This window comes from Toxorhynchites rutilus, chromosome 1, assembly GCF_029784135.1.
Source record: "Toxorhynchites rutilus septentrionalis strain SRP chromosome 1, ASM2978413v1, whole genome shotgun sequence".
Taxonomy (NCBI): Eukaryota; Metazoa; Arthropoda; class Insecta; order Diptera; family Culicidae; genus Toxorhynchites; species Toxorhynchites rutilus.
The window spans coordinates 117,492,402-117,780,759 of NC_073744.1; the positions used below are offsets into that span (position 1 = coordinate 117,492,402).

General features: G+C 39.6%; 5 protein-coding genes across 6 annotated transcripts; 3 read left to right on the forward strand and 2 right to left on the reverse strand.

Annotated features, from left to right (window-relative positions):
• Window positions 1-4,276: 4,276 nt before the first annotated feature.
• Window positions 4,277-8,685, forward strand: LOC129761373 (uncharacterized). Its single transcript, XM_055759095.1, has 5 exons — window positions 4,277-4,345; window positions 4,438-4,698; window positions 4,768-5,385; window positions 5,514-7,609; window positions 7,998-8,685. Exons 1-5 carry the CDS (start codon window positions 4,277-4,279, stop codon window positions 8,683-8,685), a joined length of 3,732 nt encoding a protein of 1,243 aa, XP_055615070.1.
• A 4,116-nt stretch (window positions 8,686-12,801) lies between these two features.
• On the reverse strand, window positions 12,802-169,080 carry LOC129771206 (lachesin-like). Of its 2 annotated transcripts, none has more exons than XM_055774634.1 (12): window positions 168,476-169,080; window positions 93,939-94,572; window positions 86,047-86,106; window positions 85,867-85,916; window positions 73,465-73,650; window positions 72,990-73,182; window positions 72,779-72,907; window positions 53,765-53,884; window positions 46,067-46,237; window positions 24,537-24,607; window positions 24,009-24,430; window positions 12,802-13,671 (listed from the first exon to the last, which is right to left on the reverse strand). In XM_055774634.1, exons 2-11 carry the CDS (start codon window positions 94,411-94,413, stop codon window positions 24,074-24,076), a joined length of 1,812 nt encoding a protein of 603 aa, XP_055630609.1. In that variant the 5' UTR covers window positions 94,414-94,572; window positions 168,476-169,080; the 3' UTR covers window positions 12,802-13,671; window positions 24,009-24,073. The 2 variants fall into 2 exon arrangements, with proteins under 2 accessions (XP_055630609.1, XP_055630601.1); XM_055774626.1 differs by having other exon boundaries at window positions 85,840-85,916.
• Window positions 161,560-163,170, forward strand: LOC129761374 (uncharacterized). The gene has a single exon (XM_055759096.1). The coding sequence runs from the start codon at window positions 161,560-161,562 to the stop codon at window positions 163,168-163,170; it is 1,611 nt and encodes a 536-aa protein (XP_055615071.1).
• A 75,717-nt stretch (window positions 169,081-244,797) lies between the features above and the next one.
• On the reverse strand, window positions 244,798-248,343 carry LOC129761375 (uncharacterized). Its single transcript, XM_055759097.1, has one exon. It carries the CDS (start codon window positions 248,341-248,343, stop codon window positions 244,798-244,800), a length of 3,546 nt encoding a protein of 1,181 aa, XP_055615072.1.
• Window positions 248,344-274,521: 26,178 nt separating this feature from the next.
• Window positions 274,522-278,067, forward strand: LOC129761376 (uncharacterized). Its single transcript, XM_055759098.1, has one exon. It carries the CDS (start codon window positions 274,522-274,524, stop codon window positions 278,065-278,067), a length of 3,546 nt encoding a protein of 1,181 aa, XP_055615073.1.
• The last annotated feature ends 10,291 nt before the right edge of the window (window positions 278,068-288,358 follow it).

Below are 288,358 nucleotides of genomic sequence, written 5' to 3' on the forward strand. Positions count from 1 at the left end.
CATAGAGCATCGAAGACTGCAACATACCAATTATGAGAACACTTGTAATACTAACCTCGAGCCAACCGCGAGTAATCGGTTACATATTACTAACATAGTTGTAAGACAAAAATTGTCAAAATATTGGACTCCCGGCCCCGTCAGGCTAACGCCACATGTGCCTTAATAAAAAATATATTTTGGAAAAAAAAAAAAAAATGAATGAGAGCTCAATTACACAATGCGATTAGCTAAGCTGCGGTTAAATCGATACCGAACCGCAGAAAGAAGAACGCACCCATGCCACTAAATTTGTTGACAATTCACTACAATTCAATCTTTGTCCGGTTCAATACTTATTCTACTACTAGCTGAACAGATAAATTTCGTTCCGCCCAAAATGGTTTTTTTTTGTTATCAATGCCTTCAAACATTCACGTATTCTTGCTAAGCGCACGTTCATGGGTCCAATTGATCCTTTACAACTTCCTTTTACCATAAATTTCCTAGTACTTCTACCAAAACTCGCCATTGGAATATCAAATTATTTCCAGACACAATTTTCGTTCAAGATTTTTCAATTACTTGTAAATAACACGTTGGATATGGATATGTTGAATACATGGATATGCAGATATTCGTATTTTATGCCAAATATGCCAAATTCCGTTCCATTTGCTTGATTAGTTCTCGAGTTATGCAGAATTTTATATTTCATTTGTATGACGGAATATTATTCCAATAACGTTCGCATTAAAAAAATTAACTTTTTTCGGATGGTGATAAAAGAATACTAAGACAGATAATTGAGTTTAATAAATTTAACATGGCAGTTAATTATATTAGCTTACTTGCAAAAAAATTATAAACCCTTGCGAGTGGCCTTCCGGCAGTTAAACGGAAAATTCACCATGGCGGACGAAAACATGCGTGTAGGCATGTTTTTGAGTTCTTTCTTCGTTTTATTTATCAATTCATTCTCAGTTTTCGCGACATAATTGTTGGAGTAGATCTTACGCTTCAGGTTTTCGAGTAGTGGGCCGACGCCAGATCCGGTCAGAACACCGCGTCTTCGCCCTTATGGCATTTCTTGATGATCGACGCAACTTACGGCAGGCACTTCGTATTATAAACTTCCCCGTTTACGGCCAGTCCGGAGTTAAAGAAGAGCAGCTTTGCCATCCCCTTCTCGCTGATTGTCAGCCACAGCAGCATCTTCTTGGGGAACTTGGTGTGTGAAATAAACTTCACTTCGGAGCTCACTTCCTTCGTGGGGGAAGTAAAATATGAAGTGCCCTGCCAGTCGTTGCCATCCAGGGGGAGATAGGTCTCGTCGTCCATCACCACCGCCACGTCGCGATTCGCCGGGAAAATCAACTTGACCATCTTATTCAGCCGCCGCCGCTGCGTCATTACCTGCAGCTCTGAGACCAGTGCACGGGACTTCCGCTTCCTGACATGTATGTTCATGTTCACCAGGTACTTTTTCACTAATTGCCAAGCGCACGCAACGATGTAGCCACTTTTCCCTCGATCTTCCTTTTCAGCATCCTTTGGAGCTTATTGTCGCTCAGGGTCATCGGCCGTCCGGAACCGGGCTTTCTTTCGAATCTCTGATTGTTGTCCAATAGTGCCAAGATGTCACAGATGTCGGAACGGGTGAATCCGACGTCCATAATGTGCCGCACGATTTCCGTTTTCGACGCGGCGGGGTACAGTTCTTTGAACGCGCACACTTCTGAATGGAGTAGCTTCACTGTTTTCGCCATCACGGTTAGAGTTCGACTGATAGAGCTGTAAATTTTTTTCTGCTGACTCATTTTGCATCTTTTCACGAACATCAGAAAGCAGTACTGCCAGCTACATATGGATGATAAAATGACTAATTCAGAATGGCTCGAATGCTATATTATTGAGATCAAGCCATAACTAATATTGGATCAATATTTTGGAAAATCTGTAAATCTGTATGAAAACCAAAAAATCTGTAATTTGTATCTACAGATTCGTGGTTTCAAAAAGTCTGAAAAATCTGTATAAGTACAGATTATTCTGTAGATATGGTAACCCTGCTTCAAAGGCGTCCCTGATGCATCCTGGGATGTCATATGTTGTCTTCGGATTTTCGTACTGGTGACAGTGGGTAAGTACGTGTTCAACTGTTTGGTGGACACGGATTATGTCACTCCTTTTAAATTCTCCTCAGCTCGTGTTGTATGCAAAGGCTGTTCGCAATCTAGAGACTACTATTTCTATTAACTTATTGCTTTAACTTACCTCAACTCGAATCCCAGTGATTGCTAACAATTAAGGGGACAAACTGTAGAGCAACGGAAAAGAATTTGAAACCGCGTTCAACAATAAAAGCTTAAACTTCACTGACGGAAAATTACATCCGGCTACATATCATTGGCACTCGCGTTTGTTTTGATTTATATTTTGACAATTGACGGATCACGGTGGGTTCCATGTGATTGAAAACGTCTAAAATAATAAATACTAACATGTAGAGTATTCAAAAACGTAGTTAATCAGAGTTTTCTAGTAAAACTCAGGGGGTGCCGGTCTTATCCTCAGTGGCGGGCTTACCCTCCCTTCCCCTACATGTATTGGGGAGTAGAACATTTTATGTTATCTTTCAGCTCATTTAATGTAATAAATCGGGATGCCAGAACATGTGCTAAAAATTAACTTTGGGTGTACTTATCGATCTCTTTAAGCATTTTAATAGTCAGTGTTTTGAGGTCGTCTGCCGGGCCCCTTTTGGTGTAGAACTCCACTAGCCGACCAGACCCAGTGAGGTGGTGTAACTTTTTATTGAGGAGTGGCGTGGAATCTATACGAAGGTGATATCCGGTCGGGCATCTTTGAATATTTGGGAATGGGATGGTTAGGAACGATTTGGTCATCATTCCGCTACGATATGGCCTTATTCCACTACTCCAATGCAGAAGTGGTATGTGGTATCGAAACCTATTGGATCATAATAAAGCACAAACTACAGAACACCAAAGGAGAAATTAAGGACAAAAAGGAAATGACGGAGAAGTGGAAAAAAATGAGAAAAACGTACCGGAAACGACTGTACTCTGTTGGAGAGCGTCGATCGAAAATGTCGATCATTTTGCTTGAGCTCATTCAAATCAAATTTGAACTACTGGTCTACTGGAACAAAGGTCTATTTGTTTTATCATAAAATGAATAGAGGTGAATTCCATGCGTAGAACGTACAGTGCAGTGAAACTAAATTGATTATCCTAAAATTTGTTGCTAAAGTTAAAATAATTTCTTAAATTTATTGACCTTATCACAGTAAGGAAAACAAATTAAAATCGTACGCCTATTGTAATGAAAATTTAAAATTCTATTATAGATTATATATTCACTAAGACTGCTATTTGAGCTTAACCTAAAATTCTTATATCCTACGAACCGAACAAAAGGTAAATAGAATTAAAATTTTGCTAATTAAAACCTATAACTACGGAATATTAATTTCATACATAGAACTAGCAGTAATTGAATATAGGAGTCAAGGAAGGAAATAAACCGGAGAAGAAAAAAAACTAAACGTAAGTCACATAACATTTAAATTGTGAACGAAACTTACATATATTGTATGTCACAGGATATTAAAATATACATTATTTGAAATCTCGGAACATCTTTATTCTTCTCCATCGGGGAAAAGTAACATTTTTTAATATCGTTTACTTGGAGAGGATGTCCGACTCAGCCGAACCTACTACTCCTATATCCAGCAAGGCTACAACAAGCACGGAAAAGCCAGGGGTTGAGAAGAAATCACCGAAAGCCCCTCAGCAGCTCGCCCCCATGAAGGAACGGAGTTGTGATTTGTGTCAGACTGCTGATAACAGCCGGATGGTCCAATGCGACTGTTGTGAAGGTTGGACTCATTTCGATTGTGCTGGAGTGACGGAGGATGTCGAAGACTACGAATGGATTTGTTCGAAATGCGAGACCGCGGCGACAAATCAGCAGAAGAGGAACACCAGAAGTGCAGTGAAGAAAGCCAATCTAGCAGTTGCAGTTGAGATCGAAATCAAAAAAACCTAAGAAAATGGTGAAGAATTCGAGTCTTAAGGGTCATCCTCAGAGCAAAGAAGTTGCAAAGAAGTAGAAGTAGTAGTTTGAGGAAATGAAACGGAAGCGGGAATTGATGGCGAGAAAGTTCGAACTGATGGATGAAATAGCTGAAGCTAGCGGTGGCGGTGCAAGAAAGCAAGAAAGCCGAATTTGGTTGCATTTTCCGACTGGATTTACTCGATAGCAGAAAATGCTAGCGTTGTTGCAGAACCTCGAAAATCCTTTAGCTATGTACAAGACACCCGTGGGAAGCGCCAAGGTAAAGCCTTTGTCAACACACACGTAGAATCGCCATCAGTGACCGTACCCGGACAGAAATCTGCAAACGTTCGTCCGAGTGTCAACTACTAGTTCACCGAGAAATCCGGAACGATAGTGTCGAAGAGTTGTCCGATTTGTAAGGGAAGTTGTCCGAATGCTACGAAATGTAAGCGATTTCAGGAGCTCTCGTATGAAGCACGCCGGGCTGCGGTTCGCGAATTCAGAATTTGTCGTAAGTGTTTGCGACAGCATGGAGGAAACTGCAACAGTAAACCATGCGGTGTCGACGGATGTACGTTCAAGCACAATGCACTTCTACACAAGTACCTCGTTGTGCCGAATGAGAGGGAAGTGAGTTCCTTTCAAACGAAATCGAACGAGGAACGGAGTGTTAACACTCATCAAATGGAAACTGCTTAGGAATTGTTCCGCTACTTGCCGGTTACACTGTTTGGGTCGAGCAAGCAGGTGGAGTGCTACGCCTTTCTGGACGATGGATCCGAGTTGACGCTGTTAGACGAACAAATTGCCTGTGACCTAGAACTGTCAGGAGAGTCGAAACCGCTGTGTCTTAGGTGGACAGGAGGAACTCATCGCTTCGAAGAAAAATCGCGGAAGGTGGATGTCGGAATATCCGGATCGAAAGGGGAAAGATTTGACCTTACTGACGTGCGAACGGTCGACGCACTTGAACTACCACTGCAGAGCTTAAACGTCGATGAGTTGAAGGCAAAGTACAAACACCTGGAATGGATTCAAGTTGAGTCTTACAATCTCGTGAGGCCTAGAATTCTAATTGGTTTGAAACATGCCAACGTTTCCTTGGTTCGACGTTGTCGTGAAGGAAAGTTGGGTGAGCCCATTGCCGTAAAAACTCACTTGGGCTGGACGATTTTCGGAGGCTGTTCGTCGCAGGGGTCAGCTACCGACGGGAAGTACACTTACCACATTTGTGCGTGTAATCTGCAGAGCGACGATCGAATTCACCAAGAAGTTAAACAGTACTTTGGCCTAGATAGCTTGGGAATCATGTCGCCGGTGAGTTCTCTGATGTCAAGAGACGATGAAAGAGCGCTATCGTTGTTGAAATCTTTCACACGAGTCGCTGAAAAGAAGTACGAAACGGGCCTTCTCAGACGTTTCGATACTATCCGTCTGCCTGACAGCCGTCCGATGACCATTCAAATTCTAACTGTCTCCAAAGGCGTCTATCAAGAGACGATGATCTTAAGCGTGCCTTCACTTATAAGTTGGCAGAATACCAAACCAAAGGCTATGTAAGGAAGGTTAACCCAGAGGAACTCGTTCATAAACAGGGGCAGACACGGTGTCTTCCCACTTTCCCGGTGATAAATCCCAACAAACCTGGGAAAATCAGGGTCGTGTGGGATGCAGCCGCTTCCGTGCATGGAGTATGCCTCAACTCCGTTTTGCTCACAGGACCGGATATGATGACCTCTTTGGTATCAGTTCTGCTACAATTCCGAGAACATCGTATCGCTATATGTGGAGATATTCGCGAGATGTTTCTCCAGATAGGAATTCGACCCACCGATCAGTTCTATCAACTCTTTCTGTGGTGGGATGATACTGAACAGCAAGAGCCGAGCACGTTCGTCGTTGAAGTCATGATTTTTGGAGCACGTTCATCGCCAACCACGGCACAGTTCGTGAAAAATCATAACGCTCAGCGTTTCGAAGCAGAGTATCCAGCAGCAGCCGTCGCTATAATTAATAACCACTATGTGGACGACATGCTTGCAAGCACTGAGACGGAAGAAGAAGCCATTGAACTCGCGAAGGCCGTGAAATTCATCCACGCCCAAGGAGGCTTTGAAATACGGAATTGGACTTCCAACTCCTGTAGAGTTCTGAAAGCCTTGAACGAAGAACCTACTGAAGAGAAGAATCTAAACTTATCAGCAGAGATGGCGACGGAGAACGTTTTGGGGATGTGGTGGAACACATCGACGGATTGTTTCATGTTCAAGATTTGCTATCGACGTTTCGATGCTGCGCTATTTGATGGGAGTCGAGCTCCAACCAAGCGAGAATTGCTTCGCATCATAATGACAGTTTTTGACCCGCTCGGTCTCATATCGCATTTCTTGATGATTCTCAAGGTTACTCTTCAGGAAGTATGGCGTATCGGATTGAAATGGGATGAGCAAATAACTGGAAAGCAGTTCGAAAGTTGGAAATCCTGGGTTAAATTGCTGCCGAAACTGGAAGACATTCAAATTCCTAGATGTTTTCATCACGCGACATCGATCGCGGATCAAACCCGAATCCAGATGCATACGTTCGTAGATGCAGGTGAAAACGGTATGGCAGCGGTAGTATATCTGCGCTTCGAGGAAGATGGTTTAGTAGAGTGCGTATTGGTTGTTGCGAAAACACGCGTAACTCCTCTAAGATACCTGTCGATCCCACGATCGGAACTCCAGGCAGCGGTCATCGGAACGAGGCTAGCTAATACTGTAATTAAGTCACTTTCCCTTCGGATATCACAGCGCTATTTCTGGTGCGACTCCCGAAATGTTCTGTGCTGGCTGCGATCCGACCACCGTCGATACAGCCAGTATGTGGCCACTCGAATTAGTGAAGTGCTAGACACTACGGAAATTGATGAGTGGCATTGGATTCAGTCGGAGTGGAACCTTGCCGACGACGGTACAAAATGGACAGGACAGGTGGAGCTGAAAATTGAAGATCGCTGGTTTCTGGGGCCGGGATTTTTGAAAGGACCGGAGGAAAGCTGGCCAAAACGCAGTTTTATTAGGGAAACAACTGATGAAGAGATTCGGTCAAGCGCACTGTTCCATGGTAAAAATGCAGAACCGGTTGTTATGGCAAATAACTATTCACGATGGATGCATCTAGTGAGAGTAACAGCATATGTACAACGCTTCGTGGATAACGTTCAGTCCAAGCGAAAGAAAATACCACAGCGTAGCGGACCACTAACGAACGACGAACTTCGACGGGCTCAGGAATACCACTTTCACCAGGCACAGCGAGATGCTTACGCAGAGGAGCTAAGGCTGTTGGTAGGTTCTAATAACGAGGGGGAACGAATAACGCAGGTTACAAGTAGCAGCAAGATTCACAAGCTGAGCCCCTTTTTGGACCCGGCAAATATTTTACGAATGAACAGCAGGGCCGCGAAATGTATATTCCTATTTCCAGATGAAAAGTACCCAATCATACTACCCGATGATCATCCCGTCACTCATTTGGTGCTCGCCGATTTTCATGAAAGGTATCATCACCGAAACTATGCAATGGTTGCGAATGAAGTTCGCCGAAGATTTTTTATTCCACGTCTGAGACGAACGCTTCGTAAGATGAGACACAGGTGTCAATGGTGTCGGAACCGCGATGTAAGTCCGGTGCCACCAGAAATGGCTGAGCTTCCTCAAGCCAGGTTGGCTGCGTTCAGCAGACCATTCTCTCACGTTGGAGTAGATTTTTTCGGGCCGATTGAAGTCATTGCGGGTCGCAAAGTAGAAAAGCGTTGGGGTGTCCTGATGACGTGCCTTACGATTCGGGCTCTTCATATCGAGGTCGCCAGTTCACTTAACACGAGTTCGTGTATTATGGCGTTGAATAACTTCATTGCTCGTCGAGGAACTCCTGTTTGCTTCTAGGACAAATTTTGTTGGTGCTTCCAAAGAATTGCATGAGACTGTCCGTGCTTTAGATAAACACCAGCTGTCGAAGGAGTTCACTACAGCTTCGACGTCCTGGCGTTTCAATCCGCCCGCTACCCCCCACATGGGTGGCAGCTGGGAGAGACTTGTCCCATCGGTAAAGCGGAATCTGACGGAAATCCTCAGAAGTAGACGCCCAACAGACGAGGAGCTGCGTAGTGCATTGACCCTGATTGAAGGCGTACTCAACAGTCGCCCCTTGACAGAGGTTCCCGTAGATAACGAGTCCGAACCAGCGCTCACACCCAACCATTTCTTATTGGGTTCATCGGATGGTTCGAAGCCTTTCACACTGTGTGACGACAATGTACAAACCGTGCGTCGTGGATGGCAGGTTTCACAGGTTATGGCGAACGCTTTCTGGAAACGCTGGTTGCGGAACTATTTACCTGAAATTACCAAAAGGTCAAAATGGTTCAAAAAAGTAAAACCTATTTCCGTAGGGGACATAGTGGTTATTTGGGGTCCTGAACATCCACGAAATTGCTGGCCGAAAGGCAAGGTAATTTGTATCGTGGAGAAGGGAGGTCAGGTACGCAGAGCTACGGTCCAAACCTCAAGAGGAGTTTACGAACGCCCAGCCGTTAAATTAGCCGTTCTCGATATCTGGAGCGAAAGTGTGTAGGCCAACTCCCGGATTTGGCATACGGGGGGGAGTGTCACAACCCCTCGGTGTTGTGTCGCTCCTCAGATATCAGAGCCCCCAGTCAAAGCCGCACGCCCATGTCGTAGAATGACGGATGGATGGGCGAACAAAGGTCTATTTGTTTTATCATAAAATGAATGCGTTGAACGTACAGTGCAGTGAAACTAAATTGATTATCCTAAAATTTGTTGCTAAAGTTAAAATAATTTCTTAAATTTATTGAGCTTATCACAGTAAGGAAAACAAATTAAAATCTTACGCCTATTGTAATGAAAATTTAAAATTCTATTATAGATTATATATTGACTAAGACTGCTATTTGAGCTTAACCTAAAATTCTTATATCCTACGAACCGAACAAACGGTAAAAAGAATTAAAATTTTGCTAATTAACTACTACTATACTTCCTATAACTACGGAATATTAATTTCATACATAGAACTAGCAGTAATTGAATATAGGAGTCAAGGAAGGAAATAAACCGGAGAAGAAAAAAACTAAACGTAAGTCACACAACATTTAAATTGTGAACGAAACTTATATATATATATATATATATATATATATATATATATATATATATATATATATATATATATATATTGTATGTCACAGGATATTGAAATATACATTATTTGAAATCTCGGAACATCTTTATTCTTCTCCATCGGCGAAAAGTAACACTAGTTGAAACGAAGCTACTGAGAGTAGAGTCGGTCTTTATTTTCCACCTTCAAAAATTTCGGGCCCTGGTTTTGACAGGCTGAAGAGGATGTTTGTGCACGCAATTTGCGGCAAAAACTCGCTCGGTTCCAGCTCGCCGAAGTTTTCCGGACATCGGTCGATACATTGAAAGCCATATTTGTTCCTACGATCGGTAGGGAGACATTTCCCTAGTAATCGAAAATTAGTATGGTTTGGCGATGAGAACTGGTGGAGATTTTTTTTTTGTGATTTTTGGCTGCTGTTTCTTAATATGGTGTTTTGTTTTTTTCCTCCTTGTTGTAGCGGTTTTGTTGAAAAGTAGATTGGCATCGTTGAAATTTTCAGCGTCTCGAAAGTGTGTAAGCGCGTGTGCTAGAAAAACGCACCAACCGAAAACGCAAAAACCGTTCATGAAGTCACACAATGACAAACCCAGTGACAAATATTACTGATATACAACACTTCTAACGATACACAGCGACTCCATGAAACACGTTTACTCGATATAAAATGACCGATATAGCTCAATGTATTGAAGGTGTAACGACCATAATCTGGTCGAACGAAAATGCGTTTGGCGGGTTTTACGTGTTTGCTGAGGAAAGGTAACAGACGTTTTTCCATGCTTTCCTTGGCGAATTTGTCCTGGTTGTTGGTCTCGGTAACAATGGAAATATCGCTTTTCCAGCCGCAGGTACAAATGGCCTGCTAATCCAGATATTTCCTGGGTGAACTTGAATAGTTCCATGGTCTTGAAGATGTCTGTCACCTTGTCATTTTTGAGTAACCGATCATGCTGACGTCCTGCGATTGTTACGCCCTAGGAAGTAACTTAAGACCTTTCGTCGATGGATGAGAAGACGACTTCGGAGAGGTCTCTCGCATGCACCTCCACAGAAACCACACGGATCATAGGGATAGGTCCGCGCATTCGGAGGTTTCCTTGCTCATGGTGAGTCTCCAGGTTGCCCTCGGTTCTCTTCAATACGATTTGCTCTTCCGGTAATGCATCCTCTTCTACCACAGTACTACTAGCTCCACTCTTCCTAGTTATCCCTGAGTTTATATCCCTGCTTGTAGCTGTTTTTTTTTATCTTCGTTTATTTTTCGTCGGCCTATTTCCGCCACTTCAGTGCCAATCACCGACATCAGGGAGGTGACTCCGCCTGTTCCTACCTATCAGACTCAACAACTCATGAGCCGGGCCAACTTCTTTTACTTCCCCTCCGAAGGAAAACGTAACCAGAGATTTTTCGCCTCAGAAAATCCCAACGACGCCAGCTGGGATTGAACCCAGGCCGAACTCCAGTTTCAGTAGGCCTGAACTCTCTGTACTTCCTCGTGGTTCATCAATATGGGTGGCTTTTTCGGCCGAGATTGTTCCCCAACGTGAAGAAACTTGGGTATTTGCCACCAAGGATTGTCCAGTTTCAGGATTGGTCCGTATTTCCATTTTGTGGCAACATCTACCACGTTTCTCTCCGATTGGATCGCTGAGGGTTAGAATATTGAGTTGAGTCGCTTCAGAGAAGAAAGAACGTCGGGAGTGAGAATCGAACACGTAACTTTTAGCGTTAACCATTACGCCAGGTCGCCTTCTCCGAAGATATCTGATAATTGTGAGAAGTACCATCGTGAGGTTGTCAGTTTATTCAACCTTGGGAAAAGGTGTACCCACTGTCATAATTTGGAGACGAGATCCGAATTGACCGATTCATCCAAGCCTATTGTTGAAGCCCAGGTTCCTTAGGAGTGATCGTACGAATTGTATACTGCAGCTTACAAGCAGTGTCAGTGATTTGAAGAGCTTTAACGAGCAGTAACTTCTACGTAGAACGAGATACACACTACAACATGGCGCAGCTTGGTCGAAACCACCTCGAATGGGTTATTTGAACAGATTGAGAGCTGTAGACGACCTATGAATTAGAAACTTCTTGTAATTCATGTAAAATTGACTTTAATTTTGTAAAGGAGTCAGAGTTTTTTTCATCTGGTTCTATAGTTATGAAACACTGGAATTGTTGTTTTTTAAATGTTTCTTGCCTGGACAACAATAAAGTTCAAATGGCCAGTGTTATAAATGAAGATAGTTATTATATCCTACACTATATACTTCAGTTCAATCGATTTCTTACATATCTCTGGAAACTTAGAAAAATGGAGTGGTTCTATAGTTGTGAAACGCAGTGTATATGGTTTGTTTATTTCACTTTTTATTCAGGATAGCCGCAGGAAAGGGGGAATGCGTCCATAAATTTATTGTATATCTTTCTCTTTTCTAATTTTATCACTCTTGATGTTTCGGCTGGAGCCCGATGAGTCGAAGGACTCCTGACTCGCAGTTGACACTACCGTTCCCATGAATTCATCGAACGTCGATAATTTTGTATTTTGGATCTTCCATGGTAATCGCAGAGGTACCATACTCTAGAAGCGACCCCTCTGGTCTTGTAAGGAATATAAGGACGTGATCGGCTCCGTTTATTTTTGACTATATGTATATCACCGCAGATGGGTGGTATGATCTAGCGACTCTCACACGGCAAGACCAGCCCTTAGGTGACCTAGATGGCGATCGTTTTGGCGGATGTGGTATTGCTCTACAATTACCATTTTTTCAACGGTGGATAAAATCCTTCGAGATAATCTTCGATTTCCAGTACTGTTTGGTTTTCATCCTATCATTTAGGTAACGATTCCTAAAGCCAGGTCTCGGTGGATTTTCAGATATCGCCATTTTTTGGACTGTCGTTCAATAAATTTGATTAATTTTACGACGATGAATTATTCAGTTCTGAAGAGTTCTTAGCTAAGAATTCTAAGAATTCTAAGTTAATTTTATCGTTCCATAGCATCACGAACTGTTGGTACCGGCATTTTCGATATTCTAGCGATACATACCAAACGGGGTTACTGCTTGTGAAGCGCAACTACAGCACTATGCAGCGGACTTGACTCCATTTTGACACTAAGGCTAAGGTTACTTTGGATCGGAGTACGCACGAACATTTGATTGTACGAATAGAAACAAACAATTTTGTTCGATAGAAGCTGACGAATTCGAACGAAGCAAAGGGGAAGCAATGTAACCACACCAATGCAACTCAATGTGGTTGTTTACTTTCACTATTGCATACAATACGTGCGATCACTTTTCTGCATCCAGTGTAACCGCTGCCTAACAGCGAACAGTTTCGAACGAAATTGTGTACATTTGTTTGCGATGATTCAAGGTTTACATTGAGGTATGTTCATTTCTGCATCCGTCGAGAACAAGCAATACACTGAAGTAAAAAAACGGATGATATTTCCTCTTCTTTGCCCGAAAAAAAGATAGTAGATATTCATGATTTCGGATGTAAATCAGAAAAAAGAGTAACTTTCCAATTACTTTATTTATAGTTATTATTATCTATCTTATAGTATGAATTGTCATATTCTTACTTTTATTCGTATTTACAATCGCATTAATTATGTTCATCGGTAATATTTGCAATATCATAGCGTTTGGAATTTCACATGCGCAAATGCATCAATTCGTTATTGTGTGCGCCACATTTGTTTGTTACCTCTAGTTCATAATCTGTAATAATATGTTCCTCTTTTAGAACTGTTTTTACCTCATGTAAATTGGCTAAATTGTTTTGTGTTTCGGAGTGATGATAATTGTTTACATCTATTGTAGTAAATAGCGTAGTGTATTTTCTGTTTTCGTTTAATTGTTTTGTTTTCCTGGCGTGATAATCAAATTGTTATTATCACTATTTTCCACATCGTAACAATAAGCGCCACATCTTTATTCATAATAAAAACTTTCTTTCCGTTTTCACAGCACACTCATATCTATGCGTGCGGCATATTTCATACAATTTTTTGCCACTTTTATTAGCTATGAATATGAATATAACTTTTCATGAACGTGTGTGTATGGTTTTTTGCGATCCTGTCATCTGATTTCCTCCAATTTTCAACCGGTTCACCTTTTGCCGCCTTATCATTAGCAGTTTGTAATTTAGTATCGTTTTGGCACTTGCTCTTAAAATATACAGAGAAAACGATTATGCTATTTCCTTGACCTAACCCTCCCCGTTAGAGGTTTCAGAACAGTAACTTGCGTCAAGAGTCATGGAAAACAGTTTGAAATCCTCGCGTATCAATGGCGGTCGATGCGATGGATGAGTGATGGATTTTCACCCTATCTCTTGTACTTCTCAATTTGTCAACGGTAGCAGCATTTTTCATGCGTTCCATGGAAGCTGTAATCGAGAGGGGAAAAATGCAGATGATTGATGGATTTTGATATGTATAGACTAGATTCAACGTTTGATTTTTCTTTTATGGAATGGCTTATATGGTTGAATTGATCTTAGAGTATTCAGTTTTGTTATTTTGCATAGAACTGTGTTGAATTATTTTTCTGGGGGAAAAAAAGCATATAACACGTGTAATTTGTGAATATATTCAAAATATTCAAACGAAAAAATATATTTCCTCGGCTCCCCATCGAAACTGGAAACTTAACTGAACTTTGAATTGCGAAGGGTTAAACCATAAGTAAATTCGATTCGTTATTTTGTCTACTCCGCCGAAGCTCTCATTATTCGTTTCTAATCGCATGAAAGCAGTTTTCAATTAATGTCCAGGTATTACTCCTCGCCCTCTCAGGAACATAAACAATGCGGTCTTCGGTGGCAGCCAGCTGAAGTTCGTCCTCATTTGTTTGCAGTATGAATAAGGGGCGAATCCAGTAATTATGTACCTCCTGAATACAGCGAACCCCTCCCTTTAGATCTACTTTAATGACAACTGGACGTTAGTGGAAATCGTAATTGTGCCAGGAAAAGTTTGCTGTTTGTTGAGCTGCATTTTTCACTTCTGCACCACATATGCACTGCGGTGGTTTGAAAAAGTTTTCCACTTCATTTGCTGGTTATGGTTTGCCACTGTGTATAAATATAATGTGTTTCTGCGGGTATATTTGTTTGGAGCCAGGGGTAAATATGTCTATTTCAAACCATTCGAGGGTAGTTTGTTGAATCACTGTTTGATCACTAGTTTTGCGTATTTTTTTTTCTACACGCAATAATCTTGTAATGTTAGCGATTCTCATCATTATCGAACCTTATTTGATATTTCGATTTCCGTGGAAATAAATAAAAAACGCGTGAATGATAAAATAAAAGAAATGTAGTACACGAAAGAGAGGAGCTGCAGTCAGCTGCGTCAGTGCTGGCAAAACCTTAGCAAACCGCTATACATTATGTCAATTATATACCAGGAAATTGTGTTTTCAAAGAAAATGGTTTATTTACCATTTATATTTATATTATCGCTGTAGAAAACAGGTTCCTTTTGAAACAACACAATTTTTCCAACACTCAATTCAGTTATAGAAACACTTTTCGTAGCTGTATTCAGGAATTTTCACGCAGCGAATTTGATTTCACGTCTTCGAAGTTGTCAAAACGGGTCCCACGAAACGGTAATTAGAGTTTCGGAAATAGGAAAGTGTCACAAGGAGCCATATCTGGAGAGAATGGTGCTTGTTCAATCACAATTGCGCCACTTGAGGTGAAAAATTCATTTAAAATGGTCGAAATTTTTGAAGAAAATTTAGCCGTTTTTGGCACTAGTTCTGCGGCGACTTTTTGCACGACTAAAACATCATCCACGGTCTTTCGTCGTGAGAGAAATTTAATTCACGGTCTAGCTCTGTTCACTTGACGGTTTCCGAACACCATTTCTTTTATTTGTCGATGTTTTCATCAGTTGAAGAGGAGGATGGTCGTCCTTGACGTGGCAAATCATTCGTCCCTTCTCGGCCGTATTTGGATGCCTTATACCATTCATACCCCCGTGTTTTCGACATAATTGATTCACCAAATGTATTCTGCTACATTTTAAACGTTTCTGAACAAGAAATTATATTTACAACACAAAATTTTACATAATATCTTTGACCAATAGAATGATCCAATGTTCGGCATTCTCTTCTGCGCCGCACACCGTTCATCATTGCCTGAATCAGTCTTGTCAGCTTTGGAAGAAAGCCGTGTTCGTCCATGATTCTTCATAGCTGTCGTCGATCGATTGTACCATATGCGGCTTTAAAGTCGACGAAAATGTGGTTCGCAGGGATTTCATACTCGCGGCACATTGGACACTTTCCAGGATCCTGATTGCACGGTATTTCTTACAATCCTGCTTGTCACCTTTTTCATAGATGGTGCTGATTACCCCTTCTTTCTACTCTTTTTGCAGCTGTTCTGTGTTCTACATCCTTACAACTAACCGGTGTATACATTCCACCAGTATTCTCGGACCTCCCTTGAAGAGCTTTGCTGCAAGGCCATCCTTACCGGCTGCTTGGTGGTTCTTTAGCTGATTGCTGGCCTCCTTAACTCCATCCTTTTCAACGTCGTCTTGGTCTGTTGCCTGCGCGCTGTTCAGGTGTGCATCATTGAGTTGCCCGCAGCACAAAGCCCTGGTGCGAGGTGTTTGGTTTGTTGAAGAACTTCCGCGATTCTCGAGAACGATAAAGTAGCTTCATATCCACACACTATTTTTTCCCGGCGTTTTATGCGGCGTTTTTTTTCGAAAGAGATGTGATGTTGAAGAAGTGGTCTCGCATCCTCAATCTGCACATTCATTCGTTGATTGACCGTCAACCAAGCTGTGCATAGCTCTATTTGGAGTCCCTCGCAGGCAGAAGGACAATGAGCAGGCGCCCCTGACATGGGGAACAGACGATGTTTCGAGCTGCAACTCCATGATGAACAGAGACTCAGATAGGTATCCTCTTCCCTGTTAGCATACGGACAAGGGTTGGTTATCAGATCTTTACTATGGTTACTCGTACCCCAGTTGGCACCGTGGAGTGGTTGGAATAGGTGTTACTGAACAAAGAGCTGATGGATCACGAATGGTTTCTATCTATGCCTGCAAGTACACGAAGTACCGATGGTATGCTTTGTTCAGTTGTTTACCAATCAATCAAAGCAAGATAATCTTATGTTAAAATTAACATATGTCGTTCGTGTCAGTTTCATTCATTCGTGCTACTATTAGAATAGACTATGAAATTGAGCGAAACCTTCTCCTTATAGTCAAACCGCGATAAGAAAAAGGACGGAAGCAGATTCAATCTACAGAAATTGAATGAATCGAGCAACGTAAGCTGGCGTTCCAATGTAAAGCTTCTAATATCATAGCTTAACTTGTTGTGTTATTTGGTTTGGATCGTGGGAAATGCAAAGTAGGATTGGGGTATTTTTAGGAATAGTTCGATATTTGCGGATCGATTTTCTAAATGGCATAAGGATCGATTCACTGATTAAATCGGTATCAAAGAATCGGTCTTCGAAAAATCGAATGCTTTTTTTCCAATTTATTACTTGTTTTATATAAGTATGTCGCATTTCTCTTCAAACGTTAAAGGCAATTTATTTTGATTTTCTTGCTGAGAATGTAGAAATGTAGAAAATGTAAATCCCACAAAAATTGTATTTTCCAAGACATTCATCTTGTACCGTCATGCAAATTATTTAATTAAATAAATTATTTGGAAATTATTATTAGAAATTCAACCATTGACATTCATCCAGAACTCCGCTGAACTCCGTCGCTAACTGTTCTAACGAAGCTCCGTGCTCATTTAAATTTTCACCACGAACTTCACGGCAAATCGAAGTGAGTTCCTCCAGACTGAATTCGTCCATTAATGGTGTAACTCCATTTTTGCATCAGAAATCAAGTTTTCGTATTACTTTATATGGACGTTAAAATAAGATTGTGTACGCGGGCAACGAGATTCATGTCAGGGTCGAGAAGTAGTGGTGAATTGAAGTCAGGTTGAACAAAGAGGCAGATTTGTATACATTCGTCACGTCAATTAGAATTACCATTTGCTCATCAGTCATCCTCGCTTTTAATGCTCGTCAATCATTTTTAGTCAATTCAAGTCATGTTGACGACGAATGCCGAAGTAGTCCTAGTCGAAGCGAAGCGACTGAGAGGAGAGTCGATTTTCATATTTCGTCTTCGAAAATGTTGGACCCTGGTTGAGCTTTCAGCCATTTAATATACTTTTATCCGTCCGTCGGAAACAACAAAAGAAACTTGGACGGTGCTCCAGTACCATCATCATTCAGTCAAACTGCGATAAAGAGAAATGGATAAAGGACGGTTTAATCTACAGAAACTGGATGATTCAAGGTAGAACTTCTAACAATGCGGCTTTACATGATAAGTATAGCTGTTGAAATGGGAAGGATATGACTGTTTATTTTTTTGCAAGAGAGGAACTGTTCAGTAGCCGTGCGTATGCCGGTTTGAAATTGGAAAAATATCACAATGATTTTGACGAGTCTTTCAAGCACGTTTGCTACCTCGATTATTGACAGGATTATGACCTGACTCTGGAACTTGTGTAGCGTTGGATAGAGCAACACGAAAAATAAAACTCTGAACAGTCACTATCATGAGAAGCAAGCCACAGGCAGATAGAGTGCCAACAATCTGTTCTGGATTACGAAAAGGATACGAAGCCTGGAAAGCAGACAAAGTCTTCGGCGAATGAAGAGGAAAATCCTATGTCAATTGCTTCTGGGTGAAGAGTACGTGGAGACAAGACTTGTAACGTGGAATCGAACTAAAGCAGGCACACTGTTACAAATCGTGATTTTACCTGGAACCAACAATGGTTAGAGGAGAAGGTTCCAGTGTTATCTGGTCCTATGATGACGAGAGTAAATAATGCGATTCTTCTTCAGGGCCCTTTTCTCCATCGATGTTACGTTTCTTCTTTTTGGCCATAGATTCTCGCTAAGCTGGTGTTTCAGGCCTGTCTTCCTCCTTGGCTCCTTCATCCACGGACTCATCCTACTGCTCGCCTTTGCCCGCTTCATCATCTCCCTCATCTCTGTTTCTTTTTCTTTGGTATGGGCTACTTATCATTATTTTTACTGGGGCTGTTCCTCTGTGACCTCTTCATTTAGCTCATGTGCATCCACGTACTGCATAACTAGATCGTCATCTTTTTTCTTCCGAGCGGAGAGATCACACTCCACATACGTTTTGAACTGTGGTTGTGCCTTCTTGGCGGTCGTTTCCTCCAAGTTACCATCTCTCAGGCTAGCAGCAAGTTCTTGTAGAGTTCATCTTTTGTTGGTTCTGTTATGTATCAAACTGTTGTTTAAGACATAACAACGTTATGTCTGTCTCGTTCCCTACGTTTCAGGTCGTGTTCACTGCGATACGGTACTAAGCTGTTCCGTGATAGCGTTTGTTTGTAAATCAAACGACGCCAATCGGTCAACTATGACAATAATGTAAGCAGAGTAGAAAAGTAATAGGAGCAAACGGATAATCCCAATGTATGAAAACTGATAAAAAATCACAAAATTCTATCAATAAAAATACATTTGATTAGAAATTTCAGTTAATTATTCTTACTGTAGTAGCACTTGGCTTTTACGCAACAATAAATTTGACCAAAGCTTTGCTAATTCAGTTTTGTTTCATCAAGTTTTAGTAAGGGAATTTGAGATTCAATCATTTCAATACTTTAAGTGATTTTGTGTAGTGTATTGTAAAAGAAAAACAAACTAATTGATTTGAATGTAGCGTGAATATTATTTATTCTTTTCGTTTCTTGCGCGAACATGAGTTTCATCTGGAAAATAATGTGTTTTGTGGTTGTCGTTTGACATAGATAGGACCAATGGATCTTCGACATAACTTATATCAACCCACCCAGTCTAACGTTTAAGCCTAACGGCCATGGTCATCCTTTCTACATGTATGATGATAAGATCGCTCTTATATTCAACCACTCTCTGCGCGACCGATCATTCCCGGCTGCATGGAAACGTGCCTCTCTTGTTCCGATCCATAAATCCGGAAAGTGCATTTATGTCAGCAATTATCGTGGAATATCAATACTGAGTTGTTTGAGCAAGGTCTTCGAAAAGTTAGTACACAAGGTATTGTACAACGTGTCATCTTCGATCATCTCCAATAGCCAGAATGGCTTCATGAAACATCGGAGTACCACGACTAACCTTATTTGTTACGTCACCGCTTTCTCTCGTGAAATAGAGCTCAAGTAGATTCGGTGTACATTGATTTCTCGAAAGTGTTCGACATTGTTCCGCATATTGCTGTCATCAACTAAATGAAGCACATGGGCTTTCCCGATTGGTTTATGGAGTGGCTATGGTCGTACTTGACGGTTCGTTTCGCGTACGTAGTGATTAATTCTACAAAATCTAGACCATTCAGTATAACGTCTGGTGTACCTCAGGGTAGCGTCCTTGGCCCTCTGATCTTCAACCTCTTCGTCAATGACCTGTTTTAATCTTTAAACATCATCTAAGTTTTCTTTTGCCGACGATCTGAAATTTTATCGGAGCATCACCTCGCCCCTGGATCATGTTGCCTTGCACAGTGCTGACATGGCGTGGCGAAAACGGCATGCAGGTCAATAATAAGAAGTGCAAGATCATATCCTTCAGTCGCCGTTACAACATTGCTTATCACAAATATTTTATGGAAGCGGACTCGCTTGACCAGGTCAAATCTATCTGCGATTTGGGAGTGACCATTGACGCCAAACTCAGGCTCAACGAACGCGTAGGAATTACGACCGCCAAAGCTTTCTCCACTCTTGGATTCATCTGCCGGCACGCCTTCGATTTCGCCGATATACACGCATTGAAGACGATCTACTGTTCATTGGTGCGCAGTATACTAGAGTATGCTGCTACTGTCTGGTGCCCATACTACACATCGCACATAATCAGTATTGAACGCATACAGAGGAAGTTCATACGGTTTGCACTACGTCAACTTCCATGGAATGATCGTATCGATCTTCTTCCATATTCCAACCGTTGCCAACTGATCGACTTGGAGACCCTGTCCAGCAGGCGGGTCAATATGCAGCGCTTATTCGTCCTCGACTTGCTATGAGGCATTATTGACTGTTCTGAACTTCTGGAACAAATCTCATTCTATGTTCCACCTTCGTTTGACGTTTCCGGAGTTCGTTTCTGTTGGCACTTCCCCGATAAAGATAAAGATAAAAAATATTGTATAGATTTTTAACCATTATTCTGTCTTTACGTCTAGGACGAAGACGGTGATAAATAAATAAATAGATATCAGTGCAGAGCAAGTTCGTGAATTGTTTGAGCTGTGTTCTAAAAACTTTCTTGCTATAAGAGTCCTTTATCTCACTGAACCGTAATCTAAAAGAGACTCGCGGTCGCTACATCAACAATAACCGATCGTTGGAATTCAAACTTCATGAGACTTTAGGGTGGTTCCAAGAATTGTATCTGTCGTTTCCTCTATGAGCTGTTTCGAGGCTCTCAAAGTGTTGAACATAGAGATGGAATTATCAGGTCAACTACACGACTGTTTATGTCACAATTTCCGCCACACGCACTAGAGAGACGAACAGCTGTGTGTGGTTTTGTTCTCCTCTTCGTGGGCGTTGTTCGTGCTAAGTGTGTTTTCGTTTATTTACGATGAAAGTCGAGGAAAAAAGTTTTCTCCGAGAGCGTGTCCTCGGATCCTTGGAAAGCATTCGAAATCGGAGGTAGCTACACAAAGTACTGTTTGACAAAAATGGTTGTAAAAAAGCACCATAAGTATGAAGATATTGTGTTCTGATCGGATCTAGCCTCGTGCCATTACACAAAGGCCACTCTTTATTGGTGGACCGCCTATAACATACCGTTTGTACGTAAAGAAGACAAACCCCCAAACGTACCCCAGGTACGGTCAATCGATTCGTATTGGGCTAGTCTAGTTGGGCCAGTCGGTGTACGAAAATGGTTGGAAAGCCACTACAGCTCAACAACCCAAATCCCGTATCATCTTCTTCTTCTCGAATGGTGTTAACGTTCCCTGTGGAACCTTTGCCGTCTCAACGTATGCATTAAGTAGCATCATTTATTAATGCTTAGTTGAGATTTCTTATGCCAAATAACACGCCTTGAATGTATTCCCAGAGGCAAGCTCTAGAATACGCGTGACCACAGTGCAAGTCGAAGGAAATTTCTTGGACGAAAAATCCCCCCGCCAGAACGGGAATCGAACCCGAACACCCGGCATGATAATGTGAAACGCTAACTACTCGGCCACGGGTGCACATAGATCCGTATCATCAAATGTGCCAAAAAAGTGGGTCCAGATCATGATGACAAAGGTTCCGGGAATCGGGATGCGAAAATGAATTGATCGATCGGAAAAAGTCATCAAAAAGTCGTTCACGATTTATCAACCTGCTAGCGATTACATTGCAGCGGCCTTCCTAAATATGCACATGCTCCTCAATTCAACGAAGTTCTATTCCAGAAAAAAAATATAAAAATCAATTCACTCTTGCGATGTGTTTCAAAAATACAGAAGCACTCTCCACCTCTACGGAAAACAATTGTACGACCGTGTTCGATATCTATCTTCTATTCTTCTTTTGTATAGAGCAGAACACTGTGTCTGAAATCAGCATTGACAAAATGTTCTGTCTGCTGATTGGACTGTGATTTGAATAATGATGCTCATGGTTTGAATTACAGAGAATGCGAAATTTCATAGTTCATTCGCCTCTAGGCTTGAAAAAGGCCAATTTGGGAAACTAAATTGAAAGTTCGTCCTAGAGAAAGACCATTTGGATAACTTCGATGCCGTCTGTTAGCTAGCTGGATGACTATAGCCTCATCGCCCGATGATGTTACTCATCGTGTAGTACATTCTCGTAAAGGGTTACTGTTTGAATATCAGCCGAATCGGACTCGTAGTTTTGTTTTGACCGTGTGTGGAAGCAGACGTGCCCGCGGATTTTTAGAAACATAAAAAAAAAGTAAATTCCGCCGTCGCCACGGCCAAATTGGTCGAATTGCACTACGAGCTGCTTCCCCATTCACCGTATTCTCCAGATTTGGCCCCGTGCAACTTTTTTTTCCAAACTTGAAAAAGTCATTCGCCGGGCAGAAATTTGAGTCGAATGAGGAGGTCATCGCCGCCACGGAGACCTACTTTGTAGACCTCGAAAAAACATATTTTTCAGATGGATTAAAGAAGTTGGAGCATCGCTGGGTCAAGTGAATCGAGCTAAAAGGAAACTATGTTGAGAAATAAATCGCCAATTTTCCGAAATTTTTGTTTTTTTTTGGAGGCTAAGTACTTATCGGACTGCCCTCGTAGAATGCCCAATAGAATGAACGCTGCATTTGCTATTTCTTTTTTATAAAAAAAATATACAAAACAGGTGCTAAGTAAGCATAATAACTGGAAAACGTAGTCCGAATTCAAAAAACAGGAAGTGGGTTATATCTATGGTATAACCGCAAGGGTGACGTAGGATTATCGTTGATTTAGAGATCATTTGTATGAAGTTGAATCTGAATTCATTCTGAATGAATGAATATTTGGAGAACTTCGAAAACGAGAGCGTTACGTTGGAGGCACAAGGTTTAATGCATCCAATATTGGATACGGAAATATCCTACTGATGGGGAAGAATAATCTTCAGAAGCTATCCTGTTGATTGCGATTGATTGAAAAATCACAAAACCTAATGTATTTGGTCACAGTGTTACAGGATAGAAAACATTAAAATAAACTCTTTCATATGAATGTAATTTTAAATTCCCAGAGGAACTGGCAGATTATTTTCAGTAACGATTAGATATTTCCACATTTTCCTCGATACTGGAAGCCCACCAGTGGTTAATGCTAACTCGATAACCATCTGTTAATAGCACTTGATTGAAACATATTTGGTCACAGTGTTACATGGATAGAAAACATTCAAATAAACTCTTTCACATGAATGTATTTTTAAATTCCTAGAGGAACTGGCAGATTATTTTCCGGATCTTTCTCGATCCAAACGGAAAGAATTCCGTGCGTGTATGTGTGTGTGTAACGGCTGCATCGAGATCTTCCCGGGGAACCGTTTGTAGCATCACTCTCCTCCTGATGGATTCCCTTCTGGCCTAAGGTGCACAAACAGGCTCTTGGTGACACCGTTCATCCGCGCTTTCATGATAAATGAAGAGCTTCACCACAACAGCGACAACATGCTGCAATCGCTGTTCAATTAGAACTGAGTGGATTTCCGAGCGGCGCTCGCTTATATACCGATTGGTGATTTCAATAGCCTATTTTGAAAGCAAATTTAAGATAACAAGTTTTTGGATCAGAAAGTAACAAGTATAGAACGCGTAGACATTTTATCTTTCGAATGAAGTGTTTATCATACCATTTCGTTCAGTTGTTTAGGAGCTATTAACACTCAAAATCTCGGTCTCCGGCGTAACGCTTTCGTTTTCGAAACTTTGATTTTACACCCCGGTATAGAAATGAAAGACGTAGTTCTACGTCAAAAATAAGGTAATGATTTCTTAGTTTTTCGTTACATACAAAATAGTTTGAAATGAAGTAACACCAGATGGGCCAACCAGAAGAGTTCATAGGTCCACAGGCGGCTCATGGATTGAGTATGACTGCTCTGATACTTCTCTCTTCATCTATCCAATTGAAGTCGATTAAAGTACCGATGATTAGATGGTCACATACTTACATCTCATTCGCAGCATTCAAACAAGTGGCGTCTCCAAGCCAGAGGAGCACAAACAGCGGCAAGAATCACAACAATGGGCCTAACACAACCGATGGCGCGCGTATCCTGTGCGAAATGGCTGTAGAGCATCGGCGCCAACAGCAGGAGTGCCCCACCATTTGGAAGATTTGTAAAAATATTCGTGCTATCAGTTGACGGAGATGTACCAGCAGGACAATTAAAAGTTTTGCCCCACCGGACCACGACGATTGATGAACTCTGTGGGGCAAATGGCATATGTGGAAGAACTGATGGTAGCCGGAAGCACTCGATGGGCTTATTAGATCAGGCTCACTACCCTGTAGGCCCTTGTACAGGCGTCCGTTTTTGTGTATTTTGTTATTCTCCTCGGGTTGGTCAACATTTGGCGTGGAGTTGATTTCCTTTTAGTGGTATGCGATGAAATAGTAGGAAGATATTTATTATAATATGTTTTTGTATTAAACAACTATGTTTTTGGACGGGAGTTCTATATACTTATGTACTTACATCATTTATAGATATATCCTCAACGCTATTCAGTCTGTGTGCAGATTTAGTCTTTTTCTGTAGTTCCATCTCTGCAACGAACGTATGGTAAAAAAAGAGAATAGAAACATTTTGTTATTGAGTGGTGAATTTGCTTAATGACTCTCCACAGCGTTTTGAAACACGCCTGTTTAACGATCCCCTTTTATCAATTGTGGTACGCAGGATTTCAAACGACATCGAAAACAATGGTGAAACATATAACTTCCATAAAAACACGGAGCTATTCTGGCTACTGAAGTAGGGGGATCCATTATTCTCGTTGTTCTGAACGGGATAGTAGAATTAATTTCTGGAATGCTAACGATGAGCATTCACTATTCAGGATTGTTTGTTTTGTAACTTGTTCGAATACAATAGAAGTATAACTGTTACCTATTTTGTCGTTAGTAGACTTGGTTTGAGAAAATGTTTTTTTAATCCGCGAGAATGCATCGGAGCCGTGCGGCACACGTGTTTTCTAGAGTGTAAGCTTTCCTAGTCACGGTCACCATACCGTACAATGGAAAACCACCATAAGGTAGGGCAGGAAATGTGTGCATGATGATTTTTAATACTTTCATGTGCCTCCGCTGCTAGGAATTTGTGAACGGAGGCGGAACAATTTTTTTTTCTTTGGTTATGGCAGAAGTGGTTTCGCACATCTGAACATCGCGGTCACCATCACCGGGTATCATTACCCTCCATCTTTTCGAGTTTTCTTCTCATACTTTGTGTTTTTTTTCTCTAAACCCCTAAGCATGAAGAATTGGAAACTATTAGGGTGGTTAAGGCAGTTTCCTGACAATGATGTACATTGCAATTTTCGTTCAGTATAACATGTATAATACATTCAAGTCTGGACAGCGCAAGCAATCAGTCGTTTACTTTCACGTTCCCGTAATCGTGATCGAGTGCCGTAAGCTGTTATTAACCTTACTCGCCCTGGTGTTTTTATTATCACGCGTTTACCGTGGTCTTGTGGACATTGTGTTCAACCTCGCAATCAGCGAGTGGAGAAGCCGCAACAAGGCCTGCCAAAGTGGCTGGCTTTCATTTCTCGCCAATTCATCGCCATCGCAAATTGGAGTCGGACACGGTGGTCAGTCGCACGCACACAATATCAGTGTGGAAGAACGCGCTTAGTGGTGTGATACACCATTTCATTTGTGCCGAGCGCCCAACACGCGATCAGCCGATCGCTAAGTTCAATTGTACTGGTGCATCTCGTGTGAATCGCTGTGAGCGAGAACGTGAGAACGAGCACCGGACTGAAAAGTGCACAATCGCAGCGGCGTCTGCAATCATCCGATCGAGCAGCAGCCGTTACCGCAATCATCGCACTGGTGTGCGTTAGCAAGTAGTTTTATTATTTTTTGTTTTTCTTTGTTTTTTTTTTATTAGGTTATAGGAATCATTCAAACTATTGCAATTATCAGCCACATAAATGATGGATGAAGGTGGGGGGTCTTTTAATATGGAGATCTCCTTCGATGACTCCCTTTCCGTTGCACAAAAAGGTGCCGGAAAGTCGCTTAAGCGCGTTCCGTGTGATACAGAAGAGTCGTCGATTAAAAAGCCCCCCTCTAAGAAATCCACAAACCTCGCCACTCATCCCCCGAACCCCCCCGTTTTAACTCAACCATCGACCTCGCATTCCTCATCTGTTGCTCCTGATCCCTCTCAACCATCCACCTCATCTCCCCCCTCTACCGTCCCCGTTCCCTCCCAAACCTCGTCCTCGTCTTCTTCTTCTGTTTTGTCCTCTCCCCGTGTCAAGGTTTATCCAGAGGATGCACCTGGAACTGGTCCATGGGTTGTTTTCTTCCGGCCCAAACCCAACGGGAAATCGCTGAACGTCATTCAGATTATGAAAGATCTGACAAAAAATTATTCCTCCGTGGTCGAAATGAGAAAGGTTAGACCGAACAAACTGCGTGTTGTCGTGGCTGATCGGAAGCAAGCTAACGAAATTGTTGTCGACAATAGATTCATCCTAGAATATCGCGCCTATGTGCCCTGCCATAACGTAGAAATTTCGGGGGTGATTACAGAAAAGGGTCTGACGAGCGAATTTATAAAAAAGGGAGATGGCAGATTTAAAAAGCTTCCTCGGTCGATAGTTAAAATTTTGGACTGCCAACAGTTAGGAAAAGTGTCCCAGGAAGAGGGAAAAACAAAATTCACGCCGTCCGACTCGTTTCGAGTAACTTTTGCTGGCTCCGCCCTCCCTGACTACGTTATGGTAGACAAATTGAGGCTACCACTGCGACTCTTCGTGCCAAAGCCCATGACTTGCAACAAATGCAAGTCAGTTGGTCACACAGCAGATTATTGTGCCAACAAGGAGCGCTGTGCCACTTGCGGAGAGCAACATGTGGGGAAATCCTGCAGTGCGACTGAGCATAAGTGTCCATATTGCGGAGGATCCCCACACGTGCTCTCAGCTTGTGAAACTTACAAGAGTCGCTGGGAGAAGCAGAAGCGCTCTTTAAAGGAACGCTCGAAACGTACTTTTGCGGAAATTTTAAAGGGCGCTTCTCCACTGGCTCAACAACATCAACCAATCTCAACACACAATACCTTTTCCGCGTTGCCAGTTGATGAAATGGAAGCGGACACAGCTAGCGAGGGCACACCGTTTATTTTCAAAGGGAATCCCCGGCGCAAAAATGTGACCACTCCCAAAGTTCAAGAACAAGTCCCCACGGTTATATCCTCTGTTAGCTTGCCTAAAAAATCGAGTGCAGCGGACAAGCAAAATCAGGTTCCTCCTGGCTTCCGTGGGAATATTTCATCTTCGAACGACCCAGCACTCGAGGGGACATCAAAAACCCCAACTGTCCCTATTTTTCCGTCCAGTTCAACTTCCCAATCGGGATTTATAAAGTTGTCTGACCTTTTGGATCAAATCTTCAAGTGTTTTAATGTTTCCGACTCCATCAGAACCATTGTCATCTCAATGCTTCCAGTATTAAAGACAATTTTGCAACAATTGATGCAAACATGGCCCCTCCTTGCAATGATTATCTCTCTTGATGTCTAATTCAAATAGAGAGGTCGGAGATATCACTGTTTTACAGTGGAATTGTCGTAGTCTTATCCCTAAATTGGATACATTCAAATTTTTAATTCATAACTTCAATTGTGATGTTTTTGCTCTGTCCGAAACTTGGCTTTCTTCGCGAGATGATATCTCTTTCCACGATTTTAATATTATACGCTTGGACCGTGATGATAGATACGGAGGGGTGCTTTTGGGGATCAATAAGAGCCACTCATTTTTTAGAATTGACCTTCCAACTATTGGAGGGATCGAAGCTGTTGCTTGTCATGCAAACATCAGAGGCAAAGACCTCTGTATTGTCAGCTTGTATTGGCCTCCGAGAGCTGCGGTTAGCCGCAAACAACTTGATGACATGTGCTCACTCCTTCCTGAGCCACGATTGATCTTGGGAGACTTCAACTCTCACGGAACTGCCTGGGGGGAACAGTACGACGACAATCGTTCATTGTTGATATATGACCTTTGTAACAGCTTCAATATGACCATTTTGAACACTGGGGAAACAACACGTGTACCTAAACCTCCTGCTAACCCTAGTGCTCTTGACCTCTCGCTTTGCTCGAATTCACTATCGTTAGATTGCAAGTGGAATGTAATCCAGAACCCCAACGGTAGTGATCACTTGCCAATCAAAATTTCCATCACCATTGGGTCGAATTCTTCTGAATCTATAAACATGGCATATGACCTCACAAGACACATTGACTGGAAAAAATATGCGGACGCGATTGCTCTAGCCATCAATTCCAGAGATGGTTTACCTCCATTGGAGGAGTATAACTTCCTTTCTCGTTTGATATATGACAGCGCGGTTCGCGCTCAAACGAAACCCATCCCAGGTTCCACCATTAGCCGAAGGCCTCCCAATCCATGGTGGGATAGCCAATGTTCCAAGCTTTATGTAGAAAAATCGAATGCATTTCAATCTTTTCGGAAACGTGGAACCCCTGAAAATTTTCAAATGTATTTAGCCCTTGAGAATCAGTTCAAAAATTTGATCAAAGGGAAAAAACGTGCTTATTGGCGAAATTTCGTGGGAGGTTTGTCACGAGAAACGTCAATGAAAAAATTATGGAAAGTGGCTCGAAACATGCGAAATCGCTCATCAACGAATGAAAGCGAAGAATATTCACATCGATGGATTTTTAATTTTGCACGGAAGGTTTGTCCTGATTCCGCTCCTGTGCAAAAAATTGTTCGAGACATACCACAAGATAGGTGCGATCTTGATTCCGAGTTTTCGATGGTAGAATTCTCTCTTGCTCTCCTTTCTTGTAACAATTCTGCCCCAGGATCGGATAGAATTAAGTTCAACTTGTTGAAAAACCTCCCTGGTGTGGCGAAACATCGCTTGTTGAATTTATTCAATCGGTTTCTGGAACATAATATTGTTCCAGATGATTGGAGACAAGTACGAGTTATAGCTATTCAAAAACCTGGAAAGCCCGCGTCCGACTTCAATTCGTACCGCCCAATAGCAATGCTGTCTTGTATACGGAAATTGTTGGAGAAAATGATCTTGTTTCGCCTTGATCGATGGGTTGAAACGAATGGCCTACTCTCAGATACACAATATGGGTTCCGCAGGGGCAAGGGGACGAATGATTGTCTTGCGTTGCTTTCTTCAGAAATTCAAATGGCTTACGCCGAAAAAAAACAAATGGCTTCAGTATTCTTGGACATAAAGGGGGCCTTTGATTCAGTTTCAATAGAGGTCCTGTCAGACAAATTACACTCTCGGGGTCTGCCGCCTCTATTGAATAATATGTTATATAACTTGCTTTGTGAGAAACATTTGAATTTTTCTCATGGAGATTCGGCAGTGAGTCGGATCTCTTACATGGGCCTCCCCCAGGGCTCATGTTTAAGCCCCCTTTTGTACAACTTCTATGTAAGCGACATCGACAATTGCCTTACACAAAATTGCAACCTAAGACAACTTGCAGATGATGGAGTGGTGTCTGTCGTAGGATCAAACGAATCCGACCTGCAAGGACCCTTACAAGATACTTTGAACAATTTTTCAACCTGGGCCATTGGGCTAGGGATCGAATTCTCCACGGAGAAAACAGAGATGGTGGTTTTTTCTAGGAAGCATAGACCAGCAAAACCAAAGCTTCAACTTTTGGGTAAACCGATCACTCATGCTATGTCATTCAAGTATCTTGGGGTCTGGTTCGACTCCAAATGTACTTGGGGGGCCCATATTAGGTATCTGAGTAAAAAATGTCAACAAAGAATAAACTTTCTCCGTACAATTACCGGCACCTGGTGGGGTGCCCATCCTGAAGATCTTATAATGTTGTATCGAACAACTATTCTCTCAGTGATGGAGTATGGCAGTTTCTGTTTTCAATCAGCTGCCAAAACACACCTCATTAAACTCGAGCGAATTCAGTATCTTTGTCTCCGTATTGCGTTGGGATGTATGCCCTCAACGCATACCATGAGTCTCGAGGTTTTGGCAGGCCTACTCCCACTAAAAGATCGCTTCAATTTATTATCTCTTCGGTTCCTCATCCGGTGTAAGGTTATGAACCCATTGGTGATCGGAAATTTTGAGCAGCTTATCGAGCTAAATTTTCATTCTGGATTCATGAGCTCATATCATGAATTCATCACCATGCAGGTTGATCCTTCTTCGTATATTCCCAACCGTGTTTGTTTTTCTGACTACATCAATTCCTCTGTACATTTTGATCTGTTCATGAAGGAGAAAATCCATGAAATTCCAGATTATCTTCGATCGAGGATCGCTCCTACGATCTTCAAAGCAAAGTATGGGCGTGTCAATTGTGATAATATGTACTTTACTGATGGGTCCTCTATGAATGAGTCCACAGGATTTGGAGTGTTCAACGTATTTTTTAGCACCTCACACAGTCTTCAGAATCCTTGCTCGGTATATATTGCTGAATTGGCAGCGATATACTGGGCGCTGGACAGCGTCGCCTCACGACCTGTTGAACACTATTACATTGTAACGGATAGTCTTAGCTCTGTCGAAGCTATCCGTTCAGTGAGGCCGGAAAAGCACTCGCCGTACTTCCTTGAGAGAATACGAGAAATTTTGAGTGCTTTATCCAGACGCTGTTATGTCATTACCTTTGTCTGGGTCCCTTCACATTGCTCCATTTCGGGTAATGAGAGGGCTGACTCATTAGCAAAGGTAGGTGCAATTGAAGGCGATATTTATCAGCGTCAAATCGCCTTCAATGAATTTTATTCTTTAGTTCGTAAAAATACCATCGCTAACTGGCAACGCAAGTGGAACGAAGATGAATTGGGCCGGTGGTTCCACTCGATTATCCCTAAGGTTAGCCTCAAACCATGGTTCAAAAGTCTGGACTTGAGTCGGGACTTTATTCGGACCTTCTCCCGACTCATGTCCAATCACTGTTCTTTAGATGCGCTGCTTTTTCGTTTCAAGCTTGCCGACAGCAATCTCTGCGTTTGTGGCCATGGTTACCACGACATCGAACACGTTGTTTGGTCGTGCGAGCTATATTTTGTCGCCAGATCGAATTTAGAAAACTCCCTTCGGGCTCGAGGAAGGCAGCCCAATGTGCCGGTGAGAGATGTGTTGGCTCGGTTAGACCTTGATTACATGTCCCAAATATATGTTTTCCTTAAAGATATCGATCTTCGAGTGTGATTGTTCTTACATCCTTTCCCCCCCATTTTCTCCTCCTTTTCGTCCTTCGCGAGCTATCGGTTCCCTAACATTAGAATAAGTTAAATTGTTAATACATATTAGATGTAAGGATAGTTTAAGAATTCAGTGTGATGTGTGAGTATGAATGTGAAAGTGAGTGTGAGTGTGAGTGTGAACATGGTTACAATCTCCTTACATCCCATCCTTTTCCTAATGAAAATGTGTCACCCTTCTAAACTCGAGTCGACCGCGAGTAATCGGTTTCCTATTTCATTAACCGTAGAATTAAGAAAACATGTTAATAGTAAAAGTATAGTTGAGAGTTTGGCTTCTTTAAACCTATGTAACTGAGCCTGTACAAATAAACGAATTATAAAAAAAAAAAACATGTATAATAATGTATTGGGGGTGTGAAGATGACCCCGTCGTTTCCAATAGGTGCGTTAGTATTAAATTTGAAGTTAGGAACACATTCTAACAAGTGCGCCGTTTTGTCAGCTGCCACTTGTTGTGTGTGTGTAATTTAATTTGTAATTTATGATGTATGAACTGATTCCTGAAGGACGTCCTCCAAATAAGCTGATTTTTCACAAAAAGACCTGATTCAGATAGCTTTTCATCAACACGAATGCACAGTCAGAAGTGCAATGAAGTACTTCAGAATTATTTACTTCTGTTTTTGCATCAAAAACACCGTGATAATTGGGTAACTTGGCATAAATTCATAAAATTCGGAAAGTCATGGCATGATTTAATGGATAGGGGCTTCAGATTCTGGACTGGTCAGCTTGTTTACCAGATCAAAACCCTATCAAGAACATATGAGGAGCGATCGTATGAATAGTAGATGGAGCTTACAAGCAGCATGAGTGATTTGAAGAGCTTAATCGAGCATTTTCCTCTGTGTAAAACGAAATACACATTACAACATGGCGCAGATTGCTCGAAACCACCCTCAATGGGTTATTTGAACTGATCGAGAACTAAAGATGAACTACGAATTAGAAACTTATTGTAATTCATGTGAAATTCACGTTACTTCTGTAAAGGAGTGAGAGTTTTTCCATCTGGTTCTATAGACATGAAAAACTGGAATTTTAGTTTTTCGAATATTTCGCGCCTGAACACAACAATAAAGCTCAAATGGCCAGTCTTATAAATTGAATTCTACACTATATACATCAATTCAACCGGCTTCTTACCTGTCTCTGGAACCTCAGAAAAAATGAGTGGTTCTACAGTTATGAAACGCAGTGTATCCAAATCCATGAGAAGTAACACCATTCATCATTCCTCGTCGATAGCTTGGAGTAGCCAGACATGTTCTGTTCTCGCCTACGCTATATATATATAAAGCTTGAAATATTTAGAATCAGGAATCAGGAATGCCATCAAATGGAATCCCTGAAAAAACCGTTTCCTGTATGGTACCGTGGTAGAACCTGTAACCACATTCTGTCCGCAAAATGTACACAAAAATACACATTGAAGCCATGACTACCCTTTTCTTCTATTTATTCAATTATGCAGAAGAACACAAGGAGTCATCATTTATCATTTTTAAACATAAAGTTTAAATAGTTAAGTTCTACATAAATATCATCCTAAGTCAAATAAATCTATGACTACAGAAACATATTATAGATGAAAATAGCATTTCTCCTTCCTTGCAACGTTGTCCGGAACATTTTTTGTAGGTTTTTAATAATTAGCACCTGGCTATTAGAGCCAGGTGATGTATATGAGGTATCCTATGACCATTAGGGCTTTCTTGGAAGTTCGTGTAGCTGCTGTAGTGGACTGATTTCATTGGGTGCTAAGCTATGCTTATGTATAGGAAAGGGAAAGGAGAATGAACTAGTGCATTCGAGGAAGTAAAGTAGGCTTCTAAGGAAGACATACATATATCAAGATCACGACTACTCAAGCTATCATAATCTGATATGTGTGATTATACCCTTTCGAACCTCTAAATCAGCAGCCAGTTAAATTCTTTATTTGCATTTTTACATTACCAAACAACATGCTCGATATCATGATATCCTGGACCAACATTGCATACATTGTTAGTAGCAAGACCTACACGCTAAAAACGTGAATTGAGCATGAATTGATTGAACAACATACAATGCAAAAACTGATGAATGCCTATTATCGGCAAATGGAGAATAATTCATAATACGCATCAATTAACATTGTGAACACCCGAATGTAGGCAAAACGAATGCTCGTTGCGTCAGGGAGGAAAGCGAGTGGTTAGTGCAATCGAATAAAACTTACCTATTTTAACCCTTTCATTACGGTAGTGTGCTCCGCCGAAGTGCTACCCCTGTACGGAGCACTGCGCCGAAAAGTATGCACATCGCGCTGGTGTGATCGAAGAGCAGTATGAATTTCATGTCGTCTAAAGAAGACGCTCGTACACACAGCTTGTCGCGCGGATGTCGTCTATAGACGACGCTCGTAACGAAAGGGTTAATCGTCAAATTGTAAAGATTGCTGGGTATATTTCCTGTCTAATGGTATACAACACAACATATGTCGCAATAACGATTTTAAGTAATATGCGTTTGAAAACTCTTAATGAATCGTTACATTTTCTGTAGAGTGATCCTTCTTCTTCTTCTTCTTCTTCTTCTTCTTCTTCTTCTTCTTCTTCTTCAAAGGCACTAATGTTCCTAGAGGAACTTCGCCGTCTCAACGTAGTATTACTTGCGTCATTTTATTAGTACTTAGTTGAGATTTCTATGCCAAATAACACGCCTTGAATGCATTCTGAGTGGCAAGCTCTAGAATACGCGTGATCGCAGTGCAAGTCGGAGGAAATTTCTTTGACGAAAAATTCCCCCGACCAGAACGGGAATCGAACCCGAACACCCGGCATGTTAGTTATGACGCCAACCACTCGGCCATGGGAGCACAATGAGGGAGAGTGATCCTCCTATATAGAAATGAAAGAGATAGTCCTGTGTCAAAAGCTGTGCAGGGTGGAAGCCGAACGAAAAAATTTGGTTTTGGACAAACACATTAAAAATCCGGGGAGGTCAGGTACTAAAAAAGTTTGATAAATTAATCGTGTATGATGCGTTGAAACGTTTCCGCTATGACATCGACAAAAAATTCAACTCTAACCAAAGTACCGTTCGGAGAATCTGTATGTGAGAAGGTTATCGTAGTTTCCGTGCCTCCAAGTAACTAAACAGGACGCTGGAGCAAAATGTGGTGGCCAAAAGACGAGCTTGAAAGTTGCACAACCAGATTTTGACGAAGTATGAAGAATGCGTGCTGATGGATGACGAAACGTACGTGGAGATAGATTTTTGGACCAGGCCTGAAATTCTATAAGGCCAGAGACCAGAGGAGATGTCCCCAGCAAATTTAAGTTCGTTTTCACATCACATCACAGCTTCATATGAAAAACAGAATCTCCTGATATTGAGTTTTCCAGACAATGAAGCTATTGACTCTTCTTTGGTTGCTCAAAGAGGTGTTGGGAAGTCACTCAAATGAGTTACCACACCATAAAGTATTTCTTCCGCAGAAGACTCGATCTACTATAAAAAAACACTCTCCAAAAACCCGGCCAACTTCCCTTTTCAACCTCCTAACGCTCTCCCCACTCCCGATCTTATCTTCCTTTTCTGTTGCCCTGCTGCATGTATCAATACTCGCTTTATTAATATACGCCACGCTTACGAGTTTGTTCCTTTGGCCGGAAGCATCCGAACGCAATTGTTGCTGACCAGCGTTTCACGTGAGAGTATCGTGTTTACAAACGAAGTAGAAATTGAGTAGGCAAGTTTAACCCCTTACCGTCACACATCAAGTGATTTCACTAATCTGCCGAGCGTTCTAGCGCCCTATGTTATGCAAGTACACCACGAGTGAGACTCGATGTTGTACTGGAAAGGGGTAAAGAGCTCACCTTGATGATTGTTCAAATCCTGGAGTACTGTCAGCTTGGAACAGTCTCTATTCAAAAGGAAACCGAGTTTACGCCGTCAGGGTCGTTCTGGTCTCGCCTTCCCTGATTACGAGACCGAAGACAAATTGAGCTTATCAGTGCGATTGTTTATGCCTAAGTCCTAATTTGAGATCTTATTAGAGTGTGAGTCAGTTGACCACACGGCGGAATATTGTTTCCCCAAAGTACGCTGCTGCACTTGCGGGGAGTAACATGTAGGGGATCTTGCAAGTCTGCTTTGAAAAGGTGTTCGTTAGGATGCCAATGAAAATGGTCATCTCGAATTTCAAAAAGTTACCCAATAAAAAATTTTCACCACCTCGAAAAAACACCCTATGCAAAATATCAGCTCAATCGGACTTAGAGAGAGTGGCGCAAAGCGGTCAAAGCTTGAGTTGTTTTTGAAAATCGAAAAATCACCCAAGGGGGGAGTGAAGGAAATCGGGGTTTTAGAAAAAAAAATTATGCCGAATGTCCTAAAATTGCATGAAACGTTGAGATCTAGTGTCATCTAGAAAAAAAAAATTATGTCAAAAATCGACACTCTGGGACTTATTTTTTTTCTGGACTACGAGGCGACACATATGGTTTTGGGTGCCAATAAAAATAGTTGTCTCGATTTTTCATTCGGAACTTGCTGTGAAATGTTGATTTGCACGATAATATATCTTATGCAAAACATTAGCTCATTCAAACTTCATTTATTAGTGTCGCTGACGTTAAAATTTGAGTTTTTTTCAAAATCAAAAAAATCACCGAAATTGGGATTTTAAAAAAAAAAATTTTGATGCTAATATCTCAAAGTTGCATTACTCGTCGAGATTTACTGTTATCACGAAAAAATGTTTTGTTTTGTTTTAACGATTTAATTTTCAAATAAACGGACCAAATGTAAACGTTTCGATGGGTCACGCATAGAGTAATTTCACTACTCTGTTAAACGTCTTAGCGCCTTGTGATATGCAAGTGTACCACGAGAGAGACTCGATGTTGTACGTTTTGGCACAATCATCTCGATGTTGTATGTAAAAGGGTTAATAAATGAAATTCGAATGAACTAATGTTTTGCATAGGATATATTATCGTGCAAATCAACATTTCACAACAAGTCGCAAAATCGAGATAACTATTTTTTATTGGCACCCAAAACCAAATGTTTCGTCTCGTAGTCCGGAAAAAACTAAGTTCCAGAGTGTCGATTTTTGACGAATTTTTTTTTTTCGAAATGACACTAAATCTCGACGTATCATGCAATTTTAAGACATTTGGCATCAATTTTTTTTTCGAAAACCCCGATTTCCTTTACTCTCCCCTTGGCTGATTTTTCAATTTTCAAAAAACTCAAACTTTGACCGCTTTGCGCCAATCTCCCCTAAGTCCGATTGAGCTGATATTTTGCATAGGGTGTTTTTTCGGTGAACATTTTGTATAAGGCAACTTTTTGAAATTTTAGGGTCGATTTTTTCCCATATATTAATTGGCACCCTAGTATTGCGGGGTATCGTACGAGCGGGTCTAAATACACATGGCTTACGCGAAAAAAAATATCTTCAGTCTTCTCAGATATGAAGGGAGTATTTGATGCAGTCACAATAGAGTCCCTGGTGAACAGTTTACATTCTCAAGGTCTTCCATCTCTAACAAATAATATAAAAAAAAAAAAATTTTTTTTCACGGAATCTCCCCATGGGTCTTGTAAACAGCCCCCTTTTGTACAACTTTTACGTAAGCGACATTAACAATTCCCTTACAGGAAATTGCAGTCTGCGATAATTTGCCAATAACGGAGTGGTGTATGTTATTGTACAAAAAGGAATCGATCCATTATTATCCCTCATATCATATTTTTTACATTTTTTTAACCAGGCCCCTAAGGCACATAATTAGTTGTTTCGATGGTTTGGCAGGCGAATTATGAATTATGAACTCACCTCTATGCAGGTTAATTCTCCTTCGTAACGTTCGCATTAGAAAAATGAACAAAAATTGCCCTTTTTTTCATGGGATTACCTTCACACGTACTGGCGAAACTACCCATGAATCAGCAGAAAAAAAACTGACAGTTCTATCAGTCGAACTCTAAGTGTGATGGTGAAAACAATGAAGCTCCGTTCAGAATGACCCTCGTATCATATTTTTTAATTTTTTTTCAACCAGGCCCTTAAGGCACATAATGAGTTGTTTCGAGGGTTTGGCAGGCGAATTATGAACTCACCTCTATGCAGGTTAATCCTCCTTCGTAACGTTTGCATTAATGAACAAAAATTTCCGATTTTTCATGGGTTTACCATCACACGTACTGACGAATCTACCCATGCAGCATCAATCATAGCCCATGAGTCAGCAGAAAGAAAAATTAACAGCTCTATCAGTCGAACTCTAACCGTGATGGCGAAAACTGAAAGCTACTCCGTTCAGAAGTGTGCGCGTTCAAAGAACGGTACCCCGCCGCGTTGAAAACGGCCATCGTGCGGTACTTTGTGGACGCCGGATATGCCTATTCCGGCATCTATAACATCTTGGCACTATTGGACAACAATCAGAACATCGAGAGATAGCCTGGTTCTGGACGGCCGACGACCCTGAGTGACAAGAAGCTCCAAAGGATGCTGAAGAGGAAGATCGAGGGAAAAGTGGTTACATCGCTCCGTGCGCTTGGCCGAGAGGTCGGAGCAACCGGCCAAACAGTGAAAAAGTATCTGGCGAACATGGACGTACATGTCAGGAAGCAGAAGTCCCGTCCACTGGTCTCGGAGCTGCAGGCAATGACGCAGCAAAGATGGTCAAGTCGATTTTCCCGACGAATCGAGACGTAGCGGTGGTGATGGACGACGAGACCTATCTCACCTTGATGAGATAGCTCCGGAGTGCAGTTTATTTCCCACACCAATTTCCCCAAGAAGATGCTGCTGTGGCTGACAATCAGCGAGAAGGGGATGTCAAAGCCGCTCGAAGTACCTGCCGGAAGTTGCGTCGTTCACCAAAAAATAACATAAGGAAGACGCGGTGTTCTGACCGGATCTGGCGTCGGCCCACTATTCGAAGCGATCGTTAGAGGAGATCGAGCGGCTGAATATCGATGTGGTACCTAAGTCGGCGAACCTGCCCAACGTCCGCCAGCTGCGTCCCAACGAGAATTTATGGGCAAACCTGAAGCGTAAGATCAACTCCAACAGTTTTGTCGCGAGAACTGAGAAGGAATTGATAAATAAAACGAAGGAATAATTCAAAAACATGCCCACATGCAGGTTTTCGTCCGACATGGCGAATGTTCCGGATGACTGCCGGAAGGCCGATCGCAAGGGCGTAGAATTCTCTTTGCAAGTAAGCTAATATAATTACCTTCCATGGGGAATTTATCAAACTCAATTATCTGTATTAGTTTTTTATCACCATCCGAAAAAAAGTTCATTTTTTTTAAATGTAAACGTTGTATTGTAAACCGTGTTTGTTTTTTTTCTGACTATACGAATTCTTTGTTTATTTTTATCTGTTCATGAAGCAGGAAACTTGCCGAATTCCAGATCAAGGTCGTTTCAACGGTATCACATAGTATCATATCAAGTATCAAGTAGTATATCAATTGTGATATTTTTACCTAATTGTCCGATCTTCTATGAATGAGTCTACAACATTTTAAGTGTTTAACGAAATTTGACAACAAAGATGGCATTTATGAGCGTCAATCCGTCTTCAATGAATTTTGTTCTTTATTCCTTCATGATATCATCGCTAACTGGTAAATAAAGCAAAGATGAATTGAGCCGGTGGCTCCACTTGAATAATAATACACTAACTAAGGCTAACTCAACTTTGAAAGTGTTCACCCAATTACATTAAATGAACTTAGAACTATTTGCTTTTCTTTAGGAAAAACGGCTGGAGTGGATAATGTCAATGCTGGAGTTATTCAAGATTGCTTTCATGTCATTGATGGCCCTTATTAATAAGTCTTTATTAGCTGGGCATGTGCTTCAGGTGTGGAAGGAATCTTTCATAGTTCCTATTCAAAAGGTTGCTGGAACGATTAGAGCCGAAGAGTTTCGTCCTATCAACATGTTACACACATTAGAGAAAAAATTAGAAAATATTATATTAGAATCAGGTCGTTTTACATTTGAATGGAGACTTGTGTTCTTTAAGTAGATGGTTGAAATATGAGCAATTGAAGTGGAATATAAATAAAACTAAATTTATAGTAATCTCACGAAATCGTTCTAATGAAAGCGTCTCTATTGTAATTGATGATGAGACCATTGATCGCGTTCGGGAGATTAAATATCTTGGGGTGATTATTGATGACAAACTCAAGTTCAAAACTCACATTGACCATGCCATCAAGAAAATTGCCAAGAAGTATGGAATCTTGCCGATTGAAAAACGATTTAACTATGTGCAGCGAAATACAGCTATACAAATTAACCATCTCTCCTCATTTAGACTATTATTCTTCCATATTATTTTTAGCCAATGATACACAAATATCGAGATTACAGCGTTTGCAGAATAAAATAATGCGGTTGATTCTAAAATGTAATAGATTCACTTCTTCATCTTTGATGATGGACGCTCTGAAATGGTTATCCGTGAAGCAAAGAATTGTTAATTCAACTATGGTGTTCATTTTTGAAGTAATTACCGGTTTGCTGCCCCGATATTTGTGTGATCGAGTTGAAAGAGGAAGTGATTTTCATAGATATAACACTAGAAACGAGGAAGAATTAAGAACACCTAATGTCTTGTCATGTGCTTCACAAAATTCGTTGTATTTCAAAGGAATAAATGTTTTCAACTCGATGCCAAGACATATTAAATGCGCAACAACAACACATCTTTTAGATAACTCGTATTGCTCAAACCCCTGTAGGGGAAGCAAGCGGGACCATCATCATCATCATCAAACTGTGGTTCAAAAATTCTGGATTATGTTTTCCTTAAAGATATCAATCTTCGTGTTTTATTGCCTCAGTCTTCTTGTATCCCCTCAAAAAATGCAATCAGAAACGTTACACTATATAGATAACTACTTTCATGGCCAAATTGGAACGTTCAAAACAAAAATTTTACTGAAGTTCCCCTCAGTTTTATTCGACGTTTAACATTTCAGCCCAGTTAACGAGTGGAATTCGATAATTGGGTTGCCTTTCTAGTCCAGCTAGTGAATGCCTACTATAATTCAATTAGGAGAAAAAATAATAATTACTAATGGTCATGAAACAAAAAAATGTTTATAATTCATCTTCATTTTTTAACAAAAACGCATCCACCCCAGATGCGGATTCGCGGTTCATGTCGAACCACTTAGGTTGAATCCTTTTCGGTATTATATTCTCAGATAAAGAATGAAAACAAGTTGAGCAACCTCTTCCATCATATATCCTTTAACCCATCCGAAACCCCATACTCATCGTTACATATTACTTTTAATGTAAGAGATTTTTCTGCCCGCCCATTTCACTCATCCCAAGGCACCGTTTCTTTGCTATGCATTTTCTCACACATCGTTTGTGTGGTAGAATTATTCATGAACAAATTTCTTTTTTATTGTTCCCTTGCCGGTGGCAGGAACAGAACGCTCGCTCGGTCGACGTTTGGAACTCTGTGTCAGACACTTCAATGCCTCAGTCCCCTCCAGCGCTCGGGGGGTGGCCTGTGCAGGAAAAATCGTGGTGGTGGAAGATTTGAGTAGTGTTGCTAGTCATTCTGAAAAGTTTTTATTTGCCAGAGACAAAATTTACTGGGTGTAGCATATTTTTGAATGAAAGAAAATAATATATTAAGAATAATAAATACTGTAGTTTTTGTTCATTATTCTAAGCTTAAGGTATTCTAGTCTAGAAATTTGAAAAAATCATAGTTTTTTGATTGAATATTTATATATCTTTATATTGCATGAACCAAAAAAATATTATTTTTTAATTTAAAGAAAAATTGGAACTAACATAAAAACGTGCAAAAAAGATTTTTTTTTCAAAAGTTCGCCACTTTGTCAAAAAAAAATTTTTTTTGACTGATCATACGTTAGCAGCATCTTTACTGATTCAGAATCTCTTCGATATTTTTCCATCTTGTCTATCTATTCTAATTTTGATTTTTTCGTTTAGTTCGTGTTGTATTGTTAAAAGATAAATAAACAAATAATGAATTAATGGATAGTTAAAATATTCTTCGTCTTATTTGTTCAAAGCTCGAAAAAAAGGTCCGAAATTCGTACCTTTGCACTAGAATATTCCCTTGAAGGCTTTGGTTCATTGGATAACTGTCGAACATCTGAAGGGAGCTGATTGCTGAAGAGAGTTATTAGAGCGTAATGCGAGGTTTGTTCAAAAAGTATCACCACCTTTGAATTTCCGTGGGTTACGTAAAGGGTGTGTCACATCAAATTGCATCACGCTAAAAACGCTGTAGAAATTTCATTTTTAGGAATTATATCTTCAGCTTTCGCTTTAAAATCAGATAAGAGTGTATAGATCACGTTGGCCATGCTTCACTGTCAATTTTTCGTAAATTTGGAAAAATGTCGTCGAACGAAAAAGAGCGTCGTGAATTAATCCTGTGCACTCATTTCGAGAATCCGGAGTTGTCACATCGGGACATCGGTAAGATGCTGGGAATCGTCCCATCCACGGTCAGCAGAGTACTAAAACGATACTTCGAGAACCTAACCATCGACCGGAAGGTGAAGAATGGCAGAAATTGATGCTCCGTCAGTGAAAAAGATCACAAGCGCGTAGTTAAGCAGTCTAGACGTGATCCGAGAAGTTCGGTCCGGGATGTCGCCAATAAGCTGAATTTGTCAAGTTCATTCGTCCAGCGGACCAAGCAGCGGGAGGGGCTGCGTACATACAAGGTTCAGAAGGCTCCTAACCGCGACGAAAGGCAAAACATGGTGGGGAAGACGCGAGTCCGGAAGCTGTACACCGAAATGCTGACGAAGCCGCATTGCCTGGTAATGGACGACGAAACCTACGTCAAAGCGGACTTTCGTCAGCTGCCGGGCCTGTTGTTCTTCTCCGCAGAGGACAAATTCAGCGTTCCGGAGGAGATTCGCATACAGAAACTATCCAAGTTTTCCAAAAAGTACATGGTGTGGTAAGCGATCTGCTCTTGCGGAAAGCGAAGCGTCCCCTTCGTGATGATCGGCACGGTAAACGGGCAGGTTTACCTTAAGGAGTGCCTACAGAAGCGCTTACTACCACTATTGAAGCAGCACGAGGGCCCGACCATCTTCTGGTCGGATCTCGCTTCGTGCCACTATTCAAAGGACGTGTTGGAGTGGTACGAAGCCAACGGGGTCACCTTCGTGCCAAAGGAAATGAACCCGCCCAACGCGCCGGAGCTTCGCCAAATAGAGAAATATTGGGCGATTATGAAGCAGGCCCTCCGGAAGAACCCAAAAGTTGTCAAATCGGAGGCGGACTTCAAGAGAAAATGGATTTCTGTTAAAAAAAACTACAACCTGACGTTGTACAGAACCTTATGGACGGGGTAAAGAGGAAGGTACGAGCATACGGGCTTAGGCTCGAAGTATGAAAAATGGAAAATGCCAAAAGTTGTTTAATAGTTTTTATTTTACTGTCTAAAATTTTCAAAAGGATCGGTCTACTGGGCGAATTTCTACAGCGTTTTTTCCGTGATGCAATTTGATGTGACAAACCTTTTATACACAGGATTATTTTTTCACGTGAATTTTTTTACGTGAATTTCCTGAAACTACGCGAACTGCTTGTCGTATCCTCGTTGGGAAGAGAAATTCTGTGAATGTGGTTGAAACGAGCGTTAGCCGATGAAGCGGCAATAATTTTTTACACGATTCCCTCGAAAATACGCGATTTGCTTAAAATAACGCTATTTTTTTTCCACGCACGCATCAATTGCGAAAAAAAGCATACATTGTATTCTGTTTTCATTTTTTTTGTGGCGTTATGTTGGTACTCATGTCTCTGACTTATTTTGAGAGCTGCTTCGCTTGCACGTGTTTTAGCTCGTCTTCGATTTATGCCTGTTCCAAATCAACAGCTTCTATTGGGATCATTGAGCTTTGGTTTACAGGTCATAACCATAGCCCCATGACTCGTGACCTAGTTTGGGTAATCGCGGACAGAATCCAACAACTCCTTAGTAATGTTAATGCGATGTTGTTTTTGGTAGAAATTGAATAATTTTGGTACGAATTTCGCCACGACCCGTGATAGTTTGCGCAGTAGAAATTCTCTACGGTAGTTCTTCACATTTAGTCGAACCTCAATTTTATGTATGTACGACTCTTTCAATCCGTTGTGAAAAACTACTCGTTCAATCGAGGAGTTGGAAATGAAGGCAAGCGGGCCCTCAACTGCACTTGCACAACGATGGAAGACAGTTGCAGGAATAAAATCCGGCCCAGGCTTTTTTGGAGGTGAAACTGCAGGACGCTTAGCAGTTTTTTTCATCTAAAACTATCCTATATCACCTCTTGAGAGATTCTCATTAGCTTAAATTATACCTTGCATACAAATGCTAGATAAAAGAATCATTTTGTAACGGGTTGTTTGCTGTGCATATTGATTAATAAATTTGAATTGTGTAAAACAAATAAAAAACGATTGAAAAAGTTATAGCAAAAATTCCATATCAAAATCTCGAAAAGCTCTTCTCTTCTCCACCTAACGCTCCCAACCTGTTTTCGATCGTGCCTTCCTCTTCTCCGCTCCCACTTAACTCTCGTCCTCATCTTCACCCTATTGTATCCGCTCTACGTGTGAAGATATATCCAGAAGATGCACCTGGAACTGGCTCGTGAGTTGTTTTATTTCGGCCTAAACAAAATGGAAATCAATCAAAGTCATACAGATCATGAAAGATCTGGCAAGGTTTACCTTCGTGAATTAAATTTCCAAGGTCAACAAATTGCGTTTTGTCGTGGCTGATCGGAAACACGCAAACCATGCTGTTATCGACGAGTATTTCATGTTGGAGTACCGCGTTTACATTTCCTCCCACGTAACTGAAATTGAGGGTGTGATAAGCGAAACAGGTAGGGCTTGCGAATAAATTACGAGTAATGAAGTTGGTAAGTTTAATAAGCTGCCCTTGATGATTGTCAACATCATGGACTGTCCCCAGCTGTGAACAGTGTCATTGGAAGGGGAAACAAAATTTACGCCGGCAGACTCGTTCCAAGCCATTTTTAAACGTTCCGTCTTTCTTGAAAAGATGAAAAACCTAAGTGTCCGTTTTGCGGAGAACCACTTACAAGCTCTTCGTCTGGGAAATAATCAAAAATAGTAGGCATAAATTGAAGCGCTCTTTAAAATAACGTTCCAAGTGAACTTTCGCGAAAATCCTGCAGAGGGTTTCCCCAGTGGCCCATCAACAACAATCAATCTTCACACCTATTGTCTTCGCCACGTTGCTAGTTGACGAAATGAATCTACATCGATTATACCACTGGGTTGAAACGAACAATTTGCGGCAATTCGCAGTTTGGTTTTCGCAAAGGGTTTCAATTTTTTTGCGCTGCTTTCTCCAAACATCCGGACTGCATTTGCTCACATCGAACCAAAGAAAGTTCCCTCAGGGATGCTTCATAACAGTTCGACTGAAAAGTTCATAAGGTTGACGTCTAGATGGCGCCTCTTGCAAAAATCTACTTGACTATCACAAAGCACCATCTTTCAATGGATACGTGTCAAAATTTGACAGCAATCGGTCGATTGGTTCGTGAGTTAAAGCATTGACAGTGAAGCAACTTTGGTTATTGTGAAAAAAATGGAAAAAACAGAAATCAATGAAAACGATGGCAAAATTGCATGAATTGGGCTTCGAATTGCTTCCGCATCCATCGTATTCTCCAGATCTGGCCCAGCGACTATTTTCTGTTCGCAGACCTGAAGAGAATGCTCGCTGGTATGAAATTTAAGACCGATGATGAAGTGATTACCGACACTGAGTCCTATTTTGCAGAGTACTATAATAATGGTATCGAGATGCAAGATCGCGATAATCGCTGTATCGCCCTCGAAGGCAATTATGCTGAATAATTAAATTGAATTTTGCAAAAGAAAATAGTTTTACTGTGTTACCTTATAAACTTTTCAGCCGAACTGTTAATTTGTTGTGTCGTAGTTGCTTCACGGAACATACAATGAGTCTCGAAATTTTGCCATTCTCCTATCGTACAGATTTTTTCTCCGTAACAAGACAATTAATTCATTGGTGATTGATAGTTTCGAAACTAGAGTTCCACAAGCTCTTCAGATGCGTTTCGCGTCTTTATACGACGAGTACTTCATTCAAGAGGTGTCTTCTTTACCATGCATCTCAACCAAGTCTACTCTGTTCTTTCTAGATCTTTTTCAGTGTAATCAAATTGTTAATTTCTCCGAAAAATGTAATCGATCTTCCAATAATTTTGTCGACCCTCTTGTCAGACAGTTGGCTGTAGCGTTTTAGTTTCATGTGTATAGCCTCCACTGTATGTAGTTTAAAAAAAACGAAAAGAGTTAGAGCGGCCGTCGGCTAGCTCGGTGTGGAATTGCACTATAGGTTCTTTAGCGATATTCATCTTCATTGAAGCAATCTGGAAAGCGATGGAGGATTATATGTTCAAAACTGAAAATGATTTTGATTGGCAATGGTTTAGTATATATTTGAGATTTCCCTTGATTTCCGAACTTATCGTAGGCATCTCGAGACCATTTGTATTAAAAATAATCGCTATCGTATGGCAACACTGATCACCGTATAACCACCGTGTTTCCGTAGTATCTTTTCGGTTTCGCTTTGGCTTTTCCAATGGGGAGCGCTCTCGAGTAACAGACAACCGGACGCACATTCATACTCACCATACAACCGTATCGTTCCCTCGGCATCACCGATGCTGTTTTTCGATATGCACTTGTATCCACCCATATCGGCTTTGTGCAGTTTCCGGATCACGAGCGTCATCTGCACCGCGTACATTGAGCTTTCGTTTTCGTTCATCGAGTAGCGGTCGTTGGAGATTATCATCTCGCCTGTCAACGGCACATGAAAAAAAAGAGGGAGGTTGGAAATCAGTGGGTCAAAATCGATTCGTTTAGCTCTTTCTGCATGATAATAGGATATGCTATCGGAAGCAGATTTTTTCCGCTTGCTAGTACCCTCAGTGGAAAAATTGAATGTTTCGTGTAAAAAGTGTAGAATCAATTTCCTGGTAGTTCGGACAATTGTAGCGATGCCAACTGCCCATACAAGTCGAAAGCGGAATTAATTTCAGCGAATACATCATAAAATGGGGGTCTAATAATAATATCTCCTGCTGGAAATATAATGCCAATAATGACCTATTGTTTGATTCCCGTGTATATTAACATTTCCAACACTAACTTCTCAATTAATTTTGATTTAAAGCTAGGGGAATCATTTGAATTCCTCGAAACTCTGCTGTCTTTTTTTTTAAACAAATAAATATGAAATCATTGAAAACTTGTCTGGAGATACCGAACAATGCGAATTGTACTTTCACATCCCATTTCGGTGGCACAATACGAACTCGATGAACGCATTATGATTAACAAACTGTTAAACAAATTTTCATTCACAATGCCGAATAAATAATTATAATTGGAACCAGGGAATCGATAAGTTGAACAATGAAAATTTGTTTTTTTTCATTCCACGCCCATTACTTTTCTGTTGCTTCTGGGTGATTCCCAGTGGGGAGTCTTCGCTCCATGACAGCAATAAAGCTGTCCGTTGTATGTCCACTTTTGTGTGGGCTGAAATCAAATGGATGAGTAAAGACCCGCGTAAAAACGACAGTCCATTTTTTGCCACATATGAATTCTTTATTTTCACCATTTACCACATGATGACATCTGGGGGTCAGTACTGAGGCCGGAAATGAACTTTCAATAGCGTATTAATTATTATTCCATTTTACTCCTTCCTCTTCATGGGGTAATGTTGCAATGTCGAAAGTGTGAAAAGATGAAAAGCCATAAATTGTTTTCGGATCTGTACATTTAAACAGCTTCCTTTGTACGTTGAAAAACGACATTGTCGTGTTTTATGTAAGATGTGTGATTCAAATTCATCAACATGTCTTGCAATGGAAAGTAACTAAAGTAACCTGAATATTTGGATATTACCGATTTTTTCTTTTCACGAATAAGTGATTTATATAACGAAATGCATCACTAGGGGCGCTGCTATAGAATTAATAATGTTTCCGGATTCGAAGTGGACTAGTAAAGCCTGGAACAGTCTGGTCTGATATAGGTATTATATTCGATTCCCGAGAAATTATAAAATAAGTAAAAAAAACTTTTTAAGTTTCTTTGTGATTAAGCATAATAATAATACAGATAATGTGCTAAAAGCTAGAAAAAAATTGGGCAAGCAGCAGTTAGCAATTATCATACCCCTTCCTTCATTAATCAAGGACATTGATGAGACTAAAATAAAATCGCGGTGCATATGATTTGGGTGCTCCCGTGGCCGAGTGGTTAGCGTCATAACTAACATGCCGGCTGTTCGGGTTCGAATCCCGTTCTGGTCGGGGGAATTTTTCGTCAATGAAATTTCCTCCGACTTGCACTGTGGTCACGCGTATTCTAGAGCTTGCCTCTCAGAATGCATTCAAGGCGTGTTATTTGGCATAGAAATCTCAACTAAGTACTAATAAAAATGACGCAAGTAATACTACGTTGAGACGGCGAAGTTCCTCTAGGAATGTTAGAGCCATTGAAGAAGAAGAAGATGAAACCATTAAATGCGGATAATGGCAATCCAATGTGCACCACGATTTTATTTTAAATAGTCTCATCAATGTCCTTGATTAATGAAGGAAGGGGTATGATAACTGCTAACTGCTACTTGCCTAATTATTTTCTAGCTTTTATTACATTATCTGTATTATCATTATGTTTAATCACAAAGAAATCGTTTAACTTAAAAAGTTTTTTTTACTTATTTTATTTCTCTTCTATTATATTTCTCTAATAAAATTATTCAACTTCTTTTGATTTTTTTATTTCTTACCTAATTTTCTCAGATTATTTTTATGATCTACTGTATTCTATTAGTCGAATCATTTCATTTAATACACAATTTGCAAAAATACATGATACCTTCCCTACAGACATTCAAATATACATACAAACAGGTCAAGCTGAATGACACCATTTAATTGAAGTAATTGGTTTACTGGGGACTGTGGCCATCTTGGATTTGGATTTTTCATGATCTACTACGTTCTAATAGTACTTTCATTTGATACCCATATTGATGGGGCATTGAAGAAAAAAATATTCACCGTTTTGTAGTGGTGGTCATTTTGGATTTGAATTTTTTATAAATATAAATGTTCTACTAATCAATCCCTTTCATTTGATACCCATATTGATGAGGTTTAAAAGAAATATATAAATTGAGCCATTTTGTGGTAGCAGCCATTTTGGATTTCCATTTTTTTATAAATAAATGAGATCCACTAATCAAGCCCTTTTATTTGATACCCATATTGATGGGGTTCTAGGAAAATATGTAATTCGCCATTTTGTAGCGGCCGTTATTTGGGATTTGAAATTTTCACAAATAACTGTATTCTACCAGTCAAGCCCTTTCATGTGATACCCATATTGAAATGATTTTAAGAAAAAAATATATGTGGTGCCATTTTGGATTTGCATTTTTCATAAATAGCTGTGTTCTGCTATCCAAGCGCTTTCATTTGATATACATATTGATGGGATTTTGAAAAAAATATATATGTGGCGCCATTTTGTGGTGGCGGCCATTTTGGATTTGCATTTTTCATCAATAAATGTGTTCTACTAATCAAGCCCTTTCATTTGATACCCATATTGATGGGATTTTGAAAAAAAACTATATTGATGAAGTTTTGACAAAATATGTGATCCGCCATTTTGTAACGGCCGCCATCTTGGATTTTCAAGATCATGAAATACGCAGTTTTATAGTGACTGTAAAGATAAAAGTGTGTTCCAAATTGCAGATCAATCGGTCAATAGGAAGATGGTCAAATTTATATTAATGTTGTAACGGTTTTAATGAGATAAAAAAAACCCGAAACAAGAAAGAACCATATATTCGTTAATAAGATTGGAATCCAGAAGTATGATAAATAACCCACTAATACTCATCCCATTCCCAAAGAATACTTACCTGTGAGGCAACGTCTGCTGTCAAAAAACACCTGAAATCAACTGTGAAAATAAACAATAACTACAATGAGCCGGTTGGAAGATTTCCTGGTCCCAAATGCAAATAGCGGAAAGGAAAAGGAGAGAGAGAGAAAGAGAGAGAGAGAGAGAGAGAGAGAGAGAGAGAGAGAGCTCAGGGGCCCTACGACACCTTCCGAAATGTGTCCCGAAAAATTAAAAACTATCGTGGAAGGGTTATTTCCGCAGCACGACCCAACGACCTGGCCACCCATATGGAGAGGATGAGGATAGCATCGAACGCAGAGAGGTGACGAACGACGAGCTAGTTGCAGCTATGAAACGCCTCAAAACGAAGAAAGCGCCTGGCCCAGATGGAATCCCCAACGTAGCTTTAAAAGCGGCAGTCCTAGCATTCCCTGATATGTTCAGGACAGCAATGCAGAAGTGTCTAGACGAATGCTACTTTCCGGATCGATGGAAGGTACAAAAGCTAGTACTACTGCCCAATCCAGGAAAGACGCCGGGTGATTCAGCATCATATAGACCCATATGCCTGTTGGACACTCTGGGGAAACTTTTGGAGAGAATCATCCTCAATAGGCTGACGGAATGCACGGAGGGAGTTCGTGGACTGTCCGATAGTCAATTCGGATTTCGAAAAGGGAGATCCACGGTAGATGCCATTCGCATAGTGGTCGAAAGAGCAAACAGTATACAAACAGAAGCTCAGAGGAAATCGATACTGCGCAGTGATAACGATCGGCATTAAGAACGCGTTCAATAGTGCCAGCTGGGAGGCCATCGCGACTGCGCTCCACACGATGAGAGTCCCTGAATACCTGTGTAGAATACTGAGAAGCTACTTCGAGAACCGTGTGCTGGTGTACGAGACAAACACGGGCCAGGCGCAGATTAAAACTACGACTGGAGTTCCGCAGGGCTCTATCCTGGGTCCATCGCTCTGGAACAGCATGTACGATGGCGTACTAAAACTGAATCTGCCCAGAGGTGTGGAGATCATTGGCTTCGCGGATGACATTGTTATTCTCGTGACCGGAGAATCCTTGGAACGGGTCGAAATGCTCGCGACCGAATCGATAGACATGATCGGAAGGTGGATGCAAAGTGTGAAACTGCAGATAGCCCACCACAAGACGGAAATGTTGATTGTCAGCAACCGCAGGGCGGTGCAACGTGCAGAAATCATCATCGGAGAGCACTTGATAACTTCGAAGCGAGATTTAAAATAGCTGGGGGTGCAGATCGATGATCGACTGAACTTCAACAGTCACGTCGACTACGCTTGTAAAAAAGCAACGAAGACAATCAATGCACTGACATGAATCATGCCCAACAACTTTGGCCCAAACAGCAGCAAGGGGCACCTTTTGGCTAGTGTCTCCTCATCGACATTACGATACGGGGGTCCAGCCTGGATCGCGGCGTTAGAAACTCAGCGGAACACGAGGAGGCTGAATAGTACGTACCGGCTCATGGCGATGCGAGTCGCGAGTGCGTACAGAACCATATCAACAGAAGCGGTCTGCGTCATAGCCAGGTTGGTCCCTATCAACATCATCTTGGCGGAAGACAGCGAGTGCTATATGAGGAGGGGAACCAGAGGAATCCGGAAGCTAATGAGGCAGAGTCGATGGCTAGGTGGCAGCAAGAGTGGAGTGCGGCTCAAAACGGCAGATGGACGCACAGGCTCATACCGACACTAATGGGCTGGGTAAACAGGAAACATGGAGAATTTTCACCTAACGCAGTTTTTGTCTGGGCATGGCTACTTCAGGCAGTATCTGCACCGGTTTGGACATGCAAGATCGCCTCTTTGTCCGGAGTGTGGAGATGTGGAGGAAACACCGGAACACGTCGTATTTGTATGTCCAAGATCCACCACAAGGCGCGAGGGGCTGCCTACCCTTCATGCTGGGTAGAGGAAATGTGTCGTGACGAGGGCACCTGCAACGCAGTGAACAGTGAAATCGTCCACATCATGTCCGAGCTACAGCGGAAGTGGAGGACCGACCAGCGTGCGGATAACGCCTGACTATAAAAGATGAACCACAGTGAGATCTGAAGCACCGGAGTACCCCACGAGAGCGGCCGTGACGGAGTGCGCGTTATGTTGGAGGGCATTACCTAATCGGCGCTCCGCTTGGAAGAGAAATCCTGCGAGGGTGACTGTGACGGGGCGCGCGTTACGTTGGAGGGCGCTTCCTAATCGGTTCACGTCTTAACAGGTGAGAAATGCCGCGAGGGTGGCTGTGACGGGTTGCACGTCAAGTTGGAGGGCAATTCCTAATCGGTACACGTCTCGACGGGTAAGCGGAATCTGGCAAGAAGGATTGACAAATTGCTGGCAATGCCTCATGGTGGATTGTAAAGAAGAATACTGCGAGGACTTCGACGAAGCGAGCGCCTAGGAAAGCGTCACCAAATCGGTATGTACCTCACGAGAGTTGCTGTGACGGAGTGCGCGTTATGTTGGAGGGCACTACCTAATCGGCGCTCCGTTGGGAAGAGAAATCCTGCGAGGGTGGCTGTGACGGGGCGCGCGTCAAGTTGGAGGGCGCTTCCTAATCGGTGCACGTCTCGACAGGTAAACGGATACTGTCTCGAAGAACAGAAAAATGCCTGCCTGTCAACGCCTTATCGTGGCCTGGATGGAGGAACACTGCGAACATTTCGAAGGAGCGAGCATCATGGAGGAAGCCATCGACAAACTGGTACATACCCCACGAGAGTAGCTGTGACGGAGTGCGCGTCATGTTGGAGGGCACTACCTAATCCGCGATCCGTTGGGAAGAGAAATCCTGCGAGGGTGACTGTGACGGGGCGCGCGTTAAGTTGGAGGGCGCTTCCTAAACGGTGCACGTCTCGACGGGTAAATGGATGCCTGCAAAATGGTCATAAGCGCAGTGGAGAGCAACGAATGGTGAATGAGAATATAGAGAAAAAGGGAAGGATCAACGTTAGTTTGCGTTGAAAACTCGTGAAGTGCATGAGCACAGCCGCCCCCTGAAGTAGTCGCCTAGATGTGGTCCCGGGGGGAATGAGGCTACGAGTAGAGGGCTTGGTTTTTGTGGGTGCGATCCCCACTCGACGTCTGGGTTATCCCTTCCCAGATAAGGCTGGAAGAGCGTTCCTCACCTCTATAAAAAAAAAAAGAGAGAGAGAGAGAGAGAGAGAGAGAGAGAGAGAGAGAGAGAGAGAGAGAGAGAGAGAGAGAGAGAGAGAGAGAAGGAAACAGGAGGAAGAAGGATTTTTGAGCTGTGAAGGAAGGCGAGGACGTCGAAGGAATCGTTTGGTGATTCGGAAAATACTTAAAGTGAAAGTTACTTTTGAAAGTTGAAGAGTGCGAGAGAAAATAGGGGCTGGAAAGTCGCAACTCCCGGGAATCGTACGCGCCGAGTGACATCCACCCTCTTCGCAGTTCAATTCTCACTCCCGACATTCTTCCAAAAATGGAAGTAAAAAGTGACGAACCAGCCAAATGAGTTGAAAATTACTATAATACAGATAAAAAAAAAAACCCTCTTCGCAGTGAAGTTCCGACGGTGGAGGTACCTCAGATCGAGTGCCAGTGGTCAGCGAGCCCCCAACGTCATCGTTGCTCCACACGCTTTCGGGTGAGTCGATCCAAAGTCTTTGAGGTAACAGTACGGTGAGAACCGTACTGGAACCAATGAGGTCGACTACCGTCAGCGGGCACCTTGCGTGAGTAATACGTAACCACAACTGACCTCTCTCTCTCCTACAATTCGCCGACTTACCTGCTCTACAGTTCCTGTCCGGCCGCATCGGTACTAAACCCCTAGCCTGAAAAGAAGTGAAGAAATACATTATCATACATACCTTCTGTTCTTATTATATAACGAATCCTTTAATAGTGGTTCTACTTTAATTCCGTTTCGCATCGTGAGTCCACTTCGTACTTGGTAGAGAAGCCGAACCTGAGGTTAAGTCTACCTTTGAGCTAGCGAATACTTACAATGTGGAAAAGCGCTACAGACAAACATGTTACAAACATACAAATTACAGGGCAAGTTAAATAAAACCGTTTAAAAAGATTCTAAGTTACAACCTTTATTTTTTAAACATAATCATCCGCAGTCTCAATCATCCCCATTCAATCCCCGAGCCAATTCATAGATGTTTCTTTGATACCGTATGGAATTTCTTAAAATAAATATGCCAATGCACAAAATTTCCTCTCAAAAGTGCCATTCGTGGTTCTTGATTTATCCCATCTCGCCAACAATGCAATTATTGATTTAACCTCAACTGTGTCACTTTGTATTCATCTCGTCGTTTTCCATATGCTGCTCGTATTTTTCCCGCCCCTCTGTAATGCAGTCAAGTACTTACCATTCTCTCGCTGCCAGTAGTTGATTGCCTTGGGCGATGCTTCGACGTTGCAGATGAGTGTCACATCGGTTCCCAGTGGGGCGCCTACAAGCTGGTTCGGCACTTGTATCAGCGGATGAACTGATCCCGGGTGGAAGAAGCAAAAAAAAAATGTAGAGAGCAAAAGCACAAAATAAAGTCGGAAGTTATTCACTGAAGTGATGTTTTCTAAGTGGAGGTACTTTAAAGTTACGAGATCCATTTTTCAAACGCCTAGCTACTCCCGCTGTGGGGAAATATTATGTCTGGTCAAGGTGTGAAAAAGGGTTGCCCCTTTTGTTGGCTTGTACATAAATCCTTAATGAGGGTGACTGGAAAGGAGCCGAGTAATCGTTTTAGGTCGTGAGTAGCTTTTAAAGTGAAAGCTTGCTGAGCATTTATTTGTTGTGTTTTTTTTTGAGCTAGAAAACAAATGCTTGTTTGGGTAAGGTAATTTTATAAAGAACATTCTCCGAGGTGTTTCTATGGGTGCACAACGATAGCATTACAATTTAAATTTGTTGGAGTACATATTTTAGGTTTACGATGATTCAAATCATGGTTATGTGCATTAAAATCGAATCAGCCTGAATGGCAATGAAGGTATGGAAAAAAATAATTATCGAATTTAAAGAACCGACCATGTACATTTTGTTTATTATGCCTCAAAGTACTCAAAGTTTTTTGGCCACTCAGGCTAAATCCCAAAAGGTTTTCGGCCATATTTTATTCCGAGATAACACCAGATTTCGACGTTTTATTTCTAAGTCATTCGGATTCGAAAAAAAATCGATTTTCCAAATTTTCTGGGTATAAGTTTTCTTGCATACATTTGAACAGACTGTTTTGTTACTCAATAGCCTAAAAGCAAAAAAAAAAATAGAAGTAATTCCAATTCTTACTCTGAGGAACAATATTATGCTAAAAATAATTTTAATTGGTTGAAACTACACAGTGAATTGAATACGTCACTTGGTCACAATGGTCATCAACAGTGTTGCCGCATTTTAATCTGTACCAGAGGGGTAAAAAATCTTTCTCATCTGTACTTTTTTGTCCAAAAATCTGCACCATCAAAAATATTCGTTGTAGAAATTTAGCATGTGGAATACTCATTTATTTACTACCAATACTATATTAACATTTGCAAGTCCTTCGTGTGTTTTATAATGCTTACACATGTTTTTTTAAATCTAGCTTGCGTACTACCATGAATTAAAATTTAAAAAAAAAATCGCTCCAAGCGATACTGCGGCGTAAAAGTTGTCATGTTCCTTAATGTTGTTTTGTTCGAATGTAAGATATTTCACACGCTAAATCACGTACGCGGAAACAATCTGTCCAATCTGTACTTTCCGACGAAAATCTGCACTCTGTACCGTACAGAATCTGTACCACAAATGACGAAAAAATCTGTACCTTTCCAGATAAATCTGTACGTGTGACAACACTGGTCATCAATATAACAGTTCGGCTAAAAAGTTCATAAGGTTGACGTCTAGATGGCGCCTCTTGCAAAAATCTACTTGACCATCACAAAGCACCATCTTTCAATGGATACGTGTCAAAATTTGACAGCAATCGGTCGTTTGATTCGTGAGAGTGAACCAACTTTTGTTATTGTGAAAAAAATTGAAAAATCACAAATCAATGAAAACGATGGCAAAATTGCATGAATTGGGCTTCGAATTGCTTCCGCATCCACCGTATTCTCCAGATCTGGCCCCAGCGACTATTTTCTGTGCACAGACCTGAAGAGAATGCTCACTGGCAGGAAATTTAAGACCGATGATGAAGTGATTGACGAAACTGAGGCATACTTTGAGGAAAACCCGAAAGAGTACTACAAAAATGGTATCGAAAAGTTGCAAGATCGCTATAATCACTGTATCGCCCTCAAAGGCAATTATGTTGAATAATAAAATTTAATTTTTCAAATTAAAAAAATAGTTTTACTATGTTACCTTATAAACTATTCAGCCGAACTGTTATGATGAATTCAACAATGGTTCGAATCTTTTGTATTGTTTATCATTATCAAGGAGTTCTGATGAAAGGTGCGACGAATCATAGTGCATTTATGAGTGAGTTTTTATTAGTTTAGAAAAGCATGTCTTAATTGTAATGTATCTAATGTGATTCTTAAATATCAGTAATTGTGCTCTTTGTGGCCGAGTAGTTAGCGTCACACCCAACATGCCGGGGATTCGGGTTCGATTCCCGTTCTGGTTGGGGGAATTTTTTGTCAAAGAAATTTCCTCCGAATTGCACTGTGGTTACGCGTATTCTAGAGCTCGCCACTGATAATGCATTCAAGGCGTGTTAACCCTTTCTCTACGAGCGTCGTCTATAGACGACATCCGCGCGATGAGCTGTGTGTACGAGCGTCGTCTTTAGACGACATCGGGGTGATACTGCACATCGATCACACCATCGCGAGTGCTCCGTTCAGCGGTAGCATTCCGGAGGAGGGCACTGCCGTAGAGAAAGGGTTAAGTGCGCCATACAACTATTCCGTTAACTATTCTCTTGGACTTATTTTGCCGACGTCAAAGTTGCCGGTGATTGTGTATGAATGCTACCATACGATTTACATGGAAGACTATTTGACATTTCATTCCTTTACGTTGACTTCACGGTGACGGGACATTGTATGTGTAGCACTTTATTTGGCATAGAAATGTGAACTAAGTAGGGTAAACGATCTTGGTTTGTCCAATTTGGGGTGTTTTTACGCAACTAGTAAATGCAAATCGATTTTTCTTCATGAAAATCACACATAATTGATACGAGTTTGGGTTTGTTGAAAAGCCCCAAGTCTCTAGTTGCTAATACTACCATAAGGTGTTGAAATTATTCAAATTTTTATGTTTTTTTTAACGATTTTCCTTAAAGAAGAATTATGATCATGGTTTGACCACCTCTGATCATGGTTTGCCCAAAAAAATGATCATGGTTTGTCCGGTTTTAGAAATCTCCATTTTTGAATGAAAACATTCGAATTCACAATTAGATGTTGCATTTATCATTGCTTGAGTTTACTGTCATCATATTGATTCATTCATAATTTAGGCTTTGTTCAGAACATTGCCTTTTCTTGGGCATTTTAGAATTGTTCACCTCAACACAATCAACACAGAAAAACCATACTTCTGCAATGCGCGAAACACACCATAAACAAACATAAACAAACTGCAGCGCGCCAAGCGGTTGCCATAGAAATCATGTGGACAAAACAACATTATTGAATTGGACAACTCATGATCAGAATTGAGTTCATCAAAATGCGTTAATTTAATGGTTTAGCTATGTAAATCCGATACAAATGGTGAGCAAGCATGATGTGTACCATATTTATAAGTGTTGTAATCCAGAAAAGGTCTGAATACGTGTCAAATAATCATCTGGTGGTCGATTAAAAGTTAGCTCGAATGAGGGGCGCATTGACACAAATAGAAGGTGTATTTTATAATGCTTTAAAACATGTGATTCCGTAAAAATATACTATCAAACTACTATAAATCATGTAAAAGGCAATTTCATTTATATGTTTCGAAACATTCGAAGGCCTTATTTGACACAGGAGCGCCGAATTAGAGCATTCAAAAAAGTGGGCGAACCATGATCATATTTTCGACTGGACAAACCAAGATCATTTACCCTACTAATAAAAACGCAAGTAATATTACGTTGAGACGGCGAAGTTCCTCTAGGAACGATAGTGCCATTTAAGAAGAAGAACAACATCAGTAAACTTTTTGTCGATTCCGGTATTTTATTTTATGTTAAACATATTTCTTTTGTTTTGTTGCATTTTTTCTTGAAAGTTGAGTTTTTTTTCTACATAATACGTCCATAATCATCTTTTTCGTGTTTCTGTTATGATTTTTTAGTTTTCGTTCCAATTTAGATTAGATCCAATTTTTTGACAAGTATAATTTTTTTTCACAGAAGCTCATTGAATTTAATTTGATATGTCGAATATCTGAACTGGTCCAGTAGTTCAGAATTTATGAAGTTTTGAAAAAAGTCATCAAAAAGTGAAGTCAACTTTGAAAAATTATAACTCAAAAACGAAAAAAACACCTCTTTGATTTTTGGATATGTAATGTAAAAAAAATCTCAGCTTTGAACAACAAAAATCAAAAAATAGCGCCCTTGGTCCCGAACTATAAGAAACGAATATAATACAATCAATACAAGATTATTGGGAAATTTAAATGCATTCACCATATAGTTCGGATCTGGTACCAAGCGGTTATCACCTTTTTCTCTCATTGCAAAACTTCCTGAGAAAAATAAGAAATTGGGATCAAGAGAAAATCGATTACTAGAATTTATCGTTGATAAAGATCAAGTCTTCCATGAAAGAGGCGTAATGAAGCTACTTTTAGAAGGGCAACGAATTATACGGTGCATATTTGACTCAAATCGGACAATCTGAAGCATTTAGAAGAAGATTGATAATAAACTTTGTTTAAAAGCACATCAGTATTCATAATTTGTGGCTAAAAATAATTGTTAACATAAAATTCAAATTAGAAGATTCATAAAAATTCGATGTTCTACAAAGTACGTCAATCATTGTTTAACCATCTTGGACATATTTTTTAAATTTTTTACATGACTTCTATTTCATGTGAATATATATAATTGCAAATTAATGTTTTTGTTTGTAAATAAACAAAAGAGTACTAATTTTTTCTTCTGAGTGTACATTTTTTCATGTTTAAACATCAACACTCTATAACTCTTTCTAAGACACTTTTTTGGTACGACTCATAGTTACATAGTTAGTTTGGTTACTCAAGTTATATTTGAGTCAAAAAATTCTCAATTGCTGTGGAAAACTGATATTTCCTCCAACCCAAGCGGAATACAAACTTTCATTCGAATCAAAAATACAAGTTTTTGAAAACTGCATTTTTAGGACGATTTCACAAATGGAGTCATTAGCGAAAATAGCGAAGAATACAAAATGTTGGATATGGGGTAAAGAATATTTCATATCAAAGAATCCGAGTTGTATGGTGAAAGCAGCACTTCTATTACTGAACCGTCCGTTAATGGTGTAACTACTTTTTGCACCAGAAATCATGTTTTCGTTTCACTTTATATGGACGTAAAATTAGATGTGTGAGCGGGTAAAGGCTGGTTTAGAGTTTCCGAGAACGTAAACTTGGATAGGTGGTGGAATAGTACGACCATTCCACGATGAACCACATTGAAGAACTCAAAAAAATGTGGTGAACAGAATGTTTTTGTTCGCGTTCACGTTCATATTAAAAGTTCGCCAGTAAACGTGAAGTAAATAAACATCGATCGTCAAAGCAATTCGGATAAAATATACAGTTGTTCACGAATCAACCCGAAACAACGAAGTTTTTCAACCCGTGCAGAGATCCGATTGAATGAAATTGCATCTAAATGGACATTTTCACTGAAAATACGAGGGTCGCTTAAGGGGGAGTACACTATGAACACCATAAAAATATGAGATTTCCGCGATTTTTTTTTCAATTAATTCATTAGGAATACTAGCTGACCCGGTAAACGTTCTGCCACATCATTTATTTCTAGAGAATATTTTGGTTGGTCAAAATAACGAATATATTTCAGGAGAGTTTGTATTTTATCGTTCTGATCTATAAAATTAATCTAATTGACGATCTTCACTGCGAAATATATATATGCGTACCTCTTATTTTCGAATTTCCCAGGTAAACGTTGTTCTGCCATATAAATTATTCCTAAAGAATATGTTGAGTGTTAAATAAAACATATCTAATGTATTAAGTAAGTGTGTTTGAATGTTTTAACGATCTATAAAATTAATCGAATGTGATCGATAAAGAAGAACGAATGAAACGATTTGGACGGATGTTTATATGATGTTTCTTGATTCAATGTATTTTATTAACCCAGGACACAATCGTCAGGACACACTCGTTAGTTGGCAGCGCATGTGGAGTGAAGATGAGTTCGGTCGTTGGTTACACACGATTATCCCTAAGGTCTCGACGAGTGCATGGTTCAAGGGATTGAATGTAGGTCGTGATTTCATTCGCGTGATATCTCGGCTTATGTCCAATCACAACAACCTAAACGCGCATCTCTATCGCATTGGTCTCGCAGCAAACAATCTTTGTGATTGTGGCGATGGCTACCACGACATCGAGCATGTTGTCTGGTCGTGTATCCGGTTCCATGCTGCTCGCTCTCAGCTCTCTAGAGCACTGAGAGCACAAGGCAGACAATCGGATATCCCCGTCCGGGATATCTTAGGTAGCCGGGATCCTGATCTTCTGCTTCATCTATACCTGTTCCTCAGAAACGCCGATGTCAACGTTTAATGATGTTTTCTTCGTTGTGTCCCCGTTTCATATCCCTCCTATCCAATCGATAAACTTTTACTTAGTCGCGGCAATACATACACACACTCTTTACAGATGCACGGGCCGAAGGTTGTGCAGTCCACTGATCGTTCAACAAGAGCCAAAGGTTGTACCGCTCATGACAACTCTACACGAGCTGATGATTGCGCCGGCTAGTGACCATTGTATCCTGGATTCCTCGAGTCGAGAAAGACGCACCACGCTAGATATGGGGTACAGACTAGGGGGGCGTTGCTGATTAATGGTCAGCTGCATCCTAATAGGAAGTATCCCGTGTCGGGCACACGTACAAAGCATCGAAGACTGCAACATACCAATTATGAGAACACTTGTAATACTAACCTCGAGCCAACCGCGAGTAATCGGTTACATATTACTAACATAGTTGTAAGACAAAAATTGTCAAAATATTGGACTCCCGGCCCCGTCAGGCTAACGCCACATGTGCCTTAATAAAAAATATATTTTGGGAAAAAACCCCATTTTGTGCCAAGCGTTCGGAAAATCGAACAGTAACTTTGATAATTTTTCATGTCTTTAGAAAGAAACCAAATGATAATGTATTTGCACCAAAAGATAGTTTAATTTATAAGCTACCACTTACAATCAATTTCATTCAATTTTGTATAACTTTATTGGGCAGTATATCCGATTTAAAGCAAGTATGTCTGGAAAGTGTTTTTAATTTCATTAATGAAAACCAATAAAATACAAAAATATGCGAACATTTCTACTGTATAACTTTGATAAAAGAATATACATTGTGATGTATGGCAAAAACCATATGTTCGAGTGTTCGGAAAATCGAACGTTAGCCATAACAAACTTTTTTTTTCTGATGAATCAACACCAATACATCTGACCTCATTCTTTTTTTTTTATTTCGGAAGACGGAAGGTTTTTTCATTTATTTCAGCATTTTCAATTGTGAATGTTTATTAGTATCAATTAATTCAGCAAATATTTATCATTCTCTAATTATAACAATTCTTCTATGATAATTCTCATAGAATAATTCTGACCTCATTCTAGTTTGTTTATTTTAGAAGACGGAAGGTTTTTTCATTCATTTCAGCATTTTCAATTGTGAATGTTTTTTAGTATCAATTAATTCAGCAAATAATAATTATAACCGAAAAATTGCATTTCTGTCCATCATAACCTTAGGTGATGGCGGTCCGTAGAATTTCATGTGTAGAGGAGTTTTTCTAACATTCATTTCCCGGAAAATGGAAGTTGGGAAAAATAATTTTTGAACATTGGAGTTCAAAATTCTGTCTCGTTGGTAGAAAATACACATACATTTATAGCTGCTAGTTCCTGCTAGATGAATTGGGAAACCAACGATACGCCATGCAACTTCAATGGAGCTGATATACAGTGATCGTTCGTTGATTGGGCCAGAAAATCAACCCAATTATCGAATTTTACTGGCTAACTGGACTGCAAGAAAGTAAAAGCAGTACTTCAACTGGAAGAAGACGTCTATTATTGATACATAACTGCTTTGCTGCCCAGTTAACGCATGCCCTATTAAAGATAAGTCTAGCTGAATATGGTCCAGTTAGCGAATGACTGCTGTACCTTTCTATTTGGAACCGCATTATTTCGTCATTGTCATTCAATAGGCCATGAATCATGCTTGTGGTGACAGTATCTTTTTATATATTTAACATCGTCTTCGATTACTCGCACAGACTGAACTTATAAACTAAGTATAATTCCTAATCCTATTCGCGTATCGCGTATCGAACAGTCATTCACATTTCGAAATTCGATTGGTTTCATGATCCGATCGAAATCGATTTTTGCATTCTTAAATCCGTTCGACTCAAATTCAATAGTTCTATGCAAATGTGGCACCCTCAATCAAATCCCTGGAATTCTTTTGGGAACGTTTTGTGGTAAAATCAAATGCCCGAAAACCTTATAGGGGTGGCAAAGTGATCACGTGGGGTAAAGTGGTAACCTGATTGTTTGGTAGTATAACTATTGACTATTGACACCATATTGATAGTCACCTTATGTTTGAAGAATTCCATGACTTTTGAATCACCATGTACTTAACTGGAGCTGTCGCATGTCAAAATAATAAATAAAAACAAAAATCGCTCTCTCGGTAGCCATTCGGCCGTAGTTTTGTGCGTTCCGAATTTAAGGAATTTCTAGTGAAATTTAGTTTATTTGACCTGATATTTTCGACAAATCAGCAGTTTGGACGACTGTTTACATATTCTAGGAGAGGGGAACAGCGTTTTTTTCCACCCGAATATCTATTAACATTTTTGCTACACAGAAATTGAACACGGAGCTCGATGCTGTCAATGTCGAATTGCGTGGTAATACTGCCACATTTGCACAACTCGATTGGACTTGAGTCGAACGGATTGTGAAATGAAAATTGCAATTCGTTAGGGTAATTTTGATTCGATCGGTTTACAGAATACGGATGAGTAGTTGATGAGTTGACAGATCTGGAATTTCTGACGAAATTAAACTATTGATTTCCTCGGGGCGTATTTTGTGGATACCTAAAAATATGTATATAGGGTAATCCTCGCTTCTTCCACTCCACACTTCCACTGCTCACCAGAGCCCGAAACCTTCGAAGGTGAAAAATGAAGACCGACTCTACTCTTAGTAGCTTCGCTTCGACTAGAACCGCTTCGGCAATCGCCCACAACAAAAAGTGACTTGACAAGAAAATTAATTGACTAGCGTTGACTAGCGAGGATGACTGGTGAACTAGTCCAATCAGTGGTTATTTTAACAGACTTGACTAATGAATACAAATCAGCCTCTTCATTCAACTGACTGCAATCCACACTTCCATTTCTCCCTGACACTAATTTTATACCATCGTACGCAATCTTATTTTTACGTCCATATAAAGAGGAACGAAAACTTGATTTCTGATGCAAAAATGCAGTTACCCGATCAATGGCCGGTTTATTGTCTACCCATCGTGAACTCAAACCAACGAACTTAGACATTTATCAAGTATGCCACGAAGGTCCTCGTGTTAGTATTAGTAAATAGCGTGCCAAATAGCGCACACACACTGCACGCTATTTTATACGTGTGAGTAATTTTCTTGTACGATACAAAAGAATCTAGCTCACCTGTAGCGTATGTCAAACCTCGTTGAACTCAAACATGCGATGCATGCACACGTACATGGGAGAGAGGAAAAGAGGAACGTCTGTCATTTTACTACGTGCATAAAATCGTACTGTTTGAAAAACGAACGACGGTTGCTTTTTTGGATATTGTTCATATAAAAATACTGAAATCACGTTTTTCACCCTAATCGGTATCTTTATATATAAAAGAGACTTTTTCCCATGTACGTATAACTCATCATCACGGGAGAATGGCTGATCAGATCTACGTCGTACATATATTTAGTGAGTTTGTCTTCACCAAAATTAGAATGATAGAGTACTTTGGAAAATATTTGAGATGATTTGAAAAATTCGAAAAAAATTAATTTGCATATCTTTATACATAAGAAGGACATTTAAAATAAAAAGGGAGAATTCGAAAATAAGAGGTAAGCATATGTATGTTTCGCTGGGAAAATCATCATTTAGATCAATTTGACAGATCTGAACGATAACATATAAACTCTCTTGAAGTATATTCGTTATTTTTACCAACCAAAATATTCCCTAGAAATACATTACATGGCAGAACAACGTTTGCTGGGTCAGCTAGTTTAATATATGGTAATCGGTATCCAAAGAGTATCGTATATAGTTTTCATCCTATTCTCATATCCACCAAGTTTTTTGTGCATAGTTTCATCAAAATCGGTCGAGCTGTTCTGGAGGAGTTCGGTAACAAACACCGTAACAAAAGATTTTTATATATTAGGCTGTCAAAAAAGTTCTGCGGTATTTCCGCAAGGTGTCGTTGTAAGCGCGTAGTTCTAGTTGTATTCATTGTATCGAGTCATACTATAGCTTGTTGTATTCTACAAGTCAAGCCCGTTCATTTGATACCCATATTGAAGGGGGTTTGACAAAATTAGTTGTCTGCCATTTTGTAACGCCCACCATCTTGGATTTCCATTTTACATAAATAACTGTGTTCTACTAGTCGAGTCCTTTCATTAGATACCCATATTGAGGGGGTTTTGAAAAAAAAACATATTTCGCCAGTTTGGATTTGCATTTTTCATAGATAACTGTATTCGATAGTCAAGCCCCTTCATTTGATACCCATATTGATGGGGTTTTGACGAAATTAGTTGTCCGCAATTTTCTAACGTCCGCCATCTTGAATTTCCATTTTACATAAATAACTGTGTTCTACTAGTCAAGTCCTTTCATTAGATACCCATTTTTATGGGGTTTCGAGAAAATATGTAATCCGCCAAAATTTACAAACATACAAACAGTTAAATGAAATCGCTTAAAAAGCAGCATGGGAAACATATATTTCTTCCAAACTGCCGCAAGCTACGGTTCGTCACAACGAGCGTACGATTCACGGTTCTTTATCAAGAAGCCGGCTCTTAAAAGAAACACGGTTCTTTTATAAACCGCAGTTCTTTTTTGAACCGTGGTTCTCAAATGAACGGCTCTTAACGGCTCATAAAAGAACCGTGGGTCTTTTTTGAACCATGGTTTATTCAAGAGCCGTAAATATAAGAGCCGTTCATTTGAGAGCCGCAGCTCATTTTTAAAGAACCGTGGATCGCACGCTCTTTCTGACGTACTGGCTCAAATGAGCGACTCGTGAGCGCTCGCCCATCTCTAGGACAATAGTTTCATTTATGCTCACTCCGAGGATGAAGCCGCAGTTCTGCCGATGAAGGAAAAAGAAGAAAGCGAAAAACGCTGCTTGTATTGTAGGAGAGAAGGTCATCGGTTGAAAACCTGTACGAAATTTCAACATCTGTCAGTAGACGATCGAGGGACAAGTGTGAAATCGCTGAAAGTGTGCCGAAGATGTCTCAACCCACATGGTCGACGAACGTGTAGAATTTCCAACAGATGTGGCATCAATGGATGCCAATATTTCCACCACCAGTTACTGCATGGAAGATCTGATGTGATGATGGTGAATCCCTCAATCACATCCGTTGAAGGTCACATTCATCATCATTGTGGACAATCGATACTCTTCCGAATCATTCCCGTAACACTGCATGGGAAAACAAAATCCATCACCGTTTTCGCATTTTTGGATGAAGGTTCCTCTTCAACGCTCATCGAACGTAGTTTGGTCGAAGAACTCGGAGTCACAGGACCAACCGTTCCACTGTGTCTCAAGTGGACCGGTAATATGACAAGAACCGAAGAAAAATCACAGGTCGCTTCGCTCAAGGTATCCGAAATGAATCGGAAGAAACAGTTTCCGTTGGTGAGCTTGCGCACGGTAGAGCTTTGAAACTACCATCACAAACCCTACGTTTTGCAGACCTTCAACGGAATCATCCCCATCTCAAAGGTTTACCAGTGAAAAGCTACGAAAATGTCACTCCGAAGCTTCTGGTAGGCCTCCGAAACCTACAGCTAGCCGTGCCTCAAAAAATCAAGGAAGGGCACAGCGGAATCGTAGCTGCTAAGACTCGCTTAGGGTGGTGCATATACGGAGCCTTGGATCATACTCGTAAATCCGACGAGTACAACTACCACGTGTACCAGAGCGAAGCAGAAGAAACATTGAACGATAATATGAAGACTAACCTCAATGCTGATGAATGCGTGATGGAACATCCGGAAGTGCTAGAAATCGTAGATGGAGAATTGTCAAAACAGAAAAATACCGAAGAGAAGTATCGAGCGAGTCACAAATACCAAGAGTTTTGGACGTCGCAATGTCCGATAAGCCTCGAACGCTTCTCAAAATGGACCCGTTTTCTGAGAACGACCGCACATGCGATCCGTTTTGCATACAGTTTGATGCGCAAGAAATCTGAAGGCAGCAGTGGTGCACACTTAGCGCGAAAAGAGGTCCAGAAACTCACCCTTTCGAAGGCAGATCGCGATGAAAAGACAACAACAATAAAAAACCGAACGATACCAGCGGACGATCGCTTAAAATTCGAGAAGCCAAACTCACTGTGTAGAGTAACACCAACGATCGATGAGCAAAGTACTCAGCAAATCGATGGTCAGACAGAAAAAATAAAAGTGCAAACGTTAGTGGTTGAAGGCGAAGCGACTGTCGATTCTCGATCAACTGATCTGTCGTTGGATTCCCTGAAGCATGAGGCACTGACTCCGTATTACTGCATCATGGGAAGTTCAACTTTGATCAAACATGTAATAGTGAAGATGAAAACTGAAATAATTTGGTTAACTTGGGCTTTCGTCCAAGATCAGAGGCAGTGGGTTTCGAAGTATCTGCAGTTTCCAAAGAGGCGTACCAAGTTGCTCTATGACGAAACCAGAAGGAATGGATACTTACGTGAACGCGTCTTGGAGGTGACAACAGGAAAAGATGAAGGGTTTAGGCAAGCACTAATTCAAACATACGGTGGATTGTTTCGACTGCCGGTTTTCGAACTGGCTGTGCTGGACGTAGCTAGTTGTAGTGAGCCTGAGGGTTCCATTCAGCCTCACGAGGAGGGGAATGTTCCAAATATTTTTAGTTCAGTAGTAGTATAGCGTATAGCTTCAAGCTGGAAATCAAATTCGTTTACAATTTGGTTACATATAAATAGTGGTATAATTATTTACAATAACAGTGCTTATCAACCAATCTCAATCTCTAAATTCCGGCTTCGAATGAGTTTCTTTGAATCACAAACGTGTACGTCGTTCAACGTCCGATTTTCAAATATGTTATTTTTCACTATAACAGTCGCTACGGTTACATTTTCAAGTGCAGGTTTGCTGCGATTGTGGCAACAATACTCATAACAAGTGCTCAATATCCACACACACAGTTATAGCTCAAAATGTTTCTATTATTCGGCTGTGTATATAGTAATAATAAATCTACGGAATTGACAGTGAAACTAATGGAAAGGCTAACATTAAAAATGATTGTGGATTTATATTTATTTAGTTTTGTTTAGTTTAGTTTAGTTAAGTTTATTTATAAATCATGACTTGAGACTAATGTCTTTTTCTTACCATATCGGTAGCATGTACGTATAACACCATATGCATTAGCATTATACTTATACAACAAAAATTACTTAAAATTAAATACTCTGTTGGAAAAATGAAGTGTAGCCTTTCTTGAACATTGCGTTCGAACAATCACGTTTTAATCAAGTGGGAGTGAATTATAATACACCACACCCTTCACGAAAAACGATGCTCCATGAAGAACAGTATTATGAAACGGAACAACGAAACCCATAGTGCGTCTCCCTCGAAGTGGCGCAAGCTTGGAAAAAAGATAATTTGGTGCTCTTCGATTCAGAATATTTTTCAAGAACGAACATGATCTTAAAGAATGAAAGTTGCGAAAAGGACAACCCAGAAGAGTTCCGTGAAGATGACGTACTGATGTCCAACGATTTATGTTATAAACATACCTTACACAGTCATTCAAAACAACTTCAAGTTTAGAAAATTGTCCCATGGTCATATTCATATAGATAACATCCGCAAATATGAAGTGCGGTAACAGCAGTGATTTAAACAAGTTTTTAGCTTCGTTTGCATAGCCATGTCCTTAGTCACTGCCCTTAAAGTTCTCAATCCGCCGTAGATTTTTCCGCATTGACGTGAAACAGATTTATCCCATTTTAGATTGTCTTGAAACACTATCCCAAGATAAACTGCTTCACTAGTGAGCTCGATGTTATTACCGTCAATTACTACATCTGGTAGTACTATGCTCTCGTCTCTGTACGCTCCAAACAGCAAAGCCTTGTTTTTATTTTGGTTTATAAATAGCTTATTTCTCATAGACCATCGATAAAGTTTAGTCAGACCCTCATTTATCAGATGTATCAACTCACCAGGCGATTTATCAGGACATATACAGATAAGCTGAACATCATCAGCAAACATTTGGGCTTCACAATACCTCAATATGCTCGGGAGATCGTCAATGTACATCACGAAAAGAACTGGTCCAAGCACGGAGCCTTGCGGAACACCGGATGTTACAGCAGCCGATTGGGAAACCTTTCCATTACAATCAACCACTTGTGTTCTTTCACTCAGATAGGATTGAATCAATGATATAGCTGTGTTGCTAAAGAAATAGCGGTTGAACAACTTGCTGCACAAACGAGTGTGTGAGATCGTATCGAACACTTTTGAGAAGTCCAACAACAACAACATCACTTTATTCTTGTTATCAACGGCTACTGTGATGTCATCATAAACCCCAAGTAAGGCTGTTTTGACGCTCTGGTCTTCTCTGAAACAAGCCTGCTGATCAGAAAGAAGGTTAAATCTTTTGATATGTGTTACAATCTGTCTCTTGATTAGCTTTTCCAAAGCTTTAGATAATCCACACGGAGGACGCAAATTATCAATTGCGTTGATGTGCTTTTTCTTGCGAAGTGGCAATACTTTCGCTTTTTTTCCAGAGAGATGGAAACACTGCATCAGCAAGAATGTTATTGAAGAACCAGGTAATATGATCAGCGATCAACGGAAGAATTATCTTCAAAAATTTCATGGATATTCCGTCTACACCAGCTGCATTTGATTTGATCTCGTAGATCGCATTTACAACCTCATGAGTAAGAATGGGTTGGAATTCTAACCTAGTGGCGTTTCCTCCCCAGAGTTGAACAACCATGTCTGAAGGAAGTGAGTCACGAGCAGTAAAATGATTCGAAAATGATGCGTTAACGGAGTCCGGATCGAGAAGACATTTTTCGTTTTCCTTAGATTTTCCAACGCCGAGTGTTTTGACTTATTTCCAAAAATTTTGCTTCGGAGCCTAACAGATCGTTTACGCATTGCATTTCTGCACGTCGAATTAGGAGATTGACTTTTTTCCTTAACCGATTGTAAACAGTCTTCAATCGAGGCTTATGTTCTGGTGATGCGATTTTCCAATTCTTGTAAGCAAGATCTCTAGCATACATAGCACGCATAATGTCTTTGAACTGTTGAACCATCCTTTATATTGTCTACGATGCCTAACAACACGGACAGGTATACACGTGTCATGAATATTCATAATATTCATAATAGTATTAATAAAAAAGATTGATTGCTGGTCGACATCGCGCAGAAGAGTAAAACTGATCCCAATTTACACTATCCATTGCAGTTCGTATTACCATAGAATCAAAATTGACATAGTCTCGATATGTCATTGGTAAAGGACTATATCATGTCTCAATATTCAAGGAGCAGAAAATCAGATCATGTTTCGACAGAACTGGCATAGATACTTGATCAAAAACAATAACGTCATCAGGCTTGTTTGTTATTAACAAATCCAAAAGGGAACATCCATTATCGTAGAAATGAATTGGTTCACTTCCAATCACGTCTAATCCAAAAGTGTCTAGACTTGAGCTTTTCACATTTGTCATTTCGCTGCAGCAGATCAGTGTTGAAGTCACCCAGCATAACAATTTGCTCATAAGTCGAAATTAAGCTTGCCAATTCCGATTCGAGGAAAAGTGAGCAATCACTATCTGGTGGGTTATAAACAACGAGCAGAAGAACAGTAACATCACCAATGCTTATTTCGGCAGCCAAACACTCAGTTCTAAGGGTGGAGCTAACATCAATCATAGTACTGTGCACTATTTTACTTCAAACATGTTCCTTAATATAGATTGCTATACCTCCGCCTCTCTTGTACAACCGATCATTTCGTACGAGGGTCACTATTTATATTTCGGGAGTTGGCAACACTGATGTCATGTGAGTCCATCTGACGGTTCCATCGTAAAGTTTGACATTTTTGACGATATACGTACTCAGAACATTTTGTCATACGGACGCTATTTGTTTATTTTATATTTAGTTGAAAGTTTGGTCTCGGCAAAAAAATGGAACTGAATCGTGAACATTTTCGTGCGATGATTTTTTACGACTTTCGACGTGGATTATCACAACAAGAGTGCGTCAATCAACTTAATTTGATTTTTGGCGATGAAGCTCCATCAAAAACCACTGTGTATCGCTGGTATAGTGAATTCAATCGTGGTCGTAGTTCGCTGTCCGACGAGTTTCGTGAAGGTCGTCCAAAATCGACTGTAGTGCCAGAAAACATCGATGCTGTGCACGAAATGATTAAGCAAGATCGTCATGTAACCTATTGTGAGATTGAGGCATCCCTAAGCATTAGTTCCACCAGCATATATGCGATTTTACATGAACACTTAGTTGTGCGAAAATTATGTTCACGTTGGATCCCACATAATTTGACAATCGCTCAAAAAAAAAAGGCTCGTGTCGATTGGAATAAATGCTTTGAAAATTGGTTTAAGCGCATGCAAAAGTGTATCGATCATCGTGGCGAGTACTTTGAAAAACAATAAAAATATATTCGCAGCTTAACTATTTGTTTTTGTTCCTATTCCCGAAATATAAATAGTGACCCTCGGTAATAACTTATATCCGGGTATCTTGATTGCGCTGTCGGGAATCACTTCATTCAATCAGGTTTCTGTGTAACATGCTACTGTTATCTTGGACATTTCCATCATATGTTTCACTTCTTCAAATTTGGTAAACTGATGAGCGCACAAACGTTGCACATTCCAGTGGCAAACATTAAATTTGTCGTCTTTCAGAACAGCATTTAAAACAACCTTCGGTATTACGTGTGAAGAGTGGTTCTCGTAAATCCAGACATATTTATACAACTGGGAAACAATGATCAAAGGCTGCATACAGTGGTTACAACATACAAAAACACAATTCAAAACAAACTTCATCTCTGACAATACATAATTTGCAATTACCACTACGAAAAAATGTGAAACAGAATAGACGAGAGAACTCTACAACTTGGACAACTGTTCGATTGACACCATGGGGATGGACGGACCATTGGTAGTTCTTTTCACATGTATAAATCCCATTTTTTGAAGAAACTGCAGTCAGTTTTTTCTCTTGGCGCATCTTTAAGGCAGCCCTTGTTATCGCTCTCGCATTCGCAGTCAGGTTTTCATTGATGTAGATTCGATGTGTAGAATCGATCCCGATGTGCTGGAGATTGAGATCTCGTTTGATGGGATACTTGGTGTAGAACTCATCTCTCAAACAAACCGTACTGAATTGAAGTAGTGTGAGACAACGGCTACCATCAGATAATCTACTCGAACGCAGACGCTTGCACTGGATGTGGGAGACTTTACGCTCTTCAAAACCAATGGTTCTCGATAGTGTTGACGTTGACGTAGTGTTGCATATCCTCATTTGCGAAGTATGGGATTCCAACAGCAAATCAATCCGACAGATGCTCTCAGCTGTGTCAAACGAGTCTTTGCGTCCTCCAATTTGGTCCGGAACGACTTTGATTCGTTAACGCAGCTGGCTCCCAGCTGCTCAATATCACCCTTGGCATCATCGATTTGATTCTGGAGATTTTTTTAAAGTTCATCGAGCTTAGTGTTGATCTCGATCCTCATGCAGTCGATGTTTTGGTTTGTTTATTCAAAACATTTCGTCAGCGTCGACATAACAGTTTCCAAAGTAAGGGTAGGCTTCAATTCATTGTCTTTCTTTTGAGTGGTTCCCTGGTTCGGCGGTAAATTGCTACGCAATCGCCTGTCAATTTGCTCTTCGCTCGTGTACATAGCTCGCTGAGTAAGACACAGCAGATCACAACAGTCAACAGATGTGTCGATGTGTGGATAGAGATTTCAATAGATTTCAATAAAGATTTCAACCAGTATATTGACAGAAAAGTTGTTTTTTGGAAAAATGCATTTTGTGTAGTTATCATAATTCCAATGACATTTTGAGCAATTGCGAAACAAAAATGCTGCATATTCCAAATCAATTTCTAAAAACCAGAACAAATTGTTAACATACCCGCGCGAGAATATTGTGACTTTAATTTGAAAAACTACATGACAAACGACAAAACTCCACCGTTGACAGGGGTCAAGTTTTATCTACTACAATCTGTTCCGCTTTAAATTAATTTCAACCTATTCAACCGGTACACGCTTCGCTATACCAGCACTGCGTGTGAAAGTACTGCCCATCATTTGTATGGAAATTCTCACCTAAATTTCATCAGTGTGGCACACACATAATGTGTGAATTCACTTTCGTGACAAAGGCTGTAGAAGTCTCTGATGGGTGACGAACGCTTGATTTTGTAGCACTTTTCTGCCTTCCGGCCAAAAACGCTAGTGGCGGTAGGATTTTATGGGAATCTCACCTACCATGCCTTAAAACTGTAGAGGTTCTTAACGGTTTGTATGCAATGTTGCCAAACAGGGAACGTATATTAAGTTCACAGATTACAGCACTTCCTGTGCACGGTCTTGCAAACCTTCCGTCGCAATGTTATCAACGTGTGGAGTCGGAAATGATGCAAGGACAGGCTTGGAATACCAAAAGGATCACTGTCATATAATGTAAATGAACCGTTCTGCGTTGAAATGGATCTCAGTAGCTCGTTCGCACTTCGGGGAGGATGGGGGGGGGGAAGATAGGGAGCGTTCAAATGGTAAGAAAAGAACCATTCAGCTTACAATGTACTTGCAGTTTCATCCGTTTGCTCACTGACGGTGGAACGCCGTTTGACGCGATGCACATGTACGCACCCATCTCGGAACGTGTCACCTTGGTAAGCGATAGCATCTCGCCTTCCACGACCATTGCTACGTACATACGTGGGAGTCATTCAAAAGTAGAAGAAGCTAGATTAAATTGAAACATGAAACAGAGTGCTGCTTTTGTTACCTTTCATCTTCCCATGGGTGCCGTTACGTGCGATTATCTCTCGGCCGTCCTCTCGTCGCCAGGTGATTTTCGGTTTCGGATAACCTCGCGCCTTGCACACCAACTTGGCCGAGCCGCCCTCTGGGACCATCATGTCCCCGGACGTCTCCTCGTAGATGATGTCCGGCGGAATCACAACCTCGAGGAAGGCAGTCTGCGAGTGAAGATTGAAACGTTTTTAATTAAACCACTCGTGCATTTTCATGGCGATATGCAAGGGGATGCTGTAGAAGTAATAGATTGCGCGTGGAATACATTTCATATTGTAAGCAGAGGTCGTGTATGCTCGATGCGCACTAATTGGATGTTATTATTCGAACCTAATGTTATTATGTGTGATAATGAGCTTTGCTATTTTATTTTTCAATATTGGAAAATAAAATTAAGCGGCATTTCGCTAATAATATGTTGATGCGGCGAACGGTACGATGCATACCTGCATTTTCATTGGATCCGTGTTGACTTGGCACATGTACACACCTCGGTCCTCCATCTTAACGTTCCGGATCACTAGCGTCCAGGTGTTGTAGTCATTGTGCGTCACCGAGAGCCGCCCATTGTTGGTGATCACGTGCTCGTGGATCGCCAGAATCGCCTTCGCATCCGCTTTAATCCATGCTACCTGCACTCGATTAGCACACCATCACGGGGGCATTATCGAGTGAGTGGTCATTATATATCCGCCGGAATGAGGGAGAGCGAAAATCAGATAAATTTTGTAAAAATTGTCTCGCAAAGTGATAAATTTTCGCGCCCGCTATTTGTTAGATAAATAGAACAGGAAAGTGTGTTCATGCCGAAGAGCGTTTGCGAGTGCGGTTTGCCTGTGGGAGCTGATTCAATATTGATATTAAATGGGAAATTAGAGGAGGCTACGAGGGAGATTAGGACGGATGACGGTCGGGAGAACTCGGGAGATAAGCTGGTGCGGTGCCTAAGTGCAGTGAATTATACATTTTATTAGTGAATTTATTTATGTTTTCTGTTTCTACATACAAAATTACGGCTAACGGCGCAACAAACAGAACAAGTAATGTGGGTTTTTGCTTTGAATGGGGTGTTGTAGGAGCAATGAGCGGTGGGATGAAGGAAATGTGCGTATGGAATCTTTGAAGCTACGAGCACGGAAATCGTGTTCCTGGGTGTCAAGGGTTAGGGGATGTGATTTATGGGTGGTACAAATTCTACGGAGTCAGGATTGTTTGTTCGATAAAATGAAGTTTAGTGTGAAAAGAAGGGATATGCAAATACCGTTTATTTTATACAGTACTCAGTATATTTGTTCCAAATAGAATCCAAATGATAAAGTTGGACGATAACAAGAATCTTTCGATGAATTTTTTTCAATGAATTTTTCAGTGCCGGTTATGGAAGATTAAATAACGGATTGGAAAATATGTTCTTTTTATGGGTTTTCATGGTGAATTAATTATTATTATTTTTTTTATTTACGAATTGTGTAACTGGAGATTTTTATGAAGTTACACCGAAAAAATGTAATGTAGAACAGCAGCTTGTTAACAATATAATAACAATCGCTAATTTCGAACAATTAAAAAAATATAAAATTCAATTGAAATCCCCCATGCATCTTCTCTCAAATACTATGAACGAATCTACGTTAAACGAATTGCTGGACAGATAATTCCATTTAGCTACATCTGGGAAGAGGAGTGAGTTCCGGTACTTAGACGTGTGATTATTTGTAGCGTATTGCAAACATGCAGTTTTTTTTGTGTTTCAAAGATTGTGTAAAAATAGACATCAAAACAGTTTGCTAATGTGAGCATATTTTAGAGCAGGGGTTCTCAAACTGTTTTGGGCAAGAGACCCCGGATTCCAGAATTAAGTCATACCTTAGACCCCCATAGCCCATTTTTTTTTAAAACCATCTCATCAGTTTTTTTTTCTGTTTATAAATGAAAAACATCATAAATAAAAATATATAAGAGAAAACCATCAGTAAAGTAATATTTTTACTATTCTCTGCACTTTACATATCCGAAAAGAACAGCTCTTGAAAAGAGCCGTCGAGCCGCTCAAATGAGCCGGATTTTTTCATTGAGCGCACGGCTCTGAGCCGCTCACTGAAAAGAAACGGTTTTTCCCATCCCTATGCAATATTGGTGGTCAGCGAACGCAGCGTGTAGAAGTATTCGAGTAAAGATTTCGTCATTTTTCTCATATATCTGAGCAAATAATCGAGTGTTCAAAAAATTGGTTCGAAAGTTTTTGATAGCATTCATAACATATAATAAAGACTGATGCGATCTAGGGCTCAGAATTTTTGCTACTAAATGCTGTCTGTAAATCACGTAGTGAATGGCCGGTATCTCAAAGTTCTTCTATGGAATAGCTTTTTCGGTAAAAAAAACCGATCGATTCTCCTCTGATATCAGTCTTCATATATGTAGCAAAAATCATTTCTTGTTACATATTTTCATCTTTAATACAACATAACGAACATAAAATATTTTGTTACGCCATGCACATAGATGACCAAGTATTTTGGAATTTTTATTTTCGATCACTTTATTCTAGTCACTTCATTTACGAGTAGCTTTGTAACCTTGTTATCTCTTGAATTGAATTAGAAGTTGAGTACATTATCATTCAAGCTCCAACGTATTTCAGAACGCATTTGAACTTGCAACCGAAGGACAAGCTTGTTATACAGTAAAATATCAGGAGCATGTTTGGACATGAATTTGATGATGAATTCCTTCGTGAATATGTTTAAAATACAAAGAAATGTTAAATATCCTTGAGGGACTCGAACGCTCAAACATATTATCTTGCACGAACCTGTTCACGTTTTTTTACTTGCCGAATTTTTCATCTTGTACTTTTTGTATTTTTTTATTTAATTTTATGCACACTTTTATGCACATCTTGTTGAGTTTTTAAAATTTACAGCAATAATATTTTCTACTAACATATTAGTCATTCTCAGGGTTTCCACAAATACAGAATATACTATATTTTACAGATTTCTCGCCAAATTTCAGATACAGAATCTGTATATACAGAATCACAGATTTTCTGCAAAGATACAGAATTTAAAGATATTTTTTCAAATTCAAATTTAAATGTTAAATTAATTACAGTTCATTTTCTCTGTCTACCTTCTTACTAACAAATTTTTGCTTTTATCGTTGAGTCATGAATATATGTACATTGATTTATAAAAATGTTGAACCATATGAAATGTCACCTCATTTCTCCATTCCTTCCAAAGATGTTTTTGGGGCACTTTTTGATAATTCCACATTCATCAGTGTGTGTTGAGTGAATATTTTCGCTTCACAATGCCAACAAAACAAAGTTCTGAAATCGGTTGGCTTTCACAATGATGGACTCTATTTTGAAAACATAGAATATGCAGGATCGAATGTGGCAACCCTGGTCATTCTTATAACAGGGTGATTCACGTAACACAACATATGGAGCATCTTAAATATTTCAAATAAGAACTTGTGTTATTTTATAGGGATATTCAAACCCCGTCGAACCCCAAAATCAATTCTCGTCTCTGTCGACCCCTGGGAAACTCAAATCGACCCCAGGGGGTCGATATCGACCACTTTGAGAAACCCTGTTTTAGAGGATGAATTTGATATATAGACAATAGATATACTACACTATGTTTTTCAACTATAGATCCTCTCATGTTTTTTAATTTCCCGAGAAATATAAGACCTCGATTGGAATGATGTATGTAGTGTAGGACGGGTGCTCCGAAGCTATAGCACTTGAAAACCTACCTTGAAAAAAAACTTTGATTTAATTTCACTGGGAATATAGTGATTCATCTTGTTTACTCCGGGTCAGATGTCGTGTAACTGCGAAGCGCCACTAAAATAGAATTGTTTTCAGTTGGGCAACGTCAAGCAAACAGGATTTGTTTTATTGATTGAAGAACGCTGGTGCTCCGTCAAATATTTTTCCTATAAAAAATTTTCTGCCATAAAAAAAAATCTGAAAACCCCTGAATATGATAACTAACTTAGTTTATAAGACTGAATTTATGAACTTGATTGTACAGTAGAACCCCGATTATCCGCGGAATGGTCGGGCTAGGTCACCGCGTAAACGAAAATCGCGGATAACGCTATAAAGGGCTAAACATGAAGTGTAAACATGAAAAAAAGCATTTTAGCATGAAAACTATGCTCCATCAATAAAGAAATCATGAAACTATCTATCTGTAAGGTTGCATACACCAGTGATCAGATAATGTGAAAGCCATGACAAAAAAAAATGAGACCCTACCACTAACCGACAAATTCAGGGAAGGACTATAGAATTATTAGGGAACTTAGTTTCGCGGATAATCAAGGTTTCACTGTATTTATCAGGCGCGAACAATTCAAAACTGGTAGTGTTCACAACTATAGAAGCAGATTGAAAACTATTGCTTCTTTATAAAACCTTTTGGAAATGAAGTTTTGATTGCTGATGTCAGCTCGTTTAATTTCATAAACGGCTTCGCTTTCATATACGTGAGCGAAGGGCTTTAGGGGCTGTCCACATACCACGTGGACATCAAATCGTAAACGACATTGAGTTTCTAGATTAATTACTGAATTCTCATGTATGTACGTTGGAGGTTACTCAACTTCAAACTTTACTGTAAAGTCAAGAACTTTTTATAAGTTGTATACGAAAAATCGAATCGTTTTTTCCGGCCAATTGGGATATTGGGTTGTATAGTATTATATACTGATATACAACCATTATCAAATTGTATAGCATCCTTATAATTTCACGACTTCTCCAAATTACTAATTGATGATTTTATGTTTTCAGCTTCAACTAACGTAAATTACGTAAATAACATTGGTTTTTTTTTATCCCATTTATTTATTTATCAGGCTCATTAGCATTTTATCTGTAACAGAGCCGGGTTTTTATCGTGTACATGTACATATGTTTATGATTCTATAAATTGTAAATTACACAGTAGAAGTAGTAGCCATTTAGGCGTTAGGTTTTCTGTTCCATTACATTATGGTAAATTACACTGTAGTAGCCATTTAGGCGTAAGGGTATTCTATCTGTTCTTCCATTGTTCAGCAGACCGGACAGCGGAGACAGTTGATATTGATCATTGTTGGGTTATTTATAGAACAGCAGTCCGATGTTTCTTGCAGAGCAGAGCAGTTGTATGGATGAATCGATCTTTGTTCCACCGTGGATCGATCTCCATAGCTGATGATGGTTGCGTGGACGTAGTTATTCTATAACAACACAAAGATGGTCAATTGAGGGCCCTGAGTTTGAACTCACGATCGATCGCTTAGTAAGCGAACGCGTAACCAAGTGGCTACGAAGACCCCCTAACATTGGTTTGTCCAGTCGCAAATATGATCATGGTTTGTCCATTTATTTTAATACTCTAGTTCAGCGCACCTGTATCGAATCAGGTATTCAAATGTTTGCAAACATATAAATAAAATAGTCTTTTTCATAAATTACAGTAGTTTTATGGGATATTTTCACGAGTTCACATGTTTTTAAGATTTATAAAGTCCACCTTCTACTGGTAAACAACCACCAGATGATTATTTGGTGTGTATTCAGACCGTTCCTGGATTATAACACTTACAAATATTGTAAACATCATGCTTGCATACCATTTGGATCAGATTTATACATCTAAATTATGTAATTAATGCATCACGATGACCTCAATTCTGATCATGGTTTGTTCAATGTGCTGATGTTGGTTTGTCGATATTGTTACAATTGCAGCCGCTTGGTTGTTTCTCTTAGTCGAGTGCTATTCACCTTTAAAATGCCCAGTAAAAGGCTATATTCTGAAGAAAGCCTGAATTATGAATCGATATGATGACAGTAAACTCAAGCAATAAGAAATCCAGCATTTACTTGAAAATTCGAATTTTATCATTCAAAAATAGTGATTTCTAAAACCGGACAAACCATGATCATTTTTCGGACAAACCATGATTATAATTTCGCTTTGGAGACAATCGTTCAAGAACGTAAAAAATGAACGCTTTATGGTATTATCAGCAACTAGAGTCTTGGGGCTTTTGTACAAACCCACAATCGTCTTGATTTCGTTTGATTTTCATGAAGAAAAATCGATTTGCATTTACTAGTTGCGTGAAAATACCCTAAATCGGTCAAACTAAAATCATTTACCCTATATCGAACATATATTTCAATCGTCTTAAAACGAGGATCTTCGATTTTTCGCCCATACTGCACCAAGAACATCGTCTTCAGTTGTTTTGTGGGTTCTGTGGGTTCGCACCCCTCAGTAGCTGCTTCTAATTCTGATCCTGTCAGCATTTGTAAAGAAATAAATCATGGAAGAATCACATCTTTCTTTCTTTGTTTTTAAGAGGCTTTAAACTTTGAAGTTCATTCGCCTCTAAGAATCACATTGTCTATGAAAACTTGAAAACATCCAACGAAGTACAATGATTGAAAATGTCCAGGTTAATTTCAGCGACTTTCAAACGTCTATGGAATCTCTGTATCTCTAGCAAACGCTCGCTTTCCGAAACTTCTTCATAGAAGTCTAGGAATCGACGTTTTCAGTTCAAATGCTGATAACATGTGCCGTGCTTGAATTGCTCCAAAATTTCAGGTTTCTTCACGTTGTTTTATCTTGAATGTCAGTTCACGCTCGGTTCGCGCTATACTTCGATATCTGAGATTAGCTCTTCGTAGTTCATGACAAGTATCCAGAACATTGGAAAATGAGCTCCAAATAAGCTGAACGAAAGACAGTAGAAAAATCGAAAAATCACACGTGAAATGCTGCTCACCAGGTATAAAAAAGCCATTCCTCCATCGGATTGTGAATGGTCATCAAAAAATGGATTCTTTTCGAGAATCTCAAGCATCAAATACTATAGGTAAGTCCTGGGGACCCATCAACATCAGTTGCACGGCCAAATCGCTATGGATGGAAGGCAATTATCTGGGTGGAATCAAAATCTGTTAAGAGATACTCAAACCTCGTGTTAGTTTTCGATGCTAGTAGCACTGCAATTACGAAAATGCTGAACATTGGCTTGATCACGGTTTGCTACTAAAGCGGCACAGTTTGTTTTTGCGTGGTATCCACAAATCGCTAGAGAGATAGGAAAAATGTGTAAGAGTCGACGGTGAATACTTTAAATAAAGCACAAAATTCGGTTTCATACTTGTGCTCCTCGTAAGTATTGTGTTGGAACGTTCGATGAGAAGGGAAATTTTAGAGTGGTATATTTTGATGATGAACTTGTCTGTAATAATTTTGTACTGCAGTTTGCGAAATGGTGATGTTCGGATGACCGGATGTTGCGTTCAGTCGAAATATTGATGGATTGGCGTTTTGAAAAATAGAATATACTAATCATCGAGGATGACACTCAGGACGGACCGCTCCTCGCCCCCCTACACTACGGCGCTGAGCTAGAGTATTTTGTTTTTTTTTTAATTTGAAATGAGAAAAAATATCCTTGAACACTTAAGCTTGTCAGACATATCGCATAGAACTGAATTTGCGTACGTCGACACTCGTTAAAAGTATACCTTTACAAAATAGTTAATAGTAATGAGGCAATTTTTTTCACACAATACTCATTAGAGAGTCTTTGAACTTTTATTGTTTTGTGCTATGAACGTCTAAAACTCGTTCTGAATAGAATAAAGCTGAGTACTATGCAAGCTGAGTACAACTGGGTACCCTGCTTGCAAAATAAAAGAGCATTTCAGAAATCAAAATGTTTAAAGTTAGTGTATACGTTATTTTTCTCTCAAAAAATCACATTGAACTTCATTGTTGTAATCAACTTAATTAATCCTCTCAAACTGCTGTATAATTCTCTAGCACCAAATTGCTAGCTCTTTTGATTCCGTAGCTATTGCTTCTTAATGTCCCTAAAAGTCACGAAGTTTCAAAGCATCGTAACCCAACCTTCATTTTTAAATATGGAGATCGCGCTCACCATGAGGCGCGGATAGTTGAATAAGTCTTGAAAAAGCAGAACAGTTTCATTTATTTTTTAATGTAGATGTTCATGTAGTTTTTTAAAAATTAATTTCGCATGTTCGCGTGGACAATTATTATAGCCCTACACCCATTTGACGCGGACTTGAGATGGGCAAAACGGTTCATTTCAGTGAGCGGCTCAGAGCCGTGCGCTCAATGAAAAGAGACGGCTCTTTTGAAGAACTAGTTTATTCGGATATGTAAAGAATGTAAGACATAAAAAATAAGGTTTAAAACAATAATCAGTGCAGAGAAAAGTAAAAATATTACTTTACTGAAGGTTTTCTCTGATATATTTCATCACAATGATCTTCTTTATTTTTTTTTTATTTATAAACATTATCTTTTCAATGTTATCTGATGAAAGTCAACTACATCTGTCACTGTAAACTTGTCTTGCTCTCGGAAAAACTCACTCACATGATACGTCGCTTAGTCTCAGCAAAAGTGGTTCCACTAATTGTTTATCTACAATAGATGTTGCAGCAGATTTTGGATCATGTGAGGATCGAAGATTGCCAACCAATGCATCAAACTCCTCCCATACAGATGACAGCGCTTCATTACCAACGATTTGTGATAGTTTCGTAGGTGTGTATTCTATGGATGTCATTTTAAGCATCCTTATCAACTAATGGTGTCCCTATTATCCCCAAAACCTTGCTGCTTGAAGCGAGGATCTAGCAGTATTTGTTAGGCTACCCACAAATACTACTAATTTGTAGATCACTTTACCAGCTCCGAAACCAATTCATATAGAGCTTTTTTATAATCACTAGAACTGATTTCACTTGATCCATATAATGTTGATCATGTCGAATTATCAGTCGGGAGAATATAGCAGTTTCCGATAACTTCACAGTTTTCTCTCCATTTCATATCCCAAACGTTTTTAAAATATTTCGAATGGAAAGTTTTCATGATTAACTATATTATATTAGTCAAATCATTTCATTCGATACCCATATGCGGGTTGGATTTATCATAAATAACTGTGATTCACTAGTCGAGCCCGTTCATCTGATACCCATATGATGGGGTTTTCAAAGAAATGTAGTCTACCATTTCATAACGGTCGCCATTTTGGAATTACATTTTTCATGAATAACTGTGTTCTACTAGTCAAGTCCTTTTATTTGATACCCATATTGATGAGGTTTTGGCAAAATATGTAGTCTGTCATTTTACAACGGCCGACATCTTGGATTTCCATTTTAACATAAATAACTGTGTCCTTCTAGTCAAGTCCTTTCATTAAATACCCATATTGAGGGGGTTTTGAAAAAAAAAATACATATTTTGCCATTTTGGGATGGCGGCCATTTTGGATTTACATTTTTCATAAATAACTGTGATTTAATAGTCAAGCCCTTTCATTTGATACCCATATTGATGGGGTTTTGACGAAATTAGTTGTCCGCCATTTTCTAACGTCCGCCATCTTGAATTTCCATTTTACATAAATAACTGTGTTCTACTAGTCAAGTCCTTTCATTAGATACCCATTTTTATGGGGTTTCGAGAAAATATGTAATCCGCCAAAATTTACAAACATACAAACAGTTAAATGAAATCGCTTAAAAGGCAGCATGGGAAACACATATTTCTTCCAAACTGCCGAAAGCCACGGTTCGTCAGAACGAGCGTACGATTCACGGTTCTTTATCAAGAAGCCGGCTCTTAAAAGAAACACGGTTCTTTTATGAACCGCAGTTCTTTTTTGAACCGTGGTTCTCAAATGAACGGCTCTTAACGGCTCATAAAAGAACCGTGGGTCTTTTTTGAATCATGGTTTATTCAAGAGCCGTAAATATAGGAGCCTTTTATTTAAGAGCCGCTGCTCATTTTTAAAGAACCGTGGATCGCACGCTCTTTCTGACGTACCGGCTCAAATGAGCGACTCGTGAGCGCTCGCCCATCTCTACCGCGGACAAAGGTGGATGTTCTCATAAGGTGCAGAAACGATTCGTGATGCGCTTGTTCTGATGTAAACACGTGAACTGATTTTGACAACAAATACCTAGTGTGATTCTGTACAGATTATTTGACTCAATTTATGCTGACTAGCAAAAGGTGTTGTTTTTAGTTGACTTGTACACCCAAACTAGCGTTGGCAGAAAACATTTCATCTTCGGCTGAAATAATGCTTTTTCGTGTGCTGAAGAGTCAAATGATCAAATAATGAGCTGTTTCAAAAGCTTTCAAATGTTTGTAATTATGGGAGCAGACCTCTCCTTCATTTTTTTAAATCTTTTTTAGGGTTGTACCAAAGTCCATACGATGTCAACGGGGATCGAATCAAGGCCAGATGAAATGCAAGGCTGTTTAACACGCTCGTCGCCCAAAGCGGCTTTTCAAAGTTTCTTGCGGAGTCCAACTTGCGAATAAATTATTGAATGAAGATCAAACTTAGTTTGTAGACTACTTTTACGTGATCTAGCAATGTTTTATGAATGAATTGACAACAATAACATATGCCAAAGTCATGTTATATGGGTTTTGCAAAAAGGTGCCATACAAACCATCCGCACTATAAATCAATAAAAAGTACAGTATAAACATTATGATAATATGGTTATAATTTTATTATTTTTCTAAATATCCTATAGTTACACTTAGGTGCCTATTCTATTAAATTCCTTTTAAAAATCCTATTAAATTTGAACGAGGAAAGTGTGACCCACATCTGGGTGACGAGACGTCGAAAGTGTTAACATGATCACGCTGTTCACATAGCAACTATTGCAGTGCTATTGCAGAAATGCGTGATAATATTACACCTCATTACAAAATTAAGTGTTTTATAAGAGTAAAAAGAAGAACATAAACGGGAATTTATATCTTTCTCGGTCTGGGCCGTGTATTTGGCAAATTATACGAAAAACTTTCATACGTGCTTATTTGCAATGTTTCACTCGCTCATATTGACCTTATATTGCTCTAGCATATATATTATACAAATGATATACAAGTATTGGGGAGTAGCGCATTTTCTGTTTTTTATGCTCATTTAATGTAATAAATCGGGATGTCAAAACATGTTCTGAAAATTAATTTTGGGTGTATCATCAGGAACTGATTTAATTTCATCTAAATGCTTCGTAACGGATGTATGTGTCTGTGAAAAAAATTAGTTCCCGATCTACGGAATATTGACAGCTGATAGGCAGTGTCTTTTTGTATTCTTTTTTTTCACGATTGATGCGTGCGTGCAGAAAAAATGTGTAAAAAAATCGAGCAATTTCGAGATAATCGTGTAAAGAAAGACTGACCCATCATCGGCGCGCGTCGTTACAACCGCATTCGCAGTATTTCTCTCCCCAACAAGGCGATGATAGGCAAATCGCGTAATTTCAAGAAAATAGCGTAGAAAATCGGGTAATTTCGAGAGAATCGTGTAAAATAAAATCACGGAAAAAAATCGCCTAAAAACAGAATCCAGTGTATATTGACTTTCTTAACCAGAATAACCAGAATGGACAGAGTCTCTGTTGAAAGTGGGGCTTGAGCACAATGACCCCAACCAAACAAAACCCCAGACTTGAATCCGAGCGAGAACTTGTGGTCGATTCTTTCGAAGCTCTCAATGAATTGATGAAGACTATCTCAAACTTGGTAGAAGGTATGCTTTGTCGCTTGCAAGCGGTCATCAGGTACTGTTTTGAAGAATCTTTTTATCTTTGAATGTTTTTTTCTGCCGCTTGAGAAATGAAAAGGAATGAAATGAATTATCTTTTTCTGTAATAAAGAGAATTCAATTGGGGTATTTCGTTTTTGCTTTGCTCAAAAAGGCCTGGTTCAGATAGCTTACCATCAACACGAATGAACAGTTATAAATATAGATAATTATTATATCCTACACTATATAATTAAATTCAACCGGTTTTTCACATAACTCTGGAAAAAATTAGTGGTTCTCTAGTTATTACACGTAGTGTACATGGGTGGTATCGTATCATTATGCAAGTCGTTTTAGTGGTCATCTCATATTTTATCGAAGGTTAGCGAATGAAACAATTTTATACACTGAGCTCTAAACAACATTGCTTGTATGCTTCTTTCTAATCACGTTTCATACATTTTGGAACGAATATACTGAGTACCGTTCCAATGAGCTACAAAACTACACAAAAACTTAACAAAATATGTAATTACTAAATCTATTCTAAGGTGCTATAGAACTATTCAGTACACAATACAGCATAATCCTTTTTGATTTGTGGGATAGCCGATAGAAGATATGTGGTGCTGGTGCTGCAACGCTGGCTGATACCATTCAAACACAAATTACTGTGCGCTTTCAAATTAGGGTAAGGTGCAATGTATGTATGGAATGTAGGTTCTGTTTAGTTATGTCAATACTGAAACTGTGATATTATAGCATTTCGGTGTTCGGTGAAAAAAACAACTACGGTGCATCTCTAAACATTTTGCGACTGAGCTTCTCTCGCTGGTAGTGACTCTAATCTAGATAGAAAAATAAGAGGTGCAAAGTAACGTGGTGCCGTTGGAAGTGATCAGCCTTTTATTTGGGTAATTCTCGTAGTACTACCACTGATCAGAATGTGGTGCTGTTTCTTAGCTTTACACGGAATACTTGCGTGGATGCGATGGTGCTGTTTTAGTTTCAGTTTTGGTGCGCTGGTGCATTTACTAAGTGGGACTTTGGTGCACAGGTGCAAGTAACAGTGCCAGATGCCGGGTGTGCGAAGGTGTGAAGAAGTACGACACGGGGGAAACGGTGTTTCGACCACAAAATCAAGGAAGAATTTATACCATATTGAAAGAACCGATACATACCCTAGCTGGAGTTGCCTCCGCACTCACCCTATAACCACCGAGGTTATTTACGACGCATGTAAACGTCGCGTCACGTCCTGTGTTGATGAGAGGGGCGGGGAGCAAACAGGAAGAAGGGGAAAGAAATTTGAGTTATTACGAAATCTCTCGAGATTTATTTCACGCTGTGGTATAAATTTGTACCAAGTAGGTGGGCGGAATACTAACCTTTTGCTACCGTAACATTTTCCAGAGGGTATACGAAATCGGGCTCGAATGCTGCCACTGCTGCTCCGACGGGGTTGCGGTTAAAGGGTTGAAAGCCCATGAAATAAGTGTGAGAAGAAAGGCAGAAAATTGAAAAACCCCTCTTTTCGGCTGGGAAATATAACTTCAGAACTAATTAATTAAATCCCGTCACATTTGGTTTTGTCGAAGAAAATCGGCTACCCTGTATACATAATATAATTTGTCGCGTCGGGATGTAACACAATAAACACGGCGATTGAAGCAGCTGCTGATAACATTTAGCTAAATTACTTTAATAATTTCTTGGAGTGCTTGGAGCGTAGATAGTATTATGTTGTCATCTACACTAAATGGCAATATTATTTCTAGAACTTCGCTTTTCCAATTTATTGTATTCGTCAGAATTTAGCATCAGGATGCGATCCGGCATAGTGGTTAAGATCCGTATCTATCACGGTGAGAGGTTGAAATCCTCTCTCCCGATATTCTTCCTTCAGAATGAATGTAAAGCCGTGGTCCGAGTGACGAATCGACCAATAGAATGAAATTCACTATAATACAGCAAAAAATAAGAACACACCGAAGATTTTATATTGTCAAAACCAGTCTTCAGAATGCATCACGGTGCTGATGTGTAACAAGTTTTTTTGTACTCAGTTGAGCTCTCACTTCTTATATATGCTCTAACGAGTGGGTACGCTCCGAAACCCAGATCAAATATTTTGTTGTCATCCTCATTTTTGTATTAAATTTTGCACTGTGTTTTAGGTCGAATTATGCGCCGTACTTCTTTACCTGATTTACACCGTGCTTGAATCTGGTTTGCCATCTCTGTTGACTAATTTTTTTCTTACAAGCGCATACGGTTGATATGGAGGCGCACCGTTGTTTTATGCTTTGTTTAGAACGAGTTGAGACAAATTTGATGTGTGTATGTATAAAATGAGCGTGTATCACTCAAGCGAGAAGCAATGTGTAGTATCTGAATTCTGCGCTGTGTTCATTCGGCGCTCTCGTGTTTATGATTTTTTTACACTTCGTACCAAGAGAGAATAGGTGTTTGTTATGAACGTGCGCTGATGAAAATTAAACTCAAGTGCAGCGCAGCGTGTGTTTTCTGAAGACTTGTCAAAACTGAACTGTGATAACATACAAAATGGTACACTTTTGTCTCTTGGAAGGCAATCTCATGGTTCTCTGTGTCTATATTCTGGGGAAACCACTGAATTCAAAAATAAAACTTGTTGAGTAGAATTTTTTTCCTAATACATATTTATTTATTTACCGCCATCTTTGACTCAAAGTCACATATATTGGTTAAGGACCCTTAATTATTTTTTTTAAAAACTAATCTGTTAACGTCAAAACCGAAATCTCTACAGACGTTATTAACACTAAACCTACCACGAGGGGTCAAACGACCCATTTTAAACATTTAGTCAAAATTTTCTTGCAAATTACATTGTCACAACATCATTTGTCTACACTACTTTTCCTAAAACATACATCGAATGTATTTTTCATTGTTTACTTCTCTCTTGTTATCTTTTTTACCGAGAAATATATGTAATCTGCCCTAACTAGCGCAACGGGTCATTTGACCCTTGCAGACATTTACATGATACCAGAAAGATTTGTAATTGTGGTTTTGATACAAAACCATTGTATTACACATTTTTTGCTATTGTTTTATATATTTTGTTGTATTTGTGAATGAATAGTGAATGATCAGAATTAATTGTATTGCTGACTATCCAAGCGAACTAACAGTAACCATTTCAAGCTACAGTGCTATTTTGCGTGTCAAAAATTGTAATTTCAATATTTTGCTGATAATTGTTATAAGAAAATGTCGAAATATACAGGAGAAATATGGTATGTCATGTTTCTCAACACTATATAAATCGAGTCATTTATTCACTAACTATTTATGAAAGGTCACTTGACCCGCTGTGGTAGGAATAGGTATACATGAAACATCGCTATGTTTAGTGTTAAAAAATCTGCAGCATTTGACGTGTGGGCAATTGAACCCATAGGAAATACAGTGTCTGGGAATCCATAAAAGGCTAGTATTGCAAAACTGGAGCATGACAATTGACGTCCTGTAGTAGACTATTGCAATCAATATAATGACGAATGACGTAAAAAAACGGTAAGTTCTCAGGAAGCGCAAATCATACGGTTTTTTTGGATCCGTTCAATTCGTGAAGCGTGGACGGCATGATATACTCCATATTCAAAAACACTACGAACCAACATACAAAACAATGTTTTCAGCGCCTAAACGGTGAATGTGAGCATTTGGCAGTGTTAACTTGTATGCCATTCATCTGACACCACGTTATTAACCGAACAATATCAGTTTGAAGCAGTTTAGCATCGAGTTGATCGTACTAGGATTGGGCGATCTTTAGAAAAAGATCGATCTTGATGGATCGATTTTCTAAACGGCGCAGGGATCGATTCACTGATTGAAACGGTACCAAGGAATCGATCTTTGCTGAATCGATCTTTGAAAAATCGAATGCCTTTTTTCAATTTATTTACTTGTTCTATAGTATTGACGAATTTCATGCCAAATCGACTGGCCGTTGGCAACACCATCTCAGATAGCAGTGAAATGTTGTGGGTGTAAAGACATGGGTCATTCAAGCAACTTTGCATACTTGAAATATTCGAAAAATAATTAGACAACATTTCGGAAAAGGTCAAATTTTTTTCTTAAATTTTTACAAAAATTTATAACTTAAAAACTATGATATCTACAAAACTCATGTCAAAGGAAGAAATGTAGGAAATTGTTCATTTTTTGTAATTTTCACGAAAAAATACCAAAAATTTTTTGAAAAAAAATTTCGCTGAAAAAATGTTATTTTAAAAATTAAAATTCATTTTTCTCAAAAACGTATTTTCCAAAAAAACGTAACTTCCCAAAAATATATATATGAATAGCCCTTAAAATTTCCAGCATGTCGTCCATACATCGGAAGATAGGTACTTTTACAGGGAATAAGTTTTTCTAACAACAACTTTTTCATGTTTTCTTTTCTTTTTTTTTTCCATAAAATTCTTTGATAATTTTTAATGAAAAACTAAGTAATTTAATACATTCCATTCTCTGACCATCTTTTTGTAGATGTTATAGTTTTTAAGTTAAGCATTTTCGAAAAAAGTTGAAGAAACTCGAAATTTAAAAAGAAAAACCACAAAAAAAAACCAGACATACAAAATTTTAGTCAAAGAACGGAATGTAGGAAATTATTTCATTGAAAAAAAAAATATTTTGAAAATTAAAATTCATTTTTCTCGAAAACATATGCTTTTAAAAGTCTGAAAGAATTAGATATAAATAGCCCTTAAAATTTCCAACAAGTTTTCCATGCATCGAACGATGGGCACATTTACTTGAAAAAAGTTTTTCGAACAACAACTTTTTCATGTTTCTCTTTGAAAAAATGTTATTAATGTTCAATTAATAACATTTTTTTGTATAAATGATCGCATTTTAAATGCTCTGCAAACTTTACTCTATTTAGAGACATGTCAAGAACATGTGAAACGTGAGAATTTACACACAAAAATGTAACGAGCAAAACATTTTTTTTTCAGGAGTCTTCATACAAAAATGACTAATATTCCAAAAACTATAAAAGATAGAAAGTTGATGTCTTCAACGAAAGTTTATATTTTAACAAGATCTAAAACTTTGTAGAATACTTTATATCGCTATCTTGACTTTAAACAAAATTAGGATAAGTTGTATTTTTTTTCAAAGAAAACATGAAAATGTTGTTGTTAGAAAAACTTTTTCCCTGCAAAAGTGCCCATTCTCCGATGTATGGACGACTTATTAGAAATTGTAAGGGCTATTCATATATATTTTTGGGAATTTTGGAAAACTACGTTTTAGAGAAAAATGAATTTTAATTTTTAAAATAACTTTTTTGTCAGCGAAATTTTTTTCCAATTTTTTTTTGGTAATTTTATGTAAAAATTTAAACTATTTCCTACATTTCAACATTTGACATGAATTTTGAAAAAATTAAAAAATTAAGAAAAAAATTTGGCTTCTTCCAAAAAGTAGTCTAATTGTTTTTCGAATATTTCAAGTATGCAAAGTTGCTTAAATGAACCATGGCTTTACACCCACAAAGTTTCAGTACTATCTGAGATGGTGCTGTCAACTTCTAAGACGAGTTGGTATGAAATTTGTCTATTGTCTTTTCTTTAAGTATGAAATAAACATTTCACATTTCTATTCAAACATCAAAGGCATTTTAGTTTGATTCTCAGAGTGAAGGTCAAAAAACAACATGGAAGCCCATAAAAAATGTATTTTCCAGGTCATTCATCTTCTGCCGTCAAGGAATTATTTTATTAAATAAATTAATTGAATATTATTTTTAGAAATTCAACAACTGATATTCATCTAGAACTCCGCTGACAATAATCCCGTTGAATCCAATCGTATCATACGCCTGGTATTTAGTCGAAATCTTGGTAGTAGTCCCAGTTCTAGGAAAGAACGCTTCAGCTGGACTTGATGTCACCATCCCATCTCGTCACAATTCTCACTTTAAGCCTAGTGGATGTGAAGGTGTAAATATAACTTGTGACCACTTGTTTGAATGAACAAACTTACAAAACTGCTTCTCCTAAATTTACAACCACTAATTTTACTATCTTGAAAGGGATTCAATGTTTATGGAATATGTCAAGTGGTTTTTGGTGAGAATTAATGTTCACTGGAAAACTAATTTATATTTTTTTTCTACGATCAAAAAGATCGGAAAGATAGCTAAGAAAAGATCGATTTCCGCAATTTTTTTTTTTTGGAGTATGAAGAATCGATCCAAAAGATCGGAAATCGGAGAGAAAAAGATCGATCTTCTAAATATCGATCCAACGTCGCCCAATTCATATTACTTATCACTTATTTGACATTCATCGAAGCTATTCAGATTAAAATCGATGTGCATTGAGAAAAAACTCTAAGATCGAAAAAATCGAAGGAAAAAGATCGATCTTTACGATTTTTTCGGGTACAATGAATCGATCCAAAAAGTCGGAAATCGAAATGAAAATCGATCCAAGATCGCCCAATCCTAGATCGCACGGTAAAGTTTTAGATCATCAGCGTATATTTGTGGAAATGGAGCGAAATATACCGTCGGTCTGTCGAGCGGTCTGAGGAAGTCAGCAAAGAAAAAAATCTGTGCTACTTATTCTTTATTTTGGATAGGACCGAAAATGCATACCAGGTGACTTGTGAATAGTGTTCATGGTCCTGACACTACAACATCAAGTCGCATGAATTTTTGGTTTTGTTCCGGAAATTCGATGTTAAAAATGTCCTTTTGTCGAAGGTACCGAGAGCGTTATGGAAATCGTCGAATGCGACCGATATGTAAGCACCGTTTCGATTACCTAGGAGCAAGATATTGTACAGGAATCCGCTTGTAATCACTTGAATAAGGATGGATACAAAAAATGTTCAATGTAGGCGAGGGCAAATTGGTCATGGGGGGCAAAGTGATCACCTGCTGGTTTGGTAGTACATCTATTGACTATAGATGCCGTATTGATATGTTTGAAGAATTTAATGACTTTTGAGTCATCATGTACTTCAGTACATGGACGTATGTCAAAATACAAATAAAAACAGAAATTACTCTTTCGATAGCCATGCGGCCGTAGTTCTGTGCGCATGGTATCTAAGGAATGTCTCATGAAATTTAGTTTATTCAATCTGATATGTTGGACAAATCATCAGTTTGGACAACTGTTCATCTATTCTAGGAGAGGTGAAAAGATATTTTATTTAATCTCAGCGATTAATTAGCATAGAAATTATTTTCATGTTTGGGGGCAAAGTGGTCATAGGTAAATAACAACTTACAATGTTCTGTTTACTAAAGCTGATATACCTCATCACGTTCAGCTCTTGAAGAAGATCCTTTGTGGCTTTGACCCTGGATAAATGTGCCACTCCAACTAAACCAAACCCCATTATGCGGAACGTTATGTGTTTCGTACTATGTTTTTGTATGTAAGAGAAAATTTAAATTGAGACTCTAGGTGAATAGACCAAGCTTATTTCATACATGTATCTACTGTAACAAATATGCTTGAAACAAATTTGGACGAAAAAAACGCATAAATCTATCCCATTCAGCTTGATATGTGCGGGTGACCACTTTACCTCCAAGCAGAAAAAAAGTTCGATTTTCGCATTTTTTTCAATTGACGAAAAGTGTACTATTTTGAATTTTTATAGTGAAAGCCGTTTGCTATCTTAAAGAACAATGAGTTGAACTATAAAGGGTGTGTCACATCAAGTTGCATCACGGAAAAAACGCTGTAGAAATTCACCCAGTAGACCGATCCTTTTGAAAATTTTAGACAGTAAAATAAAAACTATTAAATAACTTTTGGCATTTTCTTTTTATTCATACTTCGAGCCCAAGCCCGTATGCTCGCACCTTCCTCTTTACCCCGTCCATAAGGTTCTGTACAACGTCAGGTTGTAGTTTTTTTTGAACAGAAATCCATTTTCTCTTGAAGCCCGCCTCCGATATGACAACTTTTGGGTTCTTCCGGAGGGCCTGCTTCATAATCGCCCAATATTTCTCTATTGGGCGAAGCTCCGGCGCATTGGGCGGGTTCATTTCCTTTGGCACGAAGGTGACCCCGTTGGCTTCATACCACTCCAACACGTCCTTTGAATAGTGGCACGAAGCGAGATCCGGCCAGAAGATGGTCGGGCCCTCGTGCTGCTTCAATAGTGGTAGTAAGCGCTTCTGTAGGCACTCCTTAAGGTAAACCTGCCCGTTTACCGTGCCGGTCATCACGAAGGGGGCGCTCCGCTTTCCGCAAGAGCAGATCGCTTGCCACACCATGTACTTTTTGGCAAATTTGGATAGTTTCTGCTTGCGAATCTCCTCCGGAACGCTGAATTTGTCCTCTGCGGAGAAGAACAACAGGCCCGGCAGCTGACGAAAGTCCGCTTTGACGTAGGTTTCGTCGTCCATTACCAGGCAATGCGGCTTCGTCAACATTTCGGTGTACAGCTTCCGGGCTTGGGTCTTCCCCACCATGTTTTGCCTTTCGTCGCGGTTAGGAGCCTTCTGAACCTTGTATGTACGCAGGCCCTCCCGCTGCATGGTCCTCTGGACGAATGAACAAATTCAGCTTATTGGCGACATCCCGGACCGAACTTCTCGGATCACGTCTAAACTGCTTAACTACGCGCTTGTGATCTTTTTCACTGACGGATTATCCATTTTTGCCGTTCTTCACCTTCCGGTCGATGGTTAGGTTCTCAAAGTATCGTTTTAGTACTCTGTGGATTGGACGATTCCCAGCATCTTACCGATGTCCCGATGTGACAGCTCCGGATTCTCGAAATGAGTGCACAGGATTAATTCACGACGCTCTTTTTCGTTCGACGACATTTTTCCAAATTTACGAAAAATTGACAGTGAAGCATGGCCAACGTGATCTATACACTCTTATCTGATTATAAGCGAAAGCTGAAGATATAATTCCTAAAAATTAAATTTCTACAGCGTTTTTTCCGTGATGCAATTTGATGTGACACACCCTTTAATATTCTTCGAAAAACGGGATTTAAATCGGTATGTGGGCGCTGGAAATGGGCATATTCCTTAGGGTGACCACTATGTCCCCATTTCTCCTATATTTCTGAAGCAAATGTCAAAGAGAGATGAAAAGTGAAGTTGTTTGTAACCTGCTATCAAATCGGCGTGTTGATTGATGAACACTCAGATTTTTAGGTATTGTGGAACAGTAATTTCCGAATGGGACACTATCATACTGGTTTCCTAGAGGAATACAAGTTTTCTTACCATTTGCTATAACTGCCACTAGGGCTATGTACAATACGATTATGGTTCGCAGGAATTGATAACGGTAAAATTTGGAAATACAGCTATTTGGATGGCTAAAACTGTTCGTATGCTGGTGGAGGTGGTATTGTTGTTGGTTGTGTGACTGAGTCGTTATCGGCTGACGATCATGGGGACCGCTACTGTTACTACTGTATTCATCAGTTATCGGCGTACTTTCCGGTGCTGGATGCTGGTGAAAAACCACACGGCTTGAACTATTCACAGCACCAGGCAGCAGCCAGGTCGCGTTACGTTGCGCTAGCTCACCATCTTCACAATTCGCACTATTCACAACTTCTTCCGGTTTCACCACCCACAACACTTCGGCGCCGCTGCTTCCCTCGTGGTGAGGGAAATTAATTCTACGACTGCTGCCGCTGCGATGATGTTTATGATGATGTTTATGTTTGCACTCGTGAAGTTTTATCGTCATCTTGACGGTTTTTGCATTATTTTACATTTTTCGCCTCAGTCCGCTGAGAATGGCGAAGGAATGTGGAATGCGATTTCTCTTCTCTGTCACAGAGCCAACAACACAGGAAGTGAAACTCCTCTCGACGGTAGTTCTAGTGCTCTAGTACGTGATCGCCATCTGATGGAAAAAGGAAGAGAAATATTGTTACTGTTTTAGTGTTTGTCGAGTTTGTGGAGCGGTTGCGGATAGACGCTTCGAATAAAAAATTTATATCAAAAAAGTTTTTCCTCTATTCTGACTGCCGTGGTGGGAGGAAAGGATGGGGGGATGCCTCAGATGCGGTTGCCACTGCAAATGAACAAGAGAAGCGTGGCGGAAAGAATTGTAATGTAATATTCAACATGTTGCAGGAATCTTTTCTCTCGTCCGTCGTGACAAGATGACGCGTTAGGATGATGGTGATTATGATATTTTCATGCTTTTATTTGCGGCATTGTTATGTTCGTTTTTGTGGTTCGGGGGGCAAATGACAAATCGCCCTGCCAAACTGTATTTTCGATGTTGGTGGAGCACGAAATATCAGACAGCACATTGTAAATTAAGCACAGATGATAGTGTTGTATAGCTTGGTACTAAAATATTCGAATTGATTTGCTGTCCCGAACTGTGAGCGTCATATTAAATGCAGACTTACCCTTTTAATACGGCATTGTGCTCCGTCGGGGTGCTACCGATGTACGGAGCACTGCGCCGAAAAGTATGCACATTGCGCTGGTGTGATCGATGTGCAGTATAACTCTCATGTCGTCTAAAGACGACACTCGTAGCGAAAGGGTTAACCATACTGTTCGCTCATTTCTTCTCCCATGTCCATGAACCTACTTAAACTACTTGAACTTCATGAATGGAGAGAACAATATCCATGAAATCGTGAAGACAACGATTCACGATGATTCAACGTCTGGAGACAGGCGGCGCAGCTTCGGCAAAAAAGGAAAATCATTATCCCGGAAGAACCAGCGGAAGCACTTTACCGCTCAAGAATGCAGCTACTATTCTGTTTTTTTTTCATTTTGCTCCATTTGCTCATCCAACGGGGTGCTGGGAGACCAGGCATTTTCCGTCGTCACGATTGCGATTTTGTATTTTCGTGCCGCGTGCTTTCCGCTGTGGGTTACAACGACAATAAACAGTCCATGGGAGATGATTGTTTACTCTTGGAAACCGGTTTGTGTTTAGTTTACTGGGAAGAGCTGGTTTTCTTCCGCTTGTACGATTTTAAGAAGTCGAGTACTCAGTTTAAGGAATTATGAATGGTACCAGAAGAGCAGGTCGGACCCGATTATATACAGACTCGATTATATGGTTGGGGTTCTGTCAAAACGAACCAAGCGCCATTTTTTTTCAAAATCGACTTACTTGCACCACTAGATGCGGAAACTGATAACCAATCAACAATAAATTAACCGTGTCATTCGGACAGTTGACAACGGCTCCAAAACAAAAATTCTGTTGTGAAAAAAACTAAATTGCATTCAACCAGAGCGAACTATATACCAATAACATGGCATCGGAGGATAGTGATCGTTTTCTCCAAAAACATATTTTTTCCTATTCATCCGAATCTTTATCAGATTTTTCTGCTTCGAACACCCCTTAGAAACAGTTGTCGTTTGAATCTGATTTGTAAGACGGCCAAAGGGCTGCCCTGTAGTGTATAGCCGTGTTAATATGGCTGATCTGCATTTTTCAAGATTGCGTTCAGTCATATCGAACGAAGTATAATGCACTCTTAAGTCAATTTAATTTCATTCATTAGGATATTATATTGTCAAACCCAGCTAAAGTGAGTAGCTTTATATACTATTTATGAAATTAGTCAAGAGTTGTTACAAAATACTAATGTGTTGTATAAAGATATTGTGTTCAAGGTTAGCATGCACTTGGTTCGCTCTGGCTGCAAAAAGAGTGAAGTTTTGCGTGCCTAGCAGCTACATAAATTTTGTTTTCAATTTTCTTGAAGATTCTAAATCTGAAATAGCCGAAGATGTGAGTTTACAGCATGAAAGGAAGTATTATGATATTGAGAAAGACTTGGTTACCGAGGTCAGAAATTTAGAAGGCAACGGAACTCTACACCCAAAAATAATTTAGCACATATCTTGGCATCCCGATTTATTACATTAAATAAGCCTAGAAATAACTGAAAATGTGCTACTCTCAAATACTGACATAGCTTCTGTATAATATAAATGGTAAATTGGCACCGGTTTACACCAAGCAAGGAATCGTCTACGTGAAGGCATACACATACTTTGTGCGCTGTCAAAAGCTTTCGAGAAACTCCTAAAACACCAGATGACCAACTACATAGAAGGAAATGATTTACTGACTGACTGCCAGGCCGATTTTCGTAAAGGACAAAGCATCAAAACCGCAGTTCTTCGAGTGTACAACGACTTGGGTACAATCATTGATAAAAAAGGTGCTGGTATATTGTTACTGCTCGATTTTTCTAAGGTTTTCGATACTATTCCACATAGCAAATTGCTTCGTAAATTAGCTTCCCAGTTTAACTTCTCGTCTACTGCCGTAAACCTGGTGGAATCATACCTGCGTGGAAGAAGACAGACAGTTTTTTGTGGTGATCGCTGCTCAAGCAGTGTCGAAGTGTCGTCCGGAGTACCTCAGGGCTCAGTTCTCGGTCCTCTGCTTTTCTGTTGCCATATTAACGACCTACCGACGGTGCTTGCAGACTGCTCCATCCAGATTTACGCTGGCGATGTGCAATTAACGTTGGTAGAATTGGTCCATGTTCTCGTGATTTAATCAGGATGGTGAATACTGATCTTGAACGAGTTTCGAATTGGTCGCGACAGAATGAACTCCAAGTGAATCCAGCTAAGAGCAAAGCTCTTTTCATATCAAGCCGACGGCGCAGAGTTGGAGGCTCTGTTCCCACCGAGACTGGACTAAAAATGGATGGCAAAAGTATCGAATTCTCGGAAAGTGCCAAAAACCTAGGATTTATCTTTCAAAGTGATTTCCAATGGGACGGCCACATAATTCAGCAATGTGGAAAAATCTATGCTAGTCTCCGAATGCTTTACAGTTGTACCCACACTGTACCGATTGCCACCAGACTAAAACTTTTTAACTCTCTGATCCTGCCACATTTTTTGTTTGGCGATGTCCTTCATGTCCGTCCCAGCGCAACATCTTTTGACCGGCTATGTGTTGCACTAAATTGCTATGTGAGATACGTATATGGACTGAGCCGCTTTGATCACGTGAGTCATCTGCAACAGAACCTCATTGGGTGTCCTCTACAAAACTTTTACGCGCACCGATCATGCGTCTTCTTGTGGAATCTATTAAAGACACAGACTCCTTTAATAGATTCCACACTGATTCAAACTCGTGGGCGACGTTTGGAGAACCTTGTGATACCATCCAACAACACGACATGCTATGCTAATTCATTGTTCGTTCGAGGTGTGGTAAACTGGAACTCGTTACCGTCCGCTGTGAAGCGCTCCCCCTCGGAAGCAATTTTTAAGAGTGGCTGAATCAACTTTTGGAACCGAATAAATTTATTTTATTTAAAATAGAAGATTGCGATTTTGAACAGTTGCAACAATATTTAAAAAAATTTAAACGGTGGTGTTCAAGACTAGACCGCATAGATAACGTAGGACTCAAAATTATTGTCGGCGAGGACAAGCGTTGCGGTACAAACTTCCATTTTCAGTTCTCGCCGATGAACACAACTCTTGTTCCAACAAAATACCTTTATTACATCCGGTATGAAATACACTGCACATTGAAGCCACCTTTAACCCGGAAACAATGCACAGCATTCTCTGCGTTTTTCATTTTTAATGTGGCAATATTTTGTTCTGTATGAAGCTTCGAAAATTTCCTCCAACTTCGAGAAGTTAAGAATGTTACCTACCGTAGTTTGAACCTCTTCTTCTGCATCCCTTTTGTTTATCACGAAATACGTTTGGAGTGCAAAGCACCATCGAAAGTACTTAGACCTCACTCAACAAAATTTCCTATGAAGCACACAAGGTTGCCAAAAGCAACACTGCACTTTGACGTCACTTTCAACCCGCAAACAATGCTCGAGTTCACGGAAATTGAATGATCGATCGTAAAAAGTCTCCAATAAGTCTCTTGAATTCACAAAAGCTCTTTTTTGACAAAAAAGGTAAAAAAATCAATTCGCGTTCCATTATGTCGAATATTACTTTAGAATGCACCAAAAATTTTCAAATAACTCAATCAAGTTTTAAAAGGCTCTTAAAGGACCGATGGATAGTTTTGGAGGAACAGGTGAAGGTGATCCATTTCCTCACCATTTCAATTTACATTTAGTAACAGATAAAACAACAAAATGTACATAAATATAGGAACACTCTCGTCAGACGGCATGAAAGCCGATCCGGTGTTCCTATCGAACAAAATTGTACCATTGTTTGCTTTTTCTTCCATTCTTCTTATGTATCGTGCAAAATTTCCGTAAAACCTCTCAATATCAGGAAACAATTTGCTTCCAATTTTCGCTTATTTAAAACCTTTGAGGATTAGATTATCACAATGTCTACGTCAAAAAAACATAGAATATTTTCGATTCGATTGGTGTGCCAATCATTAAAAGTTGTTCGCAGAGAAAGTAGTCAGTAACGTAGCTTTATTTCATAAAATCGTGACCTGTTTTTGGCACCCTTACTGAAAGTCGTAGTACTACATGAAAAAATGCTACAGGGTCGCGTCAAAATCGTCTGTTTTGGCGTGGATTTGTTCTATATTTTGTGTCTACCTGGTAGTACGGTACCTGTTAAAAGGATTTCCTTGAACATTATCTGGACAGCGGTAAAGTTATGGTGATCGTCAAACAGAACTTCGATCTGGAATGTGACAAATTTAATGATAAAATTTCCAAAAATCATAACAACCTTCACAACGTCACTTCATTATCTAAATATTCCTTCGTTGTAGAGAACAAAGCAGGTACATCTAAGAATGTTTGATTATTTTGTTTCATACTCTGTTTTATTTACTCAATAAAATTTTTCGAAAAATATAAAAATTATTTTTTTGGCCAGTCTAATATAGATTCATGTTCATGCTCTCCTTCTTACTCTCAGAAAACACTTTGCAACTTCATTTTATAGAGAGGTGTAATATTATTCTTCGCGGTGATTAACGAATCCTACAAAGTGCTCATTGCACTTTTCCCAGAGATGGTCGTGAATTGATAATCGGCGTCGCCTTCAGTAGCCCAGCTTTAAAGTGGGGATGAACTATTCTAGTCAATGGTTATTCTAACTGACGTGACTAATGAATACAAACTTGCCTCTTCATTCAATCTGACTACAATCCACACTTCTACTTCTCCTGTCATGAATCTTGTTACTCGCGTACACAACCTTATTTTAACGTCCATATAAAGTTGAACGAAAACTTGATTTCTGATGCAAAAAAGAAGTTACACCATTAATGGACGGTTATTGTTTACCCACCGTGAGTTCAAACCAACGAACGTAGGCAGTTATCAGGTATGCTATAAAAGTCCTCGCGTTAGACATACAGAAACAAAATTCACAAATTTGTCCGTGTTTCTGATGACAGCACTGATTAACGTTTTTATTACTATTTCAACATAAAAAATATTTATTTTACTTCTTAACCTATACTTTACATTAGTGTCGCTCTTGCGATCAGAACTAGAACTAACTTAATCACCTTATCCCTCTAGCTTTTATAGCAAGTAATTGTTTATTATGATATTGATCACCATATGGTGTTTGGGTTACGATTTATACGAACAACCGTGACCGTGGGAATGGAATGTGATAATGTTGTTGGACGAACCCCTCGGTGAAATTTGGTGACCCCTTGTTGTTGTTATGGTTTTGGTGTGGTGCAGGTGCTGGCTGGCTTGATGATAACGTTGGGAAGCTGGTACTGGTTGGCTCAGTGGTAACTCACTGCATGTTATTTTATATGTGTGAGTAATTTTCGTGTCCGATACAAAAAAAAAACTAGTTCACCGGTAGTATATGTCGAACCGCGTTGAGCTCAAACATCGATACATGCATACGTGATATATGAGAGAGAGAGAAACGAATTCATTTTTGAGAGAAACGAATTCATATGGGGAAGAATGTAATGCGATAGCCGAGTCGTAGAGTGAGTTAGTAACTAAACGCCCGAATGACTGTTTAGTCATGTTGACGGAGAAACTGTTGGAAGAACACAAAACTCATTTCCAATTGAATACGAAGACGAGTTTATTCATAGATATATTTCACTATCTGACTATCCTTAGTTTAATATGACTTCGCCGAGCCATGATCAAGAGGTATTAGGTCACCTCAAGGGATATAGTATTGCTGTACGAATTTGAAACGCGATTTTTTTTATCAGCATGTGAAAATGAATTAAAATCCCTATGTAACACTTCAGGTATTGTCCTAAAGTTTAAAATTATTCATTGAAATTTGTTCTGCGACATCCCGTTGTTTCAGAACCGATACCACCAGCAAGGCACCGATTTCCAGACAGCATCTACGAATCCTACTATCAACAGCGTAATAATCATTATTCGTGCACTAAAAAAATGGAAAATACATCTTCAACAATGACCAAAATACCCGGTATTGTAAAACGACGTCGAAAAAAAATCACTAAAATTCATTATTTTCAACCTTCCAGACAGGGGCCCCTCTTAAGCTGTTTAAGTGCTATTTAGAAGAAGCACGCAGAGGGCCACAAGTAACGTCGAAAGGCGCGAGTGCCGAGAAGTGTACCGCACTGCATGATCTGCATTCAATTACGAGATCAAGCTTCACAAAGTGAATTGATTCAAGGTATTGTAAAACGACGTCGACGCGAACTCTTGGGGGAATGCACCGAGCCTAGAGCCATCGTTGTATAGACGAATATGACACGCCTGGAAATTTATTCACCAATATACTGTCGAATGCCACAGAGAGTAAACAAGGCTTATCGAAGTTCGGAGTTCGGAGAGGTAGATCGACACTTGACGTTTTGGTCTCAGTGATGAACACAGTCAAAAACAAAAAATTGGTTATATCTGTGGTATAATCGCAAGGTTGACGTAGGACCACCATTGGTTTAGTGATCCTTTTTTTGAAGATGCATTTGTATCAATTCTCAGTGAGTGTATAAATAAATATTTGGGGGAATTCGAAAACGAGATCGTTACGTTAGAGGCACAAGGTTTTGAGACTCAATACTTCTTTGTCGACCGAACAAAATGACAGAGTGGTAGAGTCGCAGTTCATTCGACTGTAAATTGTAAGTCTCTATCATTCAAGACAACAAAAAATTACTGAATTACCAAAATCTATAAATATGGGTAACTGCTTGAAATTTAATCACAGTCATGATTAATGTGAGTGTCGTACTGGTCGGGATTAGTTTACCATGAAAGAACATGTATCATGTAAGTTCATAAAAGCTAAGTAAAATCTGTTTATTAAATTTAGATATGTATTTACTGAACAACGTGTGTTTTGTGTTTGTGTTTGTGAATGAAAGAATGAATGTGTTTTTATATAAACAATATATTTTATGATTAACCTTCGTTTATATGACACGAGAATCACCGACTTTCGTACTAACTTTCGTACTCCTCCCATATTCATATAGTCATTTAAAATGAAATTTGGTTTGCTAATGTAAATGGTGCCGCTGCGTTTAATTCTTTTTACAATAGTTTTTTTGTTCGATGTATCGTAGCTACTGGCTGACTAGCCTCTTATCTTTCCACGCTAATAATCTTTTATTTATACTGAGTACCGTTATCTATAATTCATAGAAGCTTCGTATTATCCAATGAACAGGTTCACTAGATATTAAGATTCGTTTAGAAAAAGAGTAAACTGATACGTCGTTGAATAAAGTATAAGATTAGCATGATTCCTTGCTGTGATGGCTGAGAGCAGACAAACAACCAGAACAATAAAAAAAGGTTTGGTGGCTTTGCCGTTCGCCTTGTGCACAACGTCTACGATCACTTCATCACTAACTCATTAACATCACTTACTCTCAAACTCTTTCCCTCCTTTGTGTGTGATATAGTTTGATGTTGGTTTGTCCAGTCGCAAATATGATCATGATCTGTCTATTTATTTGAATGCTCTAGTTCAGCGCACCTGTGTCAAATCAGGTATTCAAATGCTTCCAAGCATATAAATAAAGTTGTCTTTTTCATGATTTACAGTAGTTTTATATGATATTTTTACGGATTCACATGTTTTAAGGATTTATAAAGTCCACCTTCTATTGGTATCAGCGCGCCCCTCATTTGCACTAACTTTTAATCGATCACCAGATGATTATTTAGTACGTATTTGGACCTTTTCTGCTTGCCATTGCCATTTGTATCAAATTTATATATCTAAATCATGTAATTAATGCATCTCGATGACCTCACTGTCCGATGTCTGATGCACTGATGTTAGTTTGTCCACATGCTTACTATGGCAGCCGCTTGGCACGCTGCAGTATGGTTGTGTTGCCCTTCGTGCGTAAATTATGAATGCACGAAAAAAACCTAAATTATGAAATGATCAATATGATGAAAGTAAACTCAAAGTATTGAGAAATGCAACTTCTAATTGAAAATTCTAATTTTTTCATTCAAAAATAGTGATTTCTAAAACCGGACAAACCATGATCACAGGTGGACAATCCATGATCATAATTTTTCTTTGTAGGAAATCTAAAACAATTTGAACGCCTTACGGTATTTTAAGCAACTAACGGATGTTGAGCTTGAGCTTGGGTTGACTGTACAATTCGTAGTTGCTCTCCGTGATTGATCTGAACCTACCGAATTAAACAAAGAACACACAGAATGACGCTTGGGACTAGCAAATCATTCTCGTTGTGCAATTTTCGGTGATTCGAGCTTTAAATGGTCAATAATGACGCAGGCCACGTCCTTAAGCGGCCCTTACACGATCATTCGTATTGACACTAGTTCGACAGAATGACATGGAAAATTATCGTGTAATTGAAATAATGACGAAAATCCGGATTTTCTGTTCATCGGTTCATCATTACTGAAACAGGGCAGGGCACGTTCATTTTATTAATAACGGTTGATAAAATAAGGTGCCCTGAGTTCATTTTATCGATAACGATTGATAAAGTAAGGTGGGCTGAGTTCATTTTAGAACAACAAAGTACGGTGTCGACATCTAGGAACGTTCTGAACGAAGCAACCAGAAGCCATTATAATAACTGTGGAAAAAAAGCAGCTTGAAACCATCAAAAGATCAATGAAAATAAATGTTGATAGTATTTTGAATTCTCAAAACATGCTATTTTAAACATGTTTAAACCATTCCTGAAGGACATTATAAGGGTGAATCTAATTTTTGAGATTATAATTAAAAACCGACAGCATTAATTTTCGTTCAAGACTCTTTCACTGTTTGAAGAAAACTTTTCAGATCATAAAACAGAATATTTATTTGATACAGAAAAGAAAATTTTCATTGATAATTTTCATTTCGAAAACGTGTTAATTTCTTCCACGGATGTGAGTGCAAGATTTGCTGCACTCCTACAAATTGTCTGAAATGGCTTCCTTGTTGTGAATCATTGTACATATTCAGTTATCCTGGTATGCTCTGAAGGTTCACGCATTAGTATTAGTGAATAAGCAGCAACATATTTTGTGCAGTAACATCGTAATTCTGCGAACTCTTTTCATTTGTGTGCGTAATTTTGGTGTAATATATAAAAATTTAATCATACCTATTAAATTGGAGATCACAATAATACTTCAGGAAAGTAATGACGATGTAATTTTGTTGTGAGATATAAAAATTCAAGCATACCTGTTAAACTAAATACCATAACAATACTGTAGGAAAGTAATGACAAAGGAAATTATTGTGTAGGGTTGAGGAATAATGATAATGTGGATTGAAGTGAATCTCGAATGAATATCATTACTGGTAATGTCAGTACGGATGATCGTGTAAGGGCCGCTTTACAGTCACCAGGGGAAGGGAAGGAATGTTAGTATGATATTCGCCGCCCAAAGGCCAGAAGGGTCGCCTCTATAGCGTGGTTCCCTAGCGTTTATCATGGAAGGGATGATTGTTAGTGGGAAGAGGTATGAATTAGGATTCACTGAGGTAAGGAGGTAAGTGATGTGATTATGTAAATGAAACAGCGTATCAGCGAATATTATCGCAGTTCTATGCAAATTTGTTGCTGAAAATTTTCCGATCGCGATTATTGCTCGTATCGTTCTTGTTACTCTCTCGTGCCCTTTGGATATACGCGTGTGTGGTAGTTAGTGCTAAGTTACTCAGCTAAGTTGTTTTTATTGTCGTTTGCCTCTTTGTTCGATATTATTCGATTTTCGATTACCGACACGAAAGTTATCCGAAGTGCTCTTCTCTCTCGGTGGGAGAGGGAGAGAAAGTGTCAGGTCTCGAGGTCTCCGATAGTGTTTTTTTTATGTAGCAATTACTTATGCTTATGCTTGCATATGTACTTCAGCCCGGAAGGTGTGGACGCCTTGTCGCTGGTATAGTACCGGTCATTGTCGGGAATGTGGTACTTTGACAGCGGAAAATAACTCTCGTCGTCGACGTCTCACGATTATTCATCATCACCACCGGCACTGAGATTTCACGGTCGCTATCTGCTCGTTCATGTATTCTGCGGACCTAGTCTTCTTCCGGCTTGAGAATAATATCCAATGATGTTAATATCCAATGATGTTCATTTTATATACATCATGACAAAATGTTCACTAATGTTTACGCGATCTCACATAAGACAACCGCTTTCCTACGTCCCACGAGAATGTTAGTGGACACGTCCGTTGTTGCTATTAGCACTTCAGCTCTGGACACACCCAATTATTTTCGTCATTCCATCACAACCAATCAATGAGCGAAGGAAAAGAAATCCAGGGTCGATGAGTGCCCGCGGAGACCTCGAGACCTGACACTTTCTCTCCCTCTCCCACCGAGAGAGAAGAGCACTTCGGATAACTTTCGTGTCGGTAATCGAAAATCGAATAATATCGAACAAAGAGGCAAACGACAATAAAAACAACTTAGCTGAGTAACTTAGCACTAACTACCACACACGCGTATATCCAAAGGGCACGAGAGAGTAACAAGAACGATACGAGCAATAATCGCGATCGGAAAATTTTCAGCAACAAATTTGCATAGAACTGCGATAATATTCTTCAAAGCGGAGAACTTTTTGTTTTTAATTGCTACATAAAAAAAACACTATTTTATATTTCTATACATCGCTCATAATTTTAGGCCATCCGATAACAAGTAATTTTCAACTGCACATTCATTAGCAACTAACGGATGTTAAATAAAAAATGAGAATTTCTTCAGTGATGTTGTTAAAAGAAAGAAAAAAATATTTCAAGCAATTCAGTATTTTTTAATTAAAAACATAACTATTGTTTTTCAAAAAAAGTCAGTGAATGTTGGCAAAGGGGCCGGCACTGACATCCATCTTCCGGATGCAATTCCGCAATCCGCAAGGATGCAATCCTTGTGGTCAGCTGCTTATTGTCCGTGCCCCACCAACTATTCTTGTACACCAGGGCACTAAGGGAGCCGAAAAAATCCTCGGAACCAGAATCTTCTCCAGGCACTCATCTTGGTACACCTTCTGGCTGATGGCAAGTCCGCTCGGATTGTTAAACCAGGGCCTCTTCTTTTTTGGAAAATTCAATATACAGCATAACTTTCTTCTCAAACTTATGCTTGCATATGTACTTCAGCCCGGAAGGTGTGGACGCCTTGTCGCTGGTATAGTACCGGTCATTGTCGGGAATGTGGTACTTTGACAGCGGAAAATAACTCTCGTCGTCGACGTCTCACGATTATTCATCATCACCACCGGCACTGAGATCTCACGGTCGCTATCTGCTCGTTCATGCATTCTGCGGACCTAGTCTTCTTCCGGCTTGAGAGTTCTGTGGATGTAGGAATGGGAGCGGCGAAATTTTCGGCCGCATCACGCGAACTCGTACCGTCCTTGTTGTCGAACAGGTTTTTTTCAAAGATTGCTTCTTCTTTTTCGTCTGATCTTCGCCTGCCTTCCGCTCAACGTTCTGGGATGCCAAGATCCGGAGATCCGGACTTTTCGACGTACAACGCGTTCGTATTTTCGACGCCATCTTTGATCGAACTGACAGCACCCGAACGAAAAAAACCAGCAACCCATTTCTAGAGAGCCCAGAGAGCAATTCTCTCGGTGAGTAAAAAAATACGTTCTTTACTTTTTTACAGGAAGGTATTGAAATCATTATCATTTTTCATTGTACACCCGTTAGATACTAGGGGCTTTTCAACAAACCCTAACTCATCTTGATTACATCCGATTTTCATGAAGAAAAATCGATTTGCATTTACTAGTTGCGTGAATACAAAATCGGAAAACTAATATCATTTACCTTATCCAAATTATGCTTCGCTGCAACGTTAGTTCCACAGTTTTAGGAGCACAAATTAGATAAATCAGACCGTGGACTTTTCTTATAGATAATTCTTGACATTTGTCAATTATTCAAAAGTTATTCATGATTGATTATTGTGGAAGATGCGTAGAACTATTGCCAGTCGAATTATGCAAACATTTACCAGCGACACTTGATCACAAAAGACGTATGCCATAATGTTTTGAAGATCAATAAAAAAAATCAAAAATAATCTATCATACTAGCTTCTAAATTTATTGAAGTTGAATGTATGAACATACAATACATTCAACTGTGTTATCACTGTTTAAGCACTGATCCCAACTGACAAACGATACCATTCATGGAATGGAAGCAAGGTTTGTTTTCACGCATTTCTGCACAGTGCATCGAAAACGCATCAACCGATGCAATGCCTCTCTTAGCGTAATCGGTAATTGATTGTTTCACACCAACCCGTCCAACTGCTTCGTAATTCACGAGCAATTTGTTACATCCGCGGTGGTGGTGCTTCGCTGGGTGCCTCCGTAACTTAATGACAATCGCTGGCCGATAATTATTAAAATTTTGGTTGAACTCATACTCCCGGTTGGTGGCATCCTGCAGTGGCATTAATTTATTGGTGTTACAACTGATATGAATAATGTAGCACGCTTTAATTTTCAAATTAAATATTTCAGGCTTCCCGCGGCTTGTCAGTGTTGGCGATAGGAACGATGGATGCAATGGCGAAGGCAGCTGAAACCATTCCCTGTGCCAGAACTACTGAATGCTCCTGTAGAGCTTCTCACTGATGATATGTGCGGAGTGCACTTCTACCGTCAGCATCCGTGTATTATCATGACTGAACCCAAGCGGCAGAGGACGTTGGCTCGTAGCCTTTTTCATCCACTTACCCACTCGCTCTTATTCCAGTGGCCGTTACAATCTGGAAGAGTCAAGTGCATCCGTGCAAAACGATGAGTTACTCAGGGAAAATGGGGGCGAAAAAACTTCGGGATGGTTTTTCAGAATGATTTTTCGGATGAGGCGTAACGCCGCAATACAACAGCCTTTAATTCCGCTGGAAATTCTAATTGAAATTCCTCGGATGAAATATTTATGTTCGCTACTTTCTACTGAGTGGGCAAATTCTGAAGATAGCGAATAAAGTTTATCCTGCGCAAAAAATAATACGCGTTTCGCTTTATGTACATTGCACATGGCCTCCCCACCATTCTGTCTTCACTTTTTTGTTTGTGTTAAGTCTTGGTTTTCTAAAACGAGTATAATTTTCGTGATCGAAAAGAATGAAACGAACGGATGAGATTTTTGAAATTTAGTTTTACCAAGTTTGCGTAGCTTCTCCTTCTTGCAACTAAGCTCATCAATCTGGTGAACGCTTTTGGGTTTGGGCTTGAAAAGTTTGTTCAACTTTTTTTGTTGTTTCTCACATTTTAGCTTCCCAGAATGATGAGCGCAGAAGGATCTCTCGTGAATGGCGTGAGAGCTATGCTACAGCAAACATATGCTGCAGACACGTGTTTCCGAGTTTTTTCTGCAATCTCTTTTCTTTTCATCGTCGCTATCAAATTTGATTTCACATGCTGTACATTAGGGTTATTGTTTTTTTTGTTGTTGTCTGCTTTACTTAGTGAATGTCTTGCGTTTTTGGTTATACTTGTAATCATTGCAATATGACAATATTATGATGACAAGACAGGGCACAAGTTAGATTCAAAGTTGTACCGACCATCTCGAAAATGACTACTTGACTCGTAACGCCAGTTGTCTCATTTCATACTTTAGGTATTATGTTTTGAAATATTTTTTAAATGCACTAAGCACGTTCAATCTTATTTAATTCCATGGTATTGGGTCATGTACAAGTAATATCATTGAATACAATTATTAAAAATACTTCGCTCAGCATATAAGCAATACATTTTCATTGTCATTTCCAAAATAAAGCTCTAGTCGTTTGGAATCCGATAGCATAACACTAGTTCTGTCTCGGCTAAATTTTGGTGGAACAAAAAAGTTTTTTATGTTAAATAAAATTAAGTTGAATGTACCGATAGACCTTTTTGAGCAACAGATCCTTGTGAGTATATTGATGCTCCCCTGTAAAGCAATAGTCATTTAATACATTGGAAGAATCGAGCGCAACTAATTTGACGTCATTATCCATAGTGACATGTTGAGATCTTCAGATCTTCAACTCCCGGCTGCACCGTTTCTTGCCAAATCCTGTTCCATCTGATCCAACCACCTCGCTAGCTGTGCTCCTATCCTTCTTGTTCCTACCGGACTCGATGCGAAGATTATTTTTGCAGGGCTGCTGTCCGACAGTCTTGCAACATGCCTTGCGCATTGTACTCGTCCAGCCTTGGCGACTTTCTGGATGCTGGGTTCCCCGTAGAGTTGCGCCACTTCGTGGTTTATTCTCTTTCTTCATACTCCGTTTCCTGTACTCTACCGTATATTGTTCTGAGAAATCGGTGTTCGAAAACACCAAGTGATTGTGAGTCCTCTTCGAGCATTGTCCATGCTTCGTGCTCATAGAGAACAATCGGTCGAATTAGGGATTTTTACATAGTACACCCAAACTACCGTTGGCAGAAAACATGCCATCTTTGGCAGAAATGATGCCATTTAGTGTGCTGTTGAGTCAGATGCGCAAATAATGAGCTATTTTGAAAGCTTAAAAATGGTTTGTATGTATACGTGCAGACATCTCTTTCTGTTTTCTTTTCTCATTTCATTTGGGATTGTGCCAAAAAAAAGTCCATACGACGTCAATGGGGATCGAACCTAGGCCGGCTGGAATGCAAAGCTAATTTACACAACCACGCTATCCACATGGCTAATAATGCTTAAGAAGCTGTTCAGCAAATACGTGATAATATTGCACCTGATTATAAAATGAAGTTGGGAAGTGTTTTCTAAGAGTAAAAGGAGCGCATGAAGGAGAACAATATCTATCTCGGTCTGGGCCGTGTATGTGGCAAAGCATGCAGAAAGCTTAGTTGTCTTTTGATTCGCGTGTTTGAATTTCATTGCTGTTGTTGTTGTCAGTTGTTATCAACGAGCCAAGGTAGACAAATTCCCCTTCTACCTTGAGCTCGTCGCCGTCGATCATAACACTACTACCAGGAAGAATTCTGTTGAGATCACTCCCTCCTGCTAGCATGTATTTAGTGTTAGACGTATTGACCCCAAGCCCAATCAGCCCTGCGTCGTGTTTCAGTCGGGTATCCGTCGAGTCCGCTACCGGTGCATGAGTTCTTCCGATTACATCCACGTCGTAACCTCTCTCCGCATAACACCTTTCAGCACCACGTTGAAGAACAGACAGGAGAGTCCATCCCCTAGTCGAAGTTCCCTGTGGGTTTCCAACGAATCCGACATATCGCCTGAGATCCTCACACTGCACCGCACTTCGTTTATCGTTGCATGAATAAGTCTGGTCAGCTTTCGGGGAAAGACGTGCTCGTCCATGATTCTCCATAGCTGTCGTCAGTCGATTGTATCGTGCGTAGGGACCTGATACTCGCGGCGCTTTTGGAGGATCTGCCACAGTGTTAAAATCTGGTCCGTCGTCGAGCAACCGAGCATGAATCGAGGCGTTTGGTTCCTTGAAAAACTTCCGCGATTCTCGAGAACGATAAAGCAGCTCCATGTCCTCACACTCTTTTTCTTCCAGGCTGCGCTTATTTCCTCGAAAGAGATGTGTCTGCTGCCTTCGCTTTTGTCTGTATCGTTCCACGTTTTTTCGAGTTGCTCGATGCAGTATGGCTGCGCGTGCTGCATCCTTCTCGTTCAGAAGCGCTCGGCACTCGTCGTCAAACCATTCGTTCCGTTGTCCTCGTTGTTCATACCCGATGACGGTCTCTGCTGTGCTGCTAATTGCTGCTTTCAAGGTGTTCCAGTATTCATCGAGGGGAGCAGCATCCAGCTCGTCTACCCCCGGTAACGCAGCTTCAAGACGTTCGCGCCCGACTCGATCGCTCCGGCATGACGTCATCGGTGCACAAATTGAGCGGGGCAGTTTTTATTTATCGCCGACAGCACCGCGCATCGACGAGCCACATTGCATCGCTAGTGTTACCCCCTACACATACGTATAAAAAGAGGTAAACGGTTGAGAGTTTCATTAGGGACGAATGACCTTTGGGTTCAAGTCCCTTTAAAAACAAGAACAAAAAAAAAGTTTCATTCATTCTGTTTTCACACGTTATACTGAAACATCGTCTAATAAAAACCTAGGAGTAATTAGTAAAAAGGGGGGTTGTATCTGAGACACGACCGCTTAGGACGTAGGACTACGCAAACTTTTTGACGTAGGACTACGTCTTTCATTTCTATACCGGGGTGTAAAATCAAAGTTTCGAAAACGAAAGCGTTACGCCGGAGACCGAGATTTTGAGGGTTAATAGCTCCTAAACAACTGAACGAAATGGTATGATAAACACTTCATTCGAAAGATAAAATTTCTACGCGTTATATACATGTTACTCTTTCATCCAAAAACTTGTTTCAATAGCCTTAAAATTGCTTCCAAAATAGGCTATTGAAATCACCAATCGGTATATAAGCGAGTGCCGCTCGTAAACCCACTCAGTTATAATTGAACAGCGATTGGAGCATGTTGTCGCTGTTGTGATGAAGCTAACTTCGTTTATCATGAAAGCGCTGATGAACGGTGTCACCAAGAGCCTGTTTTTGCACCTTAGGCCAGAAGGGAATCCATCAGGAGGAGAGTGATGCCACGGTTCCGTTTGAAACATTGGAGCAGCCGCCACACACACATACACGCGCGGAACCCTCGTTGAATTGAAAAATACATTCATGCGAAAGAGTTTATTTTAATGTTTTCTATCCATACAACACTGCAACCAAATACATTTGGTTTTGTGATTTTTCAATCAATCGCAATTGACAGGAAAGCTTCTGAACATTATTTGTCTCCATCAGTAGATAATTTTCGTATCCAATATTGGATGCATAACATGAAAAACGGAAAATTTTCCACATCGCGAAAATCATGTAATTTTCGAGCGATTATTTGCTTCCTACTCATATAATGCTGCGACCAAATACATTTCGTTTTGGATTCTTCAATCAAGTGCGATCAAAATAAGACCACGTCTTTCGGCAATTTATTAGAAGTGCAATGAATCCTAAGAAGGAATTCCCGTTCTACGCGCACTGGCAAACGATGTTTGCTCAACAATTTCTCAAACGAGAAATGGGTGTTGTGAAAGGATTGAAAAGGATTAGCAAACGCCATAACAACAAACGGGAGAAAGAGATGTTTGGAGGTTGAAGGAAATTGGCAGAAAACATCTTCATTTTATATATCGAATAATGTGATTCATACCATTCCCAGAAAGAGATTATCAATGCTCAAAGGAGGAATCGAGTCCTCCGAGGAAATTACCCAGCGCAAATTAGAGTCGACTATCGATTGCGGCATTCGTACACAAATAATTTTATAATGCAGTTTCATCAAAGTGATTTCTTCGATATGGGGAAATATTCACTACACCATGTCATGTATTTCATATTCTTCACTATCAAATCCATATCCATGGCCCCTATCGGTATCGAATTATCATCGACACCACGATTTTCGCTAAATGCGCATTTCAGTTCGGCCTGCAAAAAACTTTTCTGAACTCTAATCCATCAAATTTTGAGCCCTGAAAAGGGCCGTTGATTATATGCTAAGCTAATAGCACGCTCTCCTCGGATACGATGGGCCAGCTGGATGTCCTTGGGCATGATGTGTCGCGCTTTGCGTGGATAGCACACAAATTGTTATTTTCGAATAGGCCTCCTGCAGCATCATAACCGCGGAACTTTGGAAGCGCAAATCGGTTCTGAAGTCCTGAGTTTACTTAGTTTACATTTTATACTTTTATGGTTTATAAAATGACGCTTCCTTTGCTTTCGTTCATTTCTTACTCTACTCTCGCACCGTGAGGACTCGTTTCATCGGGACCAAGCAGACAGCTCGTTAGTCTTTCGGTGGTAAGGGACCACGAAAGCAGCTCGGATAAGTGCACCAGCCGCGGGGAGTGTGACCACATCGCTATTGACCGGGAACTTTGCGTGAATTTCGTCGCTATCAGAAGTCGACCGAATTGCTGATCCGCAAGCTACCTTTGCAGCATTTGGTACGTGGAATTGCTCAGGATTTCAAAACCGACTTGCGCTTCAAAAGTTCCGCAGTTCTGACGCTGCAGGAAGCCTATTCGAAGATACTATTTTGTGTGCTATCCACGCAAAATGCGTCACATCATGCCCAAGGACATTCAGCTGACCCGTCGAATCCAAGGAGAGCGTGCTATATGAGCTAAGCATATAATCAACGGCTATTTTCAGAGCTCCAAATTTGATGGATTAGAGTTCAGAAAAGTTTTTTTACAGGACAAATTGAAAGGAGTATATTCGTTTGGATGCCATTCAGCATCGAGAAAATTCCGGAAAGATCTAATCGTTACTGAAAAATAATCTGCCAGTTCCCTGGGAATTGAAAAATACATTCAAGAGAAAAAGTTTATTATGTTTTCTATCAATATAATACTGCGACCAAATACATTTGGTTTTGTGATTTTTCAATCAAGTGCGATCAACGTAAGACCACGTCTTTCGGCAATTTATTAGAGGTGCAATGAATCCTAAGAAGGAATTCCCGTTCTACGCGCACTGGCAAATGATGTTTGCTCAACAATTTCTCAAACGAGGAATGGGTGTTGTGTGAAAGGATGAGCGAACGCAAAAAATATGTAGACTGATTTGATACAGTTATTTTGTCTATTGGAAATGGAATACAAATCATATCACAATACAAGCAATGTATTATGTATTATACAACTTTCGTGTGATTGCTTTTTTTGCTGAACATTGTGCCTTCAACGTAACGCTCTCGTTTTCGAAGTCCCCCAGATATTCATTTATTTATTCATTCAGAATTGATTCAGAAGCAACTAAAAACAAATGATCACTAAATCAAAGATAGTCCTACGTCACCCTTGCGGTTATACCACAGATATAATCCACTTCCTTTTTTTTTAATTTGTTGGTTTATCATTTCGGATATTATTTGCGAATACGTCGAAATTTCATAAATAACTCTTTAGTAAAAAGTTCCGGGGGACCTAAAAAGGTTTAATGGCTTGCGTGGTTTTGTAGAATCATTTCGAGAAACAACGATTCTTTCATGCCTTTGCGAGAACAATACACCAAGGGGTTGTCCACATACCACGTGGACAGAAAAAAAAACGATATTAAACACCCCGTCCCCCTCCGTAGACAAGCGTGGACATTACCTGTACCCCTCCCCCTGTTGTCCACGTGGACATTTCTCCATTTTTTGACAAAAAAAAAAAATAATCGGAAAACAATTGAATTGCGCTTAAATTTCGTTTGAAATTTGTTTCAATTTTCTATTCTATGGCTTGACATTGATAAAAATGTTAGCTTTATGAATGAGGAGCTTAGAACGAAAGAGGTGTAAGTGATTTGATCGATTTCTCTTCATCAACTTTCTCTTTAGTTTATAACTCAACTGCAAAAACGTTCCAATTCTAGTTTGCTATAGAATTCGATAGATCAGGTTCCACAATGTCAAATACAGCTGGGAATGAGTTTGCAGCTAAGTTATGCCCAAAACAGAGAGTCGATGTAGAGAAATCGATGAAGTCACTTACACCCTTTTCATTTTGAGCCCCTCAAATAGTAGCGGTTTTTTCTTAATTTCTCATTTCCCGTGAAATTATTTGTATAGCTGTTCAGTTTCTCCCAAATTCTATTAACGCTATTTTTACGTTTTTTGACGTAGGACTACGTCTAACCGGAAGATATAGGGGGTGAAATGGAAATCTAGGCACTGAACAAGTAGGAAAAAATGCAAGATTTGGAACGCTTATAACTCGAGCATTTCTCAATAGATCGCAAAGGTTTTTGCATCAATTGATAGGAAATGTATCTACGCATCTATCATAACGAATAACATTTCATTTTTCTTGAGATAAATAATTGAATAATTGTGAAATATCAAGCATTGTCAAAATGCACTATGTGCCCATTTTTGATTGGTCCATTTTGTGCTCCTCAAATCGTACCGACCAAAACGGACAACCAGAGCAGCAGCGAAATAGAATGAAGCACGATTGGAAAGGAAAAAGAAAAAAATTAACGAAACATTGGTCGCAGTCTCACACATGCGTAATTCTCGAGCCAGCCAGTCAGCTTAAAAATCCCCGCTCCGCTGCCGTAACGATCATTCTCATTGAAGCCGTACACCACATCGGTTCGCATCACAGCACATCAACAAACCAACCCAAGCAGCCATGTCTGGACATGGTAAAGGAGGAAAAGTGAAGGGAAAGGCAAAATCCCGCTCGAACCGTGTTGATCTGGAGTTCCCCGCAAGGGTAGCTAGGCCGAGCGCGTTAGTACCAGTGCACCAGTCCACCTAGCCGGCGTTATATAGTTTCGGCCGCCGAAGTGATCGAGTTACCTGGCAAAGCTGCTCGTGACGATGAGAAAACCCGCATTCGGAACAGAACACATTCGGTTCGGTGGACACCAAGACAACAGGCAGTTGCAGCGAGTGGCGAGTGGCAAACGCAATCGCAAAACGGCATCAGGTAGCAGAAGAAAAAAGTTTGTTCTTTATACAAACTGCTTTGGTGGCAAATCCAGAACAAGGCGGCATCGAGGGCGTTCGAAATGTTTTTTTTCAAAACCACGAGTACTAAGTTTTCTAAATTGGAACCATTCCATAAAACAAGGCGCTTTTCAGGGTCATTAAACCTTCCAAAAAAGAGTTTAGGAAATACAGTTCAATGCTTTCTAAAACATTATCCAAAATAATAATAAAACACAAATTGATTTTTTCATCATTTGTTTGCCAGGATCTGATGAGTATGTAAATTTGGCAGTTGTTCTGAGCTTATTGATAGTTGGGGACTTTCCTGATTATTCAATTTTCACCAATTCTTAAATTGTTTTCAGATTGAAAGTACAGTAATTTACAATTAGTTCAACATTTAGCTAATTGGACAGACATGTAATGCGACTTATTTAGTTGAACATTTTTGTAAACATAGAGATCCAAATTATGACCCCACATTGAAAGTCGACACTGTACCACTGTCATCGCAAATGATATACTAACATAATCCATTGATGGATTTTTTTTTTTTCAATGGCACTAACGTTCCTAGAGGAACTTCGCCGTCTCAACGTTGTATTACTTGCGTCATTTTTATTAGTACTTAGTTGAGATTTCTATGCCAAATAACACGCCTTGAATGCATTCTGAGTGGCAAGCTCTAGAATACGCGTGATCACAGTGCAAGTCGGAAGAAATGTGGGTTTGGAATTGAATTACAGGTTAAAATCGCCTCCAATGCGACACTGAGTGAAGAAACAAGTTGGCAACTTTCAGAAAACAAAGCAGTGTAGCAGATTATGAAGGGTTATTTTCAAGGATGATCACAAATGCTCCTGCTTATCCCGTAAAAGTTCCACACAACACAAACAATGTGTTCGGTCGAATTGCGGATCTCGCACAGATCGTAAAGGGGATGGAAGAATCTCCTGTTGAAGTTATGAAATATTTTGCAGTGGCTGGTTCTTAGTCTGGACAGAATTCACTGCTCCCTCATCGCTTTCATTTCTTCGATCCTGGTTATGGAACCATTGATTTTTCGGACCGCTTCAAGCCGCTTCAACGAACAATTTTCGTGAGATGAATGCGATAAAAGAATGCGAATTCAGACGCGATGAACCCGGTCTGAAATTTGCTACTCTTTAGTCAGATTCAGTAATGTTACCAGTTAGGCTGTTGAATGCTTCTAATTCAGCAGTATATCTTTATAACAGTTGACTCATTCTCGCGAATTAAGTACGAGTGCCGTTACAGAGAACAGCAAACAAGGGACCGTACGAAGCAGAACGTTATGATGAATAGAAATTTAATTTCACAGTCGACACTTCAAGGCACTTGAAGCATTTTAATAATGGTTCAATAATGGTTCAATAAATTAGCGACATTTGGGCTGTTTACGTTTTATACGTGTGACTGTCGGATGGAGGGAAGCTGGCTTTTTCGGATGTAAATATTGTATCCCACTGAGGTGTCCGATAAGAATTCTCCCATATTCTGACTTAATTCTCGATTATCTTAGGTTGATTTATGGTGTATACGTTTCTCTATAAAAAAATCTATCGAAACACACTGGCTGATGTTTGAACTTGAATTTTGTTAGTGAGTGCCACTCAAGTGGAATCCAATGTTCATAAGACTAATGTATTTATTCTACCACAGAGCATTTCATAGTAAAATTTGCTAGAAACTCCAGAAATATTGCTTGACCCCTCCCCGATTTAATTGGAACGTATATCTTATCGTTGGTGGAGAAAATATTTCAAAAGCGTGTATCTGTTTCCATATATGTATTTAAAAAAATCATGCCTGTTGTTTGTTGTTTGAAGCGAAATGGTTTCTGGGAAAAAGCTTTAGATAATTGATTAATTGATTAAGTGGTAACGGTCAATAATCTGTTGGGGAACACATTGAAATGGATTTATGTAGATACTAGCTGACCCGGCGAACTTCGTCCCGCCCAAAATTATTGTTTTGATATGAATACAACAAATACAACAAAATGAAGACGGCTCAAAAGGGACCTTTCCTTTATCGGATTTTGCGATTAGCAAAACATTTGGCCTTCCTTTTTTACTTATATAGAGAGGAAGGCGTTATTCCGTCTGGAAATCCATTTCCACCTTCAAACAAAGATCAATTTCGTTAGCGCAAACATCGAATGGACTAACAACGCTTATCATTATGTAATTTTCAAACACATGGGTATTCAATTTACCGATTTTTCTATCCGCTATATTAATCTATGGGCCAAGACAAATGCAACAAAATAAAGACAACTCCAGTCGGACCATTCCTTCTTCGGGTTTTGCGCTTAACAACACATTTGGTCTTACATTTTTATTTATATAGATAAATGAACTGGTGTAAGAATGATGGTTTGGGCGTACATTTATCTGAAATGTGCCCGATAGGTTAGTAAAATTCAGTTGCTCAATATCATCCGAGTGTCGGAATTGAAGCAAGGTTTAAATACGAAAGCATTCAGGAAACGGAAATGAAATGTATGGCATAGTAAACAAAATTTCGATTGAAGGAATTTTGAAGAAAAATGAAATTATGTTCCATCAACGAACATAATGGTGACGTCCGAACACGAGTTACTATATGCAATTTCACGCTGGCCATTTTGGAATCTGGTGAAATATTGAACAGCACAGTTCATGCTCTGTCAGATCCGGAGGAAACGCGAGCAACACAAGCCATCAGCTATTCAAATTCAAAAGATTTTAAGAAAGCGAATGAAGAGTCGTCTGACGGTCCATTCAGCATTCAGATATGCCGCTTGCAGCAGCAGGAAGACAAACTTGATTTTCCATTTTCTCGTCATTCTCGCCTTTCGTCTCTTGCCGACGACATGTCTAGTGAAGTGCGAATAATTTAAATTGGAAAATAAAAATAGCGCTCGGAGATCTTCCTTCGGATTTTTTTTCTGTGCGGTGCTGATACCGATGCCGATTCGATGCCCTATTTATCCAACAACGAGCAATGAGAATCTACTCTCTAGCCACAGATTGCAGTTATGTTGAGAGAGCGGAACAAAGCACTTTACTGCACAATAATTGGCGGTTGTTTCGCGATACTTTCCATATCAGCGCACTGGTCAATGACTGTGGAAATTGAATCAACGTTAACATGTTTTGAGTTTAGAAGAAATATTCGTACTGTCTGTGTAATCTGGTTAGAGTTTTTCGCCACCTATCTCTTGTACATAATAGGTATATTGAAATGTTCGTCATTTCAAGTAAAGTCTTTGTAATGTAAAGTCTTAAAATGGAGAGAAAACAAAGAAAACAAAGAAAATCATAACTAAACGTATATTATAATCATATAACTCGATGTAAATCATCACAAATTCGAGATTATTCCATAAGGTAAGGAATAGTTGACAACTTGATGAATTTAGATCGCTATATTTAGAGATAGTTGAAAAGTCATTTCTCTAACTGTTTAAATATCATAACAGCAAACATCTATCAAACCTTACCATATACACACACATTTCAACTAGTTCCCATTCCCATCTTCCATTTCCCACTGTCCCTAAAAAATCTTGAGAAAATCAGAAAGCCACAAACCCATCCCGACGCTGTTTATCTTATGATTGTTATTGCTGCGAACGTATGCTTTTCGCCGTTTCGCCTAAGAGGGGTCCGTCTTCTCATGCTTCCGCCAAAGTAGCCCGATAGCATTAAAGTAATAATGAAATATTAACACGCTTTAGAATTTTCCATGCTTCGGGGACTCCTTCCGGCGAAAAACAACCATCAGCACGATCCCTTGTGCTTTCCGTGAAGAGCAGTGAAAGGAAAGCGGAAAATGTCACTCCGATGTTTCTCTCGGATGCTGTCTGGAAGCGTTTTCGGTTTGAGCAATGGGTCGACCGGTGGAGGCAATAGGAAACATAAACGACGGGACGGAATCCAGCAATCATTGCGGAGGAAGAAAGTGTGAAAATTTAATAAGTGTCTTTTGCGTTATATAGTCGAGTGTCGATGGAATTGAGCAGATGTCTCTGGGTCTGAATCTGGGATTTGAAAGTAATACGACATTATTGAAACATAGTAGCTCTTCAATCTGTGGAACAATAAGGATTGAGTTCGGACTGATAGAACTTCCGAGCATCAAGAGTAACCATTTGGAGGGATTTTAACCCTTATCGGTCACCTCTGATGTGACAACGGTGGTTTCCTGCAGCGGTCGTAGCGTACAAGTTTGCTCCAACACGCGCGGCCCTTAATATGTTAAACCAATGTCGCATAAACATTTTATTCGGAAAACAATTAGGTCTATATTCAACAATTCAATGGAAAAGGATCTGGATGGGAAAAATGCGTCGGATTTGATTCAAGCCTTTTATTTGATACTTTTTGGAAAACAAATTGAACACATATACGGTGATATACACTTGAATTCTTATGCCACCACGCATATATTTTTTCTTTTCTATTGAAAATCGAAAGCAAACTTTCGGAACTTTCTTTTTAACACTTTCGACGCCCCGTTATCCAGATATGGGTGACACCTTCCTCGTTCAAATTTAATAGGATTTTTGAAAGGAATTTGATAGAATAGGCACCTAAGTGCCTATAACTATAGGATATGTAGAAAAACAATAAAATTATAACCATATTATTATAATGTTTATACTGTACTTTTTATTGATTTATAGTGCGGATGGTTTGTATGGCAGCTTTTTGCAAAACTCATATAACATGACTTTAGCATATGTTATTGTTGTCAATTCATCTACAAATTAAATAAAATATTGCTAGATCATGTAAAAGTTGTCTACGAACTAAGTTTGATCTTCATTTAATAATTTATCCGCAAGTTGGGCTCCGCAAGAACATAAAAAAGCCGCTTTGGGCGACGAACGTGGTCAATAAAGTCATAGTGTCATATGAGAGTGAAAAGGTTTGCTATCTGTTTTCATTAATGGATTTTATTTCTCCAAGAATGGTGAATGTATGAAAATTGACTCAAACTCATATTTGTACGATGGTTGAAAATTCAATTCGATTTCGAAGGCGTTGATCAATTTTTTCCATCTTTAGTATGGTAACCCTTGTTCATTACAACTGTCTTTATCTGCCTTTAGCCGTGTCGAGCGTCGTACGATCTCGAGTTTGTATCATTTGTCGACAGCAAAAGCAGGATCACAGAGCAGGCGCCTCTTGGTAAGCGTATCTTTGTTGATACTGAGGTACGGCAGCCCTGCCTGGTTGGCGGCTCTGGAAACTCACCGAAATCGGAGGAAGCTGAACAGCACATTTCGTCTCACGGCCATGCGTGTCATAAGCGCTTATAGGACCATTTCGACAGAAACTGTGTGTGTAATCACCGGGATGATTCTCATTTGCATCACTCTGACGGAAGTCATCGAGTTATACCATCGCCAGAGGTATCCGGAAAACGATGAGAGCGGAGTCGATAGACAAATGACAGCAGGAATGGGATACAGCGGAGAACGGTAGATGAACATACAGACTTATCCTGGTACTATCGATCTTGTTGTACAGGAAGCACGGAGAGGTATTTTTTTACCTGGCACAGTTCCTGTCTGGACATACCTGCTTCAGACAATATCTACATCGGTTCGGGCAGGAGGGCGCTTCCTAATCGGTTCACGTCTCGACAGGTGAGAAATCCCGCGAGGGTGGCTGTGACGGGTTGCACGTCAAGTTGGAGGGCAATTCCTAATCGGTACACGTCTCGACGGGTAAGCGAAATCTGGCGAGAAGGATTGACAAATAGCTTCATGGTGGATTGGAAAGAAGAATACTGCGAGGACTTCACGAGAGTTGCTGTGACGGAGTGCGCGTTATGTTGGATTGCACTACCTAATCGGCGCTCCGTTGGGAAGAGAAATCATGCGAGGGTGACTGTGACGGGGCGCGCGTTAAATTGGAGGGCGCTTCCTAATCGGTGCATGTCTTGACAGGTAAACGGATACTGGCGCGGAGAAAATGCCTGCCTGGCAACGCCTTATCGTGGCCTGGATGGAGGAACACTGCGAACATTTCGAAGGAGCGAGCATCATGGAGGAAGCCATCGTCAAACTGGTGCATACCCCACGAGAGTAGCTGTGACGAAGTGCGCGTCATGTTGGAGGGCACTACCTAATCGGCGCTCCGTTGGGAAGAGAAATCCTGCGAGGGTGAATGTGACGGGGCGCGCGTTAAGTTGGAGGGCGCTTCCTAATCGGTGCACGTCTCGACGGGTAAATGGATGCCTGTAAAATGGTCATAAGCGCAGTGGAGAGCAACGAATGGTGAATAAGAATATAGAGAAAAAGGGGAGGATCAACGCTAGTTAGCGTTGAAAACTCGTGAAGTGCATGAGCACAGCCGCCCCCTGAAGTAGTCGCCTAGATGTGGTCCCAGGGGGAATGAGGCTACGAGTAGAGGGCTTGGTTTTTGTGGGTGCGATCCCCACTCGACGTCTGGGTTAACCCTTCCCAGGTAAGGCTTGTAAAGCGTTCCTCACCTCTATAAAAAGAAACATCGGTTCGGGCACGTAAGGTCGCCATTCAGCCCGGAGTGTGGTGAACAAAATCGGAACACGTCGTTTTCGTATGGCCCAGATTCATCGCAAGGTGCGAGGAGTTGCTTGCCCTTCATGCGGACTGTCTTTCCAAGGGAGACTTTCCAATTGCTCCTCAATTTGCATCTGGCCGTCCGGTGCTAGAAATAGATTAGACTAACGTAGAGGTGACTTGGTGGACACGGGTTTTCCCTGCGTTTTCTCTGTCTCGGAAACATCAACATAGCTAAACCTAAGGAAGTTCCGACGTGTGATTTCCCTGGAGAGACTATTGTGACCAAATCATTGACTATAAGTACACACAGTGTACACACGGGTACACACAGTGAAATCTATTTCCAGCAAAATTATTTGGAAAATCTGTAACCTTCTACGGTAAAAATCTACGTTTATCCGTTATGTTTGAAAAAGTTGTGTAGGATGCAAGCTGTACCATCTTCAACGGAAGAATGTAAAGCGTAAGAACACACTGGACGGCTCCCCGCGCGGATTTTGCAATGACAGGCCACCGTGAGAACTCGATAAGCGTATGTGAATGAGGTAAAACACACAAGACGGGGTGGTTGTGTGCGGTTCCAAAGTCATTGTTGTACGGTTCCTCATTCGCTGCGGTGGCTCGATGGAGATGATGCACCGCAATGGTTTTGTGAGAGTATTAGTGTTTCTGCGCTTTCGAAAGGTGCACAGACAGCATGGTAAAAAGAAATGTCTATAAATGTCTATGTGAGCCAATAGTGAGCTGGTGAGCTCGAATATCACCCAAATTATCGAAAAATGCAATATTTCAGACGTTTGTGATCAACTTCTTTCTCCCTCTCGTTCAGGTGAACATCTTTTCTTCCAATTTCCACCATTCTGTCTTTATATACCGCCCTCTAATCCGCTTACTGTCCAAACAGTTGCATCTTGTACCATAGACTCGTCTTGCATCCGTCTATAAAAATAATAGTGGCAGTTAGTGAAGCCGCTGAATATGTTTTCCATCAAGCTCCCGCTGCGGCTCATCATTCCAAAATCCGCGCGAGATAGTCGTCTAGTGTGTTTCTACCCTAATTCATGTTTCTAACCACGTCCATCGGAGGCCATTAATAAACCTATTTCCTGTGTGGAAAAGTGGTGGAACAAGATAGCGAATACGGTTACCAGTAGTATTGAGCAGAAAATGATGAGTGGTTTCACACGAAAAGTTCAAAAATTCATCCAAACAACTGACGAATAGTTTTCGTATATTTTTTCCTTAAAGTTCACAAAAATCTTCAAGATGACATCCTTTAAATTTTTGTACGTTATTTCCAATTGTCCTACTTAATGCGACCAAATTATAACTCAAACAGGGTCTACATCAACTCGATGATGAGTCCTCTTTTCGTTGGATTGCCGAACATTGTTTACCGAACACATCAAAACAAAACCAGTGAACACGTCAAATCGTGTATTTGCTAGCGATAAATGGTAAACGAAAAATATAGAGAACTTTAAAACTACAATGCATGAGTTCATTTCTAGTAAGTTTGTAGTTGAGCAAATCCATTTATGTTGGCGGGTTTCCTCAAACTGCTCGAACAGAAGCTGAGAGAAGAAAATTTTATTTTGAAATCACTGTGTATGATGTGTTCCGTATGCGAGACTAATCCGAAAAATCCGTATGTGAGAAGGTTATCGTTATTTCCGTGCCTGCTAGCAACCAAACGACGCTGAAGCAAAATCTGGTGGTCAAAAGACGCGCTCGGAAGTTGTACAATAAGGTTTTTGATGAAGTAAGAAGGATATATGCTAATGGATGATGGAATGTACGTGAAGATGACTTTTGGGCAGCTCTCAGGCCTGAAATTCTATAAAGCAACTGCCAGAGGAGATGTCCCCAACAAATTTAGGTTCGCTGAAAAGTTTCGTCAAGTTCTTGATTTGGTAACGTATTGGACTCAATGGACTCAAACATGTTTAGGAAAGAGTGCCTGCAGAAACATCTTCTTCTGTTCATCAAGGCTCACAAAGGTCCGGTGAAGTTTTGGCCAGATTTAACAAGCCGTCACTATAGTCGAGAGATGTTTCAGTTATACCGTCACAATGGGGTTGATTTCATTGAAAAGGACCTCTATCCTGTCAATGCCCCCAATTCCACCCAATCGAAAAATATTCGCGTTGACGGAATGGTGTCGACATCTGGATCCGAGTTTGTATGAGGCCAACTATTCTCTATCAAATTAGTCGGTCCTAAAACGGTTTAAAATTGCTAAAATTTGCATGAAATTTTTTTCTTGGCGTTATTTACCTACTAGAAATACGTTGCTCTGACCCTAATTTAAACTCATTTTTATGAATTTTCAAATATTCTTACTAAAACTTACCATTATAATATAAATTTATCTTTGTACACAATTTTTGTATGATATTTTTTCACTACTCGCAAGCAAAAGTAATTCAATTTACATGGAGTACTAATGTGATTTGGGAAAAATAATTTTCATTCATAATCTTTATTTTAAAGGTGTGTTCATTCCTTCTGCAAACCTATATTGTCATGCCTACTCCCCCATTTCGTAATACGAAGCTCAATGCCGTCAACGCGGATTGGGCAATTGTCAAGTGGAAGTTGAAGATGGGTTCCAGAGGAACTCGCGATGCTGCAGATATGAAAAAAACGTGGAATAAAATTACCGCTAAAGTTGACCAAAAGAGAGTTCAAACTTTGATGGAGGGTATCCGAAAAAAACGAAAATTCATCAAAACAGTAATGGAGTAATTATTTCATTATTTTTCGAAAAGAACAATAAATTATCTGCGTCCAGTTCATTTTATAATGATGTGTAAGATTCCCGTACATTGGTATAACATCACCAGTGGTTATGTTGATAACATGGTTGTGTGGAACAGCCTTACAGACCAGCCAGCATAGGTTTTCGATCGCTGCTTGGCATCGTTTGGAATTATTTTTCGGGTACAATTCCAAGCTGACTTTCAGTCTAAGACAATGGGAGGTCTGCTCCATAGATACAAGCAGTGCTGGGCAGAGTTCAAGTCGTGGTAGACTCTGCATCTTTATTGGCTCTACTTTCGACTTGGTTGAGGGTTCCGTTGAAGTTTGTCGAGCGGAGATAGGCGTAACTGTCATAGGCGCACGTTACGACATAAAACGTAACGAAGAATACGAAGCTCGTTTAGTATTGGGTGTTACGATGGATACAATGACGGTATTCTTCCTGAAAGTCGCAATATTGTTTCCAGAGATCTCCATTGCGTAACAAGCGGTTTCCATAAGACCAAAACGACAAATAGCGGTACAACGATTGTCTGAAAACAATGTCGTTTTTGACAGGTAGACGGACTATTTAGCGACCTTCGAATTTTTTTGATATGTTGCGTTGAAAGTGTTTTTCACGTGTTCCTTCTTCCGGCGAATAATTTGCAAAGGTGTTGAATGGTTCGAAGCATAGTTCGGCTCCTAATATGATGTCGATGGAAGCAATTTGATGTAACGATGGGTCCGCGCGTAAGATCACGGGTGGATTTTTTTTACGTCGAATAAAGTAACTGGTAGATCGACAGTAATCCGTAATAGAATGACGAAGTCAACCGGAGCAGAGTATTCGGTCACTAGAGAACGAACCGTAGAAACAATCCGAAACTTCATGAAATTTATGTTTCTAAAAAGTTTTGCATCCCACATTATGTTTGAACATATTGTGCATTGTTGATTTTAGAACATTGAGATCAGCGGTCATTTTACAAAGCGTTGTGATTTTCGTCGAATTCGCTCCTTAACGATATTAAATATTCGCTCGGTCCTTGCTGTACATATTTTCGAACAGAACAGATCCATCAATGGATTATGTTAACATACAGGGTGGCGCATAAGTCACGCAACTCTCTCTGAAGAAAAAAAAAAAATAACGATCGAGCGTGTTGGTTCCTAAGCGGTTCAGTTGTCGACTTTGTATCATTTTCTATTCGAGAATAAAGGTTTCGGGGGTACTGTTTCAACCGGGTATCAGCGAAGAAGACGTCTCTGTACTGGAGGTAAGTGTGTTTTATATAAACTGTGACAGATAAACTAATCGAAGATGTTTCCAGCTATCCCATACATTCGTTCCTTGGATCTTCCAAAACGTTCCGCTACCATTCGTAGTATATCTTACATTATCAAAGAATCTGGGGAAGCTGCTACCGGAAACCATTCCGATTGCCAATTTTCGCATGAATATTCGTACGATGCTTTAAGAAAATAGAAAAAGACAGCAGTGTGGGACCTAATCTTTCATCATATTACCAATTTGCGGGAATGACACTGCTTTGACATAACCTCTCCTCACATTTGTTCATCGGTTTTTGCATTATTTTTATAATCCTCGTGCGATAGTTTTACTGTTTTAAATTTTAAAATGATTAAGTATACTGCTATTTCATCATTTCGAAACATATTTTGAGACAGTTCTTGTGGTACAATTTTAAAAAATTAAAAAATGTTCGAATTTATATGGATTTGATCGATGGTTAATTACTATTTTTTGCTTTTTTCCTTTGCTCACCACTACTTGAACAAAGTAGGGAGGAGACTACCTTCTTATTCTACGTACTTTGGCTTCACCCCTATAGCGAGATAAAAACGTGCATGAACATACAGTGACTCAAATCCGTAATCGTACTTCACCATGCAGATCTCTTTTCCCTTCTTTTGAAAGACAAAAACAAGCTTTCGGAACATTCTATTTATATAAAATTATAGTGTCATATGAGAATTAAAAGATTTGCTATCTGTTTTCAGAATAATAGTTTTTTATTTCTCTAAAAATGGCGAATGTATGTTCTAATGTATAAAAATTGACTCAAACTCATAATCGTACGCTGGTTGAAACCTCTACTCGATTTCGAAGGCGTTGGCCAATTTCCTAATTCCATCATTATTTTGGTATCTCTTGTTCATTGCAACTATCTTTAGCTGTCTTTGGCCTTATCTACGAGTTTTTTTTTGGTATATTTATCATTTTTTTTCATCATTGTTTTTAAAATCGTTATTTTCAGAAATTTAGTGGTTTCTAAATTTCCGACACAGATAACTTCGTTAGTTTTTTACTAGGATTGATGTCGGAAGATTGTGGAGGAATATCAATAACTTTTGAGTAATTGTAATGTAACCATGTGCGAACTTCATATGTCTTTAGCTCTGGGTCATTGTCTTGGCAAAACTTGAATCCTCGATTCCATCTCATTTTGTTCACACTTTGCTGCATACTACACCTTTAGGATGTTCAAGTAAACATTCTGATCCATTACACCATCGATAAAAATCAAATAGAGCAAACAAAAGTTTGTAAGGTGCCTTGGAAGGGCAGCTTGAATGCCCGAGCACAGAGGGACAAACCATTTCTCAGAAAAAAAATGATCAGTAACTTCAATTTGACTATTCCAAACAGCATGAAACACATGAATGTCTTACTGGTAAGATGTTATTTCCATAGATGGGTCATAATTTGATATTTTTGACTCCGATGGTTATCGTTTCGTATGGAGGAAGCTAACGATGAATTGAACGTAAAAAAAACTAAAAGCAATGTTTAAACATGGTGGTGGTGGTGGAGGGATGATATGAGGGTGCATGTTTGTGAAATTTGGTTTTTATCGATGGTGTATTGGGTCAGAATGTTTACTCGGTCATCCTGAAGGAAAATATGAAGCAAAGTGTTGACAAAATGGGATACAATTGAGGATTCAAGTTTTGCCAAGACAATGACCCAGAGCTCAAGACATATGAAGTTCGCACATGGTTACATTACAATTACTCAAAAGTTATTGATATTCCTCCACACTCTTCCGACATCAATCCCAGTAAAAAACTTACGAAGTTATTTGTGTAGGAAATTTAGAGACCATTAAATTTCTAAAAATAACCAAACCACTTAATGAAAAAAATGATAAATATACCTTCTGAATACATGGAAAAAACTCGTAGATAAGGCAAAAGACAGCTAAAGATAGTTGCAATGAACAAGAGATACCAAAATAATGATGGAATTAGGAAATTGGCCAACGCCTTCGGAATCGAGTAGAGATTTTCATACATTAGCACACACATTCGCCATTTTTAGAGGAACAGAAACCATTATTCTGAAAACAGATAGCAAACCTTTTAACTCTCATATGACACTATAATTTTATCTAAATAGAATGTTCCGAAAGCTTGTTTTCGACTTTCAAAAGAAGGGAAAAGAGTTCTGCATGGTGGAGTACGATTACGGATTTGAGTCACTGTATATTGTATATGATGTAGGTAAAAAGTTTGAATGTTTTTGACCTTATGATTTTTTTATATGTCCAAAAAGACCCTTATTGTTTCTATACTGCGATATTTTTTTGCGGGATTAGCTATTTTATTACTATTGTTCGTAATTAATTTGAGAACGGAACTAAAGTCTGTTTGAATGACAGCAAATAACACTTTCAACAACTACGAGACCACAATCCCACCCAAAACTAAGCCCCAGAAACAAACCCACTAGAACCGGTCACATAGCCGCGCTATGTTGCACACAAAACAAACATAATAAATATAAATCACTACCGCCATCAAGCCAGCGAACCGCACCGTTGTCATTGTAGGCAGCGACTCTCGTCATCAGATACACTATTCACGATGACGAATTTTATGCTGCTAACTGCAGAACTTGCACCACTCACGTTCATGCTAACTTTGCGCCTGCCAGCTGACAGCCGGGAGGTGTGTTCGCACATAGTTGGCAAATTTTATTTTATTTGTTGTAGAACTATTTTCGACGTTCAAATGGAGATAATCATTTGTACATTCTTCAATAACAGGCAATAATTGACGCAAAGCGTCCAACAATACATTGGCAAAATAATACGGATTTGGTATCGAAATATTTCAAATCAAATCAATTTAACCTGTAAAAGTACAATGAACATCGTTTGAAAATGATGTTCTCTCTACATTAAACATATTAACCTCAGAAAATCACATTGCGCCCCTCGGTAGTGCACTGAAAATAATTGAAGCTGTTTTTTTCCCGCGCTAGATCAAAGTAGCCATATCCACGTGTATCCGATGCAAATGCACATGCCGTATCAGTCCGTTCGGAGCAGCAGCACTGTGTGAATGTCTGGTCCAAGCAAAAAATTTATTATCTATTCGCTTTTGCCCGCGCCCCCTCGAAGACTCCCGCCGGTTCGTTCTATGCACCGGTCAACCACTTGGCTCGGAAATCGGGACAAATGACACAGCTGGAATTGAGGGGAAGTCCAAAACATGAAAAGTCACAAATGTACGTATTCAACCGGATCGTTCTGATACGACCGCCGGCGGCGAAACGTGTGTCTTCCCGAGGACAAGAGCTTATGCTGATGTTCCGTTGCGCCGCCCGTCGGGGCCCGAAGAGGAAATTCCAAAAGTGGTCGGTATTGTGTTGGGATTGCTGTCGTCAACGATTGTCGAGCCACAGTGGACAACAACAATTGGGTGACTATTGTGGGAACAGAGAGCTGGCGATTCCGGTAAAACTGGCAGACGGCACAGTTGGTGTGGCGCGGTGAAAATAATTGATGACACAATAAAAGTGCATTTACACTTTATTAAAACAACATAATTGCGGAAATAGGAGCGGACAGGATCATTTTTGCCACTTCTGCCATTCGCTCTAGAATTGGCGGTTTTTTTCTCTGTGTATTATCCTTTTGCAGAGTTGCTCTGTGTGCTATGTTTGCATGAAATGATTATTACATGCACAACTGACTATGTGATTTGACGATAGGATATCATGAGTGGCAATTAACTTTTATTGACTAAACCGTTACATTGTATGGTGTAGTTCGCAAATATGTTCATATGTAGTTTAATTTGGCATGATCGTTCAAATCAATAACATATTTGCAAACATATTAGAACAGAACACAAAAGGGCAGTATTTTCAAGTTGGGCAGGTAATTAGGTGGTTCAATAAAAAAAAACTGTTGGATGCACAGTTACGTTGTATGCAATGCAGACTTAGTCAATCAGCCATTCCTTGCCAAACCGACATAGTGGCTCTCAGTTTTCCGTGAAAAGTGGTAGTTTTGTTCCTTATCGCAAAATATCAGACCCGTATTTTTTCAGTAGGGTGCCCATTTCTATTTTTAGGTGGTCCGAAAGATATTTTTTTCTCCAAAAATGACTTTTTCCAAAAAATCAAAACTTTTGAACTACTAGACCGTTTTAGACGTTCGGTATATCAAATTAAAGATTGTACTCGAAAAAATGCAACACTTTCTTTTATGTAGAACTTGTAGATTGCACGGGTTTAATTTTTTTTTTATCCAAAATATATATTTTATTAAGGCTCATATGGCGTCAGCCTAACGGGACCGGGAGTTCAATATTTTGACAATGTTTGCTTAGACTATGTTAGTAATATGTAACCGATTACTCGCGGTTGACTCGAGGTTAGTATTACAAGTGTTCTCATAATTGGTATGTCGCAGTCTTCGATGCTCTGTACGTGTGCCCGACACGGGATACTTCCTATTGGGATGCAGCTGACCATTAATCAGCAACGCCCCCCTAGTCTGTACCCCGTCTGCGTCTTTCTCGACTCGAGGAATAGAATGGTCACTAGCCGGCGCAATCATCAGCTCGTGTAGAGTTGTCATGAGCGGTACAACCTTTGGCTCTTGTTGAATAATCAGTGGACTGCACGGTTTAATTGATGAAGTTTTAGATAAAACTTGTTTAGAGTTTAGAGTACCCCGTGAAGGCATGGGATGTGGGGGATTGCTTCAAGCGCAACCCAAGCCTTTCGGTTCGGAACGTTGCCAAGAAGCTCAATTTTCCGTCTGCCTCATCCAGCGTACAATGAAGCGGGCCGGACTTCATGTCTTCAAGGTAAGGAAGGCGCCTAATCGAATCGATAAACGGAATATGATCTAGCCGATATGCATCGCGATGGACGACGAAACTTTAGAGCGAATGCCAAACAGATACCCGGTCTGGAGTTTTTCGTCGGTAAGTTCCGCCTGGATGTTCCTGAGAAGTTCCGAAAGAAGAAGGTCACAAATTTCTGGTGATCTGTGGGCGCGCCAAGCCGTACATAACGACCGACGCCGCCAACGGCCAAATAACGGGTGTTAAATAAAAAATGAGAGTTTTTTCAATCACATATAAAAAGAAATTATTTTTTTTTCATCGATTTCAATATTTTTTATTAATAACATAATGTATTTTCTTCAAAAAAATGTCAGTGAATGTTTGAGTAACGGCCGTGGTCTGCTGTTCGACGCAACTTTGTCGCGATGCTCTCACAAGAACGTTGTACGGCACATACGTCCATTTTCCGGATACAATTCCGGATTCTTGTAGTCAGTTGCTTCGTGTCCTTGGCCCTCCAATTGTTTTTATACACTAGAGCACTGAGTGAATCAAAGAAATCCTCTATTGGGCGGCACTGGGGCAAGTTTCTTGGGTTACGATCTTTCGGCACGAACGGTATCTTTTTCTCTTCAAGATACGCCAGCGTATTTATGGCGTAATGGGAAGACGCCTTGTCCGGCCAGAAGACGTACTTCCCATCCGCGTGATGCTCGTTCAGGAACTGCAGGATTTGATCGAGGCACTCTTCTCGATAGATTTGTTGGTTGATTGCCAGACCGCTCGGCTTAAACCAAGGCTTTGAAATGCCCCGGTCGGAAATGACGATTTACAACATAAACTTTTTTTCAAACTTGTGCTTGAACTTGTATTTTACTTCAGGCGGTGTGGATGACTTGTCGCTGGAGTAGTAATTATCATTTCCTGGAATATGCGTTTTGGACAGCGGAAAATAGCTTTCGTCGCCCAGAACGAAAGACGTCCCACGGTATTTTTTGGTCATCCACGGACACTGTGATTGACCTGTCTCAATCTGCTCCTCCGTGTACTCCGGCGATCTCGTCTTCTTCCTGCAGACGATTCCTTCCATCTTGAGGGTCCGATGGATCAATACGTGGGAGCAGCCATATTTCCGACCGGCGTCACGCAGGCTGGTTGCGTCCTTGTTGTCAAACAGCTTCTTCAACGATGTCTTCCTCTGCTTCTTCAATATCGTCACCGGACGACCACTTCCGACCTTCCGCTCTACGTTCAGGGAACCCAGGATACGATATACTGTACTGACAGGTACATTTTATTCCTTAAAATGTGCCACCGTGAACTTTTTTCCTTGCTGGAAATGCGTTTCGTAGAACCGTGCAATGCGTTCGCGAAGCACGTGCTGTTTCGACGCCATCTTTGCTTTGACTAAATTCAAACTAGCAAAACCAAACACGCCTAATGTTTCTAGGGAGCCCAAAGAGCAATTTTCTTGGAGAAAGAAAATTTTACGCTCTTTATTTGAGTTACTGAAAGGTATTGAAAAAATTTTCATTTTTTATTTAACACCCGGTATATAAAGTAGAATGCCTCCAGAAGCACCTACTCCCTTCCACCAGTCCCATTAAGTCAGTTTTGGCCGGATCTGGAAACGTATCATTACGCGAAACCGAAGATGAAATGGTACGAAGTCAACGATAATTTTATTGCCAGGTGATGTATACTAACCCCTTGAACGACAATTTATGTCCAGTCAGCACTGCTCTGGCAGACGATTGAATTTATATTTTTTATATTTTTATATTTTATTATATTTATATTTCATATTTTATATTTATATTTTTAGAAACATGTACACAAGTATATCGTCATGGGTTAAGAACCCCTAGAATACAGTACATCAATAAATTATCCGAGAAGGCCATGCGCCCTGTAAAACATGAATGTGTTGGGTAAGGAAAGTTCATTGCAACAATATGCGTCGGCAACGAGCGCAGCTATTTGATCTCTCTTTCCCATACTTCCCGCAACGTGTTTCCGGCCGAGTGTCAATGAAACGAAGGGTTTTAAATTGCACTCACTGTTCAGGGCCATCATCTTCAAAGTTTAAAGCCTCTTAAAAACAAAGAAAGAAAGAAGGGCCATTGTCAATGTTTGACAATGCACCTTTATAAAACCAAAGTGTGATTCTCCGGCTGTCTCACTCATACACATTATTTATTTATTTATTCATTTTCGTCAAACAAGTGTAGACTACATACTTATATATTAATGTTACAATGTTTTTTAAGTTAAATATTATTCCTACGGTACATGTTTTTTATTCATTGTCATGTCAGTTAATTTGCAGTGATGATTGTATATACGATTCATGCGATTGATAGGGGCGTTGTTTGCATAATTTGTTCTGGATATTTTGGTTAGAAACAAATTGCGTGTTCTTAGTTGACGCCCAGGTACATAGAAATTTAACTTTTCTAGTGATTCAGCTGATTGTACTCGTTGCGAAATTAGATAATCAACAAAAGAAAGCATTGCAAATTTACGGCGTGATTGGATGTTTATGAGCATGCAGCGTGCTTCATATGAAGGAAGTGGAAATGAGGTCCAGTTCAGTTTATGGAGTGCAAACAAGAGAAACTGTTTCGGGACTGACCCAAAGCGTTCTTCATGTACGACCATACACGGGTTCCAAACGATGTTACAGTATTCCAGAATGGGCCTTACATATGTGATATACAAAAGCTATATTGTGTATTGGTCCTGGAAGTTATGTGAGAAGCGTTTGACAAAGCTTAACACACTATTTGCCTTATTGAATACAGAGATGATGATGAATAAACCACTCAAATTTGCTTTTGAAACCATTGAGCCTTTTCCATCAGATAGTAAATATCCGAACATCCAAACGAGTTTTTAATTTATACATTACATCATCAAAGTAATGATCGGATATGACTTACTTATACTGTTCTCATAAAAAGCATCAAACCTAAATAATTACTGATGAGTCCAGCTCGTCATTGTCAGTTTGTTCAGGAAAGTTTATGATGAGCTGGATTCGTAATTTCATAATAACATAATTACATCTTAGGAAGACATTCTTTAATTGCATTTTTTACATTACCAAACAACATGCTCGATATGATGATATCCTAGACCACACTTGTATAAATTTTTAGTAGCAAGAACCTACACGATGAAAATGTGAATTGAGCACGAGATGATTGAACAATAACCAGAATATCAATTTAATAAAATCTTTATCAACGTTTAATCATTTGAGCCAGGCTCTCGTCAAATCTTTGGGGAGAATAGAGTAAAACCATCTAAGATCATCCCTTCATTGATTCTGCCATCTGATAAATGTCTATTATCGGTAAATGGTGAATAATTCATAATACGCTTTGACTCACATTGTGAACTAACGCCCGAATTATAGGCAAAAAGATTGCTCGTTGCGTGGTGGGGGAAAACGTGTGGCTAGTGAAATCGAAATAACATACCTATTTTAATCGTCAGATTGTTATTTTCTTTACTAGGGGAAGTCGGGGCAAGACCGCCCCCCATAATAAAATCAATTTTTAGTTAAACGTCTTTCAGGATTTCCCCTATTTGTTGTACTACATATCATTGAGTATATAATAATCTACTTCTAAAAAAATGTGAAGCTGTTGAATATATTAACTTTTTTGGGGTTTTTTCATTAATTTTGGAAATGATAAAAAAATACTTTTTATCTCGCTGGCGGGGTAAGAAGCACCACCCGCGGGGTAGACGGAGCGATACTATTTTCAAACAGTTTGGTGTAGTAAAAATAACAGGAACAGTGTTGTCTACGGTACTAAATGTTTAGGGTTGTTTATAAACTACACATAAACTTCTGAAAAGATCATCCATATTCCACGTGCAGAGTTTCGAAAATATTCGTGAAAAATTTGCCAAATTATCGGAATCTATAAGGACGATTATCTACGTGGGTCTAAAATCTCTCAAAATCTGTTCACGTGAATTCTTAATGACTCCGAAGATGGTATTCCTAGTTCAGATTCGATATGTTGTTTCGTTCAGCCAGCTCGAATGCCAGTTCCTTGACATCTCGCATTGTGATGGCGTAGGATCGATTCTCCAGCTGCAGCCAATGCTCCACCTTGTTCCTGAGTAGTGGTAAAAACTGGATCCATAGATCCGAGCTTCATTGTCGGACATTTATTGCCTTTGATTTGTTGGTGGTTTCACGAATTCCAAACTGACTGATGCTGTCCCGATGGACATGCCGTTGTCCACTGTCGCTTTAGCCATATTTAGCTTATCCAATGTCCATTGCATCCGCGACGACTTTCTTATGTACTTTCGAGGCACATGTGTGAAGGGAGATGAGCATAAAGATGGTATTTTATTTGATATGAAAATCATTCACTATCACAATTTGTGGCGCTTTTATCCCGTCTGCCACCCAGAGTACCTTTTGCATTATTTTGCACTTTACACGCATTTTATATTATACTAGCTGACCCGGCAAACTTCGTCCCGCCCAAAATTTAGTGCACGTTCATGGGTCCAATCGCACCACTGTTCATTAATTGATCTTCTAATCTATCCTTTAAAATGATTTTTTACTATAAAATTTCAGTACTTCTACCAAAACTCGACATTATAATATCAGATTATTTTCAGACACGATTCTCGTGCAAGATTTTTCATCCATTTGCAAATATCATGTTTCTCTGTTGCATGGAATAAATGTTTGATACAGAAAATATGATAGAACGAAGACAGCCCTAAATCGGACAATTCCTTTCTCGAGTTTTGCCTTATCAACACATTCGGCGATCCATTTTTATTTAGATAGATAGAAGCAGGGTGTTTTATCACATTAAAATCCAGTTCCACTTTCGAACGAAGATCAATTCCGTTACCGCAAACATCGAACGGACTAACAACGATTGTTAGTGTAGAACACATGCGAATTGAAATTTACGAATTTTCCCATTTTACTTCAGAGTTTTCCGAAAATTTTCAATTGTCATGTTTGGTTGGACTATGTTTGGTTGAAATGTGTGCATTATTTTATTGGGGCCCCCTCTTCTTTTCAGAGGAGGAAGGGCTATCATACCATCATAAAGGGTGTGTCACATCAAATTGCATCACGGAAAAAACGCTGTAGAAATTCGCCCAGTAGACCGATCCTTTTGAAAATTTTAGACAGTAAAATAAAAACTATTAAACAACTTTTGGCATTTTCTTTTTATTCATACTTCGAGCCCAAGCCCGTATGCTCGCACCTTCCTCTTTACCCCGTCCATAAGGTTCTGTACAACGTCAGGTTGTAGTTTTTTTTGAACAGAAATCCATTTTCTCTTGAAGTCCGCCTCCGATTTGACAACTTTTGGGTTCTTCCGGAGGGCCTGCTTCATAATCGCCCAATATTTCTCTATTGGGCGAAGCTCCGGCGCGTTGGACGGGTTCATTTCCTTTGGCATGAAGGCTTCGTACCACTCCAACACATCCTTTGAATAGTGGCACGAAGCGAGATCCGGCCAGAAGATGATCGGGCCCTCGTGCTGCTTCAATAGTGGTAGTAAGCGCTTCTGTAGGCACTCCTTAAGGTAAACCTGCCCGTTTACCGTGCCGGTCATCACGAAGGCGGCGCTTCGCTTTCCGCAAGAGCAGATCGCTTGCCACACCATGTACTTTTTGGCAAACTTGGATAGTTTCTGCTTGCGAATCTCCTCCGGAACGCTGAATTTGTCCTCTGCGGAGAAGAACAACAGGCCCGGCAACTGACGAAAGTCCGCTTTGACGTAGGTTTCGTCGTCCATTACCAGGCAATGCGGCTTCGTCAGCATTTCGGTGTACAGCTTCCGGGCTCGCGTCTTCTCCACCATGTTTTGCCTTTCGTCGCGGTTAGGAGCCTTCTGAACCTTGTGAGTACGCAGGCCCTCCCGCTGCTTGGTCCGCTGGACGAATGAACTTGACAAATTCAGCTTATTGGCGACATCCCGGACCGAACTTCTCTGATCACGTCTAAACTGCTTAACTACGCGCTTGTGATCTTTTTCACTGACGGAGCATCCATTTTTGCCGTTCTTCACCTTCCGGTCGATGGTTAGGTTCTCGAAGTATCGTTTTAGTACTCTGCTGTCCGTGGATTGGACGATTCCCAGCATCTCACCGATGTCCCGATGTGACAATTCCGGATTCTCGAAATGAGTGCACATGATTAATTCACGACGCTCTTTTTCGTTCGACGACATTTTTCCAAATTTACGAAAAATTGGCAGTGAAGCATGGCCAACGTGATCTATACACTCTTATCTGATTATAAGCGAAAGCTGAAGATATAATTCCTAAAAATTAATTTTATACAGCGTTTTTTCCGTGATGCAATTTGATGTGACACACCCTTTAGAAACATTTCTCGTACCCAAAAACTCTCGCATCCCAAATTTGGCTCCATTTGATTGATTAATTCTCGAGTTATGCAGAGTTATGCAGAAGCATATGCCAAATTTGATTTCATTTGCTCGATTAATTCTCCAGTAATGCAGAAATTTGTGTTTCATTTGTATGGCAGACCCCCATACCGGCTGTGATGCTAACGCTCATCACACTTTGTGGGGAAGTTCTGACATAAACTGTCGAGGTGAATGACAATTAGAATTTCTCTCTTCAAACAACATTGACATTGACAAACGCTATCAGACATGAAATCCTGGAACTAACACTGTGCAGCTCGGTAATTTCTGAAAAAAACCTCAACGTTTCGGACCCGGAATGAAATCTGCACGTTTCGGAAGAGACGTCCTTGTCTGATCACCGACACATTATTTTCGTATGAGATGGTGGCTTGACAGTACAGAGAGAATTTCGTGATCCAAAGAAAAAAACAACTGGGAACAATATTCAATTGTACTTGAGTCCAAAATTCTCAATACAAGAATAAGGTCGATTCAACAGCTTGAATCAATTCCAAAATAATTAAATGATACGATAGTCTCTGTCCAAAACAGTAACTGTCCACTAAAGGGAGTTTCTTCGACCATAAACGTTCCGTGGTGGAACAAAAGGCTCGAGCGGCTTCGTAAAACAGCGCGGAAACTGTTCCGCAGAGCTAACATTCCTTCGGATTGGTCTCAACACAGGAGCGCCTTAACCGAATATAGCAAAGACCTAAGACGATCCAAACGAAAATCCTGGGTAAACAACTGCGAAACATTGAAAGTACTTCAATCGTTGTTAGGCTCAGTGAAACTCTAGCAGAAGACCACTCGAACGGGCTAGGTTTTCTTAAAAACGATGACGGTTCGTTCACAAAATCTCCCTCAAAATATTAGACTTACTGATGAAGACTCACTTCCCGGGATCTACATCTGTTCATTCTGATACTAGTCTTAGCTATAATCGTGACATAGAATGCGCTCGAAGGTGTGGACCTGAGAGTGCAAAGGTGGTCGAAAATATAGTTGCTGGATTGGTTTTCACCAGGTCCAGTGCAGCGAGATCCTTTCAACCATACAAGTTCGCAGGTGCAGATGGGATTTTTCTAGCCCTTTTTCGTAAAGGTAAATCAAAGCTAATTCCATCTCTAATTGAAATTTTAAAGGCAAGTCAAATACTAAAGCACACCCCTTTCACATGGAGTCTCGTTAAAGTTGTCTTTATTCCAAAAGCTGGGAAACGTGATAAATCACTCCCAAAATCATTGAGACCAATTAGTTTTTCCTCAATACTGTTGAAAAAATTATGGAGAAAGTATTACACGGATACATGCAGTCAGTATTCATGTCCAAATGTCCTTTATTTATATACCAGTTTTCATACCAATTAGGTAAATCCACAGTCACGCTTGTGTCAAAACCTGAAAAATCTTGTTCGTCAAAAGAAACTGCGTTATGTGCGTTTCTTGATATCGAAGGTGCTTTCGATAATGCTTCTTATCTATCAATAGCCCAAGCTATGAGAAGAAGACATTTCGATGACTGTATAGTCGAATGACTCCGGGGCATGCTCACAAATAGACAAATCACCTCGTAGCTGGGCGGGTCGTCAATATCTGTGATTGCAACAAAAGGTTGTCCACAAGGAGGGATTCTATCACGTCTCCTTTGGTCACTAGTGGTTGACGAGCTTCTGGGTAGCTTGGAGGCAAAAGGTTTCGAAATCGTTGGTGCTGCTGACGATCTTGTCAAAATGGTACGTGGCAAGTTCAACGATGTGATATCGAGCAGGATGCAGATGGTCTTCAACCCTTTCGCTACGAGCGTCGTCTATAGACGACATCCGCGCTATGAGCTGTGTGTACGAGCGTCGTCTACAGACGACATAAGGGTGACGTCTACAGACGACGATATGCATACTTTTTGGCGCAGTGCTCCGTTCAGCGGTAGCACTCCGACGGAGCACACTGTTGTGTTGAAAGGGTTAAGAGTTATATGCTTGTTACTTATTGATAGCTAAGCCAACGGAAGTCCTACGTCAACCTTGTGGTTCTTCTTCCTGAATGGCGTTAACGTTCCCTGTGGAACTTTTGCCGTCTCAACGTATGCATTAACTAGCGTCATTTATTATTACTTAGTTGAGATTTCTTAAGCCAAATAACATGCCTTGAATGTATTCCGTGGGGCAAGCTCTTGAATACGCGTGACCACAGTGCCGAAGGAAACTGTCGAAGGAAATTTCTTTGACGAAAAATCCTTCGACCAGAACGGGAATCGAAACCGAATACCCGGCATGATAATGTGATACGCTAACCACTCGGCCACGGGTGCACCTAACACAGATATAACCCACTTCTAGTTTTATTTTGAACAGCAACATGAGACCGAGCTATATTATCGACTCGTGTTCGGTCGCATAATCTGGCCGTTTTTCGGCAATAACTCGCTTCAAACGCTCCAAATGTTGCCTGTAGAAGTCTCCATTGATCGTTTGACCAGGTGTTAGCAGCTCATAGTGGATCACACCGTTTTGATCCCACTAAATACAGAGCATGTATTTGGCACCGTGGATATTCGGCATCTTAATTGCTGTTCCTGGTTGACCGGGCATCACACTCGATCTTTTGCGTTTTAGATTGTTGTAATGAATCCATTTGTTGCCCCCGGCAACAAATCAACGCAATAAAAGAATCGTTTTGTGCCGTTCAAGCCATATTTTCTATCAAACATAATTTCCTTACTTTTGGATGCATTCTGCGGCTTTTATCGTTGATAAATAGCCTTTCAAGTTACTGTCAATGATCCTGCAAGCTCTGTTGATGTTTGACAAGATCCTTGTACGAGTGATGTCTTTGATTCCTCTTCTTCAACCTTTTGTGATAGGCAGGATGCCTTTATCATTAATACTAAAATAACCATTTCTAAATCATCCAAACTATTCCCTACAAAATCTATACGATTGTGCAGAGTCATCATAAACATCTACAAGAATTTGGTTAATTTCGGCTACACTTCTCTTTCAATGGAAACAGAAAATTAAAAAAAATGCAAATGGTGCTTATTTGCAACGAAACTCGATATTTCCAACGCAGTGAAAATTGAACTTGTTATGCAAAACACTGTCGACACTGAATAGCAAATTCAGCAAAAATCAACAATTTATATAATTTATATAATTTTATATAACATGATAGCTGAAAGTGCCCACTTCATCTTTTTTTTAATCTTATCTGGTTCAAATTAAAAAAGAAGATATCTGAATTATTATATTTTTTAAAAGTTTCTCCATTTATTTCTCAAGAAACAAACGAAGTTGTAATTGGTTGTGTCTAGGACATGACTGCATTTTCGACGTGGGACTTCGGATTTATATTACTCAATCTAGTTGTTTATCACTTCGAATATTATTCTAGGATTTAATTCAACTTCTCAAAGTGTTGAGGCGATCTGGCGTAGTGGTAACATCCATACCTCTCACGCAGAGATCACGAGTTCAATTCTCACTCCCGACATTCATTCCAAAAATGGAAGTAAAAGTGACGAACCAGCCCAAATGTGTTGAAAGTCACTATAATAGAGAAAAAGAAAAAAAAAACTTCTCAAAGTCATCGTATACTTCTGATTTCTGCTTGCAGGTCCAAAAACTCGCTGTAGACTTTGTCCCAAGGATGCAAAATTTCGATAGAACATGTTGAAATCGAAAAGCAATTTTTATCAGTGCAAAATATCTCCACCGACACTCTTCACTTCTTTCTATCGCGGTGCCGCTGTGCCTATGACCGCTGGCTCACCATCTCATTTGTTTTGATATAGTTTTCGTTCCATCAACAGAAATATCAGTTCATTTTCGATGTCAGTGAATGCTCAAGCTGAAAATATCACCTTTCATTGCGTCCTGGTGAAATTTTCGTTGGCCATACACCCATAAACTCAGCACTCAAATGTGCCGTTGCCCATCGATGTGTGTGCAATAAGCGGCACAAAAATGGGACCGGAGCTAGAAACATACCAGGAAAACATATACACGAACACGCGTTTAAACGTCTGACGCGGTGTCAGTGAGATGATATTTCCTTGTATGGAATTTTGTTCCCTTCCACTGTCAGCTGATCGAAGATGCGTATGAAAATTTCGGACGGAAATTCTCAGTGAGACAGTGGAACGAATGAGTGTGGGGAATAATGCAAAAACCAAATGTTCCACGTGACGGAGTGTCGGTTGCATGTAATTAAGTTTGGTTCATTTGTCATGAATTGCAGGGGCATTAGTGGTTGATCTTGATGTTGTCTCAATATCTTGCGCTGTCAGTAAAGTGAGTGTGAGATTTTGCAACTCTGCTTTGTCCAATACTTCAACACGAATTGGAATCTGATATACATCATTCTGGTTGTCGAAATTCTTAATGTGAACCAATTTCCAATTTTCTTCGTCCTTCAGGACTTACTGCAAGCAGTTCGGCATGTTCTCAACCAGGTTTTTAGATACTATGGATTCAGCTCTTCTCAGGTGCGCTTCAGGACTTCAAAATAGTTATTTTTATAGGTAACACTAGTTTGGTGTTACGATGGGGTAGAGATCCGGGCTTTGACAAGACTGGAAGAAAAGCTTGGTCTTGATCTTGGCAGTATGCTTCTTGCTTCCTGCTGAAATAAGAACTTTTCCGAAACCCCTTATCAGATCTTCGTCACACATGAACCCGTCGCTTTCGGTTCAATAGCTCGAATTTTGATTCGTCCATCCAGAGATCCATTTTCCAGAACTCTAGGGGATTATCAGTAGGACCCTAGAAAACTTAAGCCGTTTGGCTTTGTTTGACTTGCTGATAAATGGGGGATGTCGGACAACTTTGCTATTCACCTCTTGTGCTACGAGACGAGCACTTCGACCGGAAATTGACATCTGAAGGGTTTGCTGAATCTTATGGACAATTACATTTGGGTTCTTCTTGACTTCGCGCATGATCTTGGTGCCCGATCTCGCATCCGTTTTGCGCTTCCTGCCTCTGCCTCTGATCCACCACTGTTTTGCGCATCACGAACTACCATTTTTCGGATACACAAGGAATTGCTTTCAAAATCACTGCGCTCTCTATTTTTTCAACTGAATCAAATGCAATCACGTGTGCAAATTCCGTTCGCTTCAAAAAATGTCAAAATGTCAAAACGTAAACAAACGAGGGGTCTTCCGATAGAAACTTTTAGAAAACACAAAGAAGAAAATGATTTTCAAAGTAGGAACTTTTTTGTCACCGTTTTGACGTAGGATTACGTCTTTCGGGAACATATTGGGGTACAAATTGAAAATCGAAAATCGAGTACATCGTGGAAATTGTCCAATTTGAAAGCTTATTGCTTAGTCATTTCATGATGGATTGATGAAATTTTTAACAATTTCCTATATTGAATAAAATAATATATGTCATGAAACTAACTATCGAATAATTGAAAAATCTCAACCCCTATCCTAACGGAAATACCCACTTCTGATTGGTCGAAATTGCCCACAAGGAGGGATTCTATCACGTCTGGGGGTATTTTTTGGTGTTGAGTACTTTTGTACTCGCTTGTCGATTTGCAGACCGGAATATGTTTCCCTAAAACTTACTTTCAAACTGAGAAGCCTGGGAAAATTGTCATTTCAGATACAAGAGGTGAATGAACTTTCGCGGTTCGAGAACTACGTAAACATGAGATGTGCAATAAATTCAAAGGGAAATGTAAAATTCAATGATCGTATGACAATTCTTCCGTTCACATATTTTACAAACTTTTTACTCACAAAGCAAATATGTTGAATCCAATTGAATTCGAAAATTGTTTCATTCAATCGATAATTTATTCAATACAATACAAATACATATTAAGGCAACGGTTGTCCCAACGGTAACTCACCCATTTTTTTCCACCGAGGCCCTTATCAGGGCTATCATTCATACTCAATGCTGATTTCAAATACACTGGTGCCGCTTTTTACGCGGGGGATACGTGCCGCGTAAACAAAAACAGCGTAAAATAAAAGCGCGTAAATTCCAAAATCCGCGTAAACTCCAAAAACCGCGTAAAAAAGCCGCGTAAAATAAAACCGCGTATAAAAAAACCGCGTAAAAAGCGACTTCAGTGTATACACACATAGCTCGATATAAGAAGAAGAAGCCATCTGTATCAAAGTGTGCTACGACAAAAAAAAAGATGCATACGGGAAATGTTTGAGCTAGTGCGGATATGGAAGAGTATCCAGGATTTTGGAATACAGGCAAACCTTTTTTTGTGCGGGGGATAGGGACCGCACAAAAAAAATCGTGCAAAACTTCACCAGCAGCTTTAAAATATCGTGTTCGGTACACATTTTGAAAAAAACTTTTTTTGTGCGGTAGATGGGGACCGCATGAAAAAGTTTCCCCAAGAAAATAACTCAAATCCTCACCATTCACCGTTAAATTTTCTTTTGTTTACCTGCTTTGCGATGGAACACTTTGCCTTTTCAGTTGCGCGTGGCTCTTTTGTGTTTTTAGTTGCATGTCGAAACGTGTTGCTGTTAGAAAACATGTCATGCAAAAACTTAGAAAAACTTAGAGCATTTGATGAGGGGAGGGGAGTGATTTCAGAAGTGGATAATTGAGACGCAAATATGCTTTTTTCGCACTGAAATGCATATAAACCATCGAAAAAAACTAAATGAACGATAACTTCGTCAAATTTGCTTCAATTCATACACCGCACAAAAAAAAAATCGCACAAAAAAAAATTCGCACAAAAAAAACCGCACAAAAACAGGTTTTACTGTATAGATATATACTGCATTTATTTAGATACAACGTATATTTTATGCTTTCAAATCCCCGTAGGAATTCCTTACTATTGCATGTTGTGGGGTTCAATTCCACCTCAAGCGAAATATAGGAGCAAAAGTGTTTATAGTTGATGATCGATATCTGAGTGAGAATGAGAAAATCTGGTGTGAGTTGGCAGCGCTGTTAAATCGTAAATGGAATATATTTATATATTATATATCTAATATGTAAATCTACAGCCTGGTAGCGATATCCATATTATTCTCTATCAGTTTATCAGGCCAGGCCAGGCCAGGTTTGATATTGTTCGAATTTCAAATGAAAATTTTTACTACTGAAGTAGTAATAATAAAAAAAACTAAAAAGTTATTTCAAAAATTTCGATGCATTTTAAAATAATATTCGAAGTGGTAAATAAGTGGATTGCATAATATAATTGCGTAGTTCTACGTCAAAAATGCGGCCGTGTCCTAGATACAACCCCTTACAATTTTTGAACACGTGGACATTTTATCTGTAGAACCTTGTTGTTGATATAATTACTGGAGGCTATAGAAAATGTAATGGAAGTATGTCTGATTAATAATTAGTCTAATAATAGTTTAATTTGGTGAATACAATTGAATCAGATTCGATAAATAATCAGGATTAATGTAGTAGCTTTGAATGTTTCCTCATACGCACTCTAGTGTTAATCTATTGAATGCAACAAGATGTAGTTGCCGCCGTGCAAATATTTACTCAGACAAATTCACGGTGTGTGCACTTCCGATCGTCCGGAAAGTTCCCATCGATCGAATTCCGTGATGGGTTGCAAATTGCAGCAAGAAGGCAACCCATTCTTGAGCAAATCGAGAATTACCTTTAACTTCTACCTTGCCAGCGAGAATGCTAACAGTTCGTTCTCCAGATAAGGGGCATGGTTAAATCCAACGTTATAAATTGAAAATACAAATTATTTCATGCACGCGAATTGATTCGGCGTTGCAGTTAAGCCACAGAATCTGCAGTATGGGTTGAGGGAGGGGTTCCGCTTTTAATTATCTGTCCGCTGTATTGCGTGGTGTGATTCACTTGCATACTTATATCGCCATGTACAACACGCTGGTTGAAAGTGAACATGGTGTCTTATTTTGTTTTCCTTGCTCTCTAAATTACATTCAATGTATTCGTGTCAAATTGTGGGTCAGGAATTGCTGAAGCAGCATTCGGTGTAGAAATAGTCCCTTTTTGTGTTTAATCATTATCTCGCCATCTGTGGAACCAAGTCATTAATTGAAAAATCGTATTCATAAAACATATCAAACTTAATTAAAGCTCGTCAAAATAATTGCTATTCAATCGTCGAAGGGTTCGCACAGTCCGGTTACAAACAATGCACCGCGCACTGTATCCTTCAAACGAACCAGCTATTGGCTGGAAGATTCGGTAAAACAACGCTGATGAGTTGATCTAATGGCCACCGGAAAATTAATTAACAATCACCACCGCTGACGGTCAATCGGCTTTCCGATCCGCTTAGGTGCAGACGACTGTTGTTTGTTCGATTTCTGTTCATACATTAGGCAATCCACCCACACAGCATAGACGAGTGCAAAGGAATGCGGGCTATACGCATAAATCGGTGACATTTTTCAATTACCTCTTTCTCTCTCTATGACACTACCAATCGCTTGACTACATGTCCAGTGGTGGGACCTAATATCATGTGCCGTGCAAAGTGACGAGCGATGATGTCTCCCAGCTGACGGGACGTTGAATTTAAATCACAAATCCTCGACTGAAGGGATACTAGTTCCGATTCACTATCAGGGCTCCGATTAGACTTTCCATCATGTGGTGATGTGCTGCTCCATATAATGTTTCATTATATTAAATTGGTAACTTTTAAGTTTGTCACCCTCACATTTGGATGTTGTGATATTCTAATGCAGCAAATATAAACCCCTTTAAGTTAGTATATTTTAATACACAGCAATTCTAAATGAAATCGTTCTAAAAATGCAGATTTTAAAAACTTGTATTTTTGATTCCAATGAAAGTGTGTATTCCGTTTGGGTTGGAGGAAATATGAGTTTTTCACAGCAATTGGGAATTTTTTGACTCAAGCGTAACATTTGAAAAGGGCGTATCGATTCTAGTAAGAGAAATATTTGATAATTTATATCTCAAAAACTATGAGTCGTACCGAAATAGTGTCCTAGAAAGAGTTATAGAGTATTGATGGTTGAATTTGAACAAAATGCACTGAGTGCACTGAGAAAAAAAATTAGTACTCTTTTTTTTTATTTACAAAATAAAAATTCAATTTGCAATATCCAAAATACATATTTTTTAATTTTTTTTATACAAAATAGAAGTCATGCAGAAAATTTTAAAAATGGGCCCAAGATGGTAAAACTATTTTTGACAAACTGTGGAACATCGAATTTTTAGGAATTTTCGGAACTTTGAATTTTTGTTTGTTTGTAATTTATTGTCTTTTTAATAGTAAATAGGCCCTTTAAATATGTTTGTCGTGTTATACCATCATGTTCATAAGATTTCATGAATTCGCTTATAATTTCCAACAACTTTTCCAAATACATCGTTGTGGTAGAGACATATGTTTAGGAGTTACGTTACGAAACAATCGAAGACATGTGGGGTAATACAAAACGTAGCGAAACTAAAAAATCTTTTTTATCTTAATACAAACTCCAATCAATCAAAAAAATTGTTGGAAATTATAAGAAAATTCATAAAATTTTCTGAACATGACGGTATAACACGACAAACATATTAAAAGAGATTATTTAGTATAAAAAAGAATTAAAATTAGAAATATTTTTTTTAAATATCTCGAGAATGGTTGCATTTGGAAGGAGATTGATGATAACCTTTTTTTGTTTTAAATCACATCAGAATTCATAATTTGTGGCTAAGAATGATTGCTAACATACAAAAACTCGAAGTTTCGAAAATTCCTAAAAATTCGATGTTCCACAAATTTCGTCAAAAATAGTCTTACCATCTTGGGCCCATTTTTTAAAGTTTCTTCATGACTTCTATTTTATATGAAAAAAATGAACAAAATATAAAAAAAAATACATATTTTTTAATATCGCAAATTAAAATTTTATTTTGTAAATAAAAAAAGAGTACTATTTTTTCTTCTCAGTGTATATTTTTTTTCAAATTAAGCCAACAATACTCTATAACTCTTTCCAACACACTATTTCAGTACGACTCATATTTTTTGAGATATAAATTATCAAAGATTTCTCTTATTCAAATCGATACGCCCTTTTCAAAAGTTACGCTTGAGTCAAAAAATGAACCATGATGATGCATTTGGAAAAGTTGTTGGAAATTATAAGCAAATTCATAAAATTTCATGAACATGACGGTATAACACGACAAACATATTAAAAGGGATTATTTACTATAAAAAAGACAATAAATTAGAAATATTTTTTAAAATATTTCGAGAATGGCTACATTTAGAAGAAGATTGATAATGACCTTTTTTGTTTTAAATCACATCAGAATTCATAATTTGTGGCTAAAAATGATTGTTAACATGCAAAAATTCGAAGTTTCGAAAATTCCTAAAAATTTTATGTTCCACAAAGTTTGTCAAGAATAGTTTTACCATCTTGGGCCCATTTTTTAAATTTTCTGCATGACTTCTATTTTGTGTGAAAAAAATTAAAAAAAATTTGAAAAATATGTATTTTGGATATTGCAAATTGAATCTTTATTTTGTAAATAAAAAAAAGAGTATTATTTTTTTTTCTCAGTGTACATTTTTTTCATATTCAACCATCAATACTCTATAATTCTTTCTAAGACACTATTTCGGTACGACTCATAGTTTTTGAGAGATATAAATTATCAAAGATTTCTCTTACTCAAATCAACACGCCCTTTTCAAAAGTTACGCTTGAGTCAAAAAATTCCCAATTGCTGTGGAAAACTCATATTTCCTCTAACCCAAACGGAATACACACTTTCATTCGAATCAAAAATACTCATTTTTTGTCATTTGTCGATTTCATTTGGAATTACTCTACAGTGATAGACATTCGTTTATCAGCACTTGAAAAAAAAACTTGAAACACTTACAAAACAACTAGGAATGTTTTTGACGTAGGATTACGTCTTTCGGGAAGATATTGGGGTACCAATTGAAAATCGAAAATCGAGTACATCGTGGAAATTGTCCAATTTCAAACGCTTATTGCTTAGTCATTTCATGATGGGTTAAGAAATTTTTGCGTCAATCGATTTCGGCACTCGATAACAATTTTCTATATTGAATAAAATAATATATGTCATAAAACTAACTATCGAACAATTGAAAAATCTCAACCTCTATCCTAACGGAAATACCCATTTCTGATTGGTCGAAATTGCCCACAAGGATTCTATCACGTCTGGGGGTATTTTTTGGTGTTGAGTTCTTTTGTACTCGCTTGTCGATTTGCCGACCGGAATATGTTTCCCTAAAACTTACTTTCAAACTGAGAAGCCTGGGAACATTGTCATTTCAGATACTAGAGGTGAATGAACTTTCGCGGTTCGAGTACTACGTAAACATGAGATGTGCAATAAATTCAAAGGGAAATGTAAAATTCAATGATCGTATGACAATTCTTCCGTTCACATATTTTACAAACTTTTTATTCACAAAGCAAATATGTTGAATCCAATTGAATTCGAAAATTGTTTCATTCAATCGATAATTTATTCAATACAATACAAATACATATTAAGACAACGGTAACCCACCCATTTTTTTTCCACCAAGGCCCTTCTCAGGGCTATCATTCATACCTAATGCTGATTTCAAATATACTGGTGCCGCTTTTTACGCGGGGGATACGTGCCGCGTAAACAAAAACCGCGTAAAATAAAAGCGCGTAAATTCCAAAATCCGCGTAAACTCCAAAAACCGCGTAAAAAATCCGCGTAAAATAAAACCGCGTAAAAAGGGACTTCAGTGTATACACACACAGCTCGATATAAGAAGAAGAAGCCATCTGTATCAAAGTGTGCTACGACAAAAAAGATGCATACGGGAAATGTTTGAGCTAGTGCGAATATGGAAGAGTATCCAGGATTTTGGAATACAGGCAAACCTTTTTTTGTGCGGGGGATAGGGACCGCACAAAAAAAGTCGCATAAAAAAAATCGTGCAAAACTTCACCAGCAGCTTTAAAATATCGTGTTCGGTACACATTTTGAAAAAACTTTTTTTGTGCGGTAGATGTGGACCGCATGAAAAAGTTTCCCCAAGAAAATAACTCAAATCCTCACCATTCACCGTTAAATTTTCTTTTGTTTACCTGCTTTGCGATGGAACACTTTGCCTTTTCAGTTGCGCGTGGCTGTTTTGTGTCTTTAGTTGCATGTCGAAACGTGTTGCTGTGAGAAAACATGTCATGCAAAAACTTAGAAAAACTTAGAGCATTTGATGAGGGGAGGGGAGTGATTTCAGAAGTGGATAATTGAGACGCAAATATGCTTTTTTCGCACTGAAATGAATATAAACCATCGAAAAAAACTAAATGGACGATAACTTCGTCAAATTTGCTTCAATTCATACACCGCACAAAAAAAATCGCACAAAAAAAAACCGCACAAAAACAGGTTTTACTGTATAGATATACACTGCATTTATTTAGATACAACGTATATTTCATGCTTTCAAATCCCCGTAGGAATTCCTTACTATTGCATGTTGTGGGGTTCAATTCCACCTCAAGCGGAATATAGAAGCAAAAGTGTTTATAGTTGATGATCGATATCTGAGTGGGAATGAGAAAATCTGGTGCGAGTTGGCAGCGCTGTTCAATCGTAAATGGAATATATTTATATATTATATATCTAATATGTAAATCTACAGCCTGGTAGCGATATCCATATTATTCTCTATCAGTTTATCAGGCCAGGCCAGGCCAGGTTAGATATTGTTCGAATTTCAAATGAAAATTTTCACTACTGAAGTAGTAATAATAAAAAAAAGTTATTTCAAAAATTTCGATGCATTTTTAAAATAATATTCGAAGTGGTAAATAAGTGGATTGCATAGTGTAATTGCGTAGTTCTACGTCAAAAAAACGGCCGTGTCCTAGATATAACCCCTTACAATTTTTTTTATCGGGATACTTATTTGCTGTAGTGATAGTATATTTAAGTCACTTTTATTGAAAAGACGTGCGTCACAATCACACACACACACACACATACACATAAGGCGGCATCGGTGGATATAAACATTCAAACGTCGTGTTTTCCCGAGACATACGTAGCCGCAGGGCATAAAAATAGAATTCTCGCATAATTACCAAGCCTTTATCTGTGTTTTTTGAAAATGTTCAATTTACAAGATAACTATTAGATGTGCAACGTCAACTTCTTGTCAAATTAGTGATTTACGTAGAATTTAAAGGAATGGCGAAAGGTATTCTATTGACGGAAGAGGGGCGAAAAATAATAAAGATATTCAGTGAACCAAAGTTTTCTAATCGCTCGATCGTAACAAAAATTGGGCTATCTGAGAAAGTGGTACGGAATTTTTTTTAAATAGTGCCAGAAAAATGGGATATTACGACCAACAAATGGGAACATCAAAGTTACTTTGCGTCTTAAAGGTCGAATAAGACACGAAGCAACTAGGAAACGATGTCCTGCTCATACATTATTACAGAATCGGTTGTTCCAGCAACCAAGAGGCATATTGCGCGCATCTTGAATAAGTCACCAAACATGTGGAAGAAACCTCAAGGGAAGCCGAAACTGACCGCCACCCATAAGCAGAACCATCTCATTTTCGCCCGGCAATACATGGAATGAAAACTAGAATGGAGAAATGTTGTATTTTCCGGCGAAAAAAATTCAATTTGGATGGTCCGGACTGTTACATTTGCTATTGGTACAATTTAAGTCAACGGCATGTCGTGAGATTGAAGCGGAAGTTTGACAGTGTGGGGAGCCGTTTCCTATCACAGCAAGCTCCTCATTTGTTTCATTTTCACCCGAATGAACTCCGAAAAGTATCTTCAATTACTGGAGGACGTTTTGATTGGCAATATTGAGAATAATACTTCCGAGGATGTCGTTTTATCAGCAGGATTATGCATAGATCTACGTTTCCAAGCAATCGAAGGCATAATTTGCCGAGAAGGACATTCCGCTTCTTGAATGACCTGCTGGCAGTCGATTGCAATCCCATAGAGAATCTTGGCCGGATGGTCTATGCAAACGGATGACAATTTGACAACATTTCCAGTCTCAAGGCAGTAATTCAGGAATGTTGGGCTATAATCAATATGGCAACACTTCAAAAGCTGTCTGACTCGATTCAAAATCGAGTTTTCAAAGTGATCCGAAATGGAGGTGGACTACTAAATATTAGCTACCGGTTGGACTCGAAATATGCCGCACAAATTTTCTTTTATTGAAATTTTAGGATGCGGCTAAACGAATGTCCACCCTGATTCCACATATGTGAATTACTTAGAAAACAAAAAGTGAATTTATCCTTTTTTTACAATGAATTCGATGAAAATAAACAATAATCGTCTATTATGAGCAAAACTGTACAAAGAATTGACTTATTTTTAAAAATATCGAGGAAAAATAGGGTGCGGCTAAACGAATGTCTACCACTGTATAGCGTTCTTTGTCTGATAGTTTATAAGCACTGGCATTATTCACAACCAGGTGGGAATTGAATTTTCAATGCTTGATGTGGATAAATGATGTTCAATTGGATCAAAGTCATGAGTACATGTTTGAAGATATCCATGATTAGTTTCTTCTCCAGAATAAAATTTGTCTCAATCGGAATCAGTCATTCAGTCCGAACTAGCGTAATAATAGAATCAATAATAATCATACTGGAGATCACTTTGGAAAATAAAGCCCGGTGATACTTTTTGAATATTCTATGCCCTGATCGTCCGCTATAAGTCCAGATGTTGGTGAAAGCCTTCAGCTCCATGACGTACGTTTGTGATGAATAGTGATTTGCTCTAATTTGGATTCATGTAAAATTCATTCCATTCCGGTCTTTCGGCAACCCGTTCAAGATCAACCAAGCCGTTCATCTAAACTTTCTTCAACTCCAACTCGTTTTCAATTATTCTGGAATACTTACAATGTGTTGTCCTCACAATAGCCCACCCTTATGCGAAAACGCTTCCGCAGAACACTACGTCAGACCAAAACGAAGTTGTATCTTTGTGCTTCTTCAGAAATGGCAAGGAACGTTATGAAGATTTTTTTTGTATATCTCACCGTTTATAGTTCCAGAAAGATTGTCTCTACCTACTTGCGAATTTCGATATTTAGGAAGTTGATGGAAGTAGAACTCCATGTAGGCTTCATCATCCGTCACGATGCAACACGAGTTGGTAAGAAATAGCGTATGGAGTGTCCGGGTACGGGTTTGACAGTGACATTTTGCTTCTCATTCCTGTTTGGTGTCTTCTGCACTTTGTGAGCATGTAGTGCAGAATTATTCTTCCTAGTAGGTGATTTGTTGTTCCGACAACATGATTGTAAGTATTATATTGGTTTGGGAAAAAGAAATGTCGTATATTGTCAATATATGGCAACACTTAAACATATCTTGTGTTGTACTTATCGCATCGGGTCATACTATACGGCTATTTAAAGACGACAATCTGTGCTATAAGTGTCGTTTTGACAGTGTTATGATTGTCCTTTTCAGTCTTAAGTTATAGCGCGTCAAAGATGGAGTCCACCAAGCAAGAAATTCGCCATATTTTAATTTTTTGCTACCTGCGAGGTAAAACTGCAATGAAGGCGGCCGAAAAAATTCGTGTAGTTTATGGACCCGATACTGCAACGATTCGCACAGCACAGCGTTGGTTTGATCGATTTCGTTCTGGTGTAGTGGCTGTCGAAGATACACCCCATACTGGTATGCCAATCGTCGTGGAAACCGATATAATCGTTGAAATCATCCAAGAAGACCGGCATGTGAGCACTCGCTCGATTGGCCAGGAACTGGGTATGGACCATAAAACCGTTTGGAACCATTTACAGAAGATTGGATTCCAAAAAAAGCTGGATGTATGGGTGCCACACGAGTTAAGGCAAAAAAATCTTTTAGACCGAATCAACGCCTGTGATGCACTGCTGAAACGGAACGAACTCGACCCATTTTTGAAGAAGATGGTGACTGGTGATGAAAAGTGGATCACGTACGAAAAAAGTCGGGTTCGAAGCGCGGCGAGCCCGGATTGACGGCCAGGAAGGTTTTGCTGTGTGTTTGGTGGGACTGGAAGGGAATCATCCACTATGAGCTGCCTAACTATGGCCAGACCCTCAACTCGGTTCTCTACTGTGAGCAGCTTGGGCGATTGACCAGAAGCGGCCAGAAATGATCAATAGGAATGGTGTTGTTTTCCACCAGGACTACGCTCGGCCTCACACATCTTTGATGACCCGCCAGAAGCTACGGGAGCTCAGATGGGATGTCCTATTGCACCCACCGTATACTCCGGACCTGGCTTCAAGTGATTATCATCTCTTCCGGTCCATCCAAAACGCTCTTGATGATACTAAGTTGGCCTCAAAAGAGGCTTGCGAAAACTGGCTGAGTTTTTTGCAAATAAAGAAGGGGGGTTGTATAAGGGGGGGGATAATGAAGTTGCCTTCTAAATGGCAACAACTTTGCGAACAAAACGGCGCATATTTGACTTAAATTGGATAATTTCAAGTATGTTAAATAAAGCGTCAAATTTCGATCACAAATACGACATTTCTTTTTCCCCAACCCTATATGAACTGTTATGAAACTCGATAGATGAAAACAATACATTTGTTTTACTGACAATTTCGCAGTTTATATAGGGGAGCCGCGGGTAAGACGGACAGTTGGGGTATGATGGACAGGTGGATGATTTGTATAGTTGCATTATGAATTTCAAATTTCTGTTGATGGGAAACCATTCTACATGCTATTCTATAATATTTAAACCATCCTATGACAATGAATACTGATCAAAAGTGGAATAAAGAAACAAAAACCGAAAATCGAACATGATTCCGCGTGTGGATGTAACTTTTGCGGCTTCGATATTAAGCATTTTGAGTGGTTTAATTGCAAATTTGAACTCGCTGATGGTTATATTTCGATTTTGTGAGTTGACAAAGAAGCGATATTAGGTATGTGCGCAAAAGTAAATTCATTCGTAAGTGATAAATTTAAATTATTGAAATAATTGCACTAGGGGGTGAAATGGACAGTCATATCTATAATCACATCCAATGCGTGATGGAAGGTTAAGGGGAGAAGGAAGGAAGTTATTGAATTAAAGAGAGAAAGTTCATTCGTCTCTTGAAGGGAAGGGAAGAAGGGATTGAACTCTTTTTTATATTGCTTTCTCTTCTTGTTCTATTTCAGTTACTGGACGCACAAACACTGGGAGAGAGTGAAATTATTCCTCTCGCGAGCGATAAACATTTACGCTTCGTATATTATGAACCTGTCCATATCCCCCCACTACATGTCCATTATACCCGCACCGATAAGAATGTTCTACTTTTCGGCTTTTTTTTAATTTCAGTAAAAAACATGGAAAAACACATTTTCATAAAACATTTGGCCAGTTATTTCGAAAACCAGTATGTTGAACTGTAAGAAACTGCTTTTAAATGTTTGAAAACATGAGTTTCCAAAGATACAATTGAAGTTTTCCTTAACATATCCGTCTTACCCCCATCTCCCCTATCCAAAATTGATTTTTAGCTTGTTTTGTCATCCCGATTTATTACATTAAATAAGCGTAAAAATGACAGAAAATGCCATGACTCACAAGTACTGGTAGGCATTTGTATAATATACTAGCTGACCCGGCAAACTTCGTCCCGCACAATATTTGTTTTTTGTTATCAATCCTTCAAACATTCACGTTTTCTTACTAAGCGCAAATTCATGAGTCCAATCGTAGAACTGTTCATGGATTGATCTTCTAATCGACCCCGTTGAATATATCTTTTACTAAAAAAATCCTAGTACTTCTACCAAAACTCATCATTATATTTTTTTTTAATTCTTTATTTGAGAGGCTTTCAGCCTCCTGAGCTGGTTCGCCTCTGACTCATCATTATAATATCAGATTATTTTCAGACACAGACTCCTCGCTCTTCTCCCCTTTAGAGAGGGGGGAGGAGTGCCCATTAACCATAGAAACGTTTCGTGCCCCGTAAAATCTTAACATGCCAAATTTGGCTCTATTTGCTTGATTAGTTTTTGAGTTATGAAGAAATTTGTTTTTCATTTGTATGACAGCCCACTCTAAGGGAGGGAGATGTATCTAACCACCATAGAATCATTTATTGCACCCTCAAACCTTCACATGCCAAATTTGGTCTCGTTTGCTTGATTAATTCTCGAATAATGCAGAAATTTGTGTTTTATTTGTATGGCAGCCCCCCACTTAGAGAGGGGGGTGGAGTGTCTAACCACCGTGAAAACATTTATTACACCCTAAAACCTACATATACCTAATTTGGTTTCGTTTGCTTCATTAATTATCGAGTAATGCAGAATTGGGATTCATTTTTATGGCGCGGTGCGGATTATCCACGAAAGCGAGTTTCATAATAATTCTATAGAGCTCCCCAAAATTTGTCAGTGTGACTTAAAGACTTGCTCTTTTGTTCTGGTTTTGGCTTTTATATTATTTTACTACTGGTGCACACGACCTTACAGATGGATTCTGTAAGGCTAATGATTACTTAATTGATAAAACATAGTTTTCACGCTGAAATATCCTCGTATATCGCATTATCCGCGATTTTAGTTATCTGCGGTGACCTAGCCCGACTATTTCGCGGATAATCGGGGTTCTACTGATGGCAATATTAGATGTTAACGAGCGAGCGAAACAAAAGACAAATAAACTTTCCGCATACTTTGCCACATACACGGTCCAGACCGATATAGATAATGCTCTCCTTCATGCGCTCCTGCAATCCCAAAAAAGATGAAAAAAGAAAAAAAAAGAAAAAGAAAGATATGTCTGGTTCCCATGCATATAAACATTTTAAAGCGCTGGGGGACACATGACATTATTTGCCTATTTGACGATTCAAGGCAAGAAATGGCATGTTTTCTGTCAAAAATGAAATGCTTTCTGAAATTTGTTGATTAAAAAGTGTGACATCTTCAAACACTGAAATTCGGTGACATTTTTTAAAAATCTGAGCACCTCTCATTTTGTAGGTGTATACCTGTAGAATGATTACCTTAATTTTGACGTTTGCTCTCCAGTTTTCGAGATGGCGTTCAAGCAAGAGGAGTAACGTAACTGTGAGCATCACCCTAATTAATGCTAGTTAACGCAAGTTAGTTAATGGGTAATCTGTCCTTCTGTCGTTTCGCTTATCGGCTTTATTTCCATTTAACGGTGAAAACAAAATGAAGTTTATCCGTGATGACAACGATACGTTGTCGACATTTGGATACAACATTAGTTTTCTACTAAATCTTATCATTATAAAATAAAATTATCTTCAGATACAATTCTTGAAAGGAATTATTTTACCACATGAAGGAAACAAAGTTTTCCAAAAGTAGTTAAATAGTAAATCGCATTTGCCAGCTATCTCAAATTTCTGAACACTCTATGCCGCTCAAACTGATCCTGTTGATCCATAGATGCTCTCACTGGGGCACTTCCTCATTGATCGCCCTCTCACCGCTATACTAGAACCATGTTACCAAAATGAACCTCAGTCGTGTTTGAAGTAGAAGATTTATAGTAGAGTCTGATTGATCGAACGACATCAAAACCCTCAATAACATAACAAATGAATTAAAAAAAAGCTGCTGTTTCATGCACTGGATATCTGCGAATCTCACTCTTACTTGGCGTATAAATTCGCGAACAATTTGCTTAAGTCGCCCTGATGACCGTAAGCTGGTAGAACATAACGTAAACTGTTCCATCGAATTTAACGAATAATAAGATAATCAGATAGTCAATTCCGAAAATCGGCACGACCCTCAAATTATCAATAAAATCAGTTTCATTCATAACTCGGATTAATCACGAAACGATGATTTCTATGTACCAATGCGATCGTAAATTTTCGTGATTATTCCAAGGGTACGGGGATCAATACATTAGTCGTCTCGTTTTATCATTATGCTCTCCGTGCCAACAATTATTTAATTTCGTGCAGCTCATTGCGCTATAAACCAGCTATCTCTGCCAAATTCCATTTGTCTGCATTTGAACTGAACGTATTGCTCGCCTCCATGAAAAAACCCCACATTAAACGGAGGAATGATTTTTGGGGGAGAAGGATAATATAAACTGTTTATAAATCAGCACAAATCAAACACACAAAGGATAGTACAGAACCAGAGCCTTTACCCTTCCTCAGAGCGTCGAACTGTGGTTATTATCGTGAAAACCTCAAAAGAGTCATAAACTTGCATTCTGTCGCCGTGACGATTCGTGGTGTATGGCTCTGAATTTATTCAGAGCGAATTATTGGGAATGATAAAACTATTCGGTCCGAATTTCATTCAACCATTTTGATTCAACTTATAATCGATAATTCCAATAGATTTTATTCTTGTTATTGTTTATCTACGTTATTTTAGTGAATCAAAATTAATTTCAAGCATCCTTTTATATATTTTTTTTTCAAATTGTGTTAAGATATTCGAACAGAATATCAATAGATAGGAAACCACTTTCCACACAGTATTTTGTGTTTGGGTGACAAACGCAAACCGCACGCAATCAATCGTGAAAGCGAATAAAACAAAACACCAAATTAATACGTTCAACTACCAACTAATTCGATAGTTTTGCAGCGTTTAGGGTGAGTAGGGTGGTTCCAACAGATTTGCACAAGTGTGTCTCCGGTGATATTCATGCCGGGTACGGGTACACATACTTTGTTGTTGTTGTTGTTGTTTACGTGCACATAATTAGTTTATCGCTTCTACGATCCCCATGAATAATTTTCTCCGCACAAGCCAAGTTAAGTTGGCACGTGTGGACATTTGGATTGCGGTAAGGGGTGGTTCAGACAAAACGTCCTTGCCTCAAGCAGAACGGTATGATGAAGTTGATTTAGCTAGTGGTCACCCGAGTTTGTGTTTGGGTATGTGGAAATCCTGTGGCAAGAGGAAGCGTGCTTTCCACACCTTTTGTTGTATTTTGGTTTCCGTTCAGTTTAGGTTGCTTATGACGGATAGAGTAAAAGCTAACCATTGAAATTGATAATTGGTTGTATAACGAGTAAGAATATGAACATATGTATTATGTAGAGTTTTTAGATGGACCAGGTGTGTTTAGAGTGTTGGTCTTATTTTTGCCAATTAATTCATGAATCAGCAAGATGTGGTTAGCTGTAATGATTACGAAATCGTTGACATTGTTTGTGTTATTTTTTTCTATTGAAAATTAAAAGCAACTTTTTAGTATTTTTTTCTTTTTCCATAATTTATTGTTTTCCTTGCATTTTTCTCGATTTCTTATCACTCTGGAAATTTTGCAATGCGAGAAAAAGGTGGTAATCGCTTGGTGCCGAGTCCGGACTATATGGTGGATGCATTTAAACATCAGAATCCGAAAAAAAAATCAAATTGCACATATTTTACTGTTGCAGTATCGGCGCAATAAACACCATTCACAATTTCAGCGGTCTGGCTTGCATTTTCGTATTTATATAAGAAATAGTATAAAATGTACCGAATTTTCCCTTCTCCATTGTTAACACGATGTAACTCACAACAGAATGAACCAAACAAAAAACAGCAAAAGATTTTTTTAGTGTGGAATGTCATGCCTAAACCTGAAATTGTATGATCGATATTACGCGAGCCAACCAGCTGACGAGAAAATAATGGATAACTTTCTGCCCAATCTAATAGCTTATACATTTCCGTATTTTACAATAAATCAATGATGGCAATGTATAATCACTGAAGTACGCACCCTTCTAGCTTTAATGTTTTTTTAAAGCTTGAAATTGGAATGTCATGTAGGAGATTTTTCGAAATTTCTCTCCCCGATCATTCATCTCAATATCAATGATTTTTTTCTATCATTTCTGGTGTTGTCATCTTTATCATATACATCATAATGTTAACAGGATCCACATGGTAACTCTCAATGATGTATTAGACCGAGATCCAATTGCCGTAGCGAAAATGTTTACTCAGCAAAATTAACTCTTTTTGCAATTCGTCCGAAAAGATTTTATCGAACGAATACACTCTGTCCAACTTAAGGCCAGGTGATAATCTGGCTGCTTTGTGCTATTGTAAACAAACGGTGCTTCAACTTATATTCTAGTGTATTAGTGACTACCATATACTGCATGATTTTCATATGTGTGTGTGCGAGCGCTGAGCGTAAACCAAAGGTTTTGTATTTTTCAAGTTTCTCTAAGACTAGTTACACTTTTTCCGTTGTTTTAGTTGTTTTGATCAATTAATCTGGAAAATGCCAAAGGGAAAAGTCCTCACGGAGAGAAAAGAAAGACAAATCGATGCATTTCACCAAGAAAATGTTGGTATCAGAGAAACTGCTCATTGTATTTGACGAACCCATCAAGTAGTGCTCAATTAAAATGACGAATGACGAAGGATATGATAAGTAGGAGAGAGCTCCACGTAAATCGAAGCTCTCTGACCGGAATAGGGGGGAACAAGCTAGAACAGCTTCGAATACCTCAAAATCGCTTATGCAAATAAAGCAATATTTCAATCAAAATGTTACTTGGGTGATAATTCGACAAGTTTGGGAAAAAATCCTCAAATAAAGAGGTTAAAAGGTTAAAGCACTCATCTTACACCATCACACATCGGAAGACGTCTAAGTTTTGCCAAAGCTCCTATCAACCGACAGTGGGACATGGTATGTTGTGACAAAGAATGTTTCCAAAAGAATACATTTTGCTATTTACCATAACGAAAAGTTTTTAAATGTATACGTTATCTTCGCTGCCGAAAAAATGTTTAATTTGGATGGTTCTGATGGTTTCAACGGGTACTGGCGCGATTTACGGAAGACGGAACAGTATTTTTCAACCAGGAATTTTGGTGGAGGCTCGTGCATGGTTTGGGCGGGATTCTGTGCAACCGGAAAGCTCAAGATAGCTTTCATATCATTCAAGGAATACATGCCTGTTCTGAAATCCTCTCTCCTACCGTTTTTGCGTGGATATCGTCACAAAAAATGCACATATCATACCATATTCATATCAACAAGGAAACTAAGCAATGGATTAAGAACCAAAAACTTAATTTTTTGGACCGGCCGGCTCACTCTCCAAACATGAATCCTGTTGAAAATCTTAGGGGGATTCTTGTACGCAGAATTTGCACTGAGGGAAAACGGTACACCACGATTGAAGAGCTGAAGGTCGCAATTTCGGAAACATGGAGAAAATATCGAGATAATCGTTCAGCAGCATTTGGTAAATAGTATTCCAACATGAATTTTCCAAGTTTTTAGGCGAAATGGCAAGGTTGCCAATTATTGACATGTAAATCAGCCGATCGTTCTGAGTTTTCCATTGATAATACTTATGAATTATGAAATGGTCTTATAGAAACTGGACAGCTGAAATTATCATATTAAGGCACAATAAATAAACAAACAACCCTTTCGAACGAAATTGAAGTTAAATATACTTTATTCTAAGCATTCAACAATGTACGAATATATCTTGTTGAAATTCTAACTGTGTTGCAACGAAATAGAATCAGGGTGGTCTTCTAGAAGTTGGACAGAGTGTACAATTGTAGTGAAAATTGCACCGAGAAGACGACCCATTTATGAATAGAACAATAACTAACGTTTATCGCACCTTACTTGTATACAAGAAGTTCATGGTATCCAAGACACAACTGCATTGTTCACTTAGGATTTCAAATTTATTTAATAATTTTGTTAGTTCTGAATATTATTTTAAAATGAAACGAAATTTGAGTATTCTTTAGATGAAAATTGGTGCCTCCGAAATGTGTGGTTTTTTGCTTGTTGCGCATCGGAAGCCAAAGCTAACTGTATATATGCCAACATAATTATGAACAACGCTCGACATAATCCTGAATTGCTATCAGGTACCCGTTGTCCAACGAAGCGGGAACTTTTACGCACCCTTATGATGATTTTTTATCCGTTGGGGTTGATAGCGCATGTATTAATGTACCTTAAGGTACTGCTGCAGGAAGTTTGGAGATCGGGGGTGCAATGGGACGACCCAATCCCAGATAAACTGTTTTAAAAGTGGCTGATTTGGCTAAAGGTGTTACCGCTTGTTGAGAAGGTCAAGATCCCTCGCTGCTTTCGGTCAGTGATTTCAGCAAACTCAAATACCGCAGTACAAATGCATACGTTCATGGACGGCGGAGATAATGGATTTGCAGCAGCAGTTTTTTTGCGCTTTGAAGAAGGTGACCAGGTAGAGTGCTCCTTGGTTAGCGCGAAGACCCGGGTAGCACCATTGAAATACCTGTCAACACCGAGATGTGAGCTGCAAGGCGCAGTATTAGGCGTGCGACTAGCGAACAGCATAACTAAATCGCTCACCATTACCGTATCAAAACGTTATTTTTGGACCGATTCCCGTAACTTGCAGTGTTGGTTGAACTCGGACCATCGCCGCTACAGTCCATATGTAGGATGTCGGATAAGCGAAATTCTAGATAGTACGAACTTGCGTGACTGGCGTTACGTACCATCGAAGAAAAATGTAGCCGACGATGGAACAAAATGGGAGCGAATACCCGATGTATCCACGGGCAGCAGATGGTTTATAGGACCCGATTTTTTACGGAGATCGGAGCAGGAGTGGCCACGAGCACCATTTACTGTTGGAACAACTGATCTTGAGCTTCGACCGCATCTGCTTCTTCACTGTGAAGCTTTTGTACGAATCATACCAACCGGAAAATACTCAAACTGGAAAAAATTACAGAGAATTACAGCTTTCGTCCTGCGCTTCATTAGAAACCTTCGCAAAAAGATCAAAGGGCAATCTTATACGACCGGTCCATTGGAGCAGTTCGAGATTGTGGAAGCAACCAATCTACTTTATCGCGAAGCACAGATGGACTGTTATTGCGATGAAATCGCACTTCTTCGTAATCGTCAAACCGATATTAACGTGCTCCTACCAAAAGGCAGCCCTATATTCCGTGTAGCTCCATACATTGACGCAGCCGGTGTTCTACGAAGCAGAACCAGAATTCAAGCTTGTGATCATGCCAATCAGGAAACTAAAAACCCTGTTATACTCCCACCAGCACATCACACAACGCACCTTGTAATGCAACACTATCATGAACAGAAGAACCACATCAATCACACAACTGTAATCAACGAACTTCGCCTTCGTTATTCTATCTCTCGGCTTAACTCTACTTTTCGAAAGGTTCGATCCAATTGTCATAAATGTAAGATTGAGAGAGCCAAGGTGATTCCACTGGCTATGGCCGATTTACCCCACGCACGACTAGCCGCCTTCGCCAGACCATTTTCCTACATAGGGATAGATTATTTTGGACCTATGTTGGTAGTTGTCAGACGTCGAACTGATAAACGCTGGGGTGTTCTAATACCATGCCTTACTACGCGAGCAATACATATTGAAATCGCGCACACATTGAATACAGGTTCCTGTATCATGGCATTGCGCCGCTTTATTTCAAGGCGTGGTATCCCCATTGACATTTACAGCGATAGAGGCACAAACTTCCAGGGTGCCTCTAAAGAATTATCCATTCTGTTGGAGAGTGTCAACCAAGAACGGATGTTAGAGGAATTTGTCAACGAGAACACAACATGGAAGTTTATACCTCCTGGATCTCCACACATGGGTGCCGCGTGGGAAAGGCTGGTGCAATCCGTGAAGCGTAATCTGCAACAGTTGAAGTTACCAAGACTACCTAGTGATGAAGTCCTTAACAGTGAAGTCTGGGAGCTGCTAATTGTATGAAACCTCTAGTGACTTGCGAAGATACAGGCGTAGCACTGAAACGGTCATGGGAGCTGTCACAATCAATAGCCAATTTTTTTTTGGAAGCAATGGCGCTACGATTATTTGCCGTGTCTAACCAGAAGGTCTAAATGGTTTACGCCAGCGAAGCTCATAGCGGTTGATGACATTGTCGTGATCGTGGATCCTCAACATCCTAGGAATGTGTGGCCAAAAGGCAGAGTTATCGCCACCAGTCAAGCAAAAGATGGTCAGGTAAGAAGAGTAACAGTCCAAACATCAGCTGGTATTCTAGAACGACCTGCAGTGAAGATAGCTGGCCTCGACGTCGGCGTTAGAAAGAGTACTTTTCAGGATGACTTTCAACGTACTGAGGGGGGAGTGTTGCAAGCGCCGCCGTGAACGTTAGGCCTCGCACAAAAATAGATTGAACTGACAGTATGGTAGGGAAGAAGAATAAACAAAAAACATCATAAATTGTACGTAATTGTCAAAAGCCACGCTCCTCATAAGTGAACTTCAATTATTTGACAAATTCTAAATTTTATCCTAAATTCTATGCTTATAATTATATTGATTCTTATATCAGGTATGGTTCAATGAAATATTATTAAACTAAAAACTATAGATGAATATCATTAAAATCAACAGATACAAAAGCATACTTTAAAACCAAATCGCCAGATATATTTGAGGACGGATTGGAGGTTATCAATCTTATAGTATTCATTTGTCATGCATAATTCTCGCTTTAAATTATTTTATTTAGGCCTTACAAAGATACTTTCGTACTTAGGGTCAAGTCTTGTCGGAAAACGAGTATAAAAGTTGAAGAGGATTACTAAATGTAAATCTAAATTAATTTATAAGAAAATGAACTAAATCAACACAAAATGTATTCTAGGAAATTTTTATCGTATAATACAAACGAATTAAAAACACAGAATTTTCTTCTTCATCGTGCTGGTTGCGTGCGGACGCAACACACAATGACAATGAAGGTAGTCTTTCCTCTAAAATAAGTCTATACCTTGAATCACTCACCAAAATTACAAACGACTCTACAGATACTAAGGCAAATTCACAAACGAACCGGATCGTTGTTGCCGTCAGCGAATGGAAAACGCAAAATTCTTAATATTCATCGCAAAACAAATTTCACCTATTCACCTACCTATTCACCTAGAGTCTCATTTTAAACTTTCTCATGCATACAAAAACATTGTAAGAAACACATAACGTTCCGCATAATGAGGCTTGGTTTAGTTGGAGTGGCATATTTATCCAGGGTCAAAGCCACAAAAGGATCCTCTTCAAGCGCAGAATGTGATGCCGTATATCAGCATCAGATTTTGAATGAATCGGTCCAGTATCTATCGCAACTAACAAAATGTTATTTTTCATTAGATAAACAATTGAATAACTGTAAAATATTAGGCGTTATCTAAACGCCCTAACTGTCTCGTTTTGATTGGCCCGATTTACGGTTTCCCTAACACAGGCATCAATACCAAGCAGCCTTGGGGAAATCGGCATTGCAAATACATGAAAGTAGGTGGACTTTTGTTCTCACAGAAAAATGTTCTCTAATACAGACTTCAAACCAATCAGCGATGGAGGAATCGGCATTGCAAACACATGAAAGTAGGGGGAGCTTTTGTTCCCACCGAAATGTGTTCCTTAACAGAAAATTCATGCAAGTCGGGGGTATTTTTGTTCCGATTGAAATGTGTTTCCCTAACACAGACTTCAAAACCAAGGTTTCTGGGGAAATCAGCTCTGCAAATAAATGCAAACAGTTAGTACTTTTGTCCTCGCTTGCCATTGTGCAGCCTGGAATATGTCTGTCCTAAACTTAGGAACCTGGGAAAATCGTGTAGACACTAGAAGCGAATGAACTCTCCAGTTTCAAGCGAATTCGCGGTTCGAGAAGTACGTACACTTGAGATATGTAAAATTCAGAGGGAAATGTAAAATAAAATAATCGCTCGATAATTCTTCCGTACATATATTTTATCCTAGGCATCAAACCAAACGTAAAAGGTCTGGCATGAAATTTACTTGTAACGAAGAACATAATCTATCACAATGCATGAATTTACCATACATGGCATTATACAATCTTTTTACTCACAAAGCAATTATATTGAATTCAATTGAAGTTGGAAACTGTTTCATTCAATCAAGAATTTAATCAATACAAACGAATTATTGCTAAGCTAAGGTAGTCCCACGTCAACCTTGCGGTTATATCATAGATATAACCCACCCATTTTTTTTTTAATTTCTAGACTAGAATACCCCCTTAAGGCGGATCTTGTATGGTGAGGGCAGGTTTTTGTGCAAGACCAATTAATACATAGTTTTTTTTTGTTTTGGCTGAAAACTCCAAAGGTGAAGATGAAGTGGATATGTTAAATTGTCCAGAAAGTATTGTATTTTGATAAGAGATGACGCTCTTCGGTTTGTCGTTTTATTCTAGAAAAAAAGTACTACGTTATTTTTTTAAATTCAGACCGAATCTAGGGTTCGCTCAGCCTGAGTCTAATTCCAGCTAATACAGGTTCTTGACTCATACATTAAGAAAGCCTCCAATTTAAAAAATGGCTGACCGAACAGAACCAATTGAACCCGTACGTATATCAGTTGTAGCCATGGATCGACACAGGAATTACCGCAGCACTTGATATTCAACAACGGTTTGCGGTACTTCAAGTCCTTCATAGGCACTAGGGTATAATCACGTCAGTCTGAGTCTGCCATTCCTGAAATGAACACGATTGAAGTTTTCTATATAAATCTGTCAATTCAATTGACTGCTGATCAAAGTTAACGTGTCACAGTATTTGTGTACAATTTTGAAAAACAAAAATTAATATCATGCAGTGATAAAATTCGTAATTGTAGAATATGTAGTTTTCAAAGGGTATTAGAAATCTTCATCGCCAATTAGAACAGTAAGAAAATGGATTGCTTTATTCAATAACGATTGGAAAAGTAAAAAAAATAAAGGATATTACAGGCCGGACTCGATTATATACAGACTCGATTTTATGTGATTCGATTATATACAATTTTGGGCTCGATTATATACAGTTTGGAGAAAATATTTTTTTAATATTTCAAATAAGACTTATTTCAAGAAGAAATTTAACCTTTCAACGTTAAGGTGTAATTTAAGTGATTATTACATGTACAGTGGGGTAAACATCGTGATTTTTGAAGATTTTGCTTGAATTTTCACCAAGAATTGTTTATGTCGATATTGCAGCCAAATTAAGAAAGAAAGAAGTTGGGTGTCAAAGAACAAATTATAGGGCGGTTAGAGAGCTTCAATTTAATTGATAGAAACAATCTAGTTTAATATACATTTTTAGGATGAAATTAATAATAACAGATTAAAAATAATTAACTTTTAAGTTTTTCACTTCCAAAATGTTATTTAAATCCACTAATTTAGATGTTCCACTACTATATCCTATACTAAATCTCCTCATATTTCAAATGAAAGCAACAGAATCGTATTCCGTAGCGTACTTTGTAATGTAGAGCCAGTTTGAGGCAACAAAGTCCGAAACAAAAAAGAAATTCAATAACTCTGTCATTGTTGAAATTCGAACATATGCGTAGAAGGATTTTTTTCATCAAATTTGATCGTCTATCACTTGCTAAGAGAATTTAGATAAATTTATTTTTTTTCATCTGAGAAAGGTATTTTCTGACTTTAAGGGGATGAATAAAAAATCAAATTCCTCTTTTATATTCAAAAAACGAAAAATACATGCAAAAAAACGAATAAAAAAATATTTGTTTTTTTACTCGATTATATACAGGATTCGATTATATACAGTGAAAAGAAATCAGAAACTGTATATAATCGAGTCCGCGCTGTATAGGGAAAGATCGTTGATTACTTGAGATTTTCAACAGAAATGGAAGAAGGATATTATCAGACATTGTGAGCAATATTTTCTTCTGAAAATGTTTGGGGTTCAGAAAGCAGTAAGAAACTGTTGGAACCTTTCGGGCCAGTTATGTATGTATAAGAAATCCTGAGAAAGGGCTTTTTTGCGGAACAATTGTTGCTACCCTCTTCATCAGATTTCTCTGACTCTCGGCCAGGGTTGCCAACCATAATTTTGAAAAATCAGGAAGAATGAAAATAAAAATCAGGGAAAATCAGGATAGCTCATATTGGGTTGTGCGGAAAGATGGTGATGAGTTTTGGGAAAACAAAAGCATCATTTTTAGACAGACTTACATATATTAAAATTTTATTCTACATCCTACTTTTTCATTGTTTTGTTACACATTCTTTCGCCATCTTTCACGCAGCTTCAAAACTCTATCCTCTCAGAACATGTTTGTTTTCTCGTATTTTTTTTTGCTGGCGATAAAGTTGAGGTTTTCGGCATTGAGAGAATTTTGCAAAGATCTTTTGATCGTTTATATCATCGTTTTATATTATATAAAATCTCCAGTGAATTGCAGAGAAATAAATATTCAGAAATTCTTTGAATTTATCATCCATACTTGAAATGAAAGTCACCAAATGAGGGAAGCATATCAGCAGTGGATGAATTGATGAATGTTTTTCAAAATTTGACGTTATTTGACGTTATTGTAAAATTATCTAGACCGGTTTTGAAAACTCTCGAAAAATTTTAACATAATGAAAATAATTCGGGAATTTCAGTCTGGAAAAGTCGATTTGGAACGATCAACATAATGGTTAAAAAAGTTAGATACAGCTTTGTATCAGGAGAATGTAATGGATGTGCGGCCCGGAGAGCTATTATGGCAGTTCTCATTTGTAATCAGGAAAAATTTGACAGGGATCCCAATATATTTTCTACGGATAATTCATTCTGATAAAGCAAAAAGTAAAATTCAGGGAAAATCAGGATCATTTCTTAAAAATCAGGCAAAATAGAGTGTCCGTCAGGATATCAGGGAACATGCCAAATAGTCTGGGAAATCCTGAAAAATCAGGAAGGTTTGCATCTCTGCTCTCGGCTGTGGTAAGATCATTAGAACAAGCGTGTTGCAGTTCGAATAGATTACGTCATATAACAAAATGTATTTCAATGCGTGCGTTTTAGGAAAATAAATAATCCCCGTTCTGTGGCGGCCCTCAATAGTTTACCAAAGAAGCTCTAATAACTGAAAGTAGCAGTGATCCGATCTATATTTCCAAGATGGAAAATATGAAGAATAAGTGACTTCAATCGGTAGGAGACGAGAAACCACCGTTTGGATCCGTGAGAGAATGTAAATGCGATGATTTAGAAAGTGAAACACTTACACGTTTGGTTTGCGGTTCCTTGTTTTGCATCCCAGATGAACTCGATTTCGGTTGGTTTTTGCTCTGGATTATTTTCTTCCTTCTGTAGTATATTGTCACTAACCGTTTAAATTCAAATAACCGAAAAACACTCTTTTCAAACACAAACTGAAATATCAATTCCGAACGATACAAATATTTCAATTCCTGCTGTTGTTTTCATTTATATTTATTTAAGCCATTATTTTTAATCACACTTTTCACCGCAAATCAACCTGCAGGCAGCGACACGCACCAGTAAAATACTTTATCATTTCAACGAAATCAACAAAACACTCCAACGAACTCTCCCCCACTGGTTTTACCCAATCAATCGGTAGATTAACACGTTAATTGAGAGCAATTAAAAATTGGTCCCACATCTCATCACTGCGGGAATGTGACCGCTCCTGGCGGGGGATTACGGATTGGTTAATACCGCAGTTTTCACCGTTGTTCATGTGCGCTTTGATCACCGCGTATGTTGAGGAGATATGTCCTTTTGGTGCAATAAAAACCAAACACCGTCCAGTGTAGTTGATTACGCGTACATCCCGTTCGAGTTTTGCACAACCGACCGACGACACAGCTGATGGAATACTGCAAATGATTGCAAATTCCAAACATTTTGCACTGTATTCCGTTGGACAAGCGTGCCGAGTGGCCAGTTCATTGAGTCCCCCAGTAAGACGGTTCGGAGATTCATTTCCCGAAGGGGTGGATGAATTTCATTCCTTGCCAGTTTGCTCCCCTAAACGTGGATTGGAGGGCGCATGAGCAACAACTCCACACCGAAACGAACTGATAAGATTGGCACGAGCCGGTAATCGGGGGAAATTTCACGAGAAAGAATATCTAAGACAAGTTTTTCTCATCCGAAATATATGGACAAGAGCGTCGGGAAAATATTATTGTTGTTATGGAATACGTTTCAAATCACAGTGAACGAGAAAACAGAAAAGATGACCAAAACACTGGACCACCTTGAAGATTGTCCATCAAATGAACTGTTCGAATCATTGTTTCAAATAGCAAAAAAAAAAATCCTGATACAACCAACTGCAGCACAGAAAACAAAATTGCAGGATCGTATTACAGATACGACGACGAGAGTGCTGACAAAAAATAAGCTCAAGGCACGTCCCTCTGCGCCTGTCTTCGATTTTGTTTTTTTTTGGTACGTTTTTTGTCTACCAGATGCTCCTTCTGTTGGAGTGATCTTTTTTTAAATCGCCTGCTCTACTTATACTCCCACTTTGTCTCTGGCAGCAACATTGTGTCCATCCTTTCCGGAACGGAGGGAGGGTCGGAGAATAATGAAACGATCCGGCAGATTACATTGGCGGAGTCAATTAATGCAAAATTATGTGTTTGAACTTGGACCAGTTTTTTCTTGCCTGACACGGAAGGGATGTTTTTCATTTCTTGTGGGAAAAGTGATTTTGGAAAGCACGTAATTTGGGTTATTTCATTGTTTAGCCGGGTGCCGCCGGGGGTACTGTCCTGACGGGAAATTAAATTTGGGTGTGTTTCTCGCCTTAATAATGTGTCGGCTACAGATTGGATTTGCTTCGTTTGGCGAAGGAATTTAACGTGGGAAGCAAGTAGTGACATCGGGGTGAAAGGTCGAGTGATCAGATAAGGAATGACAATGCGAAATTGTCGCACCCTTGGAATGACACATGTTCGAAGGGAATTGGTAGTGGTTGGCCAGGGAGGGTCTTTCGACGAGTTCAAGTTTGTTTATTCAAATGAGAGTGATGCAATGCAGGTTTAATTTTGCCGTGTCGTGTCGAGGTTGGAAAAAAATTAAGTGTGTTAAGATGCGATGCGAATTTAAAATACAGCTGGTTTCTATCTATGCTTATTCGATCAATGTTGGCTGTTGGATGATTCATTCGAGTTCATAGCGGGTAATAATTATTTCAAAGTGGGTAATAAATACGAATTAAATGTTGTTTTTCTTCTATGCCATACAGTAATTTTCTAACTATGAAAACACTCTTTTTGACGTAGGACTACGTGTTTCATTTCTATACTGGGGAGTAAGTTCAAAGTTTCGAAAACGAAAGCGTTACGCCGGGGTACGAGATTTAGAGCGTTAATAGCTCCTGAACAACTGAACGAGATGGTATGATAAAAACTTCATTTGAAAGATAAAATGTCTACGCGTTATGTGCTTGTTACTTTTTGATCCAAAAACTTGTTTCAATAGCCCTAAAATTGCTTTCAAAACAGGCTATTGAAATCACACCAAACGGTATATAAGGGAGTGCCGGTCAGAAATTCACTCAGTTATGATTGCGCAACAATTGAGGTTCGATCGCTCGAATGGATGGTTGTTTCCCCAACACAGACTTCAAAACCATGGAGCCTGAGGAAATCGGCATTGCAAAATAGATGCAAGCTGCGGGTACTTTTGTACTCGCTTGCATTTTTGCAAACCGGAATGTGTTTTCCCAATACAGATTCCGCAACCAAGAAGTTGGGAGAATCGGCATTGCAGACACATTTAAGTCGGCAATACTTTTATATCCCCAAGCATTTTTACACTCCGGAATTCGTTTTGCTATCACGGTCTACAAAAGCGGGTACAAATGCAACGCTTTGGCTCGATTATTCAAGACTGCATTGGATATCTCTTCATGTCGCCAGCTCACTGAACTTTTACGCATACTGTTTGATGATTAGGCAAAATGTTGATGACTATTTGTTGCGATAACTACTACCATAATGCATGAATTGACTTAATTTGGGATTTGTTTGCATTAAATTCGTAAATAGTTTCATTCATTCATTAGTTTAATCAATACACACAAAAGATAGCTCTGCGCATCGGCGATATCATACCCAATGAGAAACATCCGAGGTGGGATTATTGCTAATTGATGAAATACAATTGATTACTAAGCCAACGGCAGTCCTACGTCAACCTTGCGGTTATATCATAGGTATAACCCATCCATAGTTTTTGAGTTTACAGAGGTATGTAACAGCTCGGTTGAAATGATCCATGTCGATAAAAAAAACAATCTGCAAGTCTTATTCAATAAATCTCTTCTGGCACACGAGGTGTAGCATATTGCGCCGTCTTGTTGAATCCATAGCTTTTTTACATTAAGGACACTCAATTGTGGTGCAAAAAAGTCGGCGCATCGGATACATTCTAGCCGGCATAATTTCTGAAAAACCCAATGATTCCACCATTCCATAAAGCGCATCAAGAGTCGTCACGCGCTATACGATGTTACTGACGATGCGTGTTATCATGCAGAATGCGGAAAAGTCAACTCAAGCGAACGCATTGTTAGATATCCTACGACACAATCACCAGAAGCGGCGTGAGAAAGAATATATTCATTTACGAGACGCTGTCATATGCTGACACAGCCTTTGCTAGGCCAACACGCAATGCATTGTCATTACAGCACGTGTGTTCAAACAAAAAATGAAGTCTCCCTTCACTTCATGAAATTGAGCTTGATTCCACTGCAACCATTAGTTTGATCGATTGTAGGGCACTCCAGTTTGCTATGTAACGGGTGTTAAATAAAAAATGAGAATTTTTTCAATACCTTCCAGTAACTCAAATAAAGAGCGTAAAATTTTCTTTCTCCAAGAAAATTGCTCTTTGGGCTCCCTAGAAACAGTAGGCGTGTTTGGTTTTGCTAGTTTGAATTTAGTCAAAGCAAAGATGGCGTCGAAACAGCACGTGCTCCGCGAACGCATTGCACGGTTCTACGAAACGCATTTCCAGCAAGGAAAAAAGTTTACGGTGGCACATTTTTAGGAAGAAAATGTACCTGTCAGTACGGTATATCGTATCTTGGGTTCCCTGAACGTAGGTCGGAAGGTCGGAAGTGGTCGTCCGGTGACGATAATGAAGAAGCAGAGGAACACATCGTTGAAGAAGCTGTTTGACAACAAGGACACAACCAGCCTGCGTGACGCCGGTCGGAAATATGACTGCTCCCACGTATTGATCCATCGGACCCTCAAGATGAAAGGAATCGTCTGCAGGAAGAAGACGAGGTCGCCGGAGTACACGGAGGAGCAGATTGAGACAGTTAAATCACAGTGTCGGTGGATAACCAAAAAATACCGCGGGACGTCTTTCGTTCTGGACGACGAAAGCTATTTTCCGCTGTCCAAAACGCATATTCCAGGAAATGATAATTACTACTCCAGCGACAAGTCATCCACACCGCCTGAAGTAAAATACAAGTTCAAGCACAAGTTTGAAAAAAAGGTTATGTTGTACATCGCCATTTCCGACCGGGGCATTTCAAAGCCTTGGTTTAAGCCGAGCGGTCTGGCAATCAACCAACAAATCTATCGAGAAGAGTGCCTCGATAAAATCCTGCTGCCATTCCTGAACGAGCATCACGCGGATGGGAAGTACGTCTTCTGGCCGGACAAGGCGTCTTCCCATTACGCCAAGAAGACGCTGGCGTATCTTGAGGAGAAAAAGATACCGTTCTTGAAGAAAGATCGTAACCCATCAAACTTGCCCCAGTGCCGCTCAATAGAGGATTTCTTTGGCTCACTCAGTGCCCTAGTGTATAAAAACAATTGGAGGGCCAAGAACACGAAGCAACTGACTACAAGAATCCGGAATTGTATCCGGAAAATGGACGTAAGTGCCTTACAACGTTCTTGTGAGAGCATCGCCACAAAGTTGCGTCGAACAGCAGACCACGGCCCTTACTCAAACATTCACTGACATTTTTTTGAAGAAAATACATTATGTTATTAATAAAAAATACTGAAATCGATGAAAAAAAATTTTTTTTATATGTGATTGAAAAAATTCTTATTTTTTATTGGACACCCGTTATGTATGATTTGTGTCATCGACCACCCCCCGTATTCTCTTAATCAATCACCATGCGACTATTTTCTGTTCCCTAAACTGAAAAAAACACGAAACAAAATTTAATATTTGCTTTTTATTCCATTGTATTTTTAAGACACAACCACAAACATACTGTCATTAAAAAGCACGTAACTTTTTAACCTGTCAACCGATTTACATAAAGTTGGCTACGTTTGAGAGGTGAGACTTTTACCTTTCTAATGTTATCAACGTTCAACAGATGGCGTTACGTGTTTCATGATTTAAATAAAAAGTCCCCTTATTTATTGAACCTACTGTGTAGGACTTCGTCTAACTGAAATATATGAGGAGTGAAATGAAAATCTAAACACTACACATGTAGGAAAAATGAAAGATTTCGAAAGCTTACAAGCATTTTTGAATAGATCGCAGATATGTTGGTTTCAAGTGATAGGAAATATTTTCACGCATCTATCACAATGAATAACATTCTATTTTTCTTAAGATAAACAATTCAATAATTGTGAAATGTCAAGCATTATCCAAATGTGGCATTCGCTGGTTTTGTGTGTTAATTATGCATGTGAGAAAATCCCTGACTATTTTGAGCATTTATTGAGGTTCACATATACATATATATATCGAATAGCCCAAAAAGAACTAACGAATTCGAGGTAATAAAGGAAATTTTGGAACTCAAATCCTACACCCTTCGACCACCTTTTGGCTTTCATGAACGGCATTGGTGAAGGAATGCATTTCATGGCATGGAATGGCAGCAGAAGAAACTATTCAAACAATGGACAGCGAAAAGTAGATCATTTTTAAGGATATTTGTCGCAGTTTTCTCTCGTGGACTGATCAAGCAAATGAGAAAAAGATTCGATTTTGTTGTTCCGATGCTCATGTCTGCGGAAATGTTAAATACCAGAAACTTTTCCAATTTGACAAATATTGACTTTATGTTCGAGGCGTTTCCATGGTTTGCTACGAAGGGAATAAAAATCACTCCCTAAGAAAATAGCTGGTTCAGAAAAGAACATGTGCAGGATAGGTGGACAACAATTGGATGCCTGAAAAGAATTAACGTTTCGCTCGCATTTTCGGAGCATCGATGCCTTGTTTGTAACATTCTCACTAAGCCACACTCCTCGACAACTGTCGAGTGAATTTTTCTGAACATAATCAGAACTAAAACATACTTCGAAATCGGCTCTGAAACGATACGGTGAACGCTATTTTGAGGTCAAAAGGTTTGACTAAACATCGTGGCGGCAGTTCGAAAGTTTTAAATAATAATAGTATGTAATCCAGATTTAGAAAAACTATGTTGTTATCCCATGTTACTTTTTGACGATTTTCACTTTTCTTCATAAAACGTTGTTTTTATGCATAACCTTACGGGAAAACATAAAAAAAATATAGTTTATTCCAAACTTTAAAAAAAACAACATCAAGCTCAATTCATAACTATCCCACCATGTATTTTTTGTAGATCCATATCGTATAAGTCGGTTCAAGTACAAGAATTTCATGTCACAGGCCTAATCAGCAGGCCTAATACACACTTTCCTGGTTTGGAAGAACGAACTAATTCTCAAACAAATAAGAAAAAGTTTAACAGAACACGTGTACGCCTTGTTAGCGAATGCCTAATAACAATGAGATTTATATTCTGCGAAGGTTTTGCGATCACTCATTTCTTCATAAAACGATGTTTCTATGCATAATCTTTCGGAAAAACACAAAAAAAAAATTGTTTGTTCCCAGTATATCAAAAAACAACATCAAGTTCGATTGTCCCATGTTGATACTCTAGGCATAACAGTCTTACCATGAATTTTCAAACCCGTAATCAAGCTTGATTGATTCAGTGAGGTGATCTCATCACATTTCATTATATAGTATAGTGCTTATAAAAAAACGGTGTATTGCTAAATTGAAATGCTTAAAGCTTTAGGTAGACAAATATGCGAGAAAACTTTGAAAAACTTGCGTTTTTCTCAGTTGCTGATTTTGGAACATGGGACAATGCGTAAAACGACAGTATGTATAAACATCATAAAACACACGAATGAGTCGCAAATGTAAATGTAGTATTTGTAGTAAATAAATGATTATTTTTTCATGCTAATAAAATAGATTTTCCTCTATAACGAATATTTTCGATGGTGTAGATTTTATTAATGTGTTTCCCTAACACGGATTTTTATACCCTGGTTGTGTTTTTAGGACACGGACTACAAACAAGGGTATGAGCACAACAATCATTCAATCAATAATTTAATCAATGCAAACAAATGATTAATAAGTCTATGGTAGTCATGCGGTTATATCATATATATAACCCAACCATTTGGACGTAGAACTACGTCTTTCGCGTGTAAGTTCAGCGAAAACGGGAGCGTTACGCCGGAACAACAAGATTTTGAGCGTTAATTTTTCCCAACCAACTAAACGAAATGGTATGATAACCACTTCACTCGGAAGATAAAACGTCTACGCGTTATATGCTAGTTAATTATTGATCTAAAATGTTGTTTTGATAGCATAAAAATTGCTTCGAAGACAGGCTATTGCAGTCACACAAATCTGTATATGAGCTAGTGCCCGTTCGAAAATCCATTTAGTCGTAATTGGGATGTGACATGAGGATGGTCTCGCTCACACGCCTATGCGTTATGCTCTTCTCTTCTAATCATATTTCTTTTCAGCAGCCGGACTGCCGGGGCTTTTAGTGAAAGACGAAGTATCGATGATAATTCGATACAGATGGATGCCATTGGCTATGGATTTGATAGTGAAGAATACGAAATGTTTGATAAGGTCTAGAGGATAGTTCACCACATCAAAGAAACCACACTGATAAACGCAGCAGTAATAACATTATTTGTGTACGAATGCCGCATTCGATCATCGTTTCCAATCAGTGGGAAGGGGGTATTCATTGTGCTGAGTACTTCCGAGTAGGAATCTATTCCTTTTTTGAGTATTAATAATTCTGCTTCGGCTCAACAAAATGGTATGGTAATCATTTTATACGGAACATAAAATCTCCAAGAGCATCATGCTTGTTAATTATTGAGTCGAAAACTTGTTTCAATGGCTTAAAAATTGCTTTGAAAACAGGTTATTGAAATCACGCAGTGTAAACGTGAAGAAGGATCTTACGCCATTCAGTGGCGTCGACTTTCGGATTTGGTAAATTAATAAACACAAACGCTATTCGTACAAGCGTCGCCTCTCTACTGTATACTGTCAACTGACATCTGTATTCAAAGAAAAGACTCTCGGGGCTTAAATACTAGTTTACAAAAATAGGCTTAAACTCTACACAGAATATTTACAAATTATGCTGGGCGGAGCATCGCACCAGCAGTTAGAGTGGGCTGTGATGGCCTTGGTCAGACGCGTTCTTCGGAGAGAGAGAGAAAGCACTTCTTTGTGGGTCAAAGTAAATAGGAAAAGAAAGTGCTGAAACATGTGTGCCGGATGCGCGCCACATGTTTGGTTAAATTTCTGCTGCTAGCTAAACTCGCAGCGGGGCGGAAGGAAGACAAACTCGCCGCTGCCCTTGGTGCGCGTCGAGTTATACAATCATAAATAGTAAGCGAACCCTTGGGCCAGATTGCTGGCTCGGGTATCGTATCACATTTTATGTTTATATCGCCCAGCGCCCTCGGGGGTGGTTTATTGCCTTAGAGGTCTTGAATATTGATGAGTTGGGTTTAAGCGTGATCATATTACAGACATGGCGACCGTGAAATTAAACCTGCAATCTTCGGAAGTGATTTATGTGAAGAATATTGAAAATAAGTACAAGGCCGCGTGTGATGAACAATATTGGTGATGTGAACAATATTATTGGCATTACAATATAAACTATATAATTACATGGCGAGTGGTAAACTTGAGTGCAATTACCGCCACAGCTCAATGGAAAAGCCAAAATAAAAGTATGAGAAGAAAAGTTAAGGAAAGGGAGAAAAATCCCCGAAGTTTGTGTAATCAACTTTAGCGCAGACTGAAAAAAAAAATAATATATATGAAATATATATTTATTATGGACAACTGGACAAGCTTAAATAGTGAATATTAAGTGTCGTGCCAACAGGCGAGTGATAATTCGAACAGCAAACATTGGAACAATAGCGAAATCTAAACAAATAGTGCTGGGAGAAATTCAAAAAGTGTTACAAACAATGTGATCGGAAAAGTGCCAGAAAAGCGGTGTAATATAAATACTGACACTGAATAGGAGGGAAACAAAATAAAAAAAAAACTCCTTACGAAAATAATTTCAATGAAGATCAAACCAAAAGTGCTGGGAGAAAATCAACAGAGACAACTTATTTTCCCATGTGAATAAAATGAAAAGTTAACCTTAATAAGGAGAAACAGCAAGAGCAGCAGCGGAAAGTGTAACGCGAAGATAAATGAACAGAAGCAGGAACATCGGAAGGCGAGACCATTGTCAGCAATAAGGAACTGACAGGCGGGACCAACAGAGAGCAGAAGGAGCTAAATCTGGAATGAAACCGACGATATGAAGTAAGCAATTGAAACTGATGTATATCAAAATAAAACGTACAGCACTTATCGAACTGAACGCATAGGCTAGAATGATTATATGTTTCTTTATGAAGTGTTCGAATTACATACCCTCGGTTACAAAGTATTTATAAAAATTATTTCCAAATAATGAGTTTTGATAATAATATATTCGGTATAGAAACAATAAATTTCGATACATTTACCAATGACTATAATGTATAATGCATAATGAAAAACAATGCATGTAATTAATTGAATATGCTTCGAGAAAGTAGAAATGGGCCTGTTTGACAAGAAAACTATTCAAAATACAGGAGACCCACAAGTAAATATCCTAAACCACGTGGAACAACACACTTTATTCCACGAAACGCAAGAGTTATTATTATGGATTATACTTGCGATTTTATTAATATTTGCTTTCATTAAACTATACAAGAATTATAAGCAGTGTGTACGTAAAGAAGCACTGAAAGCTGCACAGTCGGCACAAACTATGGCATCAATTGCCTAAAGCTTTAGACTATATATGAATGGCCGCTAATAGAATAACTTAATATACAAAAATTACAGCAAAGAAATAATATCATAAGAAAATAATATAACGAAAATTATATATTATTTTTTTTTTACCTCTACTTCAAAAATCTTATAAAAATGATTAAAGACGATTTTGAAGATTTTCTGAAATTATTAGCCGATGTAAGCAAAGGAAAGGGCGAAGGAGCTTTCGCACCTGATATAGTAGTATTTGGAGAAAATACTAAACTCGAATCGTATGAAGAATTACTAGACAGAATAGATGAATTACCCGGATGTGATCCGATTACGTGGCTAAAACTTCCCGGCCAGAAAGAGAGAAGACGACAAAGATTGGCCGAAGCAAAAAGGAATAGAAGGCAAATGAAAAATAATCAATAAAATAATATATATATTTTTTCGCAAATTTGTTCTTACCATTAGTCCGAAAAGATAAAATTCTGAGAATTTATGAATAAAAATGAGTCTTCCTAAATGGAACAACTCAAAGAAATTGAATCATATCTGAAAAAGGGATATCAGAATTTGAACAAAAATAAAAACAGACCAAGAACTTTACATAATATTGAAGTCAAAAGGCAACAGTTACAAGAAAACTTAGCCAAATATCGAACAATACTAAAATCTTTCGAGTATAGACTTGGAGCTTCAGTCTGGAATGACGAAGTTGAAACTTATGGTGCACTGAAACAAATATATCAGAAGGCCATCAAAATTTTAGATGAATCAGAAGTAATACAAAGGGAATACGATAGTGAACCAGAGACACTTGGTAAATCAAGTGGTTTACTAAAACCCTATAAATTAAGCACTGACGATTCACTATTGAGAGTGAAAAGTGAAATTAATTTAAAACAAAGAAAAATTAAATTTAAAATATTGACAAAAATTTTAATTTGGTATATTAAAATACACAAAGTATCCAACATGGCTCTTAATATTAAAACAGCCGCTGAATTAGCAACGCTGATACCCACTTATGACGGAAACGCAAGTGGTGTTAAATCATTTATAGACGCGGTGAACTTGGCAAAGACCATAGTTCCAATCGAAAGCAAAGCAGCCGCAATTCAAATTATACTAACAAAATTAACTGGAAAAGCGAGAAATTTATTCTCAATATCTCCAACGGATTATGACGAAATAGTCGCAAAAATCCAAACAAATTGCGAAGAGAAATCAAATTCAGACATAGCCTTAGCTAATCTGATGAATTTGAGACTCAAATCGACAAATGAAATCGAGAAATTCACTAAACAACTCGATGAATTGACAGATAAGCTCAAAGATACCTATATAAGAGAACAAATTCCCGACACAGTCGCAAGGAAAATGTCTCAAAAGGTAGCGATCAAAACACTTATCAAAGAAACACCCAACAGAGAGACCAAAATGATGCTGAAAATTGGCAAATTCGACAATTTACAAGAGGCCATCAACGTAATGGTAGAAAATGAAAAGGACAATACTGATTCAAACGCAGTCGTACTGCAGTCGATTAAGGCTAGACAACCAAATCATTATAACACAAACCGAAATTTCAATTACAGAAACCCTATGGTTTATGAAAGAAATAATCAAAGAAATTATTTCCATGGAAGATATCAAGCAAGATATCCAAATAACCTCAATAGAAACCTCAACCGACAATATCCCATTAACCATCAGTATCCTACTAATAGAAATTCAATCCAAAATTCCCGACAACAACCAAATTTCAATCAAAATTTACAACAATACCCTTTTCAACGAAATTTCAATCAAAATCAAAACAGAAACGTTAACAGAAATTTCAATAGAAATAATGTACCAGCGAGAATGTACGTAGTAAATCAGCAAGACATTCCTCGACTGAATAATCATGCAAACAATAATGGATTTCACCCACAAAACGAATCAGATAATACTTGCCAAGCTATGGTACCGTTCAACAACAATATTGCAAATAATGGGAACAATCAAGCAAATACCGATTATTTTTTAGCCAACCAGTAACAATTGCTAACAGATGTCGACTAACTGAACAATTGTTACGGACAGGCATACCGATTTTGACATTAAATTTAAATGCATCAAATTTTATCCAAGTCAAAGTGCACATGACTGGAAATAAAATATGCAACTTGATCATTGACACCGGTGCAGATATTTCGTTGTTCAAAGCACGAAATATTCTCCCAAATCAACATGTAAATACTAACAATAAGATTAAATTAACCGGCATTACGGAAAATAGTGTAGAAACATTAGGTTTAACAAATACATCTTTATGCTTTAATAATACATTAACTTTAAATCACGATTTTCACCTAGTTACCGCAGACTTACCAATTACGGCTGATGGTATTCTAGGTCGAGATTTTTTAATAAATTATAAATGTTTAATAGATTATGAACATTGGCTACTTACATTTAATATAGCCAATATACAAATTTCAGTACCAATAGAAGACAACTTAAATGAAGGCTTCATGCTACCAAGTCGTAGTGAAGTTATCAGAAGGATACCATATTTAAACATTAGAGAGGATATGGTAGTCCATTCAGAAGAAATTTACCCAGGAGTTTTCTGTGGTAACACTATAATTTCACCTTTAAAGCCTTATGTAAAATTTGTAAATACTACGAATAAACCTTTGTACATACATTATTCTAAATTTAAGCCTACATTAAGTATTTTAAACGATTATTCTATTCTTAATGTAAATACCAAAAATATTAATAATAAGAGATCCGAAGAGATTTTTAAAAGCATAAACACGGACAAAATTCCTCCATATGCTAAAGATAAATTTAAAAAATTAATTAATGATTATCAAGACATATTTTGTCTTCCAGAGGAGGATGTTACTCAAAACAATTTCTATTCACAGAACATTGTTCTAAGTGATAAAGTTCTTGTATGACACTCGACGCGGATGCACGCGTGGAGTGACGAGAAATGAATAAAACCCTTTTTGAATAAAAGTATAAAGCAAATATAAGACATGGCGACCGTGACAGGACAGTATGCTCTTCTATCACAATCACATTTCTTTTCTGCAGCTGGACTGAACTGAAATCAAAGGGCTTAGGGAAATCGCCATAGCAGATGCATGCAAGCAGCGGCGTAGTGAAGGTAGACAGCGCCCCCGGCAAACTATGAAAATGGCGCCCCCGAAGCAGTACCACTTTTTTAAATTTTTCCACTAGTTTTGAGGTTGTGATATTTTGTGAAAACTACTCATTTATACCAATGTTCACTTTAAGCAGTTTATTCGTATTTAGAAGGCTAGAAATATCATTACCAGCTTCGCTCATTCTCTAATCAAATATTTGTCTTGCGTGCTTTAGCTGGAGCAAAAGGATCCACAATTGCATTTAAATCAAGGTCTTAGCGATTATTTAGCGATTATTTAGCGATTTTTTCCAATGAATTGCTAAACCATTGAGTAGACCTTGGCTTATTTTAGAACACAGATAATTTTTAATTAGCATGTTTAAAGCTGAAACTGCGTTCGCACGATGTCATTGTAACTGGAAGTGTCAGTGAAATTCGTAGCGCCGTTTCAATGTTAGGATTAAATGCTTCGAGAAAATATCTGAGAATAGTATTCAAGACGTCGAAGAGTTCAGGTCAGGGAATAGGTCCTTCATCTACCTCTTGAACACTTTCACCTCTGATACAAGTTTTTCTGTTTCAACATCTGAAGAATACTTCCGCCCGAAATTTAACGCAACCTGCTTCAATTGATCCATGCTAATAGATGTCAGTCAGTCTGTCGTTATAAATAAAAAATCTGATGTAGAAAAAATCCGCTATAGAAGGGTGACCGCCTTTTTTTAGCCAAAATATATATTTTTATTAAGGCTCATATGGCGTCAGCCTAACGGGGCCGGTAGTTCAATATTTTGACAATGTTTGCTTACAACTATGTTAATAATATGTAACCGATTACTCGCGGTTGGCTCGAGGAGGCAGAGTGACCGTTAATAAGTTGTAGTTTGTTTGTAAAATGTTGTTTCAGGTAGCGAGAATGATGATTTCTTCTCAAAAACTAATTAGTTATAATAACAATAGGCTCTTTTATTTATTTGTTTTTATTTTCACTGCGAACGATTTTATTCTAAACATATTTCATCTTGAATGTTTTTTTGACGTAGGATTACGTCTTTTGGGAACATATTGGGGTACAAATTGAAAATCGAAAATCGAGCGCACCGTGAAAATTGTCCAATTTCAAATGCTCATTGCTCAGTCATTTCATGATGGATTGATGAGATTTTTGCGTCAATAAATTTCGGCACTCCATAACAATTTTTTACATTGAATAAAATAGTATATATCATGAAACTAACTTTCGAACAATTGAAAAATCTCAACCCCTATCCTAACGGAAATACCTACTCCTGATTGGTCGAAATGGACGACATATGTGGCGGGTCCCTAACAGAGACATCAAAACCAAGCTGCCTGGGGGAAATCGGAATTACAAACACATGAAGGTAGGGGAAGCTTTTATTCCCATCGAAATGTGTTCCCTAACAAAGACGTCAAAATCAAGCTGCCTGGGGGAAATCGGCATTGCAGATACATGAAAGTAGGGGGAGCTTTTTTCCCACTGACATGTATTCCCTAACAGAGATTTCAAATCCAAGGTATCTGGGGGAAATCAGCATGTAAATACTCTCGTGGCCGATAGTTTAACTATCGACACGCATTGCTGGCGAATAAGTTGGGAGCGACGAACGAGTGTTTTTTTTTGTTATTTTCGTTCCAATGAGAATCTTTCGATGGGTTGATTGAAGAATAATGTTTCAATGAACAGAACAGAACTTATGCTTGATGAAATATAAATAAAATTTAAATGTGGAACTTTTATGTTGATTGCTTCGTGAAATTTCATATCAGTGGCCGATCATGTATTGTAAAACTTTTAGCACAACTGTAAGTGTAAGATTTTTTTTTTTTTTATCTGTATTATAGTGATTTTCAACTCATTTGGCTGGTTCGTCACTTTTACTTCCATTTTAGGAAGAATGTCGGGAGTGAGAATTGAACTCGTGACCTTTAGCGTGAGAGGCATGGATGTTACCACTACGCCAGATCGCCTCCGCGAGTGTAAGATTGTATATGGTAGCTATTGTGTTTAAATGACTTGAAATATGAAACCATTTTTTTCTCCAAAGGAAAGTTAATGCGACGAGCAAAATTGGAAAAAAAGAAGGAATATTCGAAAAAGTGATTTTACATATACTCTTCATATTGTATTGGGTGCTGTTAGCCTAATTTAAATTCGCATTGAGGCAAGTAGTATCGTGTTCCGTTGGGTTTAAAGCTAAAAGGAAATGGATTGTATAAACACTCAGAAAATAAAAAATTATAAATGAAATTACTTTTGCCATTTCAAATATATTTTCTCTATACTAAAGTAACACTTTTTTTCTGGTGAGAAAATTTGTGTTCGATAATGATAATTATCTTACATTACATTGATGAGCATTTTTTTCTCTATTTCATCCATACATAACATAGGAACCATCTCGTCCAGGACCACAGAGGGCGGCTTTGGTACGTGTTACGCACCATCTAATGACTAATCACCATCCTTCTATCATTATCACTCGGTTATGGACACTGGTGGAGTGAACAAATAATACCTAACAACCAGACAAAACGGACCTAAATCACTATCGAAGAGTTTAACAATGTAATTCTTCAAACATATCAAAAGAGCATGAAGCAGATAGCCTAACGGAATCCTACGTCAACTATGCGGTCGTGTCTTGGACACAACCCTCCTGTGACTTTTTTCACGTTTACTCTCATGCCGTTTACGTTGCACCACAATAACGTTTCGTCAATGTCTTTTTGGAGTACGAGGCAGTCGAGCGTTGTCCTGACTACTCGATATATTTTCAGGTCATCAGCGAACATTTGTTTGTATGATGAAATACGGGGGCACAGGTCGTTGACGAACAGAACAAATAACATTGGCCCTAGCACGCTTCCTTGCGGAACTCCTGAAGTAGTTGAGAAGATTATTGAGTGAGCCGCATTGATCGTCACGAAGGATTGGCGACCGGTCAAGTAGGAAAAGGTCCAATCAACCACCCAACTTGGAAATCCCATAGCGCTGAATTTTTTACATGCATACATGTGCGGCACGGTGTTGAAAGCTTTTGAAAAATCGACGTAGATGGAGTCGACCTGCCGACGAGCTTCGACTTCACGAAACAATGTATTTATGTAGCAAAGCAGATTCGTTGTTGTGGACCGATGCTGGACGAAACCATGCTGGAACTCCGATATGAGTGGATGCACCACATTGTACAAAGCGTTGTGCACTAACTTTTCGAAGACTTTACTGAAGCAGCAGAGAAGTGATATTCCACGGTAGTTCTTCACGTGATTCCGATTACCCGCCTTGTGAATTGGTACTATTGAGGCCTTTTTCCAAACGGTGGGAAAAATTCTTTCCCTCAACGAGCGGTTGAATATGCAAGAGACGGGAAAAGCGAGTGAGTGAGCACAGTGTTTCAGCAGAGATGGAGGAATGCCATCGACTCCAGGCCCTTTTGATGCATCTAGATCACGCAAGGCTTTCAAGACTTCATCCGGAGAGAAATTGAACGTTGGTATATTCAGATTGTGCTCCTGTATGCGATCGAAGCTTGCACCGTGCAGAGGCGGTGAAGTTGAATTGTACACTGTCTGGAAGAAGCTCGCAAACAGATTAGCGACATCGCCAGGAGAGCTGGCAGTGATTCCATCGAACTCCATTGTATCCGGGATGCGATTGCCTGAGCGATGCGATTTCACGTAATTCCAAAATGCCGATGGGTTTCGCTTAAGATTTGCTTGAGTTCGTTGTATATATTCTCCGTACCTAGACCTCAATAATGCGTTGTAATTTGTTTCTGTTAATCTGAGACTATTTTTATCTTCTGTTGATCTTGTGCTCAAATAGCGTTTGCGTGCCTTCCGCAGTACGTTCCGAAAGTTGCGTAAATCAGAGGTCCACCAAGGTTGCGTCGGAATTGGCTTCACTACACGTCGTTTGAGGGGAATTTGCGCATAAAGAACTTCATACAATTTGTCGTAGAAACGTTCAGCTATAACTTCGACCGAGCCTCCTTCCAGCAGTTGAAGCCAGTCAATAGAGGACAGTATGTTGTTCAACGAGTCAAAGTTACACAACCTAATATTCAATTCAGGTGGATGAGACGCATAGTCAGAGAAGTTGGCCGGACTGTAGAGGGCGTCCATGTTTAAAACAAAGGGCTTGTGATGTTCATCGGCTGCCAATAACGGGACCGCAGGCTCTAGAAGATTCGCGATGTCCGGTTCACTTATGAACGCCAAGTCGAGAAGTCTGCCGTTCGAATTTGGAAGCGAATTCACTTGAGTTAATCCCAAACTTAGCATCGGTTCAGTAAGTGCCAGTTCCTGTTCCGTAGATGCGATAGATGGTAAATAGCCGTTCATGTCCTCATCGAAGACCCAACTCAAAAGCGGGAGGTTGTAGTCGCCTAGTGCCAAGATTACATCTTTACTCGAACATCCATCCATGATCGTCTGTAGCGCGTTGGTATGAGACGTGTAGAGAGCCGGACTGGAGAGGGGGCGCAAATAGATAGCTGCGATGTATAGTGTTCTGTACAGCAGACTAATGCGCACAACCACTTGCTCCAGATGGCCACAGTCCTCAAGCGGTATTACAGCACACGAGTAGTTGGATTTTACCGCGATAAGTACACCACCTCCTCTGGAAAATTGGCTGGTAACTGGATTACGGTCGCAGCGAAAGAACTGATACTCAGAGGATAGCTCACAATCTGAAATGTCCGCACGAAGCCACGTTTCAGTGAGAACTAGAGCGTCGTAGTCACAGGTCGAGAGCATCAATCGGAGCTCCGTGGTCTTCGTACGTAATCCCCTCACATTTTGGTAGTATATGACGAATACAGGATCAACTGGAGGTGATGAGTTATCTGGAATGAGGGCCCGATGGCCCACAATATCCTCCGGTGGTAGAGCTGTTAATGGGCTACCGTGTTCGACAGTTGTGTAGACTGAGGTGTGCGAGCATCGGATGGAGTGAGCTTATTTAAGAAACATTGTTAAAATTTTCAAATAATGATACTCCTGATGCAACAAAACTCGTTTCATCGTATTCAAAAAGGGTTCCTATGCTTTAATAATATTTCCTTTACTTCAAATGATGCAATTGTGGCTGTTTTCAACTTCGAATTCGATTTCGAGAAAACAAACTCTGCAAAACATTCATTTGGAGCCAACGATACTTTCTTTTGACGTAGGATTACGTCTTTCGGGAATATATTGGGGTACAAATTGAAAATCGAAAATCGAGTACATCGTGAATATTGTCCAATTTCAAATGCTTATTGCTCAGTCATTTCATGATGGATTGATGAAATTCTTGCGTCAATCGATTTCGGCACTTCATAACAATTTTTTATAAAATATAATAATAATAAAATTGTATATGTCATGAAACTAACTATCGGACAATTGAAAATTCTCATCTTCTATCCTAACGAAAATATCCACTTCTGATTGGTCGAAATTGACGACACATACGGCGGATCCCTAACAGAGACATGAAAACCAAGCTGCCTGGGGGAAATCGGCATTGCAAATACATAAAAGTAGGGGAGCTTTTGCTCCCACCGAAATGTGTTCCCTAACAGAAACATCAAAATCAAGCTGCCTGGGGGAAATCGACATTGCAAATACATGAAAGTAGAGGGAACTTTTGTTCCTACCGAAATGTGTTCCCTAACAGAGACATCTAAACCAAGCTGCCTGGGGAAAATCGGCATTGCAAATATATGCAAGTCGGGGGTTGTTTCGTGAAATTTTATATCAATAACCGATCGTTTATTGTGAGAAATTTAGCACAAGTGTAAGTGTAAAATTGTATATGGGCGCAGTTGTGTTGAAAATGACTTGATATATGAAACGATTCATTTTAATTTCCTCAAATTAAAAACTAAGTTGTGCCCGAGAACAGTTCGTTTGGTTTAAGCTGTCTGTTTTGTTGTGTTCATATTCACCCAAAGGAAGTTTATACGGAGAGAAAAATTGCAAAAGTGAAAAAATATTACAAAAAGTGATTTCCCATATGCTCTACACATAGTATTAGGTGTTGTTAGTCCAATCAAAATTCGCATTGGGTTGAATAAACACTCAGAAATTAAAAATTTAAAACAAAACAATTACCTTTTCCATTTCAAATATGTTTTCTCTATATTAAAGTAACGTGTTTTTACTGATGAGAAAAAATGATAATAGTGTTCGGTATTGGTAATTATCATATATTACATTGGTGAGTTTTTTCTTCTTTATTTCATCCATACATATCACAGGAGGCATCTCGTCTAGGATCACAGAGGGTGGTTTTCATCATATCTCTTTCCACTTCGGTATATTTTATCTGATACGCACCATCCAACGACTGTTTACCATCCTTCTGTCATCATCACTCGGTAAACACTGGTGGAGTTAACATACAATATCCAACAACCAAACAAAACGGCCCTTTTCAGGACCACCAAATCATTATCAAAGAGTTTAACGATGTAATCCTTCAAACATATCCAAAATCAACAGATAGTCTAACGGAATCCTACGTCAACTATGCGGTCGTGTCTCGGACACAACTCTCCCGTGACTTTTTATTTCAATAAGAGAATTTCTCGATGTTTGATTTCGTTCAAAAGATACAGCCAAAAATATAAGGTCACCTCAAGGGATATATTATCTATATATATAAAAATCTCGTGTCATGATGTTCGTGGTCGAACTCCTTCGAACCGGCTCGACCGATTTCTGTGAAATTATGCACACAAAACTTAGTAGACATGAGAATAGGTCGGTTATATATGATACAGCTAGGATATCGATTACCTTACATTTAATTCCGATTAGGGTGGTTCTATGTAGAATAAAAAATTCTGAATATTTTTTTTTATTTCTGAATTTTTATCTTAAATTTGGCTTCAAAAATACAAACAACCTGATATTTTAACCACGATTCCCTATTTTTAATCGCTTATTCGAACTTTCATCCACACATTTCATCTTCTATTCGCCTAATGCCAGGAGCATCGCCGGCGAACTGAAAGCGTTTTGGAATGAGTATAAGGAATTATTGAAAATTCTTCAAATCACACATGCTCGGATTGCAAAATGATAATCACGCCATTGAACGAATGCGCATGCTGTCGAAGACGTTACGGGAATCATGGTAGGCGATTGTAGAACGACGTGAGAAATTTTGATTCGAAATGAGAAACAATAATCCGGAGAAAAAAATTTTTTGACGAAAAATTCCCTGGCCGTTCTGAACAGACAAGACGGATATTGCATAATATCTCGTCACAATTACTTCATTCATTATGAACGTCAATTCTCTTTTTGAATCAACCTATGAACATGCGGTTAGAGGAGACGAAACAAACAAGAGAGTGGCGAGAGCTCGATTGGATTTTATGTGTATTGTATGACGACTCGACGTGGTCAGGACGATGTCGTGGGCTGTCGTAACAATTCATTATCGGCGTTTACGACGACGGCTGCGATTCCTATGAAGCATTCATTCTCCCATGAGACACTATCATAAGCTATCATAATATCCGACACAGCCTTTGCTATTGCCAGGCCAAAACACAATGCATTTATTTGACATTACAGCACGTGTGTTCAACCAAAAATTTACAAAATTTTTGCTTTATTACAACATTACACGTATTCGATCTCATACGTTGAAGGATGTATTCAGCTGAAAGGTAAAAGCGAGGATTGACTCATACACCCACTTTTAGTTTGATTAGTTCACAAAATACGCCCAGAGGAAATCAATAGTATAATTTCATCGGGAATTCCAGATCCGTCCCACTCAAATCCAGCCGAATTGTGCAAATGTAGCAATTTTGCCACACAATTCGTCATAAACGACATTGAGCTTCGTGTCCCATTTCTTTGAAGCGAAAATGATAATAGATTTTCGGTTGTTACAAACACGCTCTGCCGTGTCAAATATGTGTTCTGTGTAACAGAGTAACATATTATCTGCAATAGGGAAAAAATCTTGAACGAAAGTTGTGTCTGATAATAATTTTATATCATGAAGGTTGTTTAGGAAAATTGTTAAGTTAGGGCCAGGACTACGCCTTTTAAGTATTCAAATAACATCGAGTAACAATCCTTTACATATCTTTAGCATTTCACCTTTTACATTTTTTACATTCATTGAATTAAGATAATGAATGGTTTGTTTATTTTTATTTTCGTCGGCGATCATCGTCTATAGCACTCCATTCATCAATATGTGATAGATCCCATCCCCACATATTCGTGTGATCTTTTTAAAAGAATGGTTTGTAATCATACTCGGGAAGATACGCTATTAAAAGCCTGATTGCACTGATATTTATGAATTACTCCACAACAATTTGGGCTGCAACTTTTTTTCTTAATGGAACACTATTGAAGAGAATAGAATAGATGAGTCACTAGCGTTTCACGTTTGTGTATCGAATGGTAATGCGCACCGTCATTTCCGGCATCAAACACAACATCAAACACACTTTCGTTCAAATCGTTTCATTCGCTCTATTTTATTGATCACATTCGCTTAGTTTATAGATCGTTAACCACTTACGATACATTAGTTATTTTCTATTTAACTACCAAAATATTCGCTAGAAATAATCTATATGGCAGAAAAACGTTTGCCGGGTCAGCTAGTTGCTGTATAAATTTTTAAACGCGTTTTTCTCGAAACCATGTTTTTGTCAGCTGGTGGTATCGATATCTCAAGATCTACTCGACATATTTGGCTGATTTTCTTTCAGCATGTGAAATTGGATTATCTAAAGCCAAAAGCTTTTTTTTGATGTCTCATTAGCTTTCAAATACCGATTTTTTCATTAAAAATAACTCATTTCTAACAAAAATGGCCTCCATTTTGACATTTTTTCGGATTTTCATAAAGCCCTATATGACGCTTTAGGTATTGTCCTAAAGTTTCTAAATATTTATTGGAATTCGTTCTGTGACACTCCGTTGCTTCAGAACCGATACCACCAGCAAGGTACCGATTTTAAGACAGCATCTACGCATTCAGCCGTCAACAGCGTAATAATCATGATTCCTGCATTTAAAAAATGGAAAATACATCTTCAAATATACATTAAACAATAACCAAAATACCCGAATACTTCACTTTATTCCTGACATCCGAAAAAATATCACGAAAATTCATTATTTTTCGATCTTCCAGACAGGGAACCGCCCTTAAACAATAGCTGTAAAACAACGCATAGCATAGCATGGAGGCGCCCAGTCATGCGTAGCGAAAAACTAAAAGAGTGTTGGTGTAATGTGATGTTGGGTGTTTCAGTTTTGCGAAAATCATTGCCCCGGAAAATGCCGGGTTTGCCGCCCGCACACTACGCTACTGCATGCAAGCTGTGAGTACATTTTTACTCATGCATTTGTGATGAATGGAGTATGTGTTTCCGAATACGGGGCGTAATCAAGGCGCCTCGGTTCTATTCAGGACCACCAACATGTTCAAAAGAGCTGGATTTCTTGTGTATCTTTGTATAAAAAAATCATGTTTATACTCATCCACTCACACACTAACAAGAAAAACTTTTAGCGTTCTTTCAAAATATTCATTGATTCGTTTATTCATTGAGAATTAAGGGACGAATGACCTTCTGGTCCTTCTTCTTTAATGGCACTAACGTTCCTAGGGGAACTTTGCCGTCTCAACGTAGTATTACTTACGTCATTTCTGTTAGTATCTAGTTGGGATTTTTGTGCTAGATAACACGCCTTCAATGCTATCTGGGTGGCAAGCTCCAGAATACGCGTGTACCAGTGCAGGTCGGAAGAACTTTCTTTGACGAAAAATCTCCCGGCCAGAACGGGAATCAAACCCGAATCCCCGGCATGATGATGTGTGATGCTGACCACTCGGCCACGGGAGCACGGGAGACCTTCGGGTTAAAGTCCCTTAAAAACAAGAACAGAACATCATTGAGAAGTGATTCAGATGCAACTTCAAACAAATGATTACCACTCTAGTGTTAGTCCTACATCCACCTTGCGGTTGTCTCACAGATATAACCCACTACTTGTTTTTTTTAAGTTGGTTAGTAGTATAATGTCAATTTTGAGGGCGATCTGTCATTTGGTTTTGTTCAGTCTGGGAAAAATGCCAAGTTGCGGTAGACTTAGTATTCAGGAACTTCTGAGCTCGGAACCAATTGGCTGAACGGGTGGAGCTCTCTTCGGTGGTCATAGTCGGATGCGGGTTGATTCGTTCAATTGGAAAGCACTGAAAAAGGCTCTCGTGTAAAATCTGTAGGATTTTGTAGAGAAAAAAAGATGGTGGAAAACAGTAACTCTAAAGTATATATTTCTTCTTTCGTCTACAATTGTTTATGTTATCTCTCACGAGACCAATCATCATATTTTGGTTGACGTTTTGGGAATGAGAAAAGTCGCAGCACGATTAGTGCCAAAAGATTTTAATTTTCTTTAAAAATTTCATCGCAATTACCGCTTCGTGCGAACCGTTTTGAAAGCATTTGAGACATAAAAACGAATTCACTGTGTGAACTGATGGCAATTCCTATGGGAAATGTTTCGACGAGTGGATTGTTTGTTGAAAAATAAAAATTAAAGGGGTTGTGTCCGAGACACAACCATTTACGCCGTAGGACTACGCTATCTTTTTTTTTGAATTTGTTGGTTTATCATTTCGGATATAATTTCATAAATAACTCTTTAGTAAAATATTCCGGGACCCCGTAAAGGTTTAATGGCTTGTGTGGTTTTGTAGCATCATTTCGCTAGCGTTCACAGCTCGGGGGAAACATATAACACAAAACGAGCAGAATAAGCGACCTTTGTTGTTTCGGACACAGAAATATTCTATGACTTTTCTTCGGAGGAGATGCAATACTTATACGCTAGCGACAGCTTAATGCTTCGCAAATATTCTCTCTTCGCTATCCCCCTTCATTTTGTCTATTCTAGCGGTTACATAAGTTGCCCGTTATTCACAGCTCTGTTCTGGAAAGCACACAAATGGCCAGAACAAATGTTTGGGAAGTGGCATTGCTTCCAATTTTCATCAATTTTAACCATATACAGGCTATGGGATTATAATGTATAGCATATCAAACAAATCTTAGAAAATTTTCGATTCGATTGGTATGTAAATCGTTAAAACCCGTTCGCAGCAAAAATAGTTATTAACGTTAACTTTATTTTATGAAAACGTGACCTGTTTTCTGATTTGGCACCCTTAATGTAAGACGTAGGTCTGTATTCCTTAAGAACGGACCTATTTTGAAGGCAATAATGTAAATTTAGAGGATAAATAAAGTATGTTCTATAAAAATTCCCAATATTTATTTGATAGAATGTATCATAGCCATCAGCAAAGCATAGTGATTGGTTTGGAGAGCATAATCTATACCTAAATAGTACATATTGAAATAAAAGCTTTTGTGGTTATGAATCGATTAGCGATACGTTCGAAACTTTTCATCTCACTAATCGAATCATTTTGATGTAGAAAAAGGTTAAAAGCCCACAAAACCCGACTCGCTTTTGCCGTAACCCTCGTTGCAGAAACGCCCACACGATTCATCAGTTAACCTGATGGTTCAGTTAATTAGTGCGTCATTACTGCTGCTTTTATCCAGATGTGGCATGGTATCGACCATTACCGAACGAAATTTTGACGAGACTGAATCAATTAACACAAACTCAGTCACCACAGCCGCACGATAGTAGCAGTGTCCAGCCCACGATTCAGCGATGTTTATCTTTGGAGATTTTCTCTGTAAACTAACTATTTCATGTGTGTGGTGGGTGGTGTGGCCACACACAGCAGCAGCCCCAACGAGGCCGTCTGGTGCTATAAAAACATCACTTTTTATATCGCGTCGTCGAGGGTTTAAAGGGTTTTATGGTCGTTAGAGATGAGTTGTTGATTGGGCATTGCACTGTGTGCTTTTTTCCCCGATTACCATAATCCCCGGAGAGGCCCAGCGTTTATTCTGGTTTTCATTTTTGCTCTTCTCAATGCATGAACCGAACTATCGATTGATGATGACAGGGTAATTTTTTACCCTTTTCTCCGTACGTGGTATTAGATCTCGCGTCCGCATTGCTGTTTTTTATCCATCATTCAATGTCGGAATTCGGACGTGCATGGTTAGTCCCTTCAGAAACATATGTTGCATAGGAAATAATAAAAATAGCCGTATCATTTGGTAATCTGTTGAAATAGCCTTTAAGGTTGTAAGGGAAAGTAGTTTTAGGGTGAATATGCTTAAACTAAAAAAAGGCCGTGCCTCGTTTCAACTCTACCAAAATTTCATTTACGTTCCATAACTTAGAATATTTGTTTTTGAGTTTCGCACCCATTCATAATTCCATAAGAAGCCAACTGTCGTTACCAGCGTCATAAATCAGTATGACTTTTTCTTCCAAACATCGATTCTTTATGTGGATCACCAGCTGAAAATCTATATTTACTCGTTCCGATGCTCGCATATTAGTCATAAACTTATCGTATCACTAAGCAAACACGAGGACCCCCTCTGTCTCCTCGCACATTGGCCACCATTTTTTCCATCAATAATACATACTCGGAAAAATCAACGTGAAATGTGAAATTGACTGTAGAATCGTAACAACAAGAAAGCGAGTGCAACTGCCAAACGCTCAAAGTGTGATCATAAAAAAAACAAAAGCAGCGACCCATCGAATTCTCGTTGAATTTATGCTGCCACCCACCCACGGAAGGTATGTCTCGTCCACCGTTCTCACATCTCATCCTTTTATTGCACCCTCACTGACTGACTGACTGAATCAAAGGAGTCGTAAACCGATGATGATAGGATCACGCGCTAGCGATTGGTGGCTGGAGAGCGCGCCTTCGAAACGAGAGGACAGGAAAAGGCAATCGAAATCAGACTTGAAGCTGGTGCGGAGGCGAAGAAGTCGTTTCTCAGTGAAAATCAAGCGGAAAAGGAGCCGCACGTATCGAAATGTGGGAATAAATGTTGAACCACCAAACAGATCAATGCTATCAACGCAAGGCGAATCACAAAAGTGGCTGATCTGTTTGTGATTGTGTTATCAATATTTTTGTGCTTGAACATGGTGGATGCATCAGTTATGCGATGAAAATATATATTTCCCTCTCGATTTCTGGTCGAACGATGTCGGAATGGCTCTGTGTGGTAACGTTGTTTCGCTCGTTGTCTCGCTGATGGGAAAATTGGTGAGGATGTGTGTTTTTCAGCACAATAAAATATTCAATTCTAGCATTCGCGCTTAAAATTCAAAACAGTCTTGTTGGAAGCAGAAAAGCAACTTTTTTTCTCTCGAGTGTGAACTCATGGAAAGTCAATGTATGTATACAGTGTTGGAGTGAAGCAGTGCAATATAATCTAGGAAATCGGAAGCCCCCCCCCTGAACAGATATCGTTTTCCACTGCTATACAACATTGATGATTCGATCGCTGATTGCGGAGGGGATGGAGAATTAGAGAGCGAATAGGCGAACCGATTCCCACCCATTTCCACCTATCCACTTATGTTTGATTTGGTTCCGATTGCTTTCGTGCTTGATGAATGGTGAAACAAGATAATCACCTTGTATATATTTTCTCCCGCTCGGGAAGTGAAGAATTATTTAAGCACTGCTGCAGCATCGCATAACGAAAAAGAGAGATTTATGAAACCCAAACATTGTGTTTCCACGGCTTAAGAGTATAATTGAAACCTTCTCAACTCTACCGTCAACACAATCTAGCGGAGCGAACAGTGCAACTGGAAAGAAAATCCCCAGACAATAGCGAATTAAGCTTTAGAAAGTGCTTCCGTGCTGCTGCGGAAGACAAAGAAAAACTTCAGGTGATAAAATCCTTCATTCAATCAGTTTGCGAGAGACAATGGCACGCGGAATGGCGTTTGCTTTTTTTACATGGGGAATAAAATAATTCGCACTTGGTGCGAGTGATCCTTGTTTTAATATCAATCCAGGAGTGATGTGAGTCGTTCATTTTGTGTGAGTTCATATTTTAGATTTTTCTAAAGAGTTCGTCATTTTGCAATAAATAGCCAATGCTATTTATTTGAATCATGCGTCTGAAACGTAGCCAAGATTGATCAAAGGGCCTAGCCGAGTAAGGGAGTAAAAAGTGCCCCCAAACCAAATCACTAGCTGTATGGCCAATATTGTAAAGGATATTAAATAAGAAATTTTGGCCGTTTATTTGAACCCCTATGTGGTTTGACGTAGGATCTATAGTGAAAAACGTACTTTTTCGTTTATTTCACGCAACCCTCAAAAGATCCGAGATAAAAATTTGAAAAAAATACTGAATGTGCATCTTACTACGGTGTATCAAGAAAAATTATCAGAAACAAATTTCATCAAAAATTTTAGTACCAAAAAAAATATTGAAATTTTGAAAACAATTTTTTGAGGTTTAGGGATTCAGTACTACTCTATTTATTTCATCTTTATTTCATCTGACTATATATTGTCATATTGAAAAACTGGCGGGGAAAAGCCAAAATGGCGTAAAAACCCCACATCTTTACATCATACATTGAAAGGAGCACATAAAAACATATCATGGTCAAAATATAAACATTAATATAAACATAATCAATTAGCAATCATCGTTGGAAGCGTCTTCGTCCAGTATTCATTATTGATTCAGTGGTCCATGTTGAATCCGGCAACGGAAAGCTTCGGCAGATTGGTTGAAGTCGAAGAATTCATAAAACACATTGAATCGTGCTGACATAAAGCGAATAGGGTCGTGTAAGCTGTAGTTCGCCAAACGTGGTCCAAGATGAAGGAAGCTTCTTGTGCGAAGGGCTCTCTCAGGTGCATAGATGTTTATCTCCGCAAGAATACCAGGACTATCAATTTCTCCCAAAAGCACTTTGGCTGCAAACAATGCCTGGCTTACCTTCCTTCTATTCTGGAGTGTATCGAGTCCCAGTAATTGGCAGCGAGCCTCGTAGGGTGGGAGATTAATTGGATCATTCCATGGAAGAGTACGTAGAGCATAACGGACGAATTTTCTTTGAATTGATTCGATTCTTTCCACCCACAATGTTTGATAGGGGCACCAAACCACCACGCCGAATTCCAGAACCGATCGAACAAGCGTACAGAATAATGCTTTCAGGCAAGTGGGATCGCGAAATTGATCCGAAATTTTAAAGATGAATCCGAGAAGCTTATTGGCCTTGGATATTATGTCCGAGTAGTGCGGCTTGAAGTTTAAAGCTGAGTCAAGCGTAATTCCGAGATCACGTATTTTTTCTACACGTAGCAAAGGATGATGATCGATCATGTATGTAAACGTTATTGGCTTGAGTTTTCGATGAAATGTAATGACGTTGCATTTTTGAACATTTAGTGAAAGGAAGTTTCTTAAGCACCACTCATCGAAAGTGTTTAGCAGGTGCTGCAGTCGCAAGCAGTCAGCCGTTTCCCGAACTGTCATAAAAATTTTGACGTCATCCGCATAGAACAATCGACTACCTATTGGGAGGATCAACCCAATCTCGTTCAAAAATATAGAAAACAGCATCGGTCCGAGGTTGCTGCCTTGAGGTACTCCTGAGCTATTGGTGAACTTTTCCGAGAGATCCGTACCAATTTTCACACACAGTTTTCGGTTCGTAAGATATGTCCTGAACCAACGAGTGAGCCTTGGAGATACTCCAAGCTTCTCAAGTTTGGCAAGCAGCATGTTATGATCAACCCTATCAAAAGCAGCCTTGAGGTCGGTGTACACAACATCCACCTGCGCTCCAACTTCCATATTCCTGAGGCAAAGCGAAACGAAAGGAACAAGATTCGTTGAAACGGACCGCTTAGGGTAGAAACCGTGTTGATCAGCAGTAATATAATTTTTGCAGCAAGAAAATAACGTTGATTATGATTTCGAATATCTTAGAACAGGTCCTCGATAGTTTACGACGTTCTGCTTGTATCCTTTCTTGTAAACCGGGAACATAAATAAATATTTCCAACGTGTTGGAAACACACCCTGCTGTATCGAGATATTGAACAGTTTCGACAGCGGTATTATAAATTCAGAAGAGCAATTCTTCAGTACGCAGGAAGGAATTCCGTCGGGACCAGCAGTGTTGGAGAATTTCAGTTTTTTTTATAGCAGATTCAACACAGGCTGATGAAATCGTAGCGATATCAAAATCAAAAATGTCTCTGGGAGTATCTCTTATCGCATCTCCAATCTGGATCGATGAAGCGAAGCGATCGTTAAAAACACTTCTGAAGTGCTCAGCGAGGAGCTTGCATTTTTCAAATGAGCTGCAGGCAATTCTGTTGCCCAGGTGAATTTCCAATGGTAGCCCATCCTCCTTCCGTTTTGTTTTCACAAACGACCAGAACTGTCTTGGATTACGCCGTAGATTGTCCTGAATGCGCCGTGTATACCTTTTGTAAAGGAAACGATTGTACGATCGGTATTCCTTGCAGGCTACTGACAGCAAATATTTGGCAATAGAATTACGGGTGTTACAATACTTGCGAAGCGCTCTTGATCTCAATCGCTTCAAATGACGTAGTCGAGCATTGGACCAGGCAGGCTTCGGAGCAGGTCTGCTCAACGGTACACAGTCAGAAATTACTCGGCTCACGACTTCTTCAAAGTAGTTAACGGCTTCATCTATCGATGGACAGGTATCCAGGAACTGCCAATCTGCCTGGGCGAGTGAAAGCCTTAATGCAACAAAGTCGGTTCTTCGGAAGTCGAGCTCGCGCACTTCAGTGGTATTGTCGAAGCGGACGGGTATCGACAGATTAATATGAATTTCCAAAGCAGGATGGTAGTTGTCAAGACCGATTAAGGGTTCGAGAGCTTCTATAACAGAACATTCCGTGACTGCCGCTTCATTCACCAGCACAAAATCGAGGATCCGTGTGTTAATATTAGTAACTTTGATTTTTTTTTTTATTAAATCGTTTATTTTTACAGGCTCAGTTACATAAGTTTAAAGGAGCCAAACTCCTATCTGTATAGTTACAAGTATACATAAACATTTTTTATTAATTCTAATGTTAATGAAGTAGAGAACCGATTACTCGCGGCTTGCTCGAGTTTAGAAGGGTGACATTTTGTTTCAGGAAAAGGATGGAATATAAGGATTTGTTGACAATGTTCACACTCACATTCGCACTCACATTCATCATACTCAATTCTTAAGCCTATCTTATATCTAACATGTATTTACATTTCACCTTATTCTATTGATTGATTCTATTGATTTGATTTCTCGCGAAGGAAAAGGAAAAGGAGAATATAATGATATAAGGACAATCACACACGAAGATCGATAGCTTTTAGGAAGACATATATTTGGGACATGTAATCAAGGTCTAACCGAGCCAACACATCTCTCACCGGTACATTGGGCTGCCTTCCTCTAGCCCGAAGAGAGTTTTCTAAATTCGATCTGGCAACAAGATACTCCTCGCACGACCAAACAACGTGTTCGATGTCGTGGTAACCTTGGCCACAAGCACAGATATTGCCATCGGCAAGATTAAAACGAAAGAGTAGCGCGTCTAACGAACAGTGATTGGACATGAGTCGAGAGAAGGTGCGAATAAAGTCCCGACTTAAGTCCAGACTTTTGAACCATGGTTTGAGGCTAACCTTAGGGATAATCGAGTGAAGCCACCGACTCAATTCATCTTCGTTCCACTTACGTTGCCAGTTAGCGATGGTATTTTTACGGACTAAAGAATAAAATTCGTTGAAAGCGATTTGACGCTGATAAATATCGCCTTCAATTGCACCTACCTTTGCTAATGAGTCAGCCCTCTCATTACCCTGAATTGAGCAATGTGAAGGGACCCAGACAAAGGTAATGACATAACAGCGTCTGGATAAAGCACTCAAAATTTCTCGTATTCTCTCAAGGAAGTACGGCGAGTGCTTTTCCGGCCTCACTGAACGGATAGCTTCGACAGAGCTAAGACTATCCGTTACAATGTAATAGTGTTCAACAGGTCGTGAGGCGACACTGTCCAGCGCCCAATGTATTGCTGCCAATTCAGCAATATACACTGAGCAAGGATACTGAAGACTGTGTGAGGTGCTAAAAAATTCGTTGAACACTTTGCATTGAAGATCGAAGGAACGATCCCCGATCGATGATAATCTGGAATTCCATGGATTTTCTCCTTCATGAACAGATCAAAATGTACAGAGGAATTGATGTAGTCAGGAAAACAAACACGGTTGGGAGTATACGAAGAAGGATCAACCTGCATGGAGATGAATTCATGATATGAGCTCATGATTCCTGAATGAAAATTTAGCTCGATAAGCTGCTCAAAATTTCCGATCACCAATGGGTTCATGACCTTACACCGGATGAGGAACCGAAGAGATAATAAATTGAAGCGATCTTTTAGTGGGAGTAGCCTCGAGACTCATGGTATGCGTTGAGGGCATACATCCCAACGCAATACGGAGACAAAGATAATGAATTCGCTCGAGTTTAATGAGATGTGTTTTGGCAGCTGATTGGAAACAGAAACTGCCATACTCCATCACTGAGAGAATAGTTGTTCGATACAACATGATAAGATCTTCGGGATGGGCTCCCCACCATGTGCCGGTGATTGTACGGAGAAAGTTTATTCTTTGTTGGCATTTTTTACTCAGATACCTAATATGGGCCCCCAAGTACATTTGGAGTCGAACCAGACCCCAAGATACTTGAATGACATAGCATGAGTGATCGGTTTACCCAAAAGTTGAAGCTTTGGTTTTGCTGGTCTATGCTTCCTAGAAAAAACCACCATCTCTGTTTTCTCCGTGGAGAATTCGATCCCTAGCCCAATGGCCCAGGTTGAAAAATTGTTCAAAGTATCTTGTAAGGGTCCTTGCAGGTCGGATTCGTTTGATCCTACGACAGACACCACTCCGTCATCTGCAAGTTGTCTTAGGCTGCAATTTTGTGTAAGACAATTGTCGATGTCGCTTACATAGAAGTTGTACAAAAGGGGGCTTAAACATGAGCCCTGGGGGAGGCCCATGTAGGAGACCCGATTTACTGTCGAATCCCCGTGAGAAAAGTTCAACTGTTTCTCACAAAGCAAGTTATATAACATATTATTCAACAGAGGCGGCAGACCCCGAGAGTGTAATTTGTCTGACAAAACCTCTATTGAAACAGAATCAAAGGCCCCCTTTATGTCCAAGAATACTGAAGCCATTTGTTTTTTTTCGGCGTAAGCCATTTGAATTTCTGAAGAAAGCAACGCAAGACAATCATTCGTCCCCTTGCCCCTGCGGAACCCATATTGTGTATCTGAGAGTAGGCCATTCGTTTCAACCCATCGATCAAGGCGAAACAAGATCATTTTCTCCAACAATTTCCGTATACAAGACAGCATTGCTATTGGGCGGTACGAATTGAAGTCGGACGCGGGTTTTCCGGGTTTTTGAATAGCTATAATTCGCACTTGTCTCCAATCATCTGGAACAATATTATGCTCCAGAAACCGATTGAATAAATACAACAAGCGATGTTTCGCCACATCAGGGAGGTTTTTTAACAAGTTGAACTTAATTCTACCCGTTCCTGGAGCAGAATTGTTACAAGAAAGGAGAGCAAGAGAGAATTCTACAATCGAAAACTCGGATTCAAGATCGCACCTATCTTGTGGTATATCTCGAACAATTTTTTGCACAGGAACGGAATCGGGACAAACCTTCCGTGCAAAATTAAAAATCCATCGATGTGAATATTCTTCGCTTTCATTCGATGAAGAGCGATTTCTCATGTTTCGAGCCACTTTCCATAATTTTTTCATTGACGTTTCTCGTGATAAACCTCCCACGAAATTTCGCCAATAAGCACGTTTTTTCCCTTTGATCAAGTTTTTAAATTGATTTTCAAGGTCCAAATACGTTTGAAAATTCTCAATGGTTCCACGTTTTCGAAAAGCTTTAAATGCGTTCGATTTATCCTGATAAAGCTTGGAACATTGGCTATCCCACCATGGATTGGGAGGCCTTCGACGAATAGTGGAACCTGGGATGGGTTTCGTTTGAGCGCGAACCGCGCTGTCATAGATCAAACGAGAAATGAAGTTATACTCCTCCAATGGAGGCAAACCATCTCTGGAATTGATGGCTAGAGCAATCGCGTCCGCATATTTTTTCCAGTCAATGTGTATTGTGAGGTCATATGCCATGTTTATAGATTCAGAAGAATTCGACCCAATGGTGATGGAAATTTTGATTGGCAAGTGATCACTACCGTTGGGGTCCTGGATTACATTCCACTTGCAATCTAACGATAGTGAATTCGAGCAAAGCGAGAGGTCAAGAGCTCTTGGGTTAGCAGGAGGTTTAGGTACACGTGTTGTTTCCCCAGTATTCAAAACGGTCATATTGAAGCTGTTACAAAGGTCATATATCAACGATGAACGATTGTCGTCGTACTGTTCCCCCCAGGCAGTTCCGTGAGAGTTGAAGTCTCCCAAGATCAATCGTGGCTCAGGAAGGAGTGAGCACATGTCAACAAGTTGCTTGCGGCTAACCGCAGCTCTCGGAGACCAATACAAGCTGACAATACAAAGGTCTTTGCCTCTGATGTTTGTATGACAAGCAACAGCTTCGATCCCCCCAATAGGTGGAAGGTCGATTCTAAAAAATGAGTGGCACTTATTGATCCCCAATAGCACCCCTCCGTATCTGTCAACACGGTCCAAGCGTATAATATTAAAATCGTGGAAAGAGATATCATCTCGCGAAGAAAGCCAAGTTTCGGACAGAGCAAAAACATCACAATTGAAGTTATGTATTAAAAATTTGAATGTATCCAATTTAGGGATAAGACTACGACAATTCCACTGTAAAACAGTGATATCTCCGACCTCTCTATTTAAATTAGACATCAAGAGAGATAATCATTGCAAGGAGGGGCCATGTTTGCATCAATTGTTGCAAAATTGTCTTTAATACTGGAAGCATTGAAATGACAATGGTTCTGATGGAGTCGGAAACGTTAAAACACTTGAAGATTTGATCCAAAAGGTCAGACAACTTTATAAATCCCGATTGGGAAGTTGAGCTGGACGGAAAAATAGGGACATTTGGGGTTTTTGATGTCCCCTCGAGTGCTGGGTCGTTCGAAGGTGAACTATTCCCACGGAAGCCAGGAGGAACCTGATTTTGCTTGTCCGCTGCACTCGATTTTTTAGGCATGCTAACAGGAGGTATAACCGGAGGGGCTTGTCCTTGAACTTTGGGAGTGGTCACATTTTTGCGCCGGGGATTCCCTTGGAAAATGAACGGTGTGCCCCGTTAGCTGTGTCCGCTTCCATTTCGTCAACGGGCAACGTGGCGAAGACATTTTGTGTGATGATTGGTTGTTGTTGTTGGGCCAGTGGAGAAGCGCCCTTTAAAATATCCGCAAAAGTGCGTTTCGAGCGTTCCTTCAAAGAGCGCTTCTGTTTCTCCCAGCGACTCTTGTAAGTTTCACAAACTGAGAGCTCGTGTGGGGATCCCCCGCAATATGGACATTTATGCTCAGTCGCACTGCAGGAATTCCCCTCATGTTGCTCTCCGCAAGTGGCACAGCGCTCCTTGTTGGCACAATAATCTGAAGTGTGACCAACTGACTTGCATTTTTGGCAAGTCATGGGCTTTGGCACGAAGAGTCGCACAGGCAGTCTTAATTTGCCCACCATGACGTAGTCAGGGAGAGCGGAACCAGCAAAAGTTACTCGAAACGAGTCTGACGGCGTGAATTTAGTTTTTCCCTTTTCTTGGGATACTTTCCCTAGTTGGCGGCTGTCCAAAATTTTAACGCCCACCAACGGGAGTCTTTTAAATTTACCAACTCCTTCCTTTATCATTTCACACGTCAGACCCGCTTCAGTTATCATCCCCGAGATTTCTACGTCATGGGACGGCACGTAGACACGATACTCTAGGGAGAATCTCTCGTCGATCACAACTGCATTTGCGTGTTTCCGATCACTCACGACAACACGCAGTTTGTTCGGTCTAACCTTAGAGATTTCGACCACGGAGGAATAATATCTTGCCAGATCTTTCGAAACCTGAATGACATTGATGGATTTTCCGTTCGGTTTGGGCCGGAAAAAAACAACCCATGAGCCAGCTCCAGGTGAATCTTCTGGATAGACCTTGACACGAGGAGAGGAAGCAACTGAGGGGGAGGTCGAGGTCGATTGTTGAGCGGGAGCGGGATCAGTAGGGCTGGGAGGCAAGTTCGGGAGTTGAGCGGAAACGGGAGCGGGAGAATGAGGGGGTGAAGAGGAAAGGTTTGCAAATTTTCTTGAGGGAGGCTTGTTGAGGTGAGTTAACTCTTCCTGTGAAGAGACATCTTCTGAGGGGGGAACGCGTTTAAGCGACTTCCCAGCACCCGTAGCTGGGGAGGGGGAGACAGTGGATTCGATATCCATGTCAACGCTTTCTTCCCCTTCTGCCATTTAAAATGGCAGATGTACACTTTCTTATAATTTTTGCAATTTTTTTTTTATAATTAACCTTAACCTAATAACCTTAACCTATTAATTTCAGTATACTTATTATGCACACCAGTGCGGATTATTTATAACGGTGCTGCGTGTTGATCGTTCGGTACAGCTGAACCCGTGTATCGCACCACGCGGTGATGATGTCGAAGACGGTGCTACGGCGATAACACACCAGCACACAGCGCTCGCGTGCAGGGTTTCTTCTTCTCGCTTGTTGTGTCTGCTTCAATGAATTCACAGGGAATCCCGTTAGTGTCCAACACTCACTTCACCAGCCACGAAAATAACGGTATCACTTCAACGATGGACGATAACGATATAAAACCGTCCGGCGGCTTCGAGCTTAGGAAAACGAATGAGTAACTTTGTTGATTTGCATTAAATTATGCAGGCTGAAACCATCCAAGAGTGTACAGCAGGAAGCTGGGATGTTCGATGACTCTAATTCATATTTAAATGTGTTTCTACGGCTCTTCTAGATATGTGTGATTTTTTTTCAGTGTTGCGCGGTATCAAAAAATATTTTTTTTATATTTCCAAAGAGTGGTTAGGTGAGGGAGTAAAAAGTGCCCCCAAACCAAATAAGAAATTTTGGTGGTTTATTTGAACCCCTATGTGGTTTGACGTAGGATCTATAGTGAAAAACGTACTTTTTTGTTTATTTCACGCCATCCTCAATAGATCCTAGCTAAAAATTTGAAAAAAAATACTGAATGTACACCGTGGTAAGGGTGTATTAAGAAAAATTATCAAAAAAAAATTCATCAAAAATTGTAGTACTAAAAAAAATATTTAAATTCCGAAAATTTTTTTTTGGGGATTTAGAGATTCAGTACTACTCTAATTCATATTTAAATGTGCTCTTACGGCTGTGCTCTGAAATTGATAAATGACCGCAGTGACTGCTCCCAGAAGCCCTGGAATGGCCGTACATTTGAGCAATTTGAAATATTTTGTGACGCATTTCTTGTGACCAACAAATGTTGTAGCTATCAATGTGTGAATACCGCTCACAATGATGTGCGCAGGCCTAACCCGTACATTAGGGTGTCAATGAAAATGGTCATCTCTAATTTCAAAAAGTTACCTCATAAAAAATGTTGACCGCCTCGAAAAAACAGCCTATGCCAAATATTAGCTCAATCGGACTTAATTGAGAGTGGGGTAAAGCGGTCATAGTTTGAGTTTTTTGAAAATCGAAAAATCACCAAGGGGGAAGTAAAGGATATCGGGGTTTTCGAAAAAAAATTTGATGCCAAATATCTTAAAGTTGCATGAAACGTTTTTGTCAAAAATCGACACCTTGGAACTTATTCGGAATACGAAACGAAACGTATGGTTTTGGGTACCAATAAAAATAGTTATCTCGATTTTTCATTCGGAAATTGCTGCGAAATGTTGATTTGCACGATAAATTGCAAAATATGAGCTCAATCGAACTTCATTTATTAGTGTCACAGACGTAAAAATTTGATTTTTTTAAAAACGAAAGATCACCGAAAATCGGGGTTTTCAAAAAAAATTGTTGGAGCAAAATGTCTTAAAATTGCATTACTGGTCGAGATTTACTGTTATCTCGAAAAAAAAATTGTCACAAAAAATTAGTCGTTTTTCCGTCTTAAAAGTCGATTTTTAACCAAAAAATCAAATTTTAACGTCTGCAACACTAATAAATTGCACCCGTGGCTGAGTGGTTAGCGTCTCACATTATCATGCTGGGTGTTCGGGTTCGATTCCCGTTCTGGCCGGAGGATTTTTCGTCAAAGAAATTTCCTTCGACTTGCACTGCGGTCACACGTATTCTAGAGCTCGCCCCTCAGAATACATTCAAGGCGGGTTATTTGGCTTAAGAAATCTCAAGTAAGTATTAATAAATGACGCTAATTAAATCATAGGTTGAGACGACAAAAGTTCCACAGGGAACACGTTAACGATATTCAAGAAGAACACCAATAAATGAAGTTCGAATGAGCTAATATTTTGCATAGGGTATATTATCGTGCAAATCAACATTTCGCAACATGTTCCGAATGAAAAATCGAGATAATTATTGTTATTGGCACATAACCCGTTCATTACGGCAGTGTGCTCCGCCGAAGTGCCACCCCTGTATAGAGCACTGCGCCGAAAAGTATGCACAACGCGCTGGTGTGATCGAAGAGCAGTATAAATTTCGTGTCGTCTAAAGACGACGCTCGTACACACAGCTCGTCGCGCGGATGTCGTCTATAGACGACACTCGTACACACAGGACGTCGCGCGGATGTCGTCTATAGACGACGCTCGTAACGAAAGGGTTAAAACCGTTTCGTCTCGTACACCGAAGAGAAAAAAACAAAATACCAGAGTGTCGATTTTTGACAAAAAAAAAATTTCGAGATGACACTAGATCTCGACGTTTCATGCAATTTTAAGACAATTGCTCAAATTTTTTTTTCGAAAACTTTTTTTCGACTTTCAAGAAACTCAAACTTTGACCGCTTTGCGCCACTCTCCCTTTAGTCCGATTGGGCTGATATTTGGCATAGGGTGTTTTTTCGAGGTGGTAAATATGTTTTTGAAATTTTAGGGTCGATTTTTTCCCATACAATCATTGACACCCTACTATAAACTGACCAGACGTTCCGCGTTACGCGGGACAGTCCTGCATTTCAACAAAATGTCCCGCGTAAGATTACGCATTTGGCAAAAGCAACGAAAATGTCCCGCGATATCAATATATTTCAGTATTACAATTTGATCATGTTGATTTTGTTAAATGTATGAACCTCAAAATAAAACTTTTATTTATCAGACTGTTCAAGAGCGCTTCCAATGCATTCACCGATTAATATGTTGAGCTGGTTTCATCGTACCGACAGTGGACTTTTTGTTTAGAGAGTGTCAACAGGAAACGACAGCAACAAAATCGGAAAATTAATTTTTATAAAGATTTATTTTTAAGATTTTTATAAAGATTTATAATTATTTTTATGAAAATTCCCTATTGATCCGCAGGGACCAACGGGAGTCAATCGAAAAGTTCATCTTTGGTCCTCTAGCTCGGTCAGGGCTTAACGTGTTAAATAAGCCGGAAGAACTAGTGTATGTTGGACAGGAAGAGGCAGGGTTGTTTGATGAAGTATCGCAAATGAAGCAAATGTTGGCCGGAACCACAATCATGGCTGATGAAAAGATGTATGTCGATATGTTCTTTTACCTTTCCGTGGCTTTGGTAGTCAGCTATCTCTCCATTTTGGCCATTCGCTTAAAAGTTTTCTATAGGCCGCAGCTGGGGTATGTTGGGAAGGTTCGCGGTCTACGCGACAATGTTTATCTCCAGCCGATCCATTATCCATTCTCCAGTGATCTTTTGGCAAAATGGGCTGATCCCCGTTTCGGCATGAAGACCACATCACCTTCGCAAGTTTCGGCAAGCACTTCGAACTTGTTCCACGTTCACCATATGACTCGAAAGAAGAGCGGCTTGGACATTCCCTTCTCGTCTGTCAAAGAAGGACCTTCTTCGAGAACTTGATGTGGATGATATATTCGACGTCATCGCTTACCTGGGGAACGTAAAGTACCCGGTCCCCGGCCATTCGTTGAATTCTAGCATCAAGCACGTCTCGTCTTCCGTTATGAGCACGAAAAGAAGTTTTTCACTTCTTTCGCCGGAAAGAAGTTTTTCACCAGCACCTGAAACTACTCCTTCTGGGTGATTGCCTGCTGCTCAGATACTGCCGGTCTCGTCTGACGCTTCCGCATAAAAATGTTCATTTTGGCCAGATTCTCCTGGCCGGATGTTTCGATCTCCAGGCTTAAGGAGCGACAGGGAGAGGATGTTGTAAATACCAGATCGGCTATGTCTGGCGGACACAAAGTGTCTCAGGATGCCCAACTCCTTTGCTGTGGGGTGGAGCTGATAGTATGAAAAAATCATGAAGTTGCTTGACAGTGCTGCTGTTGCTTATCAACAGCCTTGAATAATTTTTGTTGTAGGCTTAATAAACGGAAAATTTGGAAAATTTGTTCCATTAAATAATTTTCTCTGTAGTTTTTTTTTCATTGCCATCCGAAAATAGTCCATTTTTTTAATGCATACGTTAACACCAAATTGGATGAAAAATGGATTGAAATTTCGAGCATTCCATTCGGTAATTTGAAGAAAATTGTTGAATTTGAATCGTGCTTGCCAGGCTTTAATGCTCTAACTGAGCCAGTGATTTTCAGGCGTAAACAAAATCTAAACCACCGAAAAATCACAACTAAATGACGATACTTAGAAAGAAATAATACAGATCAGGTTTAATTGCAAGGACACATGTTAAGTGTTTCACGAATAAATGACACTCGCTAAACTATGGTTTATTTTCATATAATGTATATACATAACGTTTTGTTTTTTTTGTGTCCCGCGATAGACCTCTGACCATCTGGTCACTTTACTCTACTAGCTATCGGTTAGCGTGTAACAAACTAACGTTATATTTGTTTTATCATCTTGGATTTGCTAAAAACCTGAATGAAAATATAATTTGAACTGTAAGAAGGACCAACAATAGAAGTTGAACAGTTTCAGATGGGTTGTATAAAAAATTGTCTTTTTTTGGTACGTATAATAAATCATTACAAGAGAACGGGTAACCAGATTTGTATTCTGCTCCACCTCAACTAGAATAATGAAATATGGAAGAACTATTGGCAAAGATTGGAAAAAATAGCAAAATTCCAAAAAATCGAGTTTCGTCATCCGGGGGCAAATTGATCACCGAGGTGAAATTGATTGAACGTACTTCTAAAGGAACTTTCATTTTTGGAGAGGGTTTGTAATTAAATTTACTTTTTTATATGACACTAGCTGACCCGGGCAACTTCGTCTCGCCCAAAATTTATTGTTCATCATCACATCCACGTTTTCTTACTAAGCGCACGTTCATGGATCCAATCGCAGAACAGTTCATTGATTGATCTTCTAAAAATCTTTAAAATTACCTTTTACTATAAAATTCCTAGTACTATCAGATTATTTTCAGACACAATTCTCGTTCAAGATTTTTCAACCACTTGCAAATAACATGTTTCTCCGTTACATGGAATAAATGTTTGATACAGAAAATATGATAGAATAAAGACAGCCCTAAAACGGACAATTCTTTTCTCGAGTTTTGCTCTCATCAACACATTCGGTGATCCATTTTTATTTATATAGATAAAAGACGATATAGGAGTGCGTTTTATCACAATAAAATCCATTTACACTTTCGAACGAAGATCAATTTCGTTAGCGCAAACATCAAATAAACTAACAACGCTTGTCAGTATGTAATTTTACCGTTTTCCTTCAGAATTTTCCGAAAATATGTTTAGTTGAAATATATGCATTATTTTTACGGGACTCCCTCTCCATTCCAGAGGAAGGAGTGGTATTATACCATCATAAACACATTTCTCGTACCCAAAAAGCCTCTCATCTCAAATTTGGATCTATTTGCTTGATTAGTACTCGAGTTATGTAGAAATTTGTGTTACATTTGTATGGCAGTCACACATAAAACGCCCCCCACCCTTAGAGAGGGGGTGGAGTGTTCAACCGCCATAGAAACATTTATTGCACCCTAAAACCTCCATATACCTAATTTGATTTCATTTGTTTGATTAATTCTCGAGTAATTCAGAAATTTGTGTTTCATTTGTATGGCAGCCCCCCTTAGAGAGGGGGGAGGAGTGTATTCACCATAGAAACGTTTCGTGCCCCGTAAAACCTTCACATGCCAAATTTGGCTCCATTTGCTTGATTAGTTTTCGAGTTATGCAGAAATTTGTGTTTCATTTGTATGAGAGCCCACCCTTAGAGAGCGGGAGGAGTGTCTAACCACCATAGAAACATTTATTGCATCCTAAAACCTCCACATGCCAAATTTGGTTTCATTTGCTTGATTAATTCCCGAGTAATGCAGAAATTTGTGTTTCATTTGTATGGCAGCCCCCCCTTAGAGTGGGGGTGGTGAGTCTAATCACCATAGAATCATTTATTACACCCTAAAATTTCCATATGCCAAATTTTGTTTCATTTGCTTGATCAATTCCCGAGTAATGTAGAAATTTAATTTGTATGGCAGACCCCCCCCCCCCCTTAGAGAGAGGGGAGGGGTATCAAACTATCACGAAAACCTTCCCCGGCCTCAAAAACCCCTACATACCAATTTTCATGTTTATCGGTTCAGTAGTTTCCGAGTCCATAAGAATCAGACAGACAGACAGACAGAAATCCATTTTTATATATATAGATCTAAAGATTCTTTGTTACAGTATTGTAATGAAACATCTTCTCAACACATCAGAAAATACGAAAAATTGCGGGAATCAAATCATTACATACAGCTTTGTCGGATGAGAAACATATTTGCTTGTTTACTTTTTCATTCAGCGTTTGAAACATCTTTGAGTGGTGTTAAAACCAAGTTAAAAAGGGTTATTTCGTTTAAAATGACTTGAACTTACAGTTCTAGCGGTTGGGCGCTAGAACTGCTCAACTATTCATTCGAAAAAGTTGAAAGGGAGGTGTTAGCAGGCCTACATGACGTAACCTGGAAATGTTCCGGATCGGGTTTCCAAGGGAAATTGCCTCTTCATGACCTGAACCAAATCCTATCATGCGTTATATTGAACTTCATGATTTGTCAAAACTAGCAAATTGTAACCATGCCAATTGTGACCATGCCACGTGTTTTCGGATTAGGATAGCCTGGATGGTCTTCGGATGACCTGTAAATCAAACTTTAAATCGTGATATGAGAATGACACGACTTTACCTTTAGGAGGTTTAATTCAAAATTGTGTATCCTCCAAACCTTGATTCGTTCGATAACTCGCAAGTAGATCGGATAGGTGTTTTTTTCCACATCGAATCAGACTGTGTTTTTTTTTCATCGGTTGCGCTTGCGAGTAGAGCGAAGCTCAAAGTGGTGCGCGACCGAGACGCAGAGGATACAATTGAGACAGATTTATCACACACGCCACACACCAGCGGCAAGTATAAGTTTATTTTTCTTTTGTCCTCCTATCATTCCTTCTACCATCTGTGCTCGATTTACACCATTGTTCATCTGTGTGTTTACCAAATCGGCAAACGTTGGCATTAGGGGTGTCTATTTTTTCTTGGTTACATTACCGTTGAAATTTTATTGGAACTTTTTTTCATTTTAGAATTTTATATAAATAAAATAAATTAATATAAATATTATCCGCAGCATAACCTAATAATATTTTTTTTTACTCATTTATTTTGATAATTATTATATTCTGTTCATATCGAACGGTTGGCCGATTTTTCTAATATGGCTGAGGGCGGAAAGGACCCCCCGTTGACGCAATTCAATATTTCTGATACCGAACCTCCTCCTGAAGAGCAGGAGGATGAAGCAGAAATTGAGGTAGAAAATTCTGTTTACGAAGTTGATAGTTCCGAAGATGAGGAAATCGACGAGAAACAGGATTTTTGTCCTAAAGAATACCCTGAAGGCTCCAAAGGCCCATTCATTGTGTACTTTAGACGAAAATCCAAACCTCTCAATGTCATTCGTATCTCGAAGGAACTAACTCAACATTTTTCTGACGTTACCGAAATTACACGGATGGGGCCAGACAAACTACGAGTTGTCGTCTCAAGCAGGACCCAAGCGAAAAAAATAACGCGCTGCGACCTCTTTGCGATTGAGTATCGTGTATACGTACCCTGTTGCAACGTCGAAATAGACGGCGTAATAACCGAAAAGGGTTTGACCCGAAAAGAGATAATCGATGGTGTCGGTCGCTTCAAGAACTCCACACTAAAAACTGTGAAGATTCTTGCATGCGATCGACTGAAATCTGTGCCACATAAAAATGACAAAAGAATTCTCAATCGGACAAACTCTTTTCGTGTGACTTTTGAGGGTTCCGCCCTTCCAAATTACGTTGCAATAGGGGCACTTCGTTTACCTGTTCGATTGTTTGTACCCCGGGTAATGAAATGCAACAAATGTATGCAACTCGGTCACACGGCCGCCTATTGTTGCAATAAAAAACGTTGCGCAGATTGTGGAGAGAGCCATGATGAGAATCCTTGCGCGAAAGAACACAAGTGTCTTCATTGCGGCGGGACTCCTCATGATCTTATTCAATGCCCGGTGTACAAACAACGAGGGAAAAAACTCAAGCGTTCCTTACAGGAACGTTCCAAGCGGACTTTTGCAGAAATGCTTAAGAGTTCCGTGCCAACGACACAGGACAATCCCTACTCCATTCTGCAGAACGACGAGCCTGTTGCTGACGCTGCCAATGCCGGATGTTCCGGTACATCGAATTGTGCCATCAGAAAAAGAAAAATTACTTCTTTTCCATCACTCCCCAGAAAAAATACCAAAACTTCCCAAGTTGGAATGAAGCCTCGAACTGAACGTGCTGAGAATAGGCCGAAGCAAGTACCTCCCGGTTTACGTGGTCATGCTACCAACCAGGGGTCCTCAGCACTTCCCGGAACAACAACGAACACGTCTGTTCCATTTTCGCGGTCGAAGCAACAGCCACTACCTGGCCTGCTTGCGCCTTCAGACCTTGTGGATAACATTTTAAATGCTTTAAATATAAATGATCCTCTTAAAAGCATAGTATTATGTTTGCTTCCGGTTGTGAGAACATTTTTGATAGAAAAATGTGGCTTTTTAGCAGCGTTCATTTCCCTCGATGCCTAATTCAGCGCAAGAGGTCAAGGATTTGACCACTGTCATACAGTGGAATTGCAGAAGCATCATCCCCAAACTAGACCAATTTAAATTTTTAGTTCGCAGTTCTAACTGTGATGTATTTTCTCTCTGTGAAACATGGCTTTGTTCAGCCGACGAGCTGAATTTTCACGATTTCAACATTATTCGCCTAGATCGTTACGACTCGTTTGGTGGCGTACTATTGGGGATCAAAAAATGTCACTCCTTCTATAGAGTCACTCTCCCATCGATTACAGGCATTGAAGTTGTCGCTTGCCAGATACAAATCAATGGCAAAGAACTCTGCATTGCTTCGATATATATTCCTCCCAGGACTACGGCCGCCATCAGTTCTTTGATATTATCGAGGCATTGCCGGAGCCGCGGTTAATCTTAGGTGACTTCAACTCCCATGGAACAGCATGGGGGTCACTCTACGATGACAATCGTGCCACGTTGATTTATGATCTGTGCGACAACTTCAACATGACAGTTTTAAATACTGGGGAAGCAACTAGGATAGCCAACCCTCCTGCACGGGCAAGCATGCTAGACATATCTCTCTGCTCTTCTTCATTATCCTGGATTGCACATGGAAGGTAATCCAAGATCCCCACGGTAGTGATCACCTGTCAATAATTTTATCGATCGCCAATGAATCAAAATCTAGTGAGTCAGTCGATATTGCGTATGACCTCACGAAGAATATTGACTGGAGAAAATTTGCAGAATTAATATCTGAAGCAATCATTTCGATGCATGAACTTCCTCCCCTTGAAGAGTATAACTTTATATCAAGTTTGATTTACGATAGCGCACTTCCAGCTCAAAAGTAACGTGTACCGGCTACCACTTTCCGACGTCGTCCTCCATCACTTTGGTGGGACAGGGAGTGTTCAAAGGTCTACCTTGAAAAATCATCCGCTTTCAAAAAATTCAGGAAAACTGGATTAGTGGAATGGTTTCGAAAGTACCAAGCTCTAGAAGCCAAACTAAAAGGTCTGATTAAAGCAAAAAAGCGTGGATATTGGCGGAAATTCGTCAATGGTTTGTCAAGGGAGACCGCTATGAGTACTCTTTGGAATACGGCTAGGAGAATGCGTGGCTGGAACCATACCAATGAAAGTGAGGAATACTCTGACCGTTGGATTTTCAAATTTGCAAGGAAGGTTCGTCCCGATTCTGTTCCTGCACAAAGCGTCGTACGCGATATTCCGCTCCAATGCGATTATGAGAATTTTTCGATGGTAGAATTCTCAATTGCCCTCCTCTCATGTAACAATTCAGCTCCGGGGTCGGACAAGATTAAATTCAACTTGTTGAAGAATCTTCCCGACTTGGCAAAACAGCGTTTGCTGAACTTGTTCAACAAGTTTCTGGAGCTGAATATTGTCCCGCATGACTGGAGACAAGTGAGAGTGATAGCCATACGAAAACCCAACAAGCCGGCTTGCGATCACAACTCGTATAGGCCGATTGCAATGTTATCCTGTATTCGCAAATTGTTAGAGAAAATGATTCTACTTCGTTTAGACAAGTGGGTCGAAACGAACAATTTGCTGTCAAACAAATGGCTTCGGTTTTTCTCGATATCAAAGGGGCATTTGATTCAGTTTCCATGGAAATTCTCTCAGAGAAGCTTCATAATCGTGGACTTTCACCAATTCTGAATAATTTCCTGTACAATTTACTGTCAGAAAAGCACATGAATTTCTCTCATGGCAACTCAAAATCTTCTCGTTACAGTTTTATGGGCCTATCGCAAGGCTCCTGCCTAAGCCCCCTCTTGTACAGTTTTTACGTCAATGATATGGATGATTGTCTAACTAGAGACTGCACGCTGAGACAACTTGCAGACGATGGAGTTATTTCCATCACGGGTACTAATCCCGTCGCTCTGCAAAAGTCGTTGCAAGATACCATGAACAATCTGTTCACGTGGGCCCTCAAGCTGGGTATCGAATTCTCTACGGAGAAAACTGAAATGGTCGTTTTTTCTAGGAAGCACGAACCCGCCCAATTCCAGCTTTACCTATCCGGCAAAACGATCCAACACTCTATGTTTTTCAAATACCTGGGTGTATATTTTGATTCTAAATGTACCTGGGGGAGACACATTGCGTATTTGAAACAGAAAAGCCAGCAAAGAATCAATTTTCTCCAAACAATAACCGGAACATGGTGGGGTGCCCATCCAGGAGACCTCATTCAGTTGTACAAAACAACGATATTGTCAGTGTTAGAATATGGCAGTTTTTGCTTCCGATCAGCTGCCAGGATTCATATTCTCAAGCTGGAGAGGATACAATATCGTTGCTTGCGTATAGCCATGGGGTGTTTGCATTCGACACATACGATGAGTCTCGAAGTTTTGGCAGGAGTACCCCCGCTTACTCTTCGGTTCACAGAATTATCCTACAGATTTCTCATCCGTTGCAAGATCATGAATCCATTGGTGATTGATAACTTCGAAAATCTACTACAACTGACTCCTCAGTCAAGTTTTATGTCTTTATACCATGAGTACCTTACCCACGACGTGCACCCTTCACCAGGCATCTCCAACCAAGTTTGCTTCCCATACTTTTGCAATTCCTCTGTCATTTTTGATCTGTCCATGCGACAAAAAATCCATGGAATACCAGATCACCTACGTTCCTGTGTTATTCCGTCGATATTTTCGGAAAAATATGGAAAAGTTGGATCTGATAAAATGTTCTTTACTGACGGTTCATTCATAAACGGGTCCACTGGCTTCGGCATCTTCAATGAAAATTCCAGTGCCTCTTTCAAACTCAAAGATCCTTGTTCCGTGTATGTCGCAGAAATGGGTGCGATACACTATGCTCTAGGGATCATTGAAACACTGCCCATCGACCATTATTTTATTTTTTCAGACAGTCTCAGCTCAATAGAGGCAATCCGCTCAATGAAAGTTGATAAACGCTCATCTTATTTCCTAACAAGAATAAGACATCTATTGAGTGTTTTGGTCGAAAAATTATTCAAGATTACCTTAGCATGGGTTCCCTCTCATTGCTCGATTCCGGGGAATGAGAAAGCGGACTCGCTAGCTAAGGTGGGCGCTTCAGAAGGCACACTTTTTGAAAGGCAAATTGCCTATAATGAATTTTTTCAATCGGATATCCCCGTCCGGGATATCTTAGGTAGCCGTGATCCTGATCTTCTGCTTCATCTATACCTGTTCCTCAGAAACGCCGATGTCAACGTTTAATGATGTTTCCTTCGTTGTGTCCCCGTTTCATATCCCTCCTATCCGATCGATAAACTTTTACTTAGTCGCGGCAATACATACACACACTCTTTACAGATGCACGGGCCGAAGGTTGTGCAGTCCACTGTTCATTCAACAAGAGCCAAAGGTTGTACCGCTCATGACAACTCTACACGAGCTGATAATTGCGCCGGCTAGTGACCATTCTTTCCTGGATTCCTCGAGTCGAGAAAGACGCACCACGCTAGATATGGGGTACAGACTAGGAGGGCGTTGCTGATTAATGGTCAGCTGCATCCCAATAGGAAGTAGCCCGTGTACGTACAGAGCATCGAAGACTGCAACATACCAATTATGAGAACACTTGTAATACTAACCTCGAGCCAACCGCGAGTAATCGGTTACATATTACTAACATAGTTGTAAGACAAAAATTGTCAAAATATTGGACTCCCGGCCCCGTCAGGCTAACGCCACATGTGCCTTAATAAAAAATATATTTTGGGAAAAAAAAACCTTGAATAACCATTCAAATGATCGTAAGCGAATCAGTAAATTTACATTTTTGTGTATATTACACTGGAAAATAATGAAAAAATTGATTGATCAATTTCACCCCAAAGCTATGTTTTACAATGTTTCGCTAAAATTTTTCCAAACTAACGCTTACGAGAAAATTTAAAGTGTATCGTTTGCCTTGTGTTGAACGCTTTTTGCTCAGCCATTGCCTGTTGGGTTTCCAAAATTTTTGCATATATCGATTTGGACACTCTATAACAATTTATTACAATAAAAAAAAGTTAAGAAACTAACTATCAAACTGTCGAAAAATTGACGAAATCGACGCAACGAATTTGCTGCGGCGGTTCACGTGTTCACAATTATTGCTCAATCATTGCCTTAAGGATTCACGAGATTTTTGCATAAATCGATTTGGGCATTCCATAGAAGTTTATCACAATGAAGAAAGTAACATATTTTATGAAACTAACTGTCGAACAATTGGTAAATCTCAAGTATTATCTAAATTGAAATCCCATGGTTTGATTGGTCAATTCGCAAAAACAATATTTACTCTTGCATCCAGTGCATCTGGAGTCTGCAGAAATCTGAATACGGGACAGTGCAATGCCATGTTCTGATTGTTTGATTTTCTGCTGATGTACGTCACAAATATCACATGTTTCTGAAGGCCCAGAGTTTAGTTTAAGTTGTTGTTTTGTTGATGCTAGATACCTCGAAAACACAGAGAGTTCATTCGCCTCTATTTTAAGGTTTTATTTTAAATTGTCCTTTTCAAACCTCTATTGTTCAAAACATTATCATCATCACTGACGATACAATCAGCCCTTGCAGAGAAGCACAAACTGCATCGCAAGCCCCACCCCTTGTGAGATCCTGGTAGGTGCTATTTATATATCTTTATTTCAAAGATTTTCAGCATTTTGGGTAATTCTTTGAAATTTGCACAATTTTGAGTGTGAGTGTAAATATAACACTATCTGGTAGCAGTTTTGTTGAAAATAGTTCAAAATAGTTTAAAAAAAAACCTTGAAATTTTTATTTCAATATTTTTATTTATTAAAATAAATCACTACAAATGTTTGTTTGCGCATTGAGAGTGGAAGCAACGGACCGTTAAGGAAAGGAAATTCAGAAAAAGGCATTTCCGATATACTCTAAAGAGCGATGGTAGCATTCAATCGTAATAATTAGTCCAATCGAAAATCGTATTGACACATTTAGCTTCGTTTTTCGTTGATTTGAAGCGAAAATGGAACCTATTTATACATTCTCCATATATACTTTTTATTATTTTATTGATAAAGCTTTGCTTAAAAAAAACGATTATTTTCATAAAAAATACCGGGACTTTTCAGCCCATGTAGTATAATGTTATGTGCACCCGTGGCCGAGTGGTTAGCGTCATAACTAACATGCCGGGTGTTCGGGTTCGATTCCCGTTCTGGTCGGGGGAATTTTTCGTCAAAGAAATTTCCTCCGACTTGCACTGTGATCACGCGTATTCTAGAGCTTGCCACTCAGAATGCATTCAAGGCGTGTTATTTGGCATAGAAATCTTAACTAAGTACTAATAAAAATGACGCAAGTAATACTACGTTGAGACGGCGAAGTTCCTCTAGGAACGTTAGTGCCATTGAAGAAGAAGAAGAAGTATAATGTTAAAGAAAAGGAAAAGTGTCACAATGTTGAAAATTTAGTTGTAAGGTGATCAGGATCACCGACTGGTTCAGGATTGACCTTACGTTCGACACTGAGTGCAGGATACCAGCAAGCAAAATTTAAGCGGTCGAAAAAGTACGTACACTTGAGAGATTCAACAAGTTCAGAGGAAAATTTCAACAACATTGGTCCTTTGACATTATTGTCGGCCGCACGTCATATGATTGAGTATAGCCAAGACGCGAGGAATTTCGAATAACTACAATTATTCATCACATTGCCCGAAAAGTAATAGCCGATTTTTTCATTACAAACGCAAATAGATGGGATGGGATCATTTTATGCTTAAACTCTCATGTTCTGGAAGATTCTACGAACAAATTCTTATAGATCTAGTGTACAAAAATATCGTGAAGAAACAAAAAGTCGCTTTGTTTCCGTTTTAACATGATTTCGTGGACTAATACAATTTTTGTGCATACAATATTTTTGAACAGCAAATCCAATTAGCCTTTCATTTGATTCCCAGAACGTTCCTGTAGGATCTTTGCAGAGATATTATTGTATTCATTAAATAATTCCCTTTCGTCTTTGATGATAAATTGTTCAATAAATGATGATCGCATAGCAAATCGAAAGACGGTTTTCAAAAACTGTAATGAAATTTTTCATTCAAGCAAAAAAACTCTGTATCGTTTTAGGGATCAAATTAAAGCTGGTTGATAAGTCTGATTGGATTTGCTATTGAATTAGTTCACAAAAGCTTTGACAAAACAGAAAGAAGACGATTTTTTATTTCTTTCCGATATTTATGTCCACTCTATCTACACACACCTAGATAAGTTTTTTCTCGTAAAATATTTCTGAACTTGGGAGTTTGTGCTTTAAAATGATGCACATTCCATGTATCTTGGTGTCGGAAACTATTATGAAAGTACACCACTTTAAAAAATAAACATTTTGCTACTGATATTCTCTAAACCGTTTACTGTATATAATTCTCGTTTTACCTATACACAATAACTAACATACTTATTTAGTTTGCTTTATCTCTTAATTTAGGAAATTGATAATATATGTACAAACAGTTTATCAGAGATTTCAAATTTAACATCATAGAGAACAAAGTGTGTATCGGTCTACAAATGTACTGCGAAATAATAACAATGAGTTAACTCACAAGATCACGATAGAGTACTTTCGACACTGTGACGATGATAACTTTACTATTTTCTCAATCTTCAGTTTGAAACGAGCAGGACATTTTCTCACGCTAAAAACCTGTTTGTTGTGTTTGGAGATAAAACGAAAAATAGTAACAAATTTACCATTTGCACATACTTGCGGTTTCTGCCACTAGCTTTGTTTCACTGCGATATATCCAATAGCAAGGTGCAATTCGCATTAGCATGAATTGTGTACAGCAGCAGAAATAAGACGAGGAAAACATTTAGGTGGTTTCGTGATCCACAAAAAATGGTCCCATTAAAAGGAAGAAAACAACAGAAAATACCAACAGACAGCAAAAAATTAGGGGGCTAGGCCGGAAGATTCCATGTTCCATCCGTCCTTGCTGACCTACCCAGGTCGAGCAAAATTTTTTAATATGGGAATTTTTGTGAACCAAAAATATTTTGCTCACCCGATGGATAACAGAAAGGAAACAGCGAAACAAGATTAAAAGAATTCATGTGTATTCCGATGAAATTTAACATGTTGTGTTTGAAAGTAGAAGGAATCCAGCGAATCGTTGGATCGAGAAAGATAGCTGAAAGTATACTTCACCAGCATAAAGTAAATTTCAACATGAAATACAACAATTTTGTATTCTAAGCCAATGGAACAATATGTTTCGTCATTCAAAGCTAAACCTAATCAATTACTCAAGAAAACAATTACTTTTGTCGGTAAGAGCGGTAGCGCTCTAGCAGTAGCATTTCACGCCAATTTCTGTCGACACCTTCTCGTGTCTAAGCATAACAGTGGAGCATAAGAAGAACAACAGAACAATTTAGAAACGGTAAGTGCTACACTTTTCAAGTATCCTGAAGCATCACTTCAGCTCTCGTTTCTCGAGCATCGTTCAGCAACAGTCACGTTCGGCTCTCTCTTGCAGTGAACAGTGAGTGAGGTTATGTAAATAACATTCCATAGCTTTCCGCGAGCTGCTCGCTTTGAGAAACAACCATTTAATAACCATCACATGCCAGGAAATTTAGCGCTGGGGTGGTGGGGATGAGGATACCATGGGGATTGAACTCGAGTACAGCATATCATCGAGCAGAGTCAAATATAATTGAACTTCTAACACTAGCACTGAATGGAACTAGCTCGCTGGGTGCAGTGCTGTCGAATTTATTTGAGCTGCAGAATGTAGAATATATTTAAATTTTGAACTTTATGCGACATGAACATTACCCGAATCTTTCAACTATGTATGCTAAATGTGTTTACAAGTGATAATCTCATAAATAATTTAAAATGAACTGATATTCTATATTTCGATGAAGTCGCTAATTGTGGATAATGAAAATCCAACGTGCCCCACGCTTTTGTTTTAGTCTTATCAATGCCCAAGACTAATGAAGGAGAGGTGTGATAACTGCTAACTGCTACATGTCTAATTATTTTCTAGCTTTTAGTACATTATTGTGTTTAATCCCAATTAAACCGTTTAACTTAAAACGTTTTTTTTTACTTATTTTATTTTCTAGTTTTTAGTACATTATCTGTTTCATTGGAATATTTCTCTATAATAAAACCATTGTACTGTATTCTATCAGTCAAATAACTTCATTTGATACCAATATTGAGTGAATTACAGAAAATACATAGTGTGTTCTCCAAGTCAAGTTCGTTCGTTTGATACACATATCTCAATCAACCTTTTCTTATGAGATGATATGGAATCAGCTATTTTGTAGCGGCGGCCAAATTAGTTTTTTCAAGATAAGCAGTTTTTAAATAACAGCAGAGATTCGGTCAGTTCCTATTGGTCAAATTTCTATTAATGTGGGCCAACCCTACAGACATACAAATATACGTACAAACAGTTCAAGCTAAATAAAACCGTTTAATAAAGAAATTTGCTATTTTGTGATTGCGGCCATCTTGGATTTGGATTTTTCATGATCTACTGTGATGTACTATTCAAGCCTTTTCACTTGATACCCATATTAACGGGGTTTTGACATAATATGTAGTCCGATACTCATATCAGTGAGGTTTTGAGAAAATATATAGTTCGCCATTTTGTAGTGGCAGCCATCTTGGATTTGTTTTTCATAAATAACAGTATTCTACTATTCAAGCCTTTTCATTTGATACCCATATTAATGAGGTTTTGAAAAAATATATAGTCCGCCATTTTGTAGTGGTAGCCATCTTGGATTTGCATTTTTCATAAATAACCATATTCTACTAGTCAAGCCCTTGCATTTGGTACCCATATTGATGGGGTTTTGGAAAACCCATATCGATGAGGTTTTGAGAAAATATGCGATCCGCCATCTTGGGGCATCTTGTTCCAAATTTCAGATCAATCGGTCAACAGAAAGGGGGTCAAATTTCTATTAATGTGAGTCAGCGCTACAGACAAACATGTTACAAACATACAAACATACAAACATACAAACAGATTACAGGGCAAGCTAAATAAAACCGTTTAATAAAAAGACCTTATTTTGTAGTGTTCATGTAACATTTCGAATATGTAAAATCAGCGTTCGACATTTCTCACTTTCAATTCGAATGGAACATAATCTCCTTGCCTTTGGATGTATACTGCGGCTTTGAGTCGTTTAGAATTGGCTTGTCGAGTTACTCCCAATGATTTTCCAAGCTCTATTTGTTTTTGACACGAATCTTGATAGAGTAATGTCTTTAACTCTTCGCCTTCAAACTGTTTCCGTTGACCCGGACGCCTTTTGTCTTTAACATTAAAATTACCACTTTTTAATCGTCCAAACCATGCCCTACAAAACCTATCCGATGGCGCTGAGTCATCATAAACTTTCACAAGCATTCTATAGGCTTCAGCTGTACTTTTATACCAATGGAAACAGAAAATCAAAGAGACTGTTTTCTGAACTCTAATCCATTAAATTTGGTGTCCCTGGAAAGGGCCTTTGATTATATGCTACGGTACTCGGGATTCATTTCGAGCTGGTAAACTTCGTAACGACTTTGGTACTTTCGGAGACAGCGCGTTTGCCCAATTATTATGGCAGCAGCAGACGGTCTGCGGTTTATATTTAACGAGAATTGATCGTTAAATGCTTGCTTTAATGTGTCAAATGCATTTAAAACGTCCACTGTTCGAGATAAAATAATGATGAAAGCAAAGGAAGCGTCATGTTTTATACCCAGACAGGGTAGAATGTATAACCGACCCCTATCGATATTTTTTTTTTTCATCATATTCGTAGCTCAGCCTGAGAGAGAAACGAATAGCATCGAAGTAGGTATAAAAGAGAGTTCACTCGACTGAAATTTATTAGAGACGAATGAACTCTCTTTTTCAGTTCAGCCTGTAGAAACGAAATGGAGTTTGGAGAGAACAGCATAATGAATAGACGTGTAAGTGTGACTTTCCTCATCTCACATTCCAATTACGATTAATGGGTTTCCAAGCTGACGCGCTAGTATACATACGGATTCGGATGATTTTAAAAACCTGTTTTTTTTAAAGCTATTGAAACAAGTTCTCGGTTCAATAATTAACAATCATATAACTCTTGTCTTTCGAATGAAATGATTATTATACCACTCCGTTCAGTCGGAAAAGAGGTATTCAAAACCTTGCACTCCAGTGTCACTCTCTCATTTTTGTAACTTTGAACATACACCTTGGTATAGAAATGAAAGACGTAGTCCTACGTCAAAAACTACACTCGAAAAAAAAAGAGGAACAGAGTGTGAAGTTGAAATTTTCAGATAATTTTTGGAATGCTGTAAATTCGTGAAATATTAGAAAATTAATCGACTAGCGTTGACTATCGAGAAGAATGAGAATGGTGAACTAGTCCAGTCAGTGATTATTTTAACTGACTGGACTAATGAATACAAATCTGCTTCTTCATTCAACTGACTTCAATCCACATTTCTACTCTCCTAGGAACGTAATTTATACCCGCGTACGCAATCTAATTTTTACGGCCATATAAGAACGAAAACATGATTTCTTATGCAAAAAAAGAAGTTACCCCATCAATGGACGGTTTATTGTCTACCCACCGTGAACTTAAACCAACGAACTTAGACATTTATCAAGTATTCATTCATTCATTCATACCTCACTGATCGCGAAATGTCAGTGAAATTAGGTGACACTATATCCACGTCTTTTCGCGTAACATCAGGTGTTCCTCAAGGCCGTCACCTGGGTCCATACATATTTCTGTTGTACCTTAACGATGTAAATTTTAGCCTCAAGTGTCTGAAACTTTCATATGCGGATTACTTTAAATTGTTCCTCCCAGTGAACTGCATCGAAGAAGCTGAGTTTTTACAACAGCAACTTGACATATTCGCCGAATGGTGTGTAACCAATAGGATGTTTTTAAACCCATCAAAATGTTCAGTCATTTCATTCTCACGCAAGCGTTCGTCAATAAGCTCCGGATTTAAGCTGCATAGTGTTTTACTTGACCGTGCCAACACCATCAAAGACCTCGGGATTATGTTGGATTGTAAATTAACCTTTCGAGACCATATATCCTAAATCACATCTAAAGCGTCTAAAACTCTTTTATCTTCCGCGTCACAAAGGATTTCAAGGACGTACACTGCATTCAGGCTCTCTATTGCTTATTGGTACGCTCGATCCTTGAATATGCATGCGTGGTTTGGTCACCGTATTACCAGAATAATGTTTTGGCATGGAATATGCTTTCGCAGTGACTGAAGCGATGTGTTCCGTAAACCTTAATTTACTGTCTCGTGGTTGCCATTTTGTAGTCGAAGACAATCAGTGTTCTTGAGCGACTGAATGAGATCACGCAGCATTTGCTGATATTGACTTCCATTCCGTTCAAACTGCACCATTCCAGAATCATGTCGATGTCCGATTGCTGCGCACAACAGTCTACCAGCGTTTGAACTGCTCGATAAAACTTGAGATCGTCTGCATACAATGATTTCGGTGCTTTCAGCGATTCACAAATGTCGTTGATGAACAGAACGAAGAGCAAGGACCCCAAGACACTGCCTTGGGGTACTCCGGAATGTATCGGGAACGAGGTGGATAATAAATCACCAATTTTCACTGAGGAACTGCGTCCAGTAGGCTCTGGAAGTCCTATTTTCCTGAACTTTTCAACAGCTAGTATGTGTGGCACTTTGTCGAAAGCTTTGGCGAAGTTAACATAAACAGCGTCGACTTGCTGCCGCTTTTCCATTTTGTCCATCAAAGTCGATACGAAGCTTAACAAGTTGGTTGTAGTCGAGCGTTTTTTCATGAAACCATATTGATCGGCAGAGATTATGCATTTCGTAGCCTGGTAGAGCACATCGTGTACCATTCTTTCGAAGATCTTCGGCAAACAGCTAAGAATGGAGATCCCACGATAGTTTTCTACATCGTTATGCGACCCAGGCTTATGGATTGGCGTGATTGAGGCGGATTTCCAGTTAGTGGGAAAACATTTCTCATTAAGAGAACGGTGGAATAGTATGCTTGCTTCAGTGAATTGAGTCGATACAGCGGAAATTCGTTCGTTTCGCCTTGCGCAATTTACCGTGGAATGATCCAATAAACCTCCCTAGATACGAGGATCGCTGCAAATTGATTGGACTTGACTCATTAGTTTCACGCAGGAACGTTGCCAAGGCCCTATTTACCTCCGACTTGATTTTGTCGAACATCGATTGTCCTGAGCTCTTTCGGTTGATTAATTTCAACATAAATTTACGATCTCAGAACTATTTATACATCTCATCAACCCGAACAAATTACGGGTATAATGAACCTATAACTAGCATGTGCTGCGTATTTAACCGTTGTAGTCCTGTTTCGATTTCCATCTGTCTCGTCCGTCCCTCAAAAAATTGTATTCTATTGGTCTTAATTAACTTGATTAGTTACAGTAGTATATATTTATATAGTTGTAGTTTGTAGTGGTAGTATTATAAGTAGAAGTAGTAGTTATAAAGCATTAGGGCATCTATGTATAGCCTGTTCTTTTTATAAAATAAAATAAAAAAATAAACGTATGCTATAAAGGTCCTCGCGGTAGTATTAGTAAATAGCGTGCAAAATAGCACACACACACTGCAGGCTATTTTATACGTGTGAGTAATTTTCGTGTACGATACAAAAGAATCTAGCTCACCTATAGCGTATGTCAAACCACGTTGAACTCAAACATTGAAATATGCTCACGTACATGGGAGAAAGAGAAAGAGGAACGAATTCGTTTTAGGGGAAGTCACTTAATAATGTAATGAGGATAATTTGACTGGGAAGAATGAAATGATATAGTCGAATCGGTAAAAGCAGATAGCGACGAAACGCCCGACTGACTGTTTAGTCGTTTTGGCGGAGAAACTGCGTGAAGAAGCCAAAAGTCATTACTAACTGAATACGCATATAGTCAGTTAGATAGTCAGCTGACTATCCTCAGTTGACACACCCAATATAAAAATTCGTTTTCGTTTATTCGGGGGGCTGCCATACAAATGAAACTTAAATTTCTTCATTACTCGAGAATTAATCAAGCAAATGTAACCAAATTTTGCATGTAAAGGTTTTATGGTGGAATAAATGTTCCTATGATGGTTAGACTCTCCACCCCCTCTCTAAGGGAGGGCTGCCATACAAATGAAACACAAATTTCTGCATTACGCGTGTTAGAACCGCGCTGAAATATCTAGTAGACTGAGATTTGTTTCACGAATTCCGTTGTTCACCAATTAAGGTGAAGGTGGAAGCTAGCCACAAATGGCTGCTACAATGGCGCTCATTTCTTTCATCTCCCTCCCTCACCCCTCGCCCGAAAATCAATAATTTTGCGAAACAGTGTGAAGAAAATGATCGTTTTTGCACACTTCCCATCAAGTAATATCAACCAAACTTTAATCGATTACTCACAAGATATTAAATTTTCATCTGCTTTCGCACCGTATAGTGAAGAACGTCGGAAAACTCAAGCAAGTGCTCTGAAAGTTAAATTTTCGTTTTTCAATCTTCAGCAATGGTTTTGTTTGTATTGGTGGAAGCATCGTTATTTTTTCGACACTGATGCCAAACAACATCATCGAAACAGCTATAAAAACCACTCAATAAAATGTTATTCCGGAGTCATAGCGTCCCATGTCATGAAAATCAATAGAATAAAATTGTGTTGAAATCAATACAATTATTATTTTTACGTTTAATGGGTCTATAATGTAAGTTTTAGCAACTTTAACATTGGGTAAGAAAATTGTATTGCAGAGCTCGGAACACTGCCACGGCTGCCTATGCTTTCAAAAACAGTAAACGGAATAGTATTAAATTCAATCTAAATGCCTCGGCCAACGAAGAGAAGGGTTAAGGCTTTCCAACGTGAATATGTGAAAACAATACGATCAACGAAGGAAAATATTAAGGAATTATCAACATCGAGTTACTATGCGGAAGAACTTGTTAATACCAAAAGAGCCCCAATTCGCATGTGTTATAAATTTGCTCATGTTACGCTCGCGTATAATCAGAATCATATGCAAATGCACCTTCTATATATATTTATATTTGCAATTGTTCATCGGAACATATCGTTCATACATTTTACTTTAGTATTGAATTGTTATTTGTTTTTTTTTTTCAAATGTATTCAAAGACTCGTGTCAATGAAGCGCCACACAGTCTGATAAGTGAATTGATCTATTCACGTGTGCTTTGCTCTTCTCTCACAAACACTATTACCCCATTTTTACACGAGGGTTTACCTATACTACTACAATGGCTAGCTTCCACCTTCACCTTAATAGTCTAGGCAGGCGTTATGAAAAACGTCATTATTGAAGTGATTTTCCCTCTGTAGAACACACGAGTAGCTTCCAGAGCTTTTCCAATTTTACGTGGTGCGAAGATTTTAATTGAACTGAAGGTAAAATTATATTGAATTAAATTAAAGAAATTTAATCAATTCGAGCAAACATCACAGGCGACAGGCATATAGGCAAAGGCTATTTAAGCCCGTGTCGGAGAAGATAAAATAGTGTCGGAGAAGATAAAACTAAAAATGTAAGCATTATTTCATAATTTATGAAAATTAATTTAAAAATAAATATGTTTTAGCTTTGAGCGCATTAGAGAAAATCCGCTACAGAGAAGTTTTTACCCATTGCAGTCCGAACATTTCTCAAAGATTTTTAAATCTTGTTCGGAAGGTCGCAAGATGTCAACTCCGGCTTCTGTGGACGATAGAGTCACTCCATGTGGAATATGTCAGGAGGAACCCTCTATCGAGCGTGCGTTGATGGCGTGTGATGATTGTGGAATCTGGTTCCAGTATACATGTGTGGAGGAGGATGAATCAACAGAACATCATACATGGTTCTGTCACAAATGCCTTAAGAAGCGATCCCGAAGCCGTAGGGGAAGCAACACCGTGTCATCAAGGCAGAAAAAGAGCAGAGATCTGGAACTCAGGCGTTTGCAAGAGGAACTTGCCTTGCAACAGGAGTACATGCGGAAAAAATACAAAATAATGGCTTCGTATCTCGACGAAGAAAGTAACGACGACGACGACAATGGTAGAGGCTCATTCGAGCGCTCTGCTCGGAGCTCGAATATAAGTAGTGTTAATAGGACCAAAGCGTGGATCGATAAGCATTCAGGAGCGAAGGAAAAACATGTTCCTTCCAAGGCTCATAGGCTTGACCCGATCCCGACCGCTAGGGAAAGTAACAATGAAAGAATCGAGGAGAACCAACCGTTAACGTCATTTGGTCGTCCGGAGTCATGTATTCCGTCACATAATCAACCCGTGCCGTCAGTGAAGGGAGAACCGCATGTAACACCGTCATTATCTGAGCATCCGTCACCGATCGATGAGTTACCGATATCTGACGGACTGGGGAGTGGAAAGTTGAATAGGTAGCACTACCAGCACCATCGAAACATCATCCTGAAGAATCAAGAAGAAGCAATCAGAATCCAGTCCCGAGCAGTTACCCTCAAACAAGTTTTCCGTTGACAAATGGACAGTCATCGATTCCTCAGTCCGATCCTATAGAACCCAGAATGTCGGGGCCTTATCCGGTTCAAATAATGGCTAGACAAGTGTGGCCGAAGAAACTTCCTGCGTTTTCAGGAGCGCCTGATGAATGGCCGATTTTCATCAGTTCATACGAGAATTCAAATGCAGCGTGTGGATTTTCTGATGTGGAAAATTTGATAAGGTTGCAGGAAAGTCTGAAGAGTACGGCCCTCGAGACTGTTCGGAGTAGATTGGTGCTGCCCGCAAGCGTTCCGAAGGTGATGGAAACATTACGGAGAGTTTTCGGAAAACCAGAAATTTTGATCCGTTCGTTAATTTCTAAAGTACGGGGAATAGATCCACCAAAACCAGAACGTTTTGATTGAAGTGAACTCTAGATTTGAAGTGGACATCGGGGGTGACTCGAACCGAGAAGACATCGATGCGGGTTAATTTGACCGTAGCTGGAAAAGGGTTGTCTGAACAGTATCCATTAAAAGACGTGCACACCATCGAACATTTGAATTTGCCAAGACAGAGCACGAGTTTCGGAGAGGTGATTCGTAAGTTCCAACATCTGCAAGATTTGTTCGTTTCTGATTTCAAAAATGCTGAACCGACAATATTGATCGGGTTGGACAATATTCATCTAATAGTACCTATCGAATCAAGAATTGGCAAAGCAGGTGAACCAGTTGGACTGCGTTGCAAGCTGGGGTGGACGATTTCCGGGCCAGGATGCAATGCGACAAGAGACGAGTATTGCGGAATACATCAGTGTGACGAAGTAATGGATCAAGTGTTGAAAAACTATTTCACAATGGAAGAAACCGGGATTAATTGTCCATATCGTGTTGAATCTGATGAGGACCGAAGGGCTCGAAGCATGTTGGAGACAACTACCGTTAGAATAGGAGCTGGGTTTGAAACAGGTATGCTGTGGAAACTAGACGATATGAATCTTCCTGACAGCTACCCTATGGCGTATCGCCGGCTTCAGGACTTGGAGAAGCGATTCAAGAGAGAACCGGACTTGCGAGAGAAAGTGTGGCATGTAATCGAGGACTTCATCGAGAAGGGATCTCCAGTATAGAGCCTGGCAAAGCGTGGTATTTACCATTGAATGTGGTAACCAACACCAAGAAACCGGGAAAGATTCTGACGTCAGACGCAGCAGCGAAGGCAAGTGGAATATCCCTCAATGACATGCTGCTCAAGTGCCCGGACATGTTGGTTTCATTGTTAGAAATTCTGAACTGCTTTCGAGGTCGACGAATAGGATTTGGAGGAGACATTAGAGAAATGTTCTTGCAGATCAAGATGCGGGAGCCAGATAAGCGATTCCAAAAATTTCTATTTCGGCTGGACTCATCCTGTACTCCTGATATCTATGTGATGGATGTAGTCATATTTGGAGCCAAATGCTCGCCTTGTAACGCTCATTTCACAAAAGATGCCAACGCTCGCGAACATGCTGATCAATTTCCGGATGCTGCAAATGCAATCATCAATCGGCACTATGTCGATGATTATTTTGACAGTGCAGATACTGAAGAGGAGGCAATTCAACGAACAGTGGATGTGCGTTATGTTCACTCATTGGGAGGATTCGAAATCCGCAATTGGGTGAGCAATTCACCTAAAGTACTTGCAGTATTGGGAGAACACGGAAAGTCAACGAAAACGCTCAGCTACGACAAAACATTAGAATCCGAACGTGTATTGGGTTTGCTGTGGAAACCAGAAGAAGATGTGTTCACCTTCACTATGGGACTAAAGGACATACTACTGCCGTATCTCACCAACAGTATCCGACCAACGAAGCGAATTATCCTGCAGTGTGTCATGAGTTTTTTTTGACCCAATAGGATTTCTCTCACCGCTGTTGATTCACAGAAGAATAATAATCCAGGAGACTTGGAGAAGTAGAACCGAATGGGATCAGTGTGTGACGGACGAACTCTTCGGGCGTTGGCTAGGTTGGACGAAGCTACTATCAGACATCGAGAAAGTTAGAATTCCGCGTTGTTTCTTCGGTGACGAATCGATTAACGATATACGAGCAATTCAATTGCATATATTCTCGGATGCAGGCGAAGACGCTTATGGTTGTGTAGCTTACCTGCGATATCTTGTGAGGGGCGAAATTCGATGTGCGCTAGTTGGATCTAAGGCTAAAGTGGTTCCACTGAAACTGACATCAACACCTCGATTGGAGCTACAAGCTGCGGTTATTGGGGCAAGACTGATGAATGTTCTCAAGACAAGTCTTCCGGTTTCAATTGAAGAACAGTTTTTGTGGGTGGATTCTACGACAGTTGATAGTCGTAAATACAAACCGTATGTGGCACACCGAGTTGCTGAAATTCTGTACACGACAGACATCGCTGCATGTAGATACATCCCATCAAGAATGAACATCGCCGACGATTTAACTAAGTGGGGTTCTGAAACAACTGTAGATCCGGAGTGTCGATGGTTTCAAGGTCCACCTTTTTTACACGAACCCATGGAATCATGGCCGGAAACGAAATTGTTGGTACCTGATGAACTGAAGCCGTGCAACTTGTGCTGGACTGCGACTGCGAAATAGCTTTCAGTCTCAGCACGGAATCGTGCATACTTGCCATCCGCCGATTCATCCGACGCCATGGATCGCCGATCGAAATATTCACGGACAATGGCACGAATTTTCAGGGAGCCAGTCGTGAACTTAAGGAACAGTTAAAACGGATAGATAGGGAGTGTGCCGACACCTTCACTGATGCCAGGACAAAGTGGAACTTTAACCAGCCTTCTGCTCCCCACATGGGTGGAGTGTGGGAGCGGATGGTAAGATCAGTCAAGGAAGCCCTGGTCTCGTTGAATGATGAGCGTAAAATGAACGACGACATCTTGATGACGACATTGGCCGAAGCAGAACATATAATAAATTCTCGCCCGCTGACATACTCCGGAACAGAAGACAACGAACTGGATACTATTACACCAAACCATTTCCTCCACGGAAACTAATCTGGACAGCATCTCCCATTCCAAGTACCGATTTCGCTGGCGGAAGAACTTAGAAGTAGTTACAAGCGAACGCAAGTACTAGCCAAGAAGTTTTGGGACCGTTGGTGCAAATAATACTTTCCAACACTGAACCAACGTAGTAGGTGGTACGAGGATAGCCGGACACTGAAAGTAGGAGACTTAGTATTAGTGATGGATGATGGTAAAGGAGGTACAAGTATCAGGGGCATCGTAGACGAAGTATTCATCGGACAGGATGGTCGTATTCGTCAAGCCTTGGTTAGGACCGCTAATGGATGCTTTCGAAGACCTGTGGCTAAACTAGCGATTCTGGAGCTAGGAGATAAACCTGCTGACCTTGCACAAGAGTAATGCGGACAGGGTTTATGGGCTGGGGAGTGTTAGAACCGCGCTGGAATATCTAGTAGACTGAGATTTGTTTCACGAATTCCGTTGTCCACCAATTAATAGTCTAGGCAGGCGTTATGAAAAACGTCATTATTGAAGTGATTTTCCCTCTGTAGAACACACGAGTAGCTTCCAGAGCTTTTCCAATTTTACGTGGTGCGAAGATTTTAATTGAACTGAAGGTAAAATTATATTGAATTAAATTAAAGAAATTTAATCAATTCGAGCAAACATCACAGGCGACAGGATAAAGATAAAATAGTGTCGGAGAAGATAAAACTAAAAATGTAAGCATTAGTTCATAATTTATGAGAATTAATTTAAAAATAAATATGTTTTAGCTTTGAGCGCATTAGAGAAAATCCGCTACAGAGAAGTTTTTACTCGGCCATTGCAGTCCGAACAACGCGAATTAATCAAGCAAATGAAACCAAATTTTGCATGTGAAGTTATAGGATGCAATAAATATTTCTATGGTGGTTAGACAATCCTCCCGCTCTCTAAGGGTGGGCTGTCATACAACTGAAACACAAAATTCTGTATAACTCTAAAGCTAATCAAGCACAATTAGGGATGTGAGGGTATGAGGAATGTTTCTATAATGGTATGACACCCCCCCCCCCACCTCTGGAATGGAGAGGGAATCCCATAAAAATATTACACATATTTCAACCAAAAATATTCCAACCAAACATGACAATTGAAAATTTTCGGAAAACTCTGAAGGAAAAAGGGAAAATTCGAAAAATTTGTTTGCGCTAGCGAAATTAATATTTGTTCGAAACTGGAAATGGATTTTAATGTGATGAAACGCACTCCTATATCTTCTTCTATCTATACAAAAAAGGATAGCCAGATGTGTTGATAAGAGCAGAACTCGAGGAAGGAATTGTCCGATTTAGGGTTGTCTTTATTGTATCATATTTTCTGTATAAAACATTTATTCCATGTAACGGAGAAACATGTTATTTACAAGTGGTTGAAAACTTGAACGATCTTGAACGATCTTGTGTCTTGTGTCTGAAAATAATTTGATATTATAATGAGTTTTGTTAGAAATACTAGGAATTTTATGGTAAAAAGTAAATTCAACGGAGACGAATAGAAGATCAATCAATGAACAGTTCTGCGATTGAACCCATGAACTTGCTCATAGCAAGAAAACGTGAATGTTTGAAGGTATTGATAACAAAAAAACTAATTTTTGGCGGGACGAAGTTTGCCGGGTCAGCCAGTGAACAATAAATTAATGAGTAAATGAGTATGCTCAAACGCCCAAGAGAATCATTTTAACCCTTCCACTCCTGGAGTCTGGATAAATCTAGCACTACCAAGTGTTGGGTAACAGCCATCTGCCCACACTGCCTGGTTCCCAAGCCATTGTGTAAGCAGCGATATTTGCCGGATTCTGCCTCCACTTCATCCGTCAATGTCTTCTGTCTGTCGTCGCCCCACGCACATTTTCCACTGCTCTATGAAGCCTGGAGTCTGGCTTGAAATTCAATGAACTGTGGGTTACAAGCATGCACAGGAAGAGCAATTTTCAAGTCGATTTATATTCATTTAGGATTTAATTAACGAAAACCTAATGGTCTGAGTGAAACATGAAAATTTTATGAACTTCAGCCTGCAGCACGTGTGCCGGCTACCAAATTTGACGGTGCCATTGAGATTTGGCATAATTTGGCTTGTTCAGTGTTGTTCGACGGTGGTGCGAATTATGATTCCATATATAAATTATGGATACGTTTGATTGCTGTGTGTGTGAACTGTTAACGTACTTCAAACATCCGCATGATTTCGTTACAGAAATGTTCCGAAATATAAATGTTTATTTGTCGATCATATTATTTCATTACAATGATTGGAGAAGGACTCAACCTCTCAGCTGTCTTTCACATTTGATATTGAATTAATTATTCTTCGCCAAACTACGTTAACTACTTCGTTTATTAGGAAATCTTTGGCTCCAACCAAACTAAAAGATTTTATCGTAGCAATCTTCGTGTAACTTTACCTTCTCACTTCGTGCGAATTTGGGAACATTTCAGTATCGCCTTGGGAAGTGAGAGGGAAGCGTCGATAATAAAATTAAGTACCATATTGCTTTGCGGTTTTGTTCTCACTTCCACACTTACTGCACAGCAAGCTTCTTGATTTTGTGACTTCGCCGAGCTCTGGCCCCAACTCCCACAAGATTCAGCGGCCACGAGATAAAGTTAAATGTTGTGCGAAGTGAGTTTCCTGAAGTTAACGCGCCGAGAATGTGCTTTGGGATGAGAAAGTAGAAGGGGGAAAGCAATTCCACTCGATCAAGTTACAAGAGACTTACGGATTTTAATTTTCCAAACCATCATGGATTAAAAACTTGCGGAATTTGCTTCGTTCTCTCCACTCTCATCGTACTGCCAGAATCCGCTACCATCCAGCATCCAGTGGATTATCGACCTCGCGGTGCCCAGTTGATGTTGACGCGAGGCGGCTTGCGCTTATCTTATTTCAAGGCTGGCTGAATTCGACGGAACACACGAAACTGTGCGGCGCTTCAATTTGTTCGGTAAAAATAGCCGAAAAATCGCGTAATCTCGCCTTTTTGGCAAATTTTCTTCTGGCTTCTGGCCTCCGGCTTCCGGCATGTTGTGCGAGGATATACAGTCGCCATGAGCTATTACATTTTAACATAATAAATAACTCGGCGAAGATTAAATATCTTTTGGTGAGCTTCTCGGCCTGGAATGCAAACATTCTAAAATTTCGTTCCCAATAGGAATGCTTCGTTTATTAAATATTTTTGGCGAAACTTTCCGTTTGAGCCGGAAACTACGAAGTGAAAGAAAAAAACAGAAAAATACACGATAATCGTTTATCAGTTCAGGCAAGAGTTTTCTTTTGAGCTGGAATGGGTCTTGCTCTAAAGTGAGATTATTTTTTACTGTTTCTTCAATTTTCGTAGCCCATATTTCCTTGGAAATTTTCATCATTTTCAATTTTTTGCAATTAATCAAAAAATTATCCCAGTTAATCTAATTCATCCCGAACGCAACAGGTTCTGACGAAAGGTAAACTAGATTTCCTCATTGCAGTACCCACGTGAGAACTTTTACAGCCGACCTAATTTTATTTTCTGTCGTCACACATTTTCGTTTCCCATCATCAAACAGTGGAAAAATGTGAATTTCATTCCGGAAATTCCCCTCTCGTTTTCATTGCATCATCATCATCATCATCATACGGAAGCACATGCACGGTCGCCATGCGTAAAATTGGATTAAAACCATGCGACTGTCGTGCATATCGTTTTCGAGAGTACTTTTCTGGCCGTTCCGTGAATTGTGAGCCTGTATGTACCGGGGAATTTCATAACTGAAATCAAACGGATAGGGGAAAACGGGCGGCCAACTAAAATTTTATTAACCTGTTATCTCCGTTTCATTATTTTAGCTGGCCAAGGAGCGCCAGCGAAGCGTAGTGATTTTCGAATGTAGAATGAACTTTACCTTTCATTTTATTTTATTCATCTATTCAATTTAATCCCGCAAGCTCGTGGTTCGACGATCCTGAAAAGCAAAAGCGAGCGAGCGAGCCTTATTGGGCTCTTAAGAATCCAATCTTTCTAATGGGTATTTCGGGCTAAAGCATCGTCGTTGTAAACATTCGCTCATTCTTGCATTATTAATGGGATTACTGGTATATTATAGCAAATTGAATCGTGCTTGACTAGTGACGGAATATGCTCAAGCAAAAGTCGGAATCGTTTTATGATAATGTAAATTGCGTAAAAGAATGATTTTGAAGAGAGGCAGACAAATTGATGGTTATATGGTGATAGAGGGTTACTTTTCCGGGGAAATATTTTCCCATGTAGCACGGCTTTTGAAAACGAAAAAGGTAAAAATGATCTTAATAGTTCAGCTATACTTCCGCTCATTTTGATTTGTAATGTAAATTCTTATTAGCTATGCATTTTTCGATCAACTCAGAGCATACAAGTGATGAAAAATGTCCATCTTCTATTAAATTTCGATACGTCCATTGTAATGCAATTGAGTTAAGGATTTCCATCATTTGTCCTATCTGAGAACTACTGAATCGTTCAATAAATTTTGTCGTTCAAAATTTTCTGATTTCTGGCTTTCATCCTAACCATAGGTTATTGCTTGAACTTTTCTTCATACATGATCCATCATCTTTTGTCGAGCCCTGTTCTCACTTGTTTGACTGCCAAATTCTATATCCGTTTGGAATTCTTCTGTTCAATTGCGGCCTTTCTGTCCGGTATGTATATACATTTTACCAGTATTTACTATGTGGGTTTAGTTCTCAATTATTGACCGGATTCATCTCCTTGGGAACCAAAGCCCCATGAATTTGATCGAAAGCTGCCGGGCAGTACGTCCGTCGTCCAATTTCGAAATCATATTTTGTTAAAAAAAATTTCATACGGTTTTCTCGAGTGCTTCTTTGTTTCTGTTTTGGGTTCCGGTCGCACAATCGGGTCTCAAACCTTCTAATTTCAGCCTCTTCACTTTTTTTTTCTCTTTTTTTTCAGGATTGCAAAACAAATGGCTTTTTCGCCGTTTTTCTTTTTGCAATGACGATTTCGGGTTCCTTTGAAAAGAACCACCACTTGCGAAAAGCATAACAATTAGCTTCCTTTGCATTTCTTTTGCTATACGCTTGGTCCAATATTTAAATGATGGAACTTGTAAGTATACAAATGCCTATTGTATTTCTATACACTATTATCGTAATTCAGTTATACTTTGAAAAAAAAAAATTCCCATTTTCCCATACATTTGTTCTGCTCATTTGTGAGCTTTCCTACCCATGCCGTCTATAACGAGCAACTAATCAGCGATCAAGTAAGGGGAATGATTCTAAGTCTCCGTGAACAAAGAAAAGAAGAACGAAGGGGAATATTTGCCTAGAGCATAAACATTGGATCTCGCTGGGGCAAACTTTCAGTACCGTTCTAGATACGAAGCAATGAACATCACTTGTTGTGCCTTGTTTTGCGTCATCACATGTCTTCGTTTCGGATTGAGCTGTGGACGCGATCAAATTACCTACTCGCTGATGTCTCCGGCATTGCAATCATCAATCATCAAACTGACGCCATTCCATTAAGGTTCTGAACTACACAGTTGGGTGGGGAATCATCAAACTATGCTATCATCGGCTCACCAAGAAAACGAATTTTGTGTGTGATTTGGTTTCGAATGACAGTAGCAAAACTATATACTCCAAGGATGACGGCTAAGCTAATTGAGACCAGAAATATTAATAGAAAGGGCTTCTGTTGAGAAGAGCGCAAAGTGGAGATAAGTGTGTGTATATTTAGTCGCAACAAGCTATCGATATATGGCTTTGTGTGCGTACGTGCGTGCTTCATAACCCGTATGTACAAATAGAACATCTTCGCTACCATGCAACCCCATTTGTATCTGCTTCCGTGTTGGCCCTGTCGCGATGCAACAATCACCTAATATTTTGATGCTATAATGGACGATTGTTTGGTGGTGCAAATTATGTAGCCGCGATAATAAATATAAACAAAAAGGGAGGTAGCGGAAGAGGAATATTTGCGCTAGGGTATGAATAATGGATCTCTGCTGGTGTAAATATTCAGACTTTTTCTTCATTCAAAGCAGTAAACTTCGCTTGTTTTCGGTCATCATAAAGGCCTCGTTGGTCCTCTTCTGCATTGATGCATTGATGCATTGATGCAATGTCATGATGAACGTGATGAACATTTTTTTTAAGCCTGACAATAGCTAGCGAAGGCTGTCCCGGCGTTGCTCATCTTGCATGCAAATGTATTTTTTCTCGCGTCTATTCTGTATATTGTGTCGTAGGAATCGCAGTCGTTCGCATTCCAGCTTTGTGTACATTTCGACCATGGATTGTAGGCATAATCACGACATCGTAGAATGAAGTGTTCCTGACCGCATCGGTTCATCATACGATACACATAAAATTCAGCGAGCATACTCTTTTCTTTGTTTTGTCTCCTCTAACCGCATGTTCATAAATATTTATTCAAAAAGAGCAACGATGTTCATAATGAATGAAATATCTTTGGCGGGATCTCGTCGTTTAATGTTGTACCTTCTTATCCCTTCAGAATGGCTCTCCGGCACATGCTCTCCAGCTGGTGTTTTATCAGAATTGATGACAATACCATGATTGTTATTTTGCAACCCGAGCATTTTTGACTTATGAATATGAATTATGATCATTCAATAAGGCGCATTGAGGTCACTTGCGCACAGTCTTTAGAATGCAACTCGGTGCTGATGCACAACAAGATTTTTGTACCCAGTTGAGCTCCCACTCCTTGTGCACAAATGCGCTCTGGCGAATGAGCACGCTCCGAAACACAGATGAAATGTTTGGTTGTCAGCGCCGTTCTTACGCAGAGATCTGCGCCCAGTGTTAAGCTGAGTTTTTCGCTGAAATTTGCACCGTGCTTGCGCCGTATTTCTATATTGCGCGCTTGAAACTGGATTGCTCTCTCTGTTGAGATATTTTTCTTCACACAGCGTATATGGTTCAAATGGAGGCGCGCTGTTGTTTTTATGCTTTGCTTAGAACGAACGAAGACAAAGCGGGCGCTAGAATTTGATATGTATGTGTGTGTGTGTGTGTGTGTATAGAATGAGATCACACATCACACAAGTGAGAAGAAATGTTTAGTATCTGAGTTCTGCGCCGGGTACATTTTGCGCTGTCGTGCTTATGAATTTTGTGCTCTTCGCACCAAGATAGAATACGAGTTTTCCTTGTGCGCGCGCTGAAGAAAATTAAACTCAAGTGAAAAGAAAGAAACTCATCAATGTAATATAAGATAATTATCATTATCGAACACAATTATCAATTCTCCCCAGAAAAAAGTGCTATTTTATTATACAGAAAATATATTTGAAATGGAAAAGGTAATTTCATTTATAATTTTTACTTTCTGAATGTTTATTCAACCCATTTTCATTTTCGCTCTAAACCCAACTGAACCCGGAACTTCTTCATTTTTCCAATTTTCTCGTCGCATGAATTTTCTTGGGTGAAAAAAAAAGTTTCATATTTCAAGTCATTGAAGCATAACCGCTACCATATGCAATTTTACACTCACACTTGTGCTAAAAGTTTTACAATGCATGATCGGTTATTGATATGGAATTTCACGAAGCAATCAACATAAAAGTTCCAAATTTAAATTTTATTTATATTCTACCAAACATAAGTTCTGTTCAGTTAATTGAAACATAATTCTTGAATCAATCCATCGAAAGATACTTATTGGAACGAAAATAAAAAAAACACTCTTTCATCGCTACCAACTTATTCGCCAGCACGTATGTAGTCAGCAATGCCCACGCTGATGTTGAATTAGAGAGACTTTAAACTTTTTAGTTCATTCGTCTCTAGCCTTGAGAAAGGCCCTTGGAAAACTTTACACTACTCCTGCATTACACCTCCACCCTCGCTGCCTTGAGAAAGGCACTTGAATCCTCGTTGTTCAGCTCGTCCAGCAACGATGTTGTTCAGTCGGTGTCCACACAAAGAATGTGGTTTGTTGAACCACGAGGGTATTTATATGCTGATTTCCCCCAGGCAGAGCTGCGATTTGTCGTGAAAATCAAGTGATGGTACTCACACAAAGATAATCAACAAATTTTGTATTACGATTATCTTTGGTGACCATCTCAAAGCCAGTTCAATAGTGTGAGAAGAGTATTATCACAACACTAACACATGGTGAGCTTCTACTTGACAGTAGAAATCCGAGCTCTTTGGTGAGTGTCCTGTTGCTGAAATGTCAGAATAGTGCGACACTCAAAAGTCTAGCTGATATTTGGTGTTTGGCGATATTCACAACATTCGCCTCTTTGTGTTCGTTCTTTACGGCCAGGGATGCCAGATGTGAATATATAGTTTCATTTTAAATACAATTTGAAGAATATTGTATTTTCGGGCATGTATTTTCTTTTCATCTTTTCAAATGGCCTTAATGTTTTTAGTGGCACTTCGCCTACTCTACGTAGTATTACACGTGTCATTTGTATTAGTACTTAGTTTGTGGAATGACACACCTTGATTATCCCCTCTATTGCGGATCCCGATCGGGTTTGAAATTAGCAAAATGATGCATTTTGAAACCCGCTCGACTTCGATTTTTTTTTACCAAATTTGTTTCTCATCATTGCAACGATGCTAAATTTGTAGACATTTGCAGGCTGCAGGGATATGGTATTTCTACTCTTTATGACTTGATTCCCTGCGCTAATAACCCCTTTTTTCATACATTGCTTTGCTATTCTCGAGGTTACAAAAATATATGTCGAAGACTATCAAAAAAAACATCGGCATCTCTGGAGGTGATGACATTTACTTTGACAAAGGCCAACACGAAAACAACAAGTCACCAAGTATTTTTGTATACATTATACATCAAATATTTTTGTGTACAATGGCTCTCTGGGTTAACCGCTACCGACCGCGCCAGCTATCCAAACTGGACTACCACAAAACGCAAGTTGCGCCTCTGATCAATCTTTGCTCCCAGGGAGAATTTCCGCATGTTCTACGGCCCTTCCAGGCCAGTAACAAAACTCGCATCATGTGTCTGCTGCGGAAACTTTACCAACCGGGCGCGGAACGGCTACGCAATGAGATAATGAATTTCACAACGCCCTCGAACCGGAAAGTGGAAATCAGGAGCATCAGCAGTAATTACCACATCGAGTTGAATTCATCGGTTGCCGTGATATATAACAGGGTGGTCGTGTCGAATTTGATCAAGCAAATTGATCCCAGTGGGTAGAGGGAATATGAGACTCGTCTTGTCCGTAGTGGATTAGCTGACCAAAGATACCCAGGATGCGCTGAGAAGAACCATTGAAAAGTATTTGTCTACGTGCAGATTGATTTTGTGCGCCAATTCTACTTCGTGTGTTATTCCCGCGGTTAGGAGTCGTTGCTTGAGTAAGAGTGCCGGCTCTATCTTAGGAGGATATTCTTAAAATTTTGTATGTAAGATTGTCATTTGTTTGTTTCTTGAATATAACAACACTATTTGCATATCAGCACATTCCTTCGGAGCTAACGAAAAGAAATACGCTATCCTCATGCTGGAAGCTTGCAAGGTACAACTGTAACCGTTCACGGTCAACTGAGAGGTGCCGTAAATCGACAGGCAAATATTCCTTCGAGAAACCGCCAATCATATTGTCCTCGAACAAAGTCCACAGAAGCTGGAAGTGGTGAGGACACAGCTATACGAACGGCTATCCCAAGGCGTTCTATCGAATGTTATAATCTGTGGATTGGTACCGAATCTGGTTAAAAATTGCGACGAGTCTGAAGACGCAAACGTTGAATTTTGCCGGGTACTATGAACACCGGATGCAGCAAGGAAGCAAACATATATTCCACCTGGAATTGTTCGTGGCGCAGTTAATGGAACGGTATAAGAAGTTTCTCAATAAAGCCTCAATGCAAGTGGATGATTTTTGGGCGATTCTTTGAGATCGCAATTTTCTTTCGTTTTATGACAAAATAAAATTTTTGTGTTCATCACACGTTTTGTTAACTAAACTTCAATAGTTCTGGTAATGATTAACTCAAAATTAAAAAAAACACGCATTGTCGGTTTTCAATCGGATCGTTTTCATGATCCGCAAAATAATTATGAAATGGTAAATTTATCAATATACTTAAATACCATTTCATTCAAAAACCATTATGCTGCACCATGTTCATTTGAAAATTATATTCAATGTAACTTTTAAAATCATGACACCATAATATTTTTTATTATATATGTCTGTTCATTTTAACTACAAGAAATAAACATTCGCTCGATTAATCGAATGCTGAAAGACAATTGATCGAATGAATCGAATATTGGCCCCACGATAAATCGAATAAACGAAAAATTTAGACATCTCTAACAACAACAACAACTTCTACTTCAACAAACGAATCTAAACAACCGTCGCGATTGTCAAAAATGATTGGAACTGTCTGATCACTCACATTTCTACTACCATCATACGCCACAACCACCGCTCTCGTAACGTAAAGTTGTAAACAGAGCGATCGGCAGTGAGAGGCATTGGAACCAACCGTCATTTGGTTAGGTGTCAGAAACAAAATAGTGAGTATCACTACTGAATATTTGGATCTCACATGCCGTGAGAGGAATTGAGTGACTATGGTTAGCTTTTTTGTGACATTGACGGTGATGGATTGCAGCTCTGATTCTAAGGGGCAAGATTTTGAATACGCGTGACCACAGTGCAAGTCGAAGAAAATTTCTTTGACGAAAAATCGCCCGACCAGAACATGAATCGAACCCAAACACCCGGCATGATAATGTGAGACGTTAACCACTCGGCCACGGGTGCACTTCTTTCAATAAATACGCAAGCTCTCGCAAGTCTTTCACTTCTTCACAATAGTCACTGGTCTGGCGCAACACAAAGACTGACATTCGCATAACGCGCCGTACCTGCTGATGGATTTCTCCGAGACTGGGCCGTAGTGAAAAGGTTAGATAAAAATGTACACGAATGAATTCGGCTCTGTTACAGCTGAATTGCTAAATGAGCCTAATAAAATAAACTGATGGGATAAAAAAACATTGATCAACATTTGTAACTTATGGACTATAGTCTTTATTGTTCAATTTTCGTGAATTCATAATTACAATCGAACAGTCCAGAATGTAATCGCTCACCTAGATTGCATATAACGCTTTTATTTCAGTTTGAAGTCATAGCCACTAAAAGTTTCCGATTCTACTACGTAAAATCGAACAGAAACGCAAACTACAAGTAGATGAAGATTATACGGAATTTGTACCGAGAGACTTCCTACTTTCCTCTTCTTGTGTGCGCTTACACAGCGCGGAGCAAAATGCTACTTTAATTCGACGGGAGCAAAACTTGGGCTCCCTTTTTTTGCTTGTTGTCAGTTTTCGCCAAAGGTAGTTCGGTGAAGTACTTTTCAAATGTTGGAATAAGATTTTATTGCCTCATCGAGAATCATCAAAAGGATAGCAAGCAAGGAAGTCGACTTGGCCAAGCCGTTGATGTGAAAGTCATTCCGGGCATCCTAAGGCTAACCAACAGCATCATCGGTGGGAAGTGCCGATGCAATGTTGCACTTTTTTCATTAAAACCAATATCGCACACACAACTGTAGTCAAAGGGATAATCGAAACTTTATCCTCTCGCCGGAACTCCCAGTAACAAAAATACGGCTGGAGAGCGCATCCATCAAGGCCAGGTTTTTTCCCACTCCACTCGGAGGAATGTAAACATAATCATGTTTCCACTGTTGGTATCCGCGTCGGCTCCGGTGGCGTCTATTCGCAGAGCTTTCAAGATTGGTCGAGCCACCGATTATAATATAACTTTTCTTTCTTTAAGTTTTCTGTTTGTTTAAATTTTAAATATTTATGAGAAAAAGTTTTTTGATTATTTTATTTATTTTCATATTTCCCCTTCCGTGTTGTAACACGAACCTCTCATCACTTTGGCTCGATTCCTTCAATGGTGGAGATCGAAATATGAATGCGCTCATCTACATTATTATTCAACCAGAGCCGTCGCAGGCTGTGCGCCCGAAAAGTGAAAAAGCCATCCATTGGTATCATCACTCTGCAGGCCAAGCCGCCCAGAGCAATCATTCGAATGAACACCCAATTTTATGAGTCAACAAACTAAGAGGCCAAATGTAGCTCTAATGTAATTCACCCATTGCGCTTCTTGTGTTTGCTTTTCCATCTTCACAACTATGCCACTTCTTACATTGAGCGGAAAACGATGAAAGAAGGGACCATATATCAACGATTCGTTCTTCCTGAATGTCCCACGTGTTTATCTGGTTTATAGGGGGGGGGGGGGGGGCCTGGATATAAAAAGAGCACAAGCATCCTGTGTATAAATCTGCTCCCAGCATCAGCTTTTTCATCCCACGAGCGCTTATGTTTGTATGAACTCATCTGTCGTTTTGAATGGTCAAACAAAACCGAGAAAATACAGTGAATTCCTTTACGAATGATGTGCTAAGCGGGTGACTTCACAATGATGTATTGAGCGTTTATAGTCGAGGGGTTCATCAGCTCACCGTTTGGTTATACTACTAGTGGATTTCTAGGGCCTTGAATATCCCCTCGTTTTCATATTACCCAACGGGCGGCATGTCGAACGGAAAAAGAAAGTTAACAAAAACATGGAATAGCTCAGTTGCTCCCGTAAATCTCTTCGAGTGTTCATATGAGTATATTAAACTGTGCATGCTAACAATGAGCGCGGAGGAGTAAGAATAGAATTGCTCCATGTCGTATCTTTGTGATGCTGTTAATAGTTTTTGTGGGTACATTAACAATTTTGGGTATTAGCAATAAACATTCCGATTTGTTGTTCGTTAAAATTAAGATGTTAGTATTGGGCCATAGTGGCCCAACACGGCTTTCGGACTAAGTACTAACTCCTTCACGGTCGGTTTTAGACTGAACTGTATTTCCTTAAATTTTACATTGCTTAGGTCACTTGGGTGTTTCTTGTTTCTCCATGTCAGCACAAAATGTGCGTTTGATTATACAGCGGTCGCATTATTTTGATTATACAGCATTCACACTATCGAGTCGGATCCTCCGCTGCGCCCCTTCCAGTTCGCGCAGTCGTTTCGTGTTTCTCCTCCAATGGTAGTAAATGATGGCGATCACCATCGCCACGATGAATGCCCCGTCTATGGAATATGATGCGACGTCGTGCATCGATATGGTATTCTCGATCTTATCGCTGCCGAACATTATACTTGTTTTTAATTGTCGCGTTTTCTTGGAACTCGTAATGTTCCCTACATTGTGGCGCATTTTATTGCATCGAGGAGGGTCTTAATCGCTGACCCAAGCACTCGAGCGTGTGAAACCACTTCGTTTGGAATTTCGGGTCTCGCTATTATCAGCGGAAATTTGCATTGTCAATTTTTTCATAGGGTCGTCACCCAATCTGATTTCGTGTACTTCCATTTTCTCCCCCCTTTGGGACGAGGGCGTAGTCTACCGTCCCAAATCATTTGGGGTGCTTGGGGAGGGGGATCGTCTTCTAGTTCGATTGCTTCGGCTTGAGATTGCTGTTCGTTATCAGCTGTGTTGTCATACTCTTCTATAATGGGTTGAATGGTGTGCTCCTCGACTGGTAGAGGAGCAAGTGTTCGCACGTTGCGTTTGTAAATTCCGGTAGCGGTTCGCACTACTGCCACTCGGACTACTCCATCATCTCCAGGGTGTATTTGTGTGACAATTCCCATAGGCCACCTTGCTACGGGAAGGTGATCGTCTCCGATCAATACGATTTGGCCTACCTTAACGTTGGCTTGTTGCTTGGTCCATTTTGCATAATCACGTAACTGGTGGAGATACTCGTCTCTCCATCTTCTCCAAAATTGTTCGAGCTGCGATTGTACTCGTTTCCATCTGGTTGTGAGATTGCTTCCATCCTCACTCTGCGTAGGGATGGGCACGGCTAGCATTGGGCGTGCTATCAAAAAATGACCGGGTGTGATCGCGGTCGGTGAATCTGGCGTCGTGTAAACAGGTGTGAGTGGTCGCGAATTCATTATTGCGGCCACTTGGTAGAACAGTGTCTGCAATTCCATGATGTTTAGCTGTGCTCCTCTGGCCGCTGCACTAAAGAGCCGCTTGGCTACCTTTATGTTCGCTTCCCAAAGTCCTCCAAAGCTGGGGCTTCGGGGTGGAATGAATGAAAATCTTATTCTGTGAGTTGCCGCAATATCAACTAATTTGTTTTGAAAAACTTCATTGTTATATATTCTTCGTAAACGATTGAGTTCTCTGCTGGCCCCGACAAAGTTCCGCCCATTGTCGGAGTAAATAACCTCGGGTATTCCCCTCACTGATGTGAAACGGAGAAGTGCTGATATGAACGCTGCCGTCGACTGATCTTCGACGACTTCTAGGTGAACTGCTTTGGTCGCAAAACATATGAAGATGCAAGCATATGCTGTGGTCTTGCATTTCGATTTTTGATTGAGATATACTTCGAATGGCCCACATAAGTCCACTCCCGTGTGAGTGAACGCTACTGATTCATTTACCCTGGGCGAGGGCAGTTGTCCCATTCGTTGCTGTAAACGTCTGGGCCGCGCTTTGGCACATAAGATGCATCGTTGAATGACTCCTTGTACGGTCCTTCGGAGATCCCTCATCCAAAATCTTTGTCGAAATTCGTTTATTACCAGATCTGTTCCGGCGTGAAATCTATCCTCATGTATTTTTTGAATTATTACCCTCGAAAATGGGTGCGATTTGGGAATCAATATTGGATTCTTTTGTGAGATGGGCATTTCTGCATTGTGGAGTCTCCCTGTGACATGTATGACTCCATTTCTGACGATTGCGTTGAGATGCTGGAAAGGTCCTTTCGTAGGCACCTTCCCAGTTTTTCGTAATTCCGCTACTTCATTTGGATAAATAGTGGCTTGCATAATTCGGACTACGAATGTTAGTCCTTCATTCAATTCAGTGGTGGTGAGTGGGCCCGATCTCTTTTCGTTTCTGATGCCTGTGTCTTTATTGACCTTCTTCATATTGTTTATGGCTCTACACAGCCATGCAAAGTGTCTTACTGTTTTGTCATGAGTGTGATGGTGCGGGTATTTTGCGATTAAGTCTTCGCATGCCTTTCCTGTTGCTGCTACCAATCGTGTTATTGGTTCTTTAATCTCTTCCTGTTCTGCAGCAGCAGTGTATTCGTAGCCGCTCTGCAGATAATATTGTCTTCTTCGTATACATTCCGGTCCGTGTAACCAAAATTCTAGTTTTGCTTCGCGTAATTTTCTGACTGGAATTCCTCTCGAAACCATATCAGCCGGATTTTCTTTCGTAGATATATATTTCCAATGCTCTGGATTCGTGGTGGAGTGTATCTTCTGCACTCTATTTCTAATGAAGGTTCCCCAACGTGTATTTGAAGATTTGATCCAACTTAGCGCTACTTGTGAATCACTGTAGTAATATTCCGACGAGATTCGACCGGCCAGAATGCTCTTTATTTTAGCAGTTAGTTCTGCTAGAAGTGCCGCCGCCAAGAGTTCCAGACGGGGCAGAGTGACCTTCTTCAAAGGCGCCACTCTCGATTTCGAACATAAGAGATTCGTACTCTCTTCTCCTTTTAAGTTGATTGCATGTAAGTAAATGACGCATCCATAAGCCTTTTCGGAGGCGTCACTGAATCCGTGTAAATCTAGTGCGATCGTATGACTCGGAGTCGACATCCGAGGTATTTCTATCTTGCTGAGCTCCACTAATGAAGCTTCGAACTTCTTCCATGAGCTTAGTGCTTGATCTGGAACATCATCGTCCCAGCTGACGTTATAAGTCCACAATTCTTGCATCAATATTTTAGCTGTAATGATTACAGGTTGTATCAATCCGATTGGGTCATACAGTCTCAAAATCTTCGAGACCATCTGTCGCTTTGTGAGCGCTTCGTATGTTTCACCTATGTTTTTCGTACTGATGAACTGGAACACGTCTGTTTTGGGGTTCCAGGCTATCCCCAATGTCTTTATGACCTCTTGGTCACCAACTTGGATCAATGGTTCCAAGTCTTTCTCTGGAATTCCTTCCAGTACGCTTGCGTTGTTTGATGCCCACTTTCGAAGTGGAAATCCATGAAGTGACAATGCATGCTCTATTTCTCGTTTCGTCTCCGTCAGTTCATCTGCGTTGGACGCTCCAATCATTAGATTGTCAACATAGAACGATCGTTGAATGGTGTCGGCAATTCTCGGATTTACCGACCGATAATCTTCAGCTGCTTCGTGTAGTGCCCTACAGGCCAAGAATGATGAAGACGCTTCACCATATGTGACAGTCGTCAGTCTATACGCTTTCAATTGATCATTGGGGCTGTCGCGCCACAAAATACATTGTAACCAAGTGTCTGTGTATGCGATGTGAATTTGTCTGTACATCTTTGCAATATCTGCTACTAGCACGTCGTTGTGCGTCTTGAAATCAATTAGCAGATCAAATAAGTCCTTTTGAATGGTTGGTCCCACGATTTGTATATCGTTCAGGGATACTCCGGTTGACGTCTTTGCACTTGCGTCGAACACCACCCTAACCTTGGTGGATGTTGAATCTGGTTTCACCACACACGAGTGAGGGATGAAATACTTTACTTTGTGAAAGTCTTCTGTGGTGACTGGTACCATATGTCCCAGTGTTTCATATTCATTCATGAATGCCCTGTACTCTTTGTACAGGTCTGCATTCCGCTTGAGCCTTTGCTCAAGCGATGTGAATCTTCTATATGCTTGTTGATAAGAGTCGCCTAACGATGACGGCTCCCCCCGTAGGGGCATTCGTGTAATGTATCTCCCGTCGGGAGCGATCTCTAACGTTGTGCGGAAGTGACTTTCCGCCTCGCATTCGTCATGTTGCTTTGGTTCCCAGTCTTGAAAGCACGCTTCTTCAAGACGCCAAAACTTCTCTATGAGTTTGGCCATTTCGTCCTGTGGGAATTCGAATTCATTTCTGCTACACCTTGTAGCAGACAATACAGTGGTTGATGGGCTGCTGTGACGTAGCGTCCCACATGCAATCCAGCCCAAGCTGGACTCTTGATACGTAAGACCGTTGGCTACGCTAAGCCGGCCTGGCATTAGAATTTTGAAAAATATTCTCGCTCCGAGGAGAATGTCGATTTCATTTGATCTGTAAAACTGGGGATCGGCAAGGTGCAATTGTTCTGGTATCCGTATACCCTTTTCATCAATAGCTGTGCTTGGTTGATCGTCCAATATCTTTGGCACTTTGATCAATTCTAAACTTTCATTGTAGTTGCTTGCGTGAGAGGCTATCACAGTTTTGATACCCCTTTTAACATGTGCTTGTCCGCTAACTCCTTTAATGGTTACGTTTACCGAGTGTTGCGGAATTCCTAGGCTTCGAGCAGCCTTTTCTGTGATTGTTTCTACTTGACTCCCTGAATCAAGTAGACATCGAAGAGGGTGCCATTTCTGCTCACCCTTAACATGAATTATGGCTGTGCCCAGAAAGACGTATTCTTCCTGAGCTAGTCATTTCGTTGAACTTGCTTGTGCTTGATTGACATCCTTCTCGGGATGCAATTGTTGGATCTCGTCCCCCTTGGGAGAGTCTCCACGATGAAGTAGTGTATGATGCTTCGTGCTGCATATTTGGCATTTCCGTTGTGATTTGCACTCCTTCGTTGAGTGCCCAGGTATGAGGCAATTAAAGCAGTGCCTCCCTGCTTTGATAGTTTCCCATCGTTCTGGGATGCTCATTTTCGTGAATTTAGGACACGTAAATGCTGTGTGTCCTTCATTGTGACAAACGTAGCACCGCTGTGCTTCCCTTTTGTCTTTGGTGGTCTCAGCTTTGCCTTCGATTGCTGCTACGACTTTCGGCTGGGGTCGATGACTAGAGTGTGCCGTTTCGGCAGCCACTTTGCAAGTCATCTGGTTAGCCAGCCGCTCTAATTCTATTTTGAATTCGCTCCAAACATAAATGCGCTGGAGGTCCAACTTTTCTTCAATCTTAGAAAGTGTTGATTCATCCAATCGTTCTTTCACTAAGCATATTAGTAACCCATTGGCGATGCAATCTGGTTCGCCAGGTTGTTCATTTGCTATTTGTCGAGTGGCGGACAATAGTGTATCGACAGCGTCGATCAGTCCTAGTATCGCTCTTTGCGATGCCTTATGTATCCTTTTAATTTTCAGCAGAGTGTAAAAGTAACCTTCATATGCGATTCGTTTCTTGTAGAATCTTGCTTCCAGTTTGGCCCAGGCTTCAGTGAAAGGCACTCCTGAATTCTCGAGTGCTTCGCAGGAGTTACGAGCGGGCTCGTATTCTAAACATTTCGCCAGGAAAGCGTATTTGCTTGCATCCTCGTTTAGGGTCGCAATCCGCTTCTCAAAGCGGGCTTTAAACGATAGCCACTCGGTGGCTGACCCACGGAACTTCGGGAGCTCCAATCGGGGTAAATAATCGGCCTTGCTATTGCCGGTGATCATTGTTTGATCCAGTACTTGCCTTGAACCTTCATCCTGACTCGGTTCATTCGTCTGTGATTGCGCATGCCGTATTCTCTTTGCCAAACTGGCTCTGGACTTGATATATGCGGGGAGGAGAGCATCCCGTCTCTTGGAGGGCCCCGTTTGGCCCTCAATTTTCAGTATCACTGCACAAGCTTGATCGTACAAGCTTGTTAGTACTTCTTGTTGCACTAGTAATGTTTCGACTTCGTCGTCGTCTTCTGCTAATTTGCATGCGTCTTTGATAATCGGAGCAATGCTTTGCTCCAGTGCCGTTAGCTGCTTTTTCCAGCTTTCAACGGCATCGTCCTCGTTTGTCGTCATGTTTATTTGATTTGATAATTACTCACCGCTTTACTTGTTTGATTGACTCAAATACTTAGCTGGGTCATTGATTATGCTCCAGTCTAAATAGTCGGCTATGGCTTCGGCCGATCTATTTAGTTCAGTGGTAAATCTGCTTTCGTATCTGTTTATAACCGCGGCTCCTGCCGCCAAGTTGAACATGTGCGATATTATCAGTTTTGTCGCTGCAGCTTCTTCCCGCGTACGACGCGGGTCCTGTTTCAAATTCTTCTCCGTATCCCTCATATACATGTAGCACATGGAATACAGTAGGTCGTTGGAATGTCGAGAATTCATCTTTACAAATTTTTCACATCAGTCACAATAATTCGTGTTTATCACACATCTTCCACGCAGTTGCACACCGTGCTTCGCTCACGGGCGAAGTTTACTTATTGATCACACAGTCACGCAGTGTCATGTTATGATTCCCGCGAATGGGAAATTCACGTTGTCAATTTTCAGCCACACAGTGGCGCATTGTAATAACTATGCAGTGGCGCAGCATACTTCCCGCGAGTAGGAAGTTCACTTTGTTAATTTTTAGCCACGCAGTGGCACACCATACTTCCCGCGAATGGGAGATTCATTTTCTTGGTTTCAGCCACTTAATGGCGCAACATCTTCCGTGCGCTGAGACAATGTCACTTCACTTTCCGATTATACAGCCATGCAATGGCATCACTTTTTCGCGCGCGGAGAGAATGTCACTTCACTTATCAGAATCGATTACTTTCGCGAGTCCGTGATCGCTCGAAGTGCGATCACGTCGGGGTCACCAAATGTTGTTCGTTAAAATTAAGATGTTAGTATTGGGCCATAGTGGCCCAACACGGCTTTCGGACTAAGTACTAACTCCTTCACGGTCGGTTTTAGACTGAACTGTATTTCCTTAAATTTTACATTGCTTAGGTCACTTGGGTGTTTCTTGTTTCTCCATGTCAGCACAAAATGTGCGTTTGATTATACAGCGGTCGCATTATTTTGATTATACAGCATTCACACTATCGAGTCGGATCCTCCGCTGCGCCCCTTCCAGTTCGCGCAGTCGTTTCGTGTTTCTCCTCCAATGGTAGTAAATGATGGCGATCACCATCGCCACGATGAATGCCCCGTCTATGGAATATGATGCGACGTCGTGCATCGATATGGTATTCTCGATCTTATCGCTGCCGAACATTATACTTGTTTTTAATTGTCGCGTTTTCTTGGAACTCGTAATGTTCCCTACATTGTGGCGCATTTTATTGCATCGAGGAGGGTCTTAATCGCTGACCCAAGCACTCGAGCGTGTGAAACCACTTCGTTTGGAATTTCGGGTCTCGCTATTATCAGCGGAAATTTGCATTGTCAATTTTTTCATAGGGTCGTCACCCAATCTGATTTCGTGTACTTCCACGATTTAAAATCTGATGGCTGAGCGTTTCGACACACACAGGCATGTTTTCATACACCTGATAAGGTTTAGTACCTGCTCTTATTCAGACGAGTTACTCAACAATTAAAAAAAACCTTTCACGAGAATCGAGAATGAGATGAGGAGATCTCAAACACGCCTTCTACCAGTCATTACTGTTCGAGCAACTTTAAAGTTGAAATGTATTCAAAACGTTTTCATTTGTCTTCATTACATTACATTATTTCTTACATTTTTGATTGCACTTTCTTGGAGGAAGCTATTCTTCAACCTCCAATCCAATTTTCGAATTCAATATTCAATCTGTGATAAATAAAACAATAAATTTCAGTTTTCTGCTTTCTGCTATCATACATAATTTTCTTTATAATTTTCACTTTTTCGTTTATTTTGTTTGTTTGGTATACTCTAAATTGTCAACTTACTCTCACGGAGCACTTTCGCTGGAAGGCAATGGCATCTGAATAGGGGTCCTGGGATACTGATATTTACCCGTCTGTTCCACGATGGGTTCAACATCATTTCCCCCTTCCGTGTAGTTCCTGGATAGATATTGCTGCTTTGTGTCATTGTGAACAAACAATGCTTCAATTTATATTCTAGTGTGTAGGTATTGGTGACTACCATACACTGCAGGAGGCGATCTGGCGTAGTGGTAACATCCGTACCTCTCACGCTCACTCCTGACATTCTTCCAAAAATGGAAGTAAAAGTGACGACCAGCCAAAAATGTTGAAAATCACTATAATATACAGACAAAAAAAAAGACCATACACAGCATGATTTTTATGTGTGTGTGCAAGCGCTGACCGTAAACGAATGTTTTGTGTATTTTTCAAGTGTCAAGGTTCTATAAGACCAGTTACATTTTACGTTGTTTTAGTTGTTTTGATCAATGAATCTGTAAAATGCCAAAGGGAAAAGTGCTCACGGAGAGAGAAGAAAGACAAATCGATGCATTTCACCAATAAAATGTTGGTATCATATAAAATTGCTCGTCGGATTGGACGATCCCATCAAGTAGTGCTCAATTATTTGGCGAATCCTCAAGGAAGAAGGAGAGAGCTCCACGTAAATCGAAGCTCTCCGACCGGGATAAGCGGGAAATAGCTAGAACAGGTTCGACTACCTCAAAATCGCATGTGCAAATAAAACCATATTTCAACTACCCAACTGCTCGGGTGACAATTCGTCAAATTTTGGTAAAAAACCCTCACATAAAGGAGGCTTAAAAAGTTAAACCTCCTCATCTTACACCATCCCACATCGGAAGACGTCTGAGTTTTGCCAAAGCTCACATGAACCGACAGTGGGGCATGGTATGTTGTGACAAAGAAAGTTTCCAAAAGAATACATTTTGCTATATACCATAACGAAAAGTTCTTCAATGTATAGGTTATCTTCACTGACGAAAAATAGTTCAATTTGGATGGTTCTCATGGCTTCAACGGGTACTGGCGTGATTTGCGGGAGAAGGGACAGTATTTTTCAACCAGGAATATTTGTTAACCTGGTTTTACCGTGATGAAAGCTTCCTCTATGTCAAAGAATTTCTTCGTCTGATTGTGTAGTTTTCGTTTTCCCCATATCTTGCTCATGTAGAGAATAATCGCGCATGTTTCAGTCCAACTACAATACCGAATGCTACTGCTTCCGAATAATTCTGCATCGGCAGACTCTTGAGATGTGGATATATTTCCGTAAATACGCCATACTGTAGCGTTTGTTACGGTCGATTCAGCTTCTTAACAGTGCATACTTGACTTATTTCGACACGATTCCTCCAGCGCGGGCTCAACGTTTTAATGTGACATAGGGCGGAGAGGGATGGTTGGTTTGTGTTGTAATCCCAATCGTTACTTAACAAATTTCCGTTTTTATTACTAAATAAATCAACGTGCTCCTGGATGATTGAGCAGCTGACTTCGATTCTGGGACGTAATGAGGTGGGTTTCTTGAGATGAAGATGATAAAGCACGTGTTGTAATGGTCTAAACAGATTTTTTTTTTGAAAAATTTCGTTACGAAATTTTTTTCTGGGAGAACTATTCTAAAATATTATCTTGGTTGATTCCCAACAGAAAATATGAAAAATTGCGCGAATTAAATTATACATACAGCATTGTCGAGTGAGAAACATATTTTTAATAAGTTCCAATTTCAGTTTACTATAGAAATCGATACATGAGGTTTTGACCAATCGTCCAAATTGTCAAATACAGCTAAGAATGTGTTTTCAGATAAATTACACCCCTTTTCTTCTTAGCCCCTCATGTAGGATATGATATTGAGTACGTTGGTAATGTCGAAAACTCACGCATACCAGTTCTCGATATCTAATGGTTTTATCTAGCCAGGTACGCTTTCTCCAATCCAATTGTCCATTCCCCTTTCCCTTCCTTATAAATAAGCAGCACGCGTTGGGATCAGTTCACAACAGAATCCAAACAAACTTTACAAGGGAGTACTCACGGTCATCAGAAATTTAATCTGCATCACCCACGACAGACAAGGATCAAGAATAATATCGCCGAGGCAAGCTAGCTATTTAAACTTAAGTTTTAGAATACGCTGTAAGATGATACACCCAAAGTTGATTTTTAGCTCATGTTTTGTCATCCCGATTTATGACATTAAATGAGACATAACATAACAGAAAATGTCATGACTCACAAATACTGGTAAGCATTTGTATAATATACATGGTAGGGTAAATGATCTTGTTTTGTCCGATTTGGGGTGTTTTTAGGCTACTATCATGGCTATGATCATGGTTTGACCACCATGGTTTGCCCAAAAAATGATCATGGTTTGTCCGGTTTTAGAAATCACCATTCTTGAATGAAAACATTCGAATTCTCAAGTAGATGTTGCATTTATCATTGCTTGAGTTTACTGTCATCATATTGATCTATTCATAATTTAGGCTTTCTCCAGATATTGCCTTTTCTTGGGCATTTTAAAAGTGTTCACTTCAACACACTCAACACAGAGAAACTTTATTTCTGCTATCCGCGAAGGACACAATAAACAAACTGCAGCGCGCCAAGCGGTTGCCATAGAAATCATGTGGACAAAATAATATCATTGAATTGGACATCTCATGATCAGAATTGAGTTCATCTAAATGTGTTAATTTAATGGTTTAGCTAAGTAAATCTGATACAAATGGTGTGCAAGCATGATGTTTACAACATTTGTAAGTGTTATAATCCAGAAAAGGTCTGAATACGTGCGATCTATCGATAATCATCTGATGATCGATTAAAAGTTAGTTCGAATGAGGGGCGCATTGACACAAATAGAAGGTGTATTTTATAATCCTTCAAAACATGCGATTCCGTAAAAATATACTATAAAACTACTGTAACTCATGAAAAAGACAATTTTATTTATATGTTTTGAGACGTTCGAATACCTGATTTCCCACAGGAGCGCTGAATAAGAGCATTCAAATAAGTGGGCAAACCATGATCATGTTTTCGACTGCACAAACCAAAATCATTTACCTTACAGCAATTTCGCATACCTTGCCACATACACGGCCCAGACCGAGATAGATATTGTTCTCCTTCATGCGCTCCTTTTTTACTCTTAGAAAACATTTTCCAACTTCATTTTATAATCAGGTGCAATATTATCACGGATTTGTAAAAAAACTGCTGAAGCATCATTAGCCATGTGGATAGCGTGGTCGTGTATAATAGCTTTTCGTTCCAGCCGGCCTTGGTTCGATCACCATTGACGTCGTATGGACTTTTTTTTGGCACAATCCCAAATGAAATGAGAAAAAAATAGAAAGAGATGTCTGCACGCATACATACAAACCATTTTTAAGCTTTTAAAACAGCTCATTATTTGCGCATTTGACTCTCCAGCACACTAAATGGCATCATTTCTGCCAAAGATGAAATGTTTTCTGCCAACGCTAGTTTGGGTGTAGCTTTGTATCGTATTCAGTAACCGATCGATTAATATTTCTATAGGGAAGGTTTCTTCAAAAAAAAAAGTACATTTATGAGCACCGATACAAAAAAACCAGAGAATGTCAGTTCATATAACGGTTTTTCTAGGACCACCATTCGCACTTTTAATGAGTTAAATTTAAGGATTTGGGAACAGTTAGAAAAACTCAATTCAAAACCAATTGTCTTCAAAGTCTTACGTCAAGTTTCCGTCCGTGCCTCTAAGCTCAGACTCTTCCACTTTTTGTAGGCCCAAGATTTAGTGCGGTTTTGTTGGATTGAATTCAACAAAGGTGTTACTGGATCTGGTAGTGTCACATCGGAAGCGGTGTTCACTAAATCGGAAATAAACCCTTTGAACATGACAGGAGCAGTGCGCACAGGTCTTCTTAATTGTTTCTTCTACTGGATTTGATTTCGGAGCTTTCTCTATGTCATGCGGGCTTTTTGTACGCACAAACAGCTTCGATTTGATGCGGTCCTATTGGATTCTGTTCATCGAAGGAATAGAACCTTTTTTATCCCATCACTTTATTTTATAAGGCTCATTTAGCAACTCAACTGTAACAGAGCCGAATTTCTTCGTGTACATTTCTATCTTGAGATAATTTTTGTTTTTGCATTTAGGTGTAAGAGTATTCCTATTCTATCGATACACATGTCGCCTTTTTCGATGTAAGAATATTCCTATTGTTCGAAGTTTCACAGTTCGACTGTTCACAGCGGGACTGTTGATATGTGGCTTCCATTGTTGTGTTATTAATAGTGCCAATTACCGATGCAGCAGACCGTAATGTGAGCGGTAAGGGACTGGGATTACCGTCACATAATGATTGTTGCGTGGACGTAGTAGCTGGAATAACACACAAAGAAGGTCAGTTGAGGGCCCTAAGTTATAAGCTCATGATCGTTCGCTTAGTAGCGGACACGCAACCAATTAGGCTACGAAGACCCCCTATTGCAGGTGTTCTTGATATGGTACTTCCACATTGGAAGTCGTGTTCACTATGTCGTACATAAACCATCTGGCCAATGCCAAGTCGATGTTCGAACATGCTCTCTTGTAGGTAGACCACTGCATCTTCCATATATCTGGCAGCTTCTCAACCAGCTGATATAACTTTCATTTTTCACAAAAAAATTTGAAAAAAATATTCCGTTACAGTTTTGATGAATTTTCGTACTTTTCTTAGAAAATCCATCTCTGTTGGTCAACCTCAGCGACCATTCCATTCTACGATTCCTTCAAGTCAGCATCAGTCTGAGTCTCTTTGGCATTTTTCGACTGGCGGCAATTGGCAGAATTCGGAGCCACTGGAGCACCTCTCGACTATAGTGGCATTTTCTACTGGATTTAGCATGAGAAATCTGGCCAAAACTTCGCCGGACCTTTGTGAGCCTTAATACACGGAACGAGACGGTTCTGCAGGCACTCTTTCTTCGAGCCCATTATCTTGTTTTATGACGAGAACCTTTGTTTTCTGTCCACAGCTGCAAATTCCTTGCCAACGAACTTAAATTTGCTGGGGACATCTCATCTGACAGTGATCTTATAGAATTTCAGGCCTTTAAGCTTTCCAAAATCCATCTTCACATAGGGTCTTTCAGATTAAACGCTCACACAAAAAATCGAATAGCTCCTTATAAAAACTTTTTTTCGCTCCGTCAATGGTAACACTGCATTCCCCACTTCGGGACGATAATATTCGACTACTCGTTCAGTCTGATCGGATGGTTTTTAGTGTCAAGATGTACAATTTATAAGAACGTGTATTTTTAGTGACATCGTACTACTCGAGCAACCGAAGCCTTAATGAATTTTTTTCCTCTTATGGTAAGAATTTCAACATTTCTCGTCGTCGATTACTTCCTCTGGGGGTGAAGGACCGTTGCTATGTTAATAAGCCACAAAATTTGGAGGAACTTAAAGAAGAAATAACTCGGATTTTCAACAGCATCGAAGTCGTAATGTTAGTTGTTCATGAAGAATTTGGTTCACCATTTAAAACGCGTTATCGAAAAAAGGGGTGGTCACATCGAAAATGTCCTAAAATAAGCTTTATTTTTGTTTTTTTAATAATAAAAATTGGTTCATTTTTGAAGAAGTTATTAAATCTTGTTGCGTGAGCGTTTAATCTGAAAGACCCTGTACAACTTTCGAGCGCGTCTTCTGGACACCAAATTTTGCAGATTCAGCGCCCTGTTTGGTTGCTTTCAGGCATAGAAATTACGATAATCTTCTTGCTTACGAATTCTCCGGTTGATACTTTGGTTAGAGTTGTGTTTTTTGGTGATATCGTAGTTCTAGAGTCCCGGGTTTGCGTTAATTGTTCTCAAAACCTCCAACCTCAGCTTCCGATGATAAGTTCGACTACGAAGCGTTCTCTGATCCATCCGAACAACAGTTGTACGGTCACGGAAACTTTTCAATAGTCGATTTAGCCACTTCCAGCGATTTCACGATTTTAGTTTCTGGCCACGCCTAATTTTTAATGTGGGTGAGTATCAGATCCTTACGCGCCACACCTATCCATTTATCCATACTTCAAAGCCGCATATCATACAATCAACCAACGATAGCTATTGGGGACTATGGACGAATACGGCTTTCCACGAAAGCTGACAAGACTGATTCCGGGAACGATGAACGGTGTGCGGATCTCGGGCGATCTGTCGAAATCGTTTGAGACTAACATCTCACCAATTTTATTCTTAAAGCATTCGAATCAGTCTGAATGAAAGTTATCTTGGCATTCATATGTAGCGTAAAGTACTGCTTTGTCATGTTTCATCTAAAGCGAAAAGATGCAAAAATCTGTATCATCGTCTAGCTTTACAATATATAAATAATACTGTTTATCTTTTTCCTACTGAAACATAGTAAATGCGAATTTTTACGTGGATACCATCAACATCGTCAAACTGATAATAACTATGCCAATCGATGGTACTAAAGCTAAGATTGTACTTCAAAATTGAATTTACAATTTTAATATAGATTTCGATACAGATTTTTTGGGACCAAAAATACAGATTTTTTTATGACAACCCTAGATGCATAGTCTGCGGAAGTCATGCCTGCTATGGGCTTCACAAATCCCTAGGACCCAATAAACTCCGACCCCGTATGAGCTGTACCATGTGCAAATCCTTGATCCATCCGGCTGTTCTCTGTGCTCGAAGCTCGAGTCTGCAGGACTTGGGAATAATTGGTGCAACCCGGGGTTGGAGAACTGCTGCTATGGACCCTGTTTGTTTGCGAAACAATCTTGTTCATAAGATCCAATCTCTTCACGGATTGTACTATCATTGTACATTAATACATAAACGTTCTCGAAAGAATTCCCCGTTCTGCAAACAAGCAAGAATGAAAGGACATGTTCACGGAAAAGTTCGATCAATTGATTATGGTATGGAGAAAGGCTGAAACAATGGTCGTCTTCTTCTTCTTCAATGGCACTAACGTTCCTAGAGGAACTTCCCCATCTCAACGTAGTACTACTTGCGTCATTTTTTTAAAATTAGTAATTAGTTGAGATTTCTATGCCGAATTACACGTCTTCAATGCATTCGGAGTGGCAAACTCTAGAATACGCGTGACTACAAGTACAAGTCGGAAGAAATTTGTTTGACGAAAATTTCCCCCGACCAGAATGGGAATCGAATCCGAACCCCCGGCATGTTAGGTGTGACGCAAACCATTCGGCCACGGGAGCACGAACAATGGTCTTACAATGAGCATAAAACCCAGTAATGAATTTCCAATACCGTGGAGAACAAAACGCATAATTTAACCCTAACAAGTTTTTCGAGTTCAATTTTCATCATCTTATATTCTTATAAATTCAATAAATTCAATTATATTCTTATAAAATCAATTATGGATTTTACAGTCTTCTTCATATTTTATTCACCCGCCATCCTCGAAGGAAATCTTTCCCTTCAAAGCATTTCCAATAGCATGATGATACAAGATAACAGACCATTATTTCCCATCAATTACGAAAGCTCACAAAAGATTATCAACTTTTGGCAGGGGATTAGAAAAATTAATCAGTCTAAATCCACTAAATTGAGCCACCAATTTAATATTAATCAAACTCTGCTGCTAGTGGGAGTAATTGCTAAATCTTTCGTTTGACCGTCTCCGATCTTCGCCAATCCGAATAACTGATTAAAAACGGTAATGTGAGTTCTTAAATTTCAATTCCAAACGGAACACTATCCACTGTTTGCACCCTGTTGCAATGAATTTTAGATTAGGTTTGATTTTCGTCTCTTCTTGTGCTTGTGCACAATTGCATTAATTGTTTCCGTTAGAAAGTGCGCAAAAATTTAATTACACGGCATTTACAGTAGGTAATGGATAGATGGCTGAACTCGAATCAATTTGCATTTTCGCAGACAAAAGTGAAAAAACAGAGCAGATGCAGCATCGCGATTTTTTTCATCCCCGTGTCCCAAACGATGCTGGCAGCAAAATGGTTGATTATTACTGAGCCGCTTAACGCGCGCGGCCCCCGACTTTAACCATCCCAAAGGCACAGGGATTTGGATGTGTGGCCAGCACACACAAAACAAAGCAATAAAAGTAAATTGCTCGCACATGAGTTTCATGGCTCAATGATAATTAATTTTCATTTATGCCTCAGCTCTTTGTGCTTTTTGTATGCAGCCGTGAGCCGGTTGAAGTCAGAGCTGTAATATGGGTGCCATCGTGTGAAGTTCACATAGTGGATGTCGGTCAAGAATGATGTTGTGTACAGCAAAAATATTTAAGTTGTGTGCAAATTTATTATATTTTCACGAGTTAGAATGTATAAACCTAAGTATAGCAATTTAGTGTAACTTGCTACTTTAAGGTTTGAGCTCAATGTTTTCGATACATTGGATCCCAGATTTCTCCAAAGCTAGTATCAGAATCCTCTTTCGTATTTTACCCTTTGGCCACTCGCTCTGGCTCGATGGAAACCGTCAGGCATTGGGAATGGCTAGTTGGAAGGGCTAGCCGTTGAACATATGGATCGGTGATATGAAAAAGTGGCGAGATTCCAGTGATTATGAGGGTTGGGAATGAAACGAATACAAAAAAGGGAAAAATCGACGGAACGTTCAGCTGTGTGGTAATAATCTGTTTGATGTTTTAATTATTGCTGCAGTCATTGCTTAAAGAGTAGTTCGTTTTGGGAGCTTCACATATTTGCAGAACTACAGCTCTTCCGATATTGGAAAATCCGAAATCCTTGTAAATGAAGAATTAATAAATATGTTTAGAAATTAAAAAAAGTTAGTTTCATATTCTATAAGTCGAGTATATACAATGTCTGTTCAATAAATATTGCGACCTTTGAATTTTCGAGGGTTACGTATGTACATTTGATTTTTTTTCAGAAATTAACAGAAAATTCAAAATGGTCGAAATTGCATGAGTGAGAGAAATGAGTAGCAACATAACGCCACAAAAAACGAATACCGAATATAAGTAACCCATAGAAATTGTAAATTCGCGATACTTTCTGAACAGACCTCGTTCTAGCAAGTCAGATACCGAGACAATACAAACAAGCTGCGGGCCATCTAGAGGCGAATGAATTTTCAAGTTATAGTTAGAGTTTAGCATTGGTTTTCCACAAGGGCCTTTTTCAGGGCTAGAGGCAAATGAACCGCAAATGGTTGAATCCTCTATAAATGCAAAATATCCAAAAGAACTTTCAACCACCAATTCAAATAAAGCATATGCGACACCCAGCGACGAGCACTTGCACTAATGTGAAAACATATCACACCAAGTTCGACGCAGCAGAAGTGAACAGTTCTAGCAAGACGCACTGATTCCTTCGAAAAGCCGAAAAAGTTCCGTCAAAAGGACCAGTTGTTCCGTCAAAGCACCAGTTGTATATCTTGACGGTTTTTGGAGGAAAACTAGCTTGACCCCAGTAAGTATTTATCATGTTGACAATAAACCTATAAGATTTTAATTCATGAATTTTAATCAATCGAAACATGGGCCGCTCCTTTTACTGCACAGATCCGCAACGGAGTGTTACCCGTAAAATGACATAACAAGGTCGACGAAAGATTGCAACATTTTTGGGACGATCGGAATCGTTTGTTTCCAGTGCACTTCTTTATCGAAAAAAAACAGGAATCGACTGGACGCACCCGTAAAACGACAGCCAAGAATGATTCTGAAATCAAACGAGTTTCTAACAAAGATCCGTTCAAGCCTACGAAGAAAATCATAAACGAGCTGAACTTGTCTGTGAGTTCCTGAACAATCCAGAGACGGGTTGTGGAGCATGGACTCGGTGGTAAAAACCCCATGGGAAGGTTCCTATCCTCACACCGAAACATCTTCCAGCGAGGTTAAAGTTTGCCAAGGACCATTTCGATTGGATAGGCCCACAAAACAGCAAGAAATGGAGAAATGTGCTATGATCTGACGAAACTAAGGTCAACTTGATCGGTTTTGATGGTAAAAGTTAGGTACATCGTCCGAATGGCTGCGCCTTCAAACCACAGTACACAACAAAAACGTTCAAACACGGATGAGACAACATCATGGTCTGGCGGTGATTTTCCTGGTACGGAATTGGTCCCTTGTACTGTATCGATAGGATAATGGCCCAGTATATTTACCCTCAGATATTGGAAGACGTTATGGTACTGCACGCGTAGAAGCCAACGAAGCCAACGACCCCAAACACATCGCCCGAACTGTGAAGAACAAATTTTCCAATCACATGGTCGACGGCATGGAATCCAGCCCGGTCACCGCACTTAAATCCCATCAAGAATCTGTGGCAAATCGTAATATCGATTTATAGGGATAAATCCAAAAACAAACAGGAGTAAAGGGTGTTTCACATCAAATTTCATCATGGAAAAAACTATGGATGGGTTATACCTATGATATAACCGCAAGGTTGACGCAGGACTGCCGTTGGCTTAGTAACCATTTGTGATTTTTCAGTTAGCAATAATCGCACCTCGAATGTTCCTCATTGGGTGCGATATCGCTATCCCAATATTCAGCTATCTTTTGTATGTTTTAATTAAATTATTGATTAAACTAGTGAATGAATGCAACAATTCACGAATTTAATTGCAAACAAATCCCAATTTAGGTCAATTGAAGCATTATGGTAGTGGTTATCGCAGCGAATAGTTATCGATATTTTACCTAATCATCAAACGGTATGCGTAGAAGTTCAGTGAGCTGGCGACATGAAGAGATATGCAGTTTTGAATAACCGAGCCAAATCGTTGCTTTGTACCCGCTTTTGTAGACCGTGTTAGCGGAACAAATTCCGGAGTGTAAAAATGCATAGGGATATAAAAATACTGCCGAGATCTGCAATGCCGATTTTATCAACTTATTGGTTTCAAGATCTGTGTTGGGAAAACACATTCCGGTTTGCAAAAATGAAAGCGAGTACAAAGGTACTCGCAGCTTGCATCTTATTTGCAATGCCAATTTCCCCACGCTCCATCTTATTTGCAATGCCAATTTCCCCACGCTCCATCGTTTTGAAAAAAAACCCTGGCTCCATGGTTTTGAAGTCTGTGTTAGGGAAACATTCCGATTCGCAAAAGCGCAAACGAGTGCAAAAGTACCCGCTGTTTGTATCTGTTTTGCAATGCTGGTTTCTCTTTGCTCCATGGTTTTTAAGTCTGTGCTAGAGAAACATTCCGATTGCATCCAATTTGCAATACAAGTTTTTCCTGGCTCCATGGTTTAGAAGTCTGTGTTAGGGAAACATCCATTAATTCCAGCGATGGTACCTCAATCGTTGCGCAATCAAAACTGAGTGGATTTCCGAGCGATACTCGCTTTTATACCGTTTGGTGTGATTCCAATAGCCTGTTTTGAAAGCAATTTTAAAGCTATTCAAACAAGTTGTCGGATCAAAAAGTAACAAGTATAGAATGCGCAGACATTTTATCTTTCGAAAGAAGTTTTTATCATACCATTTCGTTCAGTTGTTTAGGAGCTATTAACGCTCAAAATCTCGTTCTCCGGTGTAACGGTTTCGTTTTCGAAACTTTGAACTTACACCCCAGTATAGAAATGAAAGACGTAGTCCTGCGTAAAAACGCTGTAGACAATTACTTAGTTGACCGATCCTTTTCAAACTTTCAGACAATAAAATATAATCTATAAATAAACTTTTAGCATATTATTTCATTCAATTTTCAATATCATATCCGTATGCTCGCACCTTACGCAGGTTGCAACCTCCTTGGGATGCTTCCGTAGTGCATGCTTCATAATAGCCTAGTATTTTTCGATGGGACTTAGTTCCGGTGAGTGGGGGGCACATGTCCTCGGGTACGAAAGTAACCCGGTTGGCTTCGTACCGCTCCAGGACGTCCTTTGAATAGTGACACGAAGCTAGACCCGGCCAGAAGATCGAAGGGCCCTCGTGTTGCTTCAACAGAGAAAGCAGACGCTTCGGTAGACACTCTGTGAAGTAGATCTGCCCGTTTACAGTCCCGGTAGTCACGAAGGGCGCACTCCGTTTGCCACAAGAGCAGATTGCTTTCCCAATCATGTATTTCTTGGCAAACTTTGAAAGTTTCGTAAGCATTTGGGTGTACAGTTCCGGGCTCGTGACTTTCCTGCCGTATTTTGCGTTCATCACGATTTAGAGCCTTCAGTCCTTGCCTCTCTGAACGAAATATGGACATATTCATCTTCTTGGTTACATTCCTGACCGAAGCATTAGGATTCTGCCTAAACGCATTCATGACTGGCTTGTGATCCTGATCCTGATCCCCAAGGAGTCGATATCGTCCACTCTGAGAACCCTTGGTCTAGAATAATAGACACTTACTCTCAACGAGGACTCAAATCTCGTGTATTGTTCTCACGAGAACAGGAATGAATCATGTATCAACCGCCTTTAGTTGCTTCTACAAAGCCACCTACCGATCCTTTTCAGGACTACTAACCCGTTCAAAAGACTTGAGTTTTATGTATTTCCATTTATAAATTATAATACTCAGCATCTTACACACAAACAAGAAGAACGTTTCCGCAAATTTTCAAAGTATTTATTGATTCATTCATAGAGAATTGATTCAGATGCAACTTCAAACAAATAATTACTAAGTGAACGGTAGCCTTACGTCCACCTCATGGTTTTATTACAGATATAACCCACCCTCTAGTATTTTAATTATTAATGAGTCCTGCTTGTGAGTCCTCTTCGAGCATCGTCCATGCTTCGTGCTTATAGAGTACAACCGGTCGAATTAGGGATTTGTACATGGTTCATTTCGTACGGGGTCGGAGTTTATTGGACCTTGAGGATTTTCGGAGTCCATAGTAGGCGCGACTTCCGTTCATCGTGCCTCTCCGAACTTCACGGCTGTTGTAGTTGTCAGTAGTTATCAAAGAGCCAAGGAAGACAATTTCCTCTACCACCTCGAGTTCGTCGCCGTCACCGACACTACTACCAAGAAGAATTGTGTTGCGATCAGTCCCTCCTGCTAGAATATATTTAGTATTAAATGCATGGTTTTTTCGATTATGTCCAAGTCGTCGGCGAATCAGATAAGTTGACTAGACGTGTTGAAAATCGTGTCCCGCATATTGAAGCCCGCTCTTCGCAAAACACCTTCCAGTGCCACGTTGAAGAGCAGACAGAAGAGTCAATCGCCTTGTCGAAGTCCCCTTTGAGATTCAAACGCTTCCGACAGATCGCCTGAGATCCGCTCACTGCACCGCACACCGTTCATCGTTGCCTGAATCAGTCTTGTCAGCTTTGGGGAAAAGCCGTGTTCATTCATGATGCTTCATAACTGTCGTCGATCGATTGTATTATATGCGGCCTTGAGTCGACGAAGATGTGATGCGTAGGGACTTGATACTCGCGGCATTTTTGGATGATCTGCCGCACGAATATATTATCGAAAATGAGCGGATGATACAGATACTTGAACAGAATGAGAGTATTCACTTTTGTTGCCCCAAGTGAATAAACAAAGTGAGGAACCAATTCTGTTGATATCCGAGCATATCCGAGCTGAACCTAACATCAGACAGCACGTTCAATGATTCACGTGAATAACTGCTGCAAAGACGAGTGCAGAGCAATGAATGATAAAAAAGCAATTTAAAACGTCATCATGGTCCAGAGCGAAATTGGTGAGCGGCGAATGAAAGAAGAAATAAAACGAGAAAAGTTTTATTTATTACTGTATCGTTGTTGCTAGCAACACGCAAATTGTACCGCAAGTGTGATACTGTTGTCGATGGTTCTATTGCCTGACACGCGAAAATTAATTTTGTTTGCGGGATACAAACGCGAGTAAAATTTGTTTTGTTGTGATTTCTAGGTAACAGCACTAATGGAGTTGTGGAAAGGGAAGGGAGACGAGCCAAAAAGTAAGTAAAGTGGGAGAACGCAAGAGATAGCAGCGTTGAAAATAAAAATAAAAATAAGCCTTCCCATCCTGTATCTAGCTAGCTGTTCGTTCACCTAGTGTTGCACTTGCTGATAACTATGGCTCTGGTTCAGTTGTGGTAACAGAGTATGAATCATTCGCCTCGCGAATGAGAAGCGAAAAAGAGTGTAAATTTGCAGCTTTGGAAGCGATCATGACGTTTTAGTTCGCATGCTTCTATTTCATGAGCACGAGAGAACGCAGAGTTCTCTCGTTCTCGTTTGATTTATGATTCGTAGCATGTGATAAGAAACGCATGCCACGGAGGAGTTGACCTCTGTCAGACATACGAGACATACGAGAGTGAGTTATTCAGCAAAACGTTCAATCGGCAAAAACTGATAACAATCATATTACAACGGTTCTCAAGGTATCTATTACTACTATTATACAATATGAAGTTAGTTACAAATTGCACAGTTTTACGATACCCTTATTGAAAGTGGCAAAGTAGTTCATGCCTATTTAAGAATTCGTTTGTCTGGTTTTAGAAAATATTTAGTATTTTTTTAAAAAGGACATTATGCTGATTTGTTTGTGCTCTAATTCATTCACAGTGTTCATATCCAATCGGAACGACACGAACAACTTTCCACATGCTTCAGAAAGTTGATGTAATGATACAAAAATTCAAAAAGGTCAGTAAAAAACGACGTTGTTACTGAGAGAGACATTTTCAGTGGGATATCATCATTTCCTACCGGGTTACATGAAGCAGCAGAAGTCTTTAACCCTCCTGTACTAGCGTGCCAAATCATAATCGGTGTCACAGACCGAAAATTGAACTTCTCTGTAATGTTGCCATTGTGTATTTCTCAGGCTTTATTAGCATTTATTTGAAAAAGAGGGTATGATTGAATGAAAACACTCCAAAAAATATGTTTTCTTCGTCTTTGTTATGTTGTAATAGTCATCTAATTCAGCCTCCTCAAAATAGAGTAATTTTTGATACTCCAATACAAATAACGAAATTTGAATTTTTCACTGTTATTAATTAAAAATGCTACTGTGAGCGAAGTCAACATCTTGATAAGCCAACTTCACCCTTAAAAAAGCAAGGGCTATGACAACTTTCCAGCAGACTTGATGAAAACAAACATGGACCGGTTCTCTGAGATTTTCTCAAAATTTTCAATAAAATAATCACAACTGGTATTTATCCCAATGCTATGAAAATCGCCAAGGTTTTACCAGTGTTTAACTCTGGAGATGCGAGCGACCCTTCGAACTACCGACCAATTTCATCGTTGTCTGTCATTAATAAAATCTTGGAAAAACTTCTAACCAACCGTCTGGTTAACTTTATAAATGCCAACAATGTTATGTACAAGTATCAGTACGGTTTCCGGGAAGGTTGTGGAACAATGACTGCTATTACCGAACTAGCTGATCAACTAATCAACGAAATTGACCAGAAAAAGATCGTGGGAGGATTATTAATCGATCTAAAAAAAGCTTTTGATACACTTGACCATGAAATTCTTTTGAAAAAACTCCATCGTTATGGCGTAAGGGGAATTGCCAATAATCTAATAAAAACTATCTATCAGATCGTAAACAATTTGTTTCAATAAACGGTGTTCGCAGTGGCTTACGACAGATTAGTATAGGAGTTCCACAAGGAAGTAATATAGGTCCTCTACTTTTCCTGATTTTCATCAATGACTTTGGTAATCTGAAGCTCCATGGAATATCAAGACTTTTTGCAGATGATTCAGCTTTATTTTACCCTCGTTTTAATATCCAATCAGTCCTCGCAGACATAGAATCAGATTTGGCGATTCTCCTGGAATACTTCAGCGGCAATCATCTTACCTTGAACCTAACTAAAACGAAATACATGATTTTTCACTCGCCACGCAAAAAAATGTCTCAACACCCCGATCCGCGTGTCAGGAACCTATCTATTGAAAAAGTTACAACTTTCAAATACTTAGGGCTACATTTAGATTCCTGTCTTTCATGGAATTCTCATATAGAGCATGTATCGAAAAAAGTTTCGACTCTATGTGGCCTAATGAAAAGAGTGCGTTGTTTTGTACCGAAAGAAGCATTGTTGCAATTTTATTATGCGTGTATCCATTCCATCCTTCAATATTTAATAATTGTCTGGGGTCATGCAAAAATCTAAACTTAAAAAAGTACAAACGCTGCAGAATAGGTGTGTAAAAGTAATCTTCAATCTTCCTGTATTATATCCGACAATTGCACTCTATACATGTTTACATCACCGAATTATATCAGTTATAGGTTTGTGCGACACTCAAACAATCGCATTTATTCATAACAGCTTACACAATCCTAGATTTCATCACAACATAAGTTTTTCGACTCGGGTTACCCTCACAAATATGAGAAATGGCAATGAATTATTGAGAACCAGAGCATACACAAACTTGGGTCTTAGACGTATCATGAGTTATGGTCCATTAAAGTATAATGCACTTCCTAATGACTTGAAAGCCGTCACAATTATTAGAGTTTTCAAATGCAAGCTGAAACACTATATGATCAGGAATGTGAATGAATATATTCTTTAATTGTGCCAACCGCCTAACAATTTATACAATTTTTCTTGCTTTTATAACAATTTCCTGTCTTCTTTTATTGCAGTTTAGTTCAGTGTAGTCGTTTGAAGCAAAAATGCTTTTACTTTTAAATCTTTTAATCTTTCCATTTTTATATTATTTTTCCTGTAGTGAATCCCTTCAAAGGAACTAAGTTCCACTGGGAATTCACTGTTGCTTACAATTAGATTCTCCATGCTTTCTCAGATTCAGAACATAACATAACTGCATGCTCGAAACAAACATATTTTTTACATTTAATTCAGTTGTTGCGTGTTTTCGGGTCTTTTGTCGAAGAGAAGAATGTATAACGACCTTCTAGACAATTACCAGATGATAAAGGTCCTGGAATATAAAGTTTGCATATTTCTAATATTCTTTGTCTCTGTTTTCTTGGTAATCTAAGAATTAATTCCTTTTTTTAGATGGGGCATAAAAATGCGATATAAAAGGATCTAGGAACTTCCTTTTCTTTTTCTTGTTTTCTTGTCGATATTGTCCATTATAAGAAAATATCCCCGAAACTGTAACTGTTAAAAATTGCCATAAGCTACCGATTAGTTTATAGTTCACTGTTTACAATTCTTTCACAAGTGTGTATATGTTTGACCATTATATTTAACGAATAACTATACGAAAGTCAAACATTGATATTTTGTATCTAACGACGAATATATCGACGAATAGTTAATATATGGATCCGTTCAATCCAGTTACAAAAGGGACTGAAATCAAATAAGAATAGTCCGGTAATGATCTTATGCATTATATTCAATAAATATTCCACGCCACTAACATTAATTTATATATTTCGTTCAACAATATTCTAGAATATGAAAAAGGCACTTGTCCAAAAAAGTTACTCCTATACTCACGTCGGTGTGTCAGACCGAAAGTGTTAAAAAAGTGGCACACATCCCCTTTGTACCAACACATGTGATACGCTAAACGATGACGAACGGCGAATAACGAAGCTAGAGAGAATCGCAAAGTCGTAGTGTTGATATTTTCTGAGAAATGAACAAACTATTGATTTCTCGGTCTGACAGACCAATGCGCGAGTATAGGAGTGTTAAGAACCTCATCTTCGGTATTACCTCGGGAAGAAAAATAGGTAATAAAACCACTGTCTAATGGAAACTCGATAAAAGTACGAGGAATAAAATTAAAACCCAAAACGTTATTTAAGCTCCTTGCTTATACGTCAAATTGGACAACCTCATTGAATTTCCCCCCAGTTAGCCAATGCAGCCATATGCCGGAAATCGCTTTCAAATAAAAAACATTTGCAAATTCTTAGCAGTTAACACCAAATATCTGTGTTTAATTTCAATTTAAGGTGTATGCCTCTAAGAAATACACTGTATAAGAGGCGAGAAATAAATATACACATTCCTGAAGGTAAATTCGAATAAACAGACAGCATCGGTTAGTGCAAAGCAAGTTCAAAATCACAAAGCAATATACTGAATGGAGGAGTACCTCACCCACTATTAATGCATATGTATGAACACTGTTGTGCACCTACCGGGTGCGTTCGGAGCACGGAAGGGAAATTAAATCAGTACGATATTAGCATTTTACACTCCGATTCTGCATACCTCTACATCAAGGGAAGAGAGTTTGTCCGGTCTCAATTGTGCAGTTCGGATATCCCTTTGGCTGTACCGGAAGGAAGGTGATAAACTCGGACCGATTCTGTAACCGAACCGAATCGAGCCTCTCCTAATGCTTGGCTGTGTCGAATGAGCTGGACAATAATTCTACACTGGTGAAAAACTGATTCTTACTAGATCCTAAGTGTTATTTAATCGTATATAGTTCATTTCCCTGGTTTTCCTTGTTATGTAATCTAGAGAAATTAATTACGACATTCAGTTTTTGGTAGTTAGCATCAGTCAATTGATCAAATTTATATGACTCTAGGAATTCCAATCCATCTTTACAATTTCACTTACAAAAGATCTACTGATTTTAGTGAATTAACAGAGAGCAGCAATCAGCTGCTCAAGGGGGAAAATAATATCAGAGACAGTTTTTGTGATTTCCCTGCGACACAAACAAATACACATACACCTTTTCACCAGGAACTTGAACTTTCACTTAATACAACGGGGACATCGAATTTATTGATTATTCGAGGAAAGTTTTCACGTCTCGCTATGTTTTTTTTGTGTGCTAACAATGTTTACATAGCGTTGAAATCAATAATTATTCTTCAAACTCAGCGCGAGCGCTACTTGGTAAAAATTCAATTTAAACTTTACCATCATTCCATAGCCAAATTGTCAAGACAAATTACAGTGCCAACAAGTACGTGACAGTAATACGAAGTGGATTTTTGTTTCCTTAGCTTCTCATTCAATGTGGTACAATAGCGAATACATTTTCGCGCCCCCGCAATCCCAATTGTGTCCCATAGGACCCGGCATAGTGAGACTATGGCGAGCGAGCGGGCGAAAGCGGATGGGACTTTTCTGCGCCGGAAATCTGTCCAGCAGTGAGCAAACCTTGTAAAACGTGTAAAAGGAAAGAACCAGGGAAGTCGCGCCGGAAGAAGCTGTATGCTCTCTTTTATAGTGCACTTGGAAGTACACGAAATCAGATTGGGTGACGACCCTATGAAAAAATTGACAATGCAAATTTCCGCTGATAATAGCGAGACCCGAAATTCCAAACGAAGTGGTTTCACACGCTCGAGTGCTTGGGTCAGCGATTAAGACCCTCCTCGATGCAATAAAATGCGCCACAATGTAGGGAACATTACGAGTTCCAAGAAAACGCGACAATTAAAAACAAGTATAATGTTCGGCAGCGATAAGATCGAGAATACCATATCGATGCACGACGTCGCATCATATTCCATAGACGGGGCATTCATCGTGGCGATGGTGATCGCCATCATTTACTACCATTGGAGGAGAAACACGAAACGACTGCGCGAACTGGAAGGGGCGCAGCGGAGGACTCGATAGTGTGAATGCTGTATAATCAAAATAATGCGAACGCTGTATAATCAAACGCACATTTTGTGCTGACATGGAGAAACAAGAAACACCCAAGTGACCTAAGCAATGTAAAATTTAAGGAAATACAGTTCAGTCTAAAACCGACCGTGAAGGAGTTAGTACTTAGTCCGAAAGCCGTGTTGGGCCACTATGGCCCAATACTAACATCTTAATTTTAACGAACAACATTTGGTGACCCCGACGTGATCGCACTTCGAGCGATCACGGACTCGCGAAAGTAATCGATTCTGATAAGTGAAGTGACATTCTCTCCGCGCGCGAAAAAGTGATGCCATTGCATGGCTGTATAATCGGAAAGTGAAGTGACATTGTCTCAGCGCACGGAAGATGTTGCGCCATTAAGTGGCTGAAACCAAGAAAATGAATCTCCCATTCGCGGGAAGTATGGTGTGCCACTGCGTGGCTAAAAATTAACAAAGTGAACTTCCTACTCGCGGGAAGTATGCTGCGCCACTGCATAGTTATTACAATGCGCCACTGTGTGGCTGAAAATTGACAACGTGAATTTCCCATTCGCAGGAATCATAACATGACACTGCGTGACTGTGTGATCAATAAGTAAACTTCGCCCGTGAGCGAAGCACGGTGTGCAACTGCGTGGAAGATGTGTGATAAACACGAATTATTGTGACTGATGTGAAAAATTTGTAAAGATGAATTCTCGACATTCCAACGACCTACTGTATTCCATGTGCTACATGTATATGAGGGATACGGAGGAGAATTTGAAACAGGACCCGCGTCGTACGCGGGAAGAAGCTGCAGCGATAAAACTGATAATATCGCACATGTTCAACTTGGCGGCAGGAGCCGCGGTTATAAACAGATACGAAAGCAGATTTACCACTGAACTAAATAGATCGGCTGAAGCCATAGCCGACTATTTAGACTGGAGCATAATCAATGACCCAGCTAAGTATTTGAGTCAATCAAACAAGTAAAGCGGTTAGTAATTATCAAATCAAATAAACATGACGACAAACGAGGACGATGCCGTTGAAAGCTGGAAAAAGCAGCTAACGGCACTGGAGCAAAGCATTGCTCCGATTATCAAAGACGCATGCAAATTAGCAGAAGACGACGACGAAGTCGAAACATTACTAGTGCAACAAGAAGTACTAACAAGCTTGTACGATCAAGCTTGTGCAGTGATACTGAAAATTGAGGGCCAAACGGGGCCCTCCAAGAGACGGGATGCTCTCCTCCCCGCATATATCAAGTCCAGAGCCAGTTTGGCAAAGAGAATACGGCATGCGCAATCACAGACGAATGAACCGAGTCAGGATGAAGGTTCAAGGCAAGTACTGGATCAAACAATGATCACCGGCAATAGCAAGGCCGATTATTTACCCCGATTGGAGCTCCCGAAGTTCCGTGGGTCAGCCACCGAGTGGCTATCGTTTAAAGCCCGCTTTGAGAAGCGGATTGCGACCCTAAACGAGGATGCAAGCAAATACGCTTTCCTGGCGAAATGTTTAGAATACGAGCCCGCTCGTAACTCCTGCGAAGCACTCGAGAATTCAGGAGTGCCTTTCACTGAAGCCTGGGCCAAACTGGAAGCAAGATTCTACAAGAAACGAATCGCATATGAAGGTTACTTTTACACTCTGCTGAAAATTAAAAGGATACATAAGGCATCGCAAAGAGCGATACTAGGACTGATCGACGCTGTCGATACACTATTGTCCGCCACTCGACAAATAGCAAATGAACAACCTGGCGAACCAGATTGCATCGCCAATGGGTTACTAATATGCTTAGTGAAAGAACGATTGGATGAATCAACACTTTCTAAGATTGAAGAAAAGTTGGACCTCCAGCGCATTTATGTTTGGAGCGAATTCAAAATAGAATTAGAGCGGCTGGCTAACCAGATGACTTGCAAAGTGGCTGCCGAAACGGCACACTCTAGTCATCGACCCCAGCCGAAAGTCGTAGCAGCAATCGAAGGCAAAGCTGAGACCACCAAAGACAAAAGGGAAGCACAGCGGTGCTACGTTTGTCACAATGAAGGACACACAGCATTTACGTGTCCTAAATTCACGAAAATGAGCATCCCAGAACGATGGGAAACTATCAAAGCAGGGAGGCACTGCTTTAATTGCCTCATACCTGGGCACTCAACGAAGGAGTGCAAATCACAACGGAAATGCCAAATATGCAGCACGAAGCATCATACACTACTTCATCGTGGAGACTCTCCCAAGGGGGACGAGATCCAACAATTGCATCCCGAGAAGGATGTCAATCAAGCACAAGCAAGTTCAACGAAATGACTAGCTCAGGAAGAATACGTCTTTCTGGGCACAGCCATAATTCATGTTAAGGGTGAGCAGAAATGGCACCCTCTTCGATGTCTACTTGATTCAGGGAGTCAAGTAGAAACAATCACAGAAAAGGCTGCTCGAAGCCTAGGAATTCCGCAACACTCGGTAAACGTAACCATTAAAGGAGTTAGCGGACAAGCACATGTTAAAAGGGGTATCAAAACTGTGATAGCCTCTCACGCAAGCAACTACAATGAAAGTTTAGAATTGATCATAGTGCCAAAGATATTGGACGATCAACCAAGCACAGCTATTGATGAAAAGGGTATACGGATACCAGAACAATTGCACCTTGCCGATCCCCAGTTTTACAGATCGAATGAAATCGACATTCTCCTCGGAGCGAGAATATTTTTCAAAATTCTAATGCCAGGCCGGCTTAGCGTAGCCAACGGTCTTACGTATCAAGAGTCCAGCTTGGGCTGGATTGCATGTGGGACGCTACGTCACAGCAGCCCATCAACCACTGTATTGTCTGCTACAAGGTGTAGCAGAAATGAATTCGAATTCCCACAGGACGAAATGGCCAAACTCATAGAGAAGTTTTGGCGTCTTGAAGAAGCGTGCTTTCAAGACTGGGAACCAAAGCAACATGACGAATGCGAGGCGGAAAGTCACTTCCGCACAACGTTAGAGATCGCTCCCGACGGGAGATACATTACACGAATGCCCCTACGGGGGGAGCCGTCATCGTTAGGCGACTCTTATCAACAAGCATATAGAAGATTCACATCGCTTGAGCAAAGGCTCAAGCGGAATGCAGACCTGTACAAAGAGTACAGGGCTTTCATGAATGAATATGAAACACTGGGACATATGGTACCAGTCACCACAGAAGACTTTCACAAAGTAAAGTATTTCATCCCTCACTCGTGTGTGGTGAAACCAGATTCAACATCCACCAAGGTTAGGGTGGTGTTCGACGCAAGTGCAAAGACGTCAACCGGAGTATCCCTGAACGATATACAAATCGTGGGACCAACCATTCAAAAGGACTTATTTGATCTGCTAATTGATTTCAAGACGCACAACGACGTGCTAGTAGCAGATATTGCAAAGATGTACAGACAAATTCACATCGCATACACAGACACTTGGTTACAATGTATTTTGTGGCGCGACAGCCCCAATGATCAATTGAAAGCGTATAGACTGACGACTGTCACATATGGTGAAGCGTCTTCATCATTCTTGGCCTGTAGGGCACTACACGAAGCAGCTGAAGATTATCGGTCGGTAAATCCGAGAATTGCCGACACCATTCAACGATCGTTCTATGTTGACAATCTAATGATTGGAGCGTCCAACGCAGATGAACTGACGGAGACGAAACGAGAAATAGAGCATGCATTGTCACTTCATGGATTTCCACTTCGAAAGTGGGCATCAAACAACGCAAGCGTACTGGAAGGAATTCCAGAGAAAGACTTGGAACCATTGATCCAAGTTGGTGACCAAGAGGTCATAAAGACATTGGGGATAGCCTGGAACCCCAAAACAGACGTGTTCCAGTTCATCAGTACGAAAAACATAGGTGAAACATACGAAGCGCTCACAAAGCGACAGATGGTCTCGAAGATTTTGAGACTGTATGACCCAATCGGATTGATACAACCTGTAATCATTACAGCTAAAATATTGATGCAAGAATTGTGGACTTATAACGTCAGCTGGGACGATGATGTTCCAGATCAAGCACTAAGCTCATGGAAGAAGTTCGAAGCTTCATTAGTGGAGCTCAGCAAGATAGAAATACCTCGGATGTCGACTCCGAGTCATACGATCGCACTAGATTTACACGGATTCAGTGACGCCTCCGAAAAGGCTTATGGATGCGTCATTTACTTACATGCAATCAACTTAAAAGGAGAAGAGAGTACGAATCTCTTATGTTCGAAATCGAGAGTGGCGCCTTTGAAGAAGGTCACTCTGCCCCGTCTGGAACTCTTGGCGGCGGCACTTCTAGCAGAACTAACTGCTAAAATAAAGAGCATTCTGGCCGGTCGAATCTCGTCGGAATATTACTACAGTGATTCACAAGTAGCGCTAAGTTGGATCAAATCTTCAAATACACGTTGGGGAACCTTCATTAGAAATAGAGTGCAGAAGATACACTCCACCACGAATCCAGAGCATTGGAAATATATATCTACGAAAGAAAATCCGGCTGATATGGTTTCGAGAGGAATTCCAGTCAGAAAATTACGCGAAGCAAAACTAGAATTTTGGTTACACGGACCGGAATGTATACGAAGAAGACAATATTATCTGCAGAGCGGCTACGAATACACTGCTGCTGCAGAACAGGAAGAGATTAAAGAACCAATAACACGATTGGTAGCAGCAACAGGAAAGGCATGCGAAGACTTAATCGCAAAATACCCGCACCATCACACTCATGACAAAACAGTAAGACACTTTGCATGGCTGTGTAGAGCCATAAACAATATGAAGAAGGTCAATAAAGACACAGGCATCAGAAACGAAAAGAGATCGGGCCCACTCACCACCACTGAATTGAATGAAGGACTAACACTCGTAGTCCGAATTATGCAAGCCACTATTTATCCAAATGAAGTAGCGGAATTACGAAAAACTGGGAAGGTGCCTACGAAAGGACCTTTCCAGCATCTCAACGCAATCGTCAGAAATGGAGTCATACATGTCACAGGGAGACTCCACAATGCAGAAATGCCCATCTCACAAAAGAATCCAATATTGATTCCCAAATCGCACCCATTTTCGAGGGTAATAATTCAAAAAATACATGAGGATAGATTTCACGCCGGAACAGATCTGGTAATAAACGAATTTCGACAAAGATTTTGGATGAGGGATCTCCGAAGGACCGTACAAGGAGTCATTCAACGATGCATCTTATGTGCCAAAGCGCGGCCCAGACGTTTACAGCAACGAATGGGACAACTGCCCTCGCCCAGGGTAAATGAATCAGTAGCGTTCACTCACACGGGAGTGGACTTATGTGGGCCATTCGAAGTATATCTCAATCAAAAATCGAAATGCAAGACCACAGCATATGCTTGCATCTTCATATGTTTTGCGACCAAAGCAGTTCACCTAGAAGTCGTCGAAGATCAGTCGACGGCAGCGTTCATATCAGCACTTCTCCGTTTCACATCAGTGAGGGGAATACCCGAGGTTATTTACTCCGACAATGGGCGGAACTTTGTCGGGGCCAGCAGAGAACTCAATCGTTTACGAAGAATATATAACAATGAAGTTTTTCAAAACAAATTAGTTGATATTGCGGCAACTCACAGAATAAGATTTTCATTCATTCCACCCCGAAGCCCCAGCTTTGGAGGACTTTGGGAAGCGAACATAAAGGTAGCCAAGCGGCTCTTTAGTGCAGCGGCCAGAGGAGCACAGCTAAACATCATGGAATTGCAGACACTGTTCTACCAAGTGGCCGCAATAATGAATTCGCGACCACTCACACCTGTTTACACGACGCCAGATTCACCGACCGCGATCACACCCGGTCATTTTTTGATAGCACGCCCAATGCTAGCCGTGCCCATCCCTACGCAGAGTGAGGATGGAAGCAATCTCACAACCAGATGGAAACGAGTACAATCGCAGCTCGAACAATTTTGGAGAAGATGGAGAGACGAGTATCTCCACCAGTTACGTGATTATGCAAAATGGACCAAGCAACAAGCCAACGTTAAGGTAGGCCAAATCGTATTGATCGGAGACGATCACCTTCCCGTAGCAAGGTGGCCTATGGGAATTGTCACACAAATACACCCTGGAGATGATGGAGTAGTCCGAGTGGCAGTAGTGCGAACCGCTACCGGAATTTACAAACGCAACGTGCGAACACTTGCTCCTCTACCAGTCGAGGAGCACACCATTCAACCCATTATAGAAGAGTATGACAACACAGCTGATAACGAACAGCAATCTCAAGCCGAAGCAATCGAACTAGAAGACGATCCCCCTCCCCAAGCACCCCAAATGATTTGGGACGGTAGACTACGCCCTCGTCCCAAAGGGGGGAGAAAATGGAAGTACACGAAATCAGATTGGGTGACGACCCTATGAAAAAATTGACAATGCAAATTTCCGCTGATAATAGCGAGACCCGAAATTCCAAACGAAGTGGTTTCACACGCTCGAGTGCTTGGGTCAGCGATTAAGACCCTCCTCGATGCAATAAAATGCGCCACAATGTAGGGAACATTACGAGTTCCAAGAAAACGCGACAATTAAAAACAAGTATAATGTTCGGCAGCGATAAGATCGAGAATACCATATCGATGCACGACGTCGCATCATATTCCATAGACGGGGCATTCATCGTGGCGATGGTGATCGCCATCATTTACTACCATTGGAGGAGAAACACGAAACGACTGCGCGAACTGGAAGGGGCGCAGCGGAGGATCCGACTCGATAGTGTGAATGCTGTATAATCAAAATAATGCGAACGCTGTATAATCAAACGCACATTTTGTGCTGACATGGAGAAACAAGAAACACCCAAGTGACCTAAGCAATGTAAAATTTAAGGAAATACAGTTCAGTCTAAAACCGACCGTGAAGGAGTTAGTACTTAGTCCGAAAGCCGTGTTGGGCCACTATGGCCCAATACTAACATCTTAATTTTAACGAACAACAGCACTCATTAACCTTCACACTACCCCCGATAAGCCAGCGGAAAGAAAAGCCCAGAGAGGGAAGGAGATGCCTGCAGACAGGCAACAGATTCTTATCCCCCGATGTCGGTTTACGAATTCAAACTTAACAGTTTTCTTTCGCTGCCTCCACTCACTTAGCTGCGAATAATTAAGTTTGACATAAATTTCATAATTGGATAAAAATGCAAATTTTCGACGCGGTGGTGTCAGAAAGATGACGTGAATGCTAAAATGGACACTGCAGCGAAGTGGAAAAGTAGCAACGGGAAAAGAAATGAGCCAGTTTCCCTTGAATAGTTCCTATGGGGTGGAGTTTGGCGATGATCAAGATTAATTTCCGCGGAATGTGATTCGAATGGTTAACCGAAATAAGCACGAAGTTTGAAAAGCTTCAAGTAGTATGTAAATCATTAAATCACAGATTACGAGCAGATGCTTTTCCTTGTAGGGTAAAAGGGGGGAATTTGGACCCCTTCAGCATATCGCCTAATATTTCCAAACCAATGCGGTCTGAACAACAAATAGCACATTGCACACTGAGCTACACTTGTTTCCTCTCAATCAATAACATTTAATCATTATATAAAGCTTCAATCTACCAAATATATCATAAAATAGAACAGATGATTTTTCGACATTAAAATTTTATGCGGGGTGATTTGGTCCAGTGTGTGTTTCATCGAAAAAAACATACTTATGTTTATGTAAAGTATTTTGGGATAATGTTACAATCAGTAACAGTGCTCTGGGATCGATACCAGGTGTCTTGGCCAGATTCCAAACCAGAAAAATTGGATTGAATCCATCTCGAATTCTACATGGATCCTTTCACTGTTGCTCGAGTATTTACAAACACTTTCGATGCATGGTCACAAAAAATCCGTTCTTGATGACCTGCGTTGCTCTTTCAAGCTCCTTTCTCTTCCAACGTTGTCTGTCCATCCTTTTTTGAAATTCAGCGTCATCTGGAATCAATTAGACCAAGGAAAAACCTCAAACCTGTAGGACCAATTCACCCCACACAACATACAAAAATTAAAATGCGATTAATTTCCTTTATTATTACCAAATTTACAGTTTCGCTGCATCAAAATGTTCCTCTTCTGTAGGCGAACAGAACTTTACTGCTTCTTCTTCTTCTTCTTGAATGGCGTTAACGTTCCCTGTGGAACTTTTGCCGTCTCAACGTATGTATTAACTAGCGTCATTTATTTATACTTATTTGAGATTTCTTAAGCCAAATAACACGCCTTGAATGTATTCCGAGGGACAAGCTCTAGAATACGCGTGACCACAGTGCAAGTCGAAGGAAATTTCTCTGACGAAAAATCCACCGACCAGAACGGGAATCGAACCCGAACACCCGGCATGATAATGTGAGACGCTAACCACTCGGCCACGGGTGCACTTTACGCACAATACACGAAAAGTTTGTTTAATCAGCGGAAAAAACATTAGAATCCCGAATGAAAAACTCACATTTTCTGACAATCAAAGTGCTTGATGTGTTCATTCTACCGTTCCCCTCTACATGTTAAATTTTACCAAAGTTTTTTTACAATAAAAGGAGATAATATTATAAAAAATCCAAGTTGAGCCGTACTTTTCAGATGAAGGGGTGGTCCAAATCACCCCGTATGACCAACTCACCCCGTGTTATCCTACATATTGGAAGGTTCTTATCAATATGTTCATCATCGAAATTCCCAATCGAAAAATATTAAACCCGTTTTTTTTTCTTTTTATCATTAAGGGACCCATTTCTATTTTAGGGTGGTCCGATAATATATATCTTTTCTCCTTCCCGAAAATAACTTTCTTTTACGCAGAACTACGTCTTTCATTAAGGGTGCCTAATCAGAAAACAGGTCACGTTTTTATGAAATAAAGTTGACGTAATAACTATTTTTGCCGCGAACGGATTTTAACGATTTACGTACCAAACGGATCGGAAATTACCTAAGATTTGTTTCTATGCTATATATTACAATCCTCTGGTGTCTAAACGATTTAAATTGATGAAAACTAGAAGCATTTCCATTTTCCCATACATTTGTTCTGCTCATTTGTGAACTTCCCTACCCATGCCGTCAAAAACGAGCAACTAATCGGCGATGAACGAAGGGGAATGATTCAAAGTCTCCGTGAACAAAGAAAAGAAGAAAAAGAACGAAGGCAAATATTTGCCTAGAGCATAAATATTGGATCTCGCTGGGGCAAACTTTCAGTACCGTTCTAGATACGAATATTTAATTCGATATTTAAACGTAGAAGCAATGTAGAACGTTTTAAAGTTTTTTTGTGAACAAAAGAATATCATTAGGACGGAGTGCGCAGTAGAATTTACGATCCGCAGCTGTACTGGAAAGAATTAAGAACAATCACGGCAAATTCAGCTTTCTCGGATGTTGACGTTAAACAAAATACAACCAATATTCGATACAATATCCGGTTATCCATATTCGTGGAGCTTCACGTTCTCCAAATCGGACAGAATCAAACGCTGAAGCAGATTCTATGGGGTAAAATACGCACTCGAAAATTATACATCAAGGTTCTAACGTAGAATGCTTATTTATGGACAACGAAGCCTCCATAAAATAGGTGCATTTTAGGACTAAAGCTCGTTTAGCCCATGGACCGATAAGGTGTTCTCTGTTGCTATTTGTTTTTGTTCCCAAATTTGCAGATAGTACAAGGGATATGCGAATATTGATCAAACCGAAATTTTTGTTACAAAAAATACAATATTCTTCCGGAAAATCGATCAGCTTAAACTCGACGAAACTATTGATCCCATCAATCGCTCGAGATCCCACGATGAATCATTATGTATCGATGTGTTGGACGAAATAAACAACTCAGTTGCACAACAAGAATCTGACAAGCTCATTAACGGAATCCGACGTGTGCAAATTTCATCGAAGTAGCAATCTAGGACCAAGATTTCAAGTGCAGTATCCGTAACTCTTGCTCATGCTGTTGGTAATAGTAACCTGTCGCAGTCTATCTACTCCTTTTATCACATCTCACCCAATAACAGACATCATACTGGCGATAATATTATCCGGCCGAACTGCCTTCAGTTTACGCAGTGAATTCGTTGTTATGTCTTCAATGCGGGTCCGGGTCTCAGGAAGCGGTAATTTGAGTTTAAGAAATGAAAAAAGTCACACCCATGTTTCGTTGCCAGTAATAATGCGTTGGATGAACGTGGGATCAATTTGATCGTTCAAGCATGTCTGCAGCCACTTGATTGCGATGAAATTTTCGAAGAAAATTGTGCTCTTTTGGCACTAGAAGTGCTGCGACTTTTCTCATGCTCTTAGAAAATGTTTAGCGGGAAGATTCAAAACTAAAAATTCCCGGCATATATTTAACAGAATGTACATTGCCTAAAATATTTATATTGATCGTTAAAACGATATATTCTGGAATACCTGGCTGTAGTACGGTGTCGATAATGTATCTTATAAAAAAATGACAGCGTTATCAGTTGATTTGCAGCAGCCATGGGAAACCAGGCAAGCAACTAAGTTCGTTGCTTCGTTCATACTACCAGTAGTGTTGCCACACGTACAGATTTATCTGGAGAGGTACAGATTTTTTCGTTATTTTTGGTACAGATTCTGTACGGTACAGGGTACATATTTTCGTCAAAAAGTACAGATTGGTACAGATTTTTTCCTTTTGCAAATTTCCTACATTTGAACAAAACAACATTAACGTACATGACGACTTTTACGCCGCTATATCGCTTGGTGCTGCTGATCATAAAAGCATTTACAATGCAATAATTGATCAGTTTTATAAAGACTCGTTGTGTTAGAGGCGTTTCCAGGGTCCTACAATAGCAACATACAAGATCTGAAGAATGAATTCCGCACCCTAAAGGTAAAATTATTCCGTACGGAAATCACAGTTTTTGAAAACCAGCATGTGCAGGATTGGTGGACAAAGATTGGATTTCTAAAAACGGTTCGCTCGCAATTTCTGCGTTTCGGTGCCTTGTTTGTAACGTTCTCATTATGCCTTACTCGTCGGCAACTGTCGAGCTATATTTTTCTGAATTTAATCAGAAAAAAATAAGCTTCAAAATCGGCTCAAAACATCGTGCCGCCACAAAAATTTCAATAAATTATAGTGTACAATTTAGATTCAGAAAAACTATGTTAATGCATCATCAAACACACGAATGACTTGCACATGTAAATAATACTACATTTACAGTAAAAAAAGTAGTAAAAAAATATGTTCATTCTACTACAACAGATTTTTTCTACAACAAATTTTTTCGATGGCACAGATTTTTGGAAGAAAAAGTACAGATGAGAAAGATTTTTAACTCCTCTGGTACAGATGAAAATGTGGCAACACTGATTGGCAGCTCAACCCCCAAGCGAAGAAGTTGGACATGATGAGATACTTCATGTCCGACGGACAACTTCCCTCCCTTCTGAGGAAATACGAGAGTAAATGGACATTTTTAGGAGGAAGCGTCAGACGAAACCGACCATGTCTGAGCAGCAGGCATTCACCCAGAAGGAGCTAATAAACAAACATCCTTCCAGCACAATGGAAGACTTTACGCTGGACGGCAACGACTGGCAGAAGAACAGATTCTATACGAATATATCTCTCATATCAAATTCTCGAGAAACATGAAAGAAATGCCTAAGTCGCTGTTCTTCCCTTCGGAGATTGCGCAGTGAGCGGGATATACAGTACGAAGTGCAGAAGTTGCCGCCTTAATCACGAAATATCACGCGAACAAGAGTCTGGTCTGGACCTGGCCTCGGTCCATTTTCTTCATCATCATTCGAAATAAGTCCATTTTGTTAATGCAAATTTTACCATCAAAACGAGTTGAGAGCACGTTGAATTGGTTAATTGAACTGATTGAGAACAAAGGATAACCTACGCATTATAAACTTATTGTATTTCATGCGAAATCAATGTTACTTTTGTCAAGGATTAAATGAAACCTAGTTGATTATGAAGTTATGAAACACGGGCTTTGTGACGTGGGACTACATCTAACCACAGTATATGGGGGTGAAATGAAAACCTATTCACAGAACTTGCAGAAAAAAAATGAAAGATTTCGAATATTTATAACTCGAACATTTCTTAATAGATCGGAAAGATGTTTGTATCAATTGATAGGAAACATTTCTATTGAATAATTGAAACAATTGAATAACTGTAAAATGTCAAGCGTTGTCTAAACGCCCTAGCTGCCAAGGTTTGATTGACCCGACTTACGGTTTCTCCAACACAGACTTCAAAATCAATGTACCTGTGGGAATCCGCTTTGCAAATATACATGCAAGTAGAGTGTTTTTTTATTCCCACCGAGCTGTTCCCACCTAACACGGACTTCTAAATCAATGTGCCTGGGGAATCCGCTTTACCAATACATGCAAGTCGGTGGTATGGATTTCAAAACAAAGATGTCTGGGGGAATCCACTTTGCAAATATATTCAAGCTGCGAGTATTTTTGTACTCATTTGTCTTTGTGCAGACCGGGAGTTGTATCCCTAACACGTACTTCTGAACTGAGAAGCCTGGGAAAATCGCCATTCCAGATACTAGAGGTGACTGAACTTCGAGAGCTACGAACTATGTAATGTAAAATACAATGATCGTTTGACAATTCTTCCGTTCACATATTTTGGTAGTCCTAGGCGTCATATCAAATGTAAAAGGACGGCCATCAAATTTATTTGTAACGAAAAACATAATCCATTACAATGCATGAAACGATTTTACATGGTAACGGTTCAAACTTTTTACTTACAAAGCAAATATGTTGAAATCAATTGAATTCGAAAATTGTTTCATTCAATCGATAAATTAATCAATACAATACAAATGCTTACTAAGACAACGGTAGTCCCACGTCAACCTTGCGGTTATATTATAGATATTCCTGCGGCCGAACAGGAATCCAGGTAAGTATAGATTGGAAGAGAGAGGTTGGTTTGGGTTTTGTTACTCACGCACAATGCCCGCGCTCAGCAGCCGGTCTCATCGGTCCAGGTACGATGAGCGGGGGTCAGGCTCTACCAGACCTCACTGTACTGGCCTCCAAAACGTTCAACCGACTCACCTGTGTGCGTGTGGAGCAGCGATAACGATGGGGGCTCGCTAACCACCGGCATATCCTATAGGTACCTTCTCCGTCGGTATTATAGCGAGGAGGGTGGATGTCGCCCGTCGTGGACGGTTCTCGGGAGCAGCAACTTCTCCATCCTCTATTTTCTCTCGCACTTCACTATTAGAATTTCTTTTCTTGAATCTATCACGATTCGATTCCTTCGACGGTCCGTGCGCTCAGAAGGAGTCGAATTCCTTCAACCTTCCTTTACAGCTCAATTGTTTCTTTTCCACTTCCTTCCAATCCCTCTTTTCATTCTCTCTATCTCTCTCTCTCTCTCTCTCTTTCTCTCTCTCTCGTCGTTTTTCCCTTCCGTTGTTCTGCAGTTATTTGGAGACCGGAAATATCCCAACCGGTTCCAAGATTTTTGCTGTTAATCTTAACAACTATTTCATTTTCATTTCTTTGACAGCATGCATTGCTTCAACATAGGTAGGCATTTATAGCAGTTAAGTTAGTGTTGGTTAATTATTGTTGGTTTTATTTTTTTTTGTTCCATTCGGTTCTTATTAAATTTTGAATAATTTTATTTTATGTTTAAATCGTAACATTCTGTTAGTCAAAACAATGAAGTAGCCCTTTAAAAAGAAATCCAATGGCGTTAAATCGACAGGTCCATTTCACAATATTACACATTCACCAAACTTACTTTCCAATAAATCCATTGCATAATGGTCCAGGATATGCATTTAAGTGGAAATTAGCATTTAGAGCTGGACAGTCATTCTCTAGACAAAAACTGTCTTCGACAAAGTTGTTACATATAATAGAGCGCTCATTTTCATGTTGTCAAAAATAAGATGACCAAAATTGTCGAAAAAATAAAAAAAATTTTACTTTCTTATCTTTATAGATAGAGGCAAACATAGTTCGACAATGTTGTAGTCCCAGTTATTTGAGACATCTTTTTAGAACAAAGCTTTTTTCTATCTCTTGAAATAATCGATATAGCGCCTTTTTTCTAAGTTACGTTAGGGGCACCATGAAAAGAACTGTTTTTTTGCTCTAACTTTTATATTTCAAATTCTACATACAAACTGTCTTCGGAAGACTTTTAAAGCTTACTTATACAAACATTTTTCGATGTAGAACTTGTCAATATTTGAATTTCACTCAAACTCACTCAATAACTATTTCTTCCCAAAAACACGCTCTTTTCAATTGTTTGTCTTTTTTTCTGGGGCAAACTTAATAATAGTTTATTCAGGCATTTGAAAGAGCATACTTCACTCTACATAACGTGTGATTTTCAAAGCTATGATATTTTTTGTGTTTGAGTAAATTAAAATTGAAACCATGAAATTTTGATTAAAAAAACATCAAAATGCATTAGGGTAACCATGAAAAAACGTTTTTTTTTTTGCTTTAACTTTTATATTTCAAATTCTATATCAAAACTGTTTTCGTACGACTTTTAGAGATTATCAATACCAACATTTTGCGATGCAGAACTTATCAATATCTTAATCCTACTCAGTTACCCAAAATCTCATGATTTCAATTTCAATTTACTCAAACATAAAAAAATAACATAGTTTTGAAAACCGTATAGAGTGAAGCTTTTTCTTTCAAATTCCGTGAACAAACATTTTTTATGTTTGCCTCAGAAAGAATGACAAACAAATGAAAAAGCGTGTTTTTTGTAAAGAAATATCAATAACCTTGAGTAAAGTTGAGATATTGACAAGTTCTGTATCGAAAAATGTTTGTATTAGAAAGTTCTAGAAGTCTTTCGAAGACAGTTTGTATGCAGAATTTGAAATATAAAAGTTAGAGCAAAAAAACAGTTTTTTTCATGGTGACCCTAACGCAATTTAGAAAAAAGGCGCTATTTCGGTTATTTCAAGAGATAGAAAAAAAATTAGTTCTACAAAGATGTCTCAAATTACTGGGACTACAACATTGTCGAACTATGTTTACCTTTTTCTATAAAGATAAGAAAGTTAGATTATTTATTTTATCAACAATTTTGATCACCCTATTTTTGATAACATAAAAATCAGCGGACTATTGTATATAACAACTTGGTCGAAGACATTTTGTGTCTAGAGAATAGCTGTCGAGCTCTAAATGCTAATTCCACAATGTGGTTTGGGAGTGCCCAACTCTTGAGCATGCCGTGCAATTGACTAATTTGGGTTATTTCGGGTGGTTCCACCGTTAAAAAAATAGTGTCTACCAGAAACACACTTTAGCGGTACCGTTTTAACGGGGTAGATTTCGTCGAGAATAACCTCAACCTCAATTTCAACCAGTTGTTAAACGCAAGTTGAACAATAGTGATAAGGTGACAAGGGATGTTGCAGAGATGAAGAGATGGTAAAATAAAATGGCCCGTCAGGTTGACCAACGAAGGGTCTAAAAAAGTTATTCGAAAAAGAGTTCGAGTTTTCATCAAAACCAAATCGAATATTTTTCAAGATATTTTGTCAAATAGTGAAATAAACACATTCATTTTGAGTACACAACATCTATCATATCAATTCCGATGTAGTGAAAATCTCTTGCGTTCAGAACCTTCGAGTACTTGTGTCACGCATACAGGCTAGAATAAGTTAATGGCTAAGATTTGATGAATCAAGCCAGTGAATTTTTCCCGTATACGAACATGTGTCTTTTTCCCATTAAAATCGAGTTTTTCCACTAGACGTTTGTCTTTTAATGCAAACTGTCTTTTGTTGAACTTATTTCATCAGGTTTTGGATAATCGATAAATCAGTGGTAAAAAATTTAGTTCACTGTCTGGTACTTTTGTGGGATACAGTGTGTGTGCAGGTGATGTGCGGTATGGATATATTCCCGACGGAGTAGGGTACGGCCATTGCATGGTATGCATTGGAGTCCTGTGATGCGGACTGGTTGACTGGCGTCTGCGATTGGATTGCTTTCCCAACGAAGCCGTCATGTCGTTACGTGACGATGTCAAATAAATGTATCGAAATCGAAATTGTGAGAACTTCATGTAGAACGAATCAGTGGCATGTTTTCGGTGTCACGGCACTATGACACAACTATTTCATCGTAACTTCCTCTCTCCCCCGGTCAGGTGTCTTTTTTGTTGCACAAGTAGCCCATAGAATGGAAATATCGATGATCATTCTGGGGCAAACGTTGAACTGTTTGTAGGATGCCCCAATGTGAACAATAAAATATAAATACAGTGCCGAACGAATCATGCAGCGAACAACGGGTCGGTTAGTGCGGTTTTCGGACTGACGGAACAGGGAGGCGTAAAAACAGGGTCGTGTTGAAAATCCGAAAATTAAATAATAGTAAAATCAGGCGCTCGATAAGTGTGCGATGGTGGGCACAAACCGCAGGCGACATTTCCTGGTTCCGCTCATCGGTCGATATTGGCCTATAACTGGCCGATTGAATGTTGTCACTACCAGCATGGCATGCACAATCGGAGCAGCGGTCAAAGGTGACATACCGCCGTTTGTAGATTTTAATTATTGAAGATAAATACAGAATGTTCGACACGTTGGTAAACATGCCGTCATGTCAACGAGGGCATATCGTGGATGGTTGATA

Bases quoted from the DNA above. Each gene is read 5' to 3' on its own strand.
- LOC129761374 (XM_055759096.1), top strand. From the start codon at position 161,560: ATGCATACGTTCATGGACGGCGGAGATAATGGATTTGCAGCAGCAGTT.
- LOC129761373 (XM_055759095.1), top strand. From the start codon at position 4,277: ATGCTAGCGTTGTTGCAGAACCTCGAAAATCCTTTAGCTATGTACAAG. The intron at 4,346-4,437 runs GTAAAGCCTTTG...GTCAACTACTAG, and splicing joins CACCCGTGGGAAGCGCCAAG to TTCACCGAGAAATCCGGAAC. The intron at 5,386-5,513 runs GTGAGTTCTCTG...TCTGCCTGACAG, and splicing joins GCTTGGGAATCATGTCGCCG to CCGTCCGATGACCATTCAAA.
- LOC129761375 (XM_055759097.1), bottom strand. From the start codon at position 248,343: ATGGCCAAACTCATAGAGAAGTTTTGGCGTCTTGAAGAAGCGTGCTTT.
- LOC129771206 (XM_055774626.1), bottom strand. From the start codon at position 94,413: ATGACGATAAAACTTCACGAGTGCAAACATAAACATCATCATAAACAT. The intron at 72,908-72,989 runs GTAACAAAAGCA...GTATGTACGTAG, and splicing joins CACCCATGGGAAGATGAAAG to CAATGGTCGTGGAAGGCGAG. The intron at 53,885-72,778 runs GTAAGCTGAATG...ACCCGGGATCAG, and splicing joins GATGAAACTGCAAGTACATT to TTCATCCGCTGATACAAGTG.
- LOC129761376 (XM_055759098.1), top strand. From the start codon at position 274,522: ATGGCCAAACTCATAGAGAAGTTTTGGCGTCTTGAAGAAGCGTGCTTT.